This window comes from Grus americana, chromosome 13, assembly GCF_028858705.1.
Source record: "Grus americana isolate bGruAme1 chromosome 13, bGruAme1.mat, whole genome shotgun sequence".
Taxonomy (NCBI): Eukaryota; Metazoa; Chordata; class Aves; order Gruiformes; family Gruidae; genus Grus; species Grus americana.
In genome coordinates this window covers 11,162,525-11,397,949 of record NC_072864.1, presented here as the reverse complement: position 1 = coordinate 11,397,949, position 235,425 = coordinate 11,162,525, and the positions used below count along the sequence as shown (strand labels likewise).

General features: G+C 40.3%; 1 protein-coding gene across 2 annotated transcripts; it reads left to right on the top strand.

The window, feature by feature from the left end:
* Positions 1-52,018: 52,018 nt before the first annotated feature.
* CHST8 (carbohydrate sulfotransferase 8) lies at positions 52,019-235,200 on the top strand. Of its 2 annotated transcripts, none has more exons than XM_054840804.1 (4): positions 52,019-52,136; positions 98,288-98,518; positions 231,435-231,472; positions 233,801-235,200. In XM_054840804.1, exons 2-4 carry the CDS (start codon positions 98,410-98,412, stop codon positions 234,947-234,949), a joined length of 1,296 nt encoding a protein of 431 aa, XP_054696779.1. In that variant the 5' UTR covers positions 52,019-52,136; positions 98,288-98,409; the 3' UTR covers positions 234,950-235,200. The 2 variants fall into 2 exon arrangements, with proteins under 2 accessions (XP_054696779.1, XP_054696778.1); XM_054840803.1 differs by lacking the exon at positions 52,019-52,136 and adding an exon at positions 52,283-52,417.
* The last annotated feature ends 225 nt before the right edge of the window (positions 235,201-235,425 follow it).

Below are 235,425 nucleotides of genomic sequence, written 5' to 3'. Positions count from 1 at the left end.
TTATGCCCAAGGCTCACAGACCTTTACTACAAAATATATAATGAAAGAATCGGAAACTTCTTTCACAGACTGCCCATTTGATAAATAACATATTTACTTTTGGCACCAGATTAATGGATAAAGCCCCATTTTTGACATTATACTTGATAAGCTGTTGAATTTCAAAGAACTTCCTTCAGTTTACACAGACTGAAAAAGTTTTTTAATGTAAACTGGAGCAAAATATTTTACTGCTTTCAGTCCCCTAGTGGTGCTCCCTTCTGCTTAGACTCAAGCAGAATTAGTGGCAGGAGGCAGGGAAGCTCACTTTGCCTTTCTTTCTCCTGTCAGGAGTAGAGAGGAAAGACTAAAGCCTTCAAGGCGCTCTTCCAAATACTGTCATTAGTGGCTTTGGGCATTCATCCTTTCCAGCTCCTCTCTGTCTACCCATACACTTGCCCTCCTTAGAGAAAAGGTCTCCTGCATTTTAGTATCTGCCCTCTAAAATGGGTTTTCTGGGTCTCTTTATTCTGTTTATTTTAATTTCCTCCTCTCTTCCCCTTGGTCATTTTACCCTCCTTTGGAAAACAATCACTGAGATTTAGGAGAGTTATGTGCACTCCATTAAATCTCAGAACAAAATAAGACTCCATTCCTTAGGAAAGAAAAAAAAACAACAAATCAAACCTGGTTTATGTTGTTTGTTACCTAAAATACCCTGTTCTCCTGTCTCAGGATTTGAAAGAATGACACTTCTGCATGATGCACAAATTAAACTCATTTGCAAGGTGGCTATACTGGCAGCCAGTTGAAATGCCAGCCAGGAATGATACTGGCAGCCAGACTGGGAGCAAGACCAGCTTTATTGCACACATAGATAGTGCTGATTCTCTCTGCGCTGCATTTGACTGCAACTGAGATAATGCAGAGGTAGACCTTAATATCTGAGAGGCTAGTTTAGAGCATTTCCCTCTAAAAGGAAGTTTGGCTGACCATTACTGTCACTTATCTCCCAGCAGGACTTCTCTCCGTGGTCAAGAACATTCTCTCTCCATGTTGAAGACCTTACTTTGTACTTTTGGCATCTTCAAAATCCCCACTCTAGCAGTCTGGGTGTACAAGAGATGCAGCACTGCAACGTGTGATGAGATTCCGCACTGGCCCGATTCTTGGTCAAAAACCTGGTTTAAATCTGCCTTGTGAGCACATCAGAAGCATGGTAAGGGCTCTCAATCTTCAACCGTTACTCAAACACTGAGTAGAACAATGTGCTGCTTAACTAGGGAAAATTCAAATCTGCAGAATGAGACAAAGCAAAGCAAAAAAGCACTGAACACAAGCATCCTCTGGCCTGTTGTGTCCTTGCACCAGGGAGGGGGCAGTAACTGCAGTCTCGCTGTGAATCCAGCCAGTGTCTGTCTGAATTACATCCAGCTGTAGACACTCCCCGAGGGTCGGTAGGAAAATTTCCTTTCCCTCACCTCTGAGACTCAGCTGTGTATCTCCCCCCAGCTCCTAAGCAGTTCGTACTCCTGCTCCTTGTAGGACCTTCTGTCTCTCCTCAGGCTATGTACTAGTTAGTTAAAAGCAACTAAATTGCATAAGAAGCTCTTCTTGTTCTTACTATAAAGATTTAAAACAACTCAAATTTTCTCATACAGACATTCATTCACCTGGCAGAAAAGACTTAGGAAATATTAACAGAAAAGTTACTGTAACAATTGGTCGCTTTACACCTAGACAAGAAAGCAGCATTCATAAATTGGTACCAGTACTTTTCTATTGCTGTTTGTCCCTCTATGTTTTAAGTGTTTATACTGCTGTCCAGGCAGGATCTTAGAGTCCAGCACCGTCGGTGAGTGCATTTACAACTTCTGTTATCCTAGCTGAAAAGAAATAATGTTAGGTTAATAAACCTTCCTTTTATTATATGAAAATTACATAACCGTTGTGAATACAGGTGAAGATATTTTCCCCTGGTTTTACAGTACAATAGATGAAAATCCAAAGTTAGCAGGGGCAGATGCAGTCCAAATACAAACTGGGGGAGAAGGAAGGACGCTGCAGCTGTGATGACAGCATGTGCTAGGGGAGCATCACCCCTCCCTTCTGCCCTCCAGCCCAGGATGGGTGTCAAAAGAAGAGCTAAATTCTCTCTGACTGCTGCACAGTGCTTGAGCTTCTCTCTTGCTTTGGGAAATGCAGTTGGTGAGAGACCCGATCATCTGGGGCTGCCATGAGGGATCACAGAGCCACACTGAGACCATGGTACCATAGTAAGAAATCTTGAGCTGCCAGCGTCATGACATGAAGTGGGGAACATGGTCTAATGCTGAGTGCTTAAGGTCACCATAGGCCCTCCTTAGTAAATTCTTACCTGGATATATGGTTTCACTGCAAGTTTCAGCTGCTTTCCTAAATATCTAAAAAGCTTCCATATTATACATGCCATCACAAAACCAGAAATAACAGGAAATGCTGATTTATCAGCACAGAAATTTTTCTAAGTTCAGCTTGATCTGTTTTTCTGCTGATCATTCCCCCAGATTTCTGAAAGCTAGAACATTGCTGGCTGAGATTCTCTGTGACCTTCTTCACTTGGATGGGAGAGCACTGGCTAGGCAAAGAACAACGGATAGAGTTTGTAGGTATATGAGTGAAAGTATTTTATACATTGTAGAATCAGCTGTTAGTCCAAAGTAATTATACAGTTTCCTATGTTAAAATGCGTTAATACGGGGTTTTTTCATTGAATTACTATACATAGATCCCTAGCATTTCATCCCTGAAAGATACATCTGCTGTCTTTGTTTGATACAGTGGTCACAAGTCTTTAACTTGGAATTAAGATTAGAAGGCCCCTTCAAAGTAACAGATTGAACAAAAGCATCTGCCTTTGGCATTTTCATCATGAAGCAATTTTGAGTAAATTTTCCCTCAAGCACTAAATGTATACTGCTGTATTGATCTTTTGGATCTTGAAATAAAACTGTGATTTTTCCCAAAGCCTGCTTGAACTAAATTATTATAAAAGACAAGAAAGATAAAGCGTTAGATTGCCTCATTACTCTACCCATTGACTTTCATTTCAGAGTAGGAAAATCTAGTATAGTCAAAATGTGCCCATCAAGGATCGGACAGTCTAAGGTAGCTTCTCCAGCTATTGATTGATCTTTACAAAATTTTATAATTTTATTTTTGGGGTTGTTGTGGGGTTTTTGCGATTCCTTAGTATAGACTGTCATTGTTTCATTTAAATTAATCTACCCATCTGTATTTATAAGTTGCTGCCACAGGAACTATTATCTCTTAGAAATGTATTAAAACAACACTATCAAAACTGCTTGGACAACTTTTTAGTGGGTGTTTTGGTTTGTCAGGTTTTTTTTAAGAATTAGTGGCCAATGTGATCTCTGTAATGTTTCTCTAGTATCTCTGGCAGCTTGAAAAAATCAATTTTTGTATATTGCAACATATTGTTTTGCTTCAATAAAAAGAGACTTCTCAATGATTTTCAGTCCGTTTGGTCATACATTGGGTTTTTTGCTATCCCATGGCCATGAAGGCACAGTTTACACCTGCCTGTGTGTCCTTTGCATAGTGCCCAGCACCATGACTCCTCTTTTGTTTTTCTAAGAGTTGTGTGCCCTTGTACTACATGAAAAATGCGCTGTGTGATGTTGAGTGCAGGTCAGTCATGGTTAACTGCCAGGTACAAGAGATAAGCCACTATCCTGTATTTTCTTTTTTATAACTGTTACTAGTTAGTAGGATAGATGGACCGTTTTGTTTTTTCTAAGTAAGTTTTACAGAAAGTGCTGTAGTGAAATTTTACAACACTGGGTTTAGGACATGAATGTAGTATTACTGCAGCTGTTACCCCAACAGCATTACAAATGTTACTGCGGACACATCTGAGAACAAAATTACTTGGCATTACTCATGATTTATTTGCTCAGCATTCCTCATTGTCAAATGCACAGCCTTTTTCTACAAAGAGGAGTGGCATGCTGGTTATATTTTGAAGGGCAAAACCAAAAATGCTTTGCACCATCTTCTAGAGTAGAAGTGTGGGAAGAAGCTGATGAAGTTCCTGTACTGTGTGACAGAAAATTTCGTCTAGCTTGCACACATGAACAGATAACCAATTGTACAATGGGAAAGCATCACTTCTCATGCAAGTTCCTCATGGTACCACAAATTTACCTGAACCCTTGCAATATATTCTACAGTTATAATACAGAACATGTTTACAAATCTTAATTTTTCTTTCATTACTGCCTGGATAATGTACTCTCCACCCCTTGCATAACAAATCCCCAAATAAGCTTATAATATGCTTATGTAAATATTTTCTCAAAAGATTAATGCCTTCAGATTCTTGCAGATTACGATTCGTATCTTCACACTGATTTAAAGGCAGATTTCCCACTTTTTTGGTAAGAAAAACCTCTTTAATTATTTACTGTTTATATGGAAAGTATTTTCCTCTCTAAGATCTTGCATTAAAGTTTTAAGCCACGGGTTTATCAAGATCTGCATGTTGTTGATGATGAAGAAATCGCTTTCTCTTACACAGACATATTAGACTTATCTGAAATGAGTTCTTCCAGGCTTTCATGGGCAACATTTCCCTTTTCTGCTTGAAACAGCCCTACCCTCCTTGCCAGGAAAGAAAGACCAACTTCTTCTGATGCTGCCCTCTAATGATAGAAACCACACCTTCTTCAGCTTTTCCTTTCTTTCTCTGTTCCACTGTGTGGCAACAGTCCGTCTAAGAGGGCAGAGTGACAGCGAGGCTGCCATGAAGCCATGTCTGCCACCGCCATGACCTTGGTGGTGCAGCCGTTCCTGGCCAAAAGTTATCAGTGCTCCTGCCCCAGCTGGACTCCAGGGCTAGCCCTCAGCGCCAACTGCAGGAGATGAGATACACGACTTCCTGTTTGTACAGACCACTCATCTAATCTCATTTGCATCCAACTGGAAATTTAACCCAGCTGGCTCCTGGCTTCAATTTAAAACCAAAGTGATAAGCAACTGGCCATCAGATTATCTAATCACAGCTTATGTCCTGTGACTGCAGCACTGTTTCAGTTTGGTCACACCACTTACACTAACCAGTGTCCATGGTCCACTCCCACGAGCAAGCTCTAACCTGGGAGTTTAGGATGGAATGGAGGGGATTGTGCAATAACATGCCAGGGGACAGAGAAGATAAAAAACAAGAGCTTGTGAATCAGGGAATTCAATTATCTTTTGAACTGTAATAAATGGCTATTTTACACAACTGCTCTCTCCCCAAAAGACAAAATACAGCCTTTCTCCCAGGCAGTGGAAACTGTGCCAAAAGTACAAAGTGCACTAAGGATGTTATACGCCTCTTTGCCTTTTAATGAATCAACTGACTAACATTTATTTTTAAAAGGGGTCATATTTACAGGCATTTTTCAAAGACTACCAGTTTGAAAAGAGTGAGACCCAGTTTATTGTAGAGACACTCAGCCCTCCTTTCCAGAGCACGTACCTGTCTGCCCTGTGCACAGCCGGCAGCCTCCCTGCAGAAGTTACGCTGGGCACAGGTATCCACAAAGTGATTTGGATGCATGCATGAAAATTAGGCTCAATGAGATTCAACTTGGGCAATGACAATAATATCCACAATCACATCCTCTGCTGCCTACCTTTGACATTCAAATATCGTCGTCTGGTTTTAACTTCACAGTCACAAACATATACATGATTTCTAAGAAATGGTTATTTGCCATCTCAAAACCTCTATTTTGCTGAACTACCCTTTAGTTCTGTACAAGTTTAAACTATCCTGAGAACAGCTTCACTTGGTTTCCATCAGCATTAGCAGTATTAATATAATTTGTGCTAAGGAGATTCAGAAAGGAAGCTCAAAGAACGTGTGTGGTTTAATTGTGTGTGTGTGTGTGGTATTTCCAAGCATCCTGTGTTTCAGGTGGCATCTGTCTGCATCTTTGAAAATAAAAAGGCTCATACAATTTCACTAATGTGGTGCTACAGCTGTGCCATTTTTTCCCCCTCAAGCCCTGACAGGCGTCTTTGTTTGTATGCAGGGGCTCTGTTTGAACTGTTGCCTGGTGTCCTTGTTTTGTATGCTGGCAGGAGAGGTGATATTTTTGTTTTGGTTTGTTTTCATTTTCAGAAGATGGGGTAACTTTTTTGCTACTATTACTGTTGACAGCAACAACTCTTCTAGTCCAGGCTGGCATCATATGATGGCCAGAGATAAAGAATTCAGCTTCAGAAAATAACATGGCTTCTTACTGAGTTCCAGAACTGGGGAGATGCCAGCAGCAGCATCACCCCAGGATGCTGTCAAGGTGTAGCAGGCAGCCCGGTCTCCTCCAGCTCCCTTTTCGATGAATATATTTAGGGGTTTATACTGAGCATCAGGAAGCATAAAGCAGATATAAACTAGAACAGTTCCAGCATTAAACATGACACAGTAGTGCTAATTTAGGATCTGACTTTGTGTGTTGTTTTACTTCTTACTAATTGCATGTTTTAACTGTGCAGTGCCCCTTTCGTGATTCCCCTTTTGCATTGTATGGAGTAGGGGCAGAAAAGCAATAATATTTGCTCCTTTCCCAAGACTGAAGCGAGGTAATTTTCACTTGTTTTCAAAGATACAAACAAGAGAGAAGGAGAAACCTCTCCAGGCTCAGGCTTCTCTCTGAAATCACATCTTAGGGCATTTCAGTACTGTCCAGCAGCTCGTCAGCGGCTCAGGGCTGCACGCAGCTCCCTCGCTGTGTGAGGCTTTCCCAGTTTCGCTTTTCTGCAGTAAGCAAATCTCTGAGTCACACCGCAAAGCGGGCCCAATGACAGGCTGACTAATGGTGCTTTGACAACATCCAATAGATTTTACAGAGATTAAGGTCTCGTCAGAAATTTGTCAGCAGTAGTTTAGGAAATACTTACTGAAGATTTGCAGAGTTAACAACTCTGTGGGTGTTTGCTGTTCGGCTATCTACATAAACAAACAGCTGGTGCAGCTGGAATAAAATCAGCAAAGTGGTTACTAATTCAGACTCTTTGGGCATCTCTCTGCTCCAGGCACAGAAATGACTGTGCTGGAGCGTACTGGTACCCCAGCTATTTTTAAACCACCTCGCTTGGTACTGGAGGAAGCCAGCTACAGCAGCACAGAGCTCATCATGGATTCATTTACCCGGCTTTTTGGCTCAAATATTAGTGCCAATAGGATTAGCTAAACCGTTTTAAAATCAGAAAAAGGAGATACAAAGGACTTGATTCAGCAACAGTCTGATTCAAAGAGCAAACTCACAGTTGTTCACACTAGAAGCTGTGACAGGCTACATAGATGAAGACAAGAAGCTTAAATTTGCTGGAGTCGACAACGGGGAGGCAGGGAGCCAGTAAACACAGTGGCTGCTGTGGGGAAGGGTCTGGCCTTCACTGTGAATCCTTTATGTCACTGCAAATGGAAAATGTCACATGGAAAAGAAGGAGACTCCTATTACTAAAGAGTCACTGGGGTAATGTGCAGTAGAAGAGGAGGAAGGATTGTGTCTGGACTTGTTTATCTGCAAAGAGCTTTATGTTCTGCAAGAGCTCTGACTTACTGCTTCTGGAAGACTTTTCTAACTTCAGTGTCAAAGTTCAGGGACCTTTCCCCATCGCCAGCGCTAGCTGGCAGAACTACCCCTTTGTTTGTAATAATTTCTTACCAACAGTGACTTGTTTTATGCATGTCACTCTTGCTTGTTAGGGGCTGGTCAGACAAGCAGGACAGGCAATTGCCCAAGGCAGTCAAATGCTCACCGCGTGGTAACTTCTGGAAGGACATAGTCCCACTTACCTAATAATCTACTGACCTATCCCTAATCTCAGATGCATTCTTCTCGCTAGCTTGAGAGTCAGCAAGATTAAAAAGTGCAAAATGAAAACATCCAGTAAACTTCAGACCTCCACCACGAGCCGCACTGCTTGCTGAAATCGCAATCTGTCAGAACAGGACTTGCTGAGAAAAGCAGTTTTTTGCAAAAGACTGCCTTCTTGGTCAGAGTGTTTAGGGTCACAGCTAAGGCATGGATCAGGGCTACGTCCTCAGAAAACTGAAGTGAAGACTAAAGAGCTGTATACTATGAAGCTTCCTAAAGCTATGCCAGCCAAGCCCAAAGGGGCCGACAGTAGAAAATGTATCCAGCTATTAACTGGAGAGAAGCACGGTCCCCCCACAGCGCACTGAAGACTGAGGAATGCCATTGCTATGGCACAGTGCAAGCCTGCCAGACTCTAATGAGACAGGCTGACTAACGGGGGAAGGATATGGGAGATGTTCAGCAGGAGCAGGCCTTGACCTTGGAACTGAGCCCAAATTCTATAGCGGAGAGTAATAATGAGAAAGGCAAGATCAAAGGAGACAGCTCTAACAAAGAGGCGAAAGAGATAGGTAAAGACACGCGAGCACTTACCAAGTACTTGGCTTCTCAGTCCTTTGCTTTGGGCTTGACCTTGTGTTCTCCCGACTCTCTCTCTCCCGTTGTCTTCGTAAGCCCAAACCCAGTGAGCAGGGACATCCTGTAGCCGAGCTGGTGCGGCACGCTGTATACAGTACGCTTGCTTGATACGTTCACAGCCATTATGCATGGGTAATTTTTATTACCCAGGGGCATTTCTCTTTTACATATCCCCAGCTACAACTTTACTGAAATAATTTTCTTTTTTATTGGCCTCTTACATTGTTAGAGTGCCCATGATTTCCCCACGGTTAGATGATGAATGACAACACATCATACAAAGACAAAATACAGGCATTTGCCAACTATAAACCGGATTTTTTTCATATGATATGTTTCCTTTTCTTGTGCAACAATTATAAGCAACCTTGATGGGATGAACACTACAAACAGAAGTTTAACAAGCCTTCTCCTGAACCCAGGATCACACGAAAAATAGATTCACTAAAGATACTAGATTTCTACTAACATGACAGACCTTCAGAAAATAGATTAACCATTTTAAAGACAATTTCAAATATAATCAACTGGGTTCAATCCCACAATTAGTTGTGCCTGGGCAGCCAGCTAGGTCCTTGAGAGGTTCCAGTGACTTCAGCAAAATCAGCGGGAATGCAGAGAGACATAACCTTTAATCTCTACACTGTCAAACACATCTCAACTCCTCAGGAGCTTATGCATCTCCCTTCCCCTCTTCCCAGACCTCTCCCTCAGACCAGGCAGCACAGACACCCTGCTGGTCACCCACGAGCAGGCAGCGTGCCTCTTTTCCTCCTGCCCTCCCCTCGCCTTGCGAGCATCTGATAGCAGCAATAGCTCCCAGCCAACCCCACGCAGGAGGCGGCTTTTGTACAGACAGCATTTTCTGTTCAAACAGGCATTCCCAGCTGCTCCCGGGGAACAGAACATGAATATCATCGCTTTTCTGGCTGAAGCTATGTGATCTTAGCCAAGCTTCAATCTGACCAATAGGTCTTTCCTTAAAAAGCCAGGGAAGAGGTAGCAAGCAACGCGTGGGTGTCCACAGGCAGGTACCTGGTGGGAGAGTGCTGCCGTACCTGCAGATGAAAGGGGCTCAGGGACGTTCCATGGAAAGGCAGTATTGATCCAAACGCGTGAACAGACGTTCCTCTCAAACACATGCAGACTGTATGGACAGCGGCGATCTGGCCTTAAAAAAAGAAACTTAAATTCAGATTAGAAAAATAAAGTAAAAGAGAGATGATTGACACTATTGTAATATGTTAAATACTTCCAAAAACCAATTACCAAAATCTCCAAGTGAACACTGTAAGGCTTACTGGCCTGAAGGTGAATATTTTGGTGGCAGAATGGTAGGACATAGGAATACCAAGTGCCGTGAACACTACAGAAATACTTCAAATCGAATACTGTACGTCTACCTATCCATACCTGTACATCTACCTGCCCACACAATGCTGGAGGGAGAGCAGGTAGCCAGTTTCATCTTGCGTTCTTCAGCCCTGGCTTGTTGCCCAAACAACAAGGGTTTTGCTGAGGGTGATGAGCTGCCACCTCAGTTACTTCTATCCCCCTTTTTCAAGACCTGATCCAAAACTCAGTGAAGTTCACTGAAAGACTCCAGCTGACCTAAGGCTTTGGTTGACCCTTGTACCCTAATGTCTTCTATTGCCAGGATGGAAAAAAGGAGATTCTATTGCGAAAACCAATTACCAGAAGAGAAGAAACAGTGGAATAGAATTTCAAAGCATCAAATGTAAGTAACGGGGTTTTAAAGAGAAGGACTAAACAGAAAGCATTAACAACATGTAACCCAAAAAGAGCTTAGAAACAAGTTACGTGCCTGAACTTTTGAACTCAATCTTTCTACTGTACTATCATATATAGAAATGACACGACTGATGGACTTGAAAGCTACGTTTCAAATTTTGCAGATGAGATTAAATTAGAGAAAACATCCAAACCATTTCTAATACAATGAAGGTGTTAGATTGATTATACTCTTGGATTAACAGATGGTAATTGCAGATACACAAAGACTTTTAAGTCTTCAAGCAAAGAACCTGCAGAAGAAATAGCTATTATTTGGAAAGGCACTGGAGCAATCTACCTCATAAAACAGATAAAACTTACAGTGTAATATTGTTAAGGTTTTCAGCCAATGTACATATGAAATGAAAAATAGAGAATCAGATTGCTTAAGGAATAATGGAGAGATAAAAGGACCGACAGTTTTATTGTGCGAGGCACTGGTTAGATATCAGAGAGACTTCCATCACTGAAATGAAAAAATATTTTCACTATACCAGTAGCAAGCAGAGAAAGAGTAATGTAATTAAGGGTGTACTCAGACATGCAGTATCAAACCTCTGCTATCCCATGGAAGAGCCAACACTAAATCAGGCTATTCCACACGGAGTGGAGGCCAAGGCGTACAACCCCCCCACGTACAGCCAGTTCAAAGAGCACACACAACCAGCCAGCACAACTCGCCCACCCAGGGTGGAAACTCAGGTATTGGCACCCACCTTGCAAATACAGGATTCATGACTATGCACCTTGCAGTTATTCATGCTCCTCACGAAGACCAGATGTGGTATCAGGTCAGCACAAAACATATAGCACAGTATACAAATACTGTGTAACTCTTTTGCTAAGTTTTTTTAGACAAGTTGCAAATAGGAATCCCCAACATTAGGTGGCAAGTGAAAAGGATCCAAATGTAGTAGCTACAAAGTCTCATAATCTAATGTTTCTATGCTTGAAGTAGGCTTTTATATCCAAAGTTCTGCCAATCATATATAAATTGCTGACAAAACTATGAAAATCAAAACTAAGCGTTTAAAAATGCAGTTTTTCTTGAGCAATCATAATATTGATAAACAGATGGGCTGGGTGATATGAACGCGGAAGCCTCCCCATACCAGGTGCAAGATTTCTGTTCTCGCCTACACGTACATAACCACAGCTGACTCTCTCACCCATGTTCCTTTGATTAAAACTATTTATTTGGGGTTTTCTAAAGTCTTCATAAAAGCAGTGTATATGCTGCGGAGAGGTGAAATGATGAAAGTACTTACAACAGCTACTACCCTGCATAGTCCTGGAACAAGCAATATTGGTCGTAGTATGATCCAGCAGTACTGTGACAGACCTATGCTGTGAAAGCTCAAAGAAAGGCAACGTTGGATCGGTTCTCAGAGCCAACAAGAAAGAGATGCCATTCACCAGATATTTTAATCTACAAAATAGCATCCTTTTGTTCACATACAGCAACGATTAAGAAGTATTAGATGTTGATCTGTCAGTCACAAAAATGCCACGTGATTTCTAAAACCCTTCCTACCCCTGCCATTTGCAAAAAAAAAAAGGAATTTTTCCTGCTATTCAACAGCTTCCACTTAAACTGGGAATCCTCCTGACAAACTGGCGGCACAGTGGTGCAGGAGCACATACCTAGGGTTTGTGTAGAAGTAAGAGCAGCTTCTCTCCCACATGCAAGCTTTGGGAGTTTGAATTCAAGCATGGCATTTATTTGTTTACACGTGTGCAAACGTGGAACCTGCTGGGAGAAAGCTGACTGGAAAATACCAGCTGAAAATAAGATCCTCATCTTACATGCCTCCGGTTCTTCTTGAACGTGGGAGATACTAGTTCAAACCCCTTTTTTGGGTGAAGAAATCCCTTGCCACCTGGCCAACACCACTTCATAAGAAGAAAATTCAAGTGGATGGTGTTTTCCTGGGGACAACCTGTGGCAGCAGGGGAGACCTGTGCAGACCTCGCCTCCTGCTCTGGGCCTTGCCTATCCCTGCAGTAAGAAACCAGGACCCATGTTGAGACGATCTGCCTGAAAAATCCTGCCTAAATGCCCATCTCTCCTGAAATCACTGCAATCTGCTAAAAATATTTTAGCAGTATCTCAATTGGAAGTGATTTCTTGTGTAGTTTTCTAAGCACCAAGATGACACGCTTGCGTTAAGGACTCCAGCTGTAGACGTTAATCAGGAAAACCTCCCACCAATGTAACTGCGTCAAGACCACCAGATCATATTCTAAATGCCATGGATTTCTTTACGCTAGCTAATGGAAGGGTGCGCACATGTGTACACAGGGCATTGCTTTATTTATTTCCAAGGTTCAGTAGCTGTAGCTTTGTGGGGCAGTGGTGAGAAGAGAGAACTCCAGATCATCCCTGCAAGGGTCAGAGCTGCCGGCCGCTGGGTGCACACAGCTGGCACCGCAGCAGCCTCCTGGGGAAGGGAACTCCTAAGCCACCCAGTGCTGAGCCCACCCGTCGTGATGATTGTTGTGACGTACCGCTCAGGACTGTAACAACAGCAATCAGAAGACCTCCTGCTTCAAATGAACCATCTCAATTCACTCCAGGGCCTGAAAACACTTTGGAGATGGAGTTGAAAAAAACAGAGCTTATTTTTACAAAACCAGCAAATTTTTAGTCCTAGCAGATTTGCCACCAAGTCCTATAATAAAAACCAAAAAACCCCAAATCTTAGTTGACTGAAAGTGATGCTTATTTTCAGTGCTGTCTTCCTGTTGAGTTTGTGTTTAAATGTAGGCTTAATACAATTTTCCTCCATAAAACAAACTCATAGTCTGGAACACAGGGAACCTCCTCATCCTGCTTTATTGCTTAAACCAGACCTTCTGGAGACAGTTCTTACTTTGCAAGAAAAACCATGTTAACAGTGACAAATAAGACTGAGATCAATGTTTTATTAAGGACAGACTCCTGTTACAACCTGCACAGATTATTTTAAATCATAGCCTTCGTGTCTAAATTACAATTTTCATTTGAATAGTATTTTTGGATAGAGAAAGGGATTTGTTCGCAGTGTCTGGCATCCCTGTCGGGGTAGCAGAAATATAGCAGGAGCTGTTGAGAAAGTATGCATTCTTATATTAAAGCTATTATTCTGACCAGAGCTCGCATATGTGGCACAGTACATCTACTTGTAGCTATCTTTATTTCCATTTAGATATCTTCTGCAGCAAAAGCAGCTTTGTCCTTGTAGCCACTGCAGTAGCATTGAAGAACTTTTAAAACAGGAGCAGACAGAAAGGATTTAATTATTCTTACCTCGGCTGCATATTCGCACGTTTCTCTCTTGAGAAAACAAAAATTCTGCACATACAGTTGTTTGCAAACTAATGCTTTAGATACATTTCTCAGTAGAAGTTAATTAGCTTGCAGTAAATTTATAGCCAAATCTAAGTTTGGATATCTCTGAACAAAGCAGCATGTTTGCGACATCTGTATCTGACACAATAGCAAATACTGAGTTACGTGCACTTACGCCACATCGGAGGGCGAGTTGTTACGACAGTCTGCTCAGGAGGAAGCCATTTAAGATAATATTGTACTGAAAAGCAGCATAGATTTCAGAGCGTAAAACCAATAGATATTTACATTTTGACTTATTTATAAAATGTATGTAGATCACATCCAAAATATGAAGTGTAGTTAACTGCTCACACAATTGCCAACATCAAGCCTCCAGTCTCCTGATGGCACTGCATGCCTTGCCTGAACGGGACGGCTGAAGGAGACCTGCCCACAGATCAGCTCATGGTTTATTTTGGGAGATGGACACAAAACCGGGCTCTGCAAAAAATTCATATTGTCCTCAGGGACAGAACACTTCATTTTGTGTGTTGTACTGCTGCACAGGTACCACAACAATGGAAAAGGCACAAACAAGAGAGACAAAAGGACCTGTGGGGTTTGGGGATGACTGCTTTGAAGTGAAACTGGGGCGGTAGGGTGGGGGTGCGTAGGGCCATGAATCCTTCCTCAGCTGCAGCAGGACAGCATTGGAGCTGACGACCGAGCTGGAGCATCTCCTGGGCTGAACTCCTCCTTCCCTCAGTGACACAAGAAGAATTCTGTTCAAAATACGCAGAAAATGCTGGGGAGCAAGGCTGTAGGAGGCCATTTTCTCTGTGCGTGGATGACATAGCCACACTGTCCTGCTGAATAGCTTAGTGCATGCACAGAACTTGATTTGAATTTGGAAGTGCCAAAATATCACTTCAGATTTTAGGACTGTAATTTTAAAAGCCTGGTTGAGAATTCTATCAGAATATGGAAATTACATGCATAAACTTAGTTTCTCTGCAAAAGTGACACATGCTCCAAAAGCTTCCTATTGACATGTTTTCTGTGCTGAATTCTCTCTTGAACTTGGAAAAATCAGAGCTCCCAACTACAAGTTTCTGACTTCCATTCTGCTATACATGCTATATTTGTGCAGATTATCATAAAAGAAAATTAACATTTTCATAAACCAGAAAGATCGTATTAAGGTCATACAATGGGTATTTATAGTCTTATTACTCTTTAGTCCCTGGTAAGTAACTACGGTATAACAACCACCAAAAACAAGCACAAAATGTGACATTATCACACTCCTACTAGTTACAGTGTGGAAAGTGAATAATAACAGGGTTAAAATTTTCTTCATGGAAGCCCTGAAGAGAGGCCATAAGAAGGACAGAGGAAGACGATGAAACACAGATCTGAAAGCACAGCACATCCCGCCATCTCCCTGTGTGAAGATTAGTGGCCCACCGTGCCCCAGTGGAATTGCTTCACAGTTTTATGCTGCACTAGGAGGAAGAGAGCAAAGAAAATTAGGAAAGAAAGTGCCATTTGGATTTGTATAGTAGCAAATAATAGACCTAAAAAAGTTCATGAATTCAGACTATAATTCCACCTTAGATTATGATCATGTGAATAAATAATTCCTTTTGGTCTCTCATGGATTTAGGACACCTCCAGCCAGATTCTGAGGAATGAGATGCTCACTGTGGGCAGTGAGGGGGTGTTTCCAGCTCTGCTAGTTACATTCCTCATGAGCTGCTTCTCCTTCCACAGCACCCCCGCCCCCATTTTCTCTCCTCTTTGTACATATGCATACAAGACAACAAACTTTCTTCATTCTCCCTCCACAATGCCACATCATTTTGCTGCATATGTGGAAAGATGGAGCCAAGAGGCCAAAAGTTTAGCTTCATTCCACAGCACAGAGATGGGGTAAAATGATAAATTTATGGCAAATCACGAGGCGTTATCCTGCAAACTGAAGAAGGTGCAAAGCAGAGCCATCTGGCAGTCTCTCCTTCCTCCCTCTGAATTGCTGTCACATTTCAAGATCAGCCTGCGTTCTCAATCAAAAATTGGGAACCCATAGGCCATGGGCTGGGAAATATCTATAGAGTAGGTGGAACGGGGGGGCAGGAAGCGTGAATCCTTACTTGATACTTTATTTTGTGTTGATTTACTTCCAATCTGCTGCTTCTACTTCTCCTAGGAGAGGGAGAGGAGCTGGCAGCCAGCAGGTAGGCAGTCAGTTGGTCCTTTGGCCATGAATACCAATGCTGGTGTTGTCAGGAAGCAGGACTGAACCCTGAAATTTCCTGGGGGTCCTTCGCTTCTGCAAGGTCACAAGACCAATGAACTCAGTCTACAGGATGCCCCTCCTTTGAGGAAAAAGAATCTTTCCCCCCAACCCCGAAAGCTGCAGCTATGTTGACATTTGGCTCCATATTACTCCATTTGAGCAAACAAGCTTCTGCAGAGACCGAGAGGAATGCGAGCACAAATTCAGCTCTTTTGATGAAACGAGAATTTTTCTCTGTGTAGGTCTGTGATTGTTTAGGCTCTGTTTGAACGGAGTTCATGGATAAGCACGGGTACCCATGACAACGCGGCGCGCACAGGCCTGCATGTTCTGCGTGGGGATAGACGGGTTAGGACAGCCACAATGAGGAGGATCTTCCAAATGAGGGATGACAGCGAATCACTTCCATCTGTGATGTAAAAGAAAACCTTGACATTTCATTCTACATACTTGATCTCCTCTAAGTACCTTCCCATTTGTCCTATAAATAAATAATAGTTTTACTCTGAGTATGCTGTTCTCACAGGTAAGTGGAAAACGCTTGTTCCCTTACCAAGCTGGAAAAATGTATTGGCTATAGGAATGACAACCAGGCAACATTTGTACAGCCCCGCAAACCCTGGGAAAGAAAAGAAAATAGAAAAATGATTCATAGAGTGGCTCTGCGTTTACTTTGTTTGCTGTTCTGTCTGCTCATTTCTGTTACCAATCCAAAATTCTTGAATCTTTAGGGGTAAAATACCGGCTTAACTAGCAAAGCAAAGCTACACTGTAATCACAGTCCTGACCTAATTATTTCACTCTGCTGGGCAATCATTCCCTTCTGTAGGTGAGGACTGCAGTATAGAGCAGTAGTCTGGAGTGAAAAAACTGCATGAGGACAGCATTATGCCCTTTTTTTTCTTCTTTTTTTTTTTCTTTCCCCCTATACATGCAACCACCAGAAGATCTGTTGTGCTACATCCTTTGGGCGGGTCCTTGTGAGGATACAGTACATGGAGGCACACACTTCCATGCATTTGCTTATGAGTCTTCATTTATATCTTAGTTTCATATCTCTTCCACAGAAGGACTGCTTTTCTTTTTTTTTTTTTTTTTAAACACAAGCCATAAATTCTTGATCCAAGTACTATGCTGAAGTGGGACTTGCATTCATGTCAGAGACTGTATCACAACATTAAAAGACAGAATGTGTCCTTTAAGTGCTATGGAAATATTGCCCCTTACAAAGGTGCACAAAATGTCACAGAATGCAGAATACATTTATGTCTCTCTCACTCATACTGAGATCTTTAAATAGTTCTACTGAGTATTACCATTTATTTGATTGGGGCAGTATATACTGCAACATATTCACGCTAATTTTCAGGCAACTGCCTCAGCCCAATTTATGATGTAAGTTCTTTCTTTTTTTCAGCCATTCATGCAGGGTTTTCATTAAAATAGAAGAGAATCTATAATGGCTTCAGTATGTAATGCAAAGATTAGCTTTGAAAATAGACTTATTTCTGCCTAAGTCATCAAATATTACATGTACATGGGCCTAAGTTCTGAGAAAGCCAAGTGAAATAAGAAGCTGCCTCTGAAGACGATACTGTGGGTGCTGGGTATTAGATTTTCCATTTATTCAAAGTGTCCTTACTACTTCTGTACATCCTCCCTTTCCACATCCTGCAGCCTCTTTGCCACCTCTGCTCCCTGTGACTCCCTGACGTCTCCTTTTGGCGATCTTGTGTCCTCCATCATGCTCGTCTAGGGCGTGGGAGATACGGTATATGGCTTTCCAATATTTCTGCAGCATCAAAACTGGTAACTAGCCAAAACCTTCCATCTTCATTTGGCAAAGCAATGAGTGATTTTGCCTGATTCAGTCTTAAATGCTGTGTATATTAAAATGGAAAGGAAAGCAAGGAGATGCTGTCAGTTAGCATCCTAGTATTTGGGTACAAAATTAAGAATCAAAGTCTTTTCTCAAATTAGAGCAGACATGAACTCTTAAGAATAGGGCAGAACCTACCAGCAAAACATACAAATGAGTTCTGAAAAGCTATTTCTATTAATAATGAGCCATCAGTCCATCTGGACAAGATTTTTTATGTTCTCAGGGACATTTACAGGCTAATAACTAAATCCAATTGGGTAACAAGGAGATGAAGGAACAGAAATCTTCAAGGCATCAGCTACAGTAGATGGAAGCAAATGGGAAGATAATCACAGAAATGATTTTTCAGCAAACAGTTTGCTATGAAGGATCTGTCAAGGGCATAAGGTAAAATTGAACGCTTCAGGAGTAAACCCAACAATGACATACAACTCTTTGGATGTCTAGCAATATGTAGCCAAAATGAGCAAACAAATTCACGAAGAATCTGAGCAGCTTAATAATTTGGCCTACAGAATTTCAAGGCCAAGACAACATGCGGTGGTGCGCCAAGGTAACGCTAAGTGTAGTTCTCTGACAAACTACTACAGAGGACCAAAAAAATTGCTCAAATCATATTTGACAAATAATTGATCTGACAACTTTTTTGATTTATTTGGAATAAGGTGTATAACGATTCACCTTCCTCCTTCCCATCTTTATTTTCAGCTTATAGAGCTGCATAAATGACTAGTGAATATATTCATCGAATGTTCTATTGGATTGATTTTTCAAAAATGCTTATAGACATCCAGTGTTTTTTTCCTTTTCTTGCTCATGTCATGCCGCTACACTGAAAGTTACAGATGGCCAGGAGCACAGGATTCAGAGCCTCCGGGAGCCCTCAGCCTTCTTGGTTACAAACAACGCAGCAAGCACCTCTTCGTTAGCAGCTACGAGAAGACTTACAACACACCAGTGGCAACCCTGCCTCCATCCATCAGGCCCATTCCCCTGGTACCCTAGGAATGCCCAAACCACTGCAATAGTCCTGCGAACAGGAGAAAGTACATTTACGTACTGCCAGAGCCTGAAGTATTCTAGTGACTGAAATTTTAAGATGCTTAACACTTTGCATTTATTTTTAATGCTACTGTGTAAAATCAGAACGATTAAAATTCCTTCTGTAACCGTATTTCAGTAAACCCTTTGCTGGTAAGATGAGAAGATGCCTGTTGGTTAATCCCCCACATCTTCGCTGTATTTTTCCTGCTGTTCTTGTGGCGTTCAGTTCCTTCACTACTGGCTCAGTAAAGCAAAGCATGATGCTACTAGTTGTTTAAATGTGGTTTGGGGGGGGGGGAAGCAAACCCTCTACAAAACCCTAACTAACAGGATTGCTGTAAGCCCCGAGGAGCTGCAGCATTGCCTCTGCGTGTAGGTGGCCTGAGCACACGGCAGACACAGCAAAGCACCAGAAACCTACATGCTACCACAGAGTTGAGGATCAAACTCAGTTCAAGTGTAAGCAAGTGTAACTGCATCCAAATCAGTAGCTTTCCCCAGTACAGTTTTCTGCCAAACGCATGTACCAGCAGCATGTCCCCGCAGCCAAGGCTGGCTGGTCTTCCAGAAGGCCCTGCTGGCCAACAAGGAGGGAGGGACTCTGCTGGCAAGCTCGGTTAGCCAAAACCTGCCATTTTACAAACATTGTTGTTTAGCAGTACTGGTATTGCTTCTGTTCATTGTGGGCTAGGAGGTCTGTACTGCTCGGGAAAGGCTCAAAATGATGAGTTCCTACACAAGTGACATGTTTGTATGTCACTTTTCCTCTGCAGGCAGCGAGGCAAGGACCAGATCAGAAGCTGGAACTTCAGTAACGGGCAAGGTCCCCTGAGATTCCCCTCTGAAGCCCTAGCACAGCAGGTACTCCATGTGGAAGCTTGCAGGATGCAGAAAAATCAAACAGCAGTACAAATGTTATCAAAGCCCAGCTCAAAATTGGTGAACATTGTGCCATGCTCTTTTTTTTTTTTAAAAAAAAAGGCTTTAGCCTTCTGTTCTGCATGGAGGACATTACAGTGACGTTGGGTCAAATCCTGAAGTGGATCAAAGCTCAGACTGGCTATTCTCACACCTAGATCCTACTTCAAATAGAAAAATCAGAGAAGGGGAACAAGTGATAAAACATACTCCAAATGCTAAAAGTCATCCCCCAGCTACTGCTGAGCCAGAGGCGCAGATTAACTTGCCACGACACGCAGGGAGCAACAGCATCACTAGAACCAGCAATCCAACTTTAGTGTTTGATATTGCTTAATCATAATGAAAGATGTTCAGCCTGTCTGCCATGTGTCCCCCAATCAGAGCTTCTTCACACTTCTACAGCAGGCCTACCCATCTTTCCTCCTAAAACAAATAATCTCTCAGTCTCATCGTAAACCACCGGTGACACTTAGTATTCTGATCACTCCATGCAAGTCCACCTGGTATATAGTGTTTTAAATCCAAGCCCTGTTATGGCTATGCATTTTCACTAGCTTCATGGTACAACACAATAGCTCTATTCAGTAAGAAGTAAATCTAAATTCCAATCCGCGACTGATGAGGTTTATATAGGTTTGGGGTTTTTTCTAGACTTTTATGCATCTTGAAACCACATCTGTCAAAACACGTTAACTAAACAATGGGATACTTAAACACTCGCTGCAATATCAAGAAGCTTTTTCTTCCTCCTATTTCACTGGTTACAAACCTTTTTGATCTTAAACGGTGACAAAGGATCATTGAAAAAGTCCCCACTGTCTGGTAATGTCTGGAAAACACTATTTATCCTAGACAGTTTATCAAGGTGTCATTTAGCTCAAGAAGATTATAAAAAGGGATGAAACACAGCAGCTCCAGAGGGACTTTCAGAAATCCTGACAACACCCCCACTTGGCTCCTGGCTTGTCTGCCCCCACATCCTTGCAAAAAAGGATCCTACCAAGATTTTTACTCTGCTGCCATACGGATGGAGCTGTGCAACACACCCTTTTGCTTGGCAGTGGATGAAATCCCTGACCCCAGTTCCCCGAGGGTGAGGTGTGATCCCAGACCAAGAGGGATCAAGAAGCACACGGCGCTTCAACAGCAAAGGGAAGCAAAACATGGGGTCTGCTCCACGAACCACTAACATCACCTGGAGTTTCTGTGGGGACCCCGAGTCCTTTGCAAACATTTTTGCTGTTCTTTAAGCTGAAGTCATTGATAAAAGCTGAAGGATAGATGTAAGCCTAGGTCTGCCTAAGCTGCCAGATCTAAACGGTGCACTGATAAAACGATAATAATTTCCTGTAATCCTGGAAGCTCTCCTTAACACCTAACTTCTCTCATTTACCATCATCCGGCTCTCCTGGTTGTAGGTACTGCCCATACTTCCCCATTAGCCTCTCTAGCAAAGAGCAAACTTTTGTGTCACATAACTCCTTGGTGTGATTTATAAAGCTATCTAACTTGTTTTCTTCCTAGCGTATCTCATGTAACCTATTTGTCTTTTTATCACAGCATCTTATCTGCCCCTTAGTTGCTGTAGCTATTTATCAAAGAGTTACAATAATACCTATTCCTCTAACGTTATTGATGCGGATGCCTCCACAGTCAAAACCTCAGCTTTGTTACGGGCTGGCCGTACCGCTGCGATGCTGACAGAGCACGGGCTGTGGAGCAGCGGCACCCCTGACCACAATCCTGTGGGGTAACTTCACACACCTCCCACCTCCGCCTTATCAGCTTGTAGGCACATGCCTCAGGTGAAACATCTCCGGTGTGCTCTGTACAGCACCAAGCACAAGGAGATACCCCGCCATGCCTGTGCACCCGGAGATCAGCAAGGCAACAAGCATACACCCACCATCGGCCGTTTTCCACAGCTGATCAGAGTTCACTTTGACTTTTGGAGATTGACTCACTCTCTCTACCTTAGCTTGTCTATTGTAAATGAGTTATACTGGTATTTTGCTGCATGACAGAAGATTTACAAGGCTTAGATCATTCACTATGTAGAGCCCTCTAGAGATGTGCTTAGCTTTATTACTCTATTGCCAACGCTATTGCTGCAATAGCTGCGGTTATTTCCAATCAGATACCGTGCTGTTCTGCATCAGTCAGTGACAGTTTTTTGTGGTTGGTTTTGGGTCTAATTTGTTAGTTAACATTAGCTTTAAAGAGGTAATGAAAAGCAAAACAGTGACAAAAATATTAACGTTTAATAATCAAACAAGGTAATAGGAGAAAATGCTTCTTAGGGTGCACGTATATTTGCATACATGCACACACATCTGGGGGTGGAGAGATGTTTCAAGGTGTGTGGTCAGTAAAGCATCTTCCAGGTATTAGCTCTCGCAGACAGAAGGGCTTTGTGTTCCCAGCGCACACCACAAAGCACAAACTCCTTCAGAGCATGTGTATTTATCCTGTGTATTTAATACTGAAAGTTGTATAAAACTAAAAATCCATCAAGCTGTGTGTTTTCATTAAGAGATCTCTTGGAGCTTCTCTGAAATACAGAGATGCCAGTTTTACCATCCTGAGAAAAAGCCAACAGGCGCGTGCACCCAGGCTGCCTAAAATGCCCTGCGCTTCCACCAGCCGGGAGATGCTCCCCTGGGTGCCTCGGGCGCCAGGAACTGCTGCAGGCAGAGCAGCGGTCCCTCGGGCTGTGCCTGCTACCACACGCTGCCCTGCTATGGGTTTTATAACAAAACTTTCCTGTCAGCGGCCACTCCGTGGTCTGAAGCCAGGGGATTTGTTTCTAAATGCACACACACACACATTTAAAAATATACCTTCAACATACATCTTACAAATTTCTTCTATTAATTAAATCTTCTCATTAGCCATATAAATAAATGCCTCATTCCTTTTCCCATGAACATCACTGTATGTTAATACCCAAAAGCAGTGAGTTCAATGTACTCATGATGTATCATATTAAAAAAAAATACTAGTTTTTACATTGTTGTCTTTCAATGCAATTTAATATTTCCATGTCCTTTTATTTTTTAAAACAGCAAACAGGAAGAAATTTGACTTCAAATTCTGATTTATACATTAACTCCTACTAGTTTTCTTCAGAACTAGCTAGTCTTGACCTTCTAACCCTGTCTTCACATAGAAATTTATCTAATTATTAGCAATCCAATTCTCATTTACCAGATCTATCAGGTGCAGAAAAATCTTAAAACGGGCAAGTGACAAGCATGAGAGGAGTAATAAGAAAGAAAATGAGGTGGAGGGGTTATAAGTAAAGATAGATACAACAGAGGAGAAGAGTGCAGGGTAAGAGTAGTGCTTTATTAGTTGTAAAGAATTTATTATTTTTTTCCAGCTCGGGCACTGAGTAGCAGAAAGGAGGCAGTGGAAGTAAAATAAAAATCAAGATTTGAGAATGGATCCTGGTTGAAAGAGCTAGGAAGTCCAGAGGAAGAAGAAAATATTTCCTAAGGAGAAGAGATTATATTGTACCCCAGGGAAGACTCCTGTCTTAGTCAAGGCAGACTAAGGTCCTACCGAGCGCTAGGCAAGCGCTCCCTGAGGAGGCTGCCCTCAGCAAGAGCAACGTTCAAACCACCTCCTCTCTCTTCAGCTCACACATCAAGAGTCACTTGTGGCCTAATGCTGAGCCCTGGGTTATCCCCTAAAGAGAAGGGGTCCTATAGGATGAATATCACCGGACTTCTATGGTGAATGCGTATTGACGAAATGGCCTAATGCAGGCAGCGCGATTCCAGAGCGCCTGCCGAGGCCCGGGGACGTTTTGATACATGCAAGAAAAGTAGTACAAAAAAAATCTGAAAATCCCCCCATTACTTCCCACTCCATGCCTGTAACCCCTCAAGGACCACAGGATCACTGCAATCTTGGAATATAAAAGGACGACTCCTGTGGGAATTTGCTGCAATGCTGAGGATGGCTCAAGTATCCTTCAAGCTGAACCTCCCTCAGTGTCGCCAGCCAGCCGGAGAAGCTGGGGACTGGGCTGTCATTAGCACACATGCCCTCTGGGGAATGCAATTTTCCCCACACAGAGAGTGAGAGGGCTCTCACAGCAGATTTGCTGGAAGGAAGATGAATCAGACTGAATTGGGACACTGGAGGAAGGACCTTGCTGCAGTTGTGAGAGGCCAAGGGCTGAAATGAGAAAGGGGGGATGTCAGGACCCAAGAGATCGTGTCCTTTAAATCCTCCACAAAGGCTTCCTCGTGCACCGGCTGAGCCCACAAAAATTGAGACGTCAGAGAGATGCAGATGGCACGGTAAGAGGAAAGGTCAGGCTGGAACAAGGGGAAACAAAAGACACTATTTTATCTGCAGCAGAAAAGCAGTGGGATGCTTCAGGTACCAAGTGACCCGACCAGAGAATACAATAAGCATTATGAAGTCTGCAGTAAGGAGGGAGAATAATTTCTTCTTTTCAAAAATCAAATTCAAGTAGAAGCAGCCTTAGCAAAAGCCACTTTATATAAATTAACACAATTCTTCCATATATCACAATGACCGGTTAGGCCAGAGGACTTTCATTGTCCGCAATTTCCTCCCAGCTGCGGTCCTTTGGCTCCGCTGTACACAGCGGCGTGCGACAGAAACACAATAGAGCAGCTCGGCATGAAGACAAGGGTTGTCTGTGATATTTACCAGTTGCCTTCTGCCTCCTAAATGGTAAAATGAGGGCCAGATCATCTAATTAGTTTACGCTGACTTGCACAGACCTAGAACAAGGGATGGAAGTGACTTTAAGACACGCTTATTTCTGTGTGATCACTGAGCGGCTCTGGATGAGCAGGCGGGGAGTCAGCAGCAAACCCCTGGTGCGCCCCACCGCAGGGTCTTCCCTCCCTGCCGGTCCGCGTGACGTGGCTGTACAAAGTGCCTGAACCTACCTGGGCAGGCATTAGCAAATTGCAAAGTAGGCTGGAACAAGGTCGGTGAAATCACAAGACATGGTATAACTAAGAAATTCAGTAAGTGACAAATAATTGGGGGAAAACCAGGAGCGTCATACTGCTGCTCAGCAGAAGTCAATACTGATGGTCTTGAGGCTTTCTTTTGAGCAATAATCTCTATCAAAAGGTCAACACCATGTAGATGGTCAACAATTAAGACCTATGATGAAAGTAACTATCACCATCTACATTAAAGGGAAAAAACCCAAACCAACCAAAATACCTCAAAAACCAACCCAGACTCAAGGGTACTTGAGTAAGTTAGATCTTTCTGATTGCTTCAGCCAATTAGTTCCTGAGGTAAATAGCCTGTAGGTCATTATGCTGAACCAGTCGGGGACATCATTAGGAGTTCATCTTTGAGAAGTCACGGAGGAGGCACAGGACAACTGGAAAATGACGGCGCTCGTGCTGAACACGGAGGAGGATGGCGGGATGAGGAATGAAAGGGCAGTCAAGAATGCTGGAACAAACAAACAAGTGATTTGTAAGGCCATGGAGGACATGAAGGAGATGAACAGCACTGCGCATGAATCTGTCACGGAACAATAATGTCAAAACAATATCATTTAATTTTACAACAAGGTAGCAGACCTTGTGGCGAAGGGAGAAGGGTAAATGTCATACTTTACTTAGTAAGTCTCTGACACTGTTTCCCATGATATTTTTATATAAGCTTTGGATAGACAGTGTAGATTAAACTACCGTAGGTGGATGCAAGAAAGACAGGGTGACTTAAGCTGGGGAGGAGTTATTGATTGTTTACTGTCAGAGTGGAAGGATGCACAAAACAAAGGTATTCCTTGGGGATTTGTCCTGAGCCAGCTCTGTTCAATGCCATATGACAGTGACCTGGAAGGCAGGATATAGAGTATCCTCAGTACTCCTGCAAATGACCCCCAGCCAGAAGGGACTGCAAACGTGTGGGAGGATGGGATCGGAATTGCAAACGGCCCCAACAAGCTGGGGAACTAGCACGAACAATAGGGTGCATTTCAATTAGAGTGTGCAAAAATACTCCACTGCAGAAATACAGGATGGAGGAAAATTGATTAGTTGGAAGTTCTTTAGAAAAGGATCTAGCAATTATAGTAAATTACACTGAGTGGGAATCAAGAACGCCACAATTTTGAAAAAGAGACAAACACGCATGCATAAATAAGGGGATAGTCTGCGAGTTGTGCAGAGTAACAAGACTTTTGTTGGGAAAGTTTAGCCAGTGTGGGGCATTGCCCCTCAGGAGAGACCAGGACCACTTGATAAGAGTCTGAAGGAGAGCAGTGGGAAAGGTCAAAGTCCAGGAAATGGGCCAGCATGGAAACTGTGAATGAGTATTTTTGTTTAGCCTAACGTTCTGGTGCAAAGACACAAGGAATCAAATGCTTTCTTTGTCCACAGCTGACAGAATAGGAAGCAGCGGGAGCCCAGCATCCCTGGCCCTGCGCAAAAAGAGAGGCAGCAAAGCTGGTTAATACAGACACTGCAGAGGGGGTCTTTTCTTAGAAAAAAAAAAAATCCAAAAAAACCGCACTCAGATAATCTGAAACCAGTTTAGCAGGTGCTCACACAACTACTTCAGACTTCAAATAATCAATCCTATGATGAGAAAGGCATAGCCAAGATCAGCATACAATGATCAGGGAGCGTTAACCACCGAGTAGTTGAGTTCAAGGTGTGCCAGTCAAGCAAGGGGAAAAAATAATGAAAAACATATCCTACCTCAGGGATAAAAAAAGCCATGATTTGTATGTTCAGGTGATTGCAATATTATCAGCGAGGTCATCACATTGAATATTCATAGATTGCCCTAGGCAAGGGCTTAAAGCAGTCAGAGAAGTCTCTGACTGCCCAGCAATATAATTTTATTTGTTCTTAATCAAATTTTAGGATCAGACAAGCTTGTGTAATTGCACTTAAAACGCTCCCTTGCTGGACATCTATCCCGTTCAACCTCATCTCTTATTGTCTAGCCTTGTTTCTTGGGGATTGCTTTTGTGTTAGCTGCACAGAACATACTCCAAACCCTACAGAAGACAGCTTCGTAAAACACAGGCAGCGGCAAGGAGCCGTTCATCACCATCCCAAACCCCTCAGAGTCCTGCAAACCACCAAAAAGGTCGAGCACTTTGAAAGCCCTGGCTTTTTAGCTGAAGCCACTATTGCCACTGAGACCCACCTCTAGATCCAGCAATGTGCAGCACCCCTGGCCACAGTAGCCTGCTTGGATCCAGCACCGGCATCGCTGGTCTGGAGCTGCACTGAACCATCTAGACACAACCGTAACGAGTCAAACTCATTTCTAGCAAAAGCCCCACAAAATCTGATTCACAACCACCTTGCTTTCTGCTGCTTATAGCCATAATGATAACATTCACCCTGAGAAACTCCCACATCTTATTCTGACAGTAATGCACAGTACTGTAACATTAATGAATTAGCAGTAGGAGAAAACTACTCATTTGGAAGAAGGCTTCTAGAGCAATATAAAGCTGCAGGAAACCTGCCTGATTTGTCTTTTGGCAGGTTCTGCTACTAGCTTTAAATTAACACTGCAAGTGTTATCAACTGATTCTCTATAGGAGCTAGTAGAGTGAACCTGAGCACACCTGTAATTGCACGTTAAAGTTACATGGACCTCAGTTTCTGTCTTAGAACAAATTAGGTTTATTTTTAGGTTTTTGTCTCTGCCTGAATCCAAAGCTCCAGCCACAGCATTGTAATGTTAAACCCACAAAGGTCAAAATCGGAAGACAATTATTGCAGCAGCCCTTATGAAGTGAAACGTGCATTTTACAGAGCTCTGGCGGTAATGTTTTGTTCTTCTGCTCTGTTCTTTCACAATTCTCCTTGCAAAGAGACTATTTCGACATTGGCATTGTATTCTGTGAGTGCTGGCTTGGAACAACTTCTCCAACTTACACAAGCTTTTTAAAACTAAGATTTTATTTTTTTTTTCAGTATGATCTCCATCGCTCCCATGTAGACTTAGCAGTGATTGGGAAAGGCTAATTGGGTTCTTTCGGTTTTCCTTACATCTTGAGTGTAATAATGGGGAACTATTTGTTTTGCCAGATTAGGGTGGTTTAAGAAATATCAGAAGAGACAAAGAAATTTTAAAATTATTACAATTTCTATATTCTTAGTAATATATGATGAACAGGAAGAAACTTTAAAATGTGGTAAAAGCTTATGCAAATCTGAGAACTTTTAAAACTAAAATTAATAACTCATCCAACATGCTTGCTACTCTTGCCAAGAGCAATCTGGAAGTCAAAGTTAAAAACTCTCACCCTAAGTTACGCATGTCTCAGTCACTGTCAAAACCTCTAAAGTATATCAGATCTTCTAGTCGGCTCTAATTAAGAGTATTTTGGAGACAGAATTTAATTCCTCCTAATCTTGGTAGCACAGAACCTACATTTTCTCTCAGCTTTTCTTTACACATCAAGCGCTGCTGTTTCACCTACCGGCTTTGCGGTCTCTATTCCCAGGCCCTACTGTCCTTCGTGGTACTCTTCTGGAGGCTAGCATTCACCAGAGACATTCCGAGTGGCCTTCAGACTGTTTTTACTCCCACCAAGAGACCTACCCAGTGCTAAAGAAGCAGAAAATGAGGCAGCCACATAGACGGTTTCAGCAGCGTCTCCACTAGCAAGTAGTTTGGTGCAGCTGGAGTAGGTTCAGGAGACCAAAGCAGCAGGTGCCGAGACCCTTCACATCTCCAGCATGTGTGGATCGTGGGTTTAATTTGGATTAGATTTAGCTTGATCACCTAGAACAAATCATCCCCTTGCTCAGGGAATCAAAGCTTTCTGAAGAGAAAAATCATTAGGTATGCTCTAAAATAATCTTATGGTCCACGGCGCAGTTCAGATCCCAGTGTCCCATTAAACACTATAGACCATCAGATGGCTCACCTCAAAGCATGCCACTGCCCCTACCTAAACCACCACTTGAAGTCCTACCTTCCTCACTTCTCCTCTGTCTCAAATCATTGGAAAGTTTCTTAAGATAACTGTGTTCATTTTGGCACGAATGTTGCAGATGCTTTGAAAACAGGGGTATCATGCAAATCTAACAATCTCAGTTATGAAGCACCTTAATTATGCACCACTGCTCTGCATTACATAGGTCTAAATCACATTTGAAATGCATTCAGCTTCCAGCACAAACATTAGATTCAATTACCATATGATTTTTAAGAAACGGTAACATTGCCAACTACCTGAGCTATTTCAGCCGGTTTTGATTAAAGCAATAGTGCACATTCCCCTTCTCCATGCATTACAAACTTCATCTGTTTCCTCTTAGTTATAAAGTTGAGATCTAAAAAAGCAAAAACCCCAAAGTCTACATAAAAACCCACCTTGCCTTATAATCTCAAGATATGAAGAAGTAAATTTCCAGTGTAGCAAGTTACACAGCTGCAGTTATTGTGTGTTAAAACTCTCTGTGCACCAAGCAGAAAATTTGCCCCTAAGCATTTTTTAAAATTTTTTCCCCCATCCTGAAAACTGCTAGAATACTAAACAGATTTGTAGGAAATTGCTCTCAGTGGTAAAAATTCACCATCTGATCTCCAAACGGAATTATAAGCCTGAAACACAGAGGCCAGTTACAGCCCTCTAATTAGGAGCAGGTAGGGATTTTCTGCCAAAACATGTTTTGCCAGAAAACATCAATTAATCAACTTCCCCTCACCTCCCCCAGAAAAAGGAGAATTTATCTATTTCATTGAGATGTTCCCTGAGAAGAGCCTGGGTGCCAGCATGGACAAAACAAGCTCCTTTCCTGCCTGACTCTGCACAGAAATTGGACCAGGAGGTGCCAGGCACCAAGCTGGGACTCTCCTGGCCAGGAACCTTCCCAGCCTCCCATTGTCCCGTGCGTGCTATATCCTTAATAATTAACCATTTAGTAGCCCCAAGAGCCCAGAGGGACAGCGCAGCAGTTCCGCCATGCTTGGAGAAGCAGCAAATTAGAAGGTTATCCCCTCTCCCGCCCTAATTATAAACCATCGGGACTGGGTGCTTAATACTGGTGTACTGGTATGTGGCTCAGTCCCAGCATTCTCAGTTTCAATTGTTAATTCAGTGAAATTCTTGTAAGTCACCATGAGCTTTGGCTAAGTATGGGGGTAGCTTCGGACTATGGCAAGTTATTTAAGGATAGTAAATAATACGGATTTGTCATTTCTTCCGCAGAATGTGCGAAAGGCTATCTGCCAATCTCTCCCCTGCTTGCAGCGCTATCAATATCCCACTCTCTTGACTAGACTTTGGCCAATACATCACAAACTGATGCTCGTGGTTGAAATTCATTAAAAGAGATATGTCTGGGTTGCTTCTTCTGCAGGAATGAGATTTTCTTCTGCAAACTGAGAGCTGGTAAAATTCCTTTGTAAATACCAAGGTTACTTGAAATTTTTCCTTCTGCTTTTCTTTCAGGAATGTATTGGGGAATTTTTGTGGGGGATGTCTGAGGAGAGGGTTACAGAACAGGAAATGGCAGAAATGTGGGGGTTTTTTCTCCTGAAGAAGTCCACTTTTTATGGGAAGGCTGAAAACATTTTAATTATCTCCAGTTCTGAACTAAAAATATTTATTTTTGCAGCTTCTTAAGGCTTCTATGAGAAATCAAAGTTTTTCTTCCAAAAAATAATCAGTTTACCAAAGCAGGCCAGTGTCTCCCAAAGGAATGAACAGCAGCCTGTTACTCACAGCTGCGCCTCTCAGCCCTGCTCAGCACATTCTGCACATCAGAAATAAAGATGTGAAGAACTATTGATCACTGCTGCTTAAATGCAAAGAAATTCTGAATTTAACAAAAGCACAGGCCTGACACTGGAAACTTCTGTATGTTCCCAAGACAAGCGCATTATAAGCACGGCTTGTAGAGACTTGCTCACAGTGCCCCAAGTTTAGTTATTTTCCCCAGAAACAAACCTGCCTTGGTCCTGTTGCAGGTTATAATCAGGGCCATCCAAACAGGCTGTCAACTAATGTTCAGCTTGGAAGATTTTTATCACGTCCGTAAGGAATTAGATTGTGGCCACCGCACTCGCACATTGAACCAAACGGAATGACGTACAGTCAGAGCAAGCCTGAAGTAATGCCTTGCTGGTAACCTAGCCATATTCTGTTAATTCTCTCTAAATCTCTGTGCTCGTGGAAATCCCACAAGAGAAAATCCAAACAAATGAATCATAATTATAAATGCTGTTTATGTAATTGGTAAATGATGCAGAGATAAGTGAGCACTGCTTATTCCTACACAAACACAAATTAAATATGGACACTGTACCAAAGATGTGCCCTCTGGTACTCCAAATTTAACAAGGTTCAGAGATTAAAATTGCAGCCCACTCCTATGATTTGCATCTCTTTCAGTCACACCAACCCTTCCCATCTAAGCACCCCCATATACCAAGGGTCCCAAACTGGAATTGTGGATGAGGTATTTTCAAGAAAACATAAGCAGCACATTTTTCACATTTCAAGTAAAAAAGGAAAGGGCAAGATAATCCGTCAGCAAACTGACTCCTTATCGGGATCATAGGCAGTCCCTTTACTGCTATGACAACTAGCTCAGCTGCGAGCCAAATGCCTGGAAAAGGCCAGCCAAAAATCTATCAGTAAAAACTCATTTATCACTGCTAAAGGAAAAACCAGTGCTGCCATCCGAGGCTGGCATCCACGGAGCCGGCCAGCCCCTCTCCGCAAAGGCCAGGCTCCAGAACACGGGTCCGCGCCGCAGAGCAAGCCTTCGGGGCTCGTCAGGGAGCTGCTCCTGACTGGAAACAGCCAGGTTTCTATTCAAAATAAAATCTATTAAAGCAGAAATAATTAGCAGAGGGCATAGTAATTTACAAAGCTCAGAGGTTAGCGTGCTGTCGCTGAGTCACTCTGAGCCTGCTACACAGCAAGATCCCGCAATGCATTGATTTTAATATTTTACCAAACGAACTTCAGAAGACGGATTATTTGGTGGAGCAAGAAAGCCTATATATAGTAGGAAGCAGGTTTTTTGAGCGCATGCTAGCTTTTTTTTTTTCCAACTCTGTACTCCAAGGAAGCACAATGCATCTGCACCTTTCTTTAAAAACATCTTTTTTAGGGTCTTCACTGCTGGTGGAAGCACTGAATTGACAGCTCCGGAGATTCATTCTGCTGTTTACCCACTGAACAGGCATAACGCAGGCAGCACAAACTTTGCTGAGCCTGCCCTACCAATGTGCCTTTGGCACTTATTAAAAAATTTAACACCCTCAAATACATTGTATGCATTGCAAAGGGACGCAGGCTAGAGTAGGCAGTGTCTCAGCTGGCAGCAGCAACACACTTTATGGCAGCGCTAATCACAGACATACTGACATCATATGGGCCTTCAATGCCCCAGCGTTTGCATGTGAGCTCACGGGCAGTGGGAGGGATGCAGATATACGATTACTGTTAATGCACCACCAAGCCCCAAGGAGGGTTTTGGAGTGGTTCTCTGTTTGCATCAGACTAAGAGCACCGCAAGCCCCTCTCCACAGATAAGGCTGGGGCAATATTCCTGTCCTGAGGAGAGGCAATAGCACTTCTTCCCCATTTGCCCAGACACGGAGCACCAAGGATGCAGGGGAGAAGCGGTGGGACGTGGCCTCCCAGGGCCAGGGGAGCGGGTGCATGGCCATGTCCCTCCCCCTCGTACCCTTCAGAAACGCACTGCTGCCCGGACCGCTGCCCTCCTCCCTCGTCGCACTGCTCAGGCCGCTTCCAGGGCATATCCCAGGGCTGAGCAGGACAGACGGGAACAAAAGCCATGCAAATTCAGAAGTCTTCATTTTCAGCAAGAACCCACATCTAGCTTCTTAAAACCAGTGCCAGGCAATTTGCCTGAGGGACCTTGTACACAGCAAATTCTCAAATTCACCATTTCTTATTTCAGCAGAAGACTGGCAGTCATTACAAAGGCAAGACAGTGATGTAGGAGTCAGCAGACAAGAGCAGGAGATTGAAGTCTGCTGTTTAAATATCTTCTGTACACTGTATAAGCAGATACAAGCTCAGCTTCCTCAAATTGCTTTACTAACCACATTAACCTCCGGGACTCCCCTTTGTTTCCTGGGGTGAGTGAGTAATAACTCAGGGATACAACAGTAATGGCCGAGCTCACTTTCCAGCGAGTATCATAGGAGACGACTGGTACAGCATGCCCTACATCTGAAGCTGTGGTTTTCAGAAATGATGTATTATTAGCACTGCATCCGAAATAACCCAGTAATTGCTTAATGTTTTATATTTACATGGGCTGTACATTATGTTTGCTCTGAAAGAGGAAAGGAGAACTAAGCAGAGAAGGAGTTTGCAATAAACCTACAGTAAGCAATAAAGAGCTATAAATGGTAATCTGTCAATAACATCAGCTTTGCTAAGGGCTTGATTCAGGAAAAGAGGAGCATCCTCAGCTCCCAACAGATCTAAACTAGCCCAAATTGGATGTAGTACCTAGCAGGATTGAGCCCTTCTTGAAGGATAAGCTATTAAATTTAAACATACATAAAATCTGATTTGAAAGATCATATTCATTATTAATAAGAGGAAAGATGATCTTTCAGATAAGACACTGCTGCGCTGGGACTCTGCAGTGAGCTCCAGCTCTGCCACAGATTCCTTGCTTCATCTTGAGGGGCTTTCTCAAGGTCCCCGTTTCTCACGTCTTTACCCTCGCAATGGGGATAACTCCTTTCCTTCCCTCCCCGTACTGGGCTGTGTTGTCTTTCTATAAGCGTGTACAGTTCCCGAGTAAAAGTAGGCCCTCCAGTTCAGCTGTAAAGTAAATAATGATTGCTAGCAATATTTTTGAGTATTTCTTCTTTTTTTCCATCTCTGTAATTGCTTCCTACAATACCATACATCACAGTAATACTCTGTCACAGTGGATTGGATTTATGCAGTGGGAGAAAGGGGCAAGGACCCATTTTATTTCATTTGTGTAGCAAATGAATAATTCTGCATAGTTCACCATATTCCTTAAGAAACTGAGACTAAACCAGCTACTTGCTGGGTCTTCATTTTGATCACAAAGATGTTTGGTCTCCTCTGAGTTTGCTGGCTGCATTTAAACTTCTGTCACTAGGAAATGGAGAACAACAAAGTCATGTACACCAACTTGCGGGTGCTCATCTGTTTTTAAAAACAAAAACTTCTACAGATTTTGATAGCAAAACTGTCTGCCTTGAGAAACAAACAACCAAACCCTAGCAAGTAAGTGAGCCAGTATGTGTACATGTGTGTGCAGTGTAGTGTGAATACAAACTCAAAGTGGCAGCAGGTAACCAATGTTTGCAATCTACTTGTTTTCCAGGTCTTCAGTCTTCAATTTATGTCACGTTGAATGCAAAATGAAACGGCTCTTGGCCGTATAGACCGAAGAATGCCTCTGAAGTCAGCTATAATAGCTAAAAGCTATTAGGTCAGGAATTTTTAACACATGTGCAATGTGGGAAAAACCCACTGGAGAGACTACTCTGCATGAACCAGCAGCTGTGTTGGAGGGTGGAAAGGTAGGTAAGGTGAGGAGCACCTCCCAACCTCCCACCAACTACACACTGCCATATGGTGTATGGTACTGCATAGAGAAACTGGCAGGTATGAAGATACAGGAAAACTGGGAGCTACAAAAACTGTGAGGATATTATACAAGGATTACCATATTATACATATTGCAGTCTACTGTGGGCAAAAAAAGAAAAAAAAAAAAAAGAAAAAAACCTGACCAAAGCTAATTCCCTCAATTTACATACAGTTGTGTCTTGCAAGTAAAATACAAGATTCAGCCATTCCCAGCTTCTTGTGATTCCAAGAGAAAAGCTGCTCGAGTGGTAAAAAGGTCACGCAGGGGTGAGCAGCAACCAGAGCAGAAGGAGAAGCCGTGATAAAAAGAAGAGGCTGGGGTAGGAGGGAGCGAAGGGCACAGATCCAAGATTATGGAGCCCAGGCAGGTCTTGCATTAACATGACAATTGCCTCCTCAAGCTGCCTGTACAAACTGGCTGGGCTCAGCCCCCGGTGCTGGGACAGGAGGTGTCTGTAGCTCCCAGCTTCCCTGCGCCCACAGGGCCAGTGTGGGCAGCACCCAAAATACACAAGCGATGAGCATGGTGCCAGTGAGCAGTCAAGCAGCCCAAGACTGATTCCTTGTCACTGGCTTGCCTACTCAGGGATTATCTCAAGGTAGAAACATCCGTGCAAAGTAAGTTCTAAACCAAACTCACTCAGTCCCGGTCTTAGCAGGGAATCTCCCACTGACATGCTCTCCCTCCTCTTTGCACCTGCACCCACCGGAGCTGGCCGGCAGGACGGGTGGCAGCCATCTCACACCGCCCCGGCGGTGCCCAAGGCTCCCCACGGGGATGAGCCACCAGTGGCAGCAGCCCACCAGGCCACGGCCAGCCCCTCCCTTGCGCGCTCAGCCAGTCTCTAGGTTGAAACCCAGCACGAGATACACAGGACTTTGGTAGTACGACATGGGAGTCACAGCCCTGATTTCCCTGACATCAGAGGTCGGGATAGGGGTGACAGCCTAACTGTGAAGCAGAGCTCTGCCTTCCCAGTGCCATCTCTTCTCTACACCTTTTTAATAATTCACACATATGATGATGCCTACAGAGTCGCCAGGGGAGGTGACAGGACCCCTTTCTACATGATCATGCAAAGGACTTCCACAGCGACAGCGCCGTACACCACAGAAGGTAAGAAACCCTGCAGGAGATGCCACCATACCTGGTTACTGAGAGACTTTTATCAAAATTATGGGAAGAAAGAACTAATTAGCAGTGAGTGGTAGAAGCAGATGAACCTTTTAAAAGGGAAGACCTTGCTTTTATGCCTATGGCACCTGAGTAACAAGCAGAAGGGAAAAGAAATATAGAAAGTACATGAGACTGATGAGAAATTATTTGAAAATTCATAGAGCAGGACTGGCCATTTAGTTACATCCACTGAACAAGAAATGTGTTAGCTGCTCCATCCTAGGAGTCATGGCACAGACAGAAGCCTCTCGGGCTCGAGCATGCCTTTGCTGGGGCAGAGATTTTCTGCAGGTTTGCAGACAGGAAAAGGGAGATTTCAAGGTGTAGTACCCCAGAGAAGGGTGCCTGTATCTCTCCTTACCAAGGTGACGGTAGCTGCGAATACCATCCGATGCTTGGGGAATGAAAGGGAGGTCGGACTCGCGTGACCAATCTGAGCCCAATAAGATGTATCCTGTTAGGGACTAACCCAACCCACAGCAAACACAAAGCAAAGACCTCACTGACATCAGTGCAAAATGGCCGAGTCCCAGGTGGCATTTGTCAGAGGCAAATGGACGAATATTTGCTCAAAACCCCTATTAGTGGGGCAGTCAACAGGAGCCTGCCCACACAACTGAAGGGGAAGCAAATCGGGGCCTTCGTGGTGAGAAAGAAATGGCAATACTGAAAAGCTGCCTTCCTAGCGGGCTTCAGACCCCTTCACAAGGCTTCCTGACAGGGGTTTGTCCATGGACAGCACTGCATAGTCTGAAGAATCTAGCTTAAAGAGAAAAATATTCTTCTGAAAAAAACTTCAAGCCTACCTCACACATAAAAGCTGTGCAACAAGATACTATTAAAATAGCTTGCAGGAAAATCTTCCAGTTGGTCAGCCCAACCCGTGGATCCGACTAGCTTGCAAAGTCTGAATATATTTAATTTATTATTTTCACCATGGAAACGCTCAACAAAACTGACCTTTTCAGTTTCAATAAAACTGGATTTTCCTGTAGGTCCCCTGTCAGCTGCTGCAATAATAAGTGGAAGTGCTAAAACCCGGAGTTATTAAAAACCGAAAAAGAGTAAAATGGCGCTCCAGCCCTGCCGCTCCTGGGCTGGATCCAACCACACTCGGTCTGCCGGGAGATGCGTACTCTCCTTCAAACATTTCAGAAAACCCAATTCCATCTGTGATTCTGCTGATGCAAATCTGGAGCATCTGCTAACTTCCATGAAGTTAATCCTGACTTGCTGGGTCCCACTCGGAGCAGGATATGACCGCTGCATCTCTGCTGACATGCTGCATCTAAGGCATGCCATTTATGGGGTATCTTTGGTACTGCTGACTATTCTGGTGTATTTATCCTTCCTCGTCAATCTCTTCATTTACTTGTTCTACGCAGAGCACTTAAAGCACAATCTGCAGTCACCGAGGAAGATGCGTCTGTCTTTGCTCTCCGAGATGCTGCTTCCCTCTGGCTGGCCAGGGCAGTGATGGGTAAGGGTGCAGGTGAAGGAATGGAGCAGGATGGGGGAGATGAAGAGGGGCATGGGCAGACATTCATAGAATTATTTCAAACCCCAAAGTTTCTTGTTTTTTACCAAGGAATTTTGGCATGCCTGTCCTTCAGACTACAACCAGTCTCAAGAGCAATAGCTATAAAATACAGCTAGAAAAATATTGAAGATGTTTGTTTAGACGCGTGTTTTGTTAAGTATCCGTTGTTTGGCAGCCGTTGAACAAAGAAATTATTTCTCCCTTGTGTTTAACTTCCTCCAGTGGCTGGGCAGCCTGTCTTTGTTCAGGAAGGTATCCTCAAGCCTGATGAAATTCAGACGTTCACATCTAAGTCAATGCTCCTGGAACTGGGTGGTTTTGAAGTATCCTAATCTACATTTCACATGTCACATTTTTAGTAAAATATAGATATGGGTAGACAAAACATAAAACACAGCAGCTTTTAATAACCCTCTCAGATCCCAGGCAAACCACATTGTTAACAGCAGCTACAACCATCTTCCAGCGTGTCACTCCCCGCCCCCCCCCCCCCCCCCCCCCCGCACGCTGTATTAGCTCAAAAGGCTGTATTTTCTCTCGAGACTCAAAATCAGTTGTTAACACACCAGGTTTACTTGATTCAGTTATTTCACATGTCAGACAGACAACATCTGACTCCAACCAGGAGCCACGGCACACGAGCCCGTCAGTGGGGCAAGGGGTCACCATGTGGCCGTGGGGGGCACAGGGAGCCCCAGGACACAGCCCCACTCCAGCTGGCTCACAGGGCACTGCACCGCCGCTCTCCGTGCCTCCCTTCCCCATGCGTAACACACGTGAGGCTGCATTAAATCAGGACTGCATTTTGCTATGCTTTCAGTAAAATACTGCCTGGCTATGAACACAATATATTACAGGGACAAGATACGGCAGTTAGTGAGTATTAGTGATGACATTTCCATGTGAAGTGTGCTTCGAAGGCGGCTTCCACGCATGCTGCCCGCTTGCCTAGAAGAAAGATGCAGAACTGGACCGAACCTTTTTTCTTGGCAGCTTTACCGTCCCTTTGAGCTTTCCAAAATACAAGATCGTGCAAGTATCTGATCTCACAACACTTTCTTTCCTTTTGCTTTTATGACAAAAGTTTTGGCTCTCCCCGTTCCAGCAGCAGAATTGATCCCTGGAGGCCCAGCCTCAGCTGAACCTTATTCCACATTTCTTGGCTGGGGCAGCAACAGCAGAACATGCTGCTCATTAGTGAGGCCACAGCTTTCGATGGTGCTACCCTGCTCTTCCTTCTACAGAGGCATGAAGGGAGAAATACCCACCTTCTGCCCCTAGGTACCATGGACTAGCCACTGATGGAGCACTGCTTTGTTCAGATTCCTCTTGTCTCTTCCCACTGCCTCCTGAAGTCCAGGTGTCCCAACTCACTTCTGGTCGGGCACCCCCAGCTCCTGGACAAACCTGGCTGGAGCACAGACCATGGAGGCAAGAGCCCCAGCAGGTGCTTGCATGTGGGGAACCATCTTTCAGCTCCTGCTCCACCTGAGATGTTTTAAGCTTGGCCTCTGCCTCAACACGGTAACTTTTTCCTTGACAGCTTGAGTAAAAATAACTTTTGTTGTTCTGAAGACTATCAAAAGTAAAAACCAACAAAAATAAAACCCCTTTTCCTATTTCCCGCTGTCCTTGGAAGAGCTTTACAGCAAAATGGCTGAGGCGGTTGGTATGGGAATAGCTTTCAGCAATACTATTGCCTGAATGTCACTATCATGTCACTTATTGCTGTTACATAGTGCATGTGCTGCAACAGCTCCTAGAGCTGCACGTAGGGTTGGGGCCATTGGGCAGGACACATCACAGCCCCATGGGACGAGACACTCCATGCTCTGGAGAACTTACTCCAGGACTTTTAGGAGTTTAATTATTTATTTCATACCCCCTAAGCATAAAGAAAGTTACTGAAGACCCATAGCAACGCCAGCTGCGGGAACAGGGAAATAAAGGGAGCAAGCAAAAAGCTAATGCTGAAGTTGGGACAAGGATGAGCCCATCCACGAGCTCTGAGTTAGAACATTTTATTTTAGACCTTTTATCTGTTGTTTTGTTCTATTTACTGGAGCTTTAGACCTTTGATCCTACTATTGCATTTGCTAAAGGCAGTATGGATGATTGCACCTGACACATTTCTTCTACCAGTGACATTCAGACACCTCTCGGCCATATGACCAGCACAGCTGCAGAGCAGGATGCTGGATGGGAAGTGCATTAGGAGACTGCTCATCCTCTCAGAAAGTCCACCTGGGGCAGTGTCGCTAAACCCCACATCAGATGCAGAGACCAGGGCATTTTGCACAAATCAGGAATTTGGTTTAATTGTCACAGTTCACAGCTTGGGCAGGCAACCCACGGCATGAGGCTGGTGGTTCGCACTCTGACAAGAAACGTAAGAAAACAGACCAGAGGTTTTTGAAATGGGCATGACACCGCAGGCAAAGTCCATGGCAGAGGGAGGGAAGGTCCCAGAACACGTATGTCCCAGCCCCGTGCCAGGCCGCACGCACTCGGAGAAAGGTTTTTCTAGCAGCGCCAGCCTCTCTTCCCAGCAATCTGGGAAGTGAGTCAGAGCTAATTTCAAGCCAAGAGCGTGTGAGATGGGAGTGGGGGAGAGGGGAAACCTCTTCACAGTTTATTCTGCAGAAATGAAAGGTCTGACACGCTTCTTCATTTCAGCCCCGCTCAGTAAACACAGCATCTTCAAAAATAGGTTTCTTCACATACGTACTGCTGGTGCACCCCACTGTCCCTGTGGTACGCAGAAGTGGACTTGGTCCCTCTCCCCCTTAAGAAACATGATGACTGCTGCCCTTCCAAGACAACTTTATATGAAGCTGGGCTCAAAGGAACTGTGCAAAATCAAAGACCACCTGCGGGAAATTAAGCAAGCCCCTTTCTGCACGTCATTAAAGCCCAAATTTTAAGGAAATAACCTTGTGCTCTTCAGACGGTTTGTTTCACACTGCTAGTTCTTCAAATGACTTTAAATTACACATGCTCAAATAAAAAAGGATGGCAGTAAATAGGATGCTGTAACAAAACATTGCTCCTTAACAGGTAGCAGATGAGATGCCAGCCATACCATACAATGGCATAAAATCTAAACAGATTTTCCTAATATTTCTCCTTCACATTGATTCAAGAAAAAGAGGGCTCCTATTTGCAGCCTGTCATGGAGAGCTCTGAACACTGCTGGGTTCTTCCTTTGGGATCCTTATTACTTATCTAATTTTCTAAGCACATTTCTCAAGAATCATCCATGGATATTTCTAAGTTTTTATAACTTTACTCCAGTTTTTCCTCAGTCCCAGTATTCTCATAGGAATTAAAGCAAGTGAACACGGAATCCTCTCCCTTCTTGATCTGTTTTGTTTTCAGACACAGCTCTTTATTAGGACAAAGGAGACGACTCCAGACATTTGCTCTACACCGCAACCCATCCTTCTCACTCCTCTGTGTAGTCACCAGCTCTGCTCGTCCATTATCTGCTCCCGGGGTAAGTTTACCATGCTGCACTGCAGTGCGGTTACGAAGAGAGAAGGTGAGGGTTTATGTGGTAACTCATTGTTAGCATAGGCAGGGCAGCCTGGTTCACCTGGGCTAAGAGAAGCTCTAGGTGAGGAAGTCTGAGTCCTCGATAAATTGAATTACAGCCACTAACACCTGGAGGTAAGAAGGCCCACACAAGGAGACCCATCATTAGTATTACGCCGTATTACGTGTTAGTATAATGCCATCTTGCCCATGCAGAGGCCGTGGGAAAAGCCTGCCCAAAACCCATCGCCTCTGGGAGAACTGCCAGCAGTGTTTTGGCATCTTGGTGCCAGCTGCCATCAGGAGCCCGAGCAGCCCCTGCTTCTGCAGGCACATGCCTTGAAACAGAGATTTCAAAAGTGCCCCAAAATAAAAGCTAATAGCTGCTGGGTCTAACTATTTGATGGCCCAGTGGCCACTGCTATCCCGTGCTGGACACGTGGGGCTGCCTTCTGCTGCCTTCTCTGCTCTAGCTCAACTCCTTCATTAAGCATGCTGAGGAAAAGATGCTTTCTTTTATAAATTAGGCTATTAGCTCAGATTCACTTTCTCTCTTCACTTAATGAAAAGCAAATTTCTACAGCATGTCAAATAAATAGCCCATAAGTACAATATAGTCGAGTTCTTTTAGTACAATATAGTCAAGTTCTTTTAATGTATTTCTTGCAAAACGGGGAGTTCTCATCTTAGGTCCAGCCTCGCATTTGTATCTGCCACAACCCTCAGCAAAAGGATGACCGGCATCTTTGCACCCCGCTACAAAGCAGCACCACCTCCCTCTTGTTACCAGCTGCACCTACTTTCAAAAGCACTCCCTCTTTTTTCCCTTCAGTTTCCTTTTACGCTTTCCTTCTCACTCCTACCACTGCTCAGCCCATGAGGCAATGCTCCAGCACCGTATCTTGTTCTGGTTCCTGGAGCCTCATTTTTAGGAAGGATGAGATTTCCTGGCATCCTCAAGCCACTGCATGTTTTCCCTTTTTCTAACGTACACCCTATCCCTTCATTCTTGCTCACCACTCTTATCCCCTTTACTATTTTTTTCCCATTTTTCTATTGATCCATTTTTCTGTTCTCACTCTTCCTTTCAACTCTTTGCTTCTCTTTTTTTCTCCCTGCCCCATCCCACTGAAGCTTTCTGGCTAGATGTATTACCTACTGCGGTGAGGGGAAGCAGTGCATCTGAATTCAAGTTGCACTATACAACAAAAGCAATACTATATATACCTACAGAAACAGCAATGCATAATCTTAGTGTTCTCCCCTCCCCGTGCTAAATTCCCAAATCTAGAAGCCTCCCATTATCAAAACAATTTTAAATAAAGCTAAGGAGAGAATTAAATGGAAAATAAATTGGGCATTTAATGCCTGATTCCAGAGCACTCAGCTCCTCTCACTTCAATAGCCGCACTACGCACCTTTCATCAGGCTCCAGCTCTGCAGAGGTGTCTCTATTCGCCTGCGTGTTCCCCATTCTTCCAAAGATGATACGGACACCCTGTATTGCCAGATAAGCAATCTTCCTTGCCTAAGAGTAAAATGAATATGTTAATTTATTTTCTATTACAGGCTGCAGCATGAATGAGAGAGGGAGAGGGAGTGTGTTCTGCTCTCGGCTTTCTGCTCAGAACCACGCATTGCCCCACGGACAGACTGCCTTCCTGCAGGCACTCGGCCCACCGGTCCCTCACTTTCATGACAAACCCTTAGATACTTCTGCATGAAGTGGGTGTCAGTAAATAACTACTACTCTGAGACAACATGACTTTGTGCATTTTACATCTAAAGCAAGTGAACCCTAATCTACCTTCTATCCACATTCTTTTAGGACAGACCTTCCCCAGCTGGGGGCGGGGGGGGGAGGCAGGGCAGGCAGAGCACATCAGGGTGACATGCATTCCCATCATAATCAATACAACGCCATCTGTGAAATAAAAGTGCTTTAATTGAAAGCCATGTCAGAAAAATCAGAGTGATGCCAGGAGATCATTTTTTCAGCCCTCAAGACAATCAGAATAAAAATGTGGAAAGTAGTTGTTCAGAGGGTGAAGGAGAACTAGCTAGAAAGAGATAATACTACAAGTTTATACATTCTGTGTATTTTCTTTCTGGTTTATAGATAATCATTTCTAAACTGCCTGTCATCCGTGCGTGAATTATTACATCAGGCTCAGGAGGTTGTAGATACAGAGACTAAACACATACACTGCACCCATACATGCTGACACACAACTGTTTCTTGCACTGCTAAGTGGATGCAGAGGAAGTAACAAAGAAACATGTCTCTCACATATATAAATTAAAAGCCAGAAAAGGAAAGTCTTCTCCCCAATGAGAAACTACAGAATATTTATGTATGTGTTCATATACATGCATACACATAGATATACAGGTATAGTACACACACTGCAGGAGGGAAGGAGGGAGAACGAGACATGGGAAAAACCATTAAGATCTTCCTGCTGTCACCAAAACGCAGTAGTCCTGTTAATATGAAAAGATCCGATCCTCGTATACAAGCAAATCTCCCAAGATGCAGTCTAACATATATCTCTTCCTTTCTATTTAGATGTACTCTTGGACTACTGAATTACTGATTTAAAATATGCAGAATCAGTGTAGGAAACTGGGGAAAAGCAGAAATAGGTTCCTCCTGAACACTCAATTGAATTACTCTGAAAAGATTAATTAAAATTGAATTCTCTTTTGACACAAAATCTCCTGTTTGCTAGCTCTTGGTATGTCTGTTACCTAGTTTCCATTAGGAGATATTATACTCTGTAATGAAATAAACTTCAAGGACCCTGTGGGATGAAACAAAAAGTTTACTGTGTTCTGACAGCAGCAGCAGCGAGGTTACAATGCAAGCTGGCACACTTCATGAAAAAGGGTTGACATATTATCACTGAGTTCCTATCAGTGATCTGTATCATTGCTTTTTAAGGTACAGAAGGGCAAATAATTGAGTGTTGTGTTGATAAGAAAACAGCTTGATTTGCAAAGTGACAGCCTACAGGAAGGTCTTCATTCAGTCTCTCCAAAAATCTGGGGAGAGGGGAGGGGAAGGAGGGGACTTCCTTCAACCCTCAGAACAGTTTTGTAACTAGAATATGAATTATTAGAAAAGGCCATTGGCATCTCCAGCATACGGCTGTGGTTTTGGGTCAGTATTTGGGGAACCCATCCAGGGGATCACCTGTATTAGGGACCAGTGTGAATGAATTAGATATGTCAGAGCATTTACATTGCAATCGGTGCTTCAGGTCTGCCACACTACAAAATATTGCTTCGTGCTTTACCATATCACATCTGGAGCCTAACAAGACATTTGACATACTAAGAAACCACCCAAAATGAACATGAGGGCCCTAGATGACATAAAGGAGAATTTCAATGCAGTGCTGAATTAACAGTAGCACAAAGAGTTGCCGACCACTTTCACACTTTCACCGTACAAGGAAAATGAGTTCAAGAGCGCCAGAGCAAACATTATTTGTGTCTCTCTTATTTCTGCATATTCCCCCTTTCTGGCACTTACAAAGACAAAATGAAATCCCCGGTGCCATAAGCCTTTGCCCCAGAAGCTGGCACTCACATCAAAAGGATCAGTGTTTGTGTGTTGGCTGTTTGGGGCACCGTAACAGGGCCCACAAAACAGGTACTCGCCACATCCTAAATCTCTGCTTCCAGCTACGCAGCCAGCAGCCTCGTAATGGAAAGTTAAAATGTAAACACAAGCTGCTATTTTAGTGCAATCACACAAATGCAGCAGCTTGTGTTCTCTCTTCCTTTATTTCCAGAACGGACAGAATGCTTGAATCAAACGATACAGTTATTCCTTTTTCTTTTTCCTCCTCCTTTTTTCTTCTCCCTAAATGCCCAGTCAATTAAATCTTACCGGTGCAAGTAATTCTTACTCGTCTTATTCCTACAATCAGAGTTGACGGTGTTCAGAATAAAGGATGCCAAAATCTATTTTTCCCTAGATAGTAAAAATACAAACAGAAATCAAAACCAAGCAGACTAATAAAGGATTATAAGAACTGACAATGCTTTGTGAATTTGAAAGGTTACGTTGCTCAGTTCAAAATAAAACTGAAATCCTGATTCCACCCTGAGCTTTTGCCTCCTCTTTTCACAGTGTTGAACGGCATCCTTCCCTTTGTCAGATGGATAGTTGTTCACAAAGGAGTTCACTGATATCACCTCGCTCATCTAGTCCAGATGGCCCAAAGTGATGAAAATCCAAAGGTATTCCAGGAAGTGACCTTGGAGATGCTTTTTGTGATTCAAAATTCAGGGAAGACAGGAAGCCTGATTCTGGAAGCATCACTGCTTTAGCTCTAAAGAAAACCAGTGCACCTAGGCAGCATCTGATTTTTAAAGGACAACAACAGACTTTTCCCAGTTGACAAGACATCTGCTACAGTATTCCACAATCCCTGATTTACAAAGGAAATAAGAGCTAGTTTGCATCACATATATCAATAGCCAGGATTTTTGCCTTCTTACCCTTCAGATTCTATTACCTCTAATGAGACGATGATGACGATATCTGTTCAGAAATGAAAACCCAGAGGGAAGAAACAGGGAAAAATCTAGAGGCCAAAGATAGTTTACTTCTTTTTGTCTCCCTAAATTGATCTGCTAGCTTTCCTTGGAGAAGTTGGCCAAACTAAAAATCACAGGTCTGTGCTGCCCTCACTCTCTCCGTGTTAAGATATATAGTACCTCTGTCCGAACCACGCCCGGCTCTGCGAAATAAAAATTAAATCAACAGGGTTTTGCAACACAAAAGCCACCCTCTTGCTTTTGCTGAGTACTATTTGAAATAAAGATGGATCATAATGTGAGTCATTTATCTCTCCTCTCTGATGCATTCACACACACGCCTACCACTGCAGGGGGATTGAGAGAAGTGACCTGAATCTCAAGCACCCTTGGGTTTGCAAACAAAACCCAACCAATGAGGTTATGCAAAACCAGAACTAAATCTATGGCTTCCCCTTTACCCCCTGGTTTTCTCCTTTCAGTATTTCAGCCATTGAAAGTACAGGAGAAACAAGGAACGGTATCATATAATCAAACCATGTATCATATAGTGGTTTCAGAGCAAGACATTCCCATTTCACAGGAGGGATATTCAAGCAAGCAGACTAGGTAAAATCCCAGTTGACTGTAATATTTGTACTTATTTTAATTGTTTATTGAAAACAGCATGACAGATGCAAAAGAATGGTAGACGGAAGAACAAGAAATACTGGCTTCGTTCACAGACTCAGCCCCCCTCTGCATGAATCACGTGCAAAATCAATTCTTCACATTATATGTTTAAAAAAAAAACCACGTAGAATTGGCAATAGTAACATGAGAGGGAAAAGACAGCAGCAGCAAAGAAAAAAGAGAAGAGGTGGAAGGGAGATCTGGTCAAGGGCGGTTTTGTTTCCGCAGTTGGTGTGTGGGATGGATGGTGCAGAGACACGCTCCCTGGGGTAAAGGAGCAGAAGGCAAGAGAGGCTGAAGAGAGGGAAGGTCCATGATAAGGGAGCAGGAGCCAGGCCTAACCTGAGGCTAGGAAAAGCACTGTTTATTACACTTTGTAGCTATTTTGCTTTGGTTGGTCCTCAGAATGGTTCTTCAGAAGCAGGCTTGCATCCTGCACTGTGCTCCCTCTCTGCTGAGTCATACTACCAACTTACAAAACACATAAAATCAAGAAGAATGAATGCAAGTGTCAGGAGATCTGCCCCTGTTCCTGGCAGTCTAAAAAGGAACTTGTTTATGTCACCTATGAAAGAGCTGTGACACGCTTCTTCAGTGATGGAGTGATCCCACTAGGATCACTTTTGCTGGCCAGCATTAAGCATATTTTTCTTCAATTCGTCTTTCCAGTATGATTCATTCCACTCACCCACTTGGAAAAACATGCTCAGGGTCACCCCAACTGCTGCACAGCAAAGCCCATCACTATACTGATAGAACAGGGTTCAATTTCTTGCCCAAACACGGACAATAAGGAGCTGCATACAAGGTGCATACAAATTCTGTCCCCGAGTTTTACTACCTCTGGAAATGACAAAGCAAATCCATCCAGGACAGCCAATTTATTCCTAAAGAGCCCCAAGCCCCAGATGCCAGAACTGGTGGGATCTGAATACGTCCGGTGGACGCCCAGAGTTAGAACAGCGCATAGTTTCACTCACATCGAATTACGTCTTAGAGAGCGACATTACCTGACAGAACCCAGCCCTTCAGGTTCAGTCCTTCAAAGGGCCATTGACAATTACTCCATCTCAATCACCGTTATTCCAGGACGTGCGGAACAGAAACAGTAAAATACTCCAAACCCCTGCGCCCTTATATGTTGTCATGGGGAGTATCTATTCATACATCTTCATATGTCCTGCTGAAAGAATCCCTTCCAGCATGTACACAGTGTAATGAGGACAAAAGCTCCCATTTACTCCAGGTTATCGATGGAGTTGCCGAAAAGTAGTTTTGGGGGCCATTTTTGGATTTTGAGTCTGGTAGGTCTGGCTGTTCCCACTTAGACTAAATCAAATGCTTCTCAGGCTGCCCTGTCTAAACCACGTTGTTCCTTTTGGTTATATTTTATGAAACAATTGATGTCCTCTCTCTCAAGGGCACAATTTGCTGCTGCTACCAAAGAATGAACCATGTGATCTAATACATCTCTTCCAACTCTGTCTTTTGAGGTTTCTATCATTTTTGCAGAGATTTTCACTTTGTTCCCCAAGAATGGTTTGTGTACCCAACAATTTGTCCTATTGATATTCCTCGGTCTGATAAAGATACTGCCTCTCCATACAAGCCTTGCCACTCCTACCTTGCAGATACTACTCACGCAGAAGCATTGCTCCAGGGACAAAGCACATGCAATTATTTCATATTTTCTTATTTTTGGTTAATTCCCAGAAAATACACTTTTATTCTGCTTTCTTCTATCCCTAGCATTACCTGCCATTGCACTTTTCCCTCTTCCAAGACCCCATCTGACACCGTCCCATTGAACACTGTCCCACTGAACCGGCGAAGCTCACCCTCACTGGCTGTCTCCAGCGTAAGACATTTTTGGAAAAGGATCTTTAGAGGAAAGCCCTGTTTCCACAGGCAGGCATGGCTACTCTAAAGCAGCATCAGTAAAGTAGTATCAGATCCTGGGAGGGGTCATAGTAGAAATTTAACCCTAGTCCAAGCATCTACATAGTTTGAGGTAGTTGTTTGAACCATAGTTCTACCAACCTGTATGCACCTATTTCAGCTGGGCATCAAAATGAAAGGAGCTTGCAAACGAGCTCGTTTCCCCATGCAGTTTACATATGGGGCTCAAGTGCAGGTGCATTATCATCCCGTTATGAGCTGCTCTTTGAGGGAAGGATCCAAAGGGAATGAAGGATTAGAGATCTGGGAGACAATCTGCCCTAGATTTGCTTTAGACTTTCCTATAAGGCTCTTAATTTTCTGCTTTGTTGCACCATTCTGGACGTACCGCTCAAGGAGCTTTATTCACAGGGTCTGCCTTTGGGTCTCTGAGGTATTTCAACAACACTGGGGGGGAAAGGGACGGAGATGGAAGGAAAAAATGAACATTTAGGTTTTTCGGGCCTGAGGATTTGCCTGATCTCAGGAAATACACCAGGTTGCAGATACACACACACATATACAATTTTTTTTCCTCATAAACCTCAACTGCTTTCGCTGCTTCTATAGGAGGTTGATTTTGAAATATCCCTTCCAAAGCTGGGATGGATGTTTCCAGTGGTGGGGTTTATTAAGTTCCTATGGCAGCTATTTCCAGGGCTGCTTTGTCATATATTTCTTTGCAAGAGACTTTAAGAATGGCAGAAAGGCTTTTCAGATAAGGATTTGAATCGCAACCTTTACACTACAAGTGTAATAGGAACATCAGGGAATTAAATAAAATTATATTTTTCCTAGATGTCTGCTTAAAAAAGGAAATTCAGGATTTTATGGATGCCCCAGAGACAAACTATTACATTACATTCCTCACAGTTCTTATTTGAGTACTGTCTGTTTGAGCACCTCAAATAGCACAGAATCATTCATAAAGAATGGGCAAGAGAGACTGTGTCCCATCAATATTTCAAGCTTGGTTATCAAATCAAGAGAAATTCATGAGTTCTGCTCCAGCTCAACATTTGCAGGTTTGATACTATTGTTTGACAGTTTAGGTTTTTTTCCCCTCCGCATTCTCATTGTCTTTAATATTTTATATAATCTTCCAGTTGATGCTATTGTAATATTTATTAATTATTTTTTTTTAACTTGGCTGCACTAACCAGTTTTCTCTTTTCTCTTTCAGCAGGGAGAAATTCACACTCATTTGCTATTTGTGGGGTGATGACATAGTGTGAAGAAGCAGTAATGATGACTGACTGATAGAAGACACCATATGTTCTCTTCATTTTTCTCTGTGCTATTTTCTGAGAGATGAATAAAGCCTCAATATAAGATGAACTTTCCTATAATATATAATAAAAAAAAATGTTGACCTTTTTTTTCCTCAAATAATTGGCAGGATGGGGGAAATAATCTTTTTTTTTTAAAGCATTCAGATAGTATTTCTATAAATATCAGGCTGGAATTCACTGAGATAAATAATTTCCAGTCTTTTCCACCAGAAATATCTTACATGTGTCTAAGCACCAAAAACAACTTTACAATTAATTTCACCTTCCCCCAAATGTTTTCCAGCCTTCCATAGCAAACATTCTGAAAATGTAAGTTGCATTTGCTTATGACTAAACAAAGGTAAACAATTCCTTCCAATTTCAAAAGAAGTGAGATTATATATAGGATTTTAAATGACACTTTGTGATGTATGATAACCAGCAATCCTGATTACAAGCACAGCACTAGTACCACTACATCACAACAACAATACTACATTATATGCTGAGGTGTTTCTTTACAACCTGAGTAAGTCTGTACGACTAATAATACAAAGATTCCCTTCAGTAAATATTGCATTTGCTTTAAAATGTTTTAATCTCAAAATAATTAGAAATCTCATTTCATATGACTACCTGAATGAAAATCTTTTATTGCTACAGTGTACGCATTTACCAAGTATATTCTTTTCTTATATAAATATTTCAAATTTTGTTTTCCATTCTGTCCTCTTATTTCATTCTACCCTCTTAAAACCAAGGCTATTTGATTGTTGCTCTTCTTCCTAACTTTGTAATAGCCACTAACTAGCACCAGACTACAGCCAGAGCCACACGCATATCTGCTCATGTTATTAAGCAGTCTGGAGCAGAAACAAAGAAGTAAACAAAAGGGATTCACGTTGCCTTCTGTTCCATTGGAGACAGACAGGGAAAAAAATAAAAATCAATCCTCCCAAATACAAAAATAAACCCCAGAAACCATTGTTTTGAGATACCTTATTTTTCAAATTTCCAAGAATGTTTTGCAAGTAATGGAGACCAAATTGAAGAAAAACATAATTGTGAGTCCCGCAGGGAGTGGGGCAGAGAACTCGCTGTCACTGGACCCAGTGCCAGGATTCTTATTTGGGCTTTGTTTTCAAGGTCATTCATTTAAAGCATTTTTCCTAACACAACCTGAATAAAGAACACAGAGCCACATTCTGCTCACCCTGCTTGCAAAAGCGGCCACCATGGACGTAGCAGGAAAGTTTCCTTATGCCATGCAAACAGGAGTTGGCCCTCAGAGGACAGTATTCTCCCCGGTCACCTGCCATAGCAACAGACATCGAGGAATGTTTTACATTTACAGTATGTAACTCAATGCATTTTTCCCAGTTGGACATTTATTTTTGCTGTTAAAGGCTATGTGCCTCATGCCACACAGAATATGACAGAAGATGCTCAAGTAAAGCAATGATTGCGGTTTTCACACAAGGAACGTGTGTTATTCTCTTGGACTCCAAGTGGCATGAACGCATCTCCCTCTGGAAAGCTGTATCATGTGCGCTTTTTTTCCTATGACAATAGAATTACATAAAGTCTGATCTCAAAACTCTCAATCAAATATTCCATTCATCAGCAAAAACCTGGCCTGCTTAAAGACTACAGGGTTGGGTCCCTAATCAATACTTAAATAAATAACACCTACTTAGTGGGAACAATTGATTGCTAGGGAGCAGACTAAGTAGCATGTATTTCTGTTAATCTAGTCAAAGGATAAATGTCATAGTTTATTTATAAGACACACCTGGAACTATTCAGAGGGTTGTAGATAGGATCCATCCTGACGCACATTTAACACTGTATGTGCACGACACCTTATTAAGGATGGATGGCAGGTATGTCAACATAACACGGCTGCCTTTGTTTGTCGGCAAGCCCCGCTGCTGCTCCCTTGGGGCTGCCAAAGCTCGGCTCCACGATTCCCTGGCGGAAAGGGCAGCTCCTGGGACCTGCCGCTCCCAAAGCTGAGGAGTGGGTGCAGAGCACAGCACACCTCCTTGATGCACGGGCTCTGGGGGCACTATTTCATCTAACTCTGGTGTTTCTTCACGTCATCCAGTGGCCCCTTCATTACACCTAGCAATAGCCAGGCATGCCAGAGAGCCCATTCTTGGGGATTATAGCCATACCCTGGTTTTGCTGTTATTACACCATTTATCCTGCTGCACAGTTGTGCAGGAAAAGCCTTTTGGCATTTTAGGGTGGAAAATAGCCAGCAGAGAGTGCAAGAGGCACCTTTTGTGCAGTTATTCCACAGTTCACATTCCACGCTCTAGACAAGGCACCTTGGTCCCCACCATGCCCTGGGTACAGCGCATCTGCTCCGATTTACTGTTCAACAGCACCATCTCTCCAATTCTCTTCCCATGACTCGTGCTGTATCTCCCCTTGGGGTTTGTGTTCACAACCACCTTCTTTTGAGAGCGTGGGCCACCAATCTTCCCAACTGGTCTCAAAAGACATATATTTTCAATAACGTTGTTAAATTGCAGACCAGAGGAGGACATGCCCGGCAAGATGCTTGTATCCACACCGAAGATATTAAGAGAGCCTCCCTGCCCCGTTCCTCCCAAAAGCCAGCCGGCAGCAGGGATGCGGAGGCTTCCCCCAGCGCCTTGCCTGGGACCTTTCCTCCCTCCCCCGCAACTTCCCATTCGGGGGTTGCAATATTTCGGTCAGAGACGCCCAGGCACAAGCTCACGATGCAGCTTCCCAGCAGGAGCTGTGTGCGCGCCTGTGCGTACACACACACACACACACACACACACACGGACAACGCACACTTCTTTCGGCAGCCCCCTGTTCCGCTCGGCGGTAATTTGCCCTTCAGACAATGCATAATTCAGCAGCCTTGAAGGCGGCCGGGGGGGCGGACGGCGCCACGAAAACGTGTCAAACTTGAGAAGCGAACGGCACCCCTGGAAAGGCGGCGGCACCGGCACCGCCCGCGCCCTCCCCGTGTCGCGGCGAGGGATGATGCGCCGAGGGCGCAGCAGGGCCGGGCTGCGCTCCCCGCCGGAGGCCGCCGCACCTGCTCCCGGAGGTGCGCAGCGGGGGCGCGGCGGGGCGCGGGGCGGGGACCGCGCTGCTGCCGAGCCGAGCGGGGCCGGGGCGCGGCGGCGGCGGCGGCCGCGGAGGGGGGCGGGAGGCGGGGAGGGGGGCGGCGGCCTCCCGTCTACGGGCGGGCTGTCCCGCTTCGCTCTCTCCTCCCCGCCGAGGATCGCCGGCGCGGAGCCGCGGCTGCGGCGCGCAGAGCGGCGGCGGCGGGCGGGAGCGGCGCGGAGGATGCGCTGAGCGCGGGGAGGCGGCGCGGGAGCGGCGCAGGTCAGTGGCGAGTTCCCCCTCCCCGGGCCCGGGCAGGGCTGCGCCCCCTCGGGTACCCCCGCACATCCCCCGGCCGCTCCCCAACTTTTCCCCGCACCACTTCGGGAAAGTGCCCAAACTTGCGGCGCGGCCGCGCTGGGGACCCTCGTCCCGCGTCCCCCCGGCGGCGCGGCGCGACCCCCTCACCTCGGGGCTCCTCTCCCGGGCGGCGCCGTATAATTGGGGGGGGCGGAGGGGCAGGTGCCGCGCTTGGGGCCGGGCGCGGTGCGGGTTGCCCCGGGGCTGCGGCGCGTCCCCCCGCTCCGCTCCCACCGCAGCCGGGCGGGGCCGGTCCAGCCCCGCTCGGGCACGGGGCTTCGCGGGGCGCCAGCACCGGGACCCCAACTTCAGGGGAGGGATGGAGCCGGCGTCTCAGCCGGGCTGACTGCTCGCGGGTACGAGTCTGGCTTGGGTTTCTGTACCGAAAATAATGGGATCCAAAGCAAACTAGTTGATAAATGCCGGCATACCCCTACACTGGAAATCCAGTTCACCCGGAGTTCAGTCTGTGCACAAGCAGAAGGGCGTATCATAGCACCTTCTCATTTCTGGAGCTGATCTGTAGGGGAACGGGGGTTTGCTTCAGGCACTGCCCTCCCCTAGGTGCGCTTCTCGGCACGTCCCGCGTTCCCCTGCCCGGTGATACTGGCAACTCGGACCTTGCGATGCCACCTTGCATTTCACTCAACCCTTAAGAACGTACATATTCAAAGCACGGCAAACGTACAGCAAAAAGTAATTTTGTACAAGCGTGTTAGCACCAGCGTGCTAGTGATGGGTGACCGGACAGCCCAGGCACCTTGCTGACATCTGGGATTCCCCGGTGTTGGCTGTAGAAGTAGCCAGGAACAATACAATACCCAGTTGTAGCTGTGTGGTAATTTTTTAAGCTGTTTGAGGGGTTAGGAGAGTCCCTTATTATAATTGTATTATAATATTGCTTTCTGTCTGTAGCTGACTTGTGTCGTGTGCAGAGTAACATGCTTAAAAAAAAAGAGATGCTCATTTTTTTATGTTAGACGCTCACTCAGAAATGCTTGTATTTTATTGCAAGATTTAAAAGTTGCAGCTCTTCAGAGGATAGGCTGTATATACAGTACCAGCGAGGGAGGATGAATGGTAAACCTGAGCGGTCTCAGAAGTGAAAATTGGAAATGCAGTCGCTAAATCCATTTTGTTTATTAATGATGCTCACCATTTGATGAGAAAGCTATCCCCCATTTATCCCGAGAAGATTTCATTTTGTCAGATGCCTGGTGTCTCATCAATTCCTTTCATGTCCCCAGGATTTTCTCTTTTCCAGGAGCAGGCCACAGCAGCTCTCTGTGTTGGGGATAACCGTTAAGCTCTTCTTTTGAATTCATGAGCTTCCAAATTAAACTTTTGCTGACACCTGCTACCTAGCCTGGTTGAGCAGAATGACAGTGTCACCCGGGCTACTGGAGCTCTGCCACTGCGCAAAATAAATTGCAAACAAAAATAGGTGTAAAGTGCCCGGGCTAGGTCACACAGTGATTTGGGGGAGCTCTGGGAAACTGTGGCTACTAGAAACCTAATCAAAGCCTGCTCCTAATGGAGCAAACTTTCCAACAGCAATCACAGGCAGAATTAAATCCATAGAGTAGATGGCAACAGAGATTAATAATCATCATCATCAATTAGCTGATGGAATCAAACAGAACAAAATGAGGGTAAACAAAAAACTGGCTCCCCCTCCCCCTCGAATCTAGTCCCACCTTTATTTATCTGGTGTCAAGGCCCCCTCTTGAGCACTGGTTTCAAGTGCCAAAAAAATTTAGCAGGTGTCATAACATAAGGTCAAGACTTAATTATTTATATGGAGACATCAATCATTGTGCAGGGATGATTTATTTATAAATCACCAGAGCTGTAAAATGAGGGAGTGAATTCTGATTTTCTCCTGCTTGCTCCTGAAGGGGAACAGGAAGGTCCGAGCTGTGGCCAAGTGACCTTTGGAACCTGCGGAAGTTTCTGCCTGGCCCCGCGTGGAGGAGGGTTTTGCTATGCCTTTTAAATCGTGTAACCAAAACATCACTGGGGAAATCTCATGCATATTTGCTACATCTCAGTAATGAACATTTACTGATTATGGATTATCTGGAGAATTTAGCTTTTTAAACATTATTCAAATTTTTATGTTTATGTAAGCTAATAAGACTGAGGAGATTCAGTAACTACTCTTTGCCTTATGGTATTTGAAAAGTATGTCCGTTGGGCTTAGCTCAGCATCTTCCAGAATCACTTTTAAAATACTAAAATAGAATTTTTCTGCCTGAAAAAAACCCCCTATCTGTACTAAGTAGAATGCTCTTTGCTCACAATTAATGCCAAAAATCAATTTGCTAACATGCTTTTTATGTTTCTGCTGATCACAAACAGGATGGCACAGTAAAAGCTTTTATTGCCATCTGATTAGTCCACAGTGGTGGTAAGTAAATAGCTTGGGCTAGTACGGCTGCAAGACTCCCGTGCTGAATGCAGCAGATACAGAGAAGAGCACAGGGTGCTGAGTACCAGGCATAATCCTGCTCTCAGAGTCATTCAAAGAAATTTTATCAACATATGAGCAGAAGCGAGATCAGGCCATTATGTTTTCTGATAGCTGGACAAAGTAACGAACGTGTGCCCGGGATGCTACTGAACCTCCTCCGGGTTTCCGATGAAGGGTTAATTGCATGCAGGAATTCTCAGAGATTTGTCCATTTTTTTATCTGTTAATAGAAATGGTGCTGCTGATCTTATTTACATGATTGCGTATCAGACAAGGAGGTGATTAACTTAGACTGAGTGAAACTGGTAAAAAAAAAAAAGGCAGAATACAGGAAGAGAGAGATGGAAAGGAAAGTTATAGTGAAAACAAGTAGAGCTACGAGGGAAGCTTTCTTTTGCTCTCCTATCATTATCTCGTAAAACTCTGTGTAGCACAAACCGATAAGCTTTACCATTAGAAAGGACTATTTGAAGTATGAGGAGTATCCAGGGCATCTCGTGATCCCTCTGAACTTCATGGCAGGACTCCATTTTGGCAAGAGCAAGTCAATAAGCTCTCCTGCACATCCATTATACTGTTCCCACTGATCTTAAAAGATGACCATTTATCACAGTACTTCACTGACAGAAATACTAAAATAATATTTCACTGGGTTTGTAAGAGGGTGTAAATTATGGGTAAAAGGATGGATGAGCTGGCAACGTCTTCAAAGAACAATTAAGACATTAAGAGTGTGGGAAAATAGTTTTAGACATTAACCAATCAGTGAGAAAATCAGAAGTTAGGACCCAATTCAGTTATGAGATGTTCCTCGAGCACCCTCTGGATCTTGCCTAGAGCATGTGAAAAATGAAAGATTAATAGTATTTCTTGTAGGCAAGACCAGTCAGCTGCTTGTGTATTTTTATGGTATACTGGGTACATTTATAGCATTTAGTAATGCCAGCAATGTTCAATACAAAGAGTAACAGATGAATGTATCGTGAAACAAGGCACTGGCAAGGCAGGTGGGAAATTATTTCCAAAATATTGCAGCAACCAGGCTGGGAAAAATGCAGTAAGATGGTAAACATAATGTAAGAGACCTAAGCGGCTTTAACCAAAGCTGGGTTAAAGCCTCAGGTTGAGTCCCACCAATGCACACCCACACATTACACAGAGGAGGAAAGCCAAGACTCGCAGCGTGCAAACCCCAGCAAAGATGGCTTCTACACCGCTCCGTCCGCGGCGCATCAAAAGGCAAAAGTGATGATGAAATCACAGTTGAGTGCAAAGAGGAGAAAGGAGGGGAATGAAATTGTATTAGCTCAACTGCAAGAAACAAATCACAGATTTCCCTAATCAGACAGATGATGCCTAACTAAGGCACAGAGCGAGCCACGAAGGAAGGTGGCAGATTTCACATATTAGTCATGGCAAAAATGGTGAATTTCACAGCTTGAAGTGAATTCATGTTATAGGATGAAACAGCACAAAGTGATTAAGAGCTCTAACTGATAGAAGTAATAAGCATGTGAGCCTTAGTCATCACACAGCAGCCGACATTTCTCTCTGGCTTCAGCTGAGCCACAGGAGCAACACCTTCAGCCTCCTCCTGTTTCTGATGCTGAGTGGGGACAACCACAAACAAACGGAGGTCCCACAGATGTTTCCGGGAGTTTTCCGTCTCCAGGAAAACCACTGCAGTCCAATGAGTCTCCGCAGCGAGACGTTCTGCAGGTGTAGTCTCTGCTCCCAGTGCCACCACTGAAACCTGGAACCGTGGCTTCAGCAGTGGAGCACGTGCTGTGAAAATAGCAAGTCAGGGGACGGTAGGGCCCTGGCTTCACAGCATGACCCCACTGGTGAAGAACAGAGCGGGAGGATGGCTGAGAAAGGTTGGAACAAGGGGGGACACTGTTGCAGCACACTCCCTGCCATGCTGGAGACAACCTTCCAGGTCTGGCAATGCCACTTTTGGAACCATTAGGTGCTGGCACGTGCCACCTCATGGTAACCATGCCACAGCACGCATCCCTAATAGTAAGCAACCATTCAACAGCCCGTCAAGTGGCTTTCTTCCAAAACCCACCCAATTTCCATTCCTTCAAGGGATAAAAACCAATGACACAAGCCTCTTTCACAGGTGCTGTTACCTGGCTTCTGCTGGCAAAATATTTCAATAGCTGTTACAGCGCGTTTTCAAGGAAAGCTCTGTGATTAGACACTAGAACCTTACCTACCATTTGTATCCCTGCTTAGACAAAGATAAAAATGCTGAAGAAAAATGTCACCATTATATCTTAATTCTTTTGTTTAAATGTACGCTCTTCTATCATAGTTATTGAAAATCCATAGAGCAAAATGCAAGCAAAGTGACCTAATACCAACCAGGACGAGCCTCCTTCAGCAGCGTAAGCCTCCTTCAAACTCTTCCCCTTCGTGGCAGACTGTCGGCCAGCCTCTGCCAGTCCCCCGGCAGCGTGCCCCTGAGCAGAGCGGCTTTGCAGGCTGCCAGGAAGGTTAACAAACCCCGGCGCTGGCTGACGGTGCTGAAACTGCAGCAGAGTCATGAACCCTTCAGAGAGCAGAGCGTGCCAGCTCTCCTCTGTTTATTGAGGGTGTTCCAGCATAGTCAGGTCCGCTGAGCGCAGCTGTATTGATATCACGCAGGGAGAGGGGAAGCTGGTGAAGTTGCCAGGACCGAAGCCATAGAGGAATGTAATGGGGCAGTGCCAGTTCCTTCAAATCCCACCTGGAAGTTATTAGCCATCCGCTGGAGGCAGCGGAGCACCTGCATCCCAGAATATCAAACATGCATCGTCTGCACAGAGCCCAGCTGTACCTCGGCTGGGCACCACACGGTCACAGCTCTGCTCCTCCCGACCCAGAGTGAGTGGGAGAGGATTTTAAATTTTACACCGCAGAAACACCCTAAGATGAATTGATCACTCTTGAATGAGGATGGGAAAACAAAGTTTGAAAAGAATTAACATTTCTAAAGCATTTCTGAAGGAATGCCCTTGGACTCCTGGTAAGGAATTAGAAAGGACTTAAAAAAAAAAAGTGGGCTGGGGGGAGAAGCCCTCTTCTCCCAAATTGATTTCAAAACTTGGCAGATTTAAGAAACCTGTCAGTAACATTTTGCGGATCGATGTTAATTTGATGCATCGGAGCTCAGGACTGTGCCAATTCACTGTCAAACTGATATTAACTAGGCACTTTTTGAACATGTTTATAGCTCAGGGTCCATTAAATATGCAGACCTGACAATTATTGCACCACCCTTAAAATACTTAATTTGAAATGTGTAACACAGCCTCCATAAATGGTCCTTCACTCTTCATCAGAAAGAACCCTCACTGACTCGGAGATGCAAGTCCTTGCTGCGGGAGAAGGGCTGAGGTTGCAGCTGTGATGACAACAGAAGGCAGGCAGGGGGACCGATTTCTGTCTTCAGTGCCACCAAAGAGCAGCACGACCATGATAAAATCTCCTAGGGCCTGATCTTCCAACCCCCTTTCGTACAGTAACCAACCTCATGGAAGTCAGTTAATGTACGTAAATGACACTCGTTGAGAGAGCAGTAATTACTCATGTTGGGAAAGGTGGCAGGATCAGTTACATAAACTTTCTGAGTGGTTTTTGAACTCAAATGCCTGCAATTTGACATCCACTTATAGCTAGGAGCTAAATAAAAGTTGCTTTATTTCTTAACAGTTCCTAATTTCAGCCAAAGTCGCGGGAGATCCTGGTTTTTAAATCTGGGTCCCTTTAATACCTGCACAGACATAGTCTGAGAAATGTTGGTTTCTCATTCTCTTCAGTGTGACCATCAAATGCAAAAATGATCCCCTCTGAGTTGGGAGAATCAAAGCAGTAGTTAGCTGCTGACATGTATATTTAGATGACTAACTTTAGGTACCTATGTTTGAATATTTCATTTAATATGCCTTCATTTTTATATCCTGAAATGGAGATACTACTTAGCTCAAATAAGATAAATTAATTTTTCTGTTGCTTTTAAGTTCTTTAATGGAAGATGTTACATAAATAATTATTTAATATATTTTAACAGGGTTTTTTGCATGAGCTGCTTGATCTGCTTAAAGCATATAAATCAGTATGAGCTGAATTAGTAAAATAAATTCAGAAATCTAAAGGGTGCATCAAAAGTTAGACTAGTGCATAAGAAGGTATAAAAACTACGTTGCTCTTTCATTTGGCAAAAAACCCACAAAGATTGTTGTTTTGTGAACCTTTGGACATTTCATTTCTTAGGGATCACAATATCCATTTGTGAAAAGATCTATGAAATAAAGGAAGAAATTGTAGAAGTCGCATCCTGAGCAATAAAACACATGAACCTGCAGGCACATACACCGAAGGATGCCATGAATCTCTTCTTTGTGTTGCAGATCAGAAGAGCAGTTACGTTCTTCATTTTAGCAGATGCCAAAGGCTCAGAGAAAGCCGTACGTACAGAATGCAGGCCTGCCTTTCTTGCAGCAGAAATGTATTTGCCTGGTTTCTCAAGGAAGAGAAGAGATAATCCTGTCCTAATCTGCAGTGACCGAAACCTGTTTATCTGAAGGTTATCACAGCATCGGGGTGTAAGACGGAGCACGACCAACTATTATTTCATCCTTGTGTCCATCCAACACAGATTTCCACATCCGCCAGTTCTAGGGAAATTTCATTCCCTACCATCTCTACAATGTTTTACAAATACTTAGATGCCTTTTTTCCAGCTTTCCCAAAAGTATACTTTATCAGGCCTGCATCCCAACAAACCAACTCTCCAACTATAGAAGCTAATTCATTACTTTTCTGGCTTTTCTTCACAACAGCTATTCAGATCACATTGTTAGTGCTTCTTGCTAATCATACCTTCCCCGGTCACAAAGCCCTGTAACAGTGTTTTAAAGAATCAGTTATAACTTACTAGCAAAATGGTTCACATCTATTTATTAGTTACGGCTGTACGATTCATCTGAGGAAGCTGCTGTCCAATAAATTACTGCTGTCGCCTGCCTTTATGCAGCCCTTCCCAAACTCTCCAGCATCTCTTCACTGCTTCCCATCACCTAACTTAGTGCCAAGATGGAAGGATGGCAGCTGTCTCAGCACTTAATGCCAGTATTCTTCCTTTGTAGACAAGGGGGAAGGGATTTGCTTTCAAGCTGCCCCTTTTCCCACAGGGACTGACAATAATATTATCTCACATCTTTAAATTACGGGTCTCAGAGTTAATGATGCGACAGCGAGACGCAGAGGTTTTACATTTGTGATACAGAAAATTTACATGGATCATTTCTTTTCTGTATTCTTTCAACATTTAAAATCTAAAGTAACTTTTGCATCCTTAAAGTAATTAATTCATCCTTTTCTCATAAAAACTTTATTTTTTTAATGCTTTGGAATAGCACTGCCTGTAGTGTTTTGTATATACTGCAACTTCTGGAGGACTCAGCATATTCCCACAGCATTAGATATTGTACATGCATGTAACACATGGGAGCCGCTGACCAAGGAGCCTATAGATCACGTAAAGTTCTTCTAACTCTGCACCTTACACAGGAGGCCTACAGCACTGATGGCAGCGTGTAAATACTATCTACAAGTAAAAAATCATCACACTTAGCAATGTAGTTAGAGCAATACAGTGTAGCTATTAACCTCCATTGCAGGGTTTTCACTTCAAAATACTAGAATCAGCTGCTTGTTCAACCTTTGGTTTACACTGGGAGAAATCTGAGCTTAGGTTAATGTCAGGAGTTTATCTGAGGTCTCTGTTATAATATCAGCATGTTGCTAGCACAGAAATTCATCTGGTTTTCATAAATATTTGATAGGGCTCTATCATCATCCTCATCATCATTTTGGGCTGGTTGGAAGAGGATCCCCCCGCGATGGCAACTGGTTTCTGAGTTGTCATGGCAAGTCAGTTGGTGATATTTCAATGAGAGTGTCCTTATACCAAATTCCATTCAAATTCTGTCTGAAAGGGAGTTAAGGTTTCATCCTGCTGCTTAGAGAATGATATGCTAAGTGCAGCTTCCCATGGGCTTGGCTGCAGTCCAGGGCTTTGTAATTTATAGTTCTCCTTCCTGATTCTGGCTGTGACCTTGGGACCTAACTCTGAAGTTCCCCCAGCCGCCTGCGCTCTTTGTAAAAATGCTGTCCCGGAGTCCTCGCCCCCTCCGTCCCAGTGCAGCCCCGCAGCAGGGCGGCTCTCGCTACATCACGGGCAGCAGATCACCAGCGCTGGGGCAGGTGGGGACCAGGGGGCCAAGGGGAGCGCTCATTTTCTCGCTTTTACTAATAGGAGCAAATCACAGACCATTGTTCTTAAATGACAGAAATTATTAGCTAGCTCCAAAGCATGAAATGCATTTACAGAAGAGGTTTAAATTATATTAGCCAAAGGCATTTTCTGTAGAGACAGCCACAAAACAGCTCTAATTGGAGATCTCCAAACAGCTGTTGTGCCCTATGTATTTATATTGGAAAAATAACTTGAAAGATTACGTTAACATGCGATTAAAAAAAAATATTTTAACGTTATTACTGATCTTATTGATAGCATACTGGGGGTGCCTAAGATGCTTTACTGAGAAACGTGTGTGTCCATGGCCAGAGGAACTGACAACCCAGATTGTAACATATGCCATTTTTAACAGAAAAATTGTGTAATGGAGAGAAGTTATTGCCCCTTGAAGATTACATTCATTATGGATTGTAACAGAGATATGCCTTCAGAATGACTGTAGTTCCCTTCAGTTAAATAGCTATTCAGAAATATGATCGTTTGAGCTTATGTATGTAACTGTGGACTGTTTTAACAAAGTTATTGAAGGAAAGCAACTTTGAGGAAGGTGCAGCAGACCCATGCAGCTCTTTTGTTCCTTTATTCTTTCCAAATTTTTCAAGGATGTACCTTCTGGAAATATTTGTTTGCACGTACCTATCTGGATTCCTTAGAATGGGGAATACTTTTAAAATAAAAAAGGGTGACAAAATCATTATTTTAAAAGTCTTTTAGATTTGTTATTTCACCAGTAATTGTCAGGTATTTCCAGCACATCAAATGATACAGATTTAGCTTTAAAACGAAAGAAAAGCAAAACTTTTCATTGTTTTTGGTCTTCAAAGTCTGCTATTTTTATGGCATTTACCATAAATGAACCTTCTCTGTGACCCAGTCATAGCCCCAACTTTACCTGGATCTCTTTTGAAATGCTTCTTCTATTATCTGTTGTGAAGACATCAGAGAATTATTATGTTAAATAGTTTTTTGTCAACAAGAAACCAACAAAACAAAGAAACAGCCTCTGCAAGATGCTCATCACTAAGATACCACTGGCAAAACATTCATCAACTCTCTGGATCAGTCTAAAAAGTGGTGACCCTCAACTGAAGAACTTCAGCATAGATTCATTAGGCTTTTCTGCTTCGATAATAACGTAACTGAAATTAAACTATTAAAATGGTACAGAATTGTTTCAGATAGAATCATAGAATGGTTTGGGTTGGAAGGGACCTTAAAGATCATCTAGTTCCAACCCCCACTGCCATGGGCAGGGACACCCTCCACTAGACCAGGTTGCCCAAAGCCTCATCCAACCTGGTCTTAAACACTTCCAGGGATGGGGCATCCACAGCCTCTCTGGGCAACCTGTTCCAGTGCCTCACCACCCTCACAGTGAAGAACTTCCTCCTAATACCTAATCTAGATCTACCCTCCTTCAGCTTAAAGCCATTACCCCTTGTCCTATCACTACATGCCCTTGTAAACAGTCCCTCTCCAGCTTTCCTGTAGGCCCTTTCCTTAGGTATTGGAAGGCTGCAATAAGGTCTCCCCGGAGCCTTCTCTTCTCCAGGCTGAACAACCCCAACTCTCTCAGCCTGTCCTCATGGGAGAGGTGCTCCAGCCCTCTGATCAGCTTCGTGGCCTCCTCCCGACTCACTCCAACAGCTCCATGTCTTTCTTGTACTGGAGACCCCAGAGCTGGACGCAGAACTCCAGGTGGGGTCTGAGGAGAGTGCCAATGCTTCCTCCAGCCTAGCATTAAAGACGCAGCAGGCTGACATTTAGTATCTCCCATTTGCTTTTGCCCAATGTGCTGCAGCTCTTGTTTTTCCCCTAGTCCTGCAAACACTGGTGGCAGCTGCCGCGCAGTCACGCAGTGATGCTCACGGGTACTTCACTGTAAAGAAAGCTCCGAGAGAGGTGCGTCATGCAAACAGACATCTCTCCTCTGGCAAGCTAGGGGCAATGCCCACAAGTGAGCTTTGTGGAAAGACCCTTAGACGGCAGCAGTGCTGGGTGTGTAGATACCTTTGCTGCAGTTCCCTGGAGGGCAAGGGCGACTGGCAGTATGTATGGAAGGTTTCTCTATAAGCGGTTTCTGTGCTTTACACCGAGTATTTATTTTGGCAGTAGGTCTGTAGTTGTGCTCTAAACCACCCTGGGTACTGGTTGCTGTGTACCCAGGAGTTTGACTAGATGCCAGCCAACGGCAGCTCTGTGATAATCGTGTATCATTTCGCAGTGGGAGCCCTGCGCCTGTGGGTGGCAACAGCCTTCCTGCTTCATCCCGCGCTCCTCCAAGCAACCGAACCCCACCTCCAGGGTATCTTCTGGACTGTGAACTTGCTGTCATTTATTATTAGCACACCTTATGAAGTGTGCTAGGCATGCGTTAGAAACACCTTTCTCTGACATGTTAGAGAATTAACATCAGCCTGTCTCAGACCTGGCTGACCCTGTTCCTTTGCATTTCTAGGGAAAGAGAAGAAGCAGGGAGAGCTTGTGCAGTGGGGACCCAGCAGCAGACCTCAGGGATCCTACTCTCTCACTTCCTCCAGCAAAAGCCTTCTCTTCAAAAAGTCCCGCTCAGCCCTGGAAATCTCCTCATTCTTTCAATGGAGACCAATCAATCAGAGTTGGCTTTTGAGGTGCTCTGAGCAGAGGCAGCAGTTTCTTCCAACTTTTCAGTGTTGCAGAATTTTTAATGCGATTATTGGTATTATTCATGCAAACCTCCAGCTTCTCATTCTTAAGTTACTTTGAGATTTCCTTCTACAATCTGTCATAGCAGCAGCCCTCTTGGTTGGACTTGCCTTAGTAACAACTGCTCCCTCTTCCTGCAGTTCTCCTGACACCTCTGTCAGCGGGACGGAAAGCCAAGCTCAGTAAGAAGGGATGACAGGGAATTCATCCACGTTTGGATGGGAAGGGGGTGCATGATGGACAAAGGGCACATGTAAGAGAGAGCAGCAGGGGAAGCAGCTGGGCTAGTTCAGAGAAACAGCTCTGCCTTGTAGTTCCACGTAGCGCTGTATGACAGTACCTGGAGCATCGCCTGTGAGACCAAGAAGTACTCTTTCAATCTGATCTGACTCTTGTGTGTTTGATTAAAGCCTCTCTCTCTTTTTTCCAGTGATATGCCATCTCACCGGTTGCATAAACCCGGCAGTTATGCTACACTGGGCACTTTCCCTGTTCGGCTATTAAACTGTCCTGTCGCTTTCTTTTGTCAGGGCTTCTTTTTCCCTCCTAATATCTCACCTAAACTTTTTTTTTTTTTCTTAGCTTCAGGCCATTGCTCCCTGGCCTACAATTTTCTGAGACTGTGAATAATTCCCTCCCTTCATTTCTATTGTTACCTTGAAGGTATTTATAGACTGTGATCATGTTCCCCCTGAGCCGTCTCTTTCACTGGACTCTATGACTTTAGCTTTCTCAGCCTCTTCACATGTTATGTTCTCTAATCCACGTATCATTGCCCTCCTTTGTTTTCATCTTCTGCTTTTGAAGGTTGGTTATTAGAAATACACAGCATCGTGGTTTTACACAGCCGTTATTTATATGGATTTACATGCACTTCCCCCAGTTAGCTGTATTTTCTTACCCAGCAGGGCTATTTTTGTTTATATTGGTTTACTTTATGAAATATCTCTCCTCTCCAAATTTAATTTTGCAAATGAAAATATACCAAATAACTCTCCATTTTGCTGCCAAGTTATAAACAGAAGGCAGTAAGGCTAAAGAAGACAACTGACAGGAAAGACTCCTAAGGTCAATTTTTTGTTTCCTCCAAAAATCTTGCGCGAGTTAGGTGCAGCCTTCTGCACAGGGCAGCTGCTTGTGCGGGAGGAAGGATTGTCCTCAGGATTATGGCTGTACCCTGTGTAAGGACCTCTTTGCCACTTTGGAAAGTAAAATTAGCTACCTGCCCCCAGCCCTTCACCTTCTCCATTTAGTTTTGTTTCCTCCGCTTTATTGCTGAAATATGAATTTCTGTCCTATGGAAAATTCTAGTTGTGGTTTCATTTAAGATTGAAAGTCTCCGTTTTAAAACTTGTCATGAAATACAAAATTCTTGGGAAGGAAATGTAATTTTGGGAAAGTAGAAGTGCTCCATCTAGATGGCTTTTTATCTAACCTGGGTACTATGATTTGGCTGCACTGACTCCTTGTAACCTCCCAGCTCAGCGCCCGACAGGAGCTGCAGGTCCCAGTCCACCCTGTCTGAAGCTGTCCCCAGCAAACCCCGTGGCTCAGCCAGGCAGGGCTCCACCATGCAGCACTGCCTCTTTGCAGCTTGCTGCTTTTTCTAAAGTTTATAACAAATCTACAAATAACAAATGTAAATAAACCCAAAACCCACAAAACCAAAAAGTCTCAGGAAAAGGTTGCATCATGTCATGGAAAAGGAAACGACACCTGGGAGTGAGACCTTCATATGGGGACAGAATTACAGCTCCCCCAGAGCAAGAGGAAGTTTGAGATGGAGAAGTTTGAACCTAAATTTGTAAAATTAGGTCCTATTAAGATTTCTAACAAAGTCAAAGTACTGGAAGATGAAAAACAGTTCCTACGCCGTAGCATGTGTGGCTCCGTGGATGCGTGCAGGATGAGATTTCTGCACCTCTCCCAGTCACTCTGATGCCTGTGTGGAACCTGACACTAATGATGTCCCTTGCAAGACAGAATAATCTATCAAACTGCCCAGTTCTTCTCCAGCTTCTTCCTTGTACTTCCCCATCACTCTGTACCAGTCCTTTGGTTTTACTTAGTTCGTTATTGTTTGAAACAACGCTTTTTATCCTGGGCTTGTACTAGATTTGCAATTAGGGACTCAGTTCTGAAAGATCATGAGGAAAAAAAATACCTGTAATAATTATACTGTGCTTACAATAACGAATTCTTAGTTCTACATTGGTTTAATGAAAAAAACTCCTCCAATAAGTAATAATAGCAATAGGTATGAGGACTGCTGTCATACAGGACATGACAAACTTTCTAAAAGATCTCCTATCTTTATACTGTACAAATTCTTAGTAATACTCCTGATTTTACTAGCACTTCACCTCACTGTTTCAGCAGAGCCATGACAGGCTTCATATAACAATATGAAGTGGACTACTAACATCTGCAGGGCTCGTTCCTGCAAGAAGAATTGAACTCTCTGAAAAATTATATTTTCTGTTTGGTGGTTGAACCAAAATTAGCGGGGGGGGGGGAAGAATTGTTTTGGGTATCTCCAAAAGACAAGTGGTTCATTTTTATCACTGAAACAGAAATCTTCAAAATTAAAATAATTTCCAATACAAAGATCTTTTTTTGCATACAAGAATCAAAATGAAACATTTAGGGTTTTTTTTTTAAGTTTAGAGTAATTTATAAGATGTTTAGTCAGTTGCTACCCTCATTTAAAAAAACCCAAACATACAGTTCAATTTCCCAGCATTTTCTAAATGAAAGATCCCAGCAAGCTTTAGCAAGAATTACAAGAAGTTCTAATCTCCTGCCTTTCAGAGAATCCATGGTTTTAATGGACACCAAAATGCACTCTGGAAATAGGCTGCTGCTTCTGTCTTGTAGTTAATTAATAAATTCAAAATGTTTGAAATACACATTGTAAGATGACTTTATTTTAATTTTCCCAGCAGAGACATTGACAGCTCCTGGATGATACTGCACTGAACTGTCCTCTTTAATGACATTTTCTTTTTAATAATCATTGATCCACACAAATTTGTCAGTTCCTAAATAGGAGCTCATCACTCACATTGCTTGTGAGAGCTCTGTCAAGGGCTGAGCATGGCACAGAGGATCTCCAGCTATGCAAGTTTGCCAGGTAATCACATGATAGGTTGGATATGATTTGGATCCTAATTTTTTGTGGCTGTTCTAAATACAACAGTGTACCAAAATACCTTGTCTTTTGTCCCTGTGCGCTGACAGCATTCAGAGAGGAAAGGTAAAATCCTGTGATGAAACATAAGCAAAATAAATTTGGAAAGCAGTATTTCCTGTCTGTCCCCAAGAAAAGAATCTCTTATCTCCATCTTCACCATGTTTGGGCCAAAACATCACTGTTTTCTTAATTTATTATTTAAATGATTGGCCAGCCCAGTTCTTCATGCAATAGGAATGCAGAGGTCTTTGTCATCCTTCAGCGGATGACAGGGATGGCTTAGCCTAGGCAAGCCGGAGCAGAAGCAGAGACTGGGGGCCCAGCACAAGCCCTGGTCCAAAACCCAGGGAAGAGGCTGTGCTCTTTGCTTACTGAGCAGAAGAGGCGCCTCGGGAAAGGCAGGGGGTGAAGGAGGGCAGGGAGAGTCTGAGGAGTGCACGGTCTGCGGTAAGACACTGATCCATTAACTGGTTTTGCTTTTCCTGACCTCCTGTCACTGGACATTGCTCTCAGCATAGTCAGTCCTGTATCTCCTCCCAGATACCACACGGACTTCAAAGTAGATGAAATAAAATCAGGCAAAGACAGCATGACATCCAATCACTAAAGGCAAGAAAAGAAGGATCTGGGCTGTCTGGAGGCTCTGGTGAGGCAACAGATGTGAGGCAAAGGGGGGAACAGCGTGCAGGAGGAAGGTGTAATTTTGAGAGCAAGAGCTGAGATTTGAATGCAGGAGTGAGAAGGAGCCAGATGAGCTGAAAGGAGACCTGCCATCCATGCCCCAAGGGATTCATGAAGTGCAGAGCAGGAGGCTGCCTGGCCACGAAAGTCTCCTTTCAAGGAGATCAAGGAGGACAGGGGAACAGTTTGCAGCAGTTTCCAGTGGCAGGGACAGGGTATTTGAGGAGTTTCCCATGACCTGGATCTTGGACAGTCAAAGCATGGCAAAATCCAGCTTTTCCTTCTCGCTGCCCTAGGTCTTGTCCTAGACTCACCCTGAATGTTATGAAAGCAAACATCTGCTGGAAATTAAATCATAACCTGTGGTATAAAAGCATGCATGAAGCCCTGAAAACCCATTGCTGACTTTACAAAACTATGTCTTAGAGGGTCTGATGCTAAGGAGCAACTGTAGCTTCCAGCTGTTGTACAGAGCCTTGTGGGACATAATCCTCTTTACAACTTCAGGAAGAAGAGAGATCAGCGCTGTGGTGCAACTTCTTTCCAGAGTCCTATAGGGAAAAGAGACAGGGAAGAAAAGATTCCCAGTCCTCTCCCAGAGAATCCCCTGGATTAGGGGAGGAGAGTCCTTTAGGATCCCCCTGCATTTATTCCTTTTCCAGTGATTCCCAACAATCTTCACAGATTACCACCCCCTTAGGACAGTACTGTTCACGGACAGTTTTCCTCTGTTCCTTCCCTCAGCATCACCCCTGAGCGGGTATCCCTAGGCAGGAAGAAGGTTTACAGTTCTTCCTCCCTTTTCATCTTGTAAGCTATACCCTGATCTCATTCTCTGCTGCTACACAAACAATAAACCAGGCACCCGAGCATGGTTTATCTTAGTAATATTCCATTTCTCTGTCAGACTTTAGGTCGGGTGGTAATTTTGGGTGAGGTATCGTCTGCAAAGACAACAAATGCAAGAAACAATCTTTCTCCCAGCAAAGGATAAACTAGATGACCCGAGTGATTTTCTCTGTCACTACTATCTATGTTTCTATTATGGAATGAACTGCTGGACAAGGAGAAGGATTTAATGCTTTGACTGTAGAGATGGATATTATCAAAAAGCTCAACTTAGTTCATCTCCTCACTGCCTTGCAAGGGACAGTACGTGTCCAGCAAACCAGCGGCATTTCTCCCCTGTGCAGAGATGATCTGCTGAGCGTAGCATACTCCCCCTGAAGGGTATCGTGGATTGCAGAGACGCTTGGCTTGGATGGCTCCAGCGTTGAATATCTGTATGAACTTAAGAGGCAGATTTTGGCTTTCTTTCCTTATTTTCAGTCTTTCTGAGATGTATTTCAGTCTGAACAAATTCTTAGGACTCATGTACTATCCATACAGCTCTAGAAATGCTAAAGCAGGGAGAGGAGAGTTCAGGGGAAATGCAGGGGTTACAGCATTTCCCTTCCCTGGAAGCCTGAGGACTACCTTGAGGCTGAAGCACATTCACAGGCTGTCCATTACTGATCTCAAGACAGGAAGAAAGTTGAAGTCCTGATGCCAGCAGAAAACTGCTCCACCAAACAGTCTGTTATTAAGATCCTATTCATTATCTGGTAAGTGTCTTACAGGTCAGTCTGTTCTACTTTTCAAACGAGAATACCATTGTCCAGCTCTTACCAACAGCAAGCTACCAGCCCTCAGCCTTGTATATTTGCTTTTCTGGGCAACTGGAAAAAAAAAAAAACAAACAAACTTTCTGAGTGGGTTTAACAAAGGGAACCAAAGATAATTATGTTTATAGTTTATAAATGTGAAGGTGACTCCTGGATATTTATATTGCCCAGACCGAGAAATGTTGTTAAAGGGAACAGACATCTCAAACCTACAGCGTCCTATTTTTTTTCTGTGAAGTAAAACTCCACAGTATCAGACAGTGAATGGTTTTCTTCTGCTGTTAGCCCCTCAATTCTATTAAGAAATTCTTGAATATTATTTTCCTGCTTCCTTCCTCTTTTTTTTTTTTTTGTTGTTTACCAGATAGAGAAATGCTTCATGTAAAACTCCACTGCAGTCAGTGAGTGTCTGTATCTGACACTGGATAACGTTGTCATTATGATTTAGGGTTTCACTGATCGTGCTTTATGATTTTTGTATTTTGCAGAAGGTTTTAACTCTCATTTTATGTGTTCATCGAATTGTTTAAAGTGGAGGGGCTCTCAGTCTCCATTGCCATACTAAAAGGAAATAGAGGAGAGCTTGTTGTTATTACCATGCAAGCTAGACAGTCTGAACAGTGTCTTTTAGCCAGATGTAAATCCACAATTATAAATCACCATAGGAAGAGGAATGGCAATCACTGCATTTTGATTTATTGCCACAATACTTTTCATATAAATATACTGACCAGAATAGGGAATTTAGGTGTATTTTCTATGTCTTCATGCAGTAAACATATCTCTTCAGGCACCATTTGTGCTAGAAGTCAAAAGAGTATCTCTGAATAAGAACTACTCACAGAAGAAAGAAAAGATAGTGCCAGGCTTATGCAAAGCAGAGGAATAAAAAAAAAATCTGCTGCGTGGCATAACTGTGTAGGGCTGTATAATTTCTACAGATTGGGATGTACAGCATGTGTAGTTGTGTTCACGTAATGCATAAATAGTTCCCCCTGCTTCATAGAGAAGGGCTGTCCTGGGAGCTACAGGGCAATCAGAGTTTTAGTTCCTACTTTTCCACTGACTTCTGTGGTATTTTCTGCAAGTCATTTCATTTCATTGCGCCCAACTTTCTTCATCTGTAAAATAAATCCTTCAAATACAATTGGATCAGCTTCATACAGCAAATTACATCTGATGCTGAATCATGTCTTTTATCTATCTGTCTGCTTATTTTTATTGTGAGCTCCTCAGGGCAAAGACTATCACTTGAAGTCTCATATATAATAAAAGTGTCTTTAGCACTGCAGATCCCATTCTCAGGGACTGGAAGCTTACTGTAATAAAAATAAACAAATGTGATCAGCCACTGGAATTAAAATAAAGCATCCAAACCAAAGAAAATCTATACTTATGACTCTCTCTCATGAATATACTGGTCCCCAAACCAGCTACACTGTTTAGGTGCATCCCTGAACAGCTGTAAAACACTGGCTACACTTCAGCCTTTGACCACCTGGAAGCGTTAAGAAAAGCTTTCTCACCACAGCTGAGCCATTTAGGAATGAAATGACAAAGACCGCAGGCTAGGAAACGGGGTACTCAATAGTTCAGTGACCTTAACAAGAGACTGAAAAGGAACATTAATATTCCTGAACCCCTGTTTTCAGTTGTAGAAACAGGTTGGCGAATCTAAACACACCTGAGCTGGAAGAAAATCTAAAAAAGGTTTTTTCTGGTGATATAGACACATGGTGGGGTATCTGGAAAAGAGAGCCAAGAACAGAAACAGTTCTGCCTGTTCCTAGAAGAGCCCAGGCCAGGGCTACCAGCCAGGTTTTGTGGCATGGCCATATAACATGGATAGTCTCATTAAAAGAGTGCTTTCTTAGAGGACAGAAGCTAAAATCTTGTTCTTACTGAAAACATCACCTCCTGATAGAGCTGCAGAATAAAGATACAACCTGAATAGAAGCATGACAGGGATCTGGTCTGCTGAGCACTTTCACCACACTTTACCTGGTCAGAAAACTGAAGAATGACAAAGGTGGAAATATTTTCTTTTTTAATGCCTAGATTTGATAGCTCTGAGCATTAATTACAAACAAATACAGAGGAGATAATAGGTTCATTAGGCTATAGAAACTCTTGAAAATTGCAGGAGGTGGTGCTGGACTGCTGAGGTCAGTCCCTTCAGTATTCAGCAGGAGCTTTTTGCTCAGACAAAACTTAGCGTCTCCAGCCAGAGTTTGGTTGCAAGTCCTGAGCCCAGGGTTGTGCCCTAATGATAGGTTCATGATACATTGCTCGTTATTTTTCATACATACTAAACTCATTTTGCTCACAGAAGAGGTCTCTGGGGTCAGCAAACACCTCATAACGCTCATTCCCTTTAATGGCATTAACACCTTATGTGGCAGTCATTTCTGCTTGCTGTGCCTGCATTTAAAGAACATTGTTTTCTTCCAGAAGAACATTTCAGTTCTTGCAATCAGTGCTCATTTTTGTAAATTAAGGAATGAATTGTGCCAAATTGTTCTCCTCTTTTTCTCTCTTCCAGGGTTATTTGCAATGTAGCTTATGCTACTGTCTGTATATCCACTGCGTGCTTTACAGGAAAATGAAATCATTACACACAACACAAATTACTAGACCTCTTTCATAATCACACACTCTTAATTGGCATGTAAGCACTAAGATCACTGTAATACATGCAGTAAAATGTCTCTGACTCATTTTTTTCTCCCAGGTTTAAAGGTCAACGAGAATATTTTTCTTTAATTTGACAGGCACACAAGAAATAATGCAAGACTCATTTATGGTCAGGTAATGCACAAAGAAATCTATAAATCAAGCTAAGGGGAATATTAGATCATGCTCATATCTGAACCCATCTGGCTTAGTTCACGAAAGAATCAATATGAGGCAGAGCTCAGTATTACTCGTGATTTATGCTCTTGCATTTAAGGGGAGAAACATTTGCAATTTTTAAGTCGCCTCATCTGAAACAAAAGGATATGAAAAAGAACCCACAGTTGGCTATTACAATATATGCATTAGGTAAGTAATTTGATGACAGATTATAGCTGCTGGAGGAAGGGATGGTTCTAGTAGTTCATTCCACTTAATGACTCAGCACATTGTTTTAGTGTTTTGATTTTCCTCCCCGCAAGGTGTATTAGTAGGGAGCAGTTAAGAAATAAAATTAGCCAGATTTCCATGTGTTTGATTTTTGTAGATGAACTGCATTTGATAGTTTTCAGGCACACTACTGTGAGAAGATATAGTGTATTGTAACACACATAACATATAGCTTTTCTTCATTGTCTTCTTTCAAATACTACTTTCACCAACAAACCCCACACCTAAAGAAGTATCATGGCCAAACATCAATCCTGCCCCATACCATATTACACACATAAGCTTTTGATCCTTTTGTGAACATCCAGGATTTATGGAAAGCTTTCTACCTATATCGTATATCTCTCAACTAAATAAAATCTCCAGTTGGCCTTAAGTTCAGCCTCCCCAAGAGGCAGGATGAAAAGTGTCAGACTGCGTTGCAGTACGCTGTGCGAATGCACAGGGGCGGGAGGCAGGCGAGGAGCAAGAGATTTCACAAAGCAATTAGAGTATGAAAAACAGATATTACAGTGATGGGTGCCATAAATGTATCAGGGGAACTGGGGCAAATAAAACATCCATTTTCAGCTACAGTGATTTGTTTTACATACAGTGCTAATATCCTTCATACAAATACCAAATGAAGCTTAATTTAAATCTAGAAAGGCAGTTAGACTAAAGGGAGAGCCTGATATATTTTTTTCCCAGCTAATGTGTACAAGTGGAATCGATAATTTTCCCAGTATATGTTGATAAATTATTACATCAGACATTATTGATCCAGTCAAAGAAGAAGGAGGTCAAAATAATGGAAATCAGATGGTTGTGATTAGAAATGCTTGGGATATTCATTTGGAAAAGGTTGATAACTAAAATGGTCTACAGGCTTTACACTTATTGATTTAATAAATAGAATAAGCCTTGCTGATCCAAAACAAGGTTACTTGTATAGGTATTCCAGGAGGTTGTGCTACTGAAAGCCAGTCTGTATGTCTTCTGTATGTGTCTGAATTATATTTTAGTTCAGTGCACTGAAAGCATTCATTTTAAACATCTGTTCCTTTCAGCCACAATTTTCTACCGCATTTTGCTGCTGAGAACCCTTAGACTTCATTTTGGTAGTAGGCTTAGTACTCTTTCAAGTATTTATTTAAAAGGTTTTCATATGTTTGTGTCATTATTAATAATGAATACGTTCATTAATTTACACATGCTTTACAAACACTGGGCAGGATCCAAGAGCCTCCCATGTGAGGAGTGATGTGTTGGGGCTGTGCTATTGATTCTTTCTCAGGTATATCCTTTTAGCAGAGAATAATACATCAGCATTGCACCTTTCAACCCAAAAGATTCCAAAGTGTTTTCCAAACCAAAGAGGGCAGTGTGCCTGCTAGCAGAGATCACATCATCCATCCCAGGGAGGCACCACCTATGAGGCATTATATGGCAACAGCCTGGCAATGCAGAGCACCCAGGAGCTGCGCAGGCAGGGAGCAGAGACTGCCACATCACTCACTACGCACAATAGAGAGGGGAAAAAAAAGAGAGATAGAATGAGATTTACCTGAGTGTGACGCAGTCAAGATACAAAATCCACAGCTTTCTCTCCCTCTGTCTTCATGCAACTGGAGTCTCTTCTATTTTGGGAGTCCCACTCGTCTCTCTTCCCTCACTAGCTTTACTACCCAGGTACCATTCCCCCACCTGGGGCTCAGTTTCCCTTTTGCAAGCTTGGCCTTCTACTTCCACACTTTTGCTGTTACTGCGGTCTCCAGCAGCCTCTTGTCCGTAACAGTCCTGCATCACGCATCCTCCAGGCAGCGGCCCCCTACTTGCCCTCCCCACCTCCCGAGGGATGAGCTGGCCCCTTTGCAGTGCCACTCGCCAGCGCCAGGCACGGCCCCTTCCTGCTCCCTGTGCTGCTGTCTCTACCTTACAGCCTCGGCAAGTTACTAAGAGGGACTAGCCACAGAGGGGCTGCAGCAAAGACAAAGCAGCAGCTTCATCACACTCCTTGCAAGGACTTCAAATGCTCTTGATAAGAGCGATACCTACCAGTTGCAGCTGGTAAGGACAGAATGGACTGGAATCTGTTTCACCTGTTCTCTCACAGGTGGCATTTTTCCCCGGTACCCACAGGAGCAGGCTGGAGCACTGCCTCTGGGAAGGGTAATTTAACCAAGCATATAATGCAAATATTATTACCATAGCCCTGAATTACAAAAGAGAAGCAGAGCTCCGCTACATCTCTGGGAAACAGTGGGGGTCGGTCACGTCTCATCAAAAGTCCTTCTAAAATATGGTAACACAGGAAATGTGTGTGTGCAGATATGGCTCATTGAAAGTCAAAAATTCTTATCCCATTTTCTTTCCACACTTGGGATTTTTCCAAAGTTTCTCTCAAGCATGAGAAACCCAATACGCTTTCCTTAAGGTCTTTAGAAATTCCTTGCTCTGGTTCTGGTATAATGAATACCAACTGACTGTTGAGTTGACACTAGTTACAAAGCTTGGGACACATGGGACAGCAGTATAGTGTGAAAAATGAAAACATCCATATGTACTTCTCATTTGCTGTGAGTAGAAGGTGATCCTGAAAATGAATTCTATATTTCTTCCCAATCATCCTTCACCCTGGCCAATGCCTAAAAAGCTGTGTGTTTTCCCCTGCCAGCAGCACATCTACCAGTCACAGCAGCTGCATAGGAATTATATTGCCAGGGTGACAAAAGTCATCTTCCAGACGGGTAGAAAATGATACGAGCTCCATAGCACATGACTGGATCTATCATACCTGCTCTGCATTATTTAAAGGTACAATAGCATAGCATAACAAGTTACGCTGGCTAACTCCGTACAGCAGTATCATAATCCCTCCCGGGTTATAGTTATGAATCTCCTTTGGGCAGTACAATGCAACTGTTTCTTCTGGGTAAGATCTATTATATTTGTTACCTGCTGTATAAGAAGAGCAGCTCTACTTGGACCATCACTATCCCACACGAACCTCACAGGTTCTTTTGCCTGACCAGATTCTTTCATCCTAAAATTCATGAAAATGAGCAACATTAGAATAAGAAGGACTTGGGCTAGGGTGAAATGGGAGAGAAACACTAGTCCCCCATTCCTGGACATGCTACAAGATGAAGACTCTCGAGTTATAGCAGTGGGATGTGGCAAAGCTTTCTGGTCCTTTCTAAATGGCCCAAACTTTGTTGATTGAGGCAGGGCTGTAAAGTATAAGATGATGGAAGGTGCTCAAAGGGCCATTGTTGAACATTTCCTCCAATTTCCAGGCACTAAATTCAGCTTTGGACATTTGCATGCAATAGTAGTTTAGGATTAGATTAAAAAGTGCCTGGGATTACACCCAAATTCAGGGAAGTTGTTTCAGATCTCTGAGGAGCAGTCATAGCCTAAAGCAGAAACACAGTTGTCCTGTGCATGGTGAGGTGCCTACAAGGCAACAGAGAGTAATTTGGTGTCCCTCAGCTGAAACGAGGTATGATTTCCCCAGCAGGATGTCCAGTGTTTGTACTATATTCAGGTGATAGTGTTTATCTATCTGTTAAAATGGCATATTATTCCCAATGCTGATCTCTTTCTGGCCACAGAGGCTAAACTATTGTTTCTTGTTCGTACTTTTTTCTTTCTTTTTTTTCCTGCAAAAAGCTTCGCTTCTTTAATGCTTGTTATTTAGAAACTTTGTGCTATGTAAATAAAAGCTGTGACCTTTGCCTTTCCAGAGGCTGGAGCTAAGTTAATGTAGAATGGTGCTGAGAGAGAGTAGGAGCAAACAGGGTCAGAGCACATTTTAAAATGCCATTTTCTTGCTTGTAATTTATTCTTCCTACCTCTAGCGTTCCTCTGCAGAGATATTTATAAAAATAGGTGTTCCATGCACTGTATATCACAGGTTTATTTAGGACTGTTGTTGAAGATTTACACTGCTCAGAAGAGCAGTCATAGCAGATAATTCCATTTGCAAGCTTCAACAAAATGTTCCAGGGAAAGTGCTGTTATCACCGTGGAGAATTTTAATGATGGCAGAGTTTACAGACAACTTATTTGGCAAACAAAGCCGCAGCAACAGACACCTCAGCAAGTTCTTTTGCCAGTGGTGGTTTTCTGATTGTTGCTGCTGCCTGTTAAACACGCTTTTTACATCTACCTCCCAGCCCGCTCCAGAAACTTCAGAACTGCGTTTATCCTGCAGTGCTAACCTTGCTCCTCATAAAACACCTATTGGGAACTCATCTGAGAAAGGTGCTGAGCACCTCACAGATCTGACAGGGGAACTCGGTCACTGCTTGTTGTTATAAAACTTCTTGTTATGTAAATTAAAGTTTTGGCTTTGCCATTACAATAAGGAAAAAGAATAACAACTTTACTAATAACATAATATGATGCAAGGTGACCGTGGGAAAAGCTGGTTCAAGGTGCCTCCTACTTTCTGGGAGAAGTCTCATTAGTTCACATCTAACTAATCACAGGATTCACTTTTGCAATAAGTCAATACGGTGCTTTAGTAATCGATTACTGCATGTTGGAGGAAGTGAGGAAAAGAGGAGCTTGCAAGCTGGTAACTTCATCTCACAGTCCTCCCTGAACAGAGACCCTCTCTGTGCACATTTAGATCTGCAGGGACATGCCACAGGGATGGCAGTGATATCCTTGCTATGTATTGCACATAATATATAATTATGTGCCATATATTGCACTTAATAGTAACAATAATATAGCGCTATATACCGCACTTATGCAGCTTCGATTCCCTTCCCTACAGGCAAACTGCTTTTCTGTGCCACAGCCTTGGCAACACCTAAGAACCTGCTCTCTTGCCCACCTCTCGGTCCCCAGCTGCCCGTGCAGCAGGCTGTACCACCCCTGAAAGAGAAAGACAGGTTGAACGTACGTGGCTTTCCCTTCGCAACTGGTCACCGGTGTCTGGAAACGGAAATTTGAGCTACTCCTCCTCATATTGTTCCTTTCCAGCAAATAGATCAGGTTTTGGTGTTGCCAGTCTTACGCCCCTTCATTAGCACTAGAAAAGCTCATGAATGTAACCCTGTGTAGATTGCACTGGAAACCTTGCAAGACATCACAATACTCCCCAGTGTTTTTTTTCCCTTCTCTCATTGCTTTTATGTTGTCAGCTAGAACAAAAGGAGTTTCAGCTAATTATCTGTGTATTTGCTGAAACCACTAACCTACATCCTAGCTAGTGCGAAACAGTTGCTTAACTGAAGCTCTTGGCAGATTTACACACCACCTGGTTGTAAGTTTAAAGAAATCTATTCCTGTTTTCAGATTTGCATATTCAATTTCCTCTTATACAAAAAATAAACATTTTACCTTTTCCATTATTCTCCAGTAACTAAGGAAAAGGAGGAGGATTCAGTAGCTAGAATATTAACCTGAACTGTTGAAAGTCCAAACTCAGCCCCTTCTTGTCCAAGGATTTCCCACTTCTCTAGGCAAGTTCTTCGGGTTTCTTTGCCTCAGCTTCTCATTTGTGAAATGGGAGCAACAACATTGTTTTCACAACTATAGATTGTGAAAATCTCAGCTATTACAGTGACAGGGATGGTGCAGGTGACTAAATATATAAACTGTATTGCAAGAACAGAACATGGAGGTGTTTAATCTGATTTAGCACTTTGAAAATATATTTATCTCCACAAATACGACATTCTTTCAGTGCCATTCTCTTTTGATGGACTGTTTCTCAGCTGAATCAGTTTCTTCAGTTCACTACGCAGCTCAAAGACATTATGCCAATGTAATGCAGCGGGCAAGACAAGTCAGGTAGAAGTATCAACTGCTTGAGTTGTGCTGCCACCAAACAGCGAATCATGGCCCTGGAGCTTCATGAATCATTTTTTTGCACAGTAGCACATGACATAGCCGGAACACAATTAACGTTTCCATTGATTTTGCATAGAGCTGTGACCTTGCATACAATATCCGAACAGATCACATGGAAAGTCACAGCCACCTCACTGGCAGATACAAACTGAATGTCACCGTCTATGCACTCACCAGGTTGTCCTCACCCTTGATGGTAATTAAATGTGATTTTTCTCCTCCTGGGCAAAAATTAAACATCTGCAAGATGTGGAGATTTTATCCTGAGTGTGGAGGGAGAGGGTTCAGATGTCTCTCTTCTTGCAGATAATTGCTTATTTTAATGAGGAAGTTTTGCAGAATTTTAGCCATTGCTTCTGTGCCTTGTTTAATTATTTGCATATGGCATCATCAAGTTAAAAAGAGTGTGCATATACAGCACTTCTTCTCATTCCTGTATTAGACATTAATGAAAGGAAGCACGAGGATAAGTTTCTCACTAATGATGATGGAAAATTAGTTTCAAAACCCCAGAGGTGTCTTGAAAGATACACCAATGATATATAAAGGTCCAAGGAGAGAAATTCAGCACAAAATATTGCCTGGTCCCTTTTGGGCTTTTTCTCCAAGAGATCCTGTTCCCATTTAGTTTTGTAGTTATGGGGGAGGGTGGCAAAGAGTAAATACAGAAGGATCTAAGGGACTGCAATACACACAGCAAGTAAGCAAGGCTGATAAACACACTGCATCCTAGGCAACGAATGCCAGCATGGCATATACAGTAAAGGTTACATGCCTGGAGACCTACAGCCAAAGACAGATTCATGGCTTTTTTTTTTTTTTTTTTAAGTCTCAAGCTAGTGAAAAGTTGAGTGGCTGGAGAGGAGCAACGCTTTATGCATTATAGTCATAACATTTTGAAGGGCAGCAAATCCACAGTCAGGAGCACAAGGTAGGAGAAAAACAGTTGCTAATTCTTTTCCTCTCATTCTGCAAGACGCCATCTCCAGTTACTCTCAGGCATCTCAGCCAAGCAACAAGAAACCAGTTTAGAGAGGATGACGCTCTACTTACGCTCTGTGCTACCGCATGCTTCAGCATCTCTCTTGCAATTTTGTGTATTTCTTCTCTGATAAGATGGTTTGAGTTTTATAGTGGTTTTCAGTGGGAAGGGAAGAGATCATTAGGACTTACTGGTTTAGTCAGTGGTAAGCAGTTGGTCAAGTATCTAATACACCCTTAACAGTAAGGGTTGTTTGCCCAACTTCATTCACCCTTTCCTGCAGCTAAACTGGGAAGAGCTGTGGGAGTGAGGGTCAGGTGATGCTGCTGACACAGCTCAACCATTTCACCACCTCAGAAAGGTTTTCATCAGCTTGGGGGTTTGTTTATTTTCCTGATTGATAGACTCCTAATTTTTTCCTTAAGAGTGCCTGACTGCCTCTGCAGATAAATAAGTCTATGACAATAAGGCTGCTTTTCTTAGATACTTTTCAGTTTAGAAAGAGCCCATGTACGCTCAGCCTGAAAAGTCCTCCACTACACAGTCGCTGCTCTCTGCCTACAGTTGCTGTTTGTCTGTGTTGTCTCCCAAGTCCCCTGGGTTATCACTTTAATGTCTTTGACATTAAAACACTTCAACAGGAAGTTGCTCATTATACAAAGGCAGAATAGGAAAAAAAGGGTGAGGCAAGAAGGAGAAAAAGAAGGAGCGGCAAAGCAGCTACCACTAATGGTTCAAGGCAAAATAGCTTTTTTTTTTTATGTTTCAGTAGGTCTCTAAAACACAAATACATCACAACCATTAGCCATCAGATGCACAATTTACTTATGTTAGTCCTGATGCTCTCAATTCATTCTGTTTTACTGATCTCTAATAATGTCTTGCGCACTATTATGATATTGCAGTTACAGTACACTTGTGTGGGAAAGGAGCTCTTTAGTGCTTTCTTCACATAGTGTGTGCTGGAAGCACGTTTAAAACAGAGCTAATGGTTTGAAGAGGTCTCAGATCCTCCCTATGTTGCAATGCAACATTTAATAATACAGTCACGATGCAACTGAAAATGGATGCAAAATTCATCTGTGAAAACAAATAATAAATATATTAACAATTTTTTTTAAAAATTAATGGAGTGGGCTGGTTGGAAGCTGGGAAAATCCAGAGTGAAGTCTAAAACGGTGCACTTATCCGCTCCGTTATACCTGGGTATTTTGGGGATCTGACACTGTAGTCCAGCCACTCTTAGGCACACACAGCAAGTTAGTACACAGGCAAAGCTGTAATTTTCACTGTGATGAACGTACATAAACTCCAGTCATTGTTAGCCCTGAAGAGGGCTGCAGAGCTGAAATATTGCTATCTGAAACCACAGGAGTTCCTCTAATGCCTTCTCTTGTTTGTTAGATTAAACTTTTACAGCAATGTGTGACACCCAGAGCGGCACAGCTAAGTTTCAGTTCTAACCACAGCTTCTTGCTAGTGATCAGCCCACACACCGCTAATTGCAAGCGGGATAGAAATAATGTGCAGCCTGATTTGACTTAAAAAAATATATTTTCCTCAAATCCTACGCTGTTTTTCCTCTATTGGAGTCACACAACCATGAGCTGTCATCTGATGAGGTAGCAGAACATACACTAATTACTAAAAGGTAGATTTCAGGCTCTGGATACTTCCCTCTTGCTAGGATGAGTAGAGGCATCGGTCTGGAAAGGAAGGTGCTAAGGAGCCAGAAGTTGCTTTCAGTGAACTTGAGTGAGAATTTTGATACCAGCTTAGGGTGTGAGGAAACATCCCCTGGGAGACACCAAGCAGAGTGACGATGGAGAATGCTAAAATTCATTACCTAAACCCAGGATGATGACAGGAACTCTTTGAGAAATGCAACACAGCAAAGCTAGGGTGTATCGTTACGAGCAGTACATCCTTCTAGTGTAACAGAGCCCCATCGCCTGACCGCTGACGCGCTTTCTCCTGTTAAACAGACACCTGGTGCGGAATTGCCAGTAGCCCTTACTTTGCGCCTGTTCTCAGGCAACGCAGAATTAACTCCATTGGCCACAGTTGTTGAGATTGGAAGGCACAAAATCTGATGTGTATCCAAAATTAGCCTAGCTAAAGACTATGTAGTGACTGGGCAGGATCTAGATCAACCTAAGGAAAAATTGACAGGAAGAATATCCTTCTTTCTTAAAAATCAGACTTCTGTCTGCTGAGAGGTATTATGGCTTGCATTTACTGCATCAAGCTGATATAGCTCCAGATTTTTCCTGGAGACTGGAGTCCTTAAGAGTATTTTCTATTGATATACTATGTATCATGCAACACATATGTATTATAAAATTATAGTAATAATCACAGTATTAGTTTTGGCAATACAGGACACAGAACTTAACTTTGTCAAGGAAAGCACCTTTTACATCTCAAAATGATGACTAAAGAACACATTCTCTGAAAAGTACCATTTTGTTAAAAAGCCATTTTGGCAAAGAAAATGGACTGGCTCTAATCAAAACCACAATGCTATTACAATGTGAAATAACAGAGAGAGGTGACCGTACTTTTATGGGCATCTGAGCATAAAATGGTGAAACAAGACTTCCTGTGAAATGAAGGAACAGAAGGGCACTTGGTGTTACCTACCTACTGCTCTACCCACAGAAGGGAGAAATCACACTAGAGAGCACCTGTGTCAGGTAAAGAAAAATCATGCGTCATTTCATTTTTCTGTTTTACTGATTTCAAGTGTTCAAAATTCTTGAATGACGCTCTCCAAAATAATGAGGTTTAAAAATAGTAAATGTCATAAATGCTTTCTGGATTTTATTTCATAATCAAAATAATTACAATACCATTCAAAGTTAAGTGACTTAATATTATTAATCATTCATTACCTATGATTGAATTAAGGGCCAGCAGCATTCAAACCAGTCCTGCAGACACTTGCTAGCTGGCAACTACCCCTTTCTTAATATAAGTAGCACAACTCAGCCGTCCCCAGAGACTCTAGCAAAACATTAGCTTTTGTAACATGACTGGAAAGTCACCAAGTTTGGGTTATTTTCAGTCTATGTGGGAGTAAGTTCCAGAAAAAGAGCTGGTTGGGGAATTCTCCAGCAGAAGGATTTTCAGTGAGAAAATGCCCTTTTCACAGAACCAAACTCTTCTATATGGAAAAAGAAAGTTTGGAAAAATACATTTTTCCCTGGGAGAATCAGAATGAAGGCTCGCCCAGCTGCTGCCTGCTATGCGCTCCTCAATTCCACTTTCAGCAAAATGTGAATTTAACATCCGCTTTCCAGGCGGGCTGCTGGAGGTTAGCAGTCCCCAGCTCTCTGCCCTCCTGGCAGGCGGACGGCTGCAAAGGGAGAGGAAGAGGATGAAGTGGTAAGAATTACAGCCCTCCACATGCCTAGAAAACCCTTGGCAGTTCACAAGTTTTCTGCGCAGCTGTCCAAGTGGTTAGCAGCCGAGCACAATGAAAATGCCACTTAAGGGCCCAATAAATTAAATTTTTCTGAAAATCCATTTCTACAAAAATCTCACTTTGACATTTTGTCCTGATTCAATACACCTCTTTTCCCCAGGGAAAAGGGTTTCTGGTTTCCAGACAATTCTGTCTGCGTATTGCAGGGCTCTGGGGAGAGCCCCTTGCCACCCGCTCAGTGTGTTGTAATGAGGGCATTCTGCTGGAGTGACCTTGCTGGCCACGGCCGCTGCCGCATTGCATGGGGAAGGGCTGTCCCCAAGACGAGGCCTCGAGAGAGATGCTGGGTTACCTGAGTAAGCAATTAGCGAATAGCCCTTGAGATTATAGTTGAGATCAGAAGAAAAGCTCAAAACCCTCTACCAACGGAGCTATGAAATGTTTGTTCCAGCCACAGCATAAAAACGTGGTTTTAATGGCACTTAAATAAATTGGCGTCTTACAGCATTCTAGGACATGAATATATTCATCTCTTTGCTTAGTCGCAGGAAATTGCAGTGATGGATTGACATCATTTTATAATTGCATGCGATGCACAACCAAAACAGAGGGCTCAGGCAGTGAGCTGCATTCTAACTAAAGTCTCAATATTTGTTCAGCTTTTTTGAACAAATTTGTTGAACAAAAGTTCAGCTAGCATGATATAAGAACTGCACGTATAGGATGAAATATTAATTTACTATGCTTCAGTTGAGATTTTAAAGGTAGTCTTATTTTCCTTGAATGCATGGGTTTATCATTATCAGCCTGAACACAACTAGCACTCTTCGAGGTTTCTTGCTGAAAAGAAATTGAGCGTGCAAATACTCTTTCATCATAATCACACTGGCTATACAGGGTAATTCATAAAAGAGCCAGAAATATATTGAAATTCAATATTGTTTTAGTCCAAATCAATATTAATAATTGTTTGCATTTTTAAAATGCAATTTACAATTGAAAAATGTACAGAGATCAACCCATAGTTGCTAACACATCAAATTTTCCTATTAAACTTAAAGGCACAGTAACTTTACTTAAAAATGTTTCTTATACAGCAGGAGAAGGCATTGATCTGTGAAAACAGCTATCTATTATTTATATGCACAACATTAGAACGGGTTTTAATTATAAATGAGCTAAAAGGTCAGTAACTATTTTATTTTTAAAGTCTTGATTTTAAATTTGGATAGCTTAATACAAATATTTACGCACTGTGGGCTTAGCAATTTCTTTCAGTGGTGGGATGGCTCACAGTGGAAAGTGCACAGAGGGATTAGGCAAGGTTAATTCTCAGGAACCGGAGCAAAGCAGAGCCTCTGAGCTGCAATCGTAAATGTTCCCATCTGCTTCACTAGAAAATACCGTATCTGTGAAATGCTTCTTGAAAGGGTATGAAGTGAAACTGTGAAGCACTAGTGGATAACGCAGAAAATGCAAATAATCAGAATTAAGCTTCAGAGGATTTTGCCAGCATCAGAGTTGGGGCTAGGGGGGCATAACCAGTTTGTAAATGGACAAACCTGTGGTTTTGTAGGAATTTTTTGTGAAAGAGAAAGATTTAAGAAGCTGTCAAGCACCAGATTGGGTCTAAGGTGGTTTTCTGGACATGTGGACATTGATATAAAAACTGAATTTGACAGAACCAGGAGTTAGAACTTTGTCTCTATCATCCTAATTTGAATAAAACCATTGTCATCAGTGTGTTGATAGCAATCTAGAGGCCTGCTTGGCTCTGCGTCCTCTTCAGGAGTCCTGGCTCAGGCACGCCCAGCTTCTTTATCGTGGAAATAATTACAGTGATAAAAGCAGAAAGTGTTATAAAAATGATAATTTCATTATGAAGTCCTAGGAGGCCATGGAATATCTGTGCCTGGCTATTTCTGTGGGCGAAGCATCTTTTAGCACCGGTTTAAACACAGTTGATGAAGTTTATCCTGGGGATAACTTACACTGTGGGCAAATCAGAAAAGCTCAGCCCCTCTGGCACCATTTTCCATGATCTGTTTGTAGCTGTTAGCTGCTGTCACCTAAGTTTAATGAAAGCTTAAGGAAACTCTAGATCTGAAAGTGCAGATATTTAATTTTTTCCTATTAAACTGTGCATGTAGGATAATAAACTCATGTAGGATAATAAACTCACCCAGCCCCAGGAGCTCTGGCATCAGGGCTGCAGCACTGCACCTTGTTTAGTTTCTCTAGGCAACCCCACTGAAGCCAAGGAGTACAAACCGGTATGACTGAGCAAGAAAGCCATTTAGCAATGTGCTATCATTGGAAAATTAAAGTCCAAAAGGGATATTTTAGTGATGTAGCCAACAAAATCCAAAGCTAAGCAGACTAACTCGAACCATATCTCTGCCAAAAACTGCACAGAAAGGAGAAGAATTAGACGTCCCCTTATTGCTATGAGAGCTGCAGAGCTCAGCAGGTTGTAGGTGTGAAACGAGACCTACAGCATATAGCAGCACTCCCGGTCCTTGACTCTAGCCTTGACTTTTCAATGGTCACCTTTTGCATTACAGTAGTATTTGCTTTTTTTTTTAACCAAAGTTCTTCAAGCTTTGTGGAATTAAGAGTATATCAATAGCAATGCTACCCTAGTAATATTACTAGTAGGAAACAGTCCCCTCAGATTCACGTTTTACTCCATATGGGTTTTGTATTTAAAAGACAAATACTTGATCAAGCATTTAAAAAAAAGTGTATAAAAATAGTAGTTTAATTTCATCTGTCACTAATGAATTCATGACTACTCTTCATCTGTGGTGTGAGAAAGCTAGCATCAGCTATTGCTTTCATAAGAAATATTCCAAATAACTTCATGCAAATCACATAACTCCTCCCTGTGCAATAGTGCATCTATTTGTTAAAAAAAATATAAAATCAATGCAATTACTTCTTCCCTTCAGACAAGTGTTGCAAGGGGAAAAGCTGAAGATTGTGAGGCACAGATAATTATATTGATGTGAACCATAAAACCAACCAACCAAAAACCCAAGATAAACGTTGTTGCTTATTATTGGTGCCAGGACAAATACTTACGCTTCTGTGTGTGCAGAATGTGTTTGAAATTTGTCTTACCAAGCCTTATTCAGGCAAGTCATCTTTGTACCTACTAAGTCTCAGCCTTCCTTTGTGATATACAACACAGTATCTACAGTCAAAGCCCAATTCTTTTGGTACCTTTTACAGAACCATTAAATATGAGTGACTTTAGAAAAATTAACAATAATTTCTCTGAGCTTCAGTCAGGTTCTTTGAATGTGAATGCCTCTTTGAATGTGAATGCAAATATTGGTGTTTGCAGTAACACCTCCCCCAGCCCTCAGCCAAGAACTCGATCGGTGTCAACCCACAGGAGAGACAGCGCAGGCACAGGGATGAGGAGATAACGGCAGCCCTGAGAGCCATACCCCAGCGTTTGAATAACCCTGCCTGGTACAGGGCTAAACACACCAAACAGGAATTTCATATTATCTTTGCTGCTCAGTTATGTGAGCCTAATTCACCAGTACCAACATGCTGGTAAGCGTCTCGACACTCCAGCCAAAGCATTGGTGCTGGGGAGGGGGAGACCAGAATACCCTTTTTCTTCCCTTTTTTCTTTCTCTGTGTCACAAATACTTTGACAATTGTTCCATCTCCTGAAGCAGGCATCGTTATGCCTGTCTACATTACAGCAAAAAGAGGGAGGAAAGAATAGAAGCTTTGAGGCTGCGTCTACCTTCCCCTCACTGAATGCCGAAGCTGAGAAGGGATGGAGTTACAAACAGAGTCTGATGTCAAATGCATCGAGTCAATAGAGTATATCCATTCCTATAGAGTATCAATGGAACAACAGGAACTTTCCCAGTGACATTTAATGATCTCTGATATTTACAGCACACAAGTATGCCTAGCAGCTAGTTGCCTTATCTGTTCTTATTACAAATCTGACAAAAGGTGCTTAAAAATAATTGAATAACAGCAAACCAAATAGTAATATTCTCCCACTCTACCAGCATTACAGAACTGATTTTAAAGAGAGTTCATGCCTATTCACAATTCTCATTACAGCTCAATATTCTGTTTAAAAGGCTGAGTAGTTGTTCTGCTATCCATGTTTTTCCTCTGACTGCTCTGAAATTTGGAGTGTCTGAAATTCTGGTGTATAGTAGCATACAGATAAGGAAGAACTAGAAGTGCACCACACATAGGTGTCCCAGTCCCCTATATGGTGACCATCATCACACTGGTGTCTCTGCTCCCCTGTGTAAGTGGGGACCTATGGTCCTTTGCAGACAACCTTGCACTTCCCTTCTCACCCCATCTTACAGTTACTGCAACCACCACCTAATGAAACAGCCACATTTCTGAACACAGACATAGTCTGTCTCCTCGGTGGCTCTGCTGGCAGCTGTGCACTCCTGTCTCATAGTACGACTGTGCTGAAGCTGCAGGTGGTATTGCACCCCTTCCCCAAAGCTGATCTTGCCAAAAAGCAAAACTTTGGGAAGCCAAGGAGTGCAAGGCTACGGCAAATGCTCACCGCCCTATGGAAGCAATGCTCCAGTGTAATACTGATAAACATACTCTCACGCTGCCTTTGAACGGGCACCATCTACCCTAGACGCTCGGCTTGTTTCCCCAGCTCTGCCTCTTTGCAGCTCCACCAGCCTCCACATGTACTTTTCCTCACTCATCGTTACACAGAACCATTTTGCTGCTCTTTAGGTGATGGCAAAGCCCCCAGATATTTCTCTTCACTAATACACACCTAGGAGATCTCTCAGCTTGCAGAAGGGCTTCTTCCCTTTGGTCCCACATGGCATGTGAGCTGGAGGGACTCAGTCCCTGCTTCGGACCTGCCAGCCCATCCAGACAGCGGCATGTCACAGCTATGCCTCTGCACACCCAGCAAAGTAATCATTCAGCACTCAGTGTAGCTTCCCTTTATACACTACAGTAACGTGACAACTGAATTAAAAACAAAATTTCTATTTCATTTTGTTTAGAAATTGCACTTCAAAATAAAATGCAAATATTTGTTTCAGTTTGCTTTGCAATATATCCTGGGGGAAAATTTTCAGCTGGAAAGAAAATGTAAGAGGCATTTTAGAGAAGGGAAAAAAAAATAGTTTTCCAACTAGAACTACTTATAGAATATCTCCTTTCAATTAGCTGCTGGGTTTCAACTGCCCAAATCAAGAACAAGAGGAAATAATTTATCTCTGACATGGGCATAGTCTTAAGTGAAAAAGTACCTTGACTAAACAGATGGTGATCTTTCATTAGGGAGAAAGCATTTGCAAAATTTCAATAAGAAACACATTAGTCATCACGGCTAGAAGGATTAAGAGCCAGTATTAGGTGAAAACAGTCAGATGTACACCATTACAAAAGTTGCTTGAGTCAATAAAGGAACCCACTCCACAGCCACAGCAAGATGTTCCATTTCAAGGTTACGAGGGCTATTTTCTTCTTCCTGAAGTAACCATAGTAGCATCACAATGAACTAGACACAGTGTGAGCCAAGAGGTTGTTTTCTTTCTGCCTTTGCAGAAATTTTGCTGTGTTTTGTTTCCTCAAGTGCAGAATTAAACCACACTCGCTTAGGACAAAGGCTTGATTCCTAGCTTACAGGGACCATTTCACAGTTGTCCTGTTTTTCTTACTTGCTTGCAATTCCCAGACAAAGAATCTCCACTTCAGATACTTTTAGTGAAATGAAATAACATTGAGGAATCATGAATCTCCACAATATATTACATGAACTGTGTTACATATGGCACAAAGTTAAGCTGCAGTGTTGGAGGACAGGGCCCCACACATATACATACATAAAGCTACTCAAAATTGTTGTTATAAAAACTATTTAAAATTTCTCGATGTCAAGAGGTTTGACACATGTGCTGGTTTTGGCTGGGATAGAGTTAATTTTCTCCATAGTAGCTAGTATGGGGCTATGTTTTGGATTTGTGCTGAAAACAGTGTTGATAACACAGGGACGTTTTTCGTTCCTGCTGAGCAACGCTTACACAGAGCCAAGGCCTTTTCTGCTCCTCACCCCACCCCAGTGAGTAGCTGGGGGTGCACAAGGACTTGGGAGGGGACACAGCCGGGACAGCTCACCCCAATGCCCAAAAGCATATTCCATATTGTATGATGTCATGCTCAGTGTATAAAGCTGGGGGAAGAAGAAGGAAGGGGGGGACGTATAGAGTGATGGTGTTTGTTTTCCCAAGTAACCGTTACGCGTGATGGAGCCCTGCTTTCCTGGGGATGGCTGAACCCCTGTCTGCCCATGGGAAGTGGGGAATGAATTCCTTGTTTTGTTTTGCTTGTGTGTGCGGCTTTTGCTTTACCTATTAAACTGTCTGCATCTCAACAAAGGAGTTTTCTCACTTTTACTCTTCCCACTCAGGGGGAGTGAACGGGTGGCTGTGAGGGGCTTAGTTGCCGGCTGGGGTTAAACCATGACAGCATGCGAATAAAACTTTTATCCAATGGCTAGGAACATATTGTTTAAGTTTTTATACATATACATATATATATATAAAAGAATATATATAAAAGCAGCTCATAAAAACTTTAAGTTCTGTCATCTTTTTCTCTTACCGCAACACATCTAAATCTGCATAGAAAAATTAATTTATAAAAGCAAACCCCAGTGTGCATTTGCTTCATACTGACATAAAGGAGAGAATACATCTGGGGTAATTACTTATTCGGTACCTCTGGAAGTCCAGCTTACTCCAGGTGCATCCTATCTTCTGAAAGAAGGCATTTTTATTTGGAATAGCCAGGAAACCTATGGGAGAGACAAATGAAGCACCTTCAGGACAACTGAAGAACGCATGTGCAACCATCACTGTCATACGATGATGCAATCATCTAAAAAAGCCTTTGAAAACGTGATAGTTACTTTAAATAGAAGAGAGATAGAGGCAAGTGGAGGGAGAGGGAAGCATTTCAAACTGGGCTTTAACTAGAACCAAGTGCGCACCTGAAAAACAAGGAACGTTTCTGCTGTATTTTATGAGAGTTCATTGCTTTCAGCACAGTTTTCTATATGAAATATTGTAGGAGGGACAATATACCTATAAATCCTGCTGCCAGGCAGCGCCTGGGAGGGCTGGGCTGCCTGTGTGTGAGATCTGCCATGCAAATTGTGTGCCATCTGCTCTGGTGTGGAAGCAAGCTGGACAAGTTCATTATTAACACTCACTATTTACACTGTCACTGTACAGCTTCTGTGAGATGTTAATTTGAAACAAAGTAAAGAAAACTTTTTTTGTTTCAAATGCAAACTGCTTTAGAGATTATATTTTAGCTTAGGAATAGTATTATAACCCCTCGAGGATCTTGGAGAGGTGTGTGTATTAACTTGCTAAGGACCTGCTGCAGCACTGAGGAGATTAGTAACACATGACTCCTGCTACAATTTGCACCCAGAAAGATAGGAAAGAAATCTTCTTGACTTTGAAAGGATTATTTTGGTTGTTTACCGAGTGCTGTCCTTTTTGGTCTTAAATTGTAGATGAAAGTGGAAACCAGAAGTGCCCGCTTCCTATTGCAACACGCAATGGAAATGAGAGGAGCAGCTTTAGCAGCTTTGCTGGGGGTTTTGGAATGGGAAAAAGAGGTCGTATGTTATCATTCTGACTTCAGCCACATAAAACAATATCCTAGCTTTTTGCAGTTATGCCAAAATTCAGGTTTTGGCATGTTATATGGGTTAATATACCCTCTAGCAGTGTGCAGGTCCAAAGGACAAAACTGGTATACATAGCAGAGCAGAACTGGACCCACTGATACCTGACAAAACAAGTTTCCACCAGAATAAGAGAAAGCCTCTAAACCCACTTTCCCCCACTTTTTGTGATATATGGGTTTGTGTATATGTGAGCAAAAGGGGATCCTGTAATTTTCAGGATACTCTTCATGTTGAGAAATCCCCATTTTGCATAACTGGAGGAGATGCTGAAAGCCAAGACATGTAATGACATCAGTGATTGGAGACCAGAGCTGTTAAAAGGCAGTAAGTTCTGCCTAATTTCCTACAACACTGATGGCGTGCACCGGGTGGCATGTAACATAGGTGGTCAGCTCAGCATGTTCATTAAGGATCACTGGGACACAGAAGACACTAATTAAGCTGCAGGGAAGAAGAGGTGCCAGCTCATCGGGCAGGTCAGCAGGTCTGATTCACCCGAGCACCAATTCCTGCCCCTGCAAGTGGTTCTCAGGAAAACTGAGACCTCAAAGTAGCGCTGCATAAAATCACAGAGGGCAGGTGCGCTTTCACGTCTTGAATTCAAACTGCTAAACTGGTTGGTGCATCTGGCAGCTAGTTGCCTTATCTCAGGGCATACCCATGGAGCTACCTGGGGGTGAGGGGTCATCCTTCGCACATCGGCGGGTGTTACAGAGAGGTGGGAAGGCTGAGCCACCTCTCTCTATGCAAGTATTTCACTTCTGATTTCCAAGGATTTGTCAGAGTCAGAGGAATCTTTAACTTCACTCATGACTTCATTGAAGCAGGTTTTAATATGAAGGAAAAATATGAATCCAGATTTTTTCAGGAAAGAATTTTGGGGAGATTTCAGGGCAGGGCATTTTGAATAGATTCAACTTAAAATTTCTTATTTCACCCTTCTTCAAGATACTTATTTTTTGTTATTACACAAAGAACAACATAAGTAATTATGAAGTACAAGTGAGACAAAATGTTTTGATTTGAAATATCAGCCGGAAACAAATTTATTCTTTCCAAATCTCAGGAAAAAAAAATCAAAGTTTTTGTTCTAATGATACATGAGCAAGAATACAGTGACAGAAAATTCAGCACCCAAAGATGAATGTTCGGTGAATGGAAGCAGCCACAGGATTAATAGTTTCCTACTTCTTTCTATGCTAAAGAAGCCAGAGGATTTGGGGCATAATACTTGGGATTCATTTGCATTCCCTACTTCCAAGAAGAATTGCTGACAGCTACAGAATAACGTGATTTTTAGTATCTCCACCTTTAGTACAGTGCCTGCATTTGTAAAACTTTTTACTGGTGAATACAAATAATGTTTATAAATCCTTTTTTCTTCCGTAAATGTCATGACAAGCCTGATCTAGAAATCAGGGGTAAAGCAGAGGATGGACACTTGAGCGATGGGAAAACTTAGTGCCCTGCGTTTGAAGCCTTTTGTCTCTGTAAATGCTTTGAAGCAAGGAAATGCATGCTTGGCTCAGCCTCAGAGATGAGAAGCAGCCGTTGTTCACACAACTCATAGAAACACAGCTAATGTATCTAGAAGTGATCATTTCAGTAATAATAGCAAATCTTTTTCTAATATTCTTGTAGTAATAGTATTCCCTTTTTTTTTCTATTCAGCTAATTGCCCACAGTCACTATCTCAGTCTCTAACTATATTACACAATCTAAGTAAAATTATCTTAATAACGCATAAAGTAAGTGCTCCATTACGGCACTCTTTCAGAACGCACAAAACAAAATTCAGTAGAAGACAAAAACCCATCACAGCTCCCAGCTGCCAACAGCTCCCAGTTAAACTTCCCCAGATCAGCTAGGGGAGCACTGAAATTTAACGTGCGGGTTTTATTTCTATCAGGTCAAGACTGACTTATAAAAATATTTCTGCATTTATAAACATCTCTCTCTGAACTGGTAATACTACCATGCCATTAACCGAGGACAGTGTGGCAAAGATAAAAGACACTGCTGAGGCTGTGCCCACGCAGTGCCACGTTTCTCCGTACAGAGAGCCCAGATAGCTCTGCATGGACCCGTACCTCCACAGAGAGCTCCACAGCACCATGGAGACATCCCAGTTTGCCTCCCAGGAATGGTATAACCACAGCAGCGGGAGCCTGTGCCCAAGCTATCTCTGCTGCCGAGTACCTCGTTTTTCAACAGCGCACAAAGCGTCTGGTGGAAACGCATCAATCCCTGCTTTCAAAAGGCAAAGATACCTGCATACTGCTGTCCTCCTTTGAATAAACAGCAGGCTTTGACTCTGCTCTGAACCGGCAGCCTGCTATCAACTAAAGGAATATCAACTAAAGCTCGCACAGCGCGAGAGATGAAGTTTACTGTGTACGTGGGAACTAGGCATTTACATTCATTCATAGGTGATTTGTAATTGTCCAATTTAGCAATCAGTAGATGTTTGGAAATAACTTGGGTGTTTTATTGACTTGCTGATGTGTATGGTAATGTAAACCTGACGCTGGCATTAGTTTGCATTCCTTGATTCACTGAGTGCTGCATCGGCACCTTGCAGTGAAGCCCCAGGAAGGGAAGAATATAAAGGTGCCCTGCAGTGGGCAGGAGCCTTATGGGGTTTCTGGCCTACCTTGGTCGTCCCCTTCCCCTGGTTCCACATAGGAAAAGAGCCTCTTCTGTTGTCATCTTGGCACAGTTCCTTTCATCTTCAGGCTAATTTAGCTGGGCTGGTCACCAGCTATCCAGGGGAGTGAAAGCATGCTGGCACCCAATTGCACAGAGGGTCAGGTAGTTTGGGTTGTGCAATGTCTCTGAGCAGCCAACAGAGAGAAATGAAGGGCTGTAGCTATCTTGTGCCCCTGTCCCTCCTGTTCTCTGCGAGTGAACGAGCTCTTGGAAAGCAATTGTAGGTAGTGCTGTGAAAGCTGCATACCCTGACACCATGTTTTCCTAAGACAGCGTATCTTAGATAGATACGCTACCCACATAAAAAGAAAGTGACTTCAACTAAAGATGGACAGACCTTTTCCTGGGGGCAAGTTATCCTACTGCTTTGCTCCGCAAGGTTTTTTTTAACTTTCCTTTGAAGCATCAGCATGGCTACTATTGGGGAAAGATCCAGTTCTAGATGGACCAAAGGCAGTCCCCTTTCTACCCAAGAACTACATCATGCCCTTAGATTATTATCTTCTCAATGCCATTCTCCACACAGACTCGTTAGCAGACAAAGGAGAGAATGTCATGTCCGCAAAACTCATGAATGACCAAACAGCCATGTGCTGTCAGACACAACCCTGAGTGCAGCCTGGTTAACCCATCTCAGATGAGGAATCAAACAACAGAGACGACGGTAGAAAACTGTCTCTTTGTCTCTCTTGGACTGATCCATTATTGTAACATAAAATTGTTCACAGTAAAAATGTCCAGCCATGAGGCTTCCAGGTGGTGATTGCAAAAGAGCAGACCTACAAAGCCCTACTTTCAGTGTCACTCTTGTCAAAAGATTTAAAGAATCTTTCCCATCATATTGGTTTGCAGTGTCTTTCAGTACTGCTTGGGAGCAGGGGGAAATTAGTCCTGCTTCTGTGTTTCTAAGGAAAAGATTTGGTGCCTGAAAATTTTGCTATAATATTCAAATATTTTCCACAAACATATTTGGATGTTTTTTACCTAAAACTGTACACTTTTTTTCCTTAAAAGGCTTGCTTTAGTGATGCAACACCTATTCCCTTAACCAATGCTAATACTTCCTCACCTCACAATTCATAGGAGTACTATGGTGATTAATGAGCGTCTCTGAACTGGAAAGCGCTATCCGAGTGCTAATTATTATCCACATATACACACACTGCTGATGCTTTCAAGGGCAGAGCATTCACATACCATGGTAATGGGAAAGCTTAGAAAAACATATTGATACCTAGGAGTTTTATCCACCACAGAAACGTATAAAGGAAGAATAAATTAAAAGTTAGATGTTTCAATTCATTATTGCATGTTCTAGTGAACTGCTCTCCATCTGTTTAATAAGTTCAGGGCAGCTGGAAATGGAGTTTAGATTGGAAGCTGCTTGTAACCTGATCTTCTTGCACTCTCAGTAATACTAATAAGAATTATAAAAATATGTTATTGCCCATTGTGAGGAGCACAGTTAAAGTATGTGACCGCAAATCCAAAGTGTAAGTTGAAGGCTATGGATTTGTCCAAATTCTGCCTCCCAGATGCCGGGGCTCTGCATGGATGAATCCAAAGCTCCCACATACAGCACACCTCTCCCTCACATGCCTGAGGGAAGTATTGCCTGAACAAGGTTAGCTGATGCTCCACTAAGGTTTTTTATAGGTTTTTTATCTCATCCATCTTTAAAATGATGTGATTTGAGTGTAAATGGTACTTTCAAATGTTTCCTTAATGAAGATACTTTGTTCACATTTATCAGTCAGTGCTAACTGCTTTCGGAGTTCCTCTGCTCCTGTAACTCAACCACCAGCCTGGGAGGGCTCAAGAAGCACATGCTCAGCATGTATAAAACAGCCGTTCCCATTCACCAGGTTTGCTCTCCTAGGACGTGTTAATTAAAGTCAACTGATTGAAAAAATAATTACAGGAGAAAAGGGAGGGGATAAGCCTAGACCCATAATTTAAAGATCTCTGAAGTCTGTGTTTTGTTGAGAGGTAATAATTTTGTTGAAAGGAAAAGAGGTTCTCTCTCTTCTTCCTTCTTGGACTCCCTCTATATTCACTTCTTGCAAAGGCGTGTAATGGCAACAGGCCATAAGCAGCAGTCTTTCTTTAGAGTTATGCAAATACATGCAGCCTTTTCTTCTTCTTTCAATATACGCTTTCATCTAACTTTCGTTACTGATGCATCTTGAGGTGTCCCAAAGACACTGTAATATCTAACCTAAAAGGTATGTGATCGTGAACACAGTCATCCTATAGGATGTGGAATAATGTAAACATTAGAACTGTTAAAAACTGCTACTGTAGCATTTCTCACACTAATTAAAAACTGGCTAGGGATCTTCTTTCTTGATGTTGCCTCTACTTCAAACAAAAACATTTCCACAAATCAAAACTAGGGAAAACAGTTTAGCATTTTAAGCTAACAATAATTGTTTTAGAAACCATATTTGCTCAAGGGTATAATTCAAATGACCTTAAAACACAGCGTTAAGCAAATATAAACCCCTTGTTATTTGGGAGTGGACGTTTTTAAGCTGCTCTCTCTCAAATTACAATCATGCGTTTCTTGCCAGCTCGCTCTATCCCCCCAGCTGCCGGGGCACTCCCAGCAGAGAAGGGCAGTGCCGCTGACGCCAGCTGAGGGGCTGGGGGACCCTTCCACTCCCTGCTCTGTCACAGCCTTTCTCTACAATCTCGGGCACAGGCACTTGCCTCACGCCTGTCCTGTAAATTGGGTAGAAGCATCCTCTTCCCCATGGGCATGCAGAGAGCGTAAACAGGTTACAAAAAGGGAAATGTTTCTATTAGGTAATCAAATACAATTCTTAGAAAGCTCTGACTGGACAGTTTTACAAAATGATGGTGTGATTTTGGTGTTGTACCAGCCTTTCCACAGGTGGATTTGGTTTGAAGAACCCATTTATCCAAACCACTGACTATGTAGCACAAATTCAGTAGTGAACCAGAGAGAGGTTCATGTTCCCTAATTTTTGCTTATAACAGCAGTGTTTGGAACTGTAACACAGTTGCTTTGAAGCTAATCCTCCTTCCCTAATCTGACTCCCCTAGGGCTTTAGAGTTAGTATTTGACCCTTAAATAGATATATATATGATAAATACATGTGCAAAAAGTCCATCCATACTGCATACACGTGCACACAACAGGCACAGATGGACCTTCACAAGGACCCATAAGGATTTGGCTTTGCCAGTGCTGAAAAACTTACGGACATTTTCTTTTAGTTTTACTTTCAAAGGGGTGAGAAAGGTTTAAGGTGAAAAAAATAATAAAAATACAGAGTTAATATCTGCCATAATTTTAACAGAATATGAAGCTGAATTTGCCTATGTATAGAGAGAACTTGGCACTCTGCATTCATTTAAGATAGAAGCATCCACCACTGTTCCTGGCCCGGAACTCCAGCTGCTTTACACACTGAATAAACACAGTTGCCATTAAATAACCTTATCAATCAGAATCACGGAAATTACTTCAACAGGACTGCACAAGTAGTGTTGTTCTTTGGTGCATTTTAGAAATTTAGAATACCATTACACTGCAGAAAACTAAAAACCTGCTATGGAAACCATAAAAAGCAAACAAGTTGCCTCTGACACCAAACATTCCAGGCACACTGAGAACAAATCTTTAAAGACTTTTCCTGGCATAACTACTTTGAATCATCATCTTTCCACAACCCATCCTCTCTGCACACCAATGTTACACACTCTTTGTGTACTTAAAACTTCCTTGTAAACAAAGACCACTTTCAAAAACCTTCCTTAGACCAAGTCAAATTTACAATTAGAAATATGAGAAAAGCAAAGTGATCACCACCCCTGCGACCTGCTGCCTATCTCCAATCTGAGCCCTTGTGTTCAATAATTTGCCAGTTACATTTTTGGGAATCAGTTCCACTGCCTGTGCGCTAGTGCACCTTCCTTTGTGTTACTGAAAAACGCAGGACCAGCATAGTTGTGTGGCAAAAGCATTTATTTTAATTAATAAAGCCATGTGGCACCACTAACGGTTGTCCTCTCTGGTTCCCGTTCATTTGTTCACTTCTTAGTACCTTACCAGAACTGGACATTGGTTCCAGCAGGACTATTTGTGGGCTTAAAGTGAAGTATCTGCCTTACGGCTGTGCTCAGTAAGGAGTTTTGAATGACACACAACATACCCATCTGGGATCAGGGCTGCTGCTGCTCCACGGGGACAGCACATAATGGCGAGCGTTAGAGCGAGCAGTGAGAATTTGCAGAACCGAGCCCAGAAACTTGCTGGGAGTTCCCAGGGGAGGAGAGGCAGCAGTACCCGTCGCTCCTGCAGGATAGCCCACTAGCTCCCCACGCTCTCTTTTCTCATGTTTTCTGCAAGCCAGTAAAAGGAGATCCAAGCACCATGACCGGTATTTCCCTTGGAAATCAATGCACCTGCAGAGCTTTTTCAAGGGGTGGCATGGTGACCTGTGGTGCGCTGTTATAGTTCAACTGTTTTTATCAAGGGCGAAGCAGGCAGCTACCAGTTGTTCATCCTTCTCCCCATGTTTGACACTCAAGGTGCAGCTCCTGTGATCGTTTCCCCCACATTATCTCACTTTACGGTTTTCATATTGTTTAACCAGTGAAAAATAAAAAGTTGCTCATACTTCACTTGAAGCAAGCAAACCATTAAGAGGGGTTTCTGTGCAAATTGTAGCCATGGCATAACCTGTTTTCCCAAACTGCACTTTTAAACAATATTCTACATTGTCTTTTCAACATGTTAAAAACAGTGACATATAATTAAAGACAAACTGATGGGGCAGAAATTGACTGAATGACTGCAATTAACTGTACCAAAGAAATACTACAGAAATCAGTTATTTGGTCTAAACAATGACTTAAACCTACTAATCTGCATTGAAAAAATAAATATATGTTAAGCTTTAGCCGTTTGGTTTTTTACCTCTTGTAGACGTGTTACGCCAGACTTCCAGATGAGAGGACGAGACTATGAGTGAAGTGTGTCCTGGAGATTGCGTACAGTTCTTTTCCTGGGTCAGAACCAGACTGATCTGAGAACAATAAATCTCAGAAATGAGGCTGACATGTATGTTCTCCTTCATCTTGCTGTTTGGAGCAGCTGGGCTCGTTGTCTTCATTCACCTGCAGGATCCAGAAGAAATAGTTCATCAGCAGACACCAGGTTAGCATTCCTATTTCTATTTGACTCACTTGCTCTTTCATGTTCAACATTTTGTATTTATACCCTTAAAATATTTTACATATTTCACAGTGGTTGCCTCAATAAAGGTATGTATTTGTTTGAATGAAGGCTATTTTAAAATTAATCAACAATTTCTTTAAAAAAAATTAAAAAAAAAGAGGAACTGTTAAAAACAGATCCAAGAACCAATTAACTGATTAAGCAGGGATCTTTGCCAAGGTGCACAGGGTCCAGCTGGATGGCGTTAATTTTCCACCAAAGTTGAGACCAACTTCTGCTACCAGCTATGCCAGTATAAATATGAAAATGAGAAATTTTGCCAAAAGTTCATTTCCTGCAAATATGTGCTTCTGAATCCCCCTTTGCCTGTTTATGGTACTCAATGTGTCATGGAGATGCAAAATAAGAGATGGATGAGTCATGCAAGACTCATAAAATACTTTGGGATGCAGTCCTTTAATGTGCTTAACTTCCATTAAACTTTTCATAACTTCCATTCATACGCACACCATCTTCCTGTGCTACTAACTTTAAACTCTGAAGAGCCACAAAGACCTCATCAATGTGAGAACTAGAAAACTGTGGGCTGAAATAGTGGTTTCCTTTTGAATGAGGGGCATGCCAGAAGTATGAAAAAGCACGAGATCTCTTGATTTACTTACAGTCGCTTTCTCTTTGACTAAGGCTGTAATGAAGGCTAGTTTTGAGCCTAGACAAATGCCAGTGCAGTTACTCCAGCTAATAATAATGCCCCTGTGCGCTGAGGTTTGGTCACTGTGTTTGCTTTTATATGCACTGAAATTCTCCTTTGACTAAATACGTGCTTTATGAGAAGTCTATTTGATTGACATCTTCATTGTACAGTGAATACGATTGTGTATACTTTCAAGTATTACTAACATTTTTAAAGGCGCTGAACTCTAACACAGAGAACTCTTAAATAATTAAGTGCTAATTTCTGTGTCCAGGTTTATTAAGTGCTTACTTCCATGTCAGTAAACAATCTATACTTTAATATGTTTAGTATTTAGTCCAACTGTACACCAATTTTGAAAGCAGCCACTCAGCTGAAACTATAGAAATAATATATCTGAATCATCAGTGTTGTGCAACGCAGAGAATTAACCAGCCCCTTCAGTGCTTTTGCAATTTATTTTTGTATCCTTAGATGCAAAAGAGCTTACAGATTAAAACTGGTGGTACCGGCCACATTCGACTGAACTGGGCCAGTAGATTGAGGGTGAGAGGAAAGACATATAGACAGTAAATGCAGGCAATACACTAATGCATCTAACAATGTATAACTTTATGTTGAAAAGTTAATTCTTTGCTCCTGAAAGAGAAGGAATTTCTAGTGGTGTCTCAAAAAATGTACAATTTCTTCTCCATTTTTTCATTATTGGTCCCCCATCTTTGACCTGTCGTACATCTGTTCTCTCTGCCACAAACCTCCTGAACACCGACTGCTGATTGTAGAACACCGTGAAATGATTTTTGAAACGGATATAACTGTAGAAGGGGATACCCAAGCACATTTAAATAAAAGCAAGTTTGAAAAGAGCTCCTCCCCCCAGCAGGGAAACTCACTCTGTAACATACTCGATTGCCATGGGCAGAGTTCTGCACAGCTAAAACATGAACATCCCAACAATGCTGTTGCTGCCAAAGGTGTGTAATCAATTGCTCAATTCTCACATTCAATGACTATTTATGTTAATAGGAACTAGCTTGTACCCTTGAGTAAAAGGTGCTCAACACAATTACTCTTATTTCTGTTTGGCTGATTTTCATGTGTGTTAAGTGCTTTCAGCTCCCAGTGCTTTCCAGTTTCCCAGCTCAGAAGCTCCTCACATCCTCTGCTTCTGAAAATGATACCAGTTGTCACTAAAAGATATTAGGCAGCTTAAAGGACGCAGGAAAAAATATCCATTCATTTAATTAAAAAGAGTGGTAGGCATATTTCATCTCTAGACAGTCTCCTGTGAAAATCTGTCAAGAGACATTTCTGGTGTGCTGAGAAGTATCCTTCCCTTCCCCTGTTCAGAGTGTTTCTCCTTGAAAGGGCCTGTTTCTAATGGAGATCGAATATTGCTATCATTTGCTTGTCTGATTGCTCCCTCAACAGAATTGAACAAATGCATGTGTCATTAAGCTACTTAGGACAACAGATTCTGCATGGTAAAATCGTATTGGATTAGCCTTTGCTTTTGTATTTCCCATGTAGTTACTACATAGTAAAACGTATTTGCCAGACGCTGGAGTGTCATCAGGAAAGCTGGAGAAAAGTCGGTAACATTTTTTTTTCCACTGAAAAGCAGTGTAGGACAATTTTGCATTGTCCAAAAGGACGTTTTTCACTGTTAGTAAATTCAGTCATCTTTAATTTAAGATACTACAACTTATGAAACAAGATTAATAAAAATACTTTGGTACTTTAGTTTTATCTGTCTGTTCCAGAAATTGTTCTTGATTGTTTTAGTCCTAGCAAGCATGATGGTGAGACCTTGATGTACTACTTAAACCAGTGTAAAATCCACAGTCATAAAACTTTAAGTAATGCTTACATTACTTTCACTGAGCAAAGTACTCCTGACAGTAGCTGTTTGTGTTGATTTGTTACTATTCATTTATTCTTTCCCTTTGCTTCGCATTGCTACCTAATTGTGATGCTGTACTGAGAAAGCAATATCAAAGTAATTTTCCACAACATTAGTTACAATTTTCTTCTGATCTTTCGAGTGAAACAATCCCATCCTGTTGGCTTCTGTGAGCATATAAACCTTGATTACATTTATCTGCTGGAAACCAGTGCTTACAAAGTATATGTGCTGGGATGGCGGGTGTAGAGCCTTTTTTGCTGATTGACAAACATGCTGTCTGTGTAGTTTTATTTATATAACGCACATCACTCTGAGCAGATATATTTAAGAGAGACAGCCATTTAGGGTGGGCAAAAGAGATTTCCCAAGCCAATATATTAAATTCAGTAGATATTCCTGTGGTCATTAAAGAGACAATAACTTCACTTACGACAGTCGTTTACTCGGACTCTACAAAGAGTGCTATTACTATGGAGAATGGAGGATAAAGCAGGGCTGTGGATTGAGAAGTGGTATGAATGATAGTCATACACTGTACAGAAACGTAATGCTCTTCTAATAATTCTCCCTGTATAATTATATAAAACTCAGCTCTGCAGTAATCATGCCATTATTCTTAAACAGACACAGTAAAGGATTTGTTTTGGGTAAGTCAAGCACATTTGCACATGGTACACAAGAAAAATTTAATACATATATCCTCATCCTAATGCTAATGACTCCTGAGTGTATAAAATCTCCTGTCTGTGACAGGATATTAAACATGCAAACACTTTACAGTCATGAAAATGTGCAGCCACCCCACCGCCGTGTTTGTCCTGGAACCACAGAAGCAGCTGGGAAGAGGCCTGTGCAGCCCCGTGGTTAGCAGGAGGCTTCCTCAGCATAACGGCCTTCTCTCTCGGGATTTACAGTGGAAGAGTCAATAGGGCTAACGAGCACCTTCACGGCCTTGGCCAGGGCCACTGCAGTTTATGAGATCACTGACAGCACAGAGAACTCGGATTTGTGGGAGCTGCATTCAGGTGGTTCAAGAGAGAGCAACTTGGACAAACAACGTCAGCAAGTGAGAGAAAGGTCTAGAGGATGCAAGCCATCCCAACAGCTCTCAGGTGGATTTCAAACACCTGCACAAACTTCTGAGCTGTAGACCAGCCAGTCCATGGGCTGGAGACAGGACTGTGGTCACGAATAGCAGGACCACTGCTTCCGAGTTGCACCAGTAACTACAGATGTACTACTGTATCTATAGCTGTACTTAAGACCATGTGCTTTATGGACTTTAATCACAAGAGAAGGGATATTCTAAAATGGTATCTACTTTTCTAATAGGAGATTTTACCAAATAAAAACCAGTGGAAGTATTAACATTTCTATACACCTATATCCACGTAGCAAATTTCTCTCAGTATGGTGAATGAGCCCATGGGAAAAAAAACATATTGGGTTTTTGCCATATGGTTACTGAATTCACAAACCTGTAAAAGTTTTCAGTTAGAACTTTTAAGATAAGCATATATGGACACACATTCCTCTGGGAGCTGGTAAAAGGTAGAAAATACATCTCAAAGGATGCATGTTGTGAAAGCTCCAGAAGAGTGAAAACAGGGAGTAGAATGGAAATAGCTTTCTACTCTGACTACACCAGAATTTCAAAGTCAAGTACGAATATAACCAAGCCTGAAACTCATGTGACTAAGATTCTGCAGTGATTGCTGTCCTTACCTCATCTACCAGTTCCTACCATAATACTGTCATCTTCTTCATTTTCTGCTTTCCTAAGGGTGTGATGGGGAGGAGGGGAAGGAAGGAGCGGCGGCAGTCTGAAGGGCTGGCATGCAAACGCTACTGCAAACCTGACGGCACAAGGGAGCCACAGTGCAGAAATCTTACTGTATATTGCGGAAGCCTTAGAGCAAATATTAGTATTGTAGCTATACTGAAATTTTCTTAATTACTTATTCAGAGCACAAACACCCTGTTACTCACAAATTACAGTCCTATGCACATCTCCACGTTCACTGTACATTTCCATAATACTATCCTAGTGCACAATGTACCGTTTGTTTGTCATACTGGAAACTTTTGATAAATGCAATTGAAAATGAACTAGCATTGATATATAATTTCAGAAGTAATTTTCCTACAATTTGCAACTTACTTCTCTCTATAAACTAGAAGCCATTTAATCTGCTTCTCAACTAACAGCATCATCAGAAATCACGAACAGAAGAACCTTGTGACTGTAGCAGAGGCGAGCGGGCTTGCTGATAGGCTTTTCAAGCAGCAGCAGCATACTGCTACGTGTGTAAGGGTAGCTCCCACCAAATCAAGAGTGGAGGAACCTTCTGCAGTCACATCCTCTGAGTCTTCTTTAGCTGAACTTCCCCCAGCAAAGAACTTTCCTTTGTGCAGAGTAGTTCCCAATGGTCTGCAGTTATTGGGATGAAAAGAAAAAGATCTATTTCCTTGTCTGCTGAGGCAAGGCACTTATAAGGGAAATGTGGTCTTATGATATTCCCTTTTCTGTTGCTTGAAATGGTTGTGGTTTAAACTGACTGTGAATGTGAACCTCGTTATTTTTTACATTGGACAGAAGTGCTGATAACAACTTCATCAGTCTACTGCTATAGGGGGATCAAATTCTGTCCAGCATTTGGTGACAAAGGAAGTCCTATACCACACTACCAGTGCAATCCTGCTCAAAAGAATGCAGTCTAGTGCTGAAAGCAATCATTTATAAGCTGTTTTATCATGAATAATATACAGAGATTGTCTCCTACAACACTTTTTCCCTGCTTTCCTAACCATGCCATATCCTTGGCAGTCATATGAAAAATGCAGCATTTATTTATGACGTGGTATTGAGAGAGCACCATGTTTTTTTTCTTTGGTTTTTTTTTACCGTTTCTGCTAACATGCTTTAGCAGTTAGAAAGTCAGTACTTTTTTCCAGCCTAAAGCCTATTAAAGCAAATACTGCTTTTAAGCTATAGCATCTCAGGCCAGCATTTACAGGACCAGTATTTCCTATCGACCATCAGCAAGCGCTTCACAGAGTCGGAGCACTTCAGCGTTAGACTGTGGAATTGGGATCCAAAGCTGTTGTGGTTTGTTCCTGTCCTGCCCTACTGCTCATGGATTGTGCTTTATTTTGTTAAATCAGGCAATTCACCTGTTAAATGTTTCCATTTCCTATTAATTACGGGGGTTCTCTGCAGGGAATTCAAGGTACCCAAGGACTGCAAGTTCCTACAACAGAAATGCAAGACCAAAGCATATTAACTGTAAGATGAGCACAAAATCTGGCGCATTACTGGCAGCAGTTATAATTCCACTGCAGTGGTGCAGGCACACATCAGATGACTGAACTCTGATCCACTGCCCATTTATTTGATGGCATAACGTCCATGTAACCTAATCCCAAATGTATTTAATAGCATCACCAGAGTGATGTAATGCTTAATCACTCACATAGAGCAGCTTCCACTTCCACAAATTTCCCAATCCTCTCTTTTTCTGCAAACATTTCTTCTCACATACTGACTAGTTTTAAAAAAAAAAAAAAAAAAAAAAAAAAAAAGGTTTGATATTTCTTTTAAAGCCTACTTTTAAAAACTGTCAGAGGTTGACACTTCTTTGTTGTGTCTGGCAAAATAAAAAGTGACCTGCCATCTCAGAGCTGCATTCGTTTATGGTGCTTGGCAACATATCACAGGCAAAACTCAACCGCACTGTGATATGTCAGAAGACTCTCAGAGTGGCAGCTTTATGAAAGTATATTCCTAGAGAACAAGCCTGGATGGCACTCAGATTCCCTGGAAATTTGCAAATGCATTACAGAAATGTGCAAAAGTTGATCAGCAGACTTTCATTTCACCTCAAAACATTTATTCTAAATATAAGGCTATATTGAATTTTTCATAGAAAATGTGTCAGTACTAGAAAGCCTCCTTCCATATGTCAGCTATTATTCAGTTTGCTTGATTTTTAAAACTTGATACCACATTGAGGAGCTTAGGTAAGTTTAAAATACTTTCTGGATTTTCTAACGTTTGTGCCATTTAAAACATATTTTATAATATATGTTTCCATTTCTCAAAGTTATTAATGTTCCCCTAAAAGCTTAACCAAAACTTCCTCTCTCCAGCAATATCATCCTTTTTTATTTAGTAAACATTAATTTTCCTTTCATGATTCAAGTGGAGCTTGAAATTAAAGGTGGCTTTCTTCTCTATTATGGCTTGCTTTGTGTATCAGCATCAAAACTGTCAGTTAACTACTGCTTTAGCACCAGTCAAGAGAGCATAAAAAGCCAAATAATTGATCTTGTATAGGCCCTACACAAGAGCAACTTCTTGTGGACATCTTTATCATTTTCTCCAAATGAATAATCTATCTGTTTTTGAAAGTAAGCAACTGGTTTTGGATCTGTCACCACTTGACATACGCAAGGTGATTAATTGATTTAAATCTTCATCTGTACAGACCCTATCCTACAAGATGCTAGCTCATAGCATCAGAAAAGCATTTCTGTATCAACTAAGTGGCTCGACTGTTAGCTCTGCTCCAATGCCTGAAGTGCTCTGCTGCCCGAGGGTCACAATATTCTGCATCTTGTAAAGTTCAGTCCCATCTTTGTCCCTTTTTGGTCTCAGCCACTTTGGGAAACCTATGTGGTGATTAGAGGGAAAAATGCTCCAGCCAGGCCCTTCCTCCCTGGGCACTTCTGCACATCAGGGCAATTCAGACATGCTCTTTCCCTTTTTTTTCAGAATCACTATCCACTGGCTGTTCATACCTACAGAAATTGAGTCTTTTGGGGCTTCTGTTCCTGCTTTTTAGTTGGAAACCACACTTTTTCTCATAAATCTCTTTGCAGGGACTGGATGTCTGATGTTTTGCTCTTTGTAGTGCATTAGTCAAGAGATCGGTGTTTACAGACTTCAGGTATCCATAAACGATGAAAGCGAAACATGCTGTGCCACCGAGCATGTATGCACATACACAAGGAGAGTTACACAGGCTGGGTGGAAATCAAGGGACACCAAGTCCCTTTATGGTGCAGCGGGAACTGAACAGCCTCAGCAGGGAGAAAAAAGCAGGTTGCAAATGAAATTCCTCATCCTTCAAGAAGGCGCCTGTGTTCCAGTCGTGCCCTGTTCCCTCTCCTCTAATTCATTTACCTTTCTCCTTCCATTTGGCATAACGACTGGCAGTGCTGAGCTTTCAGTAACGATGGCGCAGATAATGCTTGGGACAAACAAAGGTATATTTGGCTTTAGAATTATTTTAGGCTTGAATTCACAGGAACCTTTGGATGGCCTGCACCCGCTGCAGTCAGAGTGGCTGCTGTGGAAGCAGGGGAGACACACAAATACTTATTCCTGTGGCCAGCAGGACAGAAAGGACAAGCCTAAACAGAGGAAACTGGTCATTTGCCCAATGGCTATTTGAGAGGGGTGGGAGGGGAGACTCCTTTCCTCAAGCTGTAGGTAGTGCACAATGGCCAAGATCCTACATACCAGTTTCCAGCTTGCTGCATTTTTTTTTTCTTGACTTGTTTGACTTGACTTTATTCGTTAATAAAATTCTGCACAGCTTAATACCCATAAGTCAAACCACAGGAGAAATTATAGACAGCAATCACTGCTGCTCTGTGTGAACTGAATGCAGCTTTAATTGGGTCCTCCTAATTGTGCATGCAGCTGCTAGGAAAAACATGATGATGCTTATCTCATACAAGAAAACAAATTCCTCTCACTACTCCATTGTAAACAAATGAAAAGACATGTATTCAGATAGTCACAAAAGTAAATGTATACATTTGCAGGTAGATAGCACGAATTTTATGCCATAGCTAAGCAATTCTGTACTCATTGTGACTTTAATGTAGTTCACTGTAGTTGTTTAAAACTCATCCTAAAGACTGGTGAGAACTTAAGCAGGGCTGGGATACCATTCACATGCCCAGAACAAACGGCGGCACCTCAGCCACCAAGTTCACTTAGATACTGTGAACAGCCAAGATTAATGGTGGAAAACAATCCACTGATTTTTTTATAAGCTGTTAAAGTGAAACCTGCCCCTCCATTCATTTAGCTCAAGAGATGTTATTACCTTGTAAACAGGAGGCATCCTTAAGTCACTACCTAATTAAAATTTCCAATTATTCTGCATTTATGAGCTGCTCATTCTCCTGCTATTGAAGGGTATTAAGTTACTCAAGAATGTACAAAGTCAGGTATTGTATAACACCTATATATTGATGATGTATTTAGTGCTGCATGTTAAACCAGCCACATCACTACCTGTTCCAGTAGCATATTTCACCAATACCTGCAGAATGCTTTTTGGGATGATTTCTATTTTGCAGAAGACGACCAAAATGAAGAGACCTTAGCAAACCACGATAACAGCAGTGTTAGGAAAAAGAAGCATGTAAATGGGAGAGAAACAGAAAAAAAAGATGTGTGCAGCACACAAAGAAGAATGGTAGGAAAGGAGGTCTAAGAAAGAAAAGTTGAGATAACTTCCTTTTCTGTTCTTCAACATTGGAAATTATTTAATGAACTTTGTGAGGTTTTTGTAGAAAAACATCCAGAGACTAGTTCTGCTAGATGCTTTAAACATTTTTAAAAGGAAAATAAAAAAAATGTTATTTAAACCAAAATGTTTAATTAAATTTGAATGTTACAGAAAATTTACTGCAGTTTTATAATTCATGTTAATAGACAATGGGCCTAGAATCAGTATGACTGAAGTTCCCAAGGGTGCTAAAATGAAGACAAGGGAAGTAGTAAGGAAAATTAATATTTACTGCAGCAAATTTACACTACTTAGCAAACTTAGAAAGAACACCTTAAATTTTTAAAACCACTAAATATTCCTAACAAACAATAATGATCTAATTAAATGATACTTCCATATGCAAATCTTTGAGACATAACATGTTCTTAATGTCTACACATTTGCACACCATATTTTCCTCTTGCTTGTTTCCAGAGATCAAATTATATATTCAGTATATTCTGCTTGTTCTCTGCCTTTTCCTCTAAAGGCACTGGCTTCACTTCTTAATTGAGACCCAGTGGAGATAAGTTCACTACAACATAATTTAATGAACTATGGAAGAGTTACCTTTTACTGCATGAAGTATCAAGCTGCATGACAGAGAAAGAGTATCTCCTAGGTGATGTTTCAGCAGATAATAATTAACTAAGACATCTCCTAAAATAATACCACCCGCACACAAGCACAGCCCTTTCCCCCTCCGAAATTGGACAACACATAAAGCAAGTTAATAAGCCAAGGACACACAGTTCCTAAAAGGAGTTCAGTGACACAATTTCCTTCCTCCATAAAATCACAGATTAGAAATCAGAGACCTACAGTACAGACGAGTGAATTTTACTTTTTCCCCCCTTCAAATTCAAAGGCTTGATTTACCCTTCACATTAGTCTTGGATGTGCCATCACCACAGTCCCTTCCAAGTGTGAAGATTTTCCTTTTTGCTCTGAATGATCCTGAGCAGATCAGCAGAGGCACTCTCACCACGCACAGCTGTCATCTCGGCGCCTCCTGCCCCCTTTACTTCAGGGCTTTGGGGAGAACCTTTGCAGCATCGACCTTGCTGCATTTTTTTGTTATTTACTTCTATTTTTGGGTAGGGGAAAAACCTCCGACTTTTAAACATTTCACATGACATGGCTGGGGAGCAGGACTGCGGCGCCGGCAGCGTCCCTCTCGGGGACAGGGCAGACAGCACACTGCCAGCCTCCTTCAGCACCCTCATCCAACCCCGCTGCTTCCAGCCCTGGCCATACCTTGAGTAGCAAAGGCAGCCTTCTGTCCCTTCATCTTTGTAGATTTTTGTTGCAATTTAATGTTAATTAGATTTCAAATTCCTCAAATTAGGGAGTGTGAGTCAAACTCTGGCTCCTACTGAGTTCAGAAGGATGCATGTATCGATAGGCATTTTTACAGCATTCACCACTTTGATCACAGCCCTCCCTGCCACCACAAACAGATAGTCCTTTGATGATAATGAAAGATGTTTCACAAAGAACTGCTGAGACAGCATTTCAAGAATTCAGAATATTTTAGTATTCATTAATTAATTATTTCTGAGTTTCTGTCCTTTTAGCATCCAACCAGTGATGCTGTAAAAACATTCAAGTGAAGGGCAAACTGTTAATATTCCAAGAGAAACCCTATTTGCTATGAGAGCAGTTCTAATTAGCAAGACAAACCATCTTCTTGTAGTCATTTAGAGGAATCAGAAGCAAACATAGCAACACTGGTCTTGATAGCAGCAAAATATTTACCATCTCCTGTCTCAATGGAGAAGGTGCCCAGAGTTAGAGACTTACCTTGGGAAAAGGCAATTCTGTTTCCTGGCTTTAACGTTGCTCCCTAAACAAAGCACTCATTAGATCTGTTGCATGTAATGACTACATTTGCTTAGCCTAGTTGCATGAATCTGTCTCTATTTCTTTTATCTAACAAGCTGAAATGTTCTTTGGCACGAATTTCACAAAACAAAGATTTCTTGAATGCGTAACTACATTTGGGTTGCTGTGTCCACCTTCCCCACAGCTATGGCTCAGCTGTAGGGCACCTGCAGGGGAAGTGGGAACCCAGGTACGGGTGGCCAAGCAGGATTTTTTTTAGACACAGAATGGGACAATCCACAAGTCATTTCTCTGATAATGTTCCTGTCACAAGGAAGAGAAAATTGGTATTGACTAATAAATACAGACTTCACAGTCAAAGCAAACTGACTGCTAAACAGCAGATCGCAGTCACGGGTAGGAATGACCATCGACTCCTGTTAGGGCTGCTGCCACACACAAAAACCAGCGTCCCACCGTGAGCTGCAAAGCAATGTGCTCTGATAGTACCATGGGCAGATAGCATCCAGTTACTGTAATACAGCATGCAGCACAGCGTCCTCATTGCTGTGGTGTTTTGCCCTGGGCAGCACCAACTACACCATGACATAAGGCCAGTGAAGGCCTGTCCAGCCAAAGCCAGACCTAACAGCTTGGAGCCACCGAGGGGTGTTGGCCAGGTCAGGCAGAAAATGTGTGTGCAAAATACACAGGAACAGTTCTACACTACATTTTCAAGCTTTGTTATCTCTCCACGCTGTTTTAATTTATGGAGCTCAGACATCCCTTCTCCCTTGCCAGCAGGCCTTAGGTAGTGCCTAACGAGGCCATTGAGGAGAGCCGATTGATTTAGCTGGTTCCTTTTCTCTGCAACAGGTTTAATAATTGTGCAATTCTCTGGGTATGATCGGATCCTAAAGATGATAGGGGTTTTTATCCCTCAGTGTAGAAGTAGTAATAAAAGCAGACTGTAAGTCTCTCCATCCTCACAGTTGGCCACTGTGGTGTCAGTGTCAAATATAACTTGACGAGACAGCTGATACCAGCAGGATTCTCAGAGGCAGTGAAGGCAATATAAGATGTTTCTTTAAATCAGATCTATCTTGTAGGTTATTTATGCTAAGGGGAAAAAAAACTTTTCTAGTTTTATTCTTTGCATTCCCTGGACTTAACACGTTGCAGTTTGTTTTTTAAAAAATGAATGCTCAAAAGCTATTGAAACATTTTGCAGTTCGCATGTTACCCAGCGAGGCTGAACCATGACTGCAGTGTGTAAATGCCAAATAGCTCGTGTCACTGGCTGGCCCTGATAAATCAGAGTTTAAAACAAATACCACTCAAGCTTATCTAGCGGTACTGCTGCTTATATTCAATCAATGCCCTGGGGCAGTGCCATCTGATAATGCTCCTCATAGTCCAGGGGAAGCTTTCTCACCATTCCCACCAGACAGCCAGCGAACACTCTCTATTCTTCAAATAGGTAATATGAAAAGTGTGGTTTAAACCAAAAATGATCTTTCTAAATGAATATATTTGAAATGCAAATTTTGCAAAATTTTATTTCTTGGTGGAAAAAAAAAGAAGAAAGGTTCGAACACATCCCAAAACAGAATGAATCATTCTGGATTAAACAAAATGATCCACACCAAAACGTAAGCAACATTGCAGCAGGGAAAAGAAAAGGAAAAAAACCCCTCAATTTATTATTTTCCCAACTTTCTTTTTGTTCAGCTACTAATTCAAAGTGTTGACATAGTCTGCTTAAGTGTCATTTCAAAGGAAATCTAATATTTATAAAGTAAACCATCACTCTCTTCTAGATGTGGCATTAGATACAAGTTGCTCTCCTGCTGTGTCAAGCTCTCTTCTCTGCTTCCCATGACACATGAGCAATGAAGGGCTCTTCTGGGGGCCTACCTCATATGAAGTGAGAGATGGCAAAAATGTGATGTATTTTTAGTTAGAGAATTTTATTATGGTAAAGATAATCCCATCCTCAAGCATTCTAGTCCTAAACAAAATAATTACTGCCAAAGAATGTCTTTTTTTTTTCCCCCATAAAACATGTACAGCAAAAACCCAGCCCCAAGCCCAGCAACCATAAAGTATGTGGCAGGATGACCTGCCAACCACTGCCCTGCTGCTGAGGAAGCACCTTCCCACCCACCGGTGCCTATTTTCAAAAGCTGAAAGTGAATTCCTGCATACATGCCTATACGAAAACTAATGAACTCCAACATGCAACTTCAAAATGTTTATCCTAAGCTTTATAGAGAAGCTAATAGATTTTTAAGTGCCACACAAGTTTATTGAACTGAAAAGAGTATTAACATGATATGCTAATGAAATCTGCATTTAATAAGATATATATCCCTTCACATTCTCTGTACCTTTCTGTCAACACAGCATAGTGCAAAAATGAGACCGCAGTTTAATCTGATATAAAAACAAATGATCCATGTTAACAAGACAATTAAATAACTGTCGGAAACTAAAGAAAAAAATTATCAGAAGTTCACCAGATATAAACTGGTTTTGAATAATGTGAAAGCACAATTACACAGTATGCAAACTGAAAGTTGTTACTGTGATTAGAATAATATGGGTGGTAAATGAGATATCAATTTTAAAACACAATAATTATGAAAAAAGTCTAGCTCAGGTGCTTCAAGAAAGAAGGGAAAACTGCAAATTGCATGCTGTTTATGCTGGTCTTTTTAAAATTACTGGAGAATGCATGACAAGGAAATTAGCATTTGGAAAGGTTATTTGAAGGCAGCAAAATTGAAAATTATGACAGCTGCTTTTTTTCTGGGCATGGCAAACAAGACAATACACCATGTATGCTACTTAGAGGTTTGGTAGATACTATTTCCCACAAAATATTACCATGCCGTGGGTACAAACCACAGGAATTACACCTTACACTTAAAATTCAACAGCTTCTGGCTAGTAATATTGTATACCTACAGCCTGAGGATGCAATATAGGGATTTCTCCCCAGCAAAACTTTATTCTGGAGGCAATACATAAACAGCATTGTACAGCTCCCTCACAGGCATATTTGTCAACTTCACTTTTGCAAAAACAGCCCAGATGTTGGATGCTCGGAGACGCTGTGGAGCTGATCTGTGAGCACAGCTCTGACATCCCTGATTCTGCCCCTCCACAATCACTTCAGTGCAGTAGCTGTCAGCAAGTCAGTGTGGTCTGTGGACCCCTGGAAGTTCACAGATTGCTTTTACAGTAACCAAAAGGTCCAAAAAAAAAAAAAGGTAAGAAAAGTAAGCTTACATCTAGCGCACCTCAATATAAAGAAGTCCACGTGTCCACAGAATAGTTTTAGAGGCTCACAGACTTAATGAAGGTTGAAACTACTGCTTTAAGGGTACAATTACCAGGAACGCATCTAAAGCTATACATTTGGTTTGAAATGCAAAACAGAAATGATATCTCCAAAAGGAAAGAGAAATAAAACACAGTCCTTTCTGGGTGTGTAGTATTAGGAGTGCTCCACACCAGATACAAATAACCACACAGCTGAAAAGTTGCATTATCTCACTGGGCCAGCACAGGAGCAGGGTCAGCAGTAAATGTGCCTGCAGTTAATGGCCCTTTTTGCAGCCTCACTCAGCTTCAAGGGGAAAAAAACCCAGCGCTACATTTCTTCAGAAGCAACACAATATTTGTTTTGTATTTATTTGGAGAACTTTTGAGGATGACTCTTCGTGTAGCTCTTCTCTTCCCCTCCCTGTGATTCCCTGTACAGCTTATTCATCACACCAGGAGTGAGCAGTGCTGTGTACAATTCCATGGGGGCCAGACACCGAGAAGCAGCACATAGATACACTCCAGCTGTTCATGGCAACCACACTTAACCCTCCTTGCAAATGTAAATCTTTCAGATCTCTTCTTCTAACATTTATTTATATATTTGAAACAACAGAAAGGGAAAGGCATATCTGGGGAAATAACCAAAGCTTCAGAATCACCAGTTTGGTTTAAAATTTAACTTCCCCAAAAAAGGATGCAGAAGTCGTGCACGTAGCCTCTGCCACACCTGATGGGGACCTCATCCTTTAAGCTGCAGTTTGGTTCAGCCACTGCCCCTCTGCCTAGATAACAGCACAAGCCCTTATGTACACAAGGATGGGGACAGTATCTAGCAATGCTGCAGGCAAGTTAGAGTCTTCCCACTTCAACACCCAAAAGCATCAGTGGTCAATCAGTCTCAGCCGGTTCCAACCGACACATCTGCTTTCAACCTTTTGGTGCACTGGGCACACAGATCTTTTCTAGGATTGCTTTATCCACTCATAAAGAGCTAATTTGCTCAACGATTATGTTAGCTCCTAATGCAGGTGAAGACTGATGTTCATAAGTGCTTTAAAAATGGCTTTAGAAAACCTGATTCAAAGACCACTGAAGTCACTAGGAACTTTTCCATTGACTTACTTTGGATTGTGTCCAAAGTACTTGTCAGTTCCTTCAGCCCCTGTGCTTCAATAGAGTTGAACTCCTCTTACTAAGGATGACACTCTGTTTTTTTCATATTACTGGTTAAAATTCATATTCACAGTGCAGCACTTTGAATCAGAGGTTTTCCCCAGATGCTTCTGATGCTTATCCTCCTTTGTTAAAGAGAATGCTACTTCATAAAACAGAGCTGGTAGCCTCTATTCAAAATCTACCATGCTGCAAAGAATGATGTTGTCAGACAGACCGATCTTTCTCCAATAGCTTTTGCAGCACTTTTGTTATAAAGATGTTAAAGATAACATGGAAGAGAAAAGGAACAGGTTTAGAGTCTTGGGATAACGAAATACAAAGCATGACAAAGAATCATAATACTGATACTTGTAATTGAAAGAGCTACTGAGAAAGTGTATTCAGGGCTTTAGGGAAGAATAAAGGAAACGAGTAATGCAGGCTGCTAAAAAAATAAATAGTTTCTTGTGAAAAAAGATAACAATCATTTTTGAAGGATTGTTAATTGTTTTGTTTCATTGTTGTAATTGAGATTTAATTGTGGTAACTGGAAAGAGCATCAGCCCAAGACAGCACACCTTCAGGAGTCTGAGCCCCCAACTCACAATTAAGTTAATCCAGGGAACTATTAAGTATAAGACTGGGAATAGCATGTATATCATGGGAACAGAGATTCACAGCAGTTATCCTAGCTCTGTGAAATAGAAATGATAATGAACAGATTTTTAAATGCATTGATATTGAGAGTCCTTAGTAGCATTACACTAACTTAACATTATGGTGCAGCCTTTAAGGCCAAATTCTGCTTTCATGGTCAAGGTTTGTATGTAGACTATTAGGTAGCATTTTCCAAAGCAACAACACCACCCACCAAAAAGATCTCAATCTCCCACCATTAAACTTTAAGTGGTAACTCTAGGGTAGCAGATTTATACTAGTGCTAAATACTTCACAAAACTTCAAATATTGAAGAGTAGAAAGTCATGTAAAGAAGAGCTAGTTAAATATACAGGGGACAAAGTGCAAGATTTATTACACAAACTACACATGCCCAAAGGCAGCTTTTGCAAGAGTGGAAGAGATTCTTCTAATACATATCATCATCCTTCATGGAAATTGTTCTATGCTCCAACTAAAGAGAAAATACAGGTTGCCCTTAACTCAGCTTACTTTGGTTAGATTTCATATTTCTTGGGGTTAGCCCTTTTCCTATTAGAGACAAAACCCAACCAAACGAGAAGCCCCAAGACAGTCGCTACTGTTAAATAAAAACTGGATTTCCTCATTGCTGAGTAATCATCACACTCCTCAGCATGCGCCAAGCTGCATATCCAGAGAAGGGTGCTTGGAGCACGGTGATGGGCTGTGTAATAGCTGAATGCATTACAGTGTGCAACCCAGGCGCTCTCGCATTCACTCTTGCAATGTTTCTCTCTCTTTGCTACACCTAATGAACAAGTTTAAAAGGATCAAACCACTGAGTGGATAATGTACCTGGTGGGCTCTCTCCAAGTATCTTTTTTCTTGCTTTCTACCTTTGTAAACAAGTTAAAAATGCAGCAGAGAGGAAAATTGCTAGTGACACTTCAGACCTTGCTGGCTTCCCTACATTACCACAAGTTGTAAAAAGCCACTCTGCATGGCACAGAAAGGTAGTTATGCCATTTAAAGGGGTTGGAGTAATAATTTTGAAGTAGCAGATGTCTAACTTATCATTTTTAAGTGGAGTCTTCTAACACAATTTCTGTATTTTCTGGAATTTCTGGACAAAGCATTGTAGCCTGAGGAAGACATAATTAAGCACCTATCATAGTGAATAGCATGTACCAGAGCTGGGGATTAGGTGATCTTATTCCTGTAATAGGATTTGCCTGCTAATTGTCACTGAAATGACAGCAACCTCTGTTAACAGGAGCATAGGAATTACCATGGTGGCTCAGACCAGCAGCCCATCTATCCAGTAAAATATCCTGTCTTTAGCAATGGAGAGTATAATATGATTTAGAGGAAAATGCAAGGTAGTCTGCTATGGAATAAACTACTATCAAGTAAAGTTTCTTCAATATTCTCATTAGTAAAAGATAGGTTATGTCCTAACCCAGGAGCACTCATATTTCTTACAAAGCTCCTTTACTTTGGCAAAGACTACCAATCTTTTTAATTTCTCTTTACAAAATACTCCTTCCATGAGTCCCAATCTCATAATTCAGAAGACATACAGCATGATGTGTCTCCTTAATCTTGATTTGAATTTGTTTGTGGCATCACAGTCACACCCAGAGCAGCTCATGGTGGTTGCATGGTTAGAACATCAGGGAGGACAAAGACCAGAAACCGACGGGTTCAAACAGAACAGAAACGTGTCAGATGGTGGTGCAAAAAGTGAGATGTATAGAGAAGACTCTTTCCTGCAGCCTGTTGTTGAAATCATTAAGCTTTGGGATCAGTGAGAAACCTTCTTCGAACTCACAAGGTAACAGGAATAGTAGCGGAAACCACTAGTAGCAACTCCTACTGACTTTAGGAGAACAACCTCACATCTTTAGGCAGGGCTGTCAAGTAGGATATGAGCTACAGCAGCTTCCCTGGGCACACTGGTCGCAAGAGATTCAGAAGGAAAAAAAGAACCACCTCTGCTGCGCCAGCGTGGTCCTGCTGCCCCATCACTCCATACATATAACGTGCAAGGAAAGAGGATATTGAGGAGGGAGAGGAACGGAGGTGGGTGATGCAAGAAGAATGGCTTTCTGAGTATTTGTCTCATCAAGGCACAAAACAATGTCTGCCCGTGGGCTAGGTTACAGATCAGTCCCTGAATGCCCTTGTAAGATGAAGTCGTTTAATGATTTGGGATTCTTGTTTCTTTATACTCGCAAAACTAATTGTTCAGAAGACTTACACCATGACTTTTGCATTATTATTTCTACTGCAAGAATAAGAAAAAAACAAGCCCTGGAAGCTGTACACTGCAATAGCAGGTAATTATATCGCAATACACTCAAGCTCTTTCAAATAATTAGTCAAACATCTGCTGCAAATTAATATTGGGCCAAAATTGTCTCTTGGGTAATTCAATGGACTTCGGTACCATTAGGCGAGGGATGATCTGTTCCAACACATTTACTGTCTGTGGATAATTTGCTCTGGTTTAGATCATCTTCCTCGCATTGCTCTAGCTTGAAATCCTCTTGCAGTGCAGTTGCTATTTACTAGCTTGTGCTGATGCATCTACTTTTTCTGGCTTAACTCAAGAAAACTCAAAATGCACAGAGTGCCAAGGAAATGAATTTATTCAATACACTCTGCAATGTCAACTCTTACTAATTCTGTAATGCTGGAATAAACAAAGTCAGAAATTATGCTTGGCTTTCTAGCCATCAATAAAACCTTATAAATCTGTAAGGACTCATAAATTTCACTGCACAAAACCTGATATTAAGGCAACTCTTAACCTGAAAAATTCAAATCGTATTTTAACCAAACAACAAATGAAGCTAATATGTATTGACTGCATTAACAATTCATAAATGCTCAGAAAAGAAATAAATAGTCTTTATAGCGTTGCCATGTCTTTGAGGCATTGATTAAACTCTGTAGATGCTGGTCTGTCACTTCAGCAGCTATTCAGTAAGTCCAGTGTTTGTCCATCAATGTCTTTTGTCATTGGTCTGACTGTCCTGCTCCTGCTCAGGTTGGCAGCTATTTCAAAAAATGAACTGTCACCATGGGATAATCAATTAATCAAGCACGAATTGCTTGACCGAGTCTTCTAATGAATGTTAACGTGTAAACACTTGTCAGACACTCTGCAGACCAGAAGGTTTGTGTGGTCGTATTCGTGTCCAGGAAGCTGACTGGCAGCAAAGCACAGACCTATCTCACTGTGTTAATAATACACATCACTTACAAGTATTTCTTTAAAATAGATTAGCTACAACCATAATGATTTTATTGATTTTACAATCTCTTTGCCTTCTATGGAAATTGAGGCAAATCTTTGCAGGAAGAAGTTGGTACCCCACAGGAGCAAGGCGGGTATACATCGTCTCATGCCCTGGTGTGAAAGGTTAATGCATTTTCATGAGCCATTACCTCCTCTCAGACACAAGAGCAATTTATATCCAAACCCTACAATTACAATACTGCTTAGCAACACCCCAAAAATTCTATTGCTATTTCAGTGATAAGCCTCATTCTTAGGGATTACAATTGTCAAATTAATAGTAAAACTATGCAACAGTTCTCTGCGAAGATGTACATTTTAATTATTTTGTATAAATACAGTGGCTTAAATCACTGTGGCTGTTATTAGCAGAAGAGCGGATGGTAACTATTTCAGTAAGTGGTATTAATTGTCTGCTAAGCTATCCTGAGGCACACTTAAGTATCAAATTCTGTTCCCTAAATTTATTCTCAAACCTTTAAATAAATTATTTTGTTATCTAAACTAGCGAACAGAATGGGTTAAAGACTTTTTTTAGACAAACAAAAGCATTTTATTTCTAAGGTAACTGGATTTCAACAACCAAACACTAGATTTTGTCCCTCAGAAGTTTTGTTTTGGATTTTTTTTTTTTCCACTGAAACCTCCAACAAAAGCCATAAAAGAAAAACTTAAATACAACGTTCTTTTTCTACATACAAACCAAATAGCTTCACGTATAAATACACATCTTTTTGGAGCACTTCCCCTCCTGAACAATCCCCACTGAACAAACTTGCACTTTTTTAAACCAGAACACTTATTTAGATGAAGGATTATAGATTTAGGAGTCCAACTTTAGTCACGCTGGTTGTAAATTCAGAGCCTCTAGTCATGTATTTATAATTATGAGCTTTGCTGTGCCAGTTTGTAAGCAGAACTCCCCTCTGGTTAACATGGGGAGGTGTGCTGGAGACTGGCTAGATGACACAGCCAAGCAGCTGTAAGACTTCGCATACAGAAAAGATTTTACAATATGTCCTTTTTTTAAATTCAGAATCACAATTTATGGACAGGAATTATCTTTTAGGTTTTTTTTTTAAATACTGCCTCTGCTCTGAGCACATTTTTGAAAATGCAGGAAGCTAATTTAAACATGCAAAATGTCATTCTGTACTTCTATGCCACATGTCAGCATGTGCACGTCTGTAGGAAAGGGTGCCCATTAGGTATAGGAACAGGCAGGATGGACTCCCTTCTGGTACTGGCACACACCAGTTAAGCATATGGGAATGTGTGTGACCCACAGTATGCACATTAATTTGGAAGCTCTGACATTTATGAACTGGGATTAAACTGCTTCTCATGACTGCAGATTCATGTTTCTGGATGAGTTTACCAGGAGTGTCTTGGATGAAACAATATGGGACTGCTTCACGAGGCACTGGAAGGGTAGCAGCATGCCTGGTATGCTTAGCCTCAGATTTCTCTCAATCTGAGTAAATGACACACAGCAATCGTTCTAGGAAAATGCCATTTTAATTATAATCTTATTTAGTAAAGTCCATTTATGAAAGTGGCATACAGTACTCTGGAATCACGTGCATGGGGCGCTCTCAAATACTAAGGACTCAAGTAATACTGCACGGGGATAAAAGCAAGATAGACATAGATACGGACATTCACAACCTAATTTAATAACTCTGAAGAACTCTTCAGTATAGAAATGGCCATAGAGGCAAGTTTACACATCCATGTTTGACAAACTGGAGGGGAAATCTGTATGTAATCCCCTACAATTTAAAAAAGATAAAAAAATTAAAAGTCATTGTTTCTACCTTGTAATCCTACAATTGCTTGAGAGTGACCAAATATTTTGAATGTACTTTTGTGAAAATAATGTATTTTGCAAGAATAGATCTGAGGCCAAGACTAGAGTTCAGTTTAGAAAGTTAATCCCAATGAGATCCATGTTTCTGCCTCTCTACCAGAGATCACTATTCCTGCATTTTGCCTGGCCAAGAAAAAAATTCATTAATTTTCATTTTCAATGCAAAGTCAGTCAGTTGTTCACAGAACTGTTACGCATGAAAAATAACTTTTTTCGCTAGGTTATAACAAGTCCAATTCAGTTCCTCCAGATGTTTCGCCCTCCTAGATATATCATTTTTTCACCAGGGTTAGCTGCTTGAACCAGCCCAGTTCCCAGCTGCACAAGAATCATGCAACAAAGCTGAGGCAACGGCAATCTGGACTCAGCCCAACCACGCCTGGGGGTTAGTTTTAACTTGCCTTAATTTAAGCCACCACTAAAGGTGCTTTGAGCTGAGATTACTGATTTAACATGGAAATGCCTAACACAAACAAAAACAAATGGATAAAGGGTAGCAGCATCTTAAAATGCCACAGCCTCTACTATTTATTATCTGACAACTCACGCGCTTTCCAGAGGTTTTAGAGATAAAACACTGCAGTGAGTACGTGGATCACTCTGTTCTAAAATGAAGCTGTATGTTCTTCTGTGCCTCCCAAATCACATAGCGTTATTAATCTAATATAAAGACCATCAAAGAACGAAAATGGCATCTGAGACAGTGCATATCATGCTATATACATGCTTTTAAAAGCATAAGTTTAGCACTGAAAATATGCTTCCAGTTGTTTTAATGCTAGTTATCCTATCTATTTCTATTTCGGCTACATTACTGTAATAGAATATTTACTTACAAAGACATTATTTCATTCATTGCAAACACCTGAAATCAGTTTCCAGAAAGAGATTAAATTTACAAACCTTGGGCTTTATCAGCTTTCAGGTTTCCAAAGCCTGAAGTTAGATCAGCCAATGTACAGCTATTTTGTTTTAATCAAAATTGATTTTTTAATATTATTGCCACTTCTCTTGATTTGCTGGAACCGCATGAGCGATAGGGCAGAGCAGCATGTTTCATTCATTCCTAGATTACAGTTTGTAACATAAGTGTTTCTTCTGAATATCCATGACATTAAAATGTATGTGAAGTAGTAGTTATTTTCCTGAGAAAAAGAAATGCCTTTGGAGGAGAGACAAGCAAGAAAATCCCACCCAGGCTGCACAAAATACTTTCTACCTGTGCCCTCTTGAGTGTGTTCTTCAGAATAAAATGAAAAAGAGAAAGGAGGCATTCAAGTGTAACAAAAATGTATCAGTTAACACAGCTATCAAGTTTAGTTTGCTTAATATCATGGAGTCTGATGCTCGTTTATGCTTTTCCACTATAATTTATACCCTGGGAAAGTCCATGCAAATTGCTAGAAAGCAGAGAGGGGCATTAACGTAACCAGAAAATAAGGCTCACATAATGTCATTTTTTTCATAGAACAGCCTGAAATTGTCAGACATTACTTACAGATTTTATTTATTTTTGCTACTCCCCTGGATTTAACAAAGTCAACAGAAGGTATACATAAATGTAAAGGATTGAAAAGTCATTCCCTAAATTTATGAAGCCTGGGATCTCCCCACATGGGATTGTCAATCCTTTCAAATTCCATGATGGCATTTCTGGGTTGATAACTATTCTACAATATTGTTCAGGTTTTGTTCCCAAGCCCATTTAACTTTGCAATATCTGTATAGCTGCAAAAAAAAAAAAAAAAGTAAAACAGAAAGGCAAATTGTAGCAAATACATTAAATCTGTGACTTCAGTGGAACCACACTGCTGTATATTAGCACATAATTTAGTCCGCTGCCTCTCTGCGATGCTCTAACCAGGCATCACTGCACATGATTTCCTGTCCCATCGAGGGTTTACTCATCTCCAAGTGGCCCATAGCCTGAACGGATGTATTCAGCAAACCCAGTTTAGCTCTAGGTTTTAATGAAAGATGGCCAGATTAAATGTGCATGAAAACTACACTGCACCTATACCTGAGAGCACCATCTACTTTCAGCAGCACTCACTTTCATTTATGGAAGAACGATGAAGTTTCTGACACACGCTCTGTTGCCATCGTAACATTTTTCTTAACCTTTTGCCAAAAGCACCTGGGGCTGGAGCTCCCCACGACCTACCACTGACAGTACTCTAGATGAGTGATTCCAACATCACCCTTAAAGCATCAACCCACCAGGAGCTGCCTGGGAGGTTACTGCCTGTCAGCCTCCTGCATTTTCTTATTCAACAAAGACTTTGGGGAATCTGTGAGGTATATTTCAGATGGTTTCAAATCCATTTCCATACTTTCTAAAGTGCTTTATCCACAGCACATCTATGATTACCTCACACCAGATCGCAGGGATCTTTTTGGAAAGACTTTGCCTGAAGCACTGATTTTGCAAACGCATTCATACATGCTAAACCTTAATCATGTGCCTACTCCCGTGGAAATCAGCAACACGATGTGAATATTTGCTTTCTACTTGATACGCTGTGGAGTGATATAACAAGGACAGAAAAGCATCTCTGTGTAAACAGACTAAGGATTGTGAGAAACTGAAGTAAAGGAACAATACCTACACTTCTCCTCCCCGCTGCAAAAGTTTTTTCATTCTCTCATAGTATTGGTGTATATTTCTACTTCTACTCTTCTAAAGCTCTTTTTAATTCAGTGTTTTCATTTTAAAATGCTGGCTGAAGATATAAAGAACCTACAGCATCAACATTTTGAAAGCTGTTGGAACTCATAGTATCAATTTTTTTTTTAATTCTTTTGTATTTATTTGGTTAATCTTAACTTAGTAAAGTGGGTTTTTTCTATAGTAATCCCTAATATTTTTCTGTTAATATGACAGCAAAACACTTATTTAATGAAAAATAACTACCCACATAATCACCTGACTGCAGGAGAAGGGGATTTGGAAAAAAATCATGCTTTTAAACAATTTTTTAAAATCATGTTTAAAATATGACAACTAGTAGTAATTATTTTTTTATTATCACTAAAGCCACCTTCCCCCAAGGCTAACTTGAGCTCTGTCATGGAGCACAGTTTGCTCAGGCCTTGAGCACAGAGAAAAGTGCCCGGTGCTTCACAGCACACTGGGCTGGCAAGGGGGAATATCAGAATCAGCAGGTGCACCAGCGGAAGGGGCAGCACAGATGCAGGAACGATGCACAGGCTGGACTAGTCCTTATAGATTTGAGATTTCCCTGCTGCTGCCTAAAACACTTGGTTTGTCAAGGAGCAAGGACTAGACTTCAAGGGGAAGCAGGAGCCCAGCCTGTCAGGAGGGACAACTACAACAATACCAGCAGCAATTGTGGTGAAATACTGTCCCCCCAGCTAGAGCCCAGTGGCTCACGATGACTTAGGCAGGCAGCAATATCGCCAGACTCGAGCACCACGCCAGACTTTAATGTCAACTTTCTCCTACTGCTCTTTGAGATAAATACAGCATGCTCCTTAATCCTACCAGTGGCTTAGCTGTGCTTTTTCACTACCTACAGCTTACAGGATCAAGCCCTGAGTTGTTAAACGATCCACGAGAAACATATTTCAGGATTTTCCTATCTTCAAGCTTTGGAAAAAGGCTATTGGTGAAAAAGACAGTGAATAATCGTATTTTTTCTGCTATTGAATGGCCAAATAATAAATAAAATGTTATCTGAAGTGGATCAATTAAAAATGTTTATGCTGCTACTGAATGCTACCACATCCACCTAAATATAACTGGGTAGATTAGCTGGGAGATGGTATTCACCTCAAGTTCAGTGTCGGAGGTACAGGCTGCATATGGTGCGCACCTGAAACCAGCAAAACACACAGGCAAAAGGCGAGTCTGAAACCCCTCAGCAGCACAGTTCACCAACTTAGGTCTGAAGTCGTACTGCTGACACTCATCTCTAACAGTAATCATTTAACCTTTTACTGGGAGGGCATGTTATGGAAAAGAAGGGACTGAATTCAATTTTCAGTAAGGAATGCAAGATTCCTGCCCAGCTGGTGAGGCACACAGCACTGCAACTACCACTTCCCTCATACACGGTTGTCCCCACCCTCTGTCAGTCACACACCCTGTGAGCCAGTTGCCTTTTTCATACAGTTGCTTACACAAGAATGTATTTTGGCCTTCTGTTTAGAGGAGCAGGCATTCCTGTTAGAACATACATCGGAAGATCTAGTTTAAAATTTAGCTTACATATTACAGAGAGTGGGATCAGATCTTCAGTTACTGTAAATGCATCAAAGAAGTCCTTGCCGGAAGCTAAGGAGCTAGTTACCTGCTTGATTTCTTTGGCTAATTAAGTCTTCTACACAAAGTATTGTTTTGCAGACAGCATTGCACGCATGCTGAAAGAGTAATAAACCAGTAGAGCTGTTCGTGTTAAGCGTTTGTACTGCTTGTACTTTGTTAAAGAAAGTGTAAATCTATTTAGAAGAGGAATCATTGCTATCATACAGGAAATTAACTCAAGGATAGCTTATTTCTCAACAAAATATATACCTGTATATCTCTCTCCACAGACAGATCTAAAAGGATGAAAATAACCCTCTTTGTGGTTTTTATTTGTTTGTGCTCTAAGTTAACACCTCTGTGCCTGTCTAAAAGGAACGCCTGGCACAGTTCATGAGCTGGTTGGAGCTGGTACCACGAACCTCAAGGATGCTGTAGCTTTTTCATTTCAGAAGTGCAATCCTTGCTACCCAGACCTCCCAATCAATGAGCAATTCCAAATGCAACAGAGATTATAATATTGACTCGTTTCTTTTGCTTGTTTTGTTTCAGCAGTTAAATCCTTGCACAAATGCAATTTGAAGTACTAGACAAGCTCAACTGTTTCCTGGTCTATGTGCTCCAGGCCAAAGGAAAAACTCCCTCACACTTTTTATCACATCACAGCAATGTCAGCCTGACTTAAAACTTTGGATAGAAGATGTAAGTACCAGTAATGCAGAAGGTCTATCAGTAGCATTAGGAGACCTTCTAAAAACCTGAAATTAATTTAACCAGGGACCCTAATTTTCATAAATGTCACAAGTGGTATAACAGAAAGGCTTTCTGCTATATTTAACAAACAGCACATGCAGGCATCCTGCCAGTCTCCACATGGGCCAAGGGACACACAGTAAATTCTTACAGTGTTAGTGTTTACTTCATGGCTCCTTTGAAAACAACAGTGGCTAACTATGTTGATGGAAGTCTTGCCTGAGGTCCCCAAACAGTCATTAAACTCTTAGCCTTCTGTTCAATATGAAATGACATGCTCGTTCTGCATTTCTTTCGCTGAGCTGCCATGGAAGAGCCATGATTCGATTGATATGCCTGGCTCGAGCCCAAAAATGATTGCTTTGCACGTTCCTGTAGCAGCCTGTCAGTTCACATTCAGAAAGCCATACAGGATGCAATTGTCTGGTCACCGAAAATAGCTTCGGTGCATATTTAAGCCATTTCAATGTGGCAATATAAGAATTAATTCTCTCTTCTCCTTCTGGAAATTTATCGTTTGCACGGCGGCGTTGTTCAGTGTGCATAGAATCATCGCATCCCACAACACATTAATATTTTAGTTTGTTATCTCTTAAGTTATTTTTAGCAGCCAACTGTCCCTGCGCGAAGCTCAAAACTGCAGCAAGATGCTTAGGCATGTTCTGTGCGTGGTCAAGGACGTATCATCATACATCTGCTCAGCAGGCTGCAACCTTGTCTATTATTAAAGTAATCTCTGAACTGCTACTGTAACACATGTAATCATCAGACGCAGGATGTCTTTTCCCACCTGCTCTCTATTTATTACCCTGTTATCCTACAAGTTTTAACAGCAACTTGCATTTCAGCTGATAAACACCTAGAACTGAGACTCACTATAACAAAGCACAGAGTATTTTGTCTGGGGTTTTTTTGGAGCTACTAGAGCCCATTCTCAGCTTTTCAGTATTCATTTCTATTTTTAGCATTCGTTTAAGGACGCAGAAATTTATAACAATCAAACATAATTAAATATTCTGGATTTACAGACAAGAATCACATTTAATAATCAAGTGGGTAATAGATTCTATTGCTTTGTCCCACTTTTTGAAAATGCACAGGCTTTCTATAGGAATTGAAATATTAGAATATCAGTTTGGAAATGGATTTATGTCAAATTTTATATGCTTGAAAGATCAGTGGTCCCCAACTGAAACCTTTGCTGCTTTTTTGTGCAATAGTAAAGGGCTCAATGAGATCTATAACGTGCTAGCCGCATATACTCCCCTGCCAACATATTAACTATCTAATTTTTCTACCTCTTGAGAGCAGAACTTTTGCATTTTGGCAAATTTAGCACAGCACATGTAGGTATTAAGGGATAAATTAACTTTACTATTTCCCCCCTTCCTGTTCAATACAGAGTGAGTGAGAATATGAGTAGCTGAAACCATCAGCAAGCATTAATGTTACAGCTTTTGAATTTACTAGGCATTCTCTATAACAATGTCACTGGAGGTGCATTGCAGGCTCTCAAACCCCCAGCTTCACCTTCAGGAACCAACCTTTCTGAAATTACGGCTTGATTCATTTAGCTAGCTTGCCTTTCTCAACTAACTGCATTACACTCATGCCATCCTCTGCAAAAAAAAGAGGAGATTCCAACTTTCTGAGAACACAGAAGGCAAATTCTCATATTCACCTTCAAAACTGAAACAAAAGAACAGTGGAGAGCTGCTTCATGATTTTGCTAACGTAATTTCTGCCCACCCCTACTGTTCTGCAGTTGGCATCACTGGGAAGAGGAAACTTTCCAGAAAGTGCAAATACCAAGGCAGAGCAAACCCCTCCCGTTCGACAACGCACTTGTGCGGAACACCCACTCCTTGCTTGCTCCCTGCACCAACGCATCCAATGCGTCCCTGCCCACAAGCTGGGCTGCGGGGACACTACCTTACCTCCACACCTTCCCTTCCCTCCCGCCGTGTCATTCCTGCTCCTACAGCCTCTGCTGTCAAAACACCCGATCCTGATAAACCAGTCTAGAGCCATATGGCTGGAAGTTCCATCCTTAGGCAGAGGTCAAGGCCAGCCGATAGCCCTCCCCAGTGACAACTGGTTGCTGGGGTAGCGGAACGAGAAATATTTGCACCAGTTACTCTCTGCTTCACACAGAGCAGATCTGCATCACCACTAAACCAGACTACAGCACTTATTTCAACTGATTGTGTTTGAACAGTTCTAAAGGACAAAGGATGAGAAAACAAGATTCAGAAAACAAATAATTTCTAATTCCTGTATTTCACAAAACAGCTTTATTTCACTGTAGGAAAACCAATGTGGTGGATCCTACAGGTGTTATACATTGTAGAGATTGTTATATATAGTAGAGGTTAGGTAAATATTTTCCAGAAATGCTAATGAAGTATTGCTTATTCAGCTTTTGCAATTTGTTTCCAGTCAATTTCAGGGGTTTTTATTTTTTCTTTCAGTCCCTACTTATAGATACACACTCATGTTTGCTATCTCACGCGGCATATGATGCCTAAAGTTCTAAAATGAATGTATTTTAGCAGAATGTCTTATGTCTGTAGTCATTATGTGATACAACAAATACTACAAAAAAGGTATAAAAGGAATTTAAAATCTTAATTCATACTATGCAAATCAAATAATATGAAAGCTTTTCCTGAGCAAATCATATTCCTAAGGAAAGAGACCCAGATCTGTACTATTTCCTAACAATAATTCTATAACCACTCTATAATTTTGTAATAGATTACAAAAATTCAGAGGCTCACTATTGAAGTATCTATTCAGAATATAAGCATTTATACAATTGACTTAGCACCACAGTTTTCAGGGAGGATTTGAAAAACATAATTAATTGGTTCATAATTTATTAATAAAAAAGTAAGGACTTGGAAGGGGTGGCTTTGTTTAAAACACCTAGACTTCACTGTAACCACATGTTAAAACCCCAGCAGGACAGCTTTTAAAAGGAAACGGGATAAAATCACATAATTAATTAACTCATAATTTATTCATGAAAAGGAGCTGGAAGAGACAGCCTTGTTTAAAACATCCAGACTCCATTGCTACCAAGTATCACAATCTCAGTCAGACAATGAAGTCCTTCTGCCCAATGTGTAAACCAAGGACTATGCCAATTACTGTGCACATACCTGGGTGAATGCATGCACGGGGTCTTTGCACAGAAGAACTTCTAACCAATAGTCTTGCCTGTGTTTAGATGACAAAAAAGATAGCGCCCTCCAGAAAATGAAGAATGTGCTGTGGTACAAGTACAGCCAGACTGTCCCCTCCCTCTGATGAAATTCCCAGGTTGCGAAAAAACTCACAAGGGGTACTTGGTCAGCAAGGTATCAACATATGAACTGTCCCAGGAGTCTCTGGGCTGAAAAAAATGGGATGAGCACTTAAACCTAGATAAAAAAGCATAGCACTTGGTAATTAAGGTTGATAATGGCTGATTGCAGGTCTGAATCTAGCAAAGCACTTCCATATATGCTAAACTTGAAGTAAGTAGTTTTGCTTACATGCTTAAAAATTAGTTAAGTGAATGACTTCTGTAGGTAGCAGCAGCTCTAAGCTGAGGCTTACTTTGAAAAGATAGATTTCTAAAAGCAACCAGCAGTTTCGTTTCCCTCCCCTTCTACATCCTCATATTTCAACCTCATTGTTAAATCTTACATGGCAGATAATAAGATAATGCAACACTACATCCAAACACATCCATTCACTGTATAAAGTCACTGCACATCCTAAACAACCTAAGAAACAAAAGGGTTCAGGTGCTCAGCAACACTTTTCAGGATAAAGCTTGTAATGAGAAGCAACTATTTGTATGGTGTGCTTGCTTGGTAACGAACAGTAAAGCTGAGGACTCTTGCTTATACGCATCTATAGTGAAAATACTGGCTGCAGCCTTCAGCTAATTGCAAAAATCAGGTTCCATTGTTGTGAACGGGTAAGAAAGCGTCAGAGCCCTGTCTGAAAGAGCAGCTCTTTGTCATTTCTTTCCTCTCTTTTCTTCTGACAGCAGGGGAAGTATGACATAGCTGAGTACTGTATTAGACACCTAGAGTAATTCAATCAGTTTGTGCTCTTCTGTTTGAGTATGTTTTTGGGAGTAAGCTACACAAGAGACAGAAAATGTCATGTGAAAGAGGGGCAGTATTTACCATGGCTTCAGTGTCTCATGACTGATGAGCATCATTTCAAACGAATGTCATCTGCACCTCCCTATGAGCATATGCACATGCCATATATTGTCCAGAAAAGCGTTTAATACATATTTAATAGACGTGTTCTGTAAACACATACTAATGGAAACAGCACTTGCTAACAAGGGCAGTCCTGTCCATGGCTTTTAGCGGTAATACTCAATGAGTAAAGCGATTCTGTGCTTGTCTATGCTAGACAGATGGATCTCACGGCTGCCTGTGCTCACATTCATGTTGGTAGAAAAAGTACACTGAGGCTTGTTTTCATATCCGACTGCGAAAGCAAATACCATCGCTAACACATGCCCCAGCGCAGGAAAATCCAAAAGAGCCAACAAAATCTGAGTATGATCTCCAAAGAGCTTTTCTAAACTTCAATGTCACAGCCTTAACAGAGTATCTATAATTAATGAAATAATTAAATTAGATTTATATACAGTGAATCCAAGACACTGGTCCCAGATAAATGGGTGATTCCTTTAAAATGACTAATTATAACCAGGGTGAAATGGCTGCAGACCAAACCAGTTACCTCGCCACACACGTGCCTGACCACAAGGAGGGCCCCGCAGCCTCTGAGTAGGGGGACAGCACCTTTCAAAAGACTTGGAAACAGAAATACCCAGGAACACTGGCTGGGCTAACTGGAAGGAACTGCCCTAGTTTCATTCATGCATTGAATGTAGTCCAAACCAAACTCTACAAACCTAACTAAACACTCACTAAAATCTGGCATCCTTCTAGTGTAGTTGCCGAGATGTATATATTTGAGATGGAGCACCGTTTTATATTGTTTCACTTTCTCATGGAGATTCATTTCCACAGTTTTTTCTTTCCCACTGACTATAACAATTGACAGCAACACCACCTCATGGTAAGGTAAGATAAACTTGCACAGTTTTGCAGCAGGAGCTAAATGAAACGGTGTCACCAATGCATATCAGTGCAGCATAATCAGTACCACTCGTATTAGACAAATGGATATTAAAGTTCCTCTTGTCTAAATAACTGTGAGACAAACTCTTCTACTGCATAAATCACATCGGTATCAAGGGGTCAACATGCAGACAGATGCTGTATTAGGAACTAAATCTCAAAACAGCCAAGTTAAAACCATTATAAAAGGAGATCCTTACTGTTTAGAAAACACAACCACCTGGCAATAGTATCTGCTAAAATAGTGTTTCTTTCAAAACTAGCAAGCAGAAAAATATTTGGAAATACAGTTTTAAAAACATTTAAGTATTTGCTGATTTAAAAGAAAGAGAAGCTGCCTGACAAAAGGACCCAGGTTGCCTGAGAAATGGCGCATTCAGGAGAATAATGTAAAGCTCTTCCCTGCTATGTACTGCTTGCAGTAACAGGGGAATTAGGCCCCTGCGTTTAATTTCCCCAGATGGCTGTTCAGATCCAAAGTCAGAGACACTGCTTTAAGGAGCGCTACACAGGACACACCGGGTAGTTTGCTAAACTAAATCCCTCCACTTTTTTCCACAGCAGCCCAATCCTTCCCTTTGATTTTTTTTATTAAAGCATAACTCAGAGTGAGCCAAGAAAGGGTTAAAAAGAAAATCTGGTCTTCATACTTTTTTTATTTTTTGAGCATGAATCTCTTTCACGGAACAGCTGTCAAGTCAGCCAACGAAACAGGTCTGCTTAGGTCTCCTGATAATACCAACTGCTGTTGTTCATGTATCCTCAGTGACAGCAGCAAGATGAAAATCGAAATGAATCGCTCTACAAATGAGACACTTTTCTGCTTTGACTTTCCAAATGTGACAGTGGTGTTTGTTTTCTCAGTCAGCAACATTTAGAGATGTTAGAAGGCTCTGGTGTCAGAAAGTTGCTCAGGGGGCAGTTTCAAAAAGAAAAAAAAAAAAAGGAGAAATTTGCATAACAGTTCCTTGCACAATTATGTTTAAATTTCTGTCCATTAGTACTAGTTCCACCAAATTGAACTGCAAAATATTCCTAGCAATACAAACTACTGCAGACTTTGAATGGCAACTGTTAACATTTCATATCTCTCTACAAAGTATTTATTCAATATTCCCACTGTGCTACACATGCAAAACGTTGGTTCTCACCATACGAGCTACTGATCAGCCTCAGCTCCCACTGACGGGCTGCAGTAGCACAGATGCATTACCTTCTGTCCGTCTGCTTAGGAGAAAAGTGTTTTTCAACAGATCACAAATTACAGGAAAAAAAGATTTGAAAAGGCGTTCTTTCTTCAATATGAGTTTGAAATATGAATATTTGCCCTTCCATCCGAAGAGCTGAAAACACCCTTCAAATATAAATGAATTAAGCTTCTGCAATATATGTGAAATAAATATTTCTCTCCAGCTTCCACAGGAAGAACCTAAGGCACAGGGTATCCAATGGAACTCATCAATTACTCTCTTGTTTACTGCAATATGTAGCTAGAAACAAAAACTAAAGGTTTAAAAAAACTGATTTTTTTTTTTTGCAATTGCAGTAAAACTCATGAGTCATATTGAAACACTAAAATATATTCTTATACACCCAAATGAAACCTACCTTTTAAAATATATCTCCATTGCATTATTTTCCTCCTTATCTAACACCAACACAATACAAGAAGCACAATCTAACATTCAGATTTCCCCACATTTTTGAGTAGAAAAACTTTAACACTTAACTGTAAAAAAAAAAAATTTAAAAAAGAGAAGGCTTTTAAAAATTGCATTATGTATTTAAGTTCATTTTGCTTCAAAGGAACACAGACTTCACAGATTTACCTACATGATGGTTACAGACATGCCTCTTAGAACAGATCGTCTCAGGGCAGTACTGCACTAACACGAAGAAAAATGTCTCTCACATCAGGACACTTTTGGCGTATACTGAGGGATTTCGTGTGTACCTACCTCACTTACATAGTGATATCCCAAATCTCTAGAATCTTTTTGAAGTTTTACTCTAAATTCACTGAGCCAAAATCTGTTCTCAGTCCACAAACATAGCTTTGAAGCCCACCCTTGCCAAATGATCAACTTTAAAACTTCCTCTTCTGTCAAGCAAGCCTTGAGGGGCTAGCCATCCAAGATCCCTGGGTTTGCAGGTGCCAGCTGTGAGACATCCTCAGAGCCCAATTATGATTTAATAATTAATATCAGTACTATGTGCTAATAGCACTTTCAATCTGAGACTCTCAAAGTGCTTTGCAAATAGGAATTAAGCCTCCAAACATGCTGTGAGTGTCCCCGTGTCACCAATGAAAGAAGCGATACTCAGTCATTTGGTCACTTTATACAGAAAATCTGTGGGAAAGCAAAAATAGTATCAAGAACCCCATAATCCCAGTTTTATACTGCTAGCACAAAGCCGTCTTTACTTTCTTTTTTTTTTTTAAAAAAACCCCTATTTTCTGATTACACAAAGACAAATTTTTCTTGAACCATGTGGGTTCATAAATAAAGCAACTAGGTCCATAAGTTCTCCATCTCAAACCAGGTTATTTATGATAACAAGATTAATTTGCATTAAGAGAATTTTTAGCACCTGGTCTTCTCTAAAACAGGAATAAGTGAAGATGAGACCCATGTCACTGCAGTTACCCAGCACTGCCTTATAAGATCTGGTACGTTAGCTGCTAAACTTAGAACCTATTCTTTAAAATTTTCCATACTGGGAATGTCTAGTTGGGCTGATTTTTTATTTTTTTATTATTTCAAAATAAATGATCCAGCAGTTTTAAAAAAATTAGTTGGGGGGAGGGGAAGAGGCAATTTTGCCAAGTGAACACTTCCTATTTTGGTTTCAGCTGAAATCAGGTATATATTCTGCTGCACAAGTGGCATTGTTGCTAGTAAAGGGATAGTGCTGGTGTTAAAGATGTTTGCCTTTTGTCCTCCTTGTTGAAATGTGCTCACGTATGACCCTTTGCTCCCACCAAAGACAATTTTCTTACATTTCTAAGTTGAAGACCTGAGGGTCAGTCCAAGCTTTGGACACTGAAAAACTCCAATCAGACAACTAACAGGACAGTCAATTATATAAAATCCTTATCAAATGACTGATGATATTGCTGTTAGCATGTTTTCTTGTCTTGATTTTAGCCCTAATGCTTGTGCATCACAAACCTCCCTCAGTCCATCTGTGGAGGATGCCAAAGCAGAAGCATTAAGTGTTTTGTTTAGGCACTCTGGATTCACGTACAAACAAGCATGCAGTGGCTCAATTAACAAGACTGCACTCCCAAAAATCTGAGATATCGAACAAAGTAATGAGCAATCCTGAAACGTACGCAAACGCTTTCAGTGCTGATCAATCATCTCACATCCTTTCCCAAAGAAAACAGAGCTGGTGCCACCTGGCACTGTGCCGGCACTCCCAACTGTCACCAAAATAATTAGCTCACCTGTAAATTCCCGGCCCAGACGCTGCAGGGAAAGCTGGCAGCACAACACAGGCACTGCCTACTGACCAGCCTGGCGAGGAAAGGCTCCAGCAGCGCCAACGCTCCCATCCCTAGCGAGAGGTCAGAGTGCTCAGCTCACCATGGGCACAGCCACTCTCCCGGTGACTTCAACAAGTTACTCTACAGGCAGCACATGAAATTTAAATAAGAAGCTGGTTGATAGGTAATGCGACAGAGTTTAATTCTGGAATTTTTGGCATAACTGAGCTTAAAAAAAAAAAACAAAAAAACCCAGAGGACCTTCCTTGGCTGGTAGCAATAAAATGCTGCTCTCCTCCATGGCAAGCTCTGCCACAGGGACACACACATCAAATAAGCATGTAAGCCACTAAACATTTCAACCTATTGATATCAGGCCTTTGCTTCCCCCTTCAGATAATCTCTCTGTGCCTTTCTCTCCTTCCTAGATCTCCCACAGCAATGGCCTCTTTTTTTTAAGCCTCCGATATCCCCTCCCAGTGCATCTGGCCCCTTTCCATCTGATCTCCCCACCTGAAAAGCAATCCCAGCCTTGGGATATTCTCTGCACTCCCCCCCACCAGCTAGAGCAGCAGAACCAGCAATTGCAAATTACTCTATTGTGCCGGCAGCCCAGGCTGCTTGCTGATGCGTTGGGCTACAGAGAATACTCCCATCCTGGCCCTCCATGTGCCAGCCCGGAGCTGAGGTGAAAGGGAAAGCTTGGCCAAAGCCAGTCTTTTACTGCCAAAGGGATCACCCTGAGGACATCAGGTTTGCCAGCCTGCCCTATCCTAAGATCTCAGTGGTTTTTCACAGCATTCAAAATGTATAAAGAAGTTGCTGCTGTAGAACTGAGTTCTGGGTTTAGAGCAGTTCAGTGGTTTGGAAAGTCAAAATAAGTCCTTAAGAGGCCTCAGGGAAATTAATGATAAACATACTTACCAGCGGGCTATGCAATTTACTATAACATATTATATACACAAGTGTGAAAGCCATGTGTGTGTCTGCAATTTGCATGCACACGCTTTAAAGAAAGAGTGAGGGGTCTTTTGTCCCTTAACATATTAGAGCTGAACGGATTTAAGCAGCAAGTTGATAAATGATACGTCTGCTTAATTTGCTCAATTGCCAGGGCACAGATTTTCCACGGTGTGTTGCAGTGTCTCCAGCCAATGGATGAATGGCAGGCCCATGGCCACAGAAATGGCATGCCTGGTCCTGTCCACAAGCAGCTAACAGGCGTGCATTGGTACTTGCTACCATGAATTTCCTGCTGTGTGGCCCTTTTTTCATTGCAGGATGCCTCCTTGCTTCAGTACAGCCTCTAAATTCGTCCTGCCTTAAGAGTTTTCACACCATTTTGATGTCTTGAACTAGGTATATGTTTGAAGAATCTGTATCATAAATATGATCTTATCTTTTATTTTGTATTTAGATATTATATTTGAGCTACAACAGAAAGATGTAACATTGACTTTTTCCCAGCATTCTACAGTAGGCTTCAGAAGCCCAGGCAACCCATTATGATCTCCTTTTCTTTCTATCCAAGCATTTATTTTTCAATCTAAGTGCTAGTTTGACTGGACTTCCTGCGTGTAAAACCATAAAGAAGCAAGTATTTCCAGGATTATAAAGCGGGTACATCTCAGGGTTCAAGCATCAGCTATTGATCTTTGCTCTTATACTTTCTTATAGTATTACTGCAGCCCCTAAATAACACAACTGAATTGCTAAACCATAAACACACCATTTATACAGATTCTCTGCAACAAAGATAGTAGGACCGAAAGTACTGGGGTAATTCAGCTTCTCCTAATACTGCATAGCATAGATCAAGCCACCAGACTGTGATCTCTTTCAGACCAGTATAAATAACTAGATATAAACTGTTGTAACAGAGATAAGAATCTGATCCACTGAGTACACACAGTTATCCTTGTTCATTTTCTCTGCACTAAGGGTAATGCAAGATCCTCTGAAGCAGTGTGCTTTGGTAGGTACGAAAATGTGCTAGCTAAGTACTCATCTGAGCCACCAGCCTGGCTATAAGACAACTCCTAATGGGCCTTTTTTCAGATTATCAGAGAGTCTCTGACAAGGGCTAAAATTGCCCTAATTAAATTTGAAGGACTTAGGGAATGTGGTTGTAAATTTTGTACATTAAAGAAAATCAACCAACATACAGCATAGGTGAATCCTGTATTATTCAAAGGTGAGAGCACAATAAGGTGAGACTGGACAGCATACATTCTCTTAAACCATCAGTACACTCTGATGTATCCTCTGCAGTCCCTACCTCTGCGCTCAGTGCGGGTAGAACCTCGCTTTGCAGGAAAGAATCTCTTAGTACTTTTGTTAAAAATATGTGAAAGAACTTACTAAATTCAGGTAACTTCTTGCAGATATTTTGGTCCTGTGATATATTTTAGGTATGATTTCATTAAAAAAATGGAGGCATTAAATTGTATAGACAGTATATATAGTACAAAAAAGTTTCTGACAGCGTTAGAGGCAGTGATTTGAGTATACAGAAGATAATGAGTCATTACTTTTATTGTTTTTCTCCTGATTTCGTTTTGCTATTGTCTTTTACTTTGCTTTTGACATACACTGTGTAAACTGAGTTGTAGCAAAAAGTTATAAATAAGCTACTGCCTCTGAAGCACGCTAGAATATGTCATGCTCACAGTCCCTACCTCCTTCACAAAGGAGATTTTTCTGGGAAGCTTTGTTTCTCCTGCTTGCTGCTTCGCTATTCTGTTGTTGCTGTTAAGTAGTTGTTGTGGAAGTTGTTCTGATAGGAAGCTGACTTTTATCAATGCACTGCATGCAATGTTTTTCGCACAATGAATTTAAGAGAAAGTAACCTTATTATGCAATCATTCTTGTGAACATTAGGAAAGCTATTAAAATATGATGCAATCATTTATCACAAGCATATTTATTACAAATACTAATACGACAGATGTGATTATAGCTTACAAGTCAGTGCTACAAGAGAGGATGAGATGTTGGCAATTGTAGTTTGTCACGCTTGGCTTAGAATTAATTCATATTAAATAATATTTTAAATGCATCATTTTGTTTTTTCCACTATGCTCCCAGATGGGTATTTGTCTTCTAACAGCTCACCGTTTAAGTTCTGTAAATAGTTGTAACTTCTAATGTTAAAATGGGTAAATTACCAAATAATGCCAAATATTACTGCTCCACTTGTCAAACACAGTTTGATACAAAGAATTGGTTGCAGGTTTTTCAGAGTGCAGGGCACATGCTACAAGTTAACCAGCTTTACAAGGAAATGTTCCTTCTGGCTTATACTAGAAAATATTTGTTCTGAAAGGGCTTATTTATTTATTAAATAAAACACCCAATCCTACCATATGGTTTCATTTCAGATATGCAGTGTCAGTCAGGCATGCTATGCTAGCCAAGAACATTTGCCTGTCCCTACGCCATCTACACAAACCTTTGTGTTCTGTGTTTACGTTTTGGACAGCTTCTTTTACAGACGTACATATTTGCTAATATCAAAATGCTAAATAAATCAATAATATGTCAGACCTTGTGCGAACAGTAACAGAAAATTGGGTATCCCAGCATTAACCAAGTCATGTGATTGACAGTTAATAATTTCCTTCCTCGTGATAAGCTCATTTTTGCTTTCATCTGAATACCAGAGTCTATGCAGACACCATCAGAAATACCTATTCTACATTGTCATTGATGGCAACTCTTGCACTCAACTGATCCGATACCCTCAATTCATCAGATACTATCAAAAATATGTAGCTAAATAAGACCGCTTCATAAATTACCAGAACTAGTTTTAAGGCCCTAACTGTTACCTTTAACTATAGGAGCACAAACATGATCACTGTCAAATATAAGCAAATCAATACACTTTAGCTTTTTTAATCCTTGGTGGTAGCCATCATTCGAGCAGTTTCCTACCCAACATGTCGTAACTGGTTTCCAAAAACTGTTGCACTGTGCAAAACGTGGAGGTTCTTGAACTATGTCCTCCACAATGAGTCCAAATACCAGGCAGACAAAAAATGAAGTTTAAGGTTGCATGAAAATACGCCAATGTTTGAGTTGCTAGGATAAAATGGAACAGATACCTTTCAGTATGGGGCGCTCTCTGAGAGCAGCTGAAGTTGTTGCAATCTCACTGCTTAATCCAAAGAGAGGAGAAACAGACCAATTTACCAAAAGTATAAACCCCATATTTTCATCCTGCTGCTCTTCACTCAGAAAAACCACGAGTTGTTTAGAGGAACCCCAAATAGGATTACACTCAAGATTTCCAGGGACAGGAACAAAACTGGACTGTGTACCCCACACGTGCAGCACCCCTTGCTGCCCGTCACACCAGAGCTCCCACGGCTCAGGTCCTTCGCTGAGGCTCCCTGCCACACCAGCCCTCCCCACCAGCTCCTGCTGGTGTTCACACTGACGGACACCTTCACTTACTCCAGAGCTCACAAGCTCTGCACAGAAATGTAAGCACAGTAAATGTTAACATGCTTAAATCCATAATGATTTATGAAACAAATGAAGAGGTAAAGCTAGGCCTCCTCATAGTTTTCAGTGAAGATAGATCAAGTACAAGGTTTTATACCTTAAATCAATTTTAATGTTTTAGCCATTTTTTTTTTTCTAATCTCTGTGACCACAGGAGTTGGAACTAGAGTAGGTAAGCTGCTGCTTTCACTCCCGACAAACACTGGAAAAAACACTTTTTGTTCCAAATGACAACTTTGGGAGAACAGCAGGCCAAGAAGACTCTATGGCTTGACAGGTGTGGCATTTGCTTTGGATACAGACAACCTTAGATCTTGTCCTTGCACCAAATTAAACACAACAGGAGGTTCAGTCTGAATTTTGCACATCCCTGTCAGCCACATGCTTTCTGACTCAACAGATATTTAATTCTTTCCACAAAAGGGAAACTGTTGCAGTAAAGGAGTTTGAGAGCAGGAGCCTGCACTCCATGGACCTTGGAAGGCAAGTTAGGCTTGAATACTCACACGGTTAAAAAACAAGACAGGAGTAAACTTGAGAAGCTGAGCTTCTGACTGACCAATCTCTTATCAAGGTATCATCCATTACCACAGACATTAAACTATGTTTTGTCAACTGTTGCAGAGTATACAGCATGCTTCCCTAGGAAAAGCCACAAATACTATATACGCAAATAAAATCGCACTCATTTCCAAATCTGCCTATTCTGCAGCTGGTTGCCCATTCATACACGCAGCTCAAGGACACCATTATGGCCACTGCTCAGACCTACCCACTCCAGCATCTCCCCACTCTCCTCTCCTCCTCCCAGTTGCCACCAGCTTCTGCACCACCTGCAGAGTGGCTGCACAGCCACCCCAGGAGCCAGCTGGGGTCATGGGCTGCAGGGCTGGTGCATTTGCCCTCATTGAATACCCTTCCCTCTGTCTCAAGTAATTGCTGAGCCAAATCTCTCTTTCATTTGCCCTTGGTATGGCTAACACCGTATGTTTGCTTTGAAATGCATGGGTTTGGGGGCAGGATGAAGGGCGTGCTTCAGTTTTATGGAAATGTTATTAAAAGCCTTTTCAAAAGTTGCTTCTGTGCTAAAAAAAAAAGAAAGAGGAGGCGAGTTTTTTTAACAAAACAAAACCCCTCGAGACATATCTTATTTGCCAAGCAATGTACACAAAAACCTGATTAATTTAAAGTTACATTCATATATTTTAAACAGTCTTAAATTATTCACTTCCATTTTAAAAAATATATCCAAGCACAGTTGCTTCAGTAATAAATTTTTAAGATGATGGGACATTTTACATCATACTGTTCTCCAGAGACTTTTCTTTGCATCTTGGGTTGTTCATTAAGACAGGAATAGCCAAATAGGAAGGACTGTACAACACCGAGCAAAACATTTCTGGATCCGGACTCACCAGACACAAACATTAGAAGTGGTTGAAGAGGGAAGTTAGTGCTATACCACAGGGATGCCCACAGCATGTTTACTACTACAGGCAGCTGCTGCAGTCACTGTCTATGTAGCTCAACACAAAGTTTATTGGCAAAAGCAGAGAATTCAAACTCCTCTTCTTCTGCTCTCTACTGTGACCCTTGAGTGAGACTTCCAACCCCAGGCCTCGAGCGTGCTCTCCTCCCTGCCAGTCCGTGGACTGAGCTGCTTCCCTAAGAAGCTGTTTATACTACACTGATGCTGAAAAGAACTTCCCTGCTTAAGCTAAGAGGCACCTCATATATAAAGATTTCCTACCATTTTTGTGGACAAATCAAGCCACCTTTTCACAGGACAGCATCTATTGCTGTTCTAAACTTGTCCAAAACAAGTATTGTAATAGACCGGTAAGTTACAAATCCACACAGAATTTTTAGTATAATGATGCACAGCCTGCTTGACTTTTCAAGCTATGAATCCAGTGAAGTTTTACACACCAATGATATACAGAAAAGCCTTCATAGGCTGAGATTTAAGTCAGCAAGTTCTTGTAATTTGTTTTCAAAGACTGGGGACAATAAAAACATATCTAACCTGCCTCTCCCCAACTCCACAGAGTGAGCAGAATGTGCAATGAAGCACCAGCTGAATTGGTACTTGACATGGAGTACTGCTACCAAAGCTGAAGCTTTTGAGCTTTTGACAATTAGAGCTCTACCCTGCCGTCCTTATTCAGTGAAGCTGATGGGAGTTTTGCCTGAAATTGGCTCTGTGAAGCCAGCAATGTGAGACTGCCATGAATATTTTAAAGTAAAGGAGTTGGAATACTCTAATGATCTTATGTAAATCTAGTCTAAGAATTTCATTGGAAATTTTTTTGAATGGGTCATTAAGCAGGGGAGAAAAGGTTGGAAAGCAGTCTGAAAAGGAGAACATTTTCAAAAGCCAAAATACTCCCTGCATTCTTCAGAGCCATCCAATTAGCCTAGCTTGGGGAAGTCAAAGAAGAACAGTCACAGAGCATCAAGTATATGAGTAACTATAGGCAGACCCTCCAGTCTGCAGGAAGGAGACTACAGAAAGTCAGTAATATGTAGTTCGCATGATTAAATGCTAAATTTGAACCTTAAATACATTTAAAAACACCCAAGAATTAGCATTATTCTCCTTATCATCAGTGCTAAAAATAGAAGTCCTGCAAAAATTCAAGATTAAGCAACAGTAAGAAGAGTGGTGGTGATGCCACTGGTGACGAGCACCTCACGGTTCCCTTCAGACCACAGCACCTGACTCACCTGAAGCTTTCACCAACGCAGAGGCTGGTACAGGATACCTGTTTGATTAGCTGCTCAACTAATTCTTTTTTTGTCATGAAACAGTACAAACATTTATTAAGGAATTGCTTTAAAAAAACCCAAAACTGTCCTTGGCAGCTGAAGGACTTTTCATGCCTGATTTCCTTAGTCTTTATGCGAATGCATGCTATTATTTGTAACGTGGGAAGAGCATATTTATGAATATTTTTGGTGAAGAAGTGATTAGGATAAAGCTATATATGCACAGTAGGCAAACGGTTTTACAGCATGCATCTGGCACAGCTCACTCATTAAATCTCATCAGTTTTCTGTTGACTTTTCTCTTGAAGATTTATTCCAGAAGCAGCATTATGTCAGCAGCATCTATGCTGCATTAGCAATTACTTACATGTATTTGGAATGTTACACTAAATAAATATTCAAGCACGTGCCCAGGTAAAGGACTTTTCTTTGATATAAGGTCTTATTTAGCTGTACTCAGAAACATAAATGCTGTCCAGCCCTATTCCTCTCCTGTACAGGTGCTATAGTAGGTTTGCAATGACCAAGTTCCTCACAACCTCCAAGATGCCACCTTCACCTCCATGAGGTAAAAAAGAGCCATTATCCTCATTTGGTAGCAGGGAACTGAGGTTCTGCAAGGTCCCCACCAAGGCCGCAGAGGCAGCAGACAGTGTGTGACACTGCATGTCCAGTCCACATCTGGCTGGTCAAGCAGCAGTCACCATTGCAAAAGAGACCACAGAACGGTAGCAGTGCACGAATTTAGGAGCCCTCCCTCTGTACTTCTACGGATCAGCAATTTTTTCAATGAAACAGCCATCTGAAAGACTTGGATCATTAGAATGGATCAGCTATTACACATGCTGAATTAGCTGCATACCTGAATTAGCTTCAAAGTGGTAGATGTCTTTGAAGCAACGATGCTAATATAAACACCAAATGATTTTTACGAGGAAAAAAAGTAAAGTTTTCATGGTTTTACCTAGAGATAGTGCTGATGCCAGCAATCCTGGGAAAAGACAAGTTTGGGTTTATGTGACAAGCAAATTTTCACAACTTACACAGGCTGCTTTGTCAGAAAATGATGACCCACTGAAATTATTCACGCAATATTCAGATAAGATCTGGGACCATTCCAGTGATTTAATAAGACAAGGACAATGCCAAGTACAAACAGAAGATATCATCCCTGGCAACATACTTAGGGACTTCACAAAGAACTCAAAATACATGGAAGATAGCATTTATGTATGCTAGAGAGGGTATTAATATTCAAAGATGTGCTCATGATAGACAAAAGTATTTAGACTGTTTTCAGTGAGAATTAAGGGATCTGGACCACAAAGTCACACTCAGAAGGGTGAGTAAAAAGCAATTTCAGTGACGTGTTGCAAAGAATAACTAAAATGGATTAGAAAAAATTTATTTAAACCACGTTACAGATCAGATACTTGGGAACACCATTCTCTATGCTTCTGATCGAGGAATCCAAATTCCTCTGTGGTTCTTTTCCTGATAGCAAGTGTCTGCTTTGGCCTCTCCTAAATGAGGCTCATAAAGCAAAATAACACTTCCTGGCCATACATCAAAAAGTAAATGCGTAATGGGAGATGGCAGCTGAATACAAAATGACTTAGTGTAAAGACATCTAATATGTTTTCTGCATAAATACAATGGATGAAAATGCCACACTGATTAGAAGTTCATAGTTTTGCATGCCATTAAGCATCAGAAGCTTTTTTTTCATTCTTGTTAGGGATTAAGGAGTAGAAAATAATTCTCTATACTATTGATAGGGATGGAAACTGTTGCCTATATTTAGACATTAGAATAATCTCCCTTTCACAACCCTTTAAATAGGTCAGCATGTGTATTGGATATTTATAAACTGGTTCATTAGTTGATTGCTTCTTCCTTCCCTCCCGTATCGAGTTACACAGAGAATGAACAAGAGCAGAAAAACTCACCTAGGGCCAAATGGTTATTGATCATAATCATAACATTACAATGTCAACACCTTACAACTACTACTGCACGAAATATTAATAAGAGGTAACTAAGTTATTGGCATTATTACAAAAAGAAACTAGATATATTTCAGTGTAAATGCTACCTTTTCATCCTGCAAAATCAGTGCATGTTAAATATTTGAATTTTCACTGCATTAAAGGTTCTAAAGTTCAACTGTAATTAGTGCAATCAGGTGCCAAATGATTCAATTCCCAGGAGAGCACTAATATAGAATGAACTATGGAAAAATTCCAGGGACTGAAACTAGAGTATAATTAGTACAAAACTCACATTTTTAGCATAATTACATCATTTGTTCTACAGACTTTGCAAAGGACTACCTATAAAATAATTTTTAAAGCACCTTAATTTGACAAAAATAAGAGTTAAATTACCTTATAATGCTGATGTTAATGTTTGAGGGAGAATGCAAATTACCTTAGGGAAAAGCCTGGTTAGTTGGGTAGATGTTACTGCAGCACCATTCAGAAATCAAAATTACGTAACTGTAAGTGCTGTCTAATTTTCCTTAATATTTACTCTAACTCTCATTTTCCTCCCACCAAACTCATTTCTGTTTCACATGTTTGATAATGAACAGGCTATCAGCAAGAGGTACTACTTCAGAAACAAGAGCACACCTATCCATTAACCAAAGGAAAATAACTAAACTGTATGCGATAATTAGCAGCCATCAATTCAAAATCTAATTTTAGACTCTTGATTCTGGAAAGCCTGACAAATAGTTATGATCTCACTCACGTGAACAGCACGAAGAGATCATTGAGACAACATAGTTAAGACCTTGCATATTGGGAATGATACCTTTCTGGACATTATTTGATTCCAAACGTAAATTCAAAGATCCCTAGTGCTTATCTCTTATTTAAAAAAAAAATCTCCAAAGATAATATTTTAATCAAAGCAATATAATTTCCTTGAATACACAGTGGGTGTTTCTATCACAGTCTCTCAGTAACAGTCCATTCAGATTTACCTTAAATAACAGCGGTTGTATAAAGAGCAGTTTTGTGAGCACCAGGATTAATGAAACCCTGGTTTCCTACAGATTTGTGTGTCATGGTTGACTGAAGAACTCAGGCTGAAGCTTTTCTAACAGTTGGGGCATTTATTAGGTCTTTCTGCCTTGCAAATTCTTGCACACTATTTGGCATGAGAGCTCACCCTGCCACCTTCCCTTAGTGCAGGCATTTACACGGCTTTTTTCCTCAGTTGCCCGTTTCCATGAAGCTGGTAGGAGTGTCATTATTGCTGAGACCCTTCTGCTCATTTTACTTGACACTGGCTAGTGGGTTCGACAGTTACTAGAGGCAGGAAAACACACAGAGACACACAGTACACTTGTGTAAGTCTTTTCTCCACATAAAACCAAGTTTTTAAAACAAACAACTGTACGGACCATGCATGGAGTGACACAAGCAGCAAGGAAAGATTGCGTAGGGTATTCTCTCTGGTTTGGTGAGTATAAATATTGTGCAGCTGCTTGCTTTCACTTTTATGACTGGAAACACATAACTAACAGCTTCCTTCTGCCCTACTCCCATCTTTACTCAATGTCCTTCACCCTTGTTACAGTTGTCCACTGTGGGAATCAATGCAACACCTTTGAATCCTACTCACTCCAAAGCACGTTAGAGTTCAGGCATTCCCCCCAGGTAGCCTCAAAGGGGAGATATCATTGCAACTTATGATAAATGATGCACTGATAAAGGTTGTCTTTGTCACTTTATATTGCTGGGCCCCATTTTTCTAATCTTTCTCCGAAGCAGCTTACATCATGTTACATCAAGTTAAATAATCACCTAATCTAAATGAAACCGCAACGCGCACATACTCAGTGTACCACTTAGTGGTTTTCCCCAGCTAAGAAAATTGACAGGGTATATACACTGTGCAAGGCTGATTAGTACTTAAAATGAACTAACCTGAACATAATCATTCCATCAAGAGCTGCATTTTTTAATGTGAAAATTTCACAAAACATTCATAAAATACAGTATCTAAACTGCAATTTGTTTGATAATTTAATATCTTTTAGGATTTTTTTTTTCCTCCTGAAAAAGGTTCACCACTTCTAATGAAATATGCAGTGCTTTTAATCAAATGTCAGGTTTGAACATCTTGGCTCAAGTCCTCTGGTGGAATGCATTTGGCAATTCAGGGCACGTCAAATTGAATAGAGCCGTAACAGTCTAGTAGAGGAAGAGAGCTCCCAAATATGTTCTCCTGCTTCAAGGTTATCTCTCAGATTGCAGATTAGATGTTCATTTGCCTTGGCTTATGTCAGGGAGTGCTGTCCTAGACTTTGAGAAGGACTTCTGTTCCCTCAAAGTGCAGACTGTGCTATATTTAAGGCTGAAAACTTGAACAAAACTAGATAACTTGGGGGAGAAAGGTATGAACTAGCCAGTGTTCCCTCCTCACATTCAGATACTTTCCTACCACTGCAACACTTCAGCTGAGTCTCACAGTAAAAATCTCCTGTCCTCCTCCCAGAGAAGGTTTATGTAAATCTTAATTACCGCATCACAGTTTCAATATTTACTGACATGCTGTAAATCCATTGTGTACAAAGCAGACTAGGATCCAATAATACAGAGGCATTGTTTAATTATATGTTTATTAGAGCAGTAAAACTAATAATCCCCAGTAAAATCTTTGAAAATTATCCAATCATGATAGAGTAATCACTCTCCTTTCAGCACAGGATAAAAGCACAGCAAACAGACATTGCTGCATCACAAAGCTTTATCAGGCACAGTTACACGGCCCCTAGCCCAATTCATACTGCCAGCCTCACACAATCAACGTATTAAAAACATGCATTAGAAAAGCAATTGAATAATTCAAGTTTTGGTGCCTATATCAATTATTTCATTTCAATGGGTCTCACAGGGAATGGATTCTAGAAGCTCTTTTTAGACACACAGCTCTGATCCAAAGCCAGCAACAGTTAGGGAAGTCTTTCCTTTGTATCAGCTATCTAGGGATGAGGCCTGACAAGCCCCCTCTGTGACAATTCATCTGGTTTCTGGCAAGTTTTTTTTCATGTGTAAAGAATACGTCCCTGTTCAGACAGAATAACATAAGGGCATTTTGCTTTTTGCAGGTTTACTGTGCGCATGTCCTCTTGGTTACAGCGTCCCATAGTGCATTAAAGAATGCAAGCCAGTCATGTAAAAGAGAAAATGTATATTTATCACAGGCTTTCCCTATAAATTATTTCTAATGGGGAGGAGAACACTTACTACAACGTGCATGTATTTTTCCATGTGGAGACAAAGCATCAATGTCTCTTTATCCGCTTGTGAGTTAAGAAGCTGTTCTTTAGCTTGTGGGATGTGGCTGTTGCTAAGACAACTGCGGTGCAGCCACTTACAATGTCCGTGATCATGCACCACAAGCTGTAATTTACCCACAGGTTCCTCATTTATTAGAGCAGAGAAACAGCAGGATGGTTGCTGCACCATGTCCCACCTGATGCAGCATGGTGTGAGTGGCTGTCACTACCTGCTCTGGGTCTAAACAGATGCTGCATTTGAAAGGAAACCAAATACTGCAGTAAATGCTTTGTCAAAGCAAAGTGCAACCTCTGAGCCTGGGAACGGCAATGAAGGAAACCCTACCACTTTGCAATTGCCTCAAATAAAACACAACTTTCCACATTATAGACTTTTGAAGGACTTACTAGATTTTGGTGCATGCCTTTAATGAGATCTAAATGTAAGTCCTTCAGAGCCTGGGGAAACAAGCAAAAACCAGCACAGTCTGGGGCTTTACATTTGGTCAGTCCACTGCAGGGCAAGTAATAGGGTAGTAATTAGGATACTCATGCAGAGCAAACAGTACCTCACGTAGTGTGCTTTACCACTTGGGAGGATGAGCTAACATCAAAACTTCCTTGCTTTGCAGACGGTCTGCACCATGCTGCTCACTTTCTGAGAACACCTTCAGGATCAGTCACCACCGTTACAGTGTCCAAGCTTGTCACGGGGAGCACTCCTACAGGAAATGCTTCCCTACTGCTAGTAGACTTCTACAGTGCACAGAATTAATTAGCCCAGCGTAGTCTTACATTCCTATATCCTGGCAGGATATAAGATTATTTGAGGGGCATTTCTAAAGCCTATGTCCATGCAAAAGTAAACAGTGAGTCACTGTTACTGTCCATAAGGTCAGAGGACGAGGAGAGATTATGCGCTATGCATAGGTTGGGCTGAACAATCACCTACTTTCCCAAAGGCGTGACTGGAAGAAATGCTGGGTCTGGGGCTGGAGAGAACGACAATGTAAGAGGCTAACCAGACGAGAAACAGAAGAGCACATGAACACGCACAGATTACTGTCCATTGGAGGAGCTATTAGGGCAGCAGCACCTGCCATCTGAATTCAGTAAAGCACCTTGATATATCTGAATTTCAGTTTTAAAAACTTCACAGCATTTACAGTGCACAATAGTGTTATATTGTCACTGCAACGACACCAAGACATGCAGAAAAAGCTGCCGCTTGTCTTGTTTTGTATATCCAGTCTTAATAGACACGCACCTTGTGTTCAGTAGCGTGGCAGTGCTGAGCAATCATGTCTGTATTACTACTGATAACAAGCATCAGTGAGAATTGAAAGACAACTATAGAAGATAACTACGAAATGCATGTCAAATATTCATTTCCTTGTAATCCAGTACTTCCATTTCTTTCTTAGAGTCCCACACATCGTCAAGACATTTGTAAGTACAGGTTCCTACTCAGATTTTCATGTGGACAACAGCTAAGCCAGTCATGTTATTTGAACAACCGTCGACAATCTACGGTATATAGGTCTTTAAGATTCTTCTTCCACCTCCTTGTTTTGTCAGGTATTTATTCCTGTGCATAACTATTTTAGTTTACGGCAATAAAATCCATTCTCCTTAAGGCACATTCTCTAATGAACAAATAAAAAAATGTTATTTTGTTCGCAATGTGATACGAACAGCTTAGTATCAATTTTAGAGAAGTGTGACTAGCTTCTTAATGGCTTATTTCAGTTATTTCTAGCTGCAACTAAGCCAGAAAAATGCTTTAAAAATCATTCTTATTAAAGCATTTTGAGACGTTTTTAGCAACACTTAGATGTGCCATCAGTATAACATTTTAAATAACACACTTAAAAATAGAACTGTTTCTAGAGATCATACAGGAAATGTGCTGTAAGGGAAATATGTTTATGATAACAGAGAGTTCCTATACATATACTTAGCTTCATAAAGCCACTTGAGAATCCCAGCTTACAGACAGGAAAGTTATGTACCTTAATCCTTATTTATGTTGCTTTAAAATTGAACTGATCTTCCAAGCTGCTCACGTTTGAATGCTTCATTTAAGTCCATGATTGCTGCTGAAGGTTCAGCACTTTGGGAACATTCCTGTCTTGAAGGGCTCCAATTTCAGATTTAGCTTTTGAGTATTATTTTCCATACTTGACGTCACAGTGGAATCCAGTATGTCTGAACTCAAGTTACTAGCCCAAGTTTTTCTGCAATGATTCACAGCTCCTAGGCTTCAACATATACTTTGATCAGTCTTTTCACTCCCTGATTTCAGCTTCATAATGGAGTTCCCCAAACTCCACTGAACTCTGTGGGATTGCTGAGCATGACAGAAATGCCAGAGCAGCAGGTACACATGTATGTCCCACTGAAAGGCTTCCTCCTGATGCTCCTTCCTGCATTATTTGCCATTTTCCAAAGAAATATCCAGTAGCTTAAACAGGTATATGTTAGAGCAATGCTTTGACTCCATTTGTTTCAAATGTACTTCAGTTACAATCTGCTCTTAAAATGATACAAATATGCAAATACAAGGACTGTTTTCTGTTGTTCTCTATTTTCTTTTCAAATAGGTCTAGTATACAGTCATTCATTTACCCACGCTTACATTTCCCTATGGTCACTGTAGCTGAGCAACTTCTACAGAAAACAGACAGACAAGTCTGCTGGGCTCCACAGAACACCTGGTTCTTATTTTTCATAGTATGACAGTTCAATAGAGAAAACTTTATTTTTAGGTAGAGGAGAGGGTGTTTGACACTGTTTGAACTGTTCTGGTCTACCCAACTGGAAATACCTACTTTAGTAATGCCTATGAGTAAATGAAGACCCAAGCATATCCCTATATTCTGTTCCTTATTCTCCCAATAGCTTGCAAGATGATACATTGTGATGTCCGAGTATACCAAACATTGTCCAGAAGACTTCAAAACACAACCTTTACATTAGCATTTGCAACTGTTCAAGAGTACGGTCAAGCTCTCCTTGAAATACAATGGAAGAGTGAAGACCATATCAAGCACAAGTAGTAGGTCCTTCATTTTCCTCATAACAGTACCTATAAATAAGCAATAGTCAGCTCAAGGTCTGTCATAATTTAAAAAAAAAAAAAAATTTGTAACCAGTATAAAAGGAACTAGAGAATGTCTTATGTGTCCCCTAACTGTAGGAGCTGTTCTTAGAAAGAATGACTGCTGCTTCTTCTTCTACCTGGCTGGACAGATGATGATGATGAATTTTGGCATGGATGATATTGATGACAGTCTATTTCTGTGAAAAGACAAAAGCTGAGTCCTGTCTGCACCTATCTTTTGAGATTACAGTATAGATTACTGTCTTTTTCCTGAAGGAAGAACAACAGAAAAAAATCCCTAAATTCACTTAGATGTGTGTATTCCACTTTCTATACATCACTATTTTAATTTTTTTTAATTTTAAACATAGTATGTCATTTCTATTTATCAACAACTTTACTTCCCTTCTAAGGTATTAAATTTAAAAATCCATTCAAGAGTATGACATATAATTCAGTTTGACAAAACATGATGCATTAAGATATTCCATTAAATCCTCACAAGCACCTTGTCTGTCAGTAAAAAAAAGTACTGAGCACTATGCTGGTGCATCCTCACTTCCCATCTTCTTCTACTCAGCCAGAAAGGAAAGAGTTAATTCCAGTACAGAAGAACAAGGTCCACTAATTTAATTCCTTGCTTACTGACTCATTCTTTGGTTTAAATCAGTTTAAAGAGCGGGTGCTTTGTTTTGGGAATTGAATCTCAGTTTCTCTTTGGAAAGGCAACTCCTGTCAATCTTATACATATGAAAGGGGTCATGAAAATTCGTATCTACTTGGATCCCTATAGGATGATATTTATTACTGTTGGGTCAACTGCAAAAGTACTCAATAGAAAAGTAAAAGGATGTTGTAAATGTTAGTAAAGGCTGGACCAGGAGTGGTTAGAAAGAAAATGAGATGAAGTGGACAGACCCAAAAAGTGCAAGATTTCTTTTTATAATTATACAGATGGAAATTCTGTATATACAAAATTGTATTTGAAGGGATGTACTTATAAGTAGTAAGTCAATAATTCAAGAAGGAGAGAGGTAGGTAGCAGTGAATAACTCGGAAGACTAGAGACAGCAGACAAAGATCTGTTGGGCTGCATTTTTGACTGATGGAAGCACTGACATTTTTCGGGGGGAAAAAATAAGTAGATTTCATAAAGAGAATTGAGTTTTTAAACTCATCCGAAGCAACAAAGGATTTTCACTTCTCTGGAGAGTGCAGTTTGATGCTACCAAAAGCAGTACTATTATTAGGTGGGGTTGAGACTTTCCATTCATCTCACATGTGTGGCTTCCCATCACCCACTCCCAGCAGGCTTCATTCCTTCCTCATGGCACCTTAGTGTGGAGCCTCCCTGACAACGCGGGTCCCTGACAACAGCAAGAGGAAAAGGGAAAGCAAAATAAAAGAATTTAGAGAAAGAATAAATTTGACTTACATATTACCCAAGAAAAAAAGTTTTGTGATGGTTTGTTTTGGGTTTTTTGTAATCTTGGGCAAAATAATGTTCGGTTATCACAGTGATATGACATGGCAACTAGCAAAAGTGGGTCAAAAGAGAAGGATGGAGAGGAGTTGCTAAAAGGGAGTTCAGGCAACTAATAGCCACCAAGGAAAATTCATCTCCCAAGACTAAAGCTCACACTTGCAAAGGCATGCAATTTTCCAAAATTAGGCACCTATATTTGCGTGTCTCCTGTGAAAATACAAAACCTATTTACTGACAGAGAGGATTCTTTAAATGTAGCTGTTATGGTAAGTTAATTATTCATGACATTTAAAAACAAGACAACATGGGGGTTTCCTCCACTGGTAACACTGGTGCACCTTGGTGGAAGAAAGGAAAGAATAAAAGACTATGAGGATCTTTTTCCACATAAATGTCTATGGTAAAACTCTATCACTAAATAAATCCAGATCAAAGAGCTTGCTATGAGTCTGAAATGTCCCAAATAAAATCAGATTAGTTAAACTGCAAATCCCTGAACACAGTTAAAGGTCTTCATTAATAGAGGAAATAACAAAACTGGCCTAAATAACTTTTCAAGTCACCAGTGAACTTTCAAAAGGAACTATTTTTAAAATGTCTTAATTAAAAAACAAATATGAACTATTCCTACAGAGCAACTGTAGGATTCTTTGTCTAACATGCCTTCAGTAATGAGGAATGATAACTGAGTTAATTTTTATGAAAGTTCTTGTCATCTAATATTATTAAATTGGACTGGCTTTCAAGGTGCTCGTAAGCAATTTATTGAAACTGAATTAAAAGGTTCATGTACTAAGTCATATAAAATTTTGGAACAGAGGCACAGAACATTTCTGGCTCATTATTTACTATGCAAAATATGTACTCTGTGTTATTCATTTTTATATTATCAAGTTACATTTCAAAGAATCTTGGTTCTCATGTAATAAGTGAAACGGCAGCAAAATTTCAAGAATTGCAGAAATCTATTTTATGTGTTCGTAAGAAGGGCATTACATTAATCTGGTGCTTAAGGAACACTTAGAAGTCTGTGCCTATAACATCCAAAAAAAGGTTACTTCTTCCATTTAGCAAACCACGAAACACTAGGTATTTGTTCAAATAAAGGACAATATTTTTAATATTTATATTTTTAATTAGTTTTGTTAGTATTTATCATCAGTAGTATGGAACTTGCTAGTATGCTGAAATAAAAGAAGCATTCTGGGATGTAGTTACAGTATACTGATAAACAAATGAAATGCAAACAGATTAGATATTCGCAGGGCAGACTGCACAGTAATGATTTAGACATATAAAGAAGTAGTCACATGGGACGAGAACCATTTTTGAAATGGTTATTCTCTCCTATTTCTGAAGTTTACATATAATTGAAGAAAAGGTTTAACTTAGGTTTTTTTGGTGAGGTGTCCTTCTGTTATCTCAGCAACTGGGTAACATTTTAACAGTAGCATATTGCCATTTCTTTCATGAAAATAACATTAGAAGATAAGAGCAGCTGACATATTGCACATGAGCATCGTTCATTAGCATACAGAAAAGGAAAATCCAGCAGTAGAGCTGCAATTTTGTTTATTACAGATTCAACAGATTTCTGTTTTGCTCACAAGGATTCAGTGCAAGGTTTTGGTATTAGCCAAATTCTCCCTTCTCCTGCCCCCAAAAGTGGCTTATGCCAAGAGGCTTGCCATATTTCATCCATCTCCAAGACCACCTAGCTTCTCTACCACAAACTGGCCCACACAGACTTTACATTTCATCCAGCCAAGTTTGGGAATACTATAAAAAGCTATATCCAGGACAGTGGCATACAAAAGTGGGTTTTGCTATTAAAGTTTTGTGCAGCTGTAAAAGCATAAAACCACCATAATGTATGGTGGGTTTAAAACTGTTTTAGAAACACCTATTTTTTCTCAGTTGTGCATTGTCATGTTATCCTGCTCTCATCTTGCATACATCTTGGTGACTTTTTTTGTAATGAATTCTGTGCCCTTGATGAGTATTTTCCTTTTCCCCCTATCCTACTCTTTTCCTCTCTCCCCAAAAAGACCGTGCAGTTTAATTTATTCAACGCAGAAACCAGTAACTGAATGGAATTCTATAAGGTTTTCAATTTGGGGGTTTTTTATTTTTATTTTTTCAAGAGAGTCAGATATTAAGCCTTATTAACCTTGACATTGTCACTTTAACTTAAGACCTACAAGCCAAGCGGTTGCCTCGCACACAGCACATATGGGCCATTTTAAACAAAAATTGGCACGGTCAGCAAACACATCCAACTGAAATGAAAACAGTCTCTGAAAGGGACTAGTTATGGAAAGAGAGCAATTTCAGACAGCAGGAGCCAGAAGTAAGAGTGCTGTGAAGGTGCCTGCAAAAAGGGGGGATCTACAGTACATTCATTTAGCAAAGCCCAGTACCCCACTGCTCCTGGAGTGAAAGATTTAGACACTAAAGTAGAGGCCTGGCATGCAAGCCACTTTCAGAAATGAAAACAGTGGTTTTCAAAGAAAATTATTAAAAAGCAAAGCTAGCTTTTAGCATGAAATAGCTTGATTTGATGTTAAAGGTCTTACACTCCACTGCAAAGCGTCCAAACAGCAACACTGCCCAGTATCCAAACTACACCACCGTGTAGATACAAACATCTGAGGGTACCAGTTTTGTAAAGATCTTGGACAGGAGAGCTATAATCAGGCAGTGATTAAACCATTCCTAATGACTTGATAAGCAATAAAAATGGTGCAGGAGAGACACTGTGAACTGATAAATAAAGTGTCAGAGGCAGCACTGAGGGTATAAGAGGAGAAAGAATTTAAGCATTTGGCTAAGCATTTTAACTCTCCCCACACACGCTTCTCTATCAAAACAAAGTCTGCAGTGTGACTCCCCACAATTTAGCCTACAGATCAACCTCAGAACAAATTGGCTCACTGTGCTCTAAAAAGAAATGGAAATTACTTTCTTCTCTACATTGGAAATGATAAAATTTACCCATAATATGAATCATTTGACTGATTCTAAGTCTCCTAGCCAGACATTTTTACTGATAGGATAAGGATAAATATTTCTATTTAAGGAATGATTTTATAACCTGTTATCAAAATTTTTTTTTACAAGCAAACAAACAGCACTCTGAAAGAGAGAAATATTTTGTACCGGTCTGTCAAACACTATGCTTTGTTAAGGTAGGAGAAACCAAGCAGTGAGAGTGCTTGGAAGGTGAACTGAATAGCGTTAGCTTCCTAGGAGTGACAGCCGGGCGCAGCTGAGCGATGCTCCCTAGGAGAAGTTCCTGTGCTTCCACTGCTGCCCCTGCGTTACAGCCCTGCTGAACAAACACCTGAATGGGCACAACTGCAGAACTACAGAAGGGGGGTGGGGTGTGGAAGATCCTTTGATAGCACAGAAAATGCAAGGAACTACACCCCAGATAGAAAACTCTTGGCCATTGTCAGCCCTGCTTTGCTCCAATTTTACTGCAATTCAATCCTCAGCTAGAATCAATACGGTAAAAATAAGCATAAACTCAACAGTGACAAACCACACACCCACTGGGTTCACCTGAAAACAAAACCCCGTTTGTATGATCTATTTACAAAGTCAAATGTGATTTAGACTCCAAGCATATGTGGTTTTCCAAACTAATACTTTCAAGATGTCTTGTTCTTTGTCTTACAAGAGGAAGAAGAGAGAGCAGACAGCAGGGTCCCCGGGGCTGTAGGCTGGTGTCCATTTGTGCTGGCTGTTGCACACACACAGAGCACACAAGAATTTACAAACTAAATCAACAAGGCAGACAAACAGAGTGTCCAGGGAGCTGAATTTGCCCTCATTTTACATCAGGGAACTGGGCCACAGGAAAATGAAATAACCTGTTCTTCAACCAAGGAGTGTGCTCAGAGCTGTGAAAAGAAATCCAACCTACTGAATCCTTCCACTTCAGACTTTACCTGCAGAAGTTTCTTTCCAAATCCCTTGGATAGTGCAGGTATTTTTCTCTACATCACTTGGTTTTCTTTACACTAGAGAATTTCCAATCAATTGTCTCAACCTAAAGTTTTCTTCTGAAACTACTTTGGTTAATGAGTAAGTGAAATATTTTCTAGGTGATTATGCGAAACCCTAGCACCAGCAACGCCTATGGCTCTCGCCAGGCGGAACAACCATTCTCTGGCCATGGATGCTTCATAGTGCGGGAAAACTCTGAAGAGCCACAAGAAAGATGAAAACAGGTAGCCTTTGGGAAGGATTTTGGAAGCTAGAAATACAGTGCAAAAGTTGTTACCGTTCTAAACAGAAGATCCCTCTGAACCATACCCAAATGCCTGGCCCTACGGAGCCAGTCACAAATGCCAATGTCTGCTCCCCTTACGGCTGTACAACTCAAAGAAGTGGAAGAATTAGACCACAAGTATAGCTCCAGACCCTTGACTCAGAATAAAAGGTAGATGTGAAAACAAACAAAAATGCATTTTCCATACTGACAATGCCAATTTACGTGTGTTTAATCTAAAGGCGCACAACACACTTCTAAAAAGGAATTGGGGGAGTGGGGGTAAAGTGCCACAGCTGTGAGTCTTTTCCACTGCACTCTCAAAAAGCTGAGCTGATTCTGAAAGCACTCCACGTATATGTTCTGTAGTATTTCCAAAATCTTTTTCCTTTTTTCCCAAGATGCTACATGATCATACACAGGCCAAGTTTTGAAAATTACTCTGAAAAACACTTTAATCTGCACTAGTTATGTTTACAAAGAAGAATTTTAAACCTGCCAAGATTTGTAACTGCAAAATAAGAAACTCCTGAGTATTTTAAAAAATAAGTGGCTGTATACTTGACCAACACCCCACCACCCCCCCAAAAAAAAATCAGCTTCTACTGCAAAGCATATTAAAGCTACAGGAAAGACTTCTATTAGCTTTTGCGGGTTTTAATGCCAGCTTTTGTACATCTGCAGCATTTGGTGCCAAGTTAGATGGGACAGAAATCATTGGCCAGTGTTACATCATTTTATCGGTTATATTTCATGTTTTACTTTAATTTTAACACAGTCTCTGGCATTATATTTCCCATTTAAGAGTAATGTATTTCTACCTTTCCTCCACAGTTCATTACAAAGAGCATTCAACAATTTGCTGTTGTATTACTGGCACTCATTTTACCAATTCAGACTTTTATGAAAGGCTTGCTTTTAATTTCAGTAGAATGCAAGTTAGGATAGATACTAGAGTACAAAGCTCAAAAGCTTGCAGGACAATGGTCATGAAAGGTGCCAGGTTGATAAAGCTAGGAAGTGATATTCTTGATTTATCTGCATAAAAGATGCAGCTGAGAAAAATTTCAACATCTTCCTACACCTCACCTGCCATTCAACTGCATCCCAGTAGGAATGACTATGCTTTGTTAGCAAGACTTACTAGCACCCAAAAGTTGAAGTAAAAATCAAAACATTAAATTTAGACTTTTGTCTCCTAGCATTATTTTAAATCAGTGTCCATTCAGAAACATTTTGGGAAACAATGAAAAAGCAGCTAAGATACACGTCTTTCAGAAATATTTACATAATGAAAAGATCTTTGTTTGGGCATATACAGTCAATTATTGATGCCATGTGATCTCTTTTTACTATAGTATTGACACAAATTACATCAGAGGCATTAGAGATTTGATTTGGGGAGCAATTAATTTACACCTCCTGAAGCAATTTACATTGCTCAGTTTTTATCTAAGTAAAAACTACACAGACACATTCTCAAAATACAGATGAGGAAACCTGGTATCACTTACATAACCAAACCTGCGTATCACTACGAGGGCATTTCAGACTACAGCAGGTACCCTTAGCAGATGGCAAGTCGCTGACAGCTTTAGATGTTCTAAATTAAATGAATCAAGATACCACTTGTTCCAAGTGAGTGGGTGGTTAATCACATTCACCCTTTGTATTGTTGACAGATAATGTTGATTTTGGTAATAAGAAAATTGAGAATTTTGCAGAAGATGGAAATGTGTTTAAAATTCAGAACAAAAGGTCAATTTTCCACTCAATCAACTCTCCTATCAAACCACAATTGAAATAATAAAAAAAATATTGTAAAGGTAGAAAAATCTGGGGTAATCCACAGTGAAGGTCAGGAAATAAATTGTTAACAGGTTGCGTGCTTTCTGTTACTCACAACTACAGCATAGATTATCATCTCTGATTTCAAACCTTTAGGTATGTCGATCCATGTTTCAAAATTCACGTGAAAATGTAAATTATTTCCATGTTCAATTACCATATGAAACATCATGGCACTCATTTGTACACATCTATTTCATTACTCTCATATTATTGATAGATACTTGAATATTAATCCTTTGTATTTTAGCTTGCATTATGGGCCTTCACATTCTACATATGAATTCAAAGTCTGAATGAGCAGTTACGAAGTTTCAGTAAATCCAAAATAAGAAAATCATTATTTCATTTTTCATGTATGTTCACATACATGAAAAATGAAGCTATCTTCATAGAAGTCTTTGGCCAGATTTAGGGACTTGAATAATCAAAGGAATCTGTTGCATGATCAATAACATTAGGAGCACAGCAGACTACTCACTGCTATTCAGAATTCTCTTAATTGGGTTTTCCTCAAGGAAAGCAATTCTGTTTCATGATACTAACTGACAGCAGCTGCTGCTCGAGCATGACAGCATTATCAAATATTCTGCTTAATGGTGACATTTGGTCAGTATTAAGAAGTAAAGTGGTGTTTTACCAGGTGTTGATTAGGCATGAAATGTTAATCTCTTGTCTTTTATCAAATAAGCTACCCTAAAAAGACTAAAAAATACAAAACAAAAAATGAAATGCAGTGAATATTTTATGAATTTACTTTAATTGATATTGTATTTTGCCTTTTTAGACTTATGAACCACCCATGAATTCTTCCTACCACATGTGAACGTGCTACATTCAAAGCTCCACAGAATAAATTACTTTCCTTTTTTTAAGGGAGCTAATGGGTCCACTGTGGTGCCCCAATTAAGAGGATTCTCGCGTACTAATTTTATGGTTTCTAATTAAGGCTCAGTTATGGCTCTAGGAGGCTGGCCTGGACTCAGGTTGAATGGTAAAGAATGGAGACATTCAGCCTTCTAGGTCATAAGCAGCCTTAACATCTCCCTGGTGCGCACTTGCCAGCAGCAGTTATGCTGCAGGTAGGGCAGATGTAGTACAGATGTACAGCACGCTCTCCTGAGACAGTCCTAAGCCGTCTGCCAAACTTGCTCGCATTGTCTTCACTCGCTATGAAGACTGAACCCAGCTCCAGCAACGCTGTGACAACCAGTCCTTTCTGACAGGTTAAATCCTGGGCACCTGGAGTAAAAGCAAGAGACTCAACCCTCAAAGGGCTCTAGAGGGAGGTGTAATAACCGCTTACACAGACCAAGCACTTGGGGGGCACAAAAGCTCGCACTTTAGCAACTAACCGTTTTGTGGTAAGAGACCACAAACAAATGCAACGTACTCAGGAAAAAGAGAAAAACCAAGTAATCTGTTTGCTGTCTCTTCAGTGTAAAAGTCTTAACGCTTTGTATGTTGCTGAAGGACTGCCCAAAAGAATACATCTGCTTTGTGTTAAGAATAGTAACAGGTATTTATTATATGTCTATATTGGAGACAAGGACAGGCACTGAAGTAAACCTTCCAAGGACTTCACTGGTTTGGAAATGTGTCCCAGGGCACCAGATAACTGAAGCTGACAACGACCTTGGCAGCAACAGAAGGCTAATGTTTTCACAAGGATGAACTAACTGTTCCTGAACAAACTCTCCAATGTATTAAGGCACAAATAGGCACCGATTCAAAATCGGTCATGTATGTCTTCAGCTCCAAACTATTTTCCCCAAGTGGACAGATTTATGGGGGCCAAAATAGAATGTCACTGACCACTTACATTGGCGTTCTCCTTGTTCTTCCAGCCACACTGAATAGTATTGCTTGAGGACGTGTACATACATATGTTGAGTATATATAGATATACACACACATGCATTTGTCACGTTTGGTGTTACTGACCCACAGAAGAGAGCATCCATGTTCACAGGTCAGTTAACCTCTCCAGCGCCAGAAAACACATTTACTCATCTACGCAATGCTAGGGAGAGCTCTCGGAGGTGAGAGCATGTATTTCCCCAGCTCTCTCCACATCCACAGCTCTCCATGTGCCTCTGCAACTGCCATGAGAATCATCATTACTGAATGTCTGACCGGCCTCCTGTTCCCACAAAACTCATTACCTCCTCTGGACAATCATTTCAGCAAAGAGCAGAACATACTACAGGACTAGAAAAAGAAAAATGAGTTGGTAGGATTACAAAGATTAGATGAGTTTGTTAGACTGGGAACAAAATCACGTCTCCTGTTAGGAAAGAGAGAATGAAGAGGCATGTTTCCAACTTTAATTTTAGTCCCTTATGGAAAGGCTGTAATGGGTTTGGAGGAAAATGCCTTCCTAAAGTTTTCTCCTGCTTCAGTTGCAGTTCCACCAGGTAGTCTGGAAGTATGCTAGCAAGACCTGACATTAATTTTTATTTTATGTTATAAATAAATAATATTATGAAAGAGAGAAAAATGCAAACTGAAATGTTTGTGTTTATAGTGCACATATTAGAATTCATGGGCAGAAACAGAGAAGCTGTCAAAGCATGGCAACACAGATGCACTGCTCTTGCTGTGACACCTTTCTTCATTTTTTGAACATGATAGCAGGGAAGGAAAAGCAGCACAGAGAGAGAAAACACACTAGTTATTACAGCTACAGTTCCACTAAAATTAAATACAATAAAAAATTAAGCATCCAGGAATCGTAAATCTCTTTTGTCTCCACAGTGGTATAACATTAAAATGAGTACAACCCATAACATCATCATGTAACTAGAAACCTTGTCTCTGCTGCAACAGATTCAAAGGGTAGCTTGCTTTCTAATGCCCTCATTGCCCAGAAATGTGTTTTTGTTAGCCCTGACTCTAAGCCTCTACTTGGAAAAAGAAAAAAAAAAAAAAAGGAGCTATATAAGTCCACTAATAAAAGATGGCCCATGACTCCACAGTTTCTCACTGTTTTGTTTTGCTGTGAATCCAAAGGAAGGGGTTCACATCTTCTAATCTGCCCCTCTCTCTTCCTTCAATACACGGAAAGGCTATTTTCCTAATGAAAATACCTAAATTGGCTGCCTAAAGAAAGACAAAGTAAGTGCTCATAAAAAAAAAGAAAAAAGAAAATAAAATCCACAAATCAAAGTTGTATTGGTAACTTCTTTGGGAGTAGTGCAGCAAGCACATAAATATCCAAAGCAGCAATATGACTTCTGTCTATAAATACACAATATAGATTTTTTTTCCCCCAAATCTCCCTGCCTGCACTGAAACTTTTGTGGTCTAGATATTAAGTCTTTCTTTCAAGATTTTAAACCTTCTGAAACAGACCTTTCCTTGGTCCCCCATGGGTCCGTTAAAGGCACGACCTCCAGTGATTCTGTGCAAAAGATCCAACTGAAGATTAGGATGTAATTTGGTGCAGGCAGTCAGTAACTGCAGTTTTTACTTGCCTTTGCTGCAGAAGAATTTACATGTTACAAAATAACTGACTGTAGACTGGATTCTCAAAAACATCTTATTGACTTTCAAGTCAATGGTAGTTGTGGTCTTAAACTACTTAAGTGTTTTCGGAAATCCAACACAAGTCTGTAAATCAGATTTGTTCTGTCCAGTTTGCCCAAGAGGCAGCACTTTCAAGTTTTCTTCCAAGTCCCAGAATCAGCATGCACCACAACTAGTTTCTTTATTCTTAAGTATTCGCAGGTCACATACAGAAAATGAAAACTGTCTGAATCAAGAAACCAGTAATACTCAAAACTTCTGAAACTTAAGCTTCAGCTATGACATATGACTACTTTAAATGTTCTTACTAAAGATAAAAATTAGAAACAATTGTTTATGAAATAGAGAAACAATTAAATTGATAAGTTTCAGTTCAAATTATTAGTCTTCCCTTGCTGGGGGGGGGGGGACCATCGCTAACTGGGAGAGAAATAAATATTCTCATCCTTGCTATGAATTGGATTTTCAGTTATAATCTGCTGCCATTGCAGAGTTCACCTGTTCTTTTGAGCAAATAGATCAAAAAGGTGCTGTTGGACCATGGAGGGTCCTGAGAATTGTAACTGACATGGAGGAAATTGTTTTGTGGTCTCTCTTTCCAGTGTACATTATATACAAGCAGTATTGAACCAGTCAGTTGTATAGATTTGGGTATTAATGGCTACGGTCTCATTTGAGCAACATGCGTAGAGTGTTGTGTCTGGAGCTACAAGCTCAGGTTGTGATAAAATCTCCATACTTGAATAGAGAGGGGACTTTAAGGGAAGGAACTTCAGCTAAATTCAGCAGAGGGACTGTGGTTTGTTTGAAACTTTACTATATATTTCCCTGTAAATTGAAAAAATCTGATCTGGCCTTTCTGCTATTCCAATGAGCTACCTGTGCCAAATTCCAGCAGAAGTAGAGCCACACAGGGAACTGCTCTGTTCGTACACGACTACGTTGCTGGAGGTAGCAACACCCACGCTGCCAGAGCAGAGGTAATGTACGACAAGAGCTGCCAGAAGTGCTGCAGGAGGATGGGGACGCTCCCTTCCTGTCCCTTAGCAGTGGCATACCACCCCAGCAGCCAGTGTGCTGCACTCCCTCAGCATCCAGCATGGCTTTAGCAATACAAGACATGATTGAAATGACATAAAACATTCATTCAGCTTTACATGGTATCATCCTTTTTACTCCAGAAGAATTCCTACATAACGCACCCAGCTACGCATGCACTGCTTTTATTTCAAAGACCTTGGTTGCACGTTGTCCACATAGATGAATAACTGGAGAGTTTTATTTTCTATTACACTTGTTTCATTCAATACACCTGCACTTACACCATCATATTTTTTTTAATCTGGGTCAAAACATAGTTTTGTGCATTTCTAAAATGGCAATATCATCAGACAAGTGGCTGATTCAGCTTTTAGAACTCTTTCATTCATTAGCACCTCACTCTATTTACCTTTGCAACTAATATTTATATGTTTATGGGTATTTTTTCCTACTGGAAACATTTTTTTTCCTGAGTTCATGTTGCTTCTGGCCTCAAGACTTAACTTCCCCAGATGTTTCAACACTTGCCTTCTCTAGAGAATTTCTCACAGCATATGACGACCCCTGTGCTAAGGACAGCATGACGTAGGCAACGTACACACAGGCAGTCCCTATTTGCTGTAAAAGCCCTGGTGGTCTCCAGACATTGGAAGCAAATCTGCTCTTAATGATCTCAGAGGTCAGGAATCTACCTGAGCTGTGTCAGAAGCACATCGAATTTCAATCTGTGCTAAAATCATGCAATGTTTCCATTAATTTCCAAGTAAGAGAAAAGTACAGTCAGAACTCATTCAAAGCTTTGAACGTTTATAGTGTCAAAAGTAATGGAGAAGTAAAACTAACAATTGCAATTCTTATGACCTTTTGTCAGTCAGAAATAGTGGACATGAAACACAATTGGCAGGATCAAAGAATTTCAGACAAGTTCAGAGATTGCGAAGACAGACAACTAAATAAATGCCAAACTAATGCCTGCTGCAGCACTGTCTTACTCTCTATTCCCAGAGTGCTTCCTGAGAGCGTCATCCCTCTTGCACACAAGCCTCCCTCTTACCAAATCGTTCCTGGTTAAGTCAATGTGCAGCTATTTGAAAACACAGGTGCAAAATCCATTACAAGAATCAGGCTTCAAAGTGCCCTTTTAAAATTGGGTCAAAACATCTAAAATGAAGTCTTCCATCAGAATTCCTACTGCTCCTATCGAACAAAACAGGAATTACATTCACTAAGTGAATTACTGGCTTATAAATGGAAACTGATAACTGCAATTATACATGGCAGAAAACAAGCTTGCAAATACATAAGTATATTATATGAGGCTTTCTTTGTATTTCCTTCCCTCCCTTTCCTTGTAATGAAGAAGCTGTTACTGGCAGATGGAATTAAGCACGAGCTGCTTTGAATGCTTTTAGTCTGTCACTTAGCTTTACACTCAAGAGCTGACACTGAAAGTAACTCCCTTCTAATAACTCTGCAACGTATTTCCTGAGTACTCCGCTCTCTAATCAAAAACTGTGGGCACTTTCCAAATTAAGTCTGACAGACCTTAGTATCACACAGGCGCTTTAAATACCGGCTGAACAAAGTCTGTCTATTGCACATGAACTTTAGGGAGGGATAAACTTCTGTTTTCTTCAGTTACCTTTTGTGAACATCTAAAATCAAGTCCACAATGTCAGGATAGCTGCTAGCACTATTACTACTAGCTTCTTGCATTTGTGCATTGAAATAGTTTCTGCCCATGGAATTCAAAGCACTTGGAAAATATTGATGGGGTAGGAGCCCAACTGCCTGTCTGCCTGCACTGGTCCCCAAGAGAAAACAGGCTGGAGCAACCTCCTGGTGCTTTTGAAAGCATCTGCTGCGTTCTCTTTACCCCGCACAGACCTGGAGGACTGCCGCACTGGCTGCCTATAAGGCAGGCAGCACTTCTGCAGTATTGCATCTCATCTTTTCAGCAAGGTTGACTAAACTGAATACTGTTAACTGCATCACACAGGAAATTCCTGGAAGAGGGAGGAATAGATCCCGGAAGTTCTGACTCTTGAAACCAACCAAGCTGTCCTGTTATCTGTGTTCAATTCCCATTCGATCATTTAACACGGCATAAACTAAGCCACACTGTGTTGGGAGTTATCCAAGTATTAAGAAGGGCATGAAATGTTCTTGTGGTAGACCTAGATCCTGGTGTGACAGCTTCCACGTAGAACCTGAATTTGCAGTATCAGTGTCTCTGTTACTGTACTGACCTCACTTCCAGGTAAAAACTGATGAGCCAGGCAAGATCCTGGAGCCAGGCAGTCCTAAGGCTGACACTGCAATTTTCAGCAGCTGTCACTGGTACAGAACTTTTTTCCCCTTTGTTATAAGACTGTTGGTTTAAAACATGTTACAATCTATATCTGAAATAAGTCAACAGTCTAATTGTGTACTGTTTCACTAGAGGGACAGACTGCCATTTATACCTGCCTGTGGATGTCATCGAAATATCATGGTTCCCTCCTGCTCTACACTGAAAGGTTCGTGCTCTGGTGGAAAATTGACATAAACTGTATGTTTGTGATAAATCCTCAAACGCTACCTTATTAGTATTATGCTAGGGAAATGTTCTCACCTATTGAAGTTATCCAAGGACAGATACTGTATAGAGGCTTTCTGACAGCAACCAATAAAAACGCTCACAGTTATGGCTGCAGAAATAAATATCCACAATATGTATGGCAGCTGGTAAATGAGAAGCATCGTGTGCTGGCCACAAACTGCTTGAAGAAAGGGATAAGCCAGTTAAGGATACAGCAGTGATACAACCATAACTGCATACAAACTAGTTCTAACCCATAAACTTTGCTTGCCATAACCTTGCCGAGCTCCCTTCCCTTGTATATCTGACAAGCTCCCTTTCCTAGCACGTACAAGGAAATATCAATTATATTTAACCTTAAAACAATATTAGAAAATATCATGTGCCAAGCCTGCAGCAAAGAGATGAGATCACCTGAAAATTCCTCAACAGAAAATGACATTTCTGGAGGTAATAAAGTGCAGTGTCCACATATTTCAAGCATCATGGTACAGAACACAAAAAGTCAGACAGTATGGTAACCAACTAAGATTGGAAAGGGGTTTAGCCCTTTACAGACCCTGTGTTTTTAGCCACGGTACAGATGGCAATGCCCTTAGTGCACCAGCTACTACATATGGGCAAGCCCATTAAATCTGGTTGGAGTGTTCAGCGAGTAGCACGTTGTTCTGAAGTAAAGGCACTAGATCCTCATGACTCGTGAAGCCACCAAACTCAACCCGGAAGAGATTAACTGAATTTTTTTTAGTTTCTTTCACAGAATACTATACTCCCCCCCTACAATTTTAGCAAAGAACCATTATTTCTGTTGGAAAGCATATACCACATGTGGGTATAAAAGCCTTATTTGAGAAAGGCATCTACAGTGTGTCTCATTTAATCAGATCTATTTTTCAGTCTATATATTTGAACATATTAATAAAATATGTACAACAGACACTGTCAAATTCATCAGCATTCAGGAAAACAAATAAAATTTGCCATTGTATTTCATTTAATTTTGACTATTTCACACACCTTTCACCTTGTATATTCATCAACCTTTCAACAGCTGCAGGTATCTACAAGCTCTGGAAGTAGTTCAGCTGGTACCAAAGATGCAGTTTTCACCACAGTGTTTTAACACTCTGACCTCTACTTGCAGAAATTTATGTGCATCTACAGCTACCTAAACATTGGAGGTGTCATGGTGAACACGAAGCCAAAAGAGAATGATTTGTTTGCACTTACACCATTTTTTCACTGAAGTTTCACATTCACAATCCAGAGACCTTCCTGTTAATCATTTCAGTTTTGAGAAATTTTATTGCCACAGAACAAGTCTGGAGATTTTCAGACTTGTTAGCAGACTGCAGCTGAGCAGGTAAAGCCTGACATGCAGCATAAACCTGGACTGCTGGCTGTAAGAGTGGGCTATCTTTTGCTGGCCAGAAGCTGATTTGGTGACCAATAATATAAACGCATAGTCTATCGCACCAGTTAATGAAATTTCACAACATCAAAGATGTTGTGAAATTCAAGAAAGAAAAGACCTGTGAGGTTATCTAAGCTATCATCCTCAAAACACTGGGCTGCTCTTGGCAGCATTTTTTTTGAAAAGCAAGTTTTAAAAGAGCAAAGTGATGATTTTTTTCAGCACTTCCCTTGCAGCAAACAGAGAGAGGAGCCCGTATCATCGCTGGCAAAGGGCACAGAAATAGCCAAGGTCCTTCACACTGCTCAGATCCGGAGAGCAGCGACAGCTCTGTCAGCAGCGCTTGCACACCAGGGACGCCCCTGCAATACAGCAGCAGAGGATGACACAAGCTGCCACCACAGGAACCTAATTAATATTTTTCACTGCATCAGTGAAATTTTAGCCAATGTAAACCCAAACATGCTGTATTAATTGCCATTCCATTAGGGGTTTTAATGGCTTCTGAGTGGAAAACAAAGACAGAGGACAAAAATATTCATATAATGGGAAATTAACTCAAGAAAATCTTATCATATGGTATTTGCTAACCATGTGACCATGTACTACATACTTTCTGAGCTAATTTTTTTCAACCATATGCAAAGCAAACAAGAATGCCACACTTTTTAGAGACTTTCTGGTCTACTGTAGGTACCCTAAGGTAACAGTATAAAATTAATTGATTAGAATTTTCAGCCTCTTGAGGCTCTCCTGAAAGGAAAAAGAAAGAATTACAGATGCATGGGCATTTCAGACTATGGTGCCCAATTCCATATTTTTAGCATTAGCACCTTTCAAGTCAAGCCTTTACTTTTTCTTAAGGTGTGGTAGGTGGCCACTTTGATCACTACCTACTTGTGACATTCCTTTGTGCATTCCCAGTATTGTTCTCCAATACAAATACAGAGGAAATTCTAGCTTAAAAATAAATGAACATTGTGCAGCATGGGGAGCTAATGTCAAAGTAGACTGAATAGGTTTTTATCTAATACTGAAGTCTGTGCTTCCTAAAGCTCCTAGCTCAAGGCATAGTAATTCAATGGCAAATTAACATAAAGTAGACTTGTAACAGACTTTGAAAATGAGCATTATATGCCTTCCACCACGCAGACAAAAGAAATATCTTGCTGTAATATGTGAGATTTTCCAGCTCTGATACCCTGGCGAGAAACCAAAAAATCCTCACATACACACCAAGTAGTATCATAGCTTAGCCGTAGCACACCTGAGCATGAAAGAAACAAATACCTTTGGCAGGGGGTGAGCTTTAGAGGAAAAAGGAACAGGATTGAGTCAGAGCTGAAAAATGCAGAGTGCTATTTCAACACGTAGGAAATGTATTGGTAATTCAGCAATGTAAATCCACAAAGGGGAGTGTGGCATGGGTACAGCCACCTGATCAAGGTATCCAGACTCAGGAAAATTTTTAATGGATACCCAGGTCAAGAGAATGCAGAGAGCTGTGGAGCACAAAACACTTAAACAACTAACTTAGCAGGAGAAAAGCAAAATTACCAGTCAAGGGAAAAGCAGTATCCTCCACCTCTGTAGATGATCAACAGAAGTTCTGCAGTATGGTATTAATATAATTTACACTACTGCAAACAAACTGCGATCTGGTCTCCTTTCAACCCCCAAACAGACCTCTTCCTCCTTTGTTACTTCCAAAACCTTTATACTCATAACAAAGTTATGTTTGACTCCTAAAAGTGCAAAAATAGTAAATTTGTGCCAGGAATGTTGTATGTGATTTTGCAGTCTCCAGTGTTCGCAGCACCTCACTCCACTCATGTCATCCACAAGTTTCAGCACGCATCTACTTCTTCCACACACACCATTAATCGATACAGTGAGCAGTCTTAAGCCAGGACTGATCTCTGAAGAATATCATTAGTAATTGCCATCTGATAATATCCCTTTTAATAGGATCTGTTGCAATCTTCTCTTTAGTTAGTTCCCCACACACATTACAATCCTTGCATTGATTGTCTTGTGTCTTCAAAAAGGAGAAACTGCTATCAGCAAATAGCTGCTTATCTCTCATTCTAGTTTTATTTATAAACTGACTGGCAGGCTTGTTAACTGCCCATAAAATTACAGGAGATAATTTTTTTAAAAAAATCCTATTCCTTATTTGTTTGTAAAATATACAAAACCATTTTGTTGCCTATAATTTTGAGGTGACTGCTGTTGACAGTGCTTCCACCAACTTGGCCAACTTTATTTCTAATTTAAAGTTACTCTGGAATCTCTAATCCCATATTTGAAATTCCTGTTACTGGGGGCTCTAATCACAGTTGGCTTGGCAAGAAATATGTTCACACAGCTCCACTCTGTTACTGCCAACCAAGTCACGGAATCCAGAAATAACCGCCTGCAGGTCAGGAGCTACCTCCAGACACACACACACATATGCACACTCCCACAGTCAAACAATTATTAGTTATGGTGTCCCTTGAACCAGTAGTTTTTTTCTGCCAACATTACAAAATCAGAATTTCTTGGAAGTTATAAGACATTAACTGGAAAGTAAAAAATGTTAAACCATTATTTTCTTGTTCTATCTTCTTTTTCACCTGGACAGAATCTCTTTACAGATTCTTTTCAACAAGTAAAAGCTAAAATAAACAGGAGATCTCTAATTTTCAATAGGAATCAATCAGTTTTAACTTCATCCTTTCAAGTAGAAATACCACTATATAACTGTAGTTGACGTGATTTAGCCACTTCTAAAAATACCTCCTGTAGATATCTCACTTTTTTCCTTTCTTCACACACCGAGAGCTTCCACTCAGGCTGTTCATTCATTCATTACCTCCCTCTCTCCAGTATCACAGTGTCAGCTGAATATAAAAGATCTTTTCCAAACTGCTCCATGCATTTAATTTTTAAAACTGTTGATTATTCTCAACTCTTATGCTGAAAATAATTGAAAACATCCTACCTGAACAAGATGACAAATATCTAAGTTACAACAAACTAATTCATCTCTAATTTCATGCTTGCCCTTTCCACGAAGCTCATTACGCTACCATAGAGCATGTCAGCCTTTCTTGAGTTTACTGATCACATCCACACTACTCCAGGTAAAGGTCATTTTGCAGGTTTGCGTCAGTCTTTGTTTAAAGGAACTTTTTGCTCACAGCTGCTCCACTTTGCTCTTAAAATCCAAAATGCACAGCCTTGATATTGTTTCTTTGTCCTCTTTCCCTCTTTGGCATAATTTTCAAAGCATTTCCCTACAGAACCTCATGTCAGAACCACTTTTAGCATCTGTAGGGGTTCTGCAGGGGGCAGCAGTAGGGTCAAGTCTTTTAATCCTAACATTAATACCCTCACCATCAGACATCTAAAACATAAAACATTCATGCATATAGATAACACCAGTAAAGAGTTTATCGCAAATGCTACGTCTATCTCAAACATTCCCTCTTCTCCAATGACACAGGTGATCACTAGTTGGCTCAATAATCAATCAGCTACAAACTCTATTCCAGTATTTTGGTGTGATAAAGATTTCTTTCTGCCAGGACATTCAGCCCAGCAGGTGCCTGTACAGTATACACTGAAAATTCTGCTTCAGCCTGTGTCACATTTAACAAGCGCCTTAAAGCAAAAACTTGGGAATATCCTTGTCCTTTAACAAACACATGGCTTGCGTGACAAATGCTATCCTGATTTAAAAAGGCTGTCTATGAAGAGCTAAATATTTATTCTTGGTGCTACATACTGATTCCTATAAGGTAATGGAGTCGTCTTTGTCCTGAAAAACAAGAATCAATACTTTTAGTATGTCATTTTATTCAGCTGACGTAGTTAACAAAATATGTTGTAACATGACCAGGGTGGAAAACAATGGACTTAAAATTTTAGTCCACGCGTATGGACATTACAATGCACATGCTTCTGCACCTATGTGAAGGACTTCTATTGGATTGCTGAAAGTTCGGGAGGGTCAAACCCCAAACCCACACACATCTTAGTTCAACACAAGCACACTTTTTTCCAGTGAACAGTCAGAGAAGGATGCAAAGAAGAATATATATTTGAACAAAACATGAACGGACTCCCTTGATTTCAAGCATCAAATGAGTTTGGGGTTTTTTTTAGTTAAATATACTTTCACATAATAGGTCTACTACATTGTGTATTTAGAGTCTTCATGATACAGCATACTAGATATATATTATTATTATAACCATACTGAAGTGTCTAAATCAGTGCATAAAAAAAGGAAAAGAGAGATGCTAGGGAATTTTTTTTCCTGTTTAAACAAAAGATTTGCTCATACCAAAAGAGAGATATATCATGTGGCAAATATACATAAGCAATTCATTTGCTAAGAAGATTTATACTTAATGTCTAAATATATTACTAGATGGGGAGCAGAGAAGAAAAGTCATCATTCATTAGGTAAAATGAGGGAGGGGGAATTCATCTGATTAGAACATTAGCATATAAATACGATAGGAATCCTGAACCTCAATGCATGCCAAAAACAACCACAAGTTCTTAGGGGTACAAGTCATCCCTAGCAGGCATAATGTAGCAGCAATCAAAATGGCATAGATTCACTAGTAGGAAGGAAATAACACCAACTTTGAGAAAAAGGATAGCTTTAACGTAAGTCTTTTCCAAAACTTTGTGATATACCACTGGAACACATCATAAATTCCAGAGGCTGTTAAATATATTGCCAGGGAAGAGAAGTATACAAATATGCAACTGAAGTACAATTGTATTACGAAAGCGTTATAAATTACTGCTCTTCATCTCAGTCACTGCAACTGATTGTGCACTGTAAACCTCAGTAAGTATTCTTTCAGCTAACAAATTTCAATTCACCATTGCTATGACATGGAGTGTGTCCAAAGGCAGCGACAGCAGCTCGGCTGAAAGTGGGAACATGGGAAAGCACCATAACCTGGCCACGTGCAACTGCAAGCCCACTTCCTGAAGGGAATTTGCTATGAAGCAAAGGGAAAAATATTTCAAATCCTCCTGATATGACAGAACTTTATAAATGAAAACATCTTTCCTTACCCAAACCCATCTTCTAGTTTATATCTAGCTGGTGACAACAGACTTAGCTGAAAACACCGTATGTAACTGGTATTTACAAATCTCTGATAAGAAAATCTTGGTATTATATTATCTCAATATTGCTTTATTTCACAATGGCAAATTTACTGTTGCTAAAGGAGGCTGGATGTAAACCGTAATATTTTCACAAAGAGTTCAGAAACAAATTCAGTCTCAACCTTTATTATCTTACATCTCTGCAATGAGCAAACTCATCCACAGACTTCTGAATCCAGCTTCCTGATAAGAGATTAGGCATCCTAATGATCCTCGCATGCAGCAAGAAATTGTATTAATTTCTTTATCCACAGTTCTCCAGCTTTCAGAATCATCCAAACAAAAGATTTCCATCTCATATAACTAAATCTCTCCATAAATCCACTCCCACAATTACCTTAATTTAGAGATAAAGAAATAACTGCATTGCACTTTATGATCATGGATCCAGATATTAAAATGAACTCAAGGAATAAACAAGCTGTGGTTTGCTACATACTGCAAGCCAGATCCCTCTTCTGCTTAAGGTATTACCAGGAATATGGTCTATCATAAACTGAAGATACATTAACAAGAAAAGGGAAGTAATCAATCTTATAATTCACAGAAGAAGAAACCAGTAACAGAAACATGCTACCTTGGCTGTCACTGATTAAGAACACTACCAATATAATAAAGTGAATTGGAGAAATTGGGCTGAAATTATTGCAAATAAAGCAAGAGTGCTAGGAGAGCAATGGGCAAGAACACTGAGTCACAACTTCAGTATAACTACTCAGACAGCAACCCTAAGACTCAAAATTAAAACCAGGTAGCTGAAATTTAAATGCAGTATTCATTTCATTTTGTTATTGTTAAAATATTCATTTTGTTATTGTATTTGCTTAGTTCCTGGTCCCCATTCAGTGCTCATTCTGTTCCTGGCAAGAGTCCTCGGATGAGCAATGCCAAGGGAAACACTACTGCACAGCTTTGCACGGGGCTACAGAAGGGAAAGGCCATGCAGGAATCCTCCCCACACACTGCACAAATCAAGCTTGTTTTAAGGGAATATGACAAAAGAGGTTGAACAGCAGAAACCCAACTCAATTTCCTGGATTCACTGGGAACAAAAAGGTGAGAGTAATCCAACAACAGCTGTACATCCAGCCAAAAAATTCAATGATAGGGTTTTGCCACTGACTGGGATTTAACTCTTATTCCGTCACAGCCTCATACAAGACATTGTCTTTTTTGTTTATGATTTTAATGTGGATAGGAAGCTTGAGAAAAGAGAAGGATCACCACTGCAGAAAGCAGGATCTATTTCAGAGTGTGCTTTGAGGGACAGAAGTGTTTGCTGCTGACTAGTGAGTATGAAGTGTACTAAGCGCGTTGCTGTATCAGAGGTCTGTGCCTGGAACTGGACTCAACTTTATCCCCACTCTGTTGTGCACAACTTCAAAGCAGCTCTTACAGATTAAGTTGTTGCAGAATATCATAGTAAGTTTCCTTCCTGCATAAAAAGTAAGTCATACTTAATTTTCTTCTCCTTTACATAATTGGTAACCCATAATTAGCGCTTCAAGTCAAAGGTTTTCAAAAGCTTCTCTATTCATTTTTTTTTTTTCATATTTGTCATTTATGGCACACCTTTCAAATCCACAGTCATGTGGACACTTCAAGATTCTGGAAATCACACTTCTAACATAATATGACAACCATGTACAAGTACAAAGATGGAGCCAAATCTTGCCATTAGTTTGGGAAGGACCTCGGTTCTTATCAGCATTGTTCTAGAAAACAGTAATCTCCAATGACCTTATTACCACACTGAATTTCCACCTTATTTGGTGGGATTTTACAACTGTAACAAAGTCTGCCCCACTACATAATGTGATTCTCTTCAAATAAATCATTACCTCCATAATTTACAAATTTTGTCAGAGCACAAAGAATAGTTCAGTCACTTGGGAATTACAGCAAGCCATCATCACTAAAAATGATTAATATCCTAAATGCAAAAAGTGGTATGCTCTTTCCACAGCCCCAGTGTTAACACAAGATTGTCAGTCAAAATGTTGGTCAACAATTAAAAACAATGTTTTCAAACATTTATTTCAGCATTTGTTGATATGTAACTATTCAGTGGAATAATAACTAAAAGAACAGAGAAGGAATCTGCTATCCTTGTTGAAAATTTAAGCATTTAAGAATTGCCAATTTCATAAATTATTTATCATGTAGAATATCTATATACCATATGGTACATAGAGCCTACCACTGGCACTTCGATGTTACAGAGAGCAGAAAAAAGCAGTGATAGAAAACAAGAAAGTTTTCCAACTGATGCTGCACCAAAATGTACTTTTGGGGAATCTCCCTTGTTCCTCAACACCATTCCTGTACTCAGCTTATTGCATTTACTGTCTCAGAACGTTTTATAAAACAGAGAGGGAATGAACTTCTTTTTTAAAAAAGGAAAACCAACCAAAAAGTATTATTGTAAAGACCAGTTATAGAAGTGATCATCCTAATTCAGGAGTTTTTATATTTTAGATAAGGAAGTGTTCAACAGTGGCTCTAAGGGGATCATATGCTCACAGATCTCACCAAACACAAGACACGTGACTCTTGTTTTAGTCACTGATTGCTAGGACCAGGCATCCTAAAGATCGGGAATCTGAAGGGAAGTTAATCATTTTGGCTTCTAGGCCTGTCAGAGCAAGCAAATCAGAAGAGGAAGTTTCAAGGAAGTTAAGAATGCTAAAAGCTTTGGAAAAAACAGGAAAAATCAGAGATTAGGCTTCCCCCTCCCATGTAGAAAAGAGAGGATCAGAAGAGGACATGAGACAAACCATCTTAATGTAAAAGGCTCTTACTAAGAGGGAGTTTGATGAATTATTCTCTGTGTCTGCTGGGGGGAGAACAAGACTTAATTGGCTTAACTTTTAGTGAAAAGGACTTAGATCGGGAAAAACTCTATACATCAAAAGGTAATTATAATGGAACAGGCAGCTAAGAGAGGTTATGGAAACCCCATAGGTCTTTATAGGCACAGGTTAGGTAGACATCTGTCAGGCATCGTGGAGGTATACCTCATCCTCTCAAGAGCTGCTGTTCCTAAACTTCTTAAGCCTAGAAAAAAATATTTATGCATACTAGATTTGCCTCTAGGCCTGCCACGTGACCCTTTATAAAGCATTTTGAAATTAAGACAGTATCAAAGAGGAATGACCTCATGGACCTCTTTCCCTGGGCCTTGCAGGCCCCTTTTTTGCAATCTGCATGCATTGGGAAATAAAAAAAAAAAGAAAAAGAAAAACTTAGTAAGATCCTGCAGCCTTAAAAATAGTGACTGATTAATTCTACTGAAATCTTTGGCTTCCTCCTGCTTTATCTATCCATAGTCTGTGGGGTTGTGCCTGTGTGTGTGCCCAGATCACAGCCTCCTCCAGTCCTGCTCGGCTCTCTGGAACGACGGCTGCGGAAGGGCTCCAGGCTCTCTAGTTTTAGTCTGCACATTTCCAGCAGAGGAAATGTAACATGTAAGACAGGAACCTGTATTTTGTTTGGATCATGCAAGGCCTCAGGTTCTTTGATCATCCTACTAATATACCACTAACTACTTTAAAATGTTCCTCTGCTTTCCTGACCTGTTTCACTGAATTCCCTTTGCAAGAGACAGGAGCGCTCCCCTCAGTGACAGCCCACACTTGCACCACCTCTCTGTTTCTGTCCTGCTCAGCTGCATTAAGATAAGGTACTTAGCTCTGTCTGGAAAAAGAAATGCCTTAGAAAAAGGAATCCATAGGATTTCCTCATGCCTTTAATGAGTGGATGAGCATTTAATGGTTCTAAGTCAATTTAAACTGGCTGGTTGTTCTTCAAAACCTTAACTCCTAATATCCCTCCTTAACTGAATACCGCAGAAATAACGATGAAGGAAGTTGTAACTCTGTCACACCTACTGCGTGTCCCAATATCAAACTACATAGGGCCAATGGCAAGTCAGAGCACAACAGGAATTTGTATTGCTTGCATATAACAGGTGGAATTTAAAAACTAGCTTCGGGGACTGGATCAAGTACATGTGATGTATGGTACTAAACAACCTCGTGATGTACAGAAGGAGTCTTGCCAGGTATACCAGTCAAAACTGGTAGAAAAGGAGAAGTTTAATTTCCTTGGCATTCATAGATTTAGAAAACAACACAAAAACCAAAACACAAAATCCCAAACAATAAAACACCACACCTTGAAGCTCCCATTCAACTAGGAACTCCAAGTCAATTATACAAGCAACAATTTATCTTGATATTCAAGGGTAGGTATAAAAAAAAAAAAGCATTTAAATAACAACCCAGTAAGTAATGACATACATAGGTTATACACTGTAAAGTGATGATACGCAGTGATGGCGAAATAAAAAAAATAAAGTCATATTTTGCTATAATCCACATATACTGGTAAACTGTATAAAAAAGTAGTTTTTCATCCTTAGATAAAAATTACTAAAATGTACTTTACTGAGTATCCATTGTCTGAAGGAGGCCATGCTTAGGATACACAGATAAGAAAGCTCACTTAGAGCTATTTGTAGGAACTGGGGTTTGCACTTATGTCTTTGGTAATAATTATGGCCACACACTTACCCTGCCACAGTAATCTATCATCTGAGTATTACTGTCCACCCACTGAATTTTAGTGATGCCAAATGCATCTCATTACCAAGGATGCTGGAACTGGAAGGCACTGTAAAAGCATAAGACACCACTATCATAAATAGTATCAACAGTAGGTTATTCGATATTCTTGCTACCACCACTGGTTCTCTTATGAATTGCTTTCATTAACTCAGAAACCTGAAGTTATTTAGAAATTTGTAACTGTCAGATTAGACTTTCTGACAGAGCAGCTTTGGTACATCAAGATTACAGCACCTAGAGTGCAAACTAGAGGAGGAAGGGGAGAAACGCTCTCCAGATGCACGTCAGTCACCTGCTGCACTGAACATGAATAGAACGTCAAAACTTTTACTCTCCTTTTCTCCATGAGGAGCCTTGCAAATCAGCCCTGGCCCCAGACACTGTTCACACTCTACTGCCTTCTTTTCATTGAACTGCCAAGTGTGCAGGAAGCAAGGAAAACTTTGCACAAATCAGCTGTACTGCAATCACTAAGGAAAGAGCAGTTTTTAACTGGTGAAAGAATAAATGTTTCGCTTGTACTCAGCTAAAAGTAGTACTTAGGAACAGCAATATAGGGATTATGTTGTCACAGATCTGAGCAAGCCCCATAGAATCAATTTGCTTTGCGTCAGTAACTGCTGTTTTCTGTCTCTTCTCACTGTGCCTTGGGTTTTGACCACCAGTGTCTGAATGAAGGCTGAGGTATTTAGCCCAAATGCAGCCACTAAGTCCAGCTCTTCTGACAGCAGACAACTGAAGTCCATGCAAGACCTTCTGGAGATTTAACTGACCGGCAGGGAGCTGTCACAAATATACTGTGTAGCACACTAGTCAGTTTGGAACAAAGTTTCCAAGCTCTACCACCACCACCAGGTTTCTAAATGCTCTTTGCTTATAAGATAAAGCAGAAGAAATAGAAATCAATTAGAAACCAATTAGAAGACACAAACTAGGGCCATGCTGAATTCTGGTGGTCAAGGCTTCTTCTTCCCCCCACTTTATCAGACTTCTCCCTCATCTTGGACTAGTTAATGTGGCTTCCCTCTAGTGAACTGGCTTTACAGTCTCCATTCCTCTTCATTATGAATTCTCCTGATCTGACCCAACAGGCAATCACAGATCCCTAATTCTTTCCCTGATGCTCAGCATTCTTTCCTTGTTAAACCAAGGTACAATCTTACATACTGAAGTATTCTAAGTAAGCCAGCCTTTAATGCTGCTGGATCTTTGAGATAACAGCCCAGAACAGGGGTGGGGGGGGAAAGAATAGAATAAGAGAAAGCAAAGATACTGCATATTCAAAATAGAGTGCACAGACTTAAAGAAATGCACAAAAATTACCTCAGTATCAAACAGTATCCATGAATTGTGCATTTCCTAAAGCATTATTACAAGCATCCTCTAAAAAACCCTGAGCTATAAAAGGGAAAAAATTAACAGAAACACAGAGAACAGTTCTTGTAAAACAAAGTTCTGGTAAGACAAGTCTAAGTTTAAGTATAGTTAGCATTGCTATAACAAATAGCACACACAGGTGCATAACTGAAATTACGCTATCCTTATTCTCAACAAGTATTTTTACACATATAATCAGTTACAGCTGAACACAACACACAACAGGAATATGAACCCAACGCTCATAGAAGATGGCCATTAACAGGGGTTCTGCTTGTACCCCAGCAACATGAGAGAAACCTGCTAGGTTCTCCTCTAATTTAAAGAGATTCTAGAAAAAACAAGATGCAGCCCAGACAGCCTTTCCCAATACAGACACTGAAGGAAGATGACAGTTCTTACTCAATTTTACTAAATGATAATTAGCATTAACTGTGCTGCTTAAGCTATTTTTTAGTTCAGCGGGAGTCAGAAGCCAACACCTACTGAGTATCAGTAAGGGTCAAACAGAATTACTACCAAGGGAATTTATTAGGAGCTACCTGCACATTTCTGTATCATTCATTAAAACTCGTTTTTGTTACTATTTTAACCATACCCACAAGTGCCAATCTAGGGAAATAACTGACATTCCAGGAACGTTTCATTCCATTTGCTTCTAAATATCTAGAAAAATGTGGGGGATACGAATACAAATCTGCCAATGTTTTCCTCCTGTGGGCAACTCTGTCTTCACCTCTTGGACATCTGAATCTGTATTTTCCCAAATTAGAAATCTGTTGCTGGATTAATCTTTCTTAGCTTTATCTGGGTTGTTTCTTAGTAAAATCACTACTTCACCTACAATCTACCAAATCCAATAGAATAATTTATTTCTCATCTGTACCAGTAGTGTTATGTTGCTTGTGTCAAACCTTCAGGTTATGGTTCAGCATTTAACTCAGTCCTAGAGAATTCTTTACTGTCATCTTCAGTGACAACTGGGTGCAGTTTTCATAATCACAAGCAAAAACTGTAGCTGAGAAAATAGATGTGTGACTTCAAACCTACAGAAGGAACATCTTGACATTTAAATCCAATTACCCTTTCTTCTTCCTGATGAAAATATGATACCAACTTGTGGGAAATTCTACTATACAAATATATCATATTCTCCAGCTCCCACAAACTTTTCAGCACTGCTTTTGGTATTACGCATTGCATTCTTTATCGGTTATTTTCACAAAATGAAGGGTTACAAGTGTGTGGTAATTGATAGGTGATGCCAAGCCATCCATAAAAATTGTGTTTGGAAATTCTTCTTAGAATGATGATCTTCTCCCCAGTTGAAATCATTAATTGCAAAACTGGAATGAACTCCAAGGTAAGACAGACTGCTGCTCTTTGTAATAAATTAAACTGTCAATCACTCAAAGAACCCTTAATATCATACTATTTCCCCAAGCTCTTAAATTACAGGCTGAATTTCATTTATCAGCCTGCTGTATGTGAAAAAGGATTAATTAAACTCATTCCAGTATTACAGTAAGGCTCTATTTCTCTTAGTACTAAAGAATAATTGACTCCAAATGAATTGGAAAGTGGGTAAGTAATTGTAGTTATTATTCTGATGTAAATATTAGTTCTCTTTTGACATTTCAAAAGATTTAGTAGAGGCACTTTAGTGATAAGACAGATCATTACCCTGGCTAGGAAGAAGAGATAGCATAGGGAAAGTGAAATTACAATAATTAGTTTATATACCTAAAAATACTCCTATCTTTTCCCCCTGCCCCCCATATAGTTATGTACCTTACAGTACATTTTCATTAACTGTTGCTCCTGATTTATCATATTAAGTATACCACAGTAAAGTCAATGCGTTATATCCTGCTACTTTGGAAATAATTCAGAGGTAATATGAGTTCTCATACTGGAAGAGGAATTAGTGGGAAGTTTGTCTCTGAGACAGTCATGACACTGCCAGTGCCATAAAATTCAATCAACTGATTGCCATTGTGAATGACTAATTGTGGTGAAAAAAATTACACCAACAGACACATTGAACAGCAAGAAATCACCTTTTAATTGGACAATCAGACTAGCTCAGACAAGAAACTGCAGCACCTTCAGAATAAACAAAAGGCTTGAGTGTTAAGAATTGTGGGTAACATGAGATCACTGAAGTAATTTTCTAAATATAGCATCTCCTAACATCTATCTAGAGACCAGGGCTACACATGCAAAATTAGCAGCCCAAAATTTAGCTTCTAAGTCTGCATTTTCATTTTGGAATAGGTAGACTGATTTCAGCAGTTCTTTGATCACTGAAGACTATTTTTTAAAACATTCTTGTAAAGCAAAACCTGAAAAAAATACCTGGTCAAAGCCTCTGAATCTATTTTTTCAGGTTTTGCTTCTTTTCTCCTTTTACTCCTTAACATCTCTGCAGTTTTGATTCTCAACCTCTCAACTGAAGATCACAAGAGAACTTCAAAGCAGTTTTAGCAATCCGGCCTCTTGAGCAGTGATTGAAATCTAGCATTTCGTTCCCCAAGATGACCTAGCACCCGGCTGTTTTGACTGAATTGTCAGCACAAGTTCTGCACTTTTCAGGTTATTAGCATGAAGCAGCAGTTGAGACAGACTTTGCTCATTATTGTTTATTTCCTGCTATTCTTTTTCCAGGCTAAAATGGACTGTGTACCTCACAGAACTTTAAATAAATGCTTCTTCCCAAGTGCACAACATTCAAACCTGCCAAGGAATGCAAAGCGTTACAGACAGTATTTCTCTGAAAATGTATCTGTTCTTTAAAGATATCCTCTCCTCTTTCCTCCATTAATTGAAGATGACTCTTCAGCAGTTTGGACTAACACTTAACTTTACACGTCTTTGAAAGCAGAGCATCATAAAATGGATACAGTTGAATATTTGGTACTGACAGGGTTTCTAGTAGATTGTGTATAATAGGAACAGGTAGATAAATACAAGGTAGCTTTGAATGATCGTAAGGATACCCGAGGGTAAGTGGAACCAGAAAGCCATTTAAATCAGTTAATTCAGATAGTCAACTAGCAGATGAAGACTGAGCAGAAGAAGGATCTTGTGCAAACAATGGTAAATGAACTTCAGCGACAAGAACATTCTTCACCGAAATGAAAATATAAATGCAATGTTTATCAATAGCTCAAAATAGTCAAGACACTTAAGAATAAATAGATGAACATCAATTAGTATACTGAAGTGGATAATTAATTTATTTCTGGCTATACTTTAAAGACCATTAATATCAGGGAGTTCTGCGTTTCCTCCTTACAGGTTTGTTATGAAGTACTGCATTTTCTAGATATTCTGCAACTACATAATTAAGTTTGTTCATATTTTGTTGTACATTAAAGTAGCAGATCAATGTGGCCACTGAAGCAAAGTGATTCTTTACATTAAAACCAAATGTGTCTGATTTGGGGTTTGCCACTACCCTCCCTGCCTGACTTGTCACCAGTTGTTTCAAACAGGCACTCAGATAGAGCGGTAGGGAGACAATTTAAAAACCTGGCTGGAGACAATTAAAATAACTCTATCCTCATTATTTAGTTAATTCCCCCAAAATATGGAAGTAGGCAAAAGGAGAAAAAAATAGGTTACAAAGAAAAGGTGATCAGGTTATTGATAAAACTGCCCTAAGACAAATAAGCCATAACATTAAGGAGTGATCATTTACAGTCCATGGAAAGTTCAATACCTTAAGTAAACCTTTCAAAGGGTCATTTAAAATCATATAAAACCCCTCTTATTTGGCAATCTGTAGCACACTGTTGGAAATTAAGCATAATTCTTATTATGAAGAACAAGAGGGAAAAAAAAAGTAAATGCATAACAAGCCCAGAGAAAAATATACCAAAGATGGACTGAAAAATATCATTAGCCAAATAAAGTTGCATTCATCATGCAGACATACAAAGATTAACGCGAAGGGCAACACTTCAGATAAACCAGTCAGCACAATCAAAATCTCAGTGAAAGATGATGGATATTTTCAAAAATAGTTTAATTTCTAGGTGCCAAAATTTGGCTGATAAAATAAAAATAAGTAGCTTCAATATTTTGCCTGAGTAATACTTACTGGCAGATGGGACAGTAGGAAACATAGGGCAAAGTCTTTGATCAATTTGCCTCAGAACAATCTATTTTGTGGAGGGAAAGCCTCTGCATAACTTTCACAACCTTGTATCCTTCTGACACTTTAGTTGGTAATATCATGCAGCTCCATGAAGTCATAATACCCAGCTACAGAAACCATGAAAAATAAAAATCACAGCCTTTAACCAAACCCAGATATATGTTTCTAGGGAAATAATTCAATCCAGTAAGAACCGGTGTATTTCATAGAACATGTAAGATTTAAGACCCAAGTTTCTCAAACATCTGAGGAATATTGGCTATCAAATGGAATTATGGCAATAAAATGGTAAAATAAGATTGGAATCCAATTGCCTAGGAGATATATTGCAGAAGTGAGGCTCAGGACTGTCAGGTTCTCCCCCTAGCTAAGCATAGTTGTAAATTGGTGATTTCAGGTAAAACCTGTATCATATGCCTCAGTTTTCCAATTACACAGTTTGGGGAAAATCCCCCTTCTCTTTAAGACACTGAGATTTCTCAAACAGTGATGTGTAAACACAAGAGTGTGTTAGCATCTTCCCAGGGCTTACTGCATTGCCAGCACCAGGGTAAACACACGGGAGTGGAAACACAAATAAGCAGATTTCATTTGAAGCAACAGTTAAGAACTGCGGAAAGCCACAGTCAAGGAGATGCTTTGAGGCATTCCATGGTAGTAACTTCAGGCAAATACCCAGAATGAAATAAAGTAGGTCAGATTCTTGCTGACCCAGAATGGCTGAGGCATTTATTCAATGGAAGTAGGTATAAGAGCATTCTGATTATTTAAATAAATTATCATAAAATTAAAGCAATATTTGCATCCGATGCTGATTCAAATTGAATCAGTAGAAAAGCACTCATTAACTTCAGTAGAATATGGCCCATTTGATTAAACTCTATGGACAGTTAGAGTCTTGGTTATGTATAACATGGTAGTACTATTGATGCTTAAATTATACATAAAGCTTGAATTCAAAACTTCTAAATTGTAACGATCTTAAATTTTAGCATAACAGGTAACAACTAGAATCTGTATCTATTCACTCCTATTCCTCTGTATGTTTTAAGTTGTAAATGCTTCTCTAGCAGGAGTCTCTTGTGCTTGTGTGTGTGCAGATGGTACCCAGTTGATTAAAGTGCATTTTTTTGCCTACTATTATACATGCTAATCAATTACAAATATCAGATTAACAGAGAGGTTTCAGCCGAGATTGCACAGCACGTTTCAAATCCAGAGTTACATTAATGACATAGTTAAGGTTAATCACATTGTTTAAAATTTTCATTGCATAAAGGATTCGGGAGAATCTTCAGACTGCAGTCAAAAGCAAAGGTTTAACAATGCCTAGAAGGCTTCTTTCTTTTGTAGTTACATTTTGTGATCTTCACTCTGGTGACACCTCATTACCCAAACAGGCAATACTGCCTGCTTTAAATTTCATCAAGCTCACGCTTATCATGGTCTTTGATCTAATTGGTGAGTACGTGCACAGGAAGGGGGAGATTTCTTTTGTATTCAGCTTTCAGTTTTTGCTCTTATCCCCTTCGTTGTGCCACAGTTGACTGATACACTCTCACCTCTGCCTCCAAAGTAGCCCATCACACCCTTCTCATTTAATATTATACCCTTCCCCTACTATCTTTAGTAACATCACAATATTATAAATTGTGTTTAGTCCAAACCAAAAAGAAACCATCCTTCTTCCTGTTGCCTTCAAAAAGATGCAAGTCAAGCAAATTACAAGGATAATGACTCATTTAAATACTGACTTCAAAGTACAATTTTGTATGTGCCTTTTAAAAATTGAATGCCAGGATTCTGCCAGGAACCAAAGGGCATCATTCCCTAGGGTTCAGGAAGGCCAATCTGCCTTTACAAAAATCGTTTCATTATTCCTTAGCACATATCTGAACTTGTCAAGTCAGGATTTCAAATGAGTTTCCAGCTCAGCATGCCCCACTCGCTTCAGAAGAGACCTGCTTTCAGGAAATGTATAGGCAAAGGCTATCTCAGTTTAGCTATCTATAGGGTCACAGGCACGACAAAAAACATTCCCAGTACAAAACCCTCTGCTAAAATATACTGCTCTGTAAACTAAGAAAGCCCATATTGAGTTCATTCAAATCATGTTCCCTTTTCACCTTTTCTTTTTTCAAATTTCCCAACATTTTAATGTTGTTTCACATTCAAAGGAACACTGATGCTGTCTCAAGCAGGTGACAAACACCTAAACACTGCATGTGAACTGTTGTGCTATTCCACCAATAAATAAGGAATATTTTACTGAGTGGTCCTTTCACCTATGCTCTTATATATCCTACAATACTTCTTTCCATGTTTCAAATTGTTCACCAGTCCAAATATTGAACTAGTATTCTTTAATTATAGTCCTGTCACTGGATCCTACATTAAATTATGATCACATTAAAATCCTGCTGTGTTGTCTACTCTGATACACAACACCAAATTTATTTTCTCAGAACTTCAAGTATCACAATGCACGCAAGTCATTTACACGCACACAAAAGATGCCGTGGCTGAATTGCTTTCTAGTTATTCTTAGAAAAAAACTTTAAATTAATATGGTGCATACTTAATTGCTATGGAAAAAAAAAAAAGTCTTTCAGGAACTGCCAGAAGACAACATATAAAGTTTTTGTATGTGATCAAGAACTGACTTGGAAACAGGAGGTAAACAAACATGAAATTAATCTTAAAACTGTATTTCACAGACTCATGCTTAAAATATCTGGAATTCTACTACTGATGAAACTAGGCTCCAAAACTTCTCATCTGAACAATTCCTATAGTAGCCAGAATTAAAAGTTCTAATGAGAATGCAACATCACCCTAGGTGAGTAATTGCGGTCTCCAAGCAGTCACTAGAAGTACACACTGTAAGCCTTGGTCTGCTGTGCCTGTACCCAGCCCACTGTCCCTTGGGGGCCACAGCTTTGAAACCCAGCAGGGTTAGCACTAGCTCAAATGTCACATCGCCTTTTCAGCTATATATAGACAGGGCGGAGCTGATTTTTTAAACTTAACCTACATTTGCTGAAAAGCAATCTGCAAGAAGGGATATCAAATGCAAGTACAAAACCCAGCTATACGCCTAGAGGCATGAACAAATCTGGTAGCAAGACATCTAAATCTCCTTTTCCCCCCCCTCACAATAGGTGGTACACAAGAACCAGATATTCAGCAACTGCTCATACAAAAACAGACCCTACAAATCCACTGGCATTTTTGTAAAGTTAAATGCTAAATCCTGCTCCTTGGAAACCAATGGGCGTTTTGTCATTGAGTTTAGTTTGCCCATTACTATTGGCCAAGTATTTCCTCCTCCCAGCATGGCCGAGACATCTAGTGAGTTCTCCGGACCCTGCAGACTGAAGAGATAAAGCTGTGCAGTTAATGTTCAGATTTTGGGAGATGAAGGCATGTGTTTCACACTGTTGTTTCAGCAATTTTAAAAATTTAATTCCACATTTTGACTGCTACCATACATACATGAAATCCAATAACCCAGATGGCAGCAAATCTTCTTTATATACAGGATGAAAGGTAGGGGGGTTGTGAGGTTTTGGTTTTTTAACTCCACATGAAAAGAAAACACAACCTTCTTTCACGAGTTTAACATTAATTAAAAATACATAGATCAATGTACTAACTGCAGTATGCTACATGGTCATTTATTTTCAGTACGCAACTCCCTAATTTTCTTTGAGTCCATTTAGAAGTCTATTACATTAAGGGAGGGAAATGTATCTCTTCAGTAATTATTCTGTTTACACTCTCAATAAACCACACAACCTTAACCACAACATGGATAAAGATTATTTCCCAGGTGAAAAAGGGTTACTTTCATGGCAAAAAACCCACAAGTGCAGAAGACAAAGGAACAAAATGCCTTCAGATCAATTCTGTGTGCGTGCCTGCTGCTAGAAATCAGGAAATATGCTACTGAACATCTATCAGAACTACACTGATTAATGTCACATGTAACATTCACGTATGATGTCTGACTTACTGAAGTTAGTGTCACCCATTGCCGGTTTAGATGAGGCCCAAGAGAAAAACGGGGTCCTGTGACTTATTTTGATTTTTAATGAACCTTCTTAAAAATCACAACCAAACAGGGCTTTGGTGCTTGTCTACACAATTTGGTTTTTAAACTGTGAGTTAGAGCAATGCAAACAGTGAAGATACTAATCTCAGTTCTTTTCACTAAGGGACAAATTCACTTAAGATTCAAAAAGATGATTTAGCTGTATAGGACATTAAAAGACCACTGGGGATCTTTCTTCAGAACCTCTCTGTTTTATGATCTCTTTGTAGTAAATTACAGGAGAACTTGTCTGTCCTCTCCAGGCTGACATGAAAAATTACAGAAGGTGTTGGAAGAGTGTCAGCACTAAAACATTAACCTGTCAGCACTAACCTGAATCCTCATCAATGGCCACGATAGTAATTAACCAAGTTGTAGTAATTTCAAATGCAGGGAATTCAAGTTAAAAGCACTATCAGAGTGAACTTACAAGATTTTTTGTGTGACTGGGACTCTGGTTAGGGATAAAAACACAGTATTACTTCACCTATCTTTTTCTGTGAACTTACAGGAATTATACACGATTCTCTCACAGAAACTCTCCTGAATAACTATTTTAGATTATTGGAATCTGCAGCTTCTTATGCTATTTCTAAAGTAATTCTCTGAATTACTAGGAGGAGAAACTGGAGAATCCAAAAAGAAAGATGCCAAACTGCATCAGAGAGATATTCACATTGCAAAGTTCAGACCCATATTCTGAACTTCCCAAAACTGGTGGGAAGGCAAAGGGTTATAGGAAATTCCAGGAGATCCTCACTGGAGGATTCCAGTCTAGATACAGTTGGTTACAACATTCAGGAGCAGACCATGCTTACAGACATGACTGTTGTTCGCACGCTGTACAATGCTGTTTGACTGCTTGGCAGCGGTGCAGAGAAGACTAACAAGGGTCCTTTGTTAAAATTCTGCCAACTCGCACATAAACTTCAAATTACTTCTTTTTTCTTTCACAGAGACAAACCCCTCATGCATTAAGTCTTCCACAAGTGAAGCAAAGGCTTTTAGGGAAAATTCTTATCTTAGCTGCATGGTCCAGTTTCTTAATATTGTTACTGCTTTGAAGATTTCCCTCGTGAGGCTGTCTGTAGTGGTTAAGGAAATGCTAGCGGGTATGCCGTTCATTTTGCATCTCTACCCATGCTGGCAATCGATAACATAGTTCATTATTACCCCAAAGAGCTTGTTTGGAACAGGCACAAAATGGCACCACTGTACCTTATCTAGGGCTAACGTCTGTAGCACTAGTACCAGGTAGGTTATAGCACTGACTTCTGTGGGCGACCAGGCCTATATACTGCTACAGACTGAGCACCAGAAAAGGGAATTCTATTATGGGAACTATTTCATCAGTGAAACTTCTTCAAATGGCAGAGGAAATAGAACAAAGTTAATTGGATAAAGGAGAATCTGGACTGAAATATGCATAGCACAAAGAGATGAAAGGGGACAGAATAATACAAAAATTAAATTGTGAACAAAACAGGGGAGGCGCACTGATAAAGGGGTCAGGAACTGTGTGAAGAAGGGCATGAAGACCAGAGGGTAAAAAGCTGATTAACTGTTAACATACAATTAGATCTGAAATGAGGTAATTGTTTTAGGAAGCAAGAGAGACTTAAAACAGACACACAATAATGATACCAAGTACAGAAAACCCTTTGAAAAAAATTTTTTTTTCTTTTAAAAGAGAGCTTTATACAATAAAAATAACTAAAAGGGGAATGAGGCTGTGATGGGGAGACAAATTCAGAAATTGTAAAAGGATTCTGAGCACAGGGAAAGCCACAGGAAAAGATCCAAACGTGCAGTGCATTTAACATCAGCTGCCCAGCATCTGCAACGTCACAGTACTGATGTTGGTGTCCTGGAGCTTTCCCTTTGAACTGAAGGGGAAATCAATTGAACCTCAAATAGCAAAATTTTGGCTCTGCAGAACATGGCTTTAGGCATCACTTACAGGCAAAATCTTTGCAGAAAGGAAACAACAGACAGGTAATTTAAATCATGATCACACTGAAATGAGTAAAGAAGCACAGCTTCAGAGCTATCACCTCTTAAGTACTACGACTCAACTTACATTTTTCTTTAGAATACTCTCCTGTATTCACCTGTTCCCACCAACACCCACCAGCTCCCTAAGCACAGCCATGTCTTGTAGCTCTGCTCAAAAACACTGTTGAATGTAAATCATAAAATCCCTTTCTAATTCTTTTGAGAAGAACTGAAAGTGCAACAGAGACCTTAACGTTTCCAAAGGAAGGTAAAGTGTTTTACTGTGGAGCTGTGAAAGGCGGCATTAAGCAGTACAAAATATGAACGTAGTAGAAATATGATGACCTGCCAAACTGCAAGGGTGTCACAGAATCACAGAAAAATTCAGGTTGTAAGGCACCTCTGGAGGTCTCCAATACAACCTCCTGCTCAAAGCAGAGCAGGCTTCAAAGTTAAATCACATTGCCCTGGCCTATTGTACCTTCATGAGAGATTACCACAAAGATTAAGGATAAGCAGATATTTCTGGGAGCCAATTTTCTTCCGTTGTCTCTATCAAATCAGAAATAACTGTCTCTGAATTCTGCAAAGCAGCCTCACACATCAGAGAAAAATCAGACTTCACTGTTAGTGGGGCAAATGCATTCATTACAAGTAGATCCTGCTTCATGTGGATGAAGCAATAGCCCTGATCTGGTCAATGGCACATCTCCCTTGGATGAAAACCAGTGTGGGTTGCAACAGTGAATGGATGCTATTATAGCACTTCCTGCTATGAACTCAAAGTTATGCACCAGTTCAAGAGAACTGAAAATTGCATTGTATCGACATTTCTGTTTGGAAGAAGAAAGTGCTTCTGACCCCAATAGTTAAGTTTTGTAGAAACTGCTTCTCTCACAGATAATGAATTCATTTCTGTTGCATAAAGCAACATCCTCATAACTAACATGATTTCAGGGGAAGAAAGGGAAGCTTCAGCCCCAGTAACATCAAAATCCCAGTGATGTTAATAGGCTACTTAAATCACAACTAAGACTGACCCCAGTATCTGAAAGTACTAGTGAACCATACAGACAACACAGTGAACCAACATTTCAGCCCAGCACCAGACTCCCAGAAACACAGAAAGAGCATAGACTGCTGTTAAGAGAACTGAAGTGGGGATGGAAGGAGAACTGTGGCTTCAGTAAACACCCCGACTCCCCATACTAAACAGAGTCACTGTGCTACATTGAAGAAACAAAAAAATAGAAGTATAACTTTTGCAAAACAGTCACTAGTTCCTTGGAAAAGATGTTAAAAATAGGTCTTATTGAACATAGTAAAAGCTGTAAGAGAGCTCTTTTGCCTCCAGTTCTACCAAGGCTTCCATTAAATGATGCTGTCATGCAATTATTGTGCTGTTAAATACCAGGCTACTGCTGTGCTTTGTCTAAAGGCCACTAATGCATATACTGGCAAACAGGCACTGGATCATTGTCAATGCTGAGGAAGTCAAAGAGAGAACTACAGTCTTAGTCAAAACTGTATTAAACTTCTATTTGCTATCGTTTTCATAAGCAGTAGAAGTCAGAAATGGAAGTACAGTGGCTTCTACCTCATAGTCAGAATATTTGGCAATCCAAAGTGGTGTTTAATGAATAAGTTTAAAGAACCAGGGTTCAAGGGTTGCTAAGAAGAATCTGAACATTTCTCTGATTTTGCTTCACATCAAGTGATTGGCAGTGTTTAAGAGAGAAGTACAAATTACAAACCAGTCTCAAACTTGCAGGGACATTTTTACAGAGATTGGTCCCTTTGCCACCAGAGCTCATTGTTCTAGTCTCAGTCCTCTGACCTGTGTCTTTGTGCCTTTACCCAAGGAGTTAACAGAGCCTCTCTGCAATATCTATCAAGGGCAGAACAACTGAGCTGCCCAATTGCCTTAGCTTATGATAAGAAGTAATTCCCCACTTTTACCACCTGGGATCAGGTCAATCTGGCTTCCACAGTAAGCTCTGGGTTAGGAAAGAAGCTGACAGCAGTGCTCAGATACACAGAAGATGAACATGCTGTTGTGACAACCTCACAGGGTAGTCCTCTCATCACTGAAAGACCCTTATGAAAAACTGTGGTGAAGGAAAAATGCAAAGGGAGCCTGAGAGAAGAGTACAGCTAAAGGAAGAGGCTTCAGAGAAACACGTCCCTTGCAGCCAAAGAGAGCAGAGTCAGGCTGTCAGAGGCTCCACTAAGAGATCCATATTATTCCTAATTGCAGTTGTTCATTAGGAAGTACATATCCCAGTGTCCGCCACACGTAGCTCATCCTGTAGGTACCATCACCCATCTTGCAGTCTGTGATGGGGCAGACACCAATGAACAGGGAAGATTCCTGCACTGAAGGGGAAAAGACTAAACAAGCTGTCTTTTCTTCCCAGGCTGCCACACTGTATTAGTTCTCTCAAATTTAAAATGTTTTTGATCAGATAAAGGAGCACTACAAGGAACTGTTGCTCACTCATCAATGCATCTGAAAGAAGACATCACAAACGAGTACAATTTAGGCTGTCAGAACCGTCACTTTCCTACATATTTTATTTAATGCAGATTTATTAATCCATATTAACAGTGAAATGAAAACCTTTTCTTATAGTGAGAAAAAGGAAAGGAATACTGGAAACCTTTCAAGCTCTTAGGAAGGCTACTAAACATAGGACAATATTATGAAAACACTTATTTCACAATCCCTAAAATGAATAAAGCTCTTTCTAATGTGAAACACATTAAACACTTTAATTATTTAAAATTCAATGTGAAAGAAATATCTGCCTAAGGCAAAATTTTATAAACAGACACACTTAAAAATATTTGAACATGAATCCATGGCTCTCTTTACAGAAGCATTTGCATAATGATCCCATTCCTGTTCCCTGCACAGAGCTGGAGGAAGCTGGCTGTGGGCTGGGATGCTCCCCCAGGCTGTGAAGCAGGACAGCAGAGTCCTTTGCTGATGTTCAGCATCTGCCACCACCTCTTGGCTCCTTGTATTTCCATTTTACAGCTCTGCAAGAGGCTGACCAGCAGCAGAGCTCAAAATGGCTGCCTGTATCCCACCCTTCCTTCAGAAACATCACAAATACGCACAAACCCTTTTGAGCAGCAAAGGTGTGATGCCAGGCTTTTTAGCACCCGTGGTTTGCAGACCTCCTGGGTGCACATTGCTGTGTCCCACTCCCACTCTGACCGTGTCAAGACTGCACCAATCTGACTGTCTGCAGGGCACAATTTGTCCTTATCAAGCTTCATTATCAAAGCATCGTTCTTGACTTAGATTTAAGGCTTGGATTACGTTAACTTGGGCAGAATGACCCTAAGTTACACAGTGTAACAGAAAAGCACGAATTGCTTTATTAGGCTCACAAACACTAAATCTCACTCAACTCTATCATGGTCCCTAAGACTCACTGAAATCTTCCCAAACACATCACCACCTTCAATCACACCCAAGCAATGAGACACTCCAGCTTTTTCATAACTCTCCTGTTCACTGACAGAGGCTTCTCTTATACTGAATTAATTCCTCGTGTTGTTGGAGCTACAGAACAAGCCTCTCATAGCAGCCAAATATTGTGAGACCCTCAGCCTCCTCATCTGCCTCACAAACATACACTTTCAATTTGCTGAACTGCAGCAAATAATATGCTGGAAAACCATAGTGCTGCATGTAACAAGGGTAGCCTCACTGTTCCATATTTTAATTGAAAGGCAAATTTACTAGAAGCAAGGGTGTCTACTGCCCTGCACTTTAGGACTCATTTCTGTTTATGCAGAGTAGATACAACTTGCTCTGAGAGCATCATGTGTCTCTGCACAGGCATCGTTGTCATGCAAAGCAGAAAGAAGAGGGAATCAAGCCCAGAAAACTGCTGCTCAAATTGTCATTTGACATGAGACTTGGCAAATGCCAAATGCTCTTTTTGTAGCAAACCAAGACCTTTAGCTGTTCAGAAGATGTGGAATGTGGAAAGCCTACTATGTGAACTGTAGAAGCTTTAATTCTGCTTTGCCCTTCTTTTCCTGATCTCAGTGCCGTCTGTGAACCAATTTTACTGAAGAAGCAAGCAAAGGAAAATATCATAAGGTTGTCCAAAGTCAAGTCAAGAATCCTATAGCAAAGACAGGAATAAAATCCCAACAATGGGTAAGCCTCCTGTCTTGGAAGTCATGATGTTCTGAACATCATTCCGATGAACTCCAACCTATTGTGATCAGCATTTGTAGCTTGAAAGAAAAAATTGAAGTTTTGCATTCCCTTTTCCAATAAAGTACAGACAATAAAACATATCACAAGTCTACATTTATTAGCCTTCTTGAAATGACACACGAATCAAAATAATTCAGTTACAAGAACTGGATTTATGTCTGTCTTCAGCAGTTGGAAGATGCAGCTATACTGTAAAATACATTCGTTAATTTGTTTTTGGAGTTTAATCATGATCTATCATTCCACATTTCAGTGGCACTTGGATACTACCATGTTTTTGTAATATTAATAACATCATAATCTTCATTAGTATGCAAATCTATACCATCTGACAAGCTCCTGTTCTCTTCCATGAGCTCCTTTGTTGTTGCGGCCTCATGAATTTCATTATGAGACTAGATTATTATCAAACAGTGGGAAGAAAGGTGGTGGGAAATAGGGAGAATGACGTGGAAATTATAATCTCTTGTTTTAATAATGAACCCAGTTTCATATTGCAGTTCATTCTTGTACCAGATGCTGCTAAGAGAAAAGGGAGCAGAAGGGAGGAAATTCTTACAAAACTGCTTCTGCAGAGTCACCTTCCCAGCAGATGCCACTGGAGGGGTGGACTGGAGGGAGACGTTCCCCAGCCCTATGTCTCATTTACATTTCAGATAACAACCATGATTCTATCCATATGTTTTTGCAATTCATAGCTTTACAGACAGCAAAAGAAAACAAAAGAATTCCTCCTATTCAAAAACTCTTGGCCACTTCGTCTCCAATTAAATTGATATCAAACAATAATCAGTCATAGTATGCAATCACAATAATTGTTTAAAAACTATAATTATTCTTGGAGCAGCCTGTGACTAAAAATAAGTACAATTTGACAAAATAGCAAAAAGCTTATAAGACCGCAAACATTCCTTCCTGTCTGAAAACATCTCCTGGGCAGGGCACCGATTTCTAAATTCACTGCTCTGGAGCAGCTGCTCAAGTGGCCAAGGTTGGTCTCCCCTGGTTCCTCTCACTGTCCCGTCAATCCCAGCTCCACCTTGGTGCCCTTCCTTGTCTCACCCAACATCTGTGCACTTTTAGGCTACAGGGAATTTAGGGGAAAGCTACGACAGCAATAGTGATATTAAGCTGGAAAAGTCCATCGCACCTCCCAGCGTTACCCCGTTACCCTTCCTGGCTTTCTACAGACACAGGCAGGTATTCCTGCAATGGTGCAACTCCCCACGAAGGCATGGGAGACATTGCAGCAGGGTAACTATGCAGCTTTTACTACACCAGAAAGGTATCTAAAATTTTCTTAGTAGCATAAGGATTCACTCCTTTTAAGTCTTACAGGATCCAGCAATTTCTGAAAACAAATATGATTCCTTAGAAAATAAATGGGACTCACTAAAGTTGCTTTGAGATCCAATATTAAAACCAGATTTCTATCCCTGCTGTAAAATTTTGTATTGTACCTGAATTACTGCTTAGATATTATTAATATCAAAGTCATCTCTTTTATTAAAGCCTACAATGCTCTCTGCAAAGGACCACACATAGAACACATTTTTGAGGTTTAGTCAATTTTAGAAAAGCTGATCACCATTAAGTATGGTATTATCTTCTCCTTTCCTATTAAGTATGATTACACATCAGTTAACTTCATCATGTGAATTTAAGTAACACTAACTGCTGTAGTTCATTAACTAATTTGTTAGAGGTCTCCCCTTCTCAAAGCAAAGATTTTAGAACAAGACTTATCTCCAAAAAGTCCATGACTTGTGTAATTATTCTAAGCTATTTATCACTCACAGAATTCACAGAAAAGATTAGTAAACTCAACAAGAATGTCCGATTTAAAAACATATTTTGTATTATTTATCAAAGAAGTGTGAATTAATACATTATGTGACCTACAGCATAAAATTTCTTCAGCTTTTTTGCTATTTAAAACATATATTCAAATGCTAATATTAAAAAATGTTTATATTTTAAAATGCAAACTAGCAATTTATAGTTACACATTAATTAAACCACTTCCAGTTTTCCTATTTTCCTAGTGGGGCTGTCAAAAATCAGACCTTCTGTCATACTGAAGTCATACTGACACACACAGAGTTGTTCCCTTTGTTCTCCTCCTCATTAAGGAAAAACCTGTCATTAAGAGAATCTATTTAAAGAAAGCAGGGAAATGTGTTTGGACTTTGATTATGGCAATTAAAAAAACCCTGCTATTCAAAGATGGTGCTTTTTTATTATTTAAATAACATTTCACATTCTTCTAAGACATTTTACTAAGAAGATTGTTAAATTAGGTGATAAAAGGTTACTGTTGTCTTTGAAACTGAAATATGTAACTATTATTTCTTATCTGTCTGGAATTAGAAAAGCTTCAATATCATATATTTTAAAGGACTCATTATCAAAATTCACCAGACTTCATAAAACAAACAAATGCTTCACTTCCTGCCCTTGTTTAATCCCAGCTAGACAATTTCTTCTGCTTTTTGAAAAGGAAGATTTCTTTCAACATTTGACAGAGCAATATCTTTTTATTTTCAAATTGCACCGAGTGTGGTTGGGAAGCCATAACCACCTTCTTTTCAAAGCACGAGAAATGGGACAGTTGTCAGGGATATATTTTAAGAGGAAGGCTCAGACAGAATAGGGTAGGTAAAGAAAAACTATGTTTGTTTTTTTTTAAAGCCAGAACAAGTCTAACAAGCAACTGAAAGAGACCAAGTAGGTCAGAACACAATACAGAAGGAAGTACACAAAATCTTAATTCTCTGTCTCCTACAGATTTGAATGTTAGCGAATTATTCATACCACATACAAAAGTTTCTATTGACAATAGAGATATGAAAAAATCTACAGTGAATTACATTTTCACATACCTTCAAAGTTTTGACAACTAATCCATCCTGCTGAGATTACATCACTTCCGATCTCTGAGCAGACTTGCAAAGTACCATCACTTTTTAGATAACCCAACAACAATATTTCTGTCACTGACCTTCAAATCTATATTTCCCACTAAAATCATTAGACCAACATGATTTAGATGTCAGGATGCTGTTTATTCACTCCTGGTCAGATAAGTAGGCGGAGTTGTTTGTAATGCAGTTTGATCAGCAGTAAAAGCACAAAATCTTTGCCCAACATAGAACAAAAGACAACTGAGTAACAGCATGAAGGCTAAAGAACATACATGTACATCAAATACATGCGTGTTGTATTGTTCCAAATAAACGTGGAAAGAGCTACACAAAAGAAATTTACGTGAGCTGTCTCATCAGTGCTGAACTTCAGCTCCTGAGTTTGTCACCCACTGTTTATGTACAAGAAAAAGGCTCTCTACTGTGAAGAAAGAAAACTGTTATAAAAACATATATTGGGTTTCCTTCACTGCCCTACAGTCACGATTGAAATGCTTGCTGGTCTCCTGTCAGTGCCAAGGAAGTGACAGTTTCAAGAAGGAACATGTCTGTATTTGATACTGCCCAAGTCCACATGAATCTAGAGAACCAGCAGCAGAGAATCTTTATAGAAATCAGAAGTTCTGCTCCTGCCCTGCATCCACAGGGCCCTTCTTTTGTACCCTCAGAGATGGTCCCCAGTCTCCTACCTGGCAGGGCCGTGGAAGGAAGGGCAGGCACCACTGTCAGGGAGCACTGCCACCATCCCCTGCCCAGCACCGCAGGCTCCAGCTACCGCAGGTCAGCGTTCCAAAAGAACATTTTTATTTGTGGTGTTTTAGCATTTAAGAAGTCTAAAGATTCAGTCATAAAATCATAAAAATCAGGAGATATAAACATAAAATAGTCTCCAAATCCAACTGCTAGCCTGTATTCTAACTGTTTTAATGGACTCTGAAGCTTATATGACCCATAGCACATTAAAATTCCCAACACTTCTGCAAGATTAACTACAGGGACAGGGCCTGAGTGTCAGAAAAGCAAGAACTGGCACAGTCTGAAGAGATACTCAAAAGTTTAAATAGGTATGATTTTCTGACACTTGTTTCAGAAGTTGTTTTTTCAACCTCCTAAGGCTAAAGTTATAGCTTTACTAATGAAAAAGAGAATAAGCTAAACTATTTTTCAATGATAAGCATATTAATGAGGAACTGCAAAATACATTAGACCATTCTACCTTTCAAACTTTATGCATTTAAAAAGCATAAATGGTTTGGCATTGTACTTCAGAAACACAGCCCTTTTTAATAGGCTGTCTTCTGCGACCTTGAGTTAAACAGGATTCTTTTCATTTCTTGTTGATTCTGGAACTGGACCATGTCAACCTATTACGAATATTTCTCTAAACATTAGCAAACTATTTCTTTCCTCTGTGCTTTAATTAAAGGACAGCTACTCTTGTAATAGGTATTTAATAGCAGGCAATTTTTTTGAGATCTAATACACTGTTATCTTGCAATGACTACAATGTTAATAGAAAATAAAGATTAAAGAGCCCTAGTAAATAGGATAATTATAAATTACTTAATGTCAAAGAATTATGGAAACTTCCTTGAAAGGAATAACTTGGAGCCAAAATACTGTTTTACAGTTATCAAAACTAAAGAGGTTTTAAATTTTAAAAAAAGCGTCTGTCTTCAAGAACTGCCTCAACGTACAAAACCCAAGACAGTACTCACAACGACAAGCACTATGCATGGCAATGGCACAGAAAGTCCTACCTGTTTTTGACTCTTGACCACTTAAACTTTTATGCAGCCCAACACGCTTGTTGGTAGATGGTATTGACACAGCCCTACAAAATACACAATACAGAAGAAAATAACAGAAAACCAGAGTCAATGGGAAGCTAACTGCTTAAATGGCTTGCTGAATCTGTACTTAATTTTTGTATAGTGAATTTGCCCAAGTAGAGCCATATCCAAGAGGGGGGTCAAATACTATCTCTGAACTAAAGTTCTTACCAACTTCAACGGAAGACATCAACTGAAGTTCCTATCTAAGCTGGTCCACCTAAAAATCTAATGAAAGTCAGAGCAGACAAGCAGCAGCCAGCCCATAAACATGATCCCATGCAGTTATGCTGTCCGGTATACTACAGGCAAGGAAAGATACTAAAAGATAAATCTTATACAAAGCTATTTTCCACTGAATTGTAATTAGAAGCAGATACACACACATCTGCTATAAGGTTAAGAAAACCTTTTATTTGCTCTGAAATCTCCAGAACAGACTCAATGTTTATAGGTAAAACATATAATGTAATAGTTATGAAAAGTAATTCACAGTTTAGCATTTAGAAATCATAGATATTACCACATGACTCTGATATATCTCAGACTTTGGCCATTCAACAAAATGCAAAGATTTGAACACTGCAAGTCAGCAATGACTGAATGGTAAATACTGACGGCTTGAGACCCTAAACTGAGCTGAGGTTATAAGGTTGTGTAAGGGAATTGAGCAATTAATGCTGACATTTTAATTTACTGCAATGTTAGATGATGAGGTATACATTGTATTTTAATTCTCAAAAGAAAAAAGATTAAAAGCAAAATCACTTTGCCTCTATCAGTTTAATTAAGTGTGAACATGGTGCCTATAGCACAATGTATTTGCAACCAGCAGAAGCCGGGGAAGGAACTTAAATGATATTTTATCAATTATTCAGACACAATTACCACCACTGCTACACTGTATGCCCATACAAACTTTTTCTAGCACATCTCATGCCACCTATTTCAATTAATTATTCACTAAAGCATTAGAAATATAATATCTAGTGAAAAGTGAAATACTTTGCAAAATTGTGCTTGTTTTGCCAGAAAAATTTCAGACAAAATTCAGTAGACAAAAATGTCTCAGTCGTAAACAAAATGTTTCCATTTTCCCCAATAAAAATAACTTATTTCAAAAGCCTGTAACAATGAATTGTGCAAAAATTTGAAGAGAAAGAAACATTCTGAATTTATAAAAATATCTTGCTCATACCAAAGTAATAGTCACATAACTTTGTAAAAATTAGACTCTCTAAGGAAGCCGACTCTTCAGCTCTAATTATTTCAAACATGCAAAAGCATCCATATTTGGCACTTGAATTTTGTGACTTTGCAATCCTTGTTTTTGTAATTGTTCCTAAACCAAGAAATACAGTATTTGTTTAAAAGAAAGATAAGTCATAGCAGTAATCAACGGTCATTTAGTAAACCCAAATGCTATTACTCAAATTTTTAAAAAGAACACTATCTAAACCCTGAGAAAAATCTTGTGTTAGATTAAAACAAATATTACTTTTACAAAAGGCATTTTATCCCATTTTTACATATAGCACATTTCAATTCATAATTAGAACAGATGCAATGAACATATCAAATGAAAACAATACTTAAACATGGAAAATGTTTTACATTTTCCTCTTAATAAATGGACCTAATAAGAGTCAGTAATACATGGCCTATAATCAAACATCCACAGTTAATTATGGTATTTTAATTCTCAAAAAAAAGGAAGCATTTTAGACTCAGCATCTCTGCTTTCTGAGAATGTATGGCGTAATTTTGACATTATGGATATGTTAGGATATGTTATACTTCAAAGGAACAGGAGACCAGCTTGGAATGTCTTTTTGGATTCCACCCCCTTGTGACCTCCTGCTATACAGACAGCTATCCATGAAACTGGACTGACACTGCATTTGCAAGCTGACTGTTCCTATTTCACAGGATATTTCTGGAGATGTTATGGTAGAAGACAGTGAAAAGTGTAAGCCTTAAACAGAATAGCTCAAGCTTTAGAAACACTGTCAATTTCTCTTTTAGCTTGGGAACAAAAAGTAATACAGTGAATGTTTTCCAGCCTTTCATTGTTTCCATTGTCTCCAAGTTTCCTTTTAGACAGTAAGGTCTGTAGAGAATGGCCCCATCTTTTGATTGTGTCTAGAACTCCTAGTACTCCAGAAATAATATCAATAGCTAACAGTGTTTTAAAGGAGTCACATTTAAACAAGTATAAGAAAGTTCCATAAAAAAGCTTATCTCTTCAAAAGCCAGAAATAATGAAGTGCATCTGGAGCTATATCCAACAGCTCTCTAAAACAGCCTCATAAAGAACTACTACCAAGAACTTTGCGAATGAAAGGACTTACTATCAAACTCCAGAAAAATTCCTGGGAAATCCTTACATCTGCTCAAGGATGAACATCAGCTTGTCTGAAAGGCAGAACCAGCTGGTTTTGCAGACTATATTCTTTTCAGTCAAATCAGGAAGAGTTTTCTTTGGGAATTTAAATCTAAAATGTGGCTTGGGATTTTTGACTGAACATTCATACATTTCTTAAAAAAAAAATCTTTCAGCAGTATTTAAATGTATTTCAATAAACCAACTCTTAAAATATTTTTTCAAGTATTTTTTCCTTTCAAAAGAGCACTATGCTTAATAATCCTAGAATGGTTTGGGTTGAAAGGGACCTCAAAGATCATCTAGTTCCAACCCCCCTGCCATGGGCAGGGACACCCTCCACTAGACCAGGTTGCCCAAAGGCCCACCCAACCTGGCCTGAAACACTTCCAGGGATGGGGCATCCACAACCTCTCTGGGCAACCTGTTCCAGTGCCTCACCACCCTAACAGTGAAAAACTTCTTCCTAATATCTAATCTAAATCTACCCTCCTTCAGCTTAAGGCCATTACCCCTCATCCCATCACTACATGCCTTTGTAAGACATCAGTAAAATATAAAACAAATCGCATTTCAAATCCAAGGCGATGCATAAAGAGAAAGATTACTTCTTTAGACATGCTTATAATCAGCTCAACACCACTATCCAACAGCTCTCCTTTAAACATTAATCATATTACAGTACTTTTTGCTTTCCGATTTTTGTCTCATGTTGGCTTTGTTCCCTTCTCCCTGTTACTTCCAGAAAACACAACACAGACTCATAACTACATGTCAATTAAATAATTTGACATTAAGGATAACTGACTAATTACACTCATATAAAGTCTTCAGGTATCTTTTCCTTCTGTTTAAGGTAGATGTAAATCTATATTTTAAGCAACAATGGCCCATTTTATCATGAGAATGTGAAATTTGGAGAAAAATATAGTTAGCAGAAATCACTTTGAGATGCACAAAACACCAACTCCATCAACAATTCAAATATATTGCTGCTTCTTACTTCATCACATATGACAACAAATGAAAGTGGTTTTAACTGTGTAATATTGACTCTTCCTCTAAATAGACTTTAGAAAGCTTTTATGTCCATTTATTTTCCTATGTTTCTTGGGAAGGTAGAATTTTTCTGAGTCATTACTACTTCATATACAGCCATTATGACCATCTATAAAGCTAATAAATAAGGTATATGTGAAAAAATATATACCCGAAGATCTCCATTTTCCAAAGTGCATTACTATTCCCCCTCTTAGGTGGTAACACTTTAGGAGCTTCCTTTTTTAGTTCATTGCAACACTGTGGATTTCTTACAATATTCATACGCTTCAGGAGAAATAATCTGGCAATTAGTGTTAGCTAATGGATACTTCAGAACTTTTCCTCCTATTGCAAAGCTGCACACATGTCCTTCAGATTACTGTCCCACTGATGTATTTTGTAAAATGATGTACCTTTAAAATTTTGGTATTATTGATTGCTACTCCCTTTCTGCAATGCACAGGGCATCCTGCTGCCTCACAATACTTCCTATTCTGAGTCAGAAAAACTAGTTTTTAATATCTATCTTTGTCGTCATCTCAATTTCATAGGCAGTGGGGGGGGGGGGGGAAAGACAAGCAAAAAAAGAAAAAATTTTTGTCAAGCTGAACTCCCAAGACTCCCCTTATACAATATAAAAATCTGAAATGCATGTTACTCTTGCTATTTTTTATATCTATAATTCATTTCATCAGACTTTCTTTCATGTATCCATAAAGTGATTCAAACAACAGAAATGGTCTGAGTAAATACAGAGTTGGTTTTCATTTTATGCCTGGAACAACTAGGCTTCAGATATGAAGTTTCAGTTATTACCTTTAACATAGAGAACTATAGCCTTTCAAACATATGAAATATATTAATCTCCAACAAATGAGACTTTGGCTCTCACTCAGGGAAAATCATTATGCAGTGCTTCTTCCATAATAGCTTTAATTAAATCTGATCTCTTTTTGGTCAGGTTGAAGACTACAGAAAGGCACAGTTGGCTGTCTGAGCCTTTTGGCTATGACAGTACTAATGGTCAAAGCATTGTACAAGCCAATGTCAGTTTTTAATATGCCTTGCTAAGGTCATTTTCTATCCACAGTACAGAAGCAAGAGGCAAGAAGAAACATAACTAAGAGTAACGCATGTTATTTGTAGCTGGCCAAGTGAAAAGTGCATTTTATTGATGCACCACAGGAGAAATAGCAGCACTAGATTGCTCTGCTAAGTGTGAAAAACATCTTTTATCTTAAAACGTGGCTAACAGAACTACCACTGATCACAACTTGTATATAGTAGGTCTTCCACTGGGAACTTATCTTTGTAGACATTTCTACATACTCAGATACCCAAAATGGATCCTTCTCTACTTATGAGCCAAATTCCATGGGTTCAGATGGAGTTATGGCTCAGCTAGAACCAATAAAAATGGTGACAATGAACCGGATTTGTTTTAGCTCCATGACAGTCTGCCCCAACTGGAATCCAGTTCAGGACTTAATGTAGTAGGTGAGGGTTAAACAGCTTAAAAAAATATCTCTGGCCCAAAGATTTTTCCACCTGAGGCAGGAAAAGAGCCAAACAGCAAAATAATCATTATTCCCATTTGGAGGAAGGAATGACTTGCACAACATCCCACAGGGGATCTTGGATACTCAAAGCTGGTAAGCCCAGCCTGCTCCATCATCTGCCTGCAAAAGATGGTGCAGACATGATACTACTGTTTAAGACTCTGAAATTAAAATCATTTTGACCCCACAGGGAATCACAGGTATTCAGCATCCATGAAAAATAAGAACTACATAAGATGGACTAAGCAAGATAGACAGAAAGGAAATGCATGTACTTTTTATGGATGTTGCTGAAATAGATTTTCCTTTTCTAACTATGCTGTGGAGCTCAGTAGGAGAGCTGATTTATCCTGTGAGTGCACAGCAGTTGCTCCCTGCTAGAGCTGCTGTTTAAGTTTAATTGGAATACACAGCACTTTTGTAACATTTATATCATGGAGAACATTCGAAAAGAGCAGAAAGACCCTTTCAGTTCAACACACTTATTTCTATTGTGATCCTGATCACTGAACCCAAGTGGAAATATGAGCCACAGAATTTCTTTACTGCCTGTTTCAGTCAGTAACTCGAGGCAGAAGCAGCTGCATGCAGAGAAGAAAAACAGGCCAAGACTGGCTAACTCAGGGGACAGGCAATGGGATATGGAGCCTTTCATCTACAGGTCACTGCTCTGAATCCAGCACAGGGCTGTGGCAACCAAAAAGTTATTACCATCAAATGGAGGTTCAGTGGCCTAAGAGAAATCATTTAAATGGCTTCAGCTTCAAATGGGCACTCACAGCAGAGAAAGTATTGTTATAATTAGCAGAACTGCATATTCATGTGGAAGCTTTTGGCATGTTTCTACATTCCCAGAAAAAGAATGGTGACATCGAAAAAAAAATCCTCTAGTGCTTTATTTGACCAAGAACATCTATCAAACTTTAAGACTATTTTTTCCCCATTGTTATCGTTAGTTTAGTTTTATTTAGCCTCCTTTGGTAGTTTTCTTTGCCTTTCCCCATGCTGTAGATCAGAAGATAAAAGTCTTCTAAAAATGACTTTTCCTACAAAGTAGTTTACACGAATACTGCAAGGTGAAAAATTGCAGCATCTTCAAAGGCCAGGGAAAGAGAAAATTCTTCTGAGGAAAACTGCAACAACTTTGCAGGGAAAGAAAATTATAAGCCAAGTGTATCTAGATAAAGCTAAAATTCCCTGTTGGAAGTGCAGCTGTGTTGCCTGACCGGACCCAAAGCTTGGATATCTCTCTCACCCCTCCACTATGATTCCACAGCAGCTCAGACTGCATCTGCCATCTTGGTGTCTCCAGCCGCGGCAGTGTGTCCAGGTGAGAAACCTGGCTTATAAGAATGAACAGTGTGACACATCCAAACCAGAGCCTTCCACTGTTAATATAGTTGCACTTGACTCAAACATTAAACACAAAGTATTTTTAACTGAAAACTTTGGATTTTTCAGAGAACAGGGAGGAAATCTATAAAATTTCAAGAGAAACTTTAGTGAACGCTGCTACAGAGCAACTTCAATATCAGAGCATAAGGACCGCTAGCTATTAGTTTTGTATCTATGATATATCTGAAAGACTTTCTACACACCTGTCTGCCTGTATTCAACAGTCAGGAGTTGTGATAATTGGGTGGCTCTTCAGGACTATGTGAATTGCTGCTGTGTTCACATTGCCTGTCTCAGGCTTTGATGCTTTTACTTTCATTGAAACAGTAACTATCTTTGCTTATGGATACATGAATTGCTTCAATTTTATCAATCGCATTATGTAGGTGCAAATGTTACAGCGGAGGCCACAGTTATTCAGAGTTTAATAGTTAAAGAGATGCTTGTGATAAATAAATTTGTGCAGTTCCATTGTTAAAATTCTGTGTTCAATAGGTCTCATCAAATCTCATTTCCCAGTATGCCTGGATTGGTTTCACAGCACATTCAGCTTTTGAACAAAACATGCAAGGGCAACAGTTCAAGAGTCTTGATCAGTCTTTCTACTCTGCAGGTACAGGTAGCATTTCTGCAGTTAGAAAGCTCATATACACACATATACACACACTGGGTTTATTTATTGATTAAAAAATGTTTCTGCATAATCACAATAACAGCTCTGCAAAGTACTCTGAGCATGATGCAATTTAAAGGCTTATGAATACCCAAATGTAATATTTTTAAAAACAAAAATTGCTGCAAATATTTATAAGATGCAAAGAGATTGTTGAAAAGCTAGCAGTATATGACAATAAAAATGCAATATTCACTGTGAAACTTCACATGCAAGTGTTACACAACACTAAAGATGTTACACAGAATATCATTCAGGGGTGTTGTAGATACCTAAGTCCATAACAGTCACTCCAGAAAGCATCCATCCATTTAGGTACATCCACAGAAGCAAATAATGCCTCTCCTATTTAAAAACAGGATAGAGATTACAGAAGAGTCAACCTCTAGTGAAGCATATGAATGAAAATACCAAGGTTTCTTTCTAGAAGATATAGAACTGTTAAACCAAGCTGGGATTTTGTAAAGGTTAAGTTCACAATTCTGCCTTTTGATCATCTTGCAATAAATGGCCCATTTATTTGAACTTTTCGGTTTCTTTTTGACATATTAGTTAGGTGCACAATGTAGTTTGACCTATAATTCTCAGCTCAGTGGCCAGGCATATCTCATACAGTCAGTATTCTTCACATTTAGGTATGTCTGTAGAACAATAACCAGTTCTATTATATGAGCCAGTTTTAAGCACTGTAGCTAAAAATCTGATCCCAATGAAGCAAGTATCGTAGCTTCAGCAAAACAGATATTATACCATATATTATGTAATTATATTCCTGTAGTGAGGAAGAAACAAAAAAAGGTATCTCAATCAGGTATAAAAGCAATTAAGTTAATTACTATCCTATAATGTTTTAAGGGAATGCTATACTTTCCCAAACCCTCTTGTTGGTTTCCACAGCAATGATTCTTTTTCTGTACTCAACTTTGTAGGATGACTGTAAAAACCTACAGGAAACCACTGACTTGGATTCAGAAGACAGACTGAGGACCATGACTGAAGTAGAGACTTTTCTTTATTAAACTAACACCTGCACTGATTTACACAACTATCCAACATACCCCATGAGCTCTGCTTTTACTTTCCAGATGTGAGGGGCTACCACAGAAAGGATGGGAAAAGATCAACCTCAGCAATGAGAACTGAAAAAAGGCACAGCAACCCATAACACTGTACTTCCCATGAGTCCCATCAGTCAAGCTGAAAAGCATCTCCACTTGATAATCCCTTGCCTCACAAAACAAAGGCACTCAGTTAGACTGTGTTTGGCCATCCAGTCTCAGGGACACAAAGCCTAAACTCACTCTGCTAACTTGAAGTCTCCTACAGACACCTGCAATGCTGTGCAAAAGAACAACCTGACTCTAAAGAGAAGCCACAGAGCAAGAACTGAGAAGTCCCACCATTGCCAATGTCACCCCAGGGTAGGATTCAAATCTGTGGTGCAAATCAGCTGAGCCAGAAGTATATAGGCAGGGAGAACAGGACAGTGACAAACAATGGTAGTGGGTTTTTTTTCCAAAATGGAATTTAAATAACCTAGGAGACAAAGGAAATCTTTAGTAAGGCAAAATACAGTTGAATGGGAGTGACTGCTTTGTCACATTGCTAACAATAACAGCAAGGAAGCAATATAGGAAAAGCAGAGGAAGGTAATCTCTCAGGATAGTTATAGGTAGCCAATCCCACGCATGCATTTCTGCTCCCAAAATCAGATCTAGCTAAAAATTCTCCACAGTCACCATGACCGTAACATGCCCTGAAGCTCCTCAGGCTTCAGCAAAACTGCTCAGAGAATTTCTACTTCTGCCACATTCTCCATGTCTGTAATCCTATATCCCCATATTACTCATTCTTGTGGCAGAAGATACATCTCAGCCTGTCCTGTTGCAAGGTCCCCCAGGCATCTACAGGTAGCTGACACTCATTGTAACTTCATCACCTATCAGGGAAACCATCTGAGCAGCTTGCTTGGAAAATGACTTCTTGCTGGCTCAAGAACAGTCCTGCCTCCTACCACTGCAGGGCTTTCAGAAACCTGCACAGAGGCTGCAGTGATTCAGAATTCAATTGATAGACTTGGCAGGAGGAAAAGGGAGTGCAGTGATCCAGTCTCCAACATGCATCTTGTACTTGTCTATAACAATGGTACACCATAAGCTTTTGAAAAAAAAAAAAGACTATGTTAAAGCCTTTCTCCTATGAGAAGTGATGTTAAAGACCTTCTCGGACTCTTGCCCTGCCAAGCTTGGTACCTCCTGATTTCTTTAATCACAAGAAGAAATCCAGTTACCTCATACACAACCTTTATTACTTCTCTTCCATTCTATCCAGTCTGTAATGTTTGTACTTATAACCCTTTCATTCTTGTTTGTATGCATTATCCACTAAATATTATTCTTCTGGATATCTGTGATAGCTACTGAATTAAGTAGTTTATATTAAACACGCTGGGTATTCATCTTAATAAAACAAACACTCCCAAGACCAATATATGGTGGACAACTGGCACACTTTCAGCCCATTGCAAGGTAATGACTTTGTGGGTATTGACTCAGAGTAGGTTGCCCATTAGCTCACATATATATGTTCTGCCATTAATTATGTTAGCATAGCCAAATGATAACATGATCACTATATTCCTCACTAATGCTGGCACAAGGCATGCAGCTGATGCATGATGTTAGGCATGTGGATACAAAATTGTTTATAACATCCATAAGTTTTGGAGAAGAGAAATAGAACTTAAAATCCCTAATCTTTTGTTAAAATTAAACACTGAAAGGAACAGTATCAAGGGATGAGGTAAATGCCAGGGTTGTAAGGAATTAGTGATACGTGAAACTGCATCTTTTTGCTCTCCAAGTCATCCTGCAAATCAGGGGTATCAAGCAAGGGTCAGGAAAGTAACACTTGGAAAGCTACAAAAACTAGAGCAGTTAGTGACATTTTTATATTTTGGGTTTGTTTTTTTTTTTCTCCTATCATATCATTGTTTAAACCCCACACCTAGCTATCTAATCACAAGTGTAACAGCTGAGTGCCAGTCTCCTTTGATCTACAGTTTGCTGTCTGGAGCTGAGCAAGCCATAACTTTACTTAAGTTCTTTCCTTGTCAATGAGTAAAACACCTTGAAAGCAAGAGAGCTGTGTGTATTGATTAGAAATTCCACAGGTGTTTTAGTATTTCCCACTTCACACCCACCAGGCACACATTTCACATGCAGCAACAGTGTCACAACAACATATCTACATCCAAAAATTCTTCACACATTTCACCCTCTAGGAAAACAACCACCATTTTCTGAGGCATGGAAGCTTAATTTTATAGAGCTAAAGGCTTATGAATGCAGTCCATGCCTGTAGTCTAATCCTGGCACTCCATGACTGCATGCAACAAGCATGGTCCTGAATTAGAGGGCTTCCCTGCCTCTCACATGAGGGATTACTTGGCAGTCTGCTGCAAGTGAAGAAATAGCGAAGAATTTACTGTGCATAATCTCTCTCATCATGTCAGAATAATCTTAGTTTTTCCCTCAGGTTGCTTCAGAGTACTTGTGAGAGAGAATATTTGACACTGTAGTTGCCTCAGCACTATCGATCAGCTCTGTGGACTGCAAGGAAAGGCGTGAGCTGGGAGCATAACGTATGGCTACACAGCATGTAAGAGTCTTCCAGGCCATAAGGAGAGTTAGGATTGTATTGGTAGCCTTACTACCTCGTTCTCCATGAAATTCCACTGGGTAAAGCTGAGAAAGAAGGACAAAAGAAAAAAAAGAAGGAAAAGTGCAAGACCCTGCTCCAAGCAAATTCATTATTTCCATTTTCAAGTAAGCATCTTACTGCATTCTCCAGGGCACCAGAGAGCAAACAAACAATAGCTCATGCTAAATTTCTCATAAAAGCACAATCAATAACTGAGCTATAATAGTGGTATGGTTTATACACCGAGTTTCAAACTTGGTAATTACTTTAGATCACCCATCAACAATTGTTCACCATTTGCAAGTTTCCTTACACCATCAGCAAGTTTCCTTACACCATCAGCACAGCAGGATCCCTTCTTGAAAAAACAGGCTTTTCTAAAAAAACATTTGGTCAGCCTTACATTAATGTATGCCTTAATTTTATCATATAGTAACAGGAAGCACAAGAATTGGGCTATAGGTGAGATGAACTGATTATACAGCCTGTATAGCCTGACTGATTGGGCTATACAGTCAGGCACGCTGACTTTTTCCCTGCTATATGCTTAATATAAGAAATAGCAGATATACAGCAGCTGTACCTAGAGTCACTTTCTGCTAATAAAGTATTTATGATTTCATCTCCTTGCCAATTTTATACTGCATACTGGAGGCAGCAAACTGTATTAATCTGATACAAAGACCTATTGTTTGGAAAAATAAAATCTGAGATCTGCACAGCCATCTGAAATATTGTTTATTACCTCTTCTCTTCTGTTTAATACGTATTTGGGACTAACATACCATTTAAAGGCTGTCTCTAGTGTAATACTCTTCTCCCTGTTAATTGTGGAAAACTTAGATTTTTGCATGGGATCAGAAAGAAGGTCATGACATTCTAGTGGGCTTTTTTGTGGTTTATGAAACCTTCATTAAACTTTTAGAAGACATGGCCTTGAGTGGCTTGGGAGAAAGCAAAAACCTCAGAATGCTTCTGGGGAACATCACCTGTAATTTATTCACTTTGAATGCTTTTTATGGTGCAGCTCAAGACAGATGCATGACATGATTCCAACATCCACAAACCTGAGGCATGAAGTAATTGAATCCATAACCAGAAGCTAGTAAATGGGCAGTCTTATGAGTTATTCTGTAAGTGTTACATGGAGAACAGCTTGCTTCACAATCATTATTTTGCTGTAGTGCAGAAATCACGTAATGAGGACTTCATGCTGTTCGGATCCTAACCCTTGATTGTTAGAACGTTTCAGTCATATTAAAAAAAATGATATATTGCAAGCAGATAGGGAGAAAAATAGTAATTGGAAGCTCAGCAGTGGGCTAAAGCCACAATTTATTTACCATTTCCCTCACACTAGATGAAACATTAATAGGATTATTAATAAGAATTCTGTATTGGGTTTGTCACATAGCAGTAATGTATCAAACTATTCTGCTGCCAAAAGCATATTAGTATATTTTTAAGGCTACAGAGAAATCTTATCTATTTTAAAATTACTGAAAGATGTTAATTTTTATGGTTGCCTCAATTAGGATGTGACCTTTGAAGTAGAGAGGCAAAAACAATACATCCATCCAATGATATTGATTTTTCAGTTACACAAGGTGAATGCATTAAGGAAATTGAATTACAAATTAAAATTCAGCACTGATTTAATAAAAAAAGGTGCTGCTGAAAAGTGATTCTCTTTACAAGATGCTTTTCTAATTTCCATTGCAATTGCTATCACGACTGTAGCCATTAAATCCCAGAAAAGCTGGTTGTATTTCTGGTCATGTAGTTATAATTCAGAATTGTTTCAGGCTTTTTTGTGTTACTTTCCTATTTAATTTAGTTTGATTCTTTGGTCTATAACAAAAAAATTCCCACCCTCCTTCACCAGTTGCTCAGGTACCCAGAGCAATTTCAGAAATGGGAAAGGGGCTAGAGGGGTAGCCTTTCACCTCTGCAAATGTGAGCACATTTTGTTGTGGTAACATAATACCTCTTAACAGTTCACTTACACATTGTTTGCCATTTGGACATTAAAGAAAATTCGCTGTTTCAGGACAAAAACAACAGAAATATTCCTCTTAAAAATATCTCAAGTAAAATCAGTCAAATTGATTCAGGCTTCTGCTGTGGCAATTTCTCGAGATAGATACTGCATGGCTTTTATTTTTAAATTCCCGAGATGAAATCATTATAGAAAGTATTTGGTTTAATAGTTCATAGATTAACTGAAAGACAAGTTCATAAAAATAATTTGTGTATATGACAATTAAGTATTAAAAAAGTCCCCTATAATTTTTATCTATTCCCAGTTCATTTACTCAAAGGAGAAACATACTTTGGAACAGATTTTGATTTGTTACTTACAAATATATATACACACACATTTGGGTTGTTTGTTTGGCTTTTTTTTTTTTTTTTTTTTTTAAGTAATACACACCTTAGGTCAGTCTCAGAACACTAACTTTTAAACATGAACCCAGCTGCTGCAGATAATGATTAGATGAAAAGTCACAAAACAATAAACAGGAAGAATTCTGATCTTAGGTTAGCAATAAGAAGGAAGCAGCTTGCTTTGAAATAATTATTTTACTGCAGAGCAGAAATGGCATGATGAGAACTTCACACTGCCAGAAGCTGTAACCCTTGATTGCTGGAATACAGCTGTCACATTAAAAATGACACATTGCCAGTAGATTGGCATAGCTACAGTAATCATAGACCTCACATCTGTGCTACACTTGCCCAATTAAGGAGATTCTTAGTGCAAGCCTAGGCCAAGGTTAATGAAATTATTTGATGTGCTTTATTGCAGCAGTGTTGTTCAAAGTAGTAAATGGAAAAGTACATTAAAACTTATTATTCTTATTGACAATAGAAAAGAATTGAAAAGCCAGAACCTGTTGCTCTAACAAACCATCTTTAAGAAACGATTGCACAGAACTACAGGTAGTTTAACCAAATTGTTCAGTTATAGCTATATACTTTAAAGATAAGTGCTTAAACCAAACCAAAGAAAACAGTTTTCATCATGACGCTGATCAGGGAAAACAAGCTTAAGCACATGTCAATGCAGACTACACTTCTACAGGAAATTCTGCATTTCTAGATGAAATCCTATTCCTGTGAGCATGAGCCAGGCAGCCTTCATTTTATCTCAGCTCTTTATTATACACCTCCAAATATAACAAACAAAAGTGATACTTGCAAGCCTAGAACTGTAAATAGGATTGTAGCAGCCAACAGGAAGAACAACTGGCCTGAGACCAAGCCATACTGGTTCAAAACACAAGCGAGTCCTTTCATTGCCGATACTGTCTACTCAAAATACCACCTTATGAAGAAACTTGCTTGTAAACAGCCACATTTCAGAAAGAGGGAAATAACATCCCGAAATTTCACTGACCAGTATTTCCTTACTGTGAATATCTTCATTATCATGATTGTAAGAGTTTTAAATATTCAGACATCACTTCTCTATCTTGAGGGTGGGACACTTTTTAGCTCTGAAAATAAATACCTTCTAGTTAAAGCCCAGTCAGAACCCTTTTGAGAAGTCTCTTCTTGTCACTCTGAAGACTTTAGGAAGTCCAGCAAAAACCTCATTATACAGTTCATGATAATTTAAGTAGTGCTTTGATACTGCAAATATTATAGAAAATCCTAATGCAGGTTGGATTATACTAGATTAAACACAGAATCTGTGAAGACTCAACTGGGTAGAGTGTGTCTTCATCTGAGTCATTGTTTTTGGGTGTTTTGTTGAGGTTTTGGGGGCTGTTTTTTCGGTTAGAGTTTTTTTTGGGGGGTGGAGGGGGTGAGGAAGGTGGCCCCTCTTTCTCAAGAGGAAACCTCACTAATTAACATTTGGTGACAGAAGAAAGGGAAGAGTTATTAGCAACCTTCCGGCCAAGTTCAGCAGAGGTGAGGTTAAAAGTAAAACAGCAATAGGAACAAGGAGAATAAGGAATGTCACAGGTCAAAGAAGTCCATGTTACTATGGACTCATGCTTTTGTGACTGGAGAGGAACACGAGGAAGAGAAAATTAACTAGGCACTCCAGCAGGCAGTACGTTACCAGAGCTATGAGTTGCCTGTTGCTTTCAGTTTGGGGTTTGGTTTGGGATTTTTTTTTTAAACTTTGTATAAATTACTTGAAACAGATGAGGAAGATATGGAAGCCTCCCTAGAGCCAGTATTTTGGTTTTACCATGAGCCCTGGCAGCATATGACTGTAGTGCGCTGGCACAGATTCAAGCCTACTAGGCTCAGTGTCTATGGGGGAAAAAAAGAGGGGAAATAAAAATGCCATGTGTCTTATATTGACAGTCTTGAAGAATCAAAAATCATGAATCAGGCTCAGAAGTATCATAACTTTAGCTTAATAAGCTTGAAACTTCAAGTAACAAAACCAAAACACTGATTAATTTTACTTGCTACATGTTTTGAGAGGGTCTTTAGATCCTGTTTTCCTGGTATCTCACTTCATTACCTACAGTGAAAGCAGCATAAGAAGAGACAGAAGAAAAAAAATCACTTCACAAAAGCGTGAATAGAAGCACTGCCCTTCCCAGGGACCTGCAATATTGTGGGTTCCCTTATTCAGGAACACATCAGATTATGACTAGGCTGTACATAGTTATTAACACACACACCCCCCAAGAAGCACTGATTAGCATAAAAATCTTTTACAAGGAAGTTACAAGAGCAGCATTAGAAGTTTAAATGATAAAACACCTACAGACACCCTTCGTTTGCAGCACTGCTTCCACAGTCCCCACACCCCAAGACAGACTGCACTTACCACTGGTACCAATTTCCTCCCCCTTTCCCGCAAGAAAAAAGTACTAGGTTTCACAGAAGAAAAAAAGAGAAATGTAATTGACCTTGCAGTTAGATATCTAAGTGTCTCACAAGAGGAATAGGAAGAGCTAGTATTGCAAATATCAAACATCTTTGTGACGCAGAAAATCATTTACTAAGTGTCCTGCTGCCAGATGCAACTGGGGAATTTGAATGTGTCCCTGATTACAAACTTTGAAGTCCATAGGAGTTCACTGGATTCACCAAGCAGTAGGCTGGACCTGTGCATCTAGGGGAACAGAGTTCACAAACAAATGCCCTAGAATTGCCTGAAGCAATGCAGACCCAGCTTTTGCCCTGTGGCACTTTTTTGTCCAGATTGAGCAGTTAAATAGTTAACAGATAATAGTTAACCAGCTAATAGATGTGATCTTGGTAGGTAAGACTAGATATAGAAGCTAGCTTTTTCACTTAATTATCTTTTGAATGGTAGCAGGCAACAGGAAGTTTATTAGTCTACTGTTTGGAAAAAAACATTTACAGTGAAGTCTTCAAATGATCTAGCCAAATATTTTTCTTTCTGTGTATATACTTATCTAGAGTTAGTACCACGTGCAAAGCATTTCATGCCCCCTCATGATCGTTTCTGTCTTACTACAATTTGGCAATAACTGAGATAACCACTGAATAAACTAAACACCTACAATACCTATCAAGATGAAAGAAGAATTTCTGTAGTACTTGTACTGTTATATCATGAGCATACTAACATGCAGTGAATAAAAAAAAATCAGCTGCAGCATAACTGGGTGTAACTATATCAGTTTTCACATAATTTGGGCTTGAACCATTAGGTGGTACCAAAAAAAAAAAAAGAGAAAGCAGCTTCATGAAGTAAGGAAATTCACAACTGTGAATCCAATCATTACGATTTTAATGGATAAAGCCATTTCTACCAGTACAGACCTAGCTCACTGCAGAGTTTCATATTTGCACGCTCCATTAAATACGTGCACTTACAACTTCCAATTGCAGGGAAAACCACAATATTTTTAATATTTCCTTTTTTAAATAGCTCAATCTATAGCATCGAATTGTGTGATGCATTGCCAAATAAAAATAGTGTTATCGCACTATATATATGATATCACACAATATATATGATATGCTGCTATAAACAAAGCAGTGTCAAACACAGAGCGCAAAGATGCCAGCACCTTGCTGCTGAGATGCCTGCAGCTATTTTTGGGGCAGGTTGTCAGTCATGAGAATTTGTTAAACTCTTTAAAATGTGACAAGGAGGATCAATGTTAAACTCCATGTAAGAGACATTGTTTTCTACAGTTTATGTTCCTATTACTTTATTTTTCCTGTATTAAGGGTTGAGAAGGCTATCTGGGCAGCAAGTATTAACGAAGATAGAGAGGGGAAAAAGTGCATTTGCAATGTTTTGTTATTAGGCTTTACTGAAGAATTTAATAAGTGGAATTTTCCTATTAATGCAATTGAAAATTTAATGAGCTTCTTAATTTATGACTTCATGAGGCTTGAATTATAAAACAATAACACAAGCTGCACTCTAATTGCCTGAGTGTGTCTGAAGATGACAGTGTGTTTAGGCTTTCACTTTAGCATCTAATCTAAATATATTAACAAAGAGCACAAAAATCATTGCAGTTGTTAAAAGAGACAGGACAGAATTAATTATTTTTTTGTGACAAAAACATGCTATTAAAGCTTTTTCCTTACTGTTACATTCCACATTGTGGTGGAGAATCTCTAAGCTCTTTGCTTAATATTAATAAAGTTTTGTGGCACCCTTGAGAGCTTGTTAAGAAAGATTATTCCCACTAAACCAATAACCAGAAACAAGATCAGGCCAGCAGTATCATGAAAATTTAAGGGTCTGAGCCAGGTCTTAGAAGATACTGAACGTACTCAGCTCTTAAGCGTGCCTGGAGCTGTAGACATGCATCTCTTCAGAAGACAGAGCCTGTTCTTTGCCCTGTTCTGTGATACTGCAGCCTTTTTCTTGAATGACTTTTCCATTAATTCCAAAACTTCCTGGGGGTATATAGTTACCAAAAAGGTCACTGTGCTGGTCTACTATGGGTCAGCAAAAGCATTACAGGTGGGAGTCTCTGTAGTCTAACACAGGGCAGTTTCATGCAATGTCTCAAGCTCTACCTGGTCTACTTGCAAACAAGCGCACAATGCAACAGCCGAGTTCAGCTTGCTCAGGCTGGAAGATCTGGTCAGTACAAGTCCTTGCTACAGCAGACTAGTCATAAAGGAGATTTTTCTGTATGAAACTCACATTTTAAAACTTATCTCCCATTATCTCAAAAGTTTTTTTATCAGATAAAACTCTTAGATATTTTTTATTTATGCTGTTTCATGACAGTTTAATAGTAGCATTAATTACAAAATTGTGACATTACGTAGGAGTTGACAGGTTCTGTTAGCTTTATTTTTTAAAGGTGTCTGCACTGTTTTCTTCGAAAGAGAAAATACACAAAGAAAATTAGAACATCTCATAGTGCATTAGTAGATTAAGGGGAGGACTGGTTGGTTTAGGGGTTTATAAACATGCATTGATACTTCTGATAGTCATAAAAGTTATATTTCAGGAGATAGCTTTATAAGAGAAACTGAATATTCCCAAGATGAAAATTTCCCCAAGTTAATCTGCTGTCTTTATTTCACTAGAAGTTACATTCTAACCTTAAGTCAACCCCTGTTTTCACCTGGGTCTTAACTGGAAAAAGCAGTAAGTTTTTTCTCTTGTCCTTGGGAAGACAGGGTTATTGCTTCATTACATTGACCTTCACACTTTACCTGGAATAACACTATTTATAAATTTGAGTTGTTATTGTATCTGTCTGCCAGTCTTCCCATCAGGTGGTGGTAAAGGTGAGGCAGATCCAAAAGTTTCAGAGTTCAAGTTCATTCCAGTGCAACAGAAATCAGCTACTTACATGACATATGTTAACTCTCACTTGTTGTATGACAATAGTTCTCTCTCCAATAAGAGAATCAGTAACTTCTTTGCCGGAGGTCTAGAAACTTTAAAAAGGAGCAGGTTTCTGGACTTTCTGGTTGCTGTAAGAAGGTGTGCATCACTTTTTCAGCGATATTGGCTATGCCATCAGACAATTTATTGCAAGAACACAAGAAACTCATTGCAAGTGATCTCAACAGCATAAGGTAGTTCCTACTTCTGGAGACAATCTACCTACTTCAGGTGTTCACATGCATTGTTGAAATTAAGCGATCTGGCAGGCTGCAGATCACTAGTTGATCATCTAACATTGCTTAATTTACTACCAAGACAAGCAAATAGTTAAATGGTTTGTATCAGGCAACTTACTGGTTTTTTTGTTTGGTTGGTTTTTGTGGGTTTTTAAGGCGGCAACTTCTAGTTTTGCAGACAGGCTCAGAGTTTCAGGAAGGCAAGGAAAATAAGGATGCCATTTTTGGGTATTAGTATTCAAACCATCATTCCCCAGCCCGTCCCTTTCTCCCTTTCCCCTCCTCCTCCCTGTGAAGAAAACACATAGGGGAAGAACATGAACAGAAGTAGTTGCAGGGTCTAACAGTGCCATTTGTCACTGCCAAGATTCATCAGTGATACAGGATTACAAGAGGGAACAACTGAAAGGTTAAGGATTTATCTAGAACATCTGAAACAGATATTAAACTGAGATTTATAGCAAAGTGCTTAATGAAAATTAATGTTTACTGTCTTAGCTATTGTAATACTAGAAACAAAGAAACTAGTTCCTTTCCCAGGTGCCAGCAATGACCTCTTCCATTGGCTGGCAATACCTAAGAGCAGGTACATACATTTAACATTTTGTATTTTGACTTTACTGGGCAGAAACTTAGAAAAGAAATATGTTCACAAGGGTGGAGCACTGTAAGTGCAGGGGCAAAGGCTTTGGAGATGCCTGTGAGAAACAGATTTTAAGTGCTTAAATGTGGTTCACTGCCTGCTGAGACTAAGACCCTATGAGCAATAAAGACTTATAAAAGCTAATGAAGGCAGCTTTATTGGTTTTGTAGAGCCATCATCAGCATTTTCCTTTCAATATCTATCTAATGACATGCTTTTTAAAAGAGTTATAGGCTTGTAAAGATCAATGAAAAAATAACGGACCATGAGCAGAAGTATTACAAGCCTGACATCTTCATGCCCATGCTGTTATGCAGGTTCACCTTAGTCTGATGGGAGATGGTGGTACTACTGTACAAACCTACTTTTAGGAAGTGAGCCACATAAAACAGGGTTTTAGCTTTCACTACATATCCTGGTTATGAATTGCACAGAGTTCTAGAAGAATACCTTTTTTAAAATATGAAATTGCAAAACCAAAAGACTTCAATGTACATTAAAAATAGCAGCTTCAGTTATAAAAAGAAAGAAGAAAAGTCTTACAGATATACACTTACTGCAAAAAGCACAACATGCAACTTATCTATTTTTAATCTGAATTTGGACAATGAAAATCAACTAAAACATTTTCTGCTCTTATTAAATTATTTTTAACAAGGTTTAGGTTCTTAGTGCTGTAACTTGCTGTCTAAAACACTACACAGATTTTTATTTAAAAAAACTTTTACTTGGAATGAAAATCAGTATTAAAAATATAGAATACGATGTGTTCATTACTATCTCTCTTGATTTCAATGAGTGATGCATAGAAGAAGGAAAATTTTATTCAATAGTTTTGAACTAGTAGCAGCATTTTACATGCCATAAATATCTGGACATTTCTTTGTGTTAAAAGGAAACATTAAGATAAATATAATTAAATCCAGTTGAAACAAATGGGATTCCTCACTTGACCCAGGGTTTCTGTATTACTTTAGTATTCAAAATTCTCTAATTCATGAACAAGTGAATTAGGGTTCATCAGTCCCTGTGTAGTTTTAAGGCAAGAGAAATCCCTATCTAGATTTCTAATTATTTGCAAGTTTATTGCTTAAACAAAGTCACATGCAGATAAGGGAAGGCAGAAAAGTGTTTGAAATACTAGAAATCCTAATAGGCACTTCTCTCAAGATGTTTGCGTATATTCATTTTGGTTATTGTGATGCCTTTAGGGTGTTGAAAGAGAAGAAAGAACCCTGAGAACAAGAAGGCAGCACAGTTCTATGGGGAAAATTGGTGCACAGCAATAAAAGACTAATTCCTTTTGGAGGACTCACAGAGGAGTAAGGTTTAAGCAAAGATACTACAACTAGTTTATAATGCAAAGAAATTCTTCCCTGTTATTTTACTGACAAAGGTGAAATCATCACTAAAAATTACTGGAACAGACTTTGTTTAAACAATGTTAGTTACGCAGATTTTCAGAATATAATCAGGAGTAGTATTTCAAAAAACCTTATAAATCTCTTGATTTAATAGGCTCATAACCTATCCACATCCAAATTAGTTTCAAACATTCTATAAAACCAAATAAAGCTTACAAGCCCCCACACTCAAAATCACACAAGTGGTTCATATATACACAAATCAAACTTTTGCAAGGAATATTTCTATTTTCTACATCTGTTAGTCCACTGTGACACTTTAGGCAAGATAAGATGTGAGGCCAAACAACTGTATAGTGGTATTTGAAAATCTGTCCCAGAGGAGCAGAGTAAGAGCATTGGGAAAATGTCTGTGTCAGTGAGTATGTCCATCAATGTTAACGTACAAACACAAGCAGAACTTTGAAGAAATTCCAAAACAAAAGATAACACAAAATACGACAGGAAAAACTTTTGGGCATAAGTTTGAACAAAGAATGACTTTTTTTTCTAAAGCATTGCTTGTGATCAGCAATATAGTCTTTAATTAAGGAGGCCAGCATTATAAGGTTTGCAGAGCACCAATCACTTATGTTCTTGGTCATTAAGTTAACATGCACTGCACTTCTGAGGAAGGCACATTCTTCCTATTTTATAGCTGTGGAGACTGAGGCAGAGAGATTTAGTGATGAATCCAAGCCTACAGACAAAGTCAAGCATGCTAAGCTCATAATTTTATGTCACACAGTCTTTGAAACCTACCACCTTGCAAACTGTTGAAAATTAAGTCCATTTAAAACAATCAGCAAACCACAAAAAGAGTGTTGCCTACATTAAGTAACAAACTCAGAAATTGCCTGACCCATACTTAGCCATTTACTAACAAATTACTTAAGATTTTTTTCTTCTGTTAATTCACTCAAGACAGTATCGGCTGTCTTGTGATTTCACAGAATGCATTTTAAGAAACACACCATTATGAAGTAAAGTTAGTCACTACAGAAGAGATCTCTTGACAACCCAGTGTTACAAAAATACGATCAGACTTTATACCAGAGGTTTGCCTCTAAACTTTAAGGATATTATTGCTTCTCTGTAAAAATAAAGAATGCAATGAATCATTTAGTCTTTCAGTGAGTTCTCCAAGCTAATACACCAGTATGAAGCCGGAATGGTTACTAGCTGATTTCAGTGTATCAGCAAGAAACAAGCTTGCTAGAGACCACGCTGCCTATCTTTCCCACAGCAGATATCTGTTATTACGAATGTAGTTTGAAAGCCTTCTCTGAAGAGTCTGACAGTCACCAAGGAAATCACTCACATTGCTTCTTCCAGCACTTGCTGTCAACAGCTTCACAATTACCACCTTCCTTAAGTGGGGGGGAGGGGTGGAGGGGTGGAGGGGTGGGGGGGTGGGTGAAGGCAAATTATGTCACTTGATGGTCTGGAGTCCCGTTTGTTTACAAGCAAAAACAGAGCTATGGATTCAAATCTAAGAGGTAGTAAACTGAGATCAGATCAAGCTTCCTATAATTTTAATGATTTTATTTTATTAATGTAAGATATATTCTTCTTTTATAAGATTATCAGCCCTGCGCCACATACAAGCCATACAAGTCAAAATACAGGTTTCTTCAGTTCCTCTCTGTAATTGGCATGAGAGATTCTCTGAGGAATATACTCTGAAGAATTCCACTTTTGTGCAAACAAACCAAATGCATAAGCCGTTATGGGAAGGGATTCAAGGCCATGCTACTGTGTATTTTCTGAAAATAAATGGAATCTTTATGTCCTATATAGCAGAAAGTATAGAAAAGCTATCTGAAATTGCACATGGTATGCCTTTGCAAGTTTCAGTTCATTTCAGCTCCACCAAAGAAAGTTTAGAGCATCTGTGAAAACAGAATCTGAGACTGCATGAAAAGCATAAAACCAATTCCTGCCAGAAGGCCTTAGTCACTTTAAAATGAAAAAGAAAATCTAAAAGGGGTAAAAAAAAGATCAAAACCGTATTTCCATCAGGAAACACAGATAGACATTTAAATTCATCCTAAACGATGATGCAAAAAATTTTTATTTCTGACTTAGTCCTTATGTTATAGTTTTTGACATCTTCACTCTGGATAATTAAAGCTTCTCCTACAGGCCATTATGACAGTTTTAAAAATTCTGCCCCTTTTTATGCAAGGAGAAAAAGTTGGAAAACAGTGAGAATGAGTGGAATAGTGATGTTCTTTTCCATACATCTTCCTCATGGTTTTAATTTTTCTTGAGGCAGCAACAGAAAGAAATGAAAAAGTGTGACCAAAATTTTATTCTAAGTATTTTTTAACACATTTATTTTCCTACACTAAAGTTATTGCAGAAACAAAAAAAGTCACTGCCCATTTTATCCAACATATTTTCTTCAATAAAATTTAACAGGAAGAAACTTGCTTTTTTGCAAGCCCACTATAGTTTTCCAAAATACCTGGTTTCAGTAGAGCAGCACTAACTTCCAAATCCTTTTTGGGAAAAGTACAGTGAGAAGACACAGCATGAGTAAGAAGATTAGGAGGGCAGTTTATCACTTGCACAAATCGATAATGCATTACTACTTACTCACTGAGGAACTGATCCTGTACCCACTGAAGTAAATGTCAAATTTTTCATAGTTGAAAAGACAGTGCTATACAGTCATAAATAACTATTGCTTAAACAGGAGCTGTTATAATACTGTAACAAAGTTCCGATTCTCAGAGTAGCAAATCCTCAGACAGTGGAGTTTAGACATTTTAAATATTCTATTTCTGAACAATGAGTAATAAAGCTGTAGGGAACTCTGCCACTGGAATAAGAATAGAAACTCTTTTCTTCCCCCCCCCAATAGAACAACTCTAATACCATGAGAAGACCACCAAGTCAGATCTGCAAATACTAAAAGATTTGTTTCTGATGAACACTATTCATTTTAATTGTAATAGTCACCTGCAGTTACAATGAAGTCACAACTTTGAATGTGTTTAACATAGCATCAAAAATGGAAATGAAGACTGAAACTGACTTGTCAAAGTTAAAATATCTATTAATAAACAATTGAGATAAACGCAAAAGAGACTTAGATGCTACCTAGTAAAGTTGCATATACTAAATTTAAAAATAGGTCTTATCTAGTGTTTACACCTAAGAGTACAACCTGTAAGCATTCTCAACAAAAATTCAACAAGATATTAAGTAGATCAGTAAAGAGTCCACATTTGAAGTGAGAGTTGCATGTCAGATGAATCAATTAGTCAAACAGGTAGCATCCTATATGTGCATAGTTTTCTGCTACAGTCCTGGGGTTTAATCAGCACTAGAGCAGATGCATCAAAAAAGTTATGATATCAAATTGCACTATGTAAGCCACACACCCAGTCAGTGGCGTGCTACATTGTCAGGAAATAGTTCCATCTGTAAGACAATTGTCTCAAAGACTGAATTAGAATGGCAGATTATTTCAGAGATCCTTTAGCCAATGCATAATGGAGAGAATGAATTGTATATAATTGTATGCATTGTACTGAGTGAACTATGAATATATTGAAATGCTCTGAACAATGATCATCATAGAAAAGCTTTCAGTGAAGTCAGACACATTCAGATACTTTCATCAACTAAGTAAAAAGTTACCTTCCTAGCTAACCATATTCAGCAACCAATTGGCTACTCACTGTTTGTGCGCACTGACTTACAAAATAAGATGATTCAATTGTCACAGCAACTCTATCCCAAATTTGGGTTGTGAAGGTAGATGCAAACCATTCAATCTCTCAGTTCGTATGGCCCCTTCTTGGGCTGATGCATCATTCTACATTGGGATACTAGAAAATTTAGGAAGTGCTATTATATGTGAATGAAAAATACAGTTGTAATTACAAAGGGGTTCTCACTTCGCGTACCACTGATGGTTCAGAGTGCCAGAGAGGCAAATACACTAGAGTCCTTCTGGCTCCTACAGCCCAGCAGCGGGCTGCACAGGAAAAGAGTGGCACCTGCAGAAAACAGGGAAGAATGATCAAATGGAGAATACCTGCCTTTTCTGCCTGCCATAGCAGATGTGACCCCTTTAGAAGACTCATCCAGGTGTGAAAAGAATGATCACCAGTCCCCACAGAAGGCTATCTTCCTCTCACCCACATATGAGATATACTGCCACACACCACTGCTGCATCTTCTCTTTTACTTCTCTATCAGCTCCCATGTTTAAGTTGTGCAGGGGGAGGGAGGAAAATGCAGCGACTAGTAAAGTGAGCTCTTCTGAGCCACGTGGATGGGCAAAGGCATTTACTGTAGCAGCAGCTCCCTGTGCACCCCACCCAAAGTATTCACAGTCAGCTATGGGTAAAAAAATAATGCTAGAATGGAGATGTAGAGCTGGGCTGGGAAGCCTGTAGGGAGAGAGATGCCAAAGGCCTCCCTCCAATGCAAATACCAAGCTGTAAATGGATCAGACCCTGAGATATCCAGTTCCCAATGATAAGAGTTGTGGGCAGTAGTTAACAGAGCAAACTGCAATCCTGCTGAATTGTCTTATAATGCCCACATGATACAATGCTTCGTTAAGCTCAAACCATATGTTCTAAGCACCTGAACCTGCAAGACACACATCATATGAAATATTAAGCACCTTCAGCAATGCATGTCCATTTTAGCACAGTCCAGTACAAAATAATTTAGACCTACTGAGAACCACCAGTTCTTATCTGATATGTACATGTGTTTCTGTGGAGTTTTTCCCCTATTTCCACCCTGACTAGGTTTCTCTGTTCATTTCAAATCTTCCTGGGAGAAGCCTATCACTTTTCAGTCTCTCCCCCTGTTTAGCACTCACTCATTCATCTTCCTGGCTAGCATCTCAGGTTGACTGTATTTATTCAGGGAGTAGAACGGTTCTCCAGAAAACATTATAAACTTTAAAATTCAGTAATGGCCCCTTTTTCTACCTTTAGATGAGCTTTTCATGCTTTCTAACAAGTTAAATTGTGTGTTCCAAACGTTTCAGAACATCTTAAAGCAGCCTGCAATTACACTTGAAACTTGAGCTTCAAGCTCCCTAGAATTCAAGACTAGCACCTTGACTCTTCTTACCTGGGTTTCCAGCTCAGGACAAGTCCTGGATACTGAAGCAGTCAGCACTCAGGTTTTGAGCAGAACCATTCCCCCCTCATTCTTACTGAGATGAAAGTCAATCCAAGAGACTATTCTTATGCAAACAAATTGTTCTTTCAGTCACTAAAATCTAGATGGAGAAGGTGTGCAAGCAAGCTCCATAACAAGAAATATGAATTCTTCCACCAAGGAAAATAGTAGGGCTGGTGAGAAATGACTAACAGAAAGTCACCACTATCCTTCAGTTGCTCATTAGTGAGGAATAAAAGACCAGGCAAAAGAGCTCAATCCCTCACACCCAGTTTTCCCAGAACTGTCATCTCCTGCTTGTTTCTCACAGGTCACAGATCAAAGTCTGTCCAATTATCACCCTTTTTGCATTACGTTTTGTAGCTAAGTTGCAGGTGTTAGCTTTTTTTTCTTTCAAATACTACATATTGATCTCATACTAGGAAGACTTGTCAGTAATTAACTATGAGAATAGGCAAAAGGGAAATGGTATCAGTTCCAGCTAATTGATTGTAAGACATAATAGCATACAGCATTTGGGTGCACATCTGTGGTATATGATCCGCGGTGAATCTATCAAATCAGTGAACTTCATCACTTAGAGGCACATCTGTGGAGATCTACCTTTTAAGACTTGCCTGCAGCCTTCTCTTTCCATTTGTGCTTTCTCTCCCAAAGAAATGTCTCTACAAAGTGACATGAAAGCAGTCCAGAATTCTACCTGTATTACTCTGTCTTCCCTCCAGTAGAAAAACCACAGAAACTTTAGTGTCCTACTTGCAAAGTTTCTTGAAACATTTCTGGGTTTCTACATTAGCTATTCTGGCTAGCTAACTCCTCTTCCACTACAGTCACAAGTTACATCAAGTGCTTGCTTGAGATTTATTGAAACTCCTCTGGTTACCTGAATAGTTCTTACAGGTTACTAAATATGAATGTGGTGCTATATTTTAAACCTTAGCTTTTACTTTTTAATAAATCTGAATAAAGTGTAATGTCCTTGTCAAAGTCATGCTATGAAGGCAATATGCAAATATTAAATATGAGAATGGAGAATAACTGAAAGGTATTAAGTAGAAATTGCAAGTAACTGCTGACAGTGCCTGAAAGCTAATGATGCTAATTAACGATATTCCCAGGAATAGGTCCAAAGAAAGAACAGGGAATACAATACCACAGGCTTGACTTTCCTGCTTTCTTAATTTATATTCAGTAAGAATTCTATCAAGTCAGAAAATGGCACTCTAATTAGGATGGTTAAATAGCAAAGAGAAGACAAAGTAAACAAGTAGTGGTACCTTCCTCATAATAAATTCACAAACAACTTCTTGTATTCATTCAATTAAGCTTGCAACATAAAGGTACTATGCATCTCCCTTTCCTTTATTAGCTGTCAAGGAAACAGATTAAGTGTGAGTTACATAATTATTCAGTCAAGGAAATGGATTCAGTATATTTTAGAACACAAGAACATTATAAAAACACAGTAGTATGTGTCTTTAATGGTTCATATACCTGTTCTACAGACATGTTGCAACTTAAAGTATCAGGGGTTTCAAATGCCAAGTAATACAAGAATCTTCTCTTCAAACAACTTATGATCTCAACAACGGAGATGAAAGAAAGCCTCATTACAAAGCCTGAAAGTAAATTAATAACTTCCTGAACAAGACTAATACCAGAGTTTCAAACAATACTCAGCTAATGAAGTCACTGCAGATATGTAGGTAGTGGGACTTACCAAGAAGTCACATCAACACTTCAACTGAGGTTTTGATTCAAAAGCAATTTATTCCTCCAAAATGCTACTATTTCTGTTTCTACTTCTCTCTTGCTGCTTTGACTCTGATGAATCAAAAAAATTGCAAGGCAAATAATATCAATACCACTATTTCTCACAGGAATTTGTGTTTAGAATAATGGAAAAATAAACAGAAGGTTTTGTTTCTGGTATTTCTTATTAGTATTAGTATACAGAAAAATATGTAAAGCTAAACAGACAGGAGGCAAGTTGTCCAAGAGGTACAAAGCCTTTATAAGGGAGGAACAACAGCAGGAGGATAACCTGGGTATTTTGTCTGAGAAACATTGTTTAGACAAAACCGCTATACTTAGGTGGCATCCACGTTTAGAAACTGTGGTTATCAGCTCCATACTGTGATCTTTTACTCCAAGAATCCCCTGCTGGAAAAAAAGCCAAGAAAGCTGTGTATGAAGGATGGCCTAAGTGAAAATGTCAAGAGGGACATTACACCAAGAGTACTGGCCACAAGGGAGTTAATCAGGGAATCAAGAGGGAAGCAATGACAACATGGCAGCAGCCACAACTCAGCAAGCACTACGCTTCAGTGTGATGATTTTGTGCAGTTTTGCTCAATCCACACATACAGGATTGGCTACTGGTACCAAACACACACTGGGAATACCAAGTTCTTTGACAGTATGAAAGTCCTCAAGTGGCAAACATTAAAAATCACTTAACATGTGTACTGATCTCTACTTTGGTTCCCCCATTTGTAATTTTTTTCTTGTTCAAACTGATGGATGAAGTTAGCACTTTTAATTATTTCCAGGGTATGCCCTTCAGAATTGCATTGCTTTCCCCATATACAGTACTTCTGTCCAGAGACTCCCTCACTTCATTAAGATGGAAAGTCATTTCAGTCACTAAAAGCCATAGTAATCGTGTTTTAATCAAGTGAAGTGCACACAAGCTGCTACCATCATAAGTACCCCATGACACAAATGCAGCACAATACTGCATCGCCTGCTGCCTATGGGATGGAGAAACTGCAGATTTGCCTGCTTTAGAAATACAAAGCTAACTGTTTCACTTAGACTCAGTGCGTACCTCTTGGAAGCTGACTCAGATTGAAAAAGCACAAGATCAATATCAAGCAATTCAGTCTGTGCACAATACTAGCACAGGAGAGGGGAACACGAAGGTGAATGGCTATCTTTTTGGGAAGTATTCTACTTCACCACAACAACCGCTTAAGAATAAGCCGCAAGTCAGAGTTCAAACTTCCTCAAATAGATTGCATTTAAACTATTAAAAATTGCATGCTTGGTAATGGTAGGATTGAAACAAAAAGCTTAGAAGTCAGGAAGAATGAGTTATGCGATGTAGAACGGAACTCACATAGGAAAGCAATCTCATAAAGAGATAAAAACCCCCTAACCCTTAGTAGCTTGGCAAACTTCTTATGCCTTCCCAAAACAGGAAAAAAAGAAGGTCTTTACTCAGAGTCATGCTTAACTACTTAGAGCTCTAAAGGCTACTTTGGAAACTGGGAATTAGCCACAGAAACATTCTATCCATCCTCCCCTGTGCAAAGGAAACAACTGTCAAACCTGTCCGTTAAGTTTTCAGCTCCTTTAAATCAGCAACTGGACTTAAAGAATCAGATGGACTTAAGAATCCAGTTCTTTGCTGCAAAGCATAATGGGAGATTGATGTTACATACCAGAACCACAGAGGCATGAGAACATAAGAAATTTTAACATTTGCCCAGCAAACAAGTAAACATTATTTTATATAACTGCACTCAACTTTTTCTTCTGTAAGTCTTCAATGCAGTATATTTTTTTATCAGAATAACAGTGCAATCCTGTCAGATGTTGCTGTTAATGAACATCCCTCTGAAGAGTATGAAATATCCCAGCTAGATTTTCCCTCTAAGAGGTTTTTTTAGCATCAACATTGCTGGCAAGGACAACAGTAAACTGATAGAACACAAATAAGTTTCAAATTGAGAAGGATCAATCAACATGGAGTTAATCAAATGCAGACATTCTTGTTTCTGGAAATAATACAAGCTTAGCTTTTGTTAAGCTCTCAAAAGTGCTGGATCACACCAGATATAGCAGAAAGCACTGAAGGAGTTGCAAATAATTGCGTGTAGAGAAATACTAACATCACACCATGGAAGCAAGAAGCAGTACTCTGAAGTTATTAGTCCTTCTCTTCCATCATGGCTATAAAAACCAGGACTACCCCTGGAACATGCACCACCTACCAGGGGCAAAAATACATCAGTCTCACAGTGAGGTTCATCAAGAAGTTGCAGTTTTATACTGCATGCAGCCCATGTGCCCTACAATGAAGCTCACCAAAGGATCCTTCCCTCAGCAGCTCAGTCCCAAACCCCACTGGGCCAGCTTCACACAAGCTCGAAGTGTTTCTACAGCCCACAGTTCATTGACACATGGTATGTTAAGGAGACACATCCAACTGCCTGGATAGCATGTAAGTGAGAATCTGATATACCTAAAGACATGCAGCAGAACTTGAACCTTGAAACTTTAGTCTTCGGTGGATAAACTACATCTCAGCGCTGGAGCAGTCATCTGCTCTGCAGTGAAACTGAACATCATGATTACAAGTCAGATACCTGCATTCTAATCTAGACATTACTAAAGACTCACTGTATGAGTCTGGATTTAAATTCTTCAGAGCAGAATTTGACTGGTAACACAGGGGTTTTACATAATCAATATTTGAGTTTGCAATTCAAAACATGACAGCCTAAAAATGAGATCAGGCAGATGCAGCTATTAGCCTCTGCTTCTCATGAGTGAAAAGCTGGAATAGTAGCAAATAACTTACTATGCTTGGTGATGTAAAAAAAAATCACTACATGGTACATACTGTAGCAATGAATATCAGAATAAAGTATTCACAGTAACATCTAATTTTTCCAGAAAAGCTGCATTACAGACAAGTTCCCCAATAATTCACTCTTAGAATTCATAAATAAAATAATTCTTTTCATATATGTAATTATTCTGCCACCAAATACAAAATGGTGCCATAAAAGTGAAAGGTGCTATGGAGGCTGTGTTAGACTGCTTTCATTTCAAGAGTGACAGACAGGTTATTTGGCCAAATTGCAGGAAGCTCAAGGTTTTCCTGCATGCAATCTGTCATTTGTAGAGGATACAGTAAAATGTGTTATCTTTACTATTGCAACAATTAGTGTGCAACAGACATGAGAACAGACACTGTGTGTCACAAATACATTACTTCACAAGTCTCTAAAACATGATGATGCACGTCCTGTCACTAAGCATTTAGCTTTGACAAGGGCATGACAGTATATCATTTAACCAAAGCATTCATTGTAAAAGTTTACTCATCTGTGGAAAATGACACTGCATACTTGTAGCTTCACTGGGGACTCAAAGAGGTTAGATTATATAGATTCACTGTATAGGTTTGCTTCTTTCTTGATGCCCAATTTAAGATGTAAAGAAGGCTTAGCAAAGCTGTAGCACTTTGCCTCATTAATTTTGTCTGTAATAAAATGAGGTAGAATGTAGCTTAGATGGGAACTTTTGAGGGAGTTTTCCCTAATCAAATTTTAGATATAAAAAAGATATATACATAATATATATACAATTACAACAGATACACACATACAAAGTTTGTTCTATTAATTAGACCTCAATTTCAAAATAAAAGCATTTTAATAAGATATTTAAATATTTAAAAGTATTCCAAATATGTACACTACATATATATTTTTATATATGTAAAAAGAATTTACAATGCTAGCAACCTTACAGATAATTTTCTTTAATGAGTATTTTTATTCAAATATGTAAACAATTAGACACCAGAGTAAGTTAGGATCAGAAATGGGCAGTTCTTTCATACTGTAAAAGCTAAGAGTTCATTTTAAATGACCAAAAAACCTGGAAAAAGATAATCTGACCAGTATTTTGGGGAAAATCCTTTTCAAGCTAAAAATTTGTCCTGCTAATCAGAATTCTGAGTACTAGTCTATTATTCATTCTGTGATTAAGTACGTGGTGTTGCCTTTGAGTACAGACCTAAGACTGGAGCGTATGCAGATAGGACTCTTGACGCAGATGTTCATGCAATGACAGTAATAGCCCTTTCAGAGTGTATTCCACAAATCAGGATGAAGCAAACAAGTATACACTGCTCACAGAAGCCCATTAAGGGATGGAGTCACAGATGCAGACTTGAAGTTATCATTTTTATTAAAAAATATTTCTGCTGTAGTGTAGTCTCAGAACAGAGGAAAACACCAGAGGCAAACCAAAATTAGGTCTTGAAGCAGAGATAGAGGAGAAGGCAGAGAGGCAAAGCTATATTATATTACACAGGGAAGGTGAAGGCCATTTTATTGTGTTGCTAGTAGCATTTAAAAAAAAAAAAAGAAAAGCTCACAATGGGTTTGACTATACGATAGGACTGGATGAAACATAGGGCTTGCATTTCATGAACAACAACAAAAGCAGACATAAAACACAGGGCAAGCTTAGGCCTGGAAAAATCATGGTTGCACAAGGGGAAGAGAAAAGAACACCATGAAAACTGACATAAACAATGTACAATTGATAGAATGATTCTGTGCCTCAGCTGTTCTCTCTGAACACTAGTGAGATGTTGGTCATCAGTGTGTCTAGCACCAAACATTTAATGGTCACTAGCTTCACCTGGGTACAGCAGACACCAGTGGTTTATTTATGGCAAAAAAAATTACTACCATTTTAGCAATAACATCTGAGAGCTTGTAAGTAACATGGACAGTAAAGATCTAGCATAACATTAAATTTAGATTTTGGTTAGTATAGTAGATCTATGCAATATAGCTTCTCCAAGTTCACTGCACTGAAGAGGGTTTTTTTTTCCATGTAGCTTTAAATCTGAAGTGACAGACTGTATCATGAGAAAGACAGCTAAAAGAAGCCAACTTTAGAAGTCACAAAATCAGAAAACATTGAAGAGATTGGCAAGTGCTTCACCAAACATTTACATTAAACATGAATTGTTGTTCTGATTACATCTTAAGCCAGTAAATGAAGAATCATTTTTTAAACAGTTACTCATCTCCTACTAGCATTTGTTTTTTTAAAGCACAGTGTATCAGTGCAAAGTATTAATCTCTCAAATAAGTTACCTTTATAAAAACACTACTACAAAAACATAATTAGTCATAATTAACCACAGAGAGATAGGTCTCATACCTGCTCTTTGCACTTTTGTGGCTTTTTTGAAATAATTATTATTCATGGCAGATACATACCAACTTTAGCAGGTAATTACACAAAGTGTGTGGTTTTGCTATGAGTATCACTGGTCCCATTGAAGTTAGGACAAATGACCACAACTAAACAAACCTGGGGAAAAACAAAACACACTAACCCTAGCGTATACTTTACAATTTGGACACAGCAAATGCTCCAATATTTGCATATGATTCTGTCCAAAATACTTTTGGACAAGTAGTTTTCCAATAGGTGACCAAGTCTTTTCTTACCTATTTATGTTTTCAATTGTGAAAGCTCAAAAATGCTTTCAGAAAGGGAGTCGATTTGTAGATATTATATGATCTTATCTTTTGGGGATGGTTGCGCAACCATTCTACTATCTTAGACTGGCAGGCATAAATATTTCTCCTACTGTGAACTGGTTAAATATGCAAATTTTCACCTATGCATGTTGACAGTATTGACAGCCAAAGTAAATCTCCAAGATCTGTGACAGAGGATGAGGCATGACTTAACACTACTCAAACCAGTTTAAAAGACAGACCCACAAAGGAAATATTTGGGAGGAATAAATTGGTACCAAACAGAATGGTGACTATTGTCACCATAACAACAACATAATTATGAGAATTACTAAGAGCATTATATTACACAAGAAACCGAGAGATATCCATAGAAAATGAGCAGAATTGACCAACCCCCAACGCCAGAATAAATTTCTTAACAGTGCTAACTTTTCAAAGCTGTACCTGACATATGATTTCTGCCTGTAAGAGAAGAGATAGCATAACAATATTCTGAATTTATAAGGAAAATATTTAATTTGAAGCTCTGCTACAAGAAAACCTAAAGTAAAAGTTAAGCAACTACTCCAACTAGCTGTATTAAAGATGCCTTAGAGTGGAGGCCAAGCAGCCAATGCAAATCTAGCTCAAAGTGGCTTAAAAGGTATGCCTGTAGGGTTAGCAAAAGAGAGGTTACATCTGCTGACAAAAAGAATGTTTTCATGGTTTCAACAGATCACCCATGCTCTAGTATCAATTCTTTCAAAGCACTCAGTTTTTGCTATTTTTTTGGACAGCATTTTCTATACCTTCATCGCTCTAACATTCAATATCAGTAGAATAAATGTAATTCTAACTGATCACATCACGAACTGGACAGCATGTCAATAACATATCCTAAAGCCTGTTGCAACAGAATCAGTTTTAATCCTCCAGAACCCACACATGGATGCTATAGATTAGCTCTTTCTCTTTAGAATATACCTTCTGACTATTTCGCAGCTAAATATTTTTGAGAAGCAGCTGGGAAAATGCTTACAACTCCTCCTATAGGATGTCTAGAACTTATTTCTGATGAAGTAAAAATAGTATGCCCTTTGCTTTTAACAGGCATGGAATCACAATATCCCTATCCACCTTGGGTTTATTGCTAACAAATTGCTACAGTGGAATTAAAGCTCAAATATGAGCCAAAAGAGCAACAAGCACTGCTAGATGAGCTCTAACAGCATAGAAATAACCATAGCAATTTTACTCAGACTCTACTATAAACACCAGTTGGTAGATCTGATTTAAAAAAAAAAAAACAAAACATGATTGATCATGTAAGTTAGACTTGCTACTTTAACTGCAATAAGGTACAATGTGAACATGCATGGTGTTTCTGAGCGCTTTCATAGTACCATGGAAATTAATCTGATGGGACTGAGCTATTCAGATGTTTTCTGAGATGTTTTCAATTACAATGCTATGGAAAACCTTTACCTGTAATCGTCCTTATCAAAGAGGCTGTGGATTCATAATGCAGACTTAAGCTGAAGTCTTCAAGCAACTGAAGTTCTCAAGCAGTGACAGTGATGACAGCAGTTTTATAAGTTGAAAAGCCCCAAACTAATTTCATAATTAAGAAGTGTTTTCCATAATACGTTCTTGTAGTCTTAACTTATCCTTAGCAGAGATTAGGAACAGAAAAGAGATCCTACACACGTGCTAAAGCTGCCTTCTAGCATTTTCACATCTTTATTATTATATTTTCAGGTAGACATCACTATAGAATCCAGAAGATCTGGCAAAACACAATTCTGTATTGTTTTGTCTCTCCAAAACTCTACAAACATTACCTCACATATATAACGCCACTGCGCGTTGCTTTGGTTTTACAGCAAAGGATAGTACTCAATGCAAGCTATTACTATGATTAAGTACCATACTATCCAAAGTTGGGGGGAAGAAACCACACAGCTTGAGGTAAGTACACAAAGAACAGCCTTTTTTAGACCTCTAACCTGGGATCACAAATTTCAGCTGCTTCTCATTCTGCTGCTGGTCTTTTAGCTGAGGTTAAGCAATCGCTTTTCTCCATCTCAGTTTCCCCATCTGTAAAAGGGAAGTAAAGACATTCACTACATTTCAAAATGGTGATGACATCCATAAGTAAAGAGGCCTTCCAAAGAATATTGTTACTATGAAATATGCATTATGATTTATCAGTAGTCATACTTCTCATTGTATTAACAGAACTTGTTTCTGTTTTCCTTTTAGTTACTGAGGACATACTTATCAGTCCAGCAAAATTGAAACTAATGTTTTTATTTTTACCAAATAATGACTTTAATTTCTTTCTTTGTTTAGGGATAAAATATAACATGGGATTCCAGCAACCAAAAAAAGTAAGTTTTCAGAAGTACATAAAGAAAACTATACCCATATTCTGAGTATAGAGTATGGTTAGAGATGGCTCAGATAAGGCCACTAGTCTGGAGATGAAGCATTGAAAAAAGGAAGAAATACATTAAAGCTTTGCAGTGAAGTGCAAATTTTCCTTTTAAAATATGAATTTGATAAGCTGTGCAACTATAGTTTTTATGAGTTTTTTCCTAGACTGGATATTGCTAAGAGATACTGTAAACTTTGCATATATTAATATTCTGTATGAAATCATACTGATCAAATGAATGTCTTGAGAGGTACTTAAAAATAGGCTAAAGAAAAATACTGGTGAGATTCCTCCATCTAGTGGCTGTTAGCACACTCACAGCAGCAGTGAATGGCTGCGGTGGGCTGTCACACTTTCATAGTTAAAGGACAAGTGCAAAATATGTTAAAGGAACAACTGTGCAGCTGCCAGCTGTTACCCAAACACCATTACCTGGTGAAATCAGTTAGATGTGATTGACATCACTCCATCTCTATAGCTCCAGCTAGACCTTCTGGATGAAAAGTTACACTGACAGAAGACATTCTGATCATGGCATTTGAGTTTCCCAAAAACTGTAGGTTCATCATCATCTTTGTCATTAAAGGTGCAAACATCTAGAAAGTCTGAATTTGATCACCTTAAAATATCAACCACATCATGAGCAAGTAAGATTGAATTTCAGCCACTCTGTAAAGGGTAATATTTAGAAATACATCTGGTATTTTACCTAGACAAAGACTTTAATACACCTTTGACTACCAGAAACAACCTCTGCAGATAAAAGCAGAGTACAACAGTCCCATCAACTGAATGCATAGTGTCTTGTATAAATTATCAATTTGGTTTCCCAGTCTGCACATCACATACCACCTCCACTACCAGAACAGTCAGCAAAACATTTTAGAAGCCTAAGTTCCGCAATAGCTTGCATAGTACTCTAAAAATTGTGTTTAATACTGATCTGTTCTGAGTATTGTATAATAGTTATCAATTTAAGCAAGTCACCTACAAAATAATACAATTTTATTTTTTTCTTCTTTTGTCACCAATGCTTTTTGTAATGAATACTGAGTCTCTTTTTTGAGACTTCTTTGTAATCTCTCACCTTTAAAGAAAGATGTGGCAAGATATAACCTCCATGACAGCACAAGTTTGTTTAAGTTACCTATAGCATCCCTTTTTTCAGCCAGAGAGACTTGTGAAATCACTATTACAATTAAGATTTAATCTGCCACCTTGAAAGAGCACGACCCTACTAATCCCCACACTGAACTAATTTTAAGGTATACAATATCTTATTTGTGAAGCCAGTTTTAAATACTATTAGGGAACATATAAAAACTGAAAATCAGAAGTTTACAATTTGTAAAACCTCTAAATATTTTGAGTAAGCAATAAACCTTCTGCAACTACATCTGCTTCCTCTGCTGAAATACTCCCTAGTGGTTCATATGCCACTCTACTCCCAGGTGAGTTCTCAAAACAGGGATGACATGTAGTTAAACAGTGTCCAGAACTTAATTTTAGTCTTTGAGGCATAAACATGGAGACAGGGATTTAATTCAGCTGCTTTGAGAAGCAGGAAGTAATGGAGCACATCTGGGCTGTATGCCAAAAGAAGCATTAACCACTGAGATCCACCTGATGAAAAAAGCAGGTCCCAGAAAACCCTTATCCATAGACCTGCTTTGCTTGCTCTGTTTCCACTTGCCTAATCCCAGCCACAGCTTCATTCCCATCCCTTACTGCTTCTCATCAAGCCTCAATTGCTTTGTCCCAGGCTGAGTTCACTCAAGCCTCCCTTTGGGGTCCTTATTCATGCTGCTCCCACCAAACCCACTTCTCTGCAAGGCCTCCATGTTCCCCCTGCAGTCCTTTCTGCTTCCCTCTTCCCACTCTTGTTCTCTCTACATCTTCACTCCACTTTACAAACACTATAAACCTCCCTTCCCTGTCAGATACCTTTTGTGGCAATTTCAAAGATGACATATCAAAGACAAAAGTACCTATCAAAGACTGGGTACAGGCACCACCTAAAATACAGTTAAACCCAAACCTGAACTGGAATTTACCAGTTCAGACTTATCTCAGTCTCTGGATTTTATGTAAGCACAAAACAAGATGACAAAGTAATTACCACAATGTAGGCACAGCACTGAGGACTTTCAGCAATGCATTTTGCTGTACAATTCCGCTGAACTCAGAGTGTATGAAAGATCCACACTGAGTTGTACAAGCTGTTAGTAGTAACAAACACACTCTCATTTACTAACATCTTTAATCTATTTTTCCCCATCAGGACTGTGTTTCCAGCAATAACCAGGAGAGAAGATTAAGAAAAATTACTGCAGACGGAGTAGCAACAGTAAAGCAGAGGTATTCATTACACCTATCTGAAAATGTGCCCACTAAGCTTCAAAGCACAGACAGAAGGCAAAGCAGCATAATGTTTGCTATGAAAGATCAACAGAAAGGTGAAGAAATTAATTCCATCAGGCTCCATAAACGGAGGAGGAGATTTATAATTAAAAAGAGCCCAATTCTGATTTCCATGAACAGCTCCATTCTCAACCTGCCCACACTTAAATCTGAGGATAGAAACAACAGCAAGTGGAAGAGTCTCTATCAGATCCAAAGAGAAAGAAAGCAGATTATGAGGGAAACTTGTTCCAAATACAAGAGTAATAATAGAAGAATAATCACTCCTTACCATGTTTCTAGAATATTTGTAGAAGACAAATATAGAGTTTTATACTGTGAAGTACCAAAAGCCGGCTGCTCTAACTGGAAACGGGTGCTCATGGTTCTTAACGGGCTGGCTTCTTCCACAAAAGATATACAGCACAACACAGTGCACTATGGAAACTATCTAAAAAGACTGGATGGGTTTGATCACAAAGGCATTTATCACAGGCTCAACACTTACACAAAGATGCTTTTTATTCGTGAACCTTTTGAAAAGCTAGTATCTGCATTTCGGGACAAGTTTGAACATCCAAACAATTACTACCACCCAGTTTTTGGAAAAGCCATCATTTCCAGATACCGCGTCAATGCCACCAAAGAAGCATTAAGGACAGGCTCTGGAGTCAAATTTAAAGAGTTCATTCAATATCTCCTGGATGTGCATAGGCCAGTGGGTATGGACATCCACTGGGATCATGTCAATAAGCTTTGCAGCCCATGTTTAATAGACTATGACTTTGTTGGGAAATTTGAAAGTATGGAGGAAGATGCAAACTTTTTCTTGCACTTAATTGGTGCTCCACAAAATTTAACTTTTCCCAAGTTTAAAGATAGGCACTCTGATGAAGAAAGAACTACCACTAAAATTACACAACAGTATTTTGCACAACTTTCTCCTTCTCAGCGACAACGAAGCTATGACTTTTACTATATGGATTATTTGATGTTTAACTACTCAAAACCTTTTGAAGACTTATATTGATTTGAGAGCTGGGACATTTCCACAGTCACATTAATTGAATTATGTAACAAATCCAGGTGGCTTCTGTTTGTATATACTTGTCCGTTAGTAAACAATTGGTTGAAGAGCAGGAAAAACCCAAAACCAAACATAAATGGCTAGTGATGTTTACACCTTCACCTTAATTGCCTCCTTTTTCAAATTGTATTTTTTCTATAATTTCTCCATATTAAATGTATGTACATATACATATATTATGTCAGGGCTCCCAAATAAAGCACATAATTTTCCATGCTGCTGTGGCCTGTGTTTGCACCGGGAGGATGGTTTGAAACTGGGGAAAACACAGCTGATAATTCTACAGTGGAGCCAGTATTTCAAGCTCTTTACTATTTAGAAAATAAGCCTGAAAGTGACAGAGTAGCAACAACAAAAAAAAGATACACTGAGTAATATACACAGCTCATTGAAATCTGCAACACATGAAGCCATACACT

Bases quoted from the DNA above. Each gene is read 5' to 3' on its own strand.
- CHST8 (XM_054840804.1), top strand. From the start codon at position 98,410: ATGAGGCTGACATGTATGTTCTCCTTCATCTTGCTGTTTGGAGCAGCT. The intron at 98,519-231,434 runs GTTAGCATTCCT...TTCTTTGTTTAG, and splicing joins AGTTCATCAGCAGACACCAG to GGATAAAATATAACATGGGA. The intron at 231,473-233,800 runs GTAAGTTTTCAG...TTTCCCCATCAG, and splicing joins GATTCCAGCAACCAAAAAAA to GACTGTGTTTCCAGCAATAA.